Genomic DNA, 288,358 nt, shown 5'->3' with positions numbered 1-288,358 from the left:
ATAAATGTGAGCAGTTTGAGTATGGAAATTTCTATAAAGCTGGCTTTTGACCTGCCAAATCTAGTAAAATTCATTGTTACCTGTTAGGTTTAAAGAAAACTCCAGTTCTGAAAAGCCCGATAGGCTGTCCAGATATACAAAATTGTTCATAGTGGGCTATTGGAGGATTTATGGAAGTTAGCGAAAACCAGCCTTTGTCAGAAAATTATAATGCTGCTTTTTCTCTACCAAAAATGGGCCTGCAGAGACTGATGCACCAACCAAGGACAATTCACGAAGAAGAGCTAGATCCCATGCTTAGATGTAGCCCATAGGCAGCTCAGTCTCCATGTGGGAATCCTAGTAAGGGGAGCAGGGGCTGCCTCTGACATGGACTTGGTTGCCTGCTCTTTGGTCACTTCCCCATTGTGGGGCGACTTTGCAAGCCCACAAAGGAAGATGATGCAGGCAATCCTGATGAGACTTGATAGGCTGGGGTCATATGGTAGGGGAGAAGGACCCCCCTTTCAGTTGACTAGGGGAAGAAAAGGGAATGTGGAACCAGGAGTAGATGATGGAGGGAGTTACAATCAGGATACAAAGTGAATAAATTATAAATAATTTAAAAAATTAAAAAAAGAAAGGGTGAGGAACATAGAGCTATAAGGAGAAAAAGAGAGAATGAGCAAGGGAGAGTGTATGTAAGAGAATAAAAATAGTAGGGTTATCAGTAGAATGAGTAGCTGGGGGGAAGGGGACCAATGAGTTGGAGGGAATTAAAGGTAGGGAGAGAAGGTGAGAATGTCTAAGACACTAGCATGGACTTAGAAATGTATAACAGGTACTGGTGACACTGAAGGAACCTGGAGTCCAGCATGAGCTTTGGTATGCTTACAGGCACCCCACATAGCCATTTGTCCTTCATGCTGTTTATAAGAGAAAATTACTCCTTTTAGTATATTGTATTTTTAAAGTACAAAATCTTATACTTTGCAATCTCCCAATTCTCTTGCTATAGTCTAGTTTTGCAACAAAGATAAAGATTTGGCACATAACCACTCCCAGCCAGAGCACATACAGACTTTCATAATTCACTCAGATATACCAGTCTAACCCTCAATATGTGATAAAAATTGATTATCCATTTAAAGTTGTTTCATGGTCCATGCATGTGTTTCCACTGGTGTTTTAAGTGGCTTTACGCAGAGTGAAATAGCATTACTTAAACAGTAAAGTATAAACATAATATGGCTCGTTTATTAAGGTCCCAATGCTGCAGCTGGAAAGCATTTCAAGCAGTCTGGATACATAGACAACGCCAACGTCCTTGATTTGATAGCAGCTGAGACAATGGAATACTTTCATGTGGACAATGAACCTTCTCTCCTTCCTCTTTACTAGTAGAGGAGAGTCTCTGCTTTTTCCCTTCCCCATCTAGTTCAAGATACTTTGAACCAGTTACATATTGTTGTCATGAATCATTTGACAATATATTTTGCCAAAATTGAATAATGGATAGAAGTCCACTTCAGTGTAGAAGACTGGAGTTGCCTTCCTCGTGGATGGTTGTTGTCCAAAGAAGTAGTGTGATTACTGAAATCACAAGGAAAAAAGTAAAACGATTGGGATGTTTGCAAAAAATAAATAAATAAAATAAATAAAATAAAATAAAATAAATCCTTGTTAGAACAGCCAAATCTGGTGTACTTTGAGCCTTGGCTGTATAAAAAATAATAGAGATATTGTTTTAGAAGATGCTGTTTTGCCCCACCTATATAACCTGCCAGCTAATCAGTTAACCTTCAGTTAAGCACACATGCAGTATCTGTGAAAGTCTTTGGACTTTCTATGGTTCAGCTGTACCTCATTTTGTGAATAATGCCAAAGCCTCAGTGGTGTAAATTGTTGGATATCTTAGTATACTTGTGAAATGTACAGTATTTTCAAAATATATTCTTCCCTGTTTCCAATAGTTCCCAGTGCGATTAAGAGGATTTCTCACAGTATCAGCTTGCTTCATGCCACACACAACAGTGGCTATCCTTTCCTTCTTTATCAGTCTTCTTGGCATTACTTCTCCAGTACTCCTTACCCTAGCATTCTTGTCTCTCACTGTGCTTCTGGGATAAATCAAGTGTGTATGTTTTAAAAATACGTACTTTGGTCTAACCTCAGGTTGAGTAAATGAGGCCGTTCCAGAAAAATGAATATCTTTAATGAATTCAATTTTCTGCGAGCACATATCAGGGACAAAGCAACTTTTCAGCACATTTCCTATTTTCCAGCAGGTCTCAGTACTGAGTGATTTTCAGAACAAGGCACTATCAGTGAAGCAGTGTGGATGGGTGACTTTCAGCACTCTAGGAGATTATGAAGGTTGGATGAGAGCAACTTGTCCTTACATTTTTAGCCTTTCATGAAGTCCTTGTGTTTGTTAGTTTCCCATCCAGATACCATGGATTAAGCCAGTTGTTCTCAACCTTCCTAACGCTGCCACCCTTTACAGTTCCCCATTAACCATAAAAGTATTTTTTGTTACTACATAATTGTTATTTTGCTACTCTTATGAATGGTAATGTGACTATCTGATATGCAGAGTATCTGATATGTGAACCCCAAAGTGGTTGCTACCCACAGGTAGAGAACCACTGGGTTAAGCAGAGGATTCTGAGTTGGCTAAAGACCTAAATCATAGGAATGTGCTTAAAAACTGAACTGTATATGAAAATGTGTTCTGGATGATCCTAAAGGGGAAAAGTTAGCCTTCCATTATGCTTTTCAAGATAGAATACTTCATAGCACAAAAACTAAGAGGAGCAGAAACAGAAGCAGAAGTAAGAACTTCATTATGAAATGGGTGGGATACACAGAGATTCTATCTCAAAATAAAAACAAGAAAAAATTCACTATACCTACTAAAATCTCAGTATCTGAAAGGAAAAAAAAAAATCCAAGGTGAACCTCAAACCTGTGCCAAACCAGGAACAGTAAAGCACTGATGGTTTAGGATGCATGCTGGTCATGCTGGAATCCATAACTAATGTGTAAGAATAATTTTGAGATGTCAGAAGAAAATCACCTTGAAGCCTAAATAGTGAAAATACATTTTCTGAGAAAGAGCAAACAGAACAAACTTCTTTTATGTAATTAAGAAGATACTACTAATGGAGGATCTGGACAAATTGTTATATGACCAGGTCATAAAGAACAGAGTTTATTGTAAGTATATATTTTATTCATTCATTCATTCATTCATTCATCTGCTTCAACTCCTGCTTTTGAGTTCTCAGTATGAGAAAAATACTGTGCTGGGCACTGGGGTTACAAAGGTGAATGGAGTGCCATCCTGTCTTTTAATAAACTTTCTGATGGACAAAATGAGCATCTAGTAGTTTGGAATATGAAGTGATAAAGTATTAAATTTCTGTAACAAAGACAGCGAGTGGGTGATTAACATAACATACGTAAGGAAAAAATGTTTCTATTCCTTTAAGCTTAAAAGCAGCACATAAAAGTAATTTTTAAAAAGGAACATATTGTCAATGGGTAGGGAGAGGTGAGGAAAATGGACAAAGAAGATTATGGAGAAAGAGTGACATTTTATGCAAGTCTTGAAAACTACTAGAAGGCTTCATTCCAGCCAGGGAAGCAGATGGGCAAGGTAGGGAAGCAGGCAGATCTTCACATATCCCTATATTCCTCCAAATTCAATTCCCCAGTCTCATTGCCAACTCTGCAGTAGACTCCCTGCTGCAAACTCCCCAACCTTCTCCTCAACTTTCCTCCCCACTCATCACTACTCATCCTGTTTTCCCAGCAGGCTTTCTCAGAGATCTTGCTGGCAAAACCTGAAAGAGAAGCAAGTATGCCAGCAAAGCAGGCAAGCAAGCTTCAGATATTCATTCTCACTCCTTTCCTCCATAACCAATCTGCAAGTCTCATCCCTGCTTAAAACCAGACTACCAGTTGGATCCTCTCCTCACCCTCGGAGCTTATTCCCAGAGGACTAATCAGTTTCTGATGGAACAATCTGCTTTTCTCCCTCCTGTGGAACCCCTCAGCATTCCTCCTAGCCCATCCCTTTCCTAAGTGTCAAGCTACCAATAACTAGGAACACATTTTACCCAGAAACCTTAGTGGCCACACTTCTCAGGATCACAGAAGTAGTCCCTACCAGGCAAGACACAGTCCCCACTCTATTCTAAGAACTTGAGGACAAGAAAGTCACTTTGTGAGATATCAGAGGCCATTCTGTTGAAGGAACTCTCGTTAGGCAGGTAGGCTTTCTTAAAGGGGATCTGGTATTTTTCAAGGTCTGTACTATGATACACCCCAGATTTGCTTCCAGTTTCTGACACTCATTCTTTGTGCACTGCTGCATCTCTCTATAATCTGGTCTGATGTGAATTGTCACTTTCTGGGTATTTATACACTCTGATTGAACAAACTTCCCATGGGATCTTATTGAAGGTGTACTGCTGTTCAGATGAATTAATTCCTGATTATGGAATTTCTTTCTTGATTCAAACAATATTAAAAAGTTAAATTGTTTTAGAACTTCTGAAACACCTTTAGAAAGTTTATGGCTGCAATAAATACCTTTGTAGACCTCCTTATGCCTCACTAGGAGATATGCTTGAGATACAATTGTGTCTTCAAGATAAGCCTTTGTTATGAATCCTGGTATACACCATAAATATACACAAATTGGTTTAAACTTCCCATGAACCCAAATTATAAAGTGACTACCAAGCAATGTCTAATTAATTACAAACCTTCATGTCATTGTATACAAACTGTTCTTTTGTAATTCCTTATACCTTGTCGCCTTATGGGATTATATACCGTCATTTTAAATTTACTTTGTTTCTTGGAATGAAAGACAGCTAAGATTATCACCTCAAAGATAGCTGAAAAATGTGAACCAAGTCAGTCTTAATTGAAAAGACATACTCTTGTAACTTTTAGACCCTGTTAACCTTCAGATCTTGTCAACTTTTGTCACTATGAACTCACTATGAAGTTATGTAATGGATACATAAATTTAAAAAAAATGCTTAGTTTTAAAACATGTAACCTGTTGTATTTTAGGATTCAGATGTTTTGTGATTTATTGCCTTCTTTGACTATGAGGTAATTCCTTTTCTGAGTATAAATACTGTAACCAAACAATAAAGGAGGTTGAAGTTAAATTTCTTAGCTTCATCAACTTTTTCCCTTGAGCATGTGTTCATGAATGGTCTTTGCTTACATTTTTCCCTTTTTCTGTTTCTCACCAATTTACAAGCAAGTCAACAGGGATTCAGGATCTAACTATCATCCTAGGACAAGCAGGAAAAAATTTACTTTAGCCTCTGGAGGCCTCCTCAGTGGCCTACCCCTGCACAGGAGCTAATCTCAGATCGAAGAGCCCCCTTTTACAACCCTTTGCAGTTTTGGCTAGAAGCCATTTTGCAGTCCTAGCTGTAGCAAAAATTTTGACCAGTCAAAGTTTTTCTCCTTAGTAGCAGTGTAGCAAGTACCTATACCTAGAGAAGCAATTCTGGGCTCCATTCCCTATTTCTTTCAATCATCTTTCGTGATCCGTTGCTGATTGGTTGTCTAAGCCATCAGCTCTTCGAACCAAGAGATAAAGTGAACAGGAGAACTCCGCATCCCAACCCAGATTATACCCTGGAACATGAAACCTTGCCAAAGCAGGGAGAGACTGGCCATCAGACCTTAGAAAACCTTAACAGTGAGAGAGGAAAAGTAGAACCAGAAACCAAAGAACAACTCACCCAAGAAAAACAGGAACAGATAGCAGCACCTAGAATTATAATTAACCTAGATACCTACATGGCAATGTAAAACAAACAAACACAATAACAGCCAGGACAAAATGTCTCCACGAAAGCCCAGCAACCCTACCAAAGTAGGTCCTGTATATTGAAGCACAAAAAAAACCCTAAAATGGCTTTTTTAGACATGATAGAGGTCTTTATAAAGGAAGTGAATAAATCCATTAAAGAAATAAATTTATGAAAACACAAACAATGGAAGGAAATGAATAAAACAGTTCAGAGACCTTAAAGAGGAATAGACTCAATAAAGAAAACCCAAACTGGGGCTGGAGAGATGGCTCAGAGTTTAAGAGCATTGGCTGTTCTACCAAAGTTCCTGAGTTCAATTCCCAGCAACCACATGGTGGCTTACAACCATCTATAATGAGATCTGGTGCCCTCTTCTGACCTGCAGGCACACATGCAGGCAGAACACTGTATGAATAATTAATAAATAAATAAATCTTAAAAAAAAAACAACAACAACAACAAAAAGATAACCCAAACTGAAGGAAATTTGGAAATTAAAAACTTAGACACTTGAACAGGAACCTCAGAGGTAAGCCTCACCAACAGAATACGAGAGATAGAAGAGAGAATCTTAGGTATTAAAGACACAATTGAAGAAACAGATATTTCAATAAAAAAAAAAACTGTTAAATCCTAAAAAACCCAAGCAAAAACAAAAACAAGAAAACCTGGCATAAAACATCCAGGAAAATTTGGTACAATAAGAAAAGACCAAATCTAAGAATAATAGGAATGGAGAAAGGAGAAGAAACTCAGGTCAAAAATAGAACATATTTTCAACAAAAGCATCCAAGAAAAATTTCCTAACTTAAAGAAAGCGATGTCTCTACAAAGGCACAAGAAACACACAAAAAACTAAATAGACAGAAGTAGTTTAAAAAAAAGTCTCTGTGGCCCATAATAATCAAAACACCAAACATACAAAACAAAAAAAGAATATTAAAAGCTACAAGGGAAAAAGACCAAGTAACATATAAAGACAGATTTAACAGAATCACACCTGACTTCTCAATGGAGACTCTAGATGTTCTACAGACTCTAAGAGACCACAGATGCCAGCCTAGAATATCATACCTAAAAACTTTCAATCACAATAGATGGAGAAAATGACATTCCATGTAAAAGCCAAATTTAAGGAATATGTATCTACAACTCTTGCCTCACAGAAGGCACTAGAAGGAAAACTCTTACCTAACAATGTAAACCACACAACCAGGAAATCATAAGGAATAAATAATCCCAGACCATCAAATCACAAGAGGGGAAGCAGACATAACAACAAACAAACAAAAAACAAACAAACTAAAAGGAATAAACAATGACTGCTCTTTGATATCTCTCAGCATCAATGGTCACAATTCCCCAATAAAGAGCCACTAACAGAATGGATGCTAAAACTGGATCCATCGTTTTTTAGCCAATAAATATACCTTAACATCAAGGATAGACATTATCTTCAGGACCCAACAAAGAAAGAAAATTATAGATCAATTTCCTTTATAAAAATTGATGCAAAAATTCTCAATAAATTTCTTGCAAACCAAATCCAAGAACATACCAAATAGATCATCCACCACAGTCAAGTAGGCTTCATGCCAGAGATGCAGGGATGGATGGGTCAACACATGTAAATCGATAAATGTAATCCACCGCATAAAAAACCCAAAATACAAAACTCACATGATCATCTCATTAAATGCAGAAAAGACCTCTAACAAAATCCAACACCCCTTCATGAAAAAAGCCCAGGAGAAATTAGGGAAACAAGGGGACATACATAATATGTCCCTAAACATAATAAAGGCAGTTTACAGTAAACCAAGAGCCAACATCATCTAAAATGGAAAGAAGCCCAAAGCAATTCCACTAAAATCAAGAACAAGTCAAGCTTGTCCTCTCCTTCCATACCTATTCAATATAATCCTTGAATTCTTGACTAGAGCAATAAAACAACTGAAGGAGATCAAGTAGCTAAGAATTGGAAAGAAGAAGTCAAAGTAGGCATTTGCAGATGATAGGATAATATACATAAGTGGCCCTAAATATTCCACCAGGAAACTCCTACAGCCTATAAAATACTTTCAGCAATTAACTCACAAAAATCAGTAGCCCCTCTATGTACAAATGATAAAAAGACTGAACAAGAAATCAGGGAAACAGCCTTGTACAATAGCCTCAAATAATTAAATTATCTTGAGTTAAGTCTAAACAAGCAAGTGATATGTATGATAAAAAATGTCAGACTTCTGGCTATTACAAATAAAGCTGCTACAAACATGGTTGAGCAAATGTCCTTTTTGTGTACTTGAGCCTCGTTTGGATATATGCCTAGGAGTGGAATGGCTGGATCTTGAGGAAGCGCTATTCCTAGCTGTCTGAGAAAGCACCAGATTGATTTCCAGAGTGGTTGTACAAGTTTACATTCCCACCAGCAATGGAGGAGGGTTCCCTTTTCTCCACAACCTCTCCAGCATGTGTTGTCACTTGAGTTTTTCATCTTGGCCATTCTGATGGGTGTAAGGTGAAATCTCAGGGTGGTTTTGATTTGAATTTCCCTAATGGCTAATGAGGTTGAACATTTCTTTAAGTGTTTCTCTGCCATTCGATGTTCCTCTACAGAGAGTTATCTATTTAGCTCTGTTCCCCATTTTTTAATTGGATTACTTGGTTTGCTGCTTTTAAGCTTCTTTAGTGCTTTATATGTACTGGATATTAGCCCTCTGTCAGAGAAAGGGTTGGTGAAGATTCTTTCCCAATCTGTAGGCAGTCGTTTTGCCCTTCAACTGAAGAATGGATGCAGAAATTGTGGTACATCTACACAATGGAGTATTACTCTGCAATGAAAAACATGGAAATAATGAAATTTGCAGGTAAATGGTGGGACCTGGAAAGGATCATCCTGAGTGAGCTGTCCCAGAAGCAGAAAGACACACACTGTATATACTCACTCATATAGACATAGAACATAGGATAAACTTACTAAAATCTGTACATCTAAAGAAACTAATCAAGAGAGAGGACCCTGACCAAAACGCTCAATTCCCATCCTGAAAGGCAAAGAGGATGGATGTCAGAAGAAGAACAAAACAGGAAACAACCTAGGAACCTGCAACAGAGGGCCTCTGAAAGGCTCTTCCCTGCAGACTATCAAAGCAGATGCTGAGACTTATGGCCAACTGTTGGGCAGAGTGCATGGAATCTTATGTAAGAAGTGGGAAATAGTAAGATCTGGAGAGGACAGGAACCCCACAAGGAGAGCAACAGAACCAGAAAATTTGAACACAGGGGTCTTCCCAGAGACTCATACTCCAACCAAGTACCATGCATGGAGATAACCTAGATCCCCTGCACAGATGTAGCCCATGGCAATTTAGTGTCCAAGTGGGTTACATAGTAATGGGAAGAGGGACTGCCTCTGACATAATCTGATTGGCTTGCTCTTTGATCACCTCCCCTTGAGTGGGGATCAGCCTTACCAGGCCACAGAAGATGACAATGCAGCCACTCCTGATGTGATCTGATAGACTAAGACCAGAAGGAAGGAGAGGAAGACCTCCCCTATCAGTGGACTTGGGGAGGGCGTGAGTGAACAAAGGGCAAGGAGGGTGGGACCGGGAGGGGTGGAGGGAGGGACTTATGGGGGGATACAAAGTGAATAAAGTGTAATTAATAAAATAAAATTAAATTAAAAAAACTGTCAGACATTGAATAAAGAAACTGAAGATCAGAAGATAAAAAGATCTCTTTTCTCACTTATTTATTTTATTCACTTTACATCCTTGTAGCTCATTCCCTCCATCCCTCCCAGTCCCATCCTCTCTCAGTCCCCACTCTCCTTTTCTTTAGTGTTACCTTTCCCATCCACCCCAGTTCATCCAGTTGCATCAGAACTAAATTCATCCTCTTCACCTGTGGTCTGTCAAGGCAGTCCCTCCAAGGGGAAGTGATCTAAAAGCTAGCAAGTTGGTTCCTGTCCAATGCAGTCCCCACTTCCCTTACTAAAAGACCCATTTGAAGCCTAAGGTGCCCATCTGCTACATATTAATAGGGGGCATAAGTCCAGTTCATGCATGGTCCTTGGTTGATGCTTCAGTCTCAGCAAACCACTTTGGTGCCTGGTTAGTTGGCTCTGTTGCTTTTCTTGTGGAGCTCCTGTCACTTCAGGGTCCTTTTCTTTTTCCTCCCACTATTCCCCAAGGCTTCCTAAGCATTTCCCAATGTTTGGCTATGAGTCTCAGCATCTGTTTTGAAGCACTGTTTGGTAGTCCCTCTCAGAGGACAACTCTGACAGGCTCCTGTCTGCAAGCTTAGTAGAGTATCAATCATAGTGTCAAGGGTTGGCACTCTCCCATAGGGTGGGTCTTTGGTTGGTCCTGGCATCCTTTGGGCATTACTTCAATCTCTGCTCTATCTGGTCTATTTTTATCTGTGCATATCTCTAAGGTGGTTAAATTTTGGGTGGAAGTTTTTGTTGGTGGATTGGTATTCCCTGCCCTTTACTAGAAGACTAGTCTAGTTAGAGGATGTTCTCTTCTGTCTCTATGGTCTCTGTCACTAGGAGTCTTTGCTTGAATCCCTCTCATTTTCCCTCAGGAGCCTACTCTGAATTAAGTCACCAGCTTGTCACAAAGATGTCCCTACCCTCAGGTTTTTTGTTTGTTTGCTTTCGTTTTTGTTTTTTCTGTACAGGCCTTTTGTTCTTCTACCCTTGCTCTCCTCTGGTCTGATCTCCACCCTCTTAACTCTCTGTGCCCCCTCTCCTACCTTATTCCCTCTCTTTAGCCATTACCCCTGTCTATTCTATCTCTTCTTCTGAGTGAGATTTATGCATCCTCACTTGGGTCCTCCTTATTACTTATTTTCTTTGGGTCTGTGCCTCAGAGTATGTTCATCTTATACTAAATTGCTAAAATCCATTTATTTTGGTGAGTATATACCATGTTTCTCTTTCCAGATCTGGGTTACCTCAATCAGAATGATTTCTAGTTCTATCCATTTGCCTACAAATTTCATGATTTCTTTGTTTTTAGTAATTGAGTAGTATTCCAGTGTGTAAATGTGCCACAGTTTCTTTATCCATTCTTCAGTTGAGGGACATACAGGTTGTTTCCAGATTCTAGGTATTATGAATAAAGCTGCTATGAACATAGCTGAGCAAGTGTCCTTGTTATGTGGCAGAGTGTCTTTTGGGTATGTACCCAGGAGAGGCATAGCTGGGTCTTCAGATAAAGTTATTCTCAATTTTATAAGAAAGCACCAGATTGATTACCACAGTGGTTGTACAAGTTTACACAATCACCAGCAATGGAGGAGTGTTCTCCTTTCTATACTCTCGCCAGCCTGTGCTATCGCTTGAGATTTTGATCTTAGCCATGCTGACAGGAGTGAAGTAGAATCTCAGCGTCATTTTGATTTGCATTTTCCTGATGACTAAGTAAGTTGAGAATTTCTTTCTGTGCTTCTTGGCCATTTGAGATTCTTCTGTTGAGAAGTCTCCCTTTAGTTCCGAGTCCCATTTTTAATTGGGTTATTTTGTTTATTGATTTTTTGAGTTCATTATATATTTTGGACATCAGTCCATTTTCAGATGTAGGATTGGTGAAGATCTTTTCCCAATTTGTAAATTGTCTTTTAGTTCTATTGACAGTGTCCTTTGTCTTACAGCAGCTTTTCAGTTTCAAGAAGTACCAATTATTAATTGTTTATCTTAGAGCCTGAGCTGTTGTTTTGTTTAGGAAGTTGTTTGTTGTGCCAATGAGTTTGAGGCTCTTCTCCACTTTCTCTTCTAATAGATTTAGTATATCTGGTGTTATATTGGGTCTTGGATTCACTTGAATTTGAGTTTTGTGCAGGAAGATGAATATGGATCTATTTGCATTTTTCTACATGTAGACATCCATTTAGACCAGCACCGTTTGTTGAAAATGCTGTCTTTTTTCCATTGTACGGTTTTGGATTCTCTGTCAAAGATCAAGTGATGATAGGTATGTGGGTTTATTTCTGGGTCTTTGATTCGATTCCATTGATCAACCAGTCTATTTCTATACCAGTACCATGCAATTTTTATTATTATTGCTCTGTAATATAGCTTGAAGTCAGAGATGGAGATGCCTTTAGAAGTTCTTTTACGGACCTTGGAAAGATCTCTTATGCTCATGAATCAGTACAATTAATATAGTAAAAATAACCATCCTACAAAAAGTACTCTAGATTCAATGCAAATTTCATCAATATTTCAACACATATTTTACAGATCTTGAAAGGACAGTTTTTAGGTTCATATAACAACAAACAAAATAAACAAACAAAAATCCTAGCTAAAACAGTCCTGAATTTAAAAACCTAAAAACAAAATAAAACAAAATGCTGGAGATATCACCATCTCCAATTTCAGTGTTTACTGTGGAGGTATAGTATTAAAAATAGCATGGTATAGGCACAAAAACAGATAACATTGATCAACAGAATCTAATTGAAGACTCTGACATAAATCTCTAGTGAGAATATTGGAATTTGTTTCTTTAAAAAAACAAAAAATATTATAACAATAAGTTTTCCTTTTAATCCCAGGTGTGAGGATATGGGGCTGCTTTGGAGTACCCACATCAAAATAAATATAATTTGCCTCATTGGTTACCAGAGGCATGATTTTGTCAGCTACAGATAGTTTCTTCAACTCTGTGACGTTTGGAATTCTGGGGAATTTTCAGAGGGTATATAAATTCTAGGGCTCTGAGAAGCATGGTTGGTTGTTGGTTATTTGTTGGTTGCTGTTGGTCACAGTTTGTTAAGTAATCCTGCTCAAAGAAAAAACAGAGAGAAGAAATTAGATATCCTGACTGCAAAGATCAAACTTGCTCCAAGTAGCTCAAAGCCCCTAATTAGCAGGAAGTAGTCCTAACACTATCAATACTCTCTTTCTAACCCATGACTTTATTCAGGAATCTCTTTCCTCTCCTCTCTATTCTTTTTCTCTCTCATAACTAGTGTTAGAGTGTTAAGAGGGAACAGGAAAAAGAGTGGAAGAATGAAGAATCCATAAAGTAGCAAACACCAGCTATATAAATCTACATACCCATGGAAAACTAATTTTTGATAAAGAAGCCAGAGATAGACATTGGAGAAAAGTCAACATCTTCAACAAATGGTGCTAGTCAAACTGGATGGATGCATGTAGAAGAATTCAAATAGAGTCGTAGTTATCACCCTGCACAAAACCAAAGTCCAAATGGATAAAAAACCCCAGCATAAAACCAGAGACCCTGAGCCTGAGAGAGGAGCAATTGGGGAATAACCTGGAACTCATTGCCACTGGAAAAGACTTCCTGAACAGAACAGGCACTAAGATCAACAATTAGTTTAAGGATCTGATGAAACTGAAAATCCTCTGAAAGGCAAAGGACATCATCATTGCAGACGAAGCTGCATTCTAAAGAATAGGAGAAAATTTTTACCATCTACACATTGAATACAGAACCAGTATCCAAAATACATAAAGAATTTTAATAAACTAGATTTCATGAAAACAATAATCCAATTAAAATGGGGTACAGCTCTAAAGAGAGAATTCTAAAACTCAAAAGGCTGACAAACATTTAAAAAAATATTCAACACCCTTAGTTATCAAGGAAATGCAAAACAAATTACTTTGAGATGACATCTTAAACCTGCCAGAAAGGCTAAGATCAATAACAAAAGTGACAACACATACTGGAGAGGTTGTGGAGCAAGGGGAACACTCATCCATTGCTGGTGGGAATGTAAACTTGCACAGCCAATGTGGAAATCAGTGTACCATTTCCTCAGGAAGATGAGAATTGAGCTACATCAAGATCCACCTAGACTACTTTTCTACAAACACCTATAGATCACTTCATCCCACCACAGAGACTCTTGCTTAACCATGCTCATTGCTGCTCTATTTATAATAGCCAGAAACTGGAAACAACCTAGATGACCCTCAATGGATGAATGGATAAAGAAATTGTGGTACATTTATATGGGAGAATATTGCCCAGCTGTTAAAATTAACAAAATCATGAAATTTACATGGAAATGGATAGAAGTAGAAAAAAAAAAAAACAACATCCCAAGTGAGGTAACCTAGACTCAGAAAGACAATTATAGTATGTGTTCACTTATATATGGAAATATAATAATATATATTATTATGTTAGGTCAATAATAACCAAGCTACAATCTGGAGAACCACAGAGGTTAGGTGTAGAACAAAGGACTGGAGCATAGGGGCAGATAAATCTCCCCAGGAAAGGGAAATAAAATAGACAGTTATGGATTGGTGTGGTTGGGTGCAGACTGGAACAGGAGGGGCAAGTGGAGAGGCAGTAGAAAGAGGGGGTTGAGGGAAGGAATATGGGGATGAACAGTTAAAATATAGGGCAATTTGAGGGTAGTATAGAAACCTAATACAGTAGAAGAGGCTTCTATATATGTAATACATTATCTAAATACATGCATGTCTGTGTGTATGATATAAGTGAAACTGACAAATAATCTGAGGGATAGATCCTAAACTAGCCATCTTTTATCATTAATTAAAGCTTCCAGTACTGGGCAAAAGGGTATTGTTGGCAAAAGGGTAACCCCCAAACAAGCCAGGCTGTTGCCAAGACTATAGGTTTCACTCCACAAACTGATGGCAAGGCCACATTGCTGAAGACAATGCCCACACAACTCAGTTGAACATGAAGAAGGCAGGCTGATGCCTACATAGAGCCTTCAGTCTTGAGTGCTAGTATCTTTGACTACATACCAAAAGGTACTACTACAGAGGAAAGGTAAATAGCAACCCAGTCACAATCCCTTTCATCTACAATGTTTTCCTGTTTGTATGATATGCTAATGCAATGGTGACACAATGTGAGAGTAACCAACCAATGTCTGATTTGACTTAAGTTCCACTCCACCAGATGGAACCCACACCAGACACTGCATGAGTGACCAAGAACCTGAGACTAGATAGCCCAGAGACCTAAGGTAAAACCAAAGAATATTGATTTTTTTTAAAAAAAAGTAGTGATAAAATGGCTCCTAATGATATTCTGTTATACTCATAGACAGTTGTCTTATTCAGCCATCATCAGAGAGGGTTCTTCCTGAAGGAAATGGGAACAAATACAGAAACCCATAGCTAGGCATCACACCCACACATATAGACCTTGGAACACCCTGCCCTAAATGGGATATTTCCATCAAATGTCTCCCCTCAGAGCTCAGGAAACCTGTAGAAGAGGAGATAGAAAGAGCCAGAGGAGATGGAGGACACCAAGAAAACAAGGCACTCTAAATTAGCATGAGCAAAGATCATATGGACTCACTGAGATTGAGAAAGCTTGCACAGGGTCTGCATGGGTCTGTACTAGATGGAGCCCTAAAGCTGAAAGGAGAAGTTCACACACATTCTCCCATCTGTAACGCAGAAGCTATCTCCAATTGATAACCACTTGCAAGTGTAAATTAAGTTTTCTCCAAGGAAGTCTCACTGGAAACAAACTCAAGGGTAGGCTTCATGCCCAGCAGTAGATGGCCAACAGAAATCAAACTTGGAAATTCCTTGTCTCATAATGTTGTGTCAGAGTTTGTCCCCACCCCCTTTAAATTTTATCTTATTTTAATTTTATTTATAGATGCTTTTTCTTGTGTCATTTTACTCTACAGGTACTTCTTGTATAGATTATGATTTCTTTTTTTAGTATTTTATGGGATTCCAAATGAGTGAGTCTCTGTTTCTTGAGCCTTCTCTTGGCCTCTTTCTGTTTGTTTTGTCCCAATCCCTATGTGCTAGTTTTTGTTTTATTTTATTTTATTATTATCCCATAGAAGTCTGTTTTTTTCTAATGAAAGACAGAAAGATGTTGGTCCAGATGGGAGAGGAGGTATAAAGGAGTTAGGAGTAGCAGAGATATATTATGTGGGAAACTATTTTCAATAAAAAGAAAAGAAAACTAGAAGGCTTTCAACAGGTGAGGAAGGGATCCAAAACAGTCCCTGCAATGAAGCCAGCAGTGCAGAGCAAGGAAGCTTGTGTTGACTAGTCATCCACACATTTTTTTTTCTAAATATTCCCTAGTCTCCCCAAAGCCACACAATTCTTCCTCCCTTTATTTATTATTTTATTTTATTTTGTTTTATTTTATTTTAATGTGTACCAATGTCTTGCCTGCCAATATGTTTATGTGCCAAGTCCATGCCTGGTGCCTATGGAAGTCAGAAGAGGGCTTTGGATTCCCTGGAACTGGATTAATGAATGGTTCTGAGGTACCAATGGGTACTTGGAATTGAATCCTGGTCCTCTGCAACTGCATCTCATGCTCTTAATCCATGAGCCATCTATCTCTCCCATTTGCCTTTCTTTATTACCACTTATAGCCATGTGTAGTTAGTTGCTGACTTTTCTATACCTCAGCTTCGACTGCTTGGTTTCTTTTTCCACCTTCTGACTTCAGTGCTGGCATGCTCAGGGAGCACAAATACAGCACACCTACTGACACTTGTGTGCCAAATACTCGCCTCATGGAGAAGCCCTTTCTTCTGCATCCATCATCTTATTTATTCTCTATGACTCTTGGGCACTTCCCAGACTCCTCCTTGCTATCTTCAGTCTTCCTACACTGTTACAATTTCCTTCTGTTTCTTAACTTGCATATTCACATTTCCACTACAAGTAATAAAGACAAGTAATAATGCTGTCCTCTTCACTGTGTTTCTCTGAAATGGTGCTAGCCATTCTTTTTTCCACCTTCCCCGCGTTTCCAGAAAGCTAAATGTATACTCGCTCCAACCTGAATCCATTCTGCTAATTTCTTGTAATCCAATTCAACTTCCTCATAGTCAATCTTTTTTCTCAAAATGCCAGGCTGGCTGTATGTGCTTTAGGGGTTTACCAGGGACCATCTATGGGTTTGCTGTTCCTCTACCAACTGGCTGTACAAATGCTCATACTCTTTTCTGATCTGTTTTTCTCCCACAGCATAAGGGGCTGAATTCACTTAATCCACTAACCATCTATTGCTACCCTCTCTTTGCTAGTTGTCCATGCTATGAAAATACAAATAATGTTCATTTCTCTCTTTAAAGCGTTTATCCATCAGCACCAGTGTATATGTCAGTGTGTTAATGTCAGAATAAAACATGTGCCAAGGACTCCTGGGAAGATGACTAGGAAGTGAGTAATTCAATGTGGGGGTTGATGGGTCTTTAGTGATGACCCTGTTTTTATTTTGTGTGAAATGGTTGCCAGACATTCAATGAGTCCATTAAGGTAGCCTAATAAAAGAAGAAGGTGAATGAGATGACCAGCCCAAGAGGCCATAGATAAAACAAAACAAAACAAAAAATTAGAACTAGATATAAAAGTAGAAGAGAAGCTATCCCCGAAGGAAGGCAATTTTGTTTTCTTCTACCTCCTTCTCTACACCATCACAAGAAGGATGGCTTTGAAGCAAAGGTCTCTCCTGGTCATTTTGCTGTTTAGAAACCCTGAGTTGCTCTAAGATTGCCTGAAGGATAAAGAGAAAAAGCAATCTCCTGAGTATGAGGCACTGCCAGGCCCAACCCTTTCCACCACCTTCTTCATCAACTCTACCAGGCAGGCAGTATACTCTAAGCCACTTGCTCTTGACCTTGAGCTTGGGAAATACATGGGGAGCTTTCTAACAGAGAGATGGCAGGGCCCCAGCCTAGAAGGTTTGTCTGAGGATGCTAATGATAGATACTAGGTCCACCATCAATGAAAGTATGATTGCTTCTTAAATTGGAAGTCAAGACCCTACATGGGAGTTATGTAACTGAATATGGGAATCATGAAAAAAATACCAATATTAAAAGGATTTCGAACATATAATCACCAAAAATTAATTCAAAGTCAAATGTATAATAACTGTGGGGTATTTCTGGCAGTGCTGTCCTTGTTGGATCATGCACTTTTACTGCAGCCTTGGTTCTAAACACACCACAAGTGTACTTTGCATCGTGCATGCCTTCATGTCAGGCAATGCCAATGAAAGCTGTCAGAAACACCTCGGCTCAGATTTAAGACTATTATGTTATGAATTGCAATGTTTGTGCTGTATACACAAAATTCCTTCTTTTATAGAAACCTAATGGTTTAATTATAGAAAACAGATTTTTAATATTTTCCTATTGTAATTCCTCTACATGTAAGTACCAAATGAGTATACCTTTAAATTGCATTCTGTTAGACTGTTTGAATCTAAAAATTGCTATTTGAGTGGATGAGTTAAGTTTCATAAAAGATTGCTTGATGAATTCTGGCATGTGATTAGGACAGAATTTCCAACAGTTTCTAAAATGGCCTCAAACAAAGTTGGGTCTGTTCTGTGTACTTATGTGAAGTGTAGTACTTCGTATTGATAATTATAAAATCAAAATATTGGTCAACTCTTACAGATCTATGTCCTGTGAATTCAAAATTCAAAGATTTAATTATTTATGTAAAGCAAACATTTATCTCATTAGTATAAAAATTTGCTTTCACCTTTAATAAATGGTTAAACTATGTTGATGCTAAGGAATTATTTTTAAAACAGAAATTCTTTATGATTTATTAGTAGTAAATGCTTGACTGGTGTGCCTATAGTAAAGACCATACCCTAAATATTATCTCCCCCCAACTCTGCCTCTACGTGTAATATGACATCTTGTCATTATTGTCTGGGGGAAAGTTTTATAAAACTTTTAGACCAATTATTCTCAGTGGCTACACACCCTGATTCCAGTCTCTCTCCTAGCAGTTGTTGGGCACCTCTGATAAAGGAAGCACTAGACTAAATTTGATTTGACAAGACAATCCAGAGAGCAGTAAAAAGTCGGTGTTGAACCCTGAACAAGTTGAGACCTGTATTCACATGCTGATATGCTGTCTGCTCTGGTGAGGACCCTGGGTGGTCTAAAGGCTCGCACAGAGGAAAATCTAAGGAGCAGGGAATCTGCAGCTCTAATCACAAGTCTGAAGAGAAAGAATGATTCAGGGACTGGTGGTTGACAGTATTGATACATTGGTCTTCCCTCCGCCTCTACCATACATTTCTTAAATGGCACAGTAGAACTCTTTCTCTCTTTTTTAAAATTTTTAATTCTGGGCTGCCTTCAACAAATAATAGACATTTGTTTCTGAATGAATGAAATGAACACCAGGGTGTCCAGTTTGTTTTTTGTTCCCAAGTTTATTTAAGCAGAAAAGGCCATGGCAGATAACATCTGTGCCATATACATTTTTAACATTTATTTCACATTTCTGTTAACATGCAGCTTTTGGAAGTACATCTCATAGTTCTCCATTATATTCTGTTGTCTTCCCATTTTTATCTGATCAATTATGAGGTAGATTTTTACTAGCCAGCCATAGGCAGGGAGCCTTGTATTTACCTACTTGACAGAGCCTGAACCTGAGCATCTCTAAACAATGATTTTAGAAACTAAGATATTAACTTTACATGGAAATAAATTTTCCTAAATAAACTTTAAAATTAAAAAGAAAAATGAAAGCATAAAACTAGAATAGTGGATAGAGGCTTTTTTTTTTTTAAACTTATGCTTGTCTTTTTTTTTTTTTTCCAGCTTACATCACAGCAGCATAGCGCCACTTTGCCATCTAGTGTTGTGAGTCAGTATTACCTGTGGCAGAAGCAATGAGCACTTTTCTCATCTGGCTCCTTAAGAGTTTATTGGAGCTCACAAAGCACAGAGCTTAACTGTACTTTGAATACCGCAGATGCTATTTGGAAAACAAAACAAAACAAAACAAAAAAACCAGTTTTCCTACCCATTCTTCTCCTATCAATGTCTAATAAACAGCCAAGTCCTCTTGAATTTATATTACTTCACAGTTGGCATCCTTAGAACAGAAGCCTGCCATATGTTATTAAAGTGGTGTGTGCTTATGAATTCTAGCACTCAAGAGACTGAAGGATGACAAGCTCAAGGCTAGCCTGAACTACATATATAGTGAGACATTGCCACAAAACAAAACAACATAAAGACAAGGGCCTCTTCTTGGAAGGAGTTCCATGGTACACCTCTTGTGTAGAATGTGCAAGGACCTGGGTTCCAGAGTGAACACACACACACACATACACACACACACACACACACACACACACAGAGAGAGAGAGAGAGAGAGAGAGAGAGAGAGAAGGAGAAAGGAGGTCCTTGCCTTCACTCCCATTCTCCAAGATGGAAGAGACTGTGGAAGAGCTGACAGAGCAACTACAAATGATCTTTGATCTTTCTCAGCTACAACTGACATAAGACTAAGCATGGCCCCTAAAGCAGACTGCAGTTAATGAAGAAAGCCTACACATAGTTTGCACACTTAGTGAGTGGAGAAATACCATCAGGGTTCAAGTCATTCTTCTGCCCTCTGCTAGCTGTGGGAGCTTAAGCAAGTCACTTGGCCTTTCTGCACTTTAATTTCCTTGTTTATATAGCTGGGATGATAATACTAACTTATATTGCCTATGTTGGCTTCAAATTTCTGCTCTTAAGTGAGCCTCTTAAATAGCTGGGCTTACAGTCATTTACCACTGTGCCAATCCAGATCATTGCTTGAGTCTTTCACTAACAGCTTAATATTTGCAAGATTTTAAAGCACATTTCTTTAACCCCTTTTAGCCTCGCTTTCTTATTTCAATTTAACGTTATTTACAAATATTTATTACAGTTTATTCATTTTGTATCCCTGCTGCAGCCCCCTCCCTCCTCTCCTCCCAGTCTCACCCACCCACTCTTTTCTCCCCCTATGCCCCTTCCCTAGTCCCCTGATAGGGGAGGACCTTCATCCCTTCTATCTGACCCTAGCCTATCAGGTCTCATCAAGGCTGGCTGCATCATCTTCCTCTGTGGCCTGGCAAGACTGCACTCTCCCCCCCCCCAGGGAGAAGTGATCAGAGAGCCTGCCACTAAGTTCATGTCAGAGACAGCCCCTGCCCCCATTACTAGGGAACCCACTTGGAAACTGAGCAGCCAATGGGCTTCCTTTGAACAAGGGGTCTAGGTCCTCTCTGTGCATGGTCCTTAGTTGGAATATTGGTTTCTGCAGGGCCCTTATTCAGAAAGGCAAACAGAATAGAGATCGGAAGTAGGAGAAGACAAAGAACAGGACAAGAGCCTTCCACAGAGGATCTCTGTAATACTCAACCCATCAGGGTATAGAAGGAGATACTGAGACTCAGCCAAACTTTGCGCTGAGTGCCAGAATTCTTATGGAAGAAGAGGGAGATAGAAAGACCTGGAGGGGACAGGAATTGCACAAAGAGAACAACAGAGCCAAAGTAGCCCCACTTCCAATATTGCTTTGCTTATAAAGTGTTTATACCTAGCCTATTGGACATTCAGAGATCATTTTAGCACATTCTCCTGCTATATAACAAAATCCAGTAATAATCATGAAATGAAACTGATAACTGTAATGATCGCAAAGGAACACAGATCATGAAAATGTTTTGTTTTAATGAACACTTATGTCAGTAAGAAGAAAATAAAATAAAAGCAAATATTAGTATGAAAAGGAAAAATAGATTTATATTTTATTTATATGAGTGTATTTTTAAAGAGAAATATCCTACAAAAATTCAAATTATCCCACAAAGTGAACAGTACAGATTGCAGTGTTGATTTGCATATAGAATAACAGATCTGAGCATCTCAAGTTCTGTTTCTTCCTTCTACAGTCACTGTATTCTTGTTCTTTCAGATGTACTGTACAAATGCAGCAGCATACAGAACGACATATATAAGAGAAGCAAATTGCGTAAGAAGTGAGCTGAAATTATTCCAAACCAGCTCAAACTTATTCGAGAATTGAATGTTCCTGGCATGAGTCAGTGAACCCAGTGGAGTCCCTTGTGTTGTTTTCCATATAGAAAAGTCTAGTTATTAGAGGGTAAGTGATGCAAATGTGCCACATTGAAGTAAATATAAAATGTATATATGTATATACATGTGTGTGTGTGTATGTGTGTGTGGGTAATAATCATCATGAACTCCTGTAGCTGTAGAACTTATCAAGGTAACCAAGAGGTAAAGAGAAGAAAATTACGGACATTGTTTAAAATAGTGAGGGCATCTGGAAAAACAAAAGATCAATTTGTAGTTGATTTAACATTCTTTTTAATTTCTCCACAAGTAATAGATTTTCTTATTGCTTGTACCTGGGACAGAATGACTACTCCCAGTGTCCTGTCCTTGGTACCCATTGTTTCTGAGAGTTCTATGAGAAAAGCTGCCAGGATAGTACATATTCAGTTCTATCCCATAGGTTATCTCCTTCTCTGCCCCTCTTCTGTCCACCCTGAACCTGCTTTCCATCTTCTAATAAATGAGTATTTATAAATGAATATATGATTTTGAAGCTTTAATGAATGAACAGCAGCTGACAATTATAATGTCTTACATTATTTTAAGACAAATAACAAACAACTTGGGCCTTCATTCAGAAACATGGCTGTTCCCTAGAATTCCTTCCAAAATGTCTTTCTGTATCAAATGGAAGGGTTGTTCTGAGTTGTGTGGGCACATGGCCATGGGGTTGCCACCCTAGGAGTTGGTTGAAAAAACAGTCACTTGTTTCTTGGTTCTCAGATCTGTTCCCTGTCCTTATTATCCTCTAATATGTGTCACAAAACACCCCATTTACTTGGCTTCTGGCAGGTTGGGCCAATACAGGGCAAACTAAAAGAGTGGAAGGAAGGAAAATGGAGGGAAGAAGCCTGGCTACCTCTCTACCTCTCCCTGCCTCAGGCAGATATTCCACAGAGACAAATTTCCTGAAAAGTTAATGAAGCTGAGGCTCTAGGGCCTCCCACTTGCACAGGCCTCTTCCAATGCCCTGCGTGTATACTTTTGAACAGCTTTATTGAAATATAATTTATGTGCCATAAAATTCACCCATTGTGAGTACATGGTTCAATGGTTTTTACTAAATTTATCGAGTTGTACAACCATCACCACAATCCAGTTTTAGAATACTTCTGTCACTCCCCCACACATACCGAATTCCCCTGTGTCTGTTTTCAGTCAATCTTGGTTCCCAACCCCAGGCTCTAGTAACCACTAATTTGCTTTCTGTCTCAATGGATTTGCTTATCCCAAACATTTCACATCAATGGCATCTTAGTATGTGGTCTTTTGTAACTGGTTTCCTTCACTGTGCCAAGTATTTTTGAGGTTCATCGTGTAGGAGCAAACATCAGTACCTTATTCTTTTTTTTGCCAAATACTGTTTCATTGGCTGGATATTTTTTATTTTAGTAATATATTCACCAGTTGAAAGATATATGTCTGACTTTGCATTTGTAAGTTTACATCCTTTCTAAAGAGCATTTCCTAGATTCTGTATCAGGTCTCGAAAGCCTGGAGCTTACTCCACCTGTGGCAGGTAAGCTCAAAAAGAGGCTCTGGTGACTCCTGCTCCTAGGTATCAGTCTACTCTCTCGTGGCTCAATATTTGGAATATCATTTCCAAAAGTGTTAAAAAAAAAAGTATTATGCCTTCTATTTTGCTTTCTGGGTTTTTTGTTTTTGTTTTGTCACATGCCTTTTCTCTTAGAGCAAAAACCTGATGCTTTCCTCCAGTAGCCACCGAAGGGAGTCCTGCCCTGTCCATGTGAGTGAGGTTGGAAGCAAGCTGTCTCCTAGTTGAATATAAAGATAACTTACAGCCCTAAGAGATGCCTTCATAGGAATCCTTGAGCCAGAAACACCAGCTAAATAAACAACTCAGATTACTGACCTGCAAGCACTTTAAGGTCCTGTGTTTTTAGCAACTGAGGTTTGGTATCGTTTGTTAAGAACGGGTGACAAATACAATCTTGTCCCAAAGCTAGTGAAAGTTCCCACAGTGGTCAGTCACTGTGTTGACCTGCAGGTTTTCTTGCTGGTCCCTCCTTCTCCATGGCCCTAAACTAGACTTCTTTGTTATTAGTCCCCTCTGTTTGAAACACTTAGGGCAGTGTCTGCTTCTGACATTGGGGGAGGGTCACGTTCTGTGACACATAGCCTTCCTGAGCCTTCACAAGTCTGTTTAGAGAAAGCAAAAAATCAGTGTGGGAATGAGAGCCCTGGAGGACCAGACAGAAAGCCACCCAGAGAGCTTGAAGACAGCAGAGCGACACTTCTGAGAGACGATGACAGAATGACTGAGCAGCCTTCTCCCCAGCCTTCTCTACCATGAGCATTAGTGGAGCAGGGTTATGAGCAACAATGTGTACTCTCCAATGACAGCAGCCATCCTTGGAATTCCTCTTTGATGTACTCAAAACAGGCAATGTTGGAGGCTGCACAGAGGAAGACATGGTTGGGATCATATGAGACAATACCTCACTCCTTTGGGGCTCAATTAGCTTTGGCCTCCATGCTACTCATACTCTGGCTTGCTTGCTGTGTGGATGGATTTAAGCCCCTATCAGGATGCACCACCAGTTTGCACAGACTGCTGTAAGGCAGTAGAGGTAGACTGGTGCACAAGGAAGTCCAGTGCATTCTTGCCCTTCTGGTTAATAAAGAACCTGCTCTTCTCTAGACAAGTCTAGGAAAGCAGGAAAGAAGCCCTTGGCATTGGCTGCTCATCCTTCCATCCCTGTGTTGATGGGGAGGAGGGGCTATTGCCTACGGGAATTCTTTTTGTTGGAAACTGTTTTGCTTCCAGCCCCCAGCACTATTATTGCTTCTGCTAGGTGGAGGCCCAAGAGTAAACAGACCATCTAGAAAGCCCCATAGCATCACTTGGTACATTTTGGGGCTGAGTGGTCCATGCCAGTAGCAATCTTTCTTTGCTTACACACTGTGGTCCATTGCTTCTGGCAGCTTCTCCCTTTCTCCGGTGTGATTTCATGGTCCAGCACCTTCAGTCCCATTCCCCAGCTCTGACAGAGGCATTGGCAGCTTCCTCTGACACAACTGGGCTCAGAAGCTCTCCCTAAGTTACAGAGGTGATGAATTGCCTTGGAGTTATTGTGCCATTCTCATCACTGCAGACGCCCAGCTGACAGAGGGACAGACAGAATGTTGGCAATAGGTGAGTCTGATGTCAGAAACCCTGTATGCAGTATGTTTCTGAGAGCATAGTCTGAACAGTGAAAAAGGGCATACAAAGAAGGAAATTAGGAATCAAATGGGTAGGAGGATTGCAAGATTGATTTCACTCTTGCTGTAACTGTCAGCTGCTTGGGGAATGTGAGCCCAGGCCTCAGCTAGAGCTGGGAGAAGTTTAAAGACAATGGCTAATAAGAAAAATGCTTTACCCTGCCTTCTAAGGAACGCTGCAGTTTTCTCTTGCTGGAATAGATTTCACTAAGCAACTCAGTAGTGAGTCTCATCATTTACATCTTCATTAAATATTAATCGGCTCTCCTGTAATTGTTCATTGCTTTTAAATCTGCTCTGGATTGTGTGTGGAGCTGTGCTGAGTGTTCAGCTCTGCTTTGGGCCCCTGATCTCATTGGGATGCTACCAACAAAGTCAGTCCAATGCAGGGAACAGCACAAAAGCACAGGAGTCACTCAGTGCCCAACAGTGTTTCTAATGGTTATTACTGGTATGACGACAGAATAGTATGCAGCCTATTAAGGGCTCTGCCAGTGAGTTACCTATCACTTAGTCCTTTACTGTGTTAGCATGCCCATCAATTACAATACAGCAAAGCTCATATGGAAAAATTAATTTAAGAATTTTTTTCTAGTGTCCTGGAGAGAAGGCTCAACAGTTAAGAGCACTTTTTTCTTGCAGAAAACCCCTCAGTTCCCAGCACCCATGTGGTGACTTAGAACAGTCTGCAACTCCATTTATAGAGAATCCAATGCTTTCTTCTGACATCGTCAGGGCTTCTACACGTATATAGCGTACATATATTCATTTGGGCACACACAAAATATAAATAAATAAATAGATAGATAGATAAATAAATAAGCAAATACTAAAACTATTCTCTGGTGTCTTTAATTTGGGGATCACAGATCAGTTAGGTTTCCACTCATCATAAACACTTAATGAGCTGAAAAACCAGAAGCCACTCCCATTTTATGGATATGGAAGAAGATATGAGGACAAGCAGTGTTAATGTAGAGATTGACTTGGAACTTGGCAAGGAACCACTTTCCCAAATGACAGCTTCTTATCACGCATCTTGTGGGGTATAGTAAGAGTAAATTGAGTTTTGGTTGTACTAAAATATTTAAAAATGAGAGTACTCACTTGCTGTACTAAGTACTTTTTCTCCGCATGTAGCTAAACTTCTAACTACAATAGCTTCAACATTAAGGAGATGTCTGACTTATACAGCAAGAATTTTGAGATCAGTGGTTTTGGAATTGCTTCAGTGGCCTTCACAGCAGCACAAGGGAATCAAGCTCTCACCATCCTTATCTTTGCCCTTTTTAGAGTGTTCACTAGGAAACTGAGGTTGTCCCAACATGGTTGCAAAATGGCTCTCAGTGTTCCAGAAACACGTTTGTTTCTGGACTTCTCCATCCAGGAAAACATTTGTTTTTACAAAACTTTCTCGGCTCGCAGAGACTGAACCACTGACAAAAGAACATGCATGGACTAGACCTAGATGCCCTACACATGTATAGCACATGTGCAGCTTGGCCATCATATTGGTCCCCTAGCAATGGGACTGTCTCTGACTCTGTTGCCTGCCTCTATCCATTTCCTCTAGCTGGGCTACCTTGTCTGGCCTCAATGGGAGAGTATGTACATAGTCCTGGTGTGACTTGATGTTCCAGGGTGAGTTGGTACCCCTTGGAATCTCCCCTTCTCAGAGGATAAGAGGTAGGGAGAATTGAGAGAAGGGACACGGACACGAGGGTGGGACTGGGAAGAGAGGAGGGAGGGGCAGATATAAGGCTATAAAGTGATTAAAAATAATTTAGTGGAAAAAAAGAAACTTTTTAAAAAAATCCTCATTCTTCAGATCATATTATCCAGGATTGAGTCAACTGTCCATGCTTTGATTGTACAAGGGGCTGGAAGCTGATATTTCAGTTATCTAGGATTATTCTTTCCCATCTACCACGGAGGAGGAAATAGCCTTTGTCCTTTTTATTTTTTAAAAACTTTTTATTTATTATAATTTATTCACTTTGTATCCCACTTAGAGATTGAGCTGCCAGGGGCTCCATCTGTGCAGGGGTTCTAGATTATCTCCATGAATGGCTCTTGGTTGGAATATCAGTCTCAGAAAAGACCCCTGGGTCTTTTTTGGTTCTGTTACTTCCTTGTGGAGGTCCTGTATCATCCAGGTCTTTCTATTTTCCCCTTCTTTCCTATGATTCCCTGCACTCTGCTCAAAGTTTGGCAAGAGTCTTAGCATCTGCTTTAATACCCTGATGGGTAGAGTCTTTCAGAGGCCTTCTGTAGTAGGCTCCTGTCCTGTTCCCTGTTTTCTTCATCTTCTGAAGTCTATACTTTTGCCGTTCTGAATGATGATTGAGCATCTTACCCAGGGTCCTCCTTCTTGCTTAGTTTATTGAGGTGAACAGATTTTAGTATGATTATCCTATATTATATGCCTAATTTCCACTTATGAGTATATACCATATGTGTCTTTCTGCTTCTGGGATACCTCACTCAAGATGCTCTTTTCTAGTTCTCACTGTTTGCCTGAAAATTTCCTGGTTTCCTTGTTTGTTTGTTTTTGTATTTATTTATTTATTTCAGATTATTCAGTTTATATCCCCACTGTAGCCCCCTCCTCCATCAGCTCCCAATCACACCCTACCTCCCTCATCTCTTCCCATGCTCCTCCCCAAGTCCAGTGATTGAGGGGGGGGGGTCTCCTTCCCTTCTATCTGACCCTAGCCTACCAGGTCTCATCAGGACTGGCTGCATTGTCTTCCTCTGTGGCTTGGTAAGGCTGCTCCCCCATTAGGGGGAAGTGAACAAAGTGCCAGCCACTGAGTTCATGTTAGAGACAGTCCCTGTTCCCAATACTAGGGAACCCACCTGTAGACTGAGCTACCAACAGGCAGGGAAGGGGACAGATTTCCTTGTTTTTAATTACTGAGTAGTATTTCATTGTGTAAATGTTCTACAATTTCTGTATCCATTCTTCAATTGAGGGACATGTGGGTTGTTTCCAGATTCTGGCTATTACAAATAAAGCTGCTGTGAACAGGGTTGAGCAAATGTCCTTGCTGTATACTTGAGCATATTTTGTATATGTGTATAGGAGTTTTACAGCTGGATCTTGAGGTAGCACTATTCTTAATTTTCCAAGAGAGCACCAGATTGATTTACAAACCTGTTACACAAGGTTACATTCCCTCCAGCAATGGAGGAGGGTTCCCTTTTCTCCATATCCTCTATAGCATGTGTTGTCACTTGAGTTTTTGATCTTAGACATTCTGATGGGAGTAAGGTGAAATCTCAGGATTGTTTTGATTTGCATTTCCCTGATGACTAAGGATGTTGAGCATTTTTTTTAAGTGTTTCTCTGCAAGAGCCTTGAACTTATTGGCACAGGAGATAACTTCCTGACCAGAACTCTAACAGCACAGGCTCTAAGATCAATAATCAATAAATGGGACATCATGAAACTGAAAAGATTCTGTAAGGCAAAGGACACTGTCATAAGAACCAAACGACAGGCTACAGACCTGGAAAGGATCTTCACCAACCCTATATCTGACAGAGGCCCGATATCCAGAATATAGAAAGAACTCAAGAAGTTAAACAGCAACAAATCAAGTAATCCAATTTAAAAATGGGGTACAGAGCTAAACAGAGGATTCTCAATAAAGGAATATCCAATGCCTTTGTACTTCTAACTATATTTACCACACTTAGATTTAACTTTTATAATGAAGGCCTAATCCTGTGTCAAGAACCTTCACATGAAATTGCATGAATTAAACTGTAATAAATTTGAACGACCAACAAATTCATAGAAGCTACTTGTTCATTCATTTATCTTCATAACACCAGAAATGTTTCTTTTGGAAAATAAGAATACTATCTACTAAATCTCCCCTATCCATAAGAGTTGTATTTTCAATCCCCATGGATGTCTGAAACTGTTAATTGTATCAATTACATATACTTTGAATTATTTCTATACATACAGATCTATGACAAAAATTTATTTTACAATTTGGCTCAGTGAAAGATTAACAGTAATAATTAGTAATAAAATAGAATTACAACATATCATATATAAAGAATAGCAAAATAGAGTATTCTAAGGCTTGGTAATAAAATAAGTATCTATCCTCTCTCTCTACATGTAATTTTCCACTTAATGCCTTTTGGATCATGGTAATCAAAACCACAAAAATAAAAACTATGGGTACAGGGAGTCACTGTAACACTAATAACCGTGTGAACTGGATCTCAACATTAAAAGAAGAGTGAAAGCTGCTATTAACATGGGCTCAAGTAGTCTGGATTATTAGCATCCATTTTGTTGCTGTTGCTAAGCACAACCCTGAATGGACCATACTTAATATGCAGAAGAAAATCCACGAACAAGAAGATCTTTCTTCTTGTATTTTAACGTTGTGAGATGCAAAATTGGTTACAGATACAGGCTCCACATAAGGAAAATTCCAAAAAATGAAAACCCAATACTGTTTTGCACTTACATATTAGCATAGGTTGACCCCATTGGCTGTGCTTATTCATTTGAGCCCAGCGAGAATAAATTATCATTCACCTATGTTTTGCATTGGAGTTTCTGTCAACAACTAATCAAGTCTCTCCAGATGTTTCATTTACTATAACAAAGCCACTGTCACGAACAATAATGCACAGATGTTCCCTTTGAAAAACAGATTAAAAATGTTTTTGTTAATGTTTTCAAATTATCAAATGAATTGGGAAGAACATGGGTACAAAATTGGTTTCAGGACTATCTATTTGAAACTCAATTTAAAAAAATTAATTAACTGTAACCTCTTTGGATAAGATTAATCAAACTTCAACAAATAAAAGCAGAGAAATAAACGGCGTGGGTTTTGTTGTCAAGTGAGATTCTGAAACTTGCTTTTTTACAGAAGTACTTTCTTTCTGTCTGCTTCATTTTATTCCTGCACCCTTTATTTTCTTCACCATGCTTTGTCACGGGCATCCGTTTGCTATTGTGTTGGAGTCTTTGTTCCTGGAACTTCCCCCCTTTAATTTTCTAATTCTTTTCTAAGTTCTGAAAGCCTCATTCACATTCCCTTGTTAGCTATAGCACTTCAGAACTCTGCCATTACTGGTTTAAGGTACTCTTTATAAATGTATGGTTTTCTTATTTTCTTTTAAACCTCGTTTTGTATTGTTTCATAATAGATTTCATTTGTCTTATTTTTTTTTCTACAGTGCCTTTGTTATCAATTGACATGCTGTTTGATTCATTTCCTTTCCCCAGATATTTCTGTAAGGTCTTGGATCATGAACATTTTATTGTTCCCATTTTAAAAAAGATGTATCTTCTACTTTTTAGGATAAGAGTTTTGAATAGGGAGCAAGCAAGTGAGAGGTGCTCTTACAGACAGAATGCTTGTGACCTGCCCTCCCTACGCTTATGTCTTTAAATTCTCAATCTACTGTTATGGTGTTAGAAGGCTGGGCCTTTAGGAGGTGATTAACTCATTAAGCTGAATCCACCATGAACCATGAACGCGATTGGTGTCTTTGTACAGGAAAACCACAGATGCAATACTTTGTACCATGTAAGAGTAGGACAGAAGGAGTTGGTGGTCGGCAACCCAGAAGGGGTTTCTCCTTAGAACCCAACCGCGCTAGTGCCTTGACCTCAGACTTCTTGGCCTTTAGAATTTTGAGTTATAAGTGCCCCTGGTTTTATAGGCTTCCTAGACTACAGTACATTAATATGTGGTACATAGTACACAGTGCCTAGCACTTAATGCTTAGTACATAATAGAGAACATATAGCCCACGTACATGTAATTCAGTCCAAAGAGAGTCACACAGCTGTTCCTCTGCTTTGCTGTTTGAAGGTTCCTGTTTGCCCTGACTAGGAAGTGGGGTTGGCCTCATGGGCATATGGCTTTGTGTAATCACACGGGGTCCTCCCTGTTTTGCATTTCATGCTCTGTTGATGCAGTCATGAAAATTTATTAGAGTTTTGAACAAAGAGCTCTGGATCTCTGGATTCTCATTTTGTACTGCACTCTGTAAATTATGTAACTAGTCCCACTAACGAGTATTTAAAACCCTGGCCTTTTGCGGGGTGGAGGAACTAATACTGTTGCTTAGCTGAATCGATACTGTGTCAACCTGCTTTCTAAATATGTGTGCTTACACCATGGACAAAGCCCACTCTATCTTCGAGAGAAGCCTCTTCTTCAAGAGAATGAAGGCGAATGCAGAGACCCGTAGATGCACAAGATACTAAAAATTAAGGATGGCTGAAGGCTCAGCACTAAGTAGACATTTATACCAACCACTGAAGGCTCAGAGGACATTGCGGGAGAGTGGGGGGAGGGGAGATTTGAAAGATGTATGAGTTGGAAGATATGGAGAAGGGTTCTGAAATGCCATCCTTTAAGAATGACATGGACATGGTAATCATTAAGTTTCAGGATGGGGTGAAGATTCTGGTGACCAGGTACCTTGGGGAGGGGTACTAGACTCCCCCAAAAGGGACATAGCCTGGCTGAGGCCAGGAGACCTTTTAACCTGCAGGATGTAAACTAGAAAATGTGTAATCAGTGTCTCCTGCCCTTCCACAATCTCAGCTCTCAAGAATGCCAGATCCTGTTCAGGAATCCCAAAGGAATTTCAAATTCACTATGCTCAGGGTTATAACTGTGGAACCAAAATTTGGCAGGGACAAGTAGGTGAATTCTACAAAATAACAGGAAAGGAATTTTACAAAAATAAAATTCCATGAAGTGAACATATATGCATGCATTCACACACAGGCTTGAGCAAGTGCACAGGCACACACATAGTTAACATTCACTGTGGAAAGTTCCCATTTCTTTCCGGAAGGTTTAATCTTGCAAGCTCTAACAAGCAGACAAGCACAGTCCTATCTAATGAAGAGGGAAGCCTATTCTTCAGAGAGAGCAGTAGCTGACCTGTTTTTGCCCACATTTGAAAAGGCACAGGGGTTAGGGCTGTGCCTTTTCCCCACACTACTGGTGTCTCTTCAACAGCTGTCCATGGGCATTAAGATCACAAAACCTGTTAAGCAGATCCTGGCCAAGGTGTGTACTAAAGAGACATATTTCACACATGTGCTGAGCCTTCAGGCTCTTTTACTGGAACATAACTGCCCCTATCCTTTTACACATGAGTGTTGCTAATAGCAACTTTAATCACATTTAATATATACCACCTAATGCCTTTCAAATTCTGTCCAATTACCGTGCTATTTCTACATATCATCCACAGACTCTTTCTTTATCAAGAATCATTTTTTTCTCATATTTATAATTTATGTTAGTGAGAATCTCTTTAAGCAGCTTTTTCATTCTTCGTGTTACAGTTATCTTTTGATTAAAATGAACTTACCCTAAGTGTAGTGCTTTAGAATCATTATTTTTATATTGGTTATGGTGTTGTGGGCCATAAAGTAAGGAAATACTTGAGTAGGTACAACTTGACTGGGTTCCTTCATGCTGTTGTAGTCATTATGTCAGTCGATCCTGTAGCACTCCAATTGTGTTACTAGGTTAGATTGTCAAGTTGGTTCACTCAATGGGATGGCACTTACTCACCTGATACTGTAGGTGGGAGCATGTCCACATGGCCTCTCTGATATGGCATGGTCAGAATGGTGACATTTCTTTACCTGTATGATTATGGTTTCTACCTGTGTATTTTGGCAAATAGGGTGGCATGTTCAAGATCTTGTAAAAACCTAACCTTAGAAACCATGTGGCATCACTACTGCTGTGCTCTGCTCTGATTTCAGTAGAGCATCAGTGCTCCATTCTGTGGAATATCAGGAATTTGGACCAGTATTTTCCAAACTAGAGTTGTGATATCCCATGTATCCTGGTGTACAGAAAGATCTCTACATGGTGTCTCTCCCCACCACTTTCTTCCTCTCTATACTCTTTCCTGTCTCTCTCTCCCTCCCTCCGTCCTCCTCTCCCAGGTAGCTCAGAGGTTTCATTGGTTTGAAAACATCTGACACACACACACACACACACACACACACACACACACACACTTCATACTCCATATCCACCTGTAGCACAAACCTAGGAACTTGACATTCTTACGGAGAGAAAACTTGAAAAAACTGATGCAGGGAGATGAGAGATAGTTCAGCAGTTAGAAGCACTTACTGTTCTTCCAGAGTCCCGAAGTTGTGTTCTCAGCATTTCATATTGGGCAGTCCATGATTTCCAGTAACTCCAGTTCCAGCTATAGGTGATCTAGTACTCTCTTCTAGCTTCCAACAAGTACCAGCGTGAATGTTTGCAGATGCAGCACCCACGCCCACACTGTCCCCCCTCCCCATCACACTAATAAAATATTTTTAAAAAGGTATCTAGGGTTGTGGGCAAAGAAAATGTCACTTTAGTTACTTAGATCAATGAGTTGACATTTTCTAGTCAACTTTTGCTCAGGGACTTGAGCCTTTGGAGTCTTGGGTTCTAGTAACATATTAATAAATTCAAACTCAGTGCTTTTATGGACTCTAGGCCATATTTTCTGCCATAATCTGGGCATTAAAGCCTAAACTTGATCACAAAAACTTACATGTAAGTGTGCTGCTCAAGCCTATCCTTTGTTTAGGGGACTTGATTTTGATTCCTTCCTTATTTTCATTTGTAGGAACAGTTTGTTTTTGAACTGCACTGTATATTTAAATGTAATTATCAGGGCTGAGGATGTAGCTCGGTGGCAGAACATTTACCTATCACACACAAGGCTATGGGTTCTATCCCCAGCGCTATACAAAGAAAGGATTGTTAATACATGACATCCAATATCCCATGTGTTTGTAGCAAGGAAATCATTGGTAACACAGTCTACTATAGTCCTGGATTGAGTTCTCAAGCAAATTGTGAGTCTAAAAGAAATACTTAGTGAATAAAAGTTCTATTTAAAGCCATAATTACTGAGAGAGAATGACCGTGTTCCCTCTTTTGGCATGTGGTTCTATAAGGGCATCTCCTTCATATGTTCTGCTCTAGATTAGTAAACAGATGACATTTCAGCCACCCCTAAATGGTGGCTGAAGCATGTGAAGTCATTGTCTTTTTGCCATCCAGCACAGATACTGTTCTTGTTGTAGATTTGGCAGGCTAATCAATCGGACCCAAATGGCAATCCATTTCACGTGATTACACTTTATATGCCATTGATTTCAATGCTGATGCTGGGGCTGAATAATGAGAAAAATCTGATGCCAATCATTGGCTGTGAATGCCATGGCAACTCCTTCTAGGTGGCTGCATAACATGAGGGAGGGGCAGTCATGATGCCGAGGATGGGGAAAACATGTTAATTGGGTTGTATAGGAAAGCTTGAATTATGACATGCCTACAATCCAAAAGGTCCCAGAAAAAAACTCAGGTTGATACACTGTAGACTAAAATAGCCTCTGGGCCACACAGCTGAACAAGACTACAAGATAAGCTTTCCTAACAATTATATTTAATAACCTAATCTTAATGAGGAAATCTTGGCTGTGAGCCCCCAGTAGGAACTGATAGGTCTAGTCACTGGTCATCAAATGCCACTGTCTTGAAGCCAATAATCACATTTTCGTTACTTACAAAACACTCAAACATTTTTCTACATATAGATATTCAATGCGTAATTGATGAAAATATATGTTGACCCTATTATCTAACTGTTTTTGTTTTTCGAATTTGTGGCTCTAAGACAGGAATGTTTGAACTCTCCAGACTTTTCCTATTAACACTGACATAGTTCTTTGACATATGGCAGAGCTGTCATAGGAAGCAAAGGTTCACAGAAATTCTTAATAAGGAGGTATAATTCCCAATACACACTTAGATTTTTTAAAAAGCTTTGCTTCATCAGTGTACGTACCTTTGATAACAGTTTCAATAAGTATGTATTATAAATTCTTATATCTTTAGCAAAAGGCATATATTCACAACTGTGAAAAGTTAAAGTGATAAGGATAGACTATTAAGGTGTATCTCCATACATTCCTCCCCCTTCCTTCCCTTTTTAAACTAAAAACAAAACAAAAACAAAAAACAAAAACAATAATTTACTGTGTTTCAGTGTTTTCCTGAGGAAATGCAAGCATATATAAGTAATTACTCATAAGTATTTCATTTTCCACACCAAACAAATTATACACTATATGGTGATGTAGTTTTCTTCATGTAATATATCATACAGGGGGTTCTCATTCTAATTGGAATTACAACAGAGCATCTTCATGCTATTTTAGCACTGTACATTCTTCCATTGCATGGACATGGCAGAGTTTATGAAAACTGTTTCCTATTAAAGAACAATCAGGCTCTGTCCAGTCTTTCTTTTCAAAAATATTTATTTTTGTATTATGTGCATATGTGTGTGGGTATACACATGTGCATTCAGATGCCAGCAGAGTCCAGGGGAAAGTCATAGATCTTCTGGGTCTGGAGTTGCATGTAGTTGTGAGCCAACATGCTATAGGTGTTGGGGACCAAACTCCAGTCCTCTATAAGAGCAATTATGTGCTCTTAACCACAGCCATTTCTCTACTATGTCTCCTGTTTGGTTTTTTTTGGTATTTCAGATAGTGCTACAGAAAATAATCATGAATGTGTGTCACACCTTGCAGAAGCAGGTACACCTATAAAATTATTTCAAAAGGCAAATTTACATTTTCAATTCTGAGAATGTCTATTTGCACTCAATATAAGTTATGACATTTGTAATTATACCTATAATATGACACTAGCTGCTGCCCCAAACCTTACCAGTAGAACATGTTTATGACGGTTTGAATGAAAATGGCCCCCACAGGCTTATAGGGAGTTTGGCACTATTAGGAGGCATGGCCTTGTTGGATTATGTGTAGCCTTGTTGGAGAATATCTATGGTGGTGGGATTTGAGGTTTAAGAAGCTCACACCTAGCCCATTGTCTCAGTTGCTCTTCCTGCTGCCCTTGGATCCAGATGTAGATCTCTCAGCTACTACTCCAGCATCATGTCTGCCTGCATGCTGCCATGTTCCCTGCAATAATGACAATGGACTAAATCTCTGACATGTAAGACAGACCCAATTAAATGTTTTCATTCATAAGAGTTGCATGGCCATAGTGTCTCATCACAAAAATAAAACTTAAAAACAGAAGTTGCTACCAGGATCTGGAGTATTGCTTTGAGAAGCCTGACCATGCTTTTGTTTGGAGGATTGTAGACATTGAGACTTTGGATTAGGAAAACTGTTGAATGCTTTCAGCAGGGCTTAATGGGCCATATTGGTAGGAGTACAGAAGACAGCGGTGCTGAGTGTGATTTTAAAGGTGGTGGCCTAGATCAAGAGGTTTCTGGAGAGAAGAATATTAATATGTGGCCTAGAGACTCTTCTTGTGATATTTTGATGAATAATGTGTCTGATTTTTGCCCTTGTTTTATTTTTTTTCCTGAGGCTAAATTGAAGTTATGGATTGATAGTTTTGGCAAAGGAGAATTCCAGACAGCCTAGTATTGACTGTGTTAATTTGTTATTAGTGGCACACTCATGCAGGTCTATAATGAAAAGGAGCAAGTTGAGCAAGGAAAACGACAGTTTGAGGAGAAAAAGAGTACCAGAAAAGTGTAAAGAAAAGGTCAATAGAATAAAGAGAGTGGTAGTGACTTCAGGGCAAGAACCAACTAAGCTTTCAAATTGTGAAAAGGAATTAAAGAAAAGCTTAGGTATAGGAATGGTGGTGCAAGTGTTTAATTGCAGCACCTGGAAAACAGAGGTAGACAGAGCTCTGATTTCAAGGCCAGCTGGTTTACAGAGCAAGTTCCAGGAGGGGCAAGCACAGGCAGTGAAGGAAACCATCAAAAACAAAAAGTTGGTGAAGATGTATTTGAATGAAGGGGCTAAGTTCCAGCCCCAGCAAGAAGCAGACTTGGCAACTTTAGCCATTTGATTCTGGCTTTAGAGTCAAAGATTACAAGAAAGGGATTATTGAATCTCCATCTGCAACTAAGGAAAGCTTTCCTTAGTGTGTAGTAGGGGTGTCTGTGCCCCTGCGTGGAGGTTTAAAGGGGCCATAGTGTGAAACCAAAAAGTTGAAGCCTGGATTGCCTTGGATACTTGTCACTGAGAGCTGCTAACAGGGAGTAGAACAAGACCAAGAAAGAGAAGTGCATTTCAGTCAACAAAGCTGAAAGGAGTTGGAGATCTGAAGAGTTCTTTTACATCAGACAGGGAGATGCAGAGTTTAGACTTTGCCCTGCTGATTTGGAGACTTGCTTTGGTCCAGTATTTCCTCATTACGTTCCCTTCCCTACATTTCGGAATGGTAATACATATCTTTTGCCATTGTATGTTGGAAGTATCTGATCTGCTTTTATTGATTTTGATTTTATAGGGTTTACAGTTAAGAGAGTGCCATGAGTCTCAGAAGAGACTTTGAATTTTGAACTTTTAAACAGTGTAGAGACTGTGATAGATTAAGGATGGGGACATTTGAAGTTGTATTAAATGCATTTCTGCATTATGATATATCTACAAGCCTCTGGGAGCCAGGGTGTGGTGATTTGAATGAAAATGGCCCCCATAGGCTCATAGGGAGTGGCAGGTATTGCCTTGTTGGAGGAAGTATATCACTAAGGGAGAAAGGGCTAGAGAGCTGAGGAGGCCATGAGAGATTGCTGATGATAGGAGGGTACTCACAAACTAGATATTAAATGTTGAGAAGAAGTCTTGATAGATGAATTTAGAAAGATAATTGCAGAGAGAGGAAACAACCCAAAAGCACAGAGGTTCAGTGGTGCATAGTACATTATAGGAACTCCAAGTACGTTGTTAGAGTGTATGATGGATAGTTGTATGTCAACTTGACACAAGGTAGAATAATCTGAAAGGAAAGAACCCAAGTTGAGAAAATACCTTCCTAGTATCTAACTGGAAGGCATGTTTTTAATTAGTGATTGATGTGGGAAGGTCTAGTCCATTGTGAGTGGTGCTACCCCCAAGTTCTATAATAAAACAGGCTGAGCAGGCCATGGGGAGAAAGCCAGCAAGCAGCACCCATCCATGGCCTCTGCATTAGCTCTGGCCTCCAGGTTCCTGCCCTTCTTGAGTTTCTGTGCTAATTTCCTCCAGTGATGGACTATGATCTGTAAGTGTAAGCCTAATAAACCCTTTCCTTCAAATCGTACTTTTTGGTCATGGTGTTTCATCACAGCAATCAAACCAAACTAAGACAAGGTGTAATTAGGCCCAGCAGGATAAAGGGATCCTGCAGTGTGCCACACACCAGCACAGAATCATATTTTATCAGATTCAGAGTCAGGAACCTTATCAACTGAGCTATCCAAGCCTTCTCAGAATCATATTTTCTAATTCCTTTCTCTAGACTTTACAAAATCACGAGGCCACTGAAGAATTTTTTTATTTATTTTGTTTGCTTTGCATCATTTAAGCTATTTATTATTTGTATGTATATGTATGTGAGTGTTCCTATGTGAGTTTATGTGTATTACATGCATGCAGGTGCCTGGAGAGGCAAGAGCATATTGGGTCCCTTTGAGCTGGAGCTACAGGCAGTTGTGAATCACTGGATGTGGGTGCTGAGAACTGCTCTGGAAGAGCAGCAAGTGCTCTTAACCACTGAGCCATGTCTCCAGCCCCTTGTTTTGTGACATTAAAACCTAATCTTGCTTCTACATAGCGAAATGTTAATTAACATCCATTTCTTTCCCCCTGATTCCCTCTCCCCCAAAAGATACTGTTACAGCTTCTTGTGTGCCTTTTTCAGAATTCTCTCCCCCCAAACATGTCTTCACTATGGGTACATGTCCTTTGAAAAAGGAGATTTTGCTATGTTGCAATGTAACTTGCCATATTTGTTTTCTAGTTAATTCCTAATCCTTGATATAGCGGTTTCTGGAAGGTCCTTCCATTTTGGGGAAGGACTCCTCTCAACGATTGGTTATGATGGCCTTTTCTCTGCAAAATACGCTAAGCACACATTGACACTGAGCTTTCAGAGCAAGATGTATATGCTAATTTACTCAAATAATGATGTCTATTCAGATGTTAGGATGCAGAACTAATTTGAGACGTGCACTAAGTCTGGATGAAAGCAGTCATTTTACTTTTTGTATGCAGTCCAAGCAAGAGCCAAGGAATGCCAGTATAACATCTATACCTGCATAACATGCTTTCTTTCCATGTGATCAAGGCCACCCATGTTGAGTTTTTACTTTTCCCCCACAATGTTCTTCCTATGCTAAACATTTATTATTTTTAAGTATCGTTTCAGGGCAAGATAGGCAAAAAGCCATATGAAGGTGGAGAAATGCACTAAACCTCTGCTCCTTGGGGCAACAACAATGAGATTTATTTGGTACACACTTGCAAATTGATTTTTATTACTTACACAAACTTGCTTTCACAGTTCAATTGATTTATTATTCTTTTTGCAAAACATTTTGGGGTACCTGGGGTTGGGTTACAGTGCAATACAATATTCTCCTGTTAAATTAATTTACTCAGGTTTTCATGAAACAGCTTTTCACATAGTGGGAAGATTTCCAGAGAGAAGCCCCATGTCTCTAAGGGAAGGTGTAGAGGACTCTTTAAGGTTGTGCATCTTAGACAAGACCACGCCAGCACACTGCCATTTACACTATCCTGCTCCTAACTTTGCAGTGTTCAGTGTATGTAGTATGTAGCAGCCACAATGACTCTAACAACTCACCTCTAAGCCCAGGGAGCAAATTTTGTTTTCCAATGGCGGGGGTGGCAATGGAAACTATAGTACCAAATATCCTCATACACACATGATAAAACTCTGTGCGAACATATCTGTAGGAGAAATTTCTGAAAGTAGAATGGCTAGGTCAAAGAATGCAGGCATTTACAACGTGAAAGGCAATGTTGAATTGTCCTTCCCAGAGGACACACCAATAGACATTCCCATTAATATCAGGTAAGAATCCCTATGCCTATACCAACAGTGGATGATCACAAACATTTTCAGGCAGGAAAAGCAGCAATTCATCGGCTTTATATGTATTTCCTTAAATGTTAGTGAGACATAAGAATGGAGGACAGCATTTTTCATGTGCTCATACCCATATGCATTTCTTTCTGTAAGGAATGCCTCTTTGTGCCCTCTGCCCATTTTTCCATTAACTTGCTAGCCCTTCTTTTATTGAATTGTAAGACTGAAGGATTTTAAATAAGGGAGGAATTCAATTGCATGTTCTTCTGCTTTATCGCCTCACATTGATATTACAGTTTATCATTCACTTGGCTAATGTGCTCATATTTCTGAAGTCTGGACGTAGGTTTCCCAAAGCCCCAGTGAATGAGAAAAGCTACTATAAAATATCAAGTTTATAGATTCTCATAGGCCAGGCCTCACTTAAGGTAGTGTTTTATTCTTTGAAGTTTGAAGGTTAGGCTGAAAATAACAGTGTCTTGGAGATTTGGCAACAAAAAGATCAGAAAACTTGTACTTCCTGAAAATGAAATAAAAATTTAATAATGAAAACTATTTCAAAAGGAGAAAATAATAGGAGGGAATAATAGGAGAGAATAATTGTCTTAATTTCTCTGAAACAACGCTCTGATTTCTCTTTGAAAGTGAGAGACGTTCGTTTTTCCTCAGTCCTTTTTGAAAAAAAAAAAACAAAAAACACTCATCTCTTCTTGATGAAGACAAATCTTTTTCCACACTGAACTTTCCATTTCCCTTCATACAGGATCCAAACTCAGGAGATGAGCATCACTGCTTTGAGCCACATTCTGAGGAGCTCTGTCTATTTTCTAATGTGAAGTGACTGTCCCATTTGCAGTAGATGTTGCTATGATGTCTACCTCTCAGCTTGTGTGTCTTGCCCCACCCCTGTTTAGTGAATCTTATACCTTTGGATCATTTGGCTCTAAAGGTCAGATGAATTCTCTTCTTGAAATCTTGGTTCTCTTAGTTCACACAGAATCCAGAAGACCTCATCAGCCCTCACAATTTGGCTTATCCTTAGGACTTTAATTAACTTCTTTGAGGAGTGTGCATTGTCTCCACAATGTGTTATATGGCTCCTGAGTTCAAGAATCTTGTGCTAGATATATTGGGGTCTCTTATCCAGGCAAGGGAAGTCTCACAGTGCTATTTACTCAAATATCTACTCCAGTGTGACATGAGTAGGACCTCTAAATGTTCTTGTTTTGTTTGTTTGTTTTCTCGAGACAGGGTTTCTCTGTGAAGCTTTCGCTGTCCTGGACTCACTTTGTAGACTAGGGTGGCCTTGAACTCACAGAGATCTGCCTGTCTCTGCCTCCCCAAGTGCTGGGATTACAGGCATGTGCTCCTATGTCTGACTTCTAAATGCTCTTAAGTGGCAATCTGAGATCCTTTTCAAACCTTTCTACAAGAATTCTTGCCCTTTTGTGTCCTACCCATTTTCTACATTATTTCCCTCATATTTTTTTCTATGATAGACCCAAGAGCATAGACTAAACCTGTCTGGAGCCATTCTTAGTTTTATGTGGCTGAAATAACCAAGGATGGTAGACAGTTTCTCACTGATATTGCTGAGAAAACGCAACCAGCCAATACATTCAAAACTGGATTTATTACTATATCCTAGCCTTGCCCCTGCCTTTGTATTCTCCATGTTCATTGAGCCCACATAATCTTTCCAGCCATCTAAGACAGAGTTATAAGTCTAATTTTTGCATATTCCTTTACTCCTGGTCCATGCATATATTCCGTTAACAAGGCCTGCTAATTTGAACCCCTAAATCTCACCCTTTCCCACCCAAACTTTCAGTGACCTAGGCTTGTAGAATTTCTGGATAGCATAACCTCTTTCTCCGTAGTATTTCTGAGTTTAATCCCACTCCCCTCAAAACCTTTCAAAATATCTCCTTGGCTGCTTAAAGGTGGAAATCTCCAATTGTAAGTCTAGCATACAAAGTCCACAGGGTCCTGTTCTTGCTTTCTCCTCTTGTTCTGTCCTAATATCTAGCCCCAACTGAGCAATACAGAGCTTCTGTGATGCCTGCCAAACTGCCCCACATCACATGGATACTTTTCTTGCCTTGCCTCTTTCTGCAAATGTCTGTTCTTTGCTCTAATGCTCTGGCACAGCTTCTTAGCCAGGTCATCTCTGTTGTTCTTTGATAATGGATTCAGGATCCCCATTCCTAAGAAGGAAACCACTTTCTAATCATCACCTAGGTGGCAAATCTCTGGGCATGTTTGTGGAAGAATCTAGGTTTGGATGATTAAGGTGGGAAAAGGCACCATTCCATGGGCTGAGATCCCAGAATGAATGAAAAGGAAAAACCAAGCCAAGCAAAAGTGTCATCACTCTCTGCATCCTGATTGTGGACATCATGTGATCAGGTGCTTCACTCTCACTCTCTTATCACCATGACCTCCTCCCATGATGTAATGAACCCTTCAGCTATAGGCCAAAATAATCCATTTGCCTTCGTATGCTGTTTTTGTCAGATACTTTGCCACAGCTATGAGAGAAATAATAATACATTTATGATATTTCTCCATTTCTGACTATGACTTGCCGCTGTTTGAGAACTTTATGAGAATGGGACACACATATTTTTAAATATATAGTAAGTATTTAGTTTGCTGAGTGAAAAACCATTAATTTTGTTCCTTAGAACACATGTGCATGTACATGAGTGCAAAAACACACACAAACATGCACACAATAATGATATGGAAGAGATGAAATATTTCATAACATTGCTTCTGTTCGTAATACCTTATAAAACACATTTGTTGTAGATTTACTTAGAATAAAATTTTCAGAAATTGGCATGAATGCCATCATTTTATGTCTTGTGTTTGTCACTGAGTCTGATATTTTACATTTTAATAAATTTTTCATCATTTGAAAACTTTGTACATGTATATAGTATATTTCGATCGTGTCTACCACATTTCTTCCCCTAAAATTTCTCCCTTATTCTCCCGACCCCTTTTCCCTTCCAACTTCATGTGCTTTTCTAAATCTTCACTGAGTCCCCTTAGTGTTGCTTCTATGTAATGAGAGCAGGACCTCCTACTGGAGCCATTGGTAGCTTTCCAGGAGCTCCATTCCTATAAAAAACTGATTCTTTTTTCCCTCAGCAGTCATCAATTGCCAATAGCACCTCAACTACCTAGGAGTGGAATTTTGTGAGCACTTTCCCATCCAGGTTGGGATTTTTGGCTGGCCTCATCTGTTCTAAGTCTTGTGCATGCAGTCACTGCTACTATGAGTTCACCTGTGAAATGGCTCTGTCATGTCCAGTAAACACTGTTTCACTGAAGATGTCCACTACCTTTGGCTCTTATACTCTTTCTGCCCCGCCTTCTACATGATGAGCTTTGGGGAAAGAGGATATAATATTGATATCCCATCTGCAACTGGGTATACCATGAGTTCTTATTCTTTGCACCTTGGCCAGTTGTGGGTCACTTCATTAATCATCATGTACTACGAAAAGATGCTTCTCTGTTGGGGAGGGGAGGTGAGAGATTCATTAATATATAGGTGTAAACATAAGAACTTATGGGACAATTTATTACTATATCCGTTTAGCAGAATAATAGTAGTAAGTTCTTCTCTAGGGCCTATGGTCCAGCTGGCCACAGGGTTTGGCCATACCAGACAGGAGTTCCATCTTATGGAACAGACCTCAAATCCAATCAGAAAGTGCTTCAATACTTTCATAACATTTGTCCATCTATTACACCATCTACCCCCGCCTCCACTCTGCCCTCCTATCCTCCAACACATTAAACCCTTTCTGGTTTATTATTTTTCTTTCTCTTCTGATACTACCTGTGTTCCATCCTTCTTCTATTTAAATCCCCACCCTACCCCCTTACTAGTTTCCTAACTCCTGTGGGTACTTCTATTTAAACACATATATCTAAAGATTCAAATCTAGCATCCACATATGGAAGAGAATGTTAAACGTATGTCTTTCTGGGCCTGGGCTACCTCACTCAGTATCATATTTCCTAGTTTCATTTGTTTACTTGTGAATTTCATGATTTCATTTATCTTTACAGCTGAATAATACTCTCCTGTGTCCATGTATTGTCTTCTCATTATTTATTCATCAGCTGACAGATACCCAGGCTACTTGTATTTCCTAACAATAGCGAATGGAACTGCCGTATGAGCAGATATCTCCGTGGTAGTATATGAAAATCCTTTGAGAATTCATCCAGAAGTAGTATAGAATATGTGATAGAACTATTTCTATTTTTTCTTGCAACACTTTCACACTGATTTCCATAGTGGCTGGATCAATTTGCCTTTTCCCCAACAGTGTTTCTCTTTCTCAGTATCCACACCAGCATTTGTTGTCATAAAAAATGTACAATTCTTAGAGGGCTAAGATGAGGGATTCAGGGGCTTGATTGTTTGTAACCTTTCCTGGCTGGATATTAGCATGTCACAGAGTGGGAGAAGGGAACTCTGCACTTGTTAGGCAATGACCATGATATAAGTTAAATGAGGCAATGGCTGCCTTACAAAGTAAGGTTCACTTGCATTTTATTTCTGCAATCAGACCCAAAGTGGTACAGGGAGCTACAAGAGTAAACCAACAATGACAGGCTCTTTAAAAGATGGTAATATTACAATCAGGATAAAGAAGAATATAAAACTGGAGGTGGAGAGAAATAGGTAAGCCAGGATTGTCTGTGCCTTCACCTTGCAACTGCTGAGGCTCTTGGTCCAATATGCTCTGCCAATGCTTACTTAAGCATCCTATCATGCACTAGAAATCTTGACTCCTGGTCTTAATTTTCCTGTGTGTGTGTGTGTGTGTGTGTGTGTGCATATGTATGTGACTTGTGTAAGTCTATGATATGTGCGTGTGCATGTTTGTTCATATGTATGAGTGTAGGTATATATATATATATCAGAGTGCATGTGTGGTCACAGGATTAAGTCCAGTGTTGTTCCTCACCTTCCATCTTATTTGAGACAGGGTCTCTTGTTTGCTGCTACATACATCAGAGTAGTTGGTCTGCAAACTTCTGGGGAATCTCTTGCCTTTGCCTTGTATCTCACTGAAGTAGTACTAGAATTATAGATGGGTTCTTTCATGTCCAGATTTACATGGGTCATGGGGATTTGAACTTGTACTTGCACACTAAGAATTTTACTCATTAACCCCATTCCCTCATCCCCCCCCCCCCAAAAAAAAAAAAACAACCTTGGATCCCGGTTTTCTTCTTTCTTTTTTTTTTTTCAGAGAAATAAAATGCAAAGTCTATTTAAATTCTGTGGGGACAATTGCAACAGTCAAGTCACCGGTTATGAATGGATTCTCCAAGTAGCCTGGTAGCTGGCTTGTTTGCTTCTGACCCCTAGTCAGAATCATTTGGAGTGGTTGCCATGTAAGTTGAGCTGCTTTGAATGCTTTCTTGCCTTTTGTTCAGAAAGTGAAGATAATTTCCCTAGAAATGAAGAAAAGGATGTCTTTGTGTCCAGGTTTTTCTTTGTTTTTTTCATTTTAAAACAGGAATTTATTGAGTATATTTCATTTATTTTTGTCACTACTCCATATAGACTTACTCTTAAAAGCTTAGCTTAACCTGTAAAGAACTACACACAAGCCTGGCCATGGTTTCAAAACATATTATGGTTTCTTGATTCTGATGAAATGATTGACACATTGATTTCATTACCTTCACTCTGTCTAAAATTATTAATGGTGTTATGGTTATTCTGCTTTATCTTCTCTTTCTGTTAATCTTGGTAAGATTTGTGATTTGTAATCGTTATGTAAGCAGCATTTTCAAATGATGTACTTTTCATTTTACATTAATCTAAAATGGAATGTTATCGGGCAAAATACCCCTTAGGGGTATAATGAAAGAGTCCCATTAATTTTCAGAGCAAGAGGGCTAATTACTCCCTCCCCCTTAAATCTGTACTAATTGCTAATAACTTTTTATAGAATTGAATACATGAAGCTAATTTTGATTTCTTCTTTCCAATGTACAATATATCTGAAATGCTTGTCCAGGATAAAAAAAAAAAAGATATTTTGAAAGTTGAATGTTTAATAAACATGCTTTATGGTATTGCAGTTTGTAAATGAGTCCAAATTGAGTGGAATTTGAGGCTTAAAGAGGAAATACTTATGTTTTTAATTAAAGGGAACTGTAATGGGGTAATCTGAACATTTATGAGTACATGCATGAGCAATGCTTCATAGGAGATCCTTTTAAGAAAATAAAGATGAGGCAATAGGGCATGCTAGGTAAGAGACCATTGCTATTTCTATTGATTCAGTGGTACCAGCTCCACTGTGCAACCTTACGGGAAGTGGCCTCTTTCTTGGTTTATTAATCTGTAAAATGGGAAGAAAAACTCCCTCTAATTCATATCCTTGTTGTGAAGATTAAATATCTATAGCCTCCCTGAAATACTTATAAACACTACGTACAACAAAATTTGCCCTTATTTTCAGTAGAAGACACTCTTATATTCATTGCAGCATTATTCATAATAGCCAAGAGGTAGAATGTCCACAGATAAACAAAATGTAAGCTAAGCTCTCCAAATGACAAACAACCACTGACTTCACCTATTGGAGCTCTAACATTTACATACCCCCTGAAAAGTTCTCAGAATTCCAAAGGTCACACAATCACAGTAACTATCCACAGCTTGCAAAACCCATGGCTCTGCAGGAAGCAAATCCTAGTCAGGTGCTGAGGACAGGCAAAAGCAGCCCCATATCCATACAACAGGGATTAAAATGAAAACATATTCTTATAATATGTCTGTGTTTTATAGGGAAACCAAAATTACAGAATTGTCATAACAGTATCTACAGGCATACCAGATGGAATCTTGGGTATGGCAATCAACATTTCTATGATAAATCATTTTAATTTTGACCACTGTCACAAAAATGAATAAAGTAATTATGATTTACAGAGTTAACTATAGGGTATTAATTTATACAATTATGCTTTCCACTTTTGGGAGTTATGGGAAGATCCAAGATGGTGGCACTGAGAGAAAATTGTGTCTGATGAGCAGGACAGCAGTGACTGCACAGCAACCAACAGACCGAATTGTGGGCCCTAAAACACCAGCAGGTGAGAGGAAACCCCACAGTGTGGTAAGCAATTGGGTCCATTCTCAGGTCATGCAGCTAAACCTCTGAAGAGCACCTGGGTTCTGGCAGGTGCTCAGGTGCCAGCCCAGAACCACATACCTGTGTGCTCTGATCATCAGCCCAGACTGAACTGTGCGCCTCACAACACCAAAGACTGGGTTTTCGAGTCAAGAGAAAACCCCACAGTGAAGGAAGCAATCAGGACCAACCAACAATCCCTGGAAAAGGTCCCAGTCTCCAACAGGCACTCAACCACCTGTCCAGAGATCCGGCTGAGTGCCAGATACTCTTCAAACTATTCCACAAAATAGAAACAGAAGGAACATTACCAAACTCATTCTATGAAGCCACAGCCACCTTGATACCTAAACCTCACAAAGACCTAACAAAGAAAGAGAATATCAGGCCAATCTCCCTTATGAATATTGATGCAAAAATTACTCAACAAAATACCATGAGAATATATGGAAATCCATAAATGTAATCAACCATATAAATAAACTGAAAGAAAAAAAAACACATGATCATCTCTTTAGATGCTGAAAAAGCATTTGATAAAATCCAACACTCGTTCATGTTTAAAGTCCTGGAGAGATCAGGGATACAAAGCACTTACCTAAACATAGTAAAGGCAATATACAGCAAGCCTATAGCCAACATCAAACTAAACACAAAGAAACTTAAACCAGTTCCACTGAAATCAGGGTTAAAGCAAGGCTGCTCACTCTCCCCATATCCCTTCAACATAGTTTTGAAGTCCTCGCTAAAGCAAGAAAACAGTTAAAGGAAATCAAGGGGATTCAAATCGGCAAGGAAAAAGTCAAAGTTTCACTATTTGAAGATTATATAATAGTAAACATGAATGATCACAAAAAATTTTACCAGGGAACTACTACAGCTGAGAAACACCTTCCACAAAAGTGGCTTGATACAAAATTAACTCAAAAAAAAAAAAAAAGGAGCCCCACCTATATACAAAAGACAAATGGGCTTAGAAAGAAATTAGGGAAAAATCACCCTTCACAATAGCCACAAAAAAACATAATGTATCTTGGTGTAACTCTAACCAAGCAAGTCAAAGACCTGTATGAAAAAAACTTCAAATCTCTTAAGAAAGAAATAGAAGATAACAGAAGATGGAAATATTTCATGCTCATGGCTCAGCAGGATTAACAGAGTAAAAATGGCCATTTTATCAAAAGCAATCTACAGATTCAATGCAATTCCCATGAAATTACGAACACAATTCTTTACTCACCTTGAAAGAAATAATCTCAACTTCACATAGAATAACAAGAAACCTAGAAACAATCCTCTACAATAAAAGATCTTCTGGAGGTATCTCCATCCCTGATCTCAAGCTGTACTATATAGCAATATTAATAAAAATTGCAAAGTGCTGGCATAGAAACAGACTGGTGGATCAGTGGAATCGAATAGAAGACCCAGAAATACACCCCCACACCTATGGACATGTGGTTTTTGAGAAAGATGCCAAAGCCATACAATGGAAAAAGATAGCATCTTTAACAAATCGTGCCAGTCTAACTGAAAGTCCACATGTAGAAAAATGCAAATAGACTCATATGTATCACCCTGTACAAAATTAAAGTCCAAGTGGATCAAAATCTCAACTTAAAACCAGACACACTAAATCTATTGGAAGAAAAAGTGGGGAAAAGCCTTAAACTCATTGGCACAGGAGACAATTTCCTAAGCAGAACAAAAACAGCTCAGCCTCTAATATTTACAATCAATAAATGGGACCTCATGAAACTGAAAACCTTCTGTAAAGCAGAGGATACTGTCAGCAGAACAAAACGACAACCTACAGTCTGGGAAAAGATCTTCACCCACCGTACATCCAACAGAGGGCTAATATACAGAATATGTAAATGACTCAAGAAATTAGACACCACAAACCAAATAATAGCATTAAAAATGGGGTACAGAACTAGAAGAAGAACGGAGTATTCTCAACAGAGAAACATCGAATGGCAGAGAAACACTTAAAGAAATGCTCAACATCTTTATTCATCTGGGAAATGAAAATCAAAACAATTGTGAGATTCCATCTTACACCTATCAGAAAGGCTAAGATCAAAAACTCAAGTGACAACACATGCTGGAGAGGATATGGAGAAAGGGGAACCATCCTCCATTTCTGGTGGGAGTGCAAACTTATACAACCACTTTGGAAATCAACCTGGTGCTTTCCCAGAAAATTGGAACTAGTACTACCTCAAGATCCAGCTGTACCACTCCTGTGCATATACCCAAAAGATGCCCTACCATGCAATAAGGACATTTGCTCAGCTATGTTTATAGCAGCTTTATTCATTATAGCCACAATCTACAAACAAGCTAGATATCCCTCAATGGAAGAATGGATACAGAGAGTGTGGTACATCTACTCAATGGACTACTACTCAGCTACTAAAAACAATGAAATCATGAATTTTTCAGGCAACTAGAAGAGTGGACAACCCAGAAACAGAAAGACACACATGGTATATACTCATACTATAAGTTAGCCATACTAAAATCTACAGAACTAAAGAAGCTACACACTAAGGAGGACCCTACGGAGGATGCTTAAATCTCATTCAGAATGGCAAATAAGATAGGCACCAGAAGCAGTGGAAGAGAGGAAACCAGATGGGAGCCTACTATAGAGGGTCCTGTGAAATAATTCACCAAACAGGGGATCAAAGCAGATGCTGAGATTCAGTGCCTATCTTTGGACAGAGCATAGAGAGTCTTATGGGGGAAGAAAGGGGTGGGAAAAAAAGGACATAGAGGGTACAGGAGCCACACAAAGGACCAACAAACCTAAAAGATCTGAGCCCAGGGAGTCCTGCAGAGACACATGCAGCAATGGAGGACCATGCATGGAGAGTACCTAGACCCCCTGCTCAGATGTGGTCAATTGACAGCTCAGTTTCCATGTGGATCTCTGAGTTAGGGAAGCAGGGGCTGCCTCTGTCATGAACTAAGTTGGCTTCTCTTTGATTACTGGCTCCTGATGATACAACCTTGCCAGGCCACCAAGGAAGAGGATCCATGCAGTCTTGATGAGATTTAACAAGCTATGAGCAGATGGCAATAGTGGAGAACTCCCCCTTCAGTGGAATAGGAGAAGGGAATGGGGGGAAGAGGGAGGGAGGATGGGACTGGGGTTTGTTGTGGGAAGGGGCTTCAATTGGGATATATAATGAACAAATTGTGAAGAAAAAAATTAAAATTTAAATTAAAAAAATTCACTTGCCTAATGAACAGTGTTATCAAACATAGTTGTATGTACTTATTTAGCAACTGTGAATCTTCTTTAGAGAAATATGTGTTCAACTAGTTTCCCCATGTTAGTTGGTTTGATTTCTCATTTGGTTTTATGATCTTTTAAAATGTATTCACGACACAAATAATTTTTTCAGATACATTGTTTTCAAAAATTTTCTTCCACTATGTAGCTTATCTTTTCCTTATTGGTGTCTTACCTAAGAAATACTTATGTAACATATAGTCCTATATTTTTCTAGAATTTTGCCATTTCCAGCATGGGTTGGCCCTGGAAATTTGACTAGGAAGATGAAGCAATGAAGAAAGGACCAACACACATACAGAACGGATTAGGTGGGTTGTGCTCACTCTGATGGATCAGCACCAACTATGCAACAACCCAGAATTTCAGGGTATTTATCATATATAGCATGTGGAGAAGGGACTAGCCTTGTAGGAGATTTCTGTAGGAAAGCAGTCTTAAGTGTAATCATCCAGGAGGAGAAAGTTTCGGCTTTTTACACACTACTCAGTCATTTGTAAATACCTGCATTTGAGCTAAAGGAAGGCTTTGCTATACTTCTGAGCTTCATGACAAGTTTTTCCAATTCCCATAGACCTGAGGTATATTGGTCCTTGTCAATAATACACATTCACTCAGGATTTCATCTTCTCTTTACACATTACCTAAAGGCTTCCTCGGCTCCCCATAGATCTATTATCATTTTAGATTTTACATTACATTGTAATTAAATTTTTTATGAAAGTGTGATTACAAGTTCTTTGTGTATGCAGTCCTTCAAACCTTCCCACACTGTTTGATGAAAAGGCTGTTATTTGTCTCTTTGCTTTTGAACCTTTGTGAAAACTCAGCCATCTGACAACTGTGTTGCTGTATTATTTAGACTTCCAAATCTCTTCAATTTTGTTAGAATTATTTTGGCTATTGTGACTCTATCATATTTCCATATGAGTTTTAATATGACACATACATTTTTTTTTTTACAAAACATAATAAGCCTTCCAGAGCTTGTATTGGGACTGTATTGAAATTGTCAATTTATAGGAACTGACATCTCACCACTTTTGAACATTCTAAACAGTTAACACTGTATGTATGTATACATATTCTGATTTTCTATAATTTGTCAACAATATTTTAGTTTTCACCTTATAGGTTTTGCAATATTTTGTCAATTTCATCATTAAGAATTTAATTGTAAGTGGCATTTTAAAATTTTATTTTCAGATTACTCATTGGTGATTCATTTATTTGCTTTTGTTTTTGGGATTTCATATAGAGAAAATGCCTGTGGTTGTTGCTTTGTGGAGATTTGGGGATAGACATGATAGATGTTGACCGTGATGGCTTTCAGGTGTGTATATACATATCATTGTTTATCAATTTATACATACATGTAAATCAGGTTTTATATATTTGCATATATACTAATACTCAGGTTTTAATATATTAGATACTGAGGCATCTAATCAGGTGTCTACTCCGGCATTTAGATGCCATAGGTCAGACAAAGGTTTCTTAGATAATCACTGGTTAGGAGATGCAAAGACTAGCTACTGTGTCTGGAAAATTCTAGCTACTTTGGTCTCCTTGAATCCTCAGCCCTCTGTTCAACTCAGGAGCTTGACCTCAGAAAGTTGCTTCCTTCTATATGATGGCTCTCAACATTTTATTCACTCATTTCCATTTTATATGTTGTTAGTTCTTTTTCTTATCTAACTGTCCTTACTAGAATTTTTAGTACAAGCCAGGAGTTCTGATTCCTGGAATCAGTGCCCCTGTTAGAATCATAACTTTTGCCTTGTACTAGAAATTTTAATAAGGACAGTTAGATAAAAATACTATGGTTGAGAGCATTTCGTTGCCATCATGTAGGAAGAAGGAGATTTGTGAGGTCAAGCCCTCATTTTACTACAAGTGTTACATTGGCCATATCTGTGCTTTATTCTCTTTTCACTTTCGTTATCGACAGATTGAATATTTCACAATCTAATCAAGCCCACTTATTGAGTGATGAATTATAATTTTTAATTTTTGTTGGCTAGTTTAGGATTTAGAGTATTCATCTATAACTAATTGCAGGATTGTTGCCCTTCTTTCAGTACAATAAAAATATTCCACACTCCCTAAATAACAATTTTCCTCCTTAAAGAGAAGTTTATTGCTGTTCTTATCCATTTCTGTTACCTAATGTCTTTGTTCTCTAGTGGCTTTTACATTTCTCTGTCTCAGTTTTCAGTAAGTTCTTTTTTCCCCTCATTTATTAATTTATAATATTCACTTTACATCCCTACCACAGCCCTCCTCCCAGTCCCTCCTTTCCACCTCTTCCTTACTCCTCAGAAAAGGGGAGCTTCCCCATACCAAACCACCCCAGCATATCAGGTTGCATCAGGACTAAGTGCATCATCTTCTACTGAGTCCAGACAAGGCAGCGCAGCTAAGAGAGTGATCCAAAAATAGGCAACAGAGTCCATGTCAGAGACAGTCCCCACTCCACTTGCTAGGGGGCACACATGAAGACCAAGCTGCCCATTAGCTCCATATGTCTAGGGGAACTAGGTCCAGTCCATGCATGCTCCTTGGTTGGTGGTTCACTCTCTGTGAGCCCCTACGTGCCTAGGTTAGTTGACTCTGTTGATCTTCTTGTGGAGTTCTTGTCCCCTCTGGATTCCTCTCTCCTTCCCCCAACTCTTCCACAAGATTCTTACAGCTCTGCCTAAAGTTTGGCCGTGTGTCTCAGCATCTGTTCCAAAATGACTCTGAGATTCCATCTTACATCTGTCAGAATGGCTAAAACTCAAGTGACAGCACATGCTGGCAAAGATATGGAGAAAGGTGAACACTTCTCTATTGCTGCTGGGGGTGCAAACTTGGACAACCACTTTAGAAATCAATCTGGTACTTTCTCAGAAAATTGGGAACAGTTCTACCTCAATACCCAGCTATAGCACTCCTGGGTACCATATAAGAAACATATTTGCTTAAAACAGCAGCTTTATTCATAATAGCCAAAATCTAGAAACAACCTAGCTGTCCCTCAATTGAAGAACGGATATAGAAATTGTGGCACATTTATATAATGGAATATTACTCAGCTATTAAAAACAAAGAATTCATGCAAATGTGCAGGCAAATGGTTGGGAAAAGATCATCTTGAGTGAGGTAACTCAGGCCCAAAAAGACATGCATGGTATGTGCTCACTTTTTAAGTGGATATTAGCCATATTGTGCAGGAAAACCATGCTACAATCCATAGACCCAAAGAAGCTAAGTAACAAGGAGGACCCTTGGGAGGATGATTGAATCTCACTCAGAATGGGAAATAAAATAGATGTTGGAAGTGGATATAGAGGAAACTGGGTGGGAAAGAGTATGGGCAGGAGAACTTGGGAGGGGATCAGGTGTGGGGAGAACTGGGGTGGAAGATGAGAGGGCTGGAAGAGAGAGGGGAAACCAATGGAGAGGAATCTCTGGAACAAACTGGAGACCCGCAAAGGTATAGGTTCCTGGGAGGAAATGGGGGTGACTCTAGCTGAGACTCCTAGAAGTGGGAGACATGGAGATGGAAGTGGCCACCTTTTATAGCCAGTTAGGACTTCCAGTGGGGGAATGAGGTCACCAACCCACCACAAAACCTTTGACCTAAAATTTACCCTGCCTACAAAATGGGAAGTGATAAAGATGGAGCAGAGATTGAGGGAAAGGTCAACCAATGACTAGCTCAGCCTGAAACCCACCTCATTGGAGAGAGCCAACCCTTGACACCATTAACAATACTCTGCTGTGCTTGCAAACAGTAGCCTAACATAACTGTCCTCTAAGAGGCTCCACCCAGAAGCATATCAAAACAGTAAATTCTTTAAGATAATAGTTTAGTTTTCTTCTGTCTTGTGATTCTGATTTTTTTTCTTTCAATTTACTCCGCGTTTATAAGTTTCATCAAATCTGGACAAAGAAAATTACAGTTGTTTCATTATCATTGTATGCTAAGTCAAACATCTGTTTTAACTTCTGGGAAAATTTCAAATGATTGCTTTTTCTTTTCACTATGGGGTTATTTTAACAAGTCTTTGCATACTTGATAATCTTTTTATTAGGTGTTAGCCATTTTAAATTTTATTTTTTTAAAACTAAAGAAAATGTACTAGACATTTTTGTTTTCCTATAGATACCCTTGAGATTTGTTCTGAAGTGCATTTTAACTGCTTCAAAACAATCTCATACCCTCAAGCCTTTTTTTAAAAAGATCTTTTGAGGTGACCACAGTTATGATCATCCTAGAATTAATTATTCAATACCAGTGAGGAGAGACTCCTGGATACTGCACTCACCTGGCTAATGGAAACACAGATCATTTCTGTACCTAACCCCAAGTAATATTTTTGTTTGTCCATTTGTGTAGTTCTTTCCATAACCTCTGATATTTTCCCATATAGGTAAAATGATCTCTGCTTTATAGATGATTCAAGTTTCTCTGTATTCCTCTGTATCCATCTAAAGTTCTCTCTGTGTGTAGCTCTCTATAACACAGTACTCTGTCTTGAAAACTCTAGTTACTTTGGTCTCCTGGAATCAACTGTCTGTTCAATTCAGGGACTTGACCTCAGAGAGTTCTTTCTTTCTACATGATAGCAATGAAATTCTTTCAAGGAAGTAAGCTGAGGAAATTACAGGATCGATCTCCTGTGATTCCTGCCTCTGGAATATATGTTCCTTTTTTTTAAAAAAAAATGGCTTACACATGCTCTCTGGTTGGCGGTTCAGTCTCTGTAAGCCTTGTGGCCCCAGATTAATTGATTATGTAGGTTTTCTTATGCTGTTCTTGACCCCTATGGTTCCTACAATCCTTTCTCTCCACTTTAACAGGATTCCCCAAGCTCTGTCTAATGTTTTGCTGTTGAGTCTCTGCATCTGTTTCCATCAGTTGCTGGGTGCAGCCTCTCAGATGACAGTTATGCTAGGCACCTGTCTTCAAGTACAGCAAAATATCATTAATTGTGTCAGGGGTGGGCTCTCTCTTTCTCATGGCATGAGTCTCAAGCTGGGGCAGTCATTGGTTGACCCTTACCTTGGTCTCTCCTCCATCTTTATTCCTGCACATCTTGTAGGCAAGACAAATTGTGACCCGAAGGTTTTGTGGCTGGGTTGGTGTCCCAGTCCCTCCACTGGAAGTCTTCTCTGGTTACAGGAGATGGCCAGCTCAGGCTCCATATCCCCTATTGTTAGGAGTCTTAGCTATTTATGGTCACCCTCAGAGATTCCTGGGAGTTTCCATTGCCCTAGGTTTCTTCCTCACCCCAGAGATGCCATCCCCGCTGATTCCAGTTTTCTCTCCTAGTACTGTCTCTCTCCATCTTCCCCCCAGTTGATTCCTCCTGTTTCTGTCCCCACCAGCTTCCAGTTCCCTTCGCGCATCCACCCACAATGGATATTCTATTTCCTCTTCTCAGTGAGATTTAAGCATCTTCCCTTGGGTCCTCCTTGTTACTTACCTTCTTTAGGTCTTTGGATCGCAGCATGGTTATCCTTTATTTTTCAGCTAATATCAACATATAAGTGAGTACATACCATGGTTTTCTTTCTGGGTCTGGGTTACCTCACTCTGGAAGATCTTTTCTAGCTCCTTTGCCTCAGTAGGAAAAGATACATGTAGTCTTACTTCAACTTTTTATGTTAGGGCTGGTTGATATCCATGGGAGAATCCCCAAATAACTTGAGCAGTCATTAGTTCAGGGTTTAGAAACATTTATTTCCACTTTTATTTTGTAGATGAAGAAATTGAAGTGTAAAATACTTAAAAGGTCATGAAAGACTCTTGGAAAATTCTTAGACCTAAGCTTAGACTTGGGTCTCTCTCAGCTCATTTTCTGGTCATTCTGGTTACATACACCACAGCTCTCCTCACCAAACATGAATATGTTAGCATGGTAGTAATGACTGTACTCAGGGTATTCCTGAGACGTTGCTACTTGCTGACTGAGATTTAATTCAAACTTCCTTCTGGTGTTTTGTACTTCTTGCTTGTGAATTGGATCTGGCATAGGTATGTTTTTACCTAAGAGCAGAAGGAAGAAGTATTTCCTGATACTGAAGTAGAGTGGCCTAATAAAACAAAACAAAACTAGACATTAATTGATCTAGGGACATTTCCAGAGAGCTAATTTGGAAAATAGATGTTCTCAAGATAGGATTTTTAATATCCTTCTTCTCCATCTCTCACTTGATGTATAATTATCAATAAAATTCATATATTTGAGATGTACACTATGCTATATTATATATGCATATTTTATGAAATGATTACTCAATCAAGCTAATTATCATATCCATACCCTCAGCTCCTCTTGTGTATGTAAAGATGAAGATATATTCTCTTAGCATGTATACATTATCAATTAGAGTCACTATGTTGTACAGTCAACCTAAAATTTACTGAAACTAAGTTTTTTCTTTTAACCCCAAAATCCCTAACCTGTGCCTCCTACTCCTCTGCTCTATTTCCACTGTGTTTGCTTTCTTTAAAATGTAGCTGCAATGTGAAATCATGCAGTCAGGATCTTTCATGTGGTGTCTGGCTTATTTCACTTGGCATGCCTTCCAGGTTCATCTATGTTATCATAAATGCCAGCATTTCCTTCTTTGCAAAGACTTAATATTCCAAACACACATTTTCTTATCCATCCATCTGCTGATGGACACATATGTGGTTTCCATATCTTGGTTTTATGGATAGTGCTGCAAGGAGCATTAAACTATAGATGTCTGTCTAAGATACATATTTCATTTCCTCTGGATATACACCCAGAAACTATATTACTGGATCATATGGTAGTTCTAATTTCTTTTTCTGGCTCTTTGAAACCACTCTGTGACTTCTGAGTATTGCTTAATTTTATCTACTCTTGAGTTTCATATTAATAGACTAATATCCTCTTTTGTATATTCTTTTACTTTATATTTTGCCTAAGATATTCATCCATATCATTGTGTGAAGGTTTGTATTCTTTTAATATTGTGTAGAATTTGATTCATATAGCATAGTTTTGTTATTGATTCTTCTATTAATAGACACTTGAGTTGATTCTGGTGTTAATCTATTACAAATAAAGCTTCTGTGAATATTCACGCTGCCAAACTTTAGTGAAAACACACGTTGAATATTTTACAACCTCCAAGAGCACATTGGGGCCTATGTAGAGTTCCCCCACAACTACCCTAATTCCTTATGATCCCAAAACAGCTTTGATAGTTTTAAAATTAATCCCTGGGTATTTTTTTCTCACAGGAATGGGAAAGACAACAACAGGTGATCTTTAAAATATGCTAGCGAAAAAAGAAAAAAAACACTGATTTTTTGTGGGGGAAAGACAACGCTTGATTTTCTTCAGCTGAACCATACATGGACAAACAGCAAAGTGGACCAAATGCAAATAGTCATGTACATGATTATCTCTTCCCTGTAGGGAGATCACCTTGTCACAGTAAGTCGTGGAACCTCAGGAGCTCTGGCCTCCTTATTATGATGGTTATCCTCCTTGAAGATAGAAAACACTCGGGGCTGGATCTCCAGCCGCCGATTCAACTTCAGACCCTGTCCTACATTTATTCATCAAGGACCGGTCGGAAGACAGCACTGCATTCTGATCAGCATTCTGTTGCAGTCAGAATGCTCATATGTTTGCCATTTAGGGCCTTTTCCTGCTTATTTGGATTAACACGAAGAAGTAATTTTGAACTTTACATTGAAGCCATTACACTACTAGTAACCAAAAAAAATACGTTTCTGTGTTGCCACCCCTTCTCTTTTCCCCACTGTATTTTTTTTGGCTACTAGTAGTGTAATGGCTTCAATGTAAAAGGTGGGTTGTGAATGTGCTCAGGACAATGGGCTTTGAGGACACATGTGGGCTTTCCTGGTGAAAGAAGACATTTCCTTAGGACTTTGGTAGAATGGATGGTTGAAGGAAAACAACTTGCTACTGCTTGGGCCGACAGCTCAGACTTCACTTTATTTCAGCTGTAGGCTAGAAATCAGGGTGTGGTAGATTATTGGCTCAGAGAAACATCCGGGCACCTGGGATAGTCTACAAAATGGATCACTTGCACAATTACATTCTCAAGGTTGCTAGTAAGACTTTAATTCACCTAAGGCCCCTGAGAAAATGGTAACAGTGACATGGAACATGGTACATAATATGCTATGTGATGGGAAATTTTCAAACTCCTAGTTTCTCACTGATTGCTATGGTTACAAAAATACCTGATTCTATTTCTGGTGGCTGTTCTATTGGTAACTTTGGCAACATGCTGACTTTGGCTTCATTCTTTCTACTCCTATTGACCGCAACCTAGCCTAAAACATATGGTACATTAAGCATTCAAACATGTGTAGCAATTTGTTTTTAATGTTAAAATATGAACAAGGCTACAAACAACCTAACTTTGCTATCTACCTACCTCAGTGGTCAGATCCCCTACCCCGATGCATCTTTCTTCACTCCTACTTACCAACCAAATCTTCCTCATTCTTTCCCTTTTCTGCATGCTTGTGTGTGTATATGTGTTCACAAGAGTGTGGGTGCACATTTGTGTGGATACACATGCATGTGAAAGTGAAGGCCAGAGATTGACATCAGGTATTGTCCTCTATCACTTTTTACCGGGACAGGCTCTGTTGATGAGCCCAAAAGTCACTGATTTGGTTAGTCTATCTAGCCAGCTTGCCCCAGAATTTCTGCCTCCTCCTCCGGAGCACCGCAATTACAGACAGGCCTCTATGCCCACCCACCTTTTCAAATGTGTGCTGGGGATATAAACTGGTCCTCACGCTTACATGGAAAGTGCTTTATACAACAGAGCCATTTCTCCTTTGCTTCTTCTTCCCAATCCTTTCATTCAATACCATGAAGGGAATATGTGAAAAAACAATAGTAAATGCTTATAGAAATTTTTATAATTAACATGTATACTTTTGTTTTCAGAGATACAAAAGCAATGGTGTTACCATCTCTCTTTTGCCACACCATCATCTTTGACCCTTTAGAAGCATATATTTCTTGCAACAATATAAAGGCACTAGAATCAGAAAAACAAAAAGTGGGAAATATTCCATATTTCATAGAGGAATTATATATATATATATATATATATATATATATATATATATATATATACTCTGAAAGGATTAAATAAAATAAAGGTTACTGGGGAAAGTGAAATTATTTTCTTATAAATTCTTGTTTCATTTTACATTATTTTAATTGTGGTGTGTGTCTGCACGTGCACGTGTGTGTGTGTGTGTGTGTGTGTGTGTGTGTTCATCCATGGAAGACTAGGGAAATAGAAATTGGGAATTGGATCTCCTGGAGCTGAAGTTACAGATTTTTGTGAACCACTTTCACTCTGGTTCTGGGAACCAAATTTGGGTCCTATGAAAAAACATTACACATTTTTAACCACTGAGCCATCTCTCCAGCCCAATTAAAAAAAAGATCTTAATTGAAAACATTCTCATAGAATACGTGCTACTTTCGAAATAAGAGTCAGGTTTAGACTTTCAGTCTTTTGCATATGAAAAGTCCCAACACTTACCTTTAAACAAAGAGCCACAGGCTTTGTGAGAACAAAATGCTAAGACTGTGGAGAAAATGAGTGGGGATAAAATGACTCATAATAATCTATTTCCAGTGGATCTACTATGCTACATTTCTTCAAGAACCCCATGTGAAGTGGTGGACTTGCAGTGGCTATTTTCATGGTAAACTTGCATACAGTGGAACACATATCTGAATTACCAGTTGGGGATGCACATTTGGGCCTTTTCAGCGACCTTGGACATTCAGTTTGGAACACCACAGCATTCAGAGGTTAGTACTATCATATATGTAACATAAAGAACATTTACTCTCAGAATACCATTCGTTATTACAAGTATGTATGCTTGAATCATAAGGAGAACCTCACTGCAGCCTGCTTTCTGAGAGTCAAGATAAAAATTTCGCATATGCCTCCCTCTAACAATGTCTCAGTTAATGCAGCTTTAGGACCATGGGGAAATTAATATATTAGAATTCTTAAAGTAGTGTATAGCTTGTGTGTTTCCATGATTTCATGTTCATTTAGAAACCTGAAAGTACTCATATAGATTTAATTGTTCAAATCACACTTCTGGGAGACAGCGATGGAAGAAGGGTGCTCAGACCCAAAGATATCCTTTTATGAATGTTCAGTAACTACTTTCCCTTGTCCAACAATCCTCTGCTGTTTGCTTTATGACCTAATGAATGCATAAGACCTTTCTATTTACTGTCTTCAGCAGCTTGAGCCATCCATGTGGCTTCTTTCCCTAGAGGAATTTCACAGATAAATTATTGCATACAATTACATAAAATACATTTAAGCTGTAAAGGGTGAATAGCAGGCAGGCTAGTTTTTCTGAGTGTTTCTGTAGAGTTAATCCCTAGTGAAGAGGGGAAAAAAATCACTGCATATAAATGAGATATCGCTGCTGTCTAATCCAGCTGATAAATGATTCCATCTGCTGGAAAGGAATTCTCAATGCCCTTGACACTTGTCCCATCCAGTAACCAGAATAGCCATTCTCCATTACTTACCAGCTTTCGTGTGAAAGGATGAGGTTGGGCGAGAAGCTGTTATTTTCCTTCATTGGTAGAGGGTTGTAGCTGATAGACTTACATAATAAATATGGTTCTTTGGGTAGCCACAAGGCCCACATTTTTTAGACCCCAATCACATAGGCTTCAGTCTGTGGTCTAAATAAATGTCATTAAACTTGGCTGCACATCAGAATTCTATGAAGAGCATAAAAAAGTGCTTAGCCTATTCCTCAACTCTCAAGCCATTCTGAAGTACAGCTAAGTTTGGAAAACAGGGGCCTAAATCCCAAATAAGTACTTCTCAATTTTGTGTGAATATGAATACTCTAAAGGCTTTCCAAAAAAACAATGTAGATGCTGATTCTAAGTGTGGTTTGAGAGACTGCTGGTCTAACCAGGCTCTCAGGTGACGCACACACTGCAGATCAAAGCTCATATTTATGTAGCTCTGAATCCTCTCATTAGCATCGTAATCTAGCCCAATGATTTGAAAACAACAACTGTTTTATAAGCCTATTGGCATCCTCTCTTTCAATCCTCCCTTACATCAAAGCCTTGTGTGTACAAAGAACATTTCTAGGATTGTTCCAAGGGTGAAGGGCCAGGGCTAGTTTACAAAGCTATTCAAGTAGGATCACAGCATGTACCTCCTTTGATAATATTCTCACATCAACACTCATTTTTGTGTGTGTGTGTGTGTGTCTGAAGTCAATGCTTCTGTGTAACAGGATACCTAATCCTTGATTTACTGTCTTTCTGGAAGCCTAGTCAGGAGAAAGTTGTTAGCCCTGTTTATATTATTGTAAAGAGCTATCTTTAAGAATCATATTCTCTGGTAGCCAAAGTGTCTCAGGCACATACCATCTGATTCCTGCCCAGTTTTCAATGAATTCAGAGAAGATAACAGAGCTTGCTTGTACAGGTTTATGAATGAAAGTTCAGTTGCTAATATAGGGTCACTGATCACCACTCACTTAGATTTCCTTTTAGCGCCTATCACTAGCCTTATTGAGGCACAAATTATTGGCCATTTTCTGAAAAAAAAAATACTTAATTTTTTTTAAAAATTTTATGTGCATTGTAGTTTTGTCTACATGTATGTCTCTGTAAGGGTACTGGATTTCCTGCAACCCGAATCACAGACATTTGTGTGTAATGGAAGTTTTGTTTCTTTAAAAACTCAATTATGTTATGTAAATATGTTTTTGTTTTAATTCCAAGTGTGGGAATTTAGTTTTGGCTTTAGTTTGTCCACCGCTGATAACTGTCTCATGTGGGGCATGATCTTTGCTAGCTGGTAACAACCTGCCTCATGGCACATGGAGAGGGGTGTGTTCTAGGACTGTGAGGGCTATAAGTAGGAGAGTCTGGAGAGAGAAAATGTGGTGTGTGGTCAGTGGCAGTTTGGAGAGACCAGAGATGGATGCTGTGGTGGCTTGGAGACAGACAGAGAGAAACATTTCAATGCAGTGACTTGGAGGAGACTGCTTGTTGTATTTGCTTTTCACAGATCATTGGTAGAGCCCTCAAAGAACCCATCAACCATATCTTATAGGTCTATATAAGTGAGTATATCCCGTGTTTGTCTTTCTCCTTCTGGGATATTTCACTCAGAATGATCTTTGCTAGATCCCACCATTTGCCTGCAAATTTCATGATTTCCTCCTTTTTGATTGCTGAGTAGTATTCCATTGTGTAAAAATACCACAATTTCTGTACCCATTCCTCCGTTGATGGACATCTGGGTTGTTTCCAGATTCTGGCTATTACAAATAAAGCTGCTATAAACATGGTTGAGCAAGTATCCCTTTTGTGTACTTGAATGAACTTTGGGTATATACCTAGCAGTGGTATAGCTGGGTCTTGAGGAAGCACTATTCCTAATTGTCTTAGAAAGCACCAGATAGCTTTCCAGAGTGGTTGTACCAGTTTACATTCCCACCAGCAGTGGAGGAGGGTTCCCCTTTCTCCACAACCTCTCCAGCATGTGTTATCGCTTGAGTTTTTCATCTTGGCCATTCTGATGGGTGTAAGGTGATATCTCAGGGTCGTTTTGATTTGCATTTCCCTGATGGCTAATGAGGATGAGCATTTCTTTAAGTGTTTTTCTGCCATTCGATATTCCATAAGATATGATAAACATAATGAAATCTATACACCTAAAAAAGATAATCAATTGAGCGGACATGGGGTAAGATGATCAATCCTCGTTTAGAAAGACAGATGGGATGTGCATTGAACGTATGACAGGAGTCTACTGAGCGCATCTGAAAGACTCTAACTAGCAGTGTTTTCAAAGCAAAGACTCATGACCAAACCTTTAGCAGAGTACAGGGAATCATAAGAAAGAAGGGGAGTTAGTCTGTTGGGGAAAGGATAGGAGCTCCACAAGGACCAAATATATCTGGGCATAGGGTCTTTTCTGAGACTGACATTCAACCAAGGACCATGTATGGATATAACCTAGAACCTCCACTCAGATGTAGCCTGTGGTAGCTCAGTAACCAATTGGTTTCTCAAAGTGAGGGGAACAAGGACTATTTCTAACAGGAACTCAATGACTGGCTCTTTGGTCTCCCCACCCCCGAAGGGAGGAGCAGTCCTGTTAGGCCACAGAGGAGGGCTTTGCAGCCAGTCCTGAAGATACCTGATAAAACAGGATCAGATGAATGGGGAGGAGGTCCCCCCTATCAGTGGACTTGGAAAGGGGCACGGTGGAGATGAGGGAGGGAGGGAGGGCCTGGGAGGGAATGAGGGATCGGGACACGGCTGGGATTCAGAGTTAATAAAATGTAACTGATAAAAAAAAAATTAAAAAAAAAAGAACCCATTAACCTTAAACAGACAAGAGAAGTAAAGGGGTCTGTGCCCCCTTTCCCCACTAACCTCTCCAGGGTTGGGGGGTTGGAAAGTAAAGGCTTTAAGGAACCTCCAATAAAGTAGAGTTTAAAAAAGAGCACACCAGTTGTGAGCTGCCATGTGGGTACTGGGAATTGATCCCTGGGGTTTCCTGGAAGAGCAGCCAGCACTCTTAACTGCTGAGCCATCTCTCCAGCACCTTGCCATCTTCTCTTAAAACATAAATGCCATATAGATAATGACCTTAGTACCACTGTAGTCCCACATTGAAAGTGGTGTTTAGCATATAGTATTTGTCTGTAGAATTATTAATAAAGGAAATCTACCTAAATTTTCATTTCTTTTAGTTCAAATGACACTGATCTGGACCTCTCCTGGATTAGAAGCTGTTAGTCTCATCAGTAGCAACACTCTGGATTTCTAGGCTCTTTTCTGAGTTGTGGATTTTGGCAGCTAAATTCTACACATCTGTAGATCCCAGGAAGAGTGTGAGTTAGATAGCCAAAAATGAAATATACTTCCATCTATGTGGTTAACAACCCAGATGGGTAAACTTGCCCAGGAGGAGAGGACTGAGAGGATGATCAAGGTTTGATCCATCGTGAACCCAGTGTTGAAAGAATAAAATTATTTTCTTCCTTTTTTATTGATTTATTATTTATTACAATTTATTCACTTTGTAGCCTGGTTGTAGGCCCCTCCCTTATCTCTTCCCTGTCCCATCCTCCCTCCCTCCCTCTTCTCTTCATATGGCCCTACTTAGTCCATTGATAGGGGTGATCCTCTTCCCCTACTATCTGACCCTAGCCTATAAGGTCTCATCAGGACTGGCTGCATCCTCTTTCTCTGTGGCCCAGCAAGGTTGCAACCCCCCCCCCCAGGGGGGAAGGTAATGAAAGAGCTGGTCACTGAGTCCATGTCAGAGACAGCTCCAGCTCCCCTTACTAGGCAACTCACATGGAGACTGCCTATGGTCTGACTCTGAGCAAGGTGTCTAGGTCTTCTCCATGCATGATCCTTGGTTGGTGCATTTGGTCACTGCAGGACCCCTTAGGCCCAGAGTTTTTTGCTCTGCTGGTCTCCTTGTGGAGCTCCTGTCTCCTCCATGTCTTTCTGTCTCCCCTTTTCCTATAATTTCCCCTGTACTCTGGCCAAAGTTTGACTATGAGTCTCAGAATCTGTTTCAATACCCTACTGGGTAGAGTCTTTCAGAGGCCCTCTGTGGTAGGCTTCTGTCTTGTTCCTTCTATTCCACTCCTTCTGATGTCTATATTCTTTGACCTTCTGAATGATGATTAAGCATCTTTCCTAGGGTCCTCCTTGTTGTTTAGCTTCTTTAGGACTACATATTTTAGTATGTTGATCCTATATTATATAGGATAATAATAATAATATATAAGCCACTCATATAAGTGGCTAATGTCCACTTACGAGTGAGTATATACCCTGTGTGTCTTTCTGCTTCTGGGTTACCTCACTCAGGATGATCTTTTCTAGTTCCCATCATTTGCCTGCAAATTTCATGATTTCCTTTAATTGCTGAGTAGTATCCATTGTGTAAATGTACCACAGTTTCTGAATCTATTCCTCCAATGATTTTCTTCCTTAATGTCCCACATATACACACACATGTACAATAAGACTGTCAGAAATTACTTCCAGTCAAAGATGACCCTTATGATTCTGGAGAGTATTTATGACATCATTTGTCAGCTTGTCAATGGCCTCTTTCCACAAACACATGACAGATAAAAAGACTCCAACATGTATTTGAATGTATCATCCATCATGTAAAAGCACTAGTCCTAATGAAATAAAATTCATAGAGGAAAGGGTAAAATCAAATACCAAGAAACTGACTTTCAATGATTTCTTTTGGGGGCTTTTTTTAACATGACATATATGGGAGTATGTAATTAAGATCATTATTAGTTTTTTTTAAAGAAAGCATAGATATCTAGAAATTTGAAAATATTCCAAGATAATAAAAACACTATTGATATTTTTGGAAACTTGTACTATTTGAATTGTTTACGAGGACCTATAATTTCTGAAGAGACTAATTTTTGAGACTATTTGAGGTGATTAAAAAAAAAAAGCATTGGCCTAGAGGGGACAGGAGCGCCACAAGGAGAGAAAAAATATCTGGGCACAGGGATTTTTCTGAGATGATACTTCAACCAAGGACCATGCATGGAAATAACCTAGAACCCTTGCACAGATGTAGCTCACGGCAGGTCAGTCTTCAAGTGGGATTCCCTAGTAATGGGAACAGGGACTGTCTCTGACATGAACTCAGTGGCTAGCTCTTTGATCACCCCTCCCCCCAATGGGGGAGCAGCCTTACCAGGCCACAGAGGAGGACAATGCAGCTAGTCCTGATGAGACCTGATAGGCTAGGGTCAGATGGAAGGGGAGGAGGACCTCACCTATCAGTGGACTAGGGGAGGGGCATATGTGGAGGAGAGGGAGGGAGGGTAGGATTGGGTGGGGGTGAGGGAGGGGCTACAGCTGGATACAAAGTGAATAAACTGTAATATAAAAAATAAAAAAAAATTAAAAAGTTTTAAAAAAGCATTGGCTTATTATAAAGAAATAGAAAACAGTAAGATTCATGAAATGGAGTATAAAGTTAGTGCAAAACATGCTTCTTGCTTAGTTTAGCTGCCATTACCTAGAAGGTATTTGAGTTTCTAGCAGGTCCCAAAGGGAAGCAAAACCAAGTACAATTGTAGTAGGTTGGCTCTCAGGATGTGGCCCTGTGACCTCTTAATAATTGCAGCTGTGAATCAACCTCTTCCTTTTTTAACTGATTTAATGCCTTTATTTCTTTTATTATTATTATTATTTCACTTTGTACCCAGCTGTAGGCCCCTCTCCCACCCCCTCCCAATCCCACTCTCCCTCCTTCTTCTTCTCCTTTGCCCCTTCCCGAGTCCAGTGATAGGGTAGGTCCTCCTCCCCTTCCATCTGACCCTAGTCTATCAGGTCTACATGTTACATTTATTCAAAGACTTCTATCAAATGGGTATTACAGAAGTGATGCTAGGATAGAAAACTGTGGCTTCTGTCTCCAGTATTCTTGAATTTATTGTTCATCCTGGGACAAAGTTAAGTGTTTAGTCAAAAGGTCACCCTGTGCAGAATTCACACATGGCAAGGGACCAGGGTCTGTCAACAAGTGACTGAACTTAGAATCTGAAGTGCCCATCTCAAGTTGAGCTTTCACAGTAGGTTAGCTTCACTATTACCTCATCAAAGAACTCTAGCTAAGCTCTACTGGGATGGTGACTCCCCGAAACCTATAATAATAAGTAGTTGCTGATAAGTACTGGGATGTTCTGTTATAAAGTAATAGATAACTAATACAGTTTTACTCATACATGATATTGTATTAGATTTCAAGTCAACTGTACAGTTCTGAATTATTCTACCAGAAAGCCTACTAGCTGTCATAAGCTACACAATATAAATACAGCAATTAACATTGCTTGAAGGTGCATGCATTATTTTTTTTACATGTCTTACAGTCTAAATTCAGGATGTTTTCAGACAATCATTTTTAAATCAGATTGGTATGACTCCTTGGAAACTCTACAGACTAAAATTTCTGTACATGTTATCTAGTACTAGTTCTCTGCAGAAAGCCAAAAGCACTAGGAGTTCATTTGTCAATTCTTTTATCCTTTTCTTTTTGTCCATTAGCCACATCAAGTTCTGTTAGAGGGCAAAACCTACCATATTTCTCCACTCAAAACACAAAATGTAAAAAGCAAAACCTAGGGATGTACTTTAAATCTCCATAGCAGTCCAGATTAGATCATACCATTATTCTCAAGACATGTACCTCTTTATTGTGAAGGCAATGTGAAAAACTATGACATACTCATGAGACTGAAACTATGGTTCATTAACTATTAAAGAGAATATGACAGAAAGTTGAATACTACAGAATTCAGAAATCCAGAGTAAAAGCCACAAATAAGACACAAAGAAGAAATTTAAAAAAAATATGTATCCATGCAAGATAACTTAAGCTTCTGGCACACAGCTAAAGCTTTAGAGTACATTATTTCACTAGTCATAAAGGAATCTGAAAACCCCAAATGTGTTCAATTCAGTGTGTTAATGTAGGGACATAAAGGCACTGTTGGACTGTCTTTGTCCTCAAGAACACTATTAAAAGATGTCAGTGAAATTACACGAGGAACAATTAGAGAAACCAGAAAGCAGACTGTGGTACATTGAAAATAATTTAAGTAGGTCCTGGTAACAAGACAATGTGAATACTGATAAAACTGCCTATACAGGCAGAACTTTACAAGCTGGATTTAAAAATATATTGAATTACTCAGTGTGCACTGATAAATGAAACCTAAAGCAGGCCATTGCTTTGGACTCAGCCCTTCTTTGTTCTAGGTATCAAAAGGTGAAACCAAAACAGAATGGGGTCACTCATATTAAAGTATAATTTCAAATATGGACAATTTTAGAATTATGTGAGGTGTGTGTGTGTGTGTGTGTGTGTGTGTGTGTGTTTGTATACTTATAGAGAAAAATAGAGAGCTCTAAATCTCCCAGAGCTGGAGTTATTGGTGGTTGTAAGCTGATTGACGAGGGTCCTAGTAATCAAACTCTGGTCCTCTTTAAGAGCAGTATGTGCACTTAACCACTAAGACAATGCTTCAGCCCTTCATTTAAAATTTTTACTTATTTGTTTAATTATTTTGTTTTTTATTTAGTGTGTGTACAGTGCCTGCAGAGGCCTGGAAATGGCACTGGATCCCCTGGAACAGGAACTAAAGTTGTTTGTTAGCTGCCTGACTTGGTTGCTGGGAACCAACTCCAGTCCTCTGCAGGAGTACCACGCACTCTTAAAGTAATTTATTACACACACACACACACACACACACACACACACACACACCTGAGCTCCAAAGAACTGACAGACAAGAAGCAATAAGGAAGAAGAGATTGATGCTCATTTAGGGAAAATGAAACTATAAAGCCATTGATAGGATTAAATTTGGGCGATTGTAGAAATAAGATGTCAGGCAACAAATCATGTCTGTGACAGGTGTTTGGAATCAAAACCCTCCATAGTCTTGGTGTCCTTTGGAGGAAGATGGGGATTTTGATTAACTTGAAATTTCAAATATGCATGTTAAGAAATTAATCTTAATCACTAAAGTGTAAACAAATTTATACCATAAATATATATTGCATGTTTTTCAAAAAGGGAACAGGACAACACCACAATTCAAGAGAAGACAAAGAAAAAAAAGGTAAACAATGTTAGAAAAAAAGTAACATGGCAAAAGTAAAGTCAAATGTGTCAGTAATGATAACATGTAACTAGACTCAGCTGTCAATTAAGGCTGCCTCAGACTGCTGTAAAGATGTAGTCACATGAGAAGTACATCTGAACTACTCAGAAAAAAAAAAACTAAAAATACAGGGATAAGGAACAATTCTTTGGTAAATACTAGCCCAAAGAAAGTGATTAAGACAACTGTAATTTCAAATAAAGTAAACATTAGAGGGAAACTATTATCAGTGGTAAAAGGAAGCAATTTCACCCAGGAGATTCTAAACTTGCACATCCCTAACAGTATAGTTTAAAAATAAAACAAAATGTGACAAAATCCACAATCTTAGTGGGAAGTTTTAATATATATTTACAGAAACATATTAAAAAGATCAACCCTTCATAAGAATATGGACTATTTTAAGATTTATACAATTTACTATTTAAATGTAGTTGCAGGCTTGCACCCAACAGTCAGTATGTATATGTACTGTTAGGCACATGCAAAACAAACATTGGACCCGTTAGGGTACACAGCAGACATCAACAAACAGGAATTATTTCTTCCTGCCAGATCCAAATCTTTATGTTTCAAGGGAAAAATCTAATTTCATCAGAATAAGCACACAACAAATAAAAGGCAACGTTTCATGTAAAATCAATCAGCATTGTGACTGAGAACAACATCAATGCATAAAAATAACGAAACAGACAAACTGTACCAAATTCATGGACCAGACATGTATATGGCAATGAGGATGAGAGAACAGACACAATACAGTCCACATATACAATTCTATTTGTATGAAGTTTAAGAATAGATAAAACCAACTTTTGGTAATAGTACAGAGCAGTAGCTGCTCCTAGGTGAGGCTGTGGGGATGTAGTTGCTAACAGAGAAGAGGAAACAACAGGAGTCCTGAGAACATTTTGTATACTGGCTTCCAGTCTGTAGAAGTTTGAGTCGTACCTTTAACAGCTTGTGCACTGTTTTATTTCTAAAGATTTAAGGAAGGGATTTAAATCTGTGTCTTCTACGTTTTACTGAAAGGAGGAATGTCCATTGTATACAAGCTATTCAGAGTTGAAATGGGAATACTTTAAAGTTTTGAAGTAAAATCAATCTCAGTCCAAATGTTTCATATTAAAAGTATGTAGTGCAGTTGTAAAAATAAACTTAAACTTAAAAATAAAATATTAGAAAAGTTTTGAGTGGCATATGTTTCCAAAAATGACTCTTTGTGCTTTTCCAAGACACCGGTCTTCTGGAGACGAAACATCTGAATTCTTGTTAATGTCCTTTGTACATCTTATAGAGTTTACTGTGTATAGAGTTCAGATTCATAAATGCACGTGCATGGAAAGTCTAATTCCTGGCTGTTCTACAAAGACTAGTGAGCTTTTTCAGTTCACTACTTTGGTAAGTAATCAATTTTTGCTTTTACTGGTATTTTTCTTTTTAACAACTTATCAAAAAACAATGATTGGCAATGAACACATATAATGTATCATATTGTACCTACGGTTAAAATGTCATTTAAAACAAACGTTAGCAACTCATACTGTAATACAGACTATGACACTGAGACATTGAATTGTTCTTTAGATTGTGTATGCTCAATCTAATGCAGACAAAAAAGGAAAGAGGGAAGAGTATGTGTTCATAGAAATAACAAAAGATATAACAGATACTCACTTCATTTTAAGATGAAATCAAGAGTTAAAAACTGTGTAAGTCTTTGTATTTCTTTAATATGGATTTCAGAGGCATGAAGTACTATGAAGACTCCAACTCTGAAGCCAACAGTCTATCTTGTTTATGATGAGCTATTCAAGTTTCGGAAATATTTATTATAAAAACCCGATAGTCTAATATTTTGGTCATGTGGGAATAAAGTAGACAGCTGTACTGTATAAGGTGGGACTTTTCCCCAACCCTTGAGGACCAAGATAGAATCAATACATGTGTTCAAAGATTGTCATCACAATCAAAGAAGGGAACCACAACACAGCCTTTTGTAATTGCTCTATTTATTAATACATATATCACAAATGATCACAATATCAATGCATTCTTGTTGGCATGCTAGACAGAGGCATTATTTTTAATATCTTTTAAAAATATTTTGACTTTCATTTCCCTTCCCACACTCACTTTCAAATTGATCTGATGAGGTCCTCAAAGTCTATAACGTCAATGCAAAGAAAATAATATAGAAATAAAAAGTAAAATAAAAGTAATTAGTTGGAGCAAATCAAAAGGAGTATCTTTGCCTTCAAGGGGAGTAACAATGCAGCCTTATAACAGGATTATGCAGGTTTCATCTGAGAAGAAATCCTACACCAAGCTGTCTTTCCACACCCATGTATAGAGAAATGAGCAAGGAGGCCAGCTAATGCTTAGTAACACTTTCCACCATGCATGCCACATGCTGTTTCCTCCTTATGAATGACTCCCTCTGTGTCTCTTCACATGCCTAAAGAAGGTAGGAAATAATCGCAGTAAAGGGGAAACCAAACCAAATCAGATTAAGCCAAAATAAAAGATAACTACCATCTGCTTATCTAAGGAAAGGTGTGTGGCAATCATGGACCACAGTGAGGGGCTGATTGAAGCCTCCCCTACTACATGCAGGGCCACAAGCGGCCAGTGATGATGTGATAACCAGTCACCTACAGTTGGACCAAATACATGTGAGAGAGCTGGCACTCACACTTAGGATGGGGTTTACTATGACTAGCTGCAGGGGCCTGACTATACTGTGTGGCACAACAGGGCTTCACAAGATGGACACTACACATGACGTGGGCTGAAAGGTAGAGCATAGACTGGGTAGGAGTGTCAGTTGCACACAGGGGTTGGGGTTGTGGGGAGTGGGTGGTGGGAGCAGGGCAGGGAGATTATGTACTGTGCTCTAACATTCTTTGGAAGTCTTTCAGAGATTGCGGCAGTTCCTTTTAAAAAACAGGCCTCTTATTCCATAGTCCTTGAAAGACTGAGAGAGAAAGAAAGAGAAAACATGTGAGTGATTTGCCATTGCTAACAGCCTGCATAAAAGGTGCAAGGTAAAGAGCAAGTGTTATCATGTTTTCACAGTGGCATCCACTCTACCTACTCCCCAGCAAATGGATATGATGTTTCTAAACACAGAAAACACCACGTAGTTTAGTGGCTGGGCACTCTTCCTGCCCACTCCAAGGGTTATATGTGCATCAAAGGGAAAAATCCCTAGACCCAATACTACCCACTGCCACTTACCTTCTCTTTACACCATCTCATACTGATTGGCAGTGATGAACCGGGACAGACAGCAAGCCAGCAGCATGCCAATCAACTGTTCAAGGAGAGTAAGTGAAAAGGGAGAATCTCATGTCACAAAGCTATACTCTTCTTTTGACTCTAGATGTATTTTAAATTAAGTTTTAATACATAATAACTGCACCTATCTATCTGTCTGTCTATCAATACAAAGAGTTGTCATGATACATGTATATTTTATATACCTAGATAATGACTTTTAGTAAGCAGAGGTTTACGTAAGTGGAAAAGGGCACAAGTCAGGAGCAAAGAACAAATCAGAATTGAATTATAGGATCAAAGCTTGAGGTAGTTCAAGTACTGGTGTGGGGCCAGTGGGAAGTTCTGAAACTGGCCATACCATCCAGAAGTAGCTCACTCTGGCCACTTTGGAACAACTTTGGATACCAACTCCAAAATAGGATTGTGCTGTGAGATTAATGCAAAAAACAATTAAGTGACAGGGGATTGGCATTAACTGAAAGGATATATTTTTAATTCAAAGCCATAATCTTTGAATTATTTGGAAGGCTAAATATATTTGGCAGATTTCTCAACACAGTATGATACTCTGGTTATACTTGGCTGACAGAATAGTGGTTCTTTCCTTGAGACAAGAATAGAGATATCATTCTTGACTATGTCCATTGCTAGTGGCCTAAACAGGCCCACATACATTCATGATCCACTTCCTAGTTTTTTAGGAGCCACACAAAAATCATTCAGAGAGGCCTCATCTCTTCTAGAGAGCACTGTGGTTAATACTTTTCTTTGTGCCTTGGATTAGCCTATGGCACAGGTGAATCTGACAAGAAATGATTCTGGTGGTAAAAGACACCCTTAGTCACGTTTTTCTTTGCTCACTAGTAACTAGAGGATCAGCATTCTTTGGAGAAGTGCTCAATGGTAAACTTGAGCCCAGAGGCCATATTCCTTTGGCTAATAATGCCTTCACTTTAAGAAACTGGCTATGTTTTGTCATTTCATAGGTAACATGGACCTTTAAAGATAGTCTGGTGCAGGACAACAGTACCAGCATCACCTGTGATATAAAAATATCAGAAATGCATGGTTTCAGGTCCTACCACCCATCTGTGAGCCAGACACACTGAGGTACAATTCAGCAAATGGTATTTCCATAAGCTACCCAGAGGGAAGAATGACCTTTCCAGTCCATTTCATCCACCTTATGTGACAGATGAAATACTTGTGGCCATTCCTGTGTGCTCTGTTGCTCAGTAACTCATGAGCTTTATTCACCTGGCTCTTAACACACCTTGCAGGTACCAGTTCCCCGTTCTTATCTTTTTAGAAATGTAAACTATCCCATGAAATATGCAAATAATAACCCCTGTCAGGTATAGAGCACTCGTTACCATCTCAGAATCCATTAAAGTTGTGGCCTACATCATCCCATGCCACCAAATACATAGTATCATGCACTTACTGTGGAGTGTCCAAAGGTATCATGGCTGTAACTTTCAGATTATGTTGCCAAATTAGAACCTAAATTCCTCCAGAACTGCAAGAACTTGGAAACTTACAGTATGTCCCTTTCTAAAAGACTGATATTTTTCAAGATCAGCAAATCTTAGAATATATTTCACACTGTAAAAAATTATATTCCAGTCAAAAAATAAATAAATAACCAATGTAAAAAACAAATTTGGACATACTAAAATATTGATTTTTTTTTTTACTAAAACTCTTTGTAATATTTTAATTTCAACTTTCCAGATGAGAAAATGGGTTTGAAAGGTTCAGCTGTCTTCCCCAAACTATACAGGTAATATTCACAAAGATTTGTGTTGCACCCAACTTCAAATCTGATTACAGCCCTAACTTTTTCTGCCCCATATACAGAAAAGAGAAACAGGCCCCTTTAAGGCTCTACTAAAAAATTACTGGCACAGAATAAATTATCCCATCAGATTATGGGCCCTAAGGAAAGATGTAAGAGGTCGGGAGTGAAAATGGTAGGAATGGGTTCAGTATTTTTTGGTAAATATCTTTTGCCTTTGAATTAAGAGACTTAATCTCTTTCCTAATAAAAAAAAGAGGGATAGGGAGAGAGGGAGGAGAGATGGAAAGAGAGAGAAGAATTCACATATAGCTCATTTTCCTTGCTCTTTTCCACCTATTTCCCCACCTTGTCTCCTCTTCTCTTCTGACCCAAGCTCCCTTCTTGAAGATGGTAACTATCAAAATCATAGGAAAAGACAGGTATAGTGGCTCATACATATAACCTCAGCATGACAAAGACCTGGCCATGGTAGGGGGGATGCCTTGGATTGAGTTTAACCTGGGTTATATAGTGAGTTTCAGGAGAGTCTGGGATAAACAATGAGACTCTCTTCCCATCAAAAAGAAAAGAAACATGCCATCCTGTCACACTCAACTTCCTACCTGTAAATTCATAGCGTAGGACAGATATGCTCATCAAGCTCAGCCAAATGTGCTTTTCCTTGAGAGGACAAAGTCAAGAGGACCTCTGGGCAGTGCCAGATCAAACTATGCCATCCAAACAAGAGCTCTAAGCCAAGTTGACTAACAAGGGACATGATGCTTAAAAGTCAATTAAAAAATGGACTTAGCATAGTTTTTCTTGTACCCTTATACCACCTTTACAATCTGACATAATAGGAGTGCATTATGCCAGTTTCTCATAATAGCACGTGGAGAAAAGGCAAAAAGATATTGAGTAAATTAAGAAAAGTAAAAGAAAGAAAGGAACACCAAGAGAGAGGAAAAGAGAGAAAAGTAGGGAGTAAGTACGGATCTTTCCCATATATATTGGCCTCTATTCAGTACATCCTGCTACATAGGAGAGCAAAGACATAACAATTATATTCATATCAACCAGCATTCATGAGGTTTGCCTCTAGAATATCTGAATGAATTTTGTAAAGCTTGGCCTCTGGGATATTGACTAGGCTCCATTGGGGTGACTCTTACTGAGAGGCATCTTGTAAGTGGTTAGCTACTTTTGCCCAGGAAGGCTCTGGAACTACTGGTATCTGGAATGCACCCCTTATCTTTCTGGAATTTGGAGGTTGACAGAGAACACATACATAAATAACTACAGTTCCTAGTACTTTTAGCCAGGAAGACCAGTAATGACCACTCACTCGCCTTCCTGCCACCTGGAAAGAGCCAGCCATGATCATTCCTTCTCCCAGCCAAAAGCTGAGTACTGCATGTGTCAAGTCTTTGTTCTGTTTTGCCATGTGAGTGAATGGTAGGGTGATGCAGAATATTTGATCCCATTGTGAACCCCATTGTGAACTGTAAAAACCTGTTTATTGTTTGCTTTGGTTCAGGCCCAACACAGACCTTTAATCCAAGAGCTTTCTGTACACAGGATTTAATAAAGCTAACCCTAGGTCAAGAGGCAGAGCAAGTAACCAGATGGCAGGGATTAAGTAGAAAGGAGGGGCATTGAGTTGAAGGGTATTTAAGACAGTGTGGAGAAAGAGAAAGAACTCTTTAGCTCTGTGGCTTTTGGATTTTTCATTCTGGACTCTCAGGTGAGCTAGCAGGCCTTTTCCTCCTGGGCTGCAAGCTGAGCAAGCAAGCTTTTGGCCTTGGCTTTCTGGGTTTTGGCTTTGAACTTTCGGCTTTTTCCTTCTGGGACATGAGCTGAGTAGGAAGGTCAACTGGGTGCTTTCTTTTCGTCTTGGAGCTAGCAAGTGTTCACCCTGGAATATTGCTCCCAAATCTTCATTGATAAAATGAAATGGTAGGGATTTTCATTCATTATAACAACAGTAGAGCATGCACAATGCTAGCTGGCTTTGTGGTTTATCTTTTTATCTCACCATCTATATGGCTCTCTTGTAAGACCTAAACTTGTCATAGTGTTTCTCTTTTCCTGTTCCTCTGAGTCAAAGCTTCTCTTTCATTGTTCTAGTGAGCCACAAAGCATTTTCAACCATTCCTAAGCCACAGATTTCTTTAAGATAGTGCAGGCAGAACAATGATCACCAGGCAGGCTAGCTATTTGTCTAAGCATAAATTGCTTTACAGGGATGGTTAAGAGAGGTACGGACAACACTTGATACATCTCACTGATGAAAACAAGATCTTCCTACCCTTTCACATACACATTTACATACATAAGCTTCCTCTACAAGATCTCAAGCTCACTGAGGCATTCTTCTCCTCATGTACTGCATGGGTACTAAGCCACTTTATTTCTTAGGGAAGCCATGAAGGAAGACTTTAGAGGTGTGTGTGTGTGTGTGTGTGTGTGTGTGTGTGTATACATGTGTGCGTACATGCATGCATGCATGCATGCCTGGGTGTGTGTGTACTCAAGTGCTAACCATACTTCTAGATTTCTGTTTTCCACAACCTGTGTTGAGGAAACTATATGCTCAAAGCAGTCAAATGTACATTTCATGAGTCACAAGGTTTGGGATCCTTGAAATCGTCCCTAGGCCATTACAGAGATGTTACTATGTGTTATTACTGAAATGTTACAGCAATTGGGAGAAAGTTCAGGGCTGTAACTGCCTTTAAAATGTCTCCGGAGACTGAGTTAATTGCGCTGTTTGTAAGCCCACTCTAGCTTGTCTGTGTTGGCATGTTGGGGGTCTAATTTACTCTATGAGGGTGAAAACAATAAAGCATGTTTAAGGAGGATTTTGAAATTGCAACACAAATGACATATACAGCGACTGACTTCACATGTTCTTGGGAGATGACATGTCACACAGGTTTTGACAACTACTCAGGAAAAAAAGCATTTCACCTTCTCTAACACTAAGACCTGCTCAGCAGAGATATAAATCAAGATAAGAGTCTATTCCCTGATATAAGCAAGGGCCATGCAAGTGATAACTTATTAAACTATAAAGTTATAATTTAGGTACTTTTCTTTGAAATTCCTATTTCAATAAAAAAAATATCTCAGGAACAAGTTGGAACAGAGCAAAACTGCATTTGCAATGCTAAGCAGAACAAGAGCTGTGGAGGGAAAGTTAGACATTGCAATAGCTTCTATAGAAAATGAACTATGGAGCCATTACTGAGATATCAACTGAGCATTCTATGAAAAATGATCTGTTAGCCTGAAAAAAAAACTGAGTTAAATATAAAATTTTATTAAGCTGCTAAGTACATATGTCAGTCCTTGTACCCATAGAATATTATATCAAGGATATACCATTTGCTCCAAAGATCAATGTGTGAAACAGGACCTTACTAGCTAGAGAAGGGCTCAATTTGAGATATAACTTAAATGTGTTCTATCCTTCAGTATGTTTAGCTTACTGAATTGGCATAATTATATCCTCCAAGGCTTTGTAAAAAAATGGAGATAGATAGTTTAATATACAAAGATTTAAGTTTCCTCTTCATTAAAAGAATAGTCAAATCCAAAGAACTAAATAATCTTCACAAGATGAAGACTGCTAATGTCATGCATAATCCAAAGGAACTAAGAAAGAACAAAAAGGACAGGTCAGCCAGGAAAAGAGCTTTCCTCTAATCTAGACCAACCAGTTGATGTTTGGAGTTGTTTAAGTTCCAATAAAGCCAACACCTTGTTCTTTTACCCTTCATTTGACCTATGAAGAAGCAAGTTGTTTTACTGGAGGTAATCATTAGTTGAACTGTAACCGATATTCCCTTGACAGCAAAACTTCATTTAAGTTGAAAAAGAAAAATCAATAAACAGATGACCTAAGCCCTAATATGCAAGGATCTCTGACCCCAACTAGCAGCCCTCTCCAGAGACAGTCTGAGAATCTGGAGGACAGGGAGGTAAACCAGAGTATGAGGCTGAGAAAAGCTAGACTAGGCATAATTATTTGAGTACCTGGGAGAATGCGATTCCAAATGCCACTCCAGCGATGATCCCCATGTTAGTCTCCATGAAACTGGTCACCAGATCGTAACAGCCCTAAAAAGAGAATATAGTAGTCAAATCCACCAACCAACCAACCAACCAACCAACCAACCAACCAACCAACCAACCATCCATCCATCCAAAGAATTCAAACATACACAGGTATAGAAAATAGTACAATGAACCCACATAGTACATTTCCTCTAATACTATTGTGTGTGTATGTGTGTGTATGTGTTTAATCTTGTTTCACTGATACCTCTCCAACACACATTCCCTGCCAAACTCAAGACATAGATTCACCTACAAATATGCCATTAGTAGGATTAAATTCACCAAATAAATTTAAAAGTTCTATGAAATAAATCCTATAAAAGGACACATACAAAGATCAAAAGGTATTCCAAAACTCTGAACTGAATATTTCATGGACATAGCCATTAGGCTAGTCATTGTGGTACATGCCTATTAATTAATCCCAGCATTTGGGAGGCAGAGGCTGGTGGATTTGGGTGAGGTTGATACCAACTTGGTTGATCTTAGAGCCTGTGCTGTTGGTGTTCTATTCATGAAGTTGTCTCTTGTGCCAATGAGTTCGAGGTTCTTCCCCACTTTTTCGTCTAACAGGTTTAGTGTATCTGGTTTCATGTTCAGTCTTTGATACACTTGGATTTTAGTTTTGTGCAGGGTGATAAATATGGGTCTATTTGCATCTTTCTACATGTAGACATCCAGTTAGACTAGCACCATTTGTTGAAGATGCTGTCTTTTTTCCATTGTATGGTTTTGGCTTTTTTTTTTGTCAAAAATCAAGTATTCGCCTTCCCTGAATTTATTTTCTCTATTTTCTGCCCTAAAGCCTACTTTCCAAATTTCAGCACAGCCCTGCAGATATAAAAATTGCTTTGATACTACAACTATGGGTCATGTTTGCATTTACCTTTAAGTTCTGCACTAAAACACAATCTTGTCTACTCAAAATTATCTTTCTCAATTTCCTAATATGACAGCCTGTTGTAGAGCATGAGCTAAATCTAGAGAGCCCCTAAGTATCTTAGGAAACACTCGGAAACAAGAGTGGTTAATTTTCTCCCCCTCGTAGTGTGTCTAAGTCAACAGTCACCAATGGAAAAGCATGTGCAAGCCTTTACTATTTGGAGGAGAAGGCAAGTTCCAGAAAAGTTCTGGAGGTATCACCATAGCCCCCAAGCATATCTAGTCTTTTCTCCTCCTGTTCTAACAAACTGGCAAGAAATTCCTACAGTAGGGGCTCAGCCAGTGCAATTAGCTAACTGAACCTGCAGGCACTTCATCACCTCGCTAGGAAACAAACAAACAAACAAATAAATATATCCTGTGACCCAAAGCAAACAACCAATACCCTGTGTACCAATTCTCACCTCCTCCTACCTGCTTTCCACTCAGAATCTGTATAATTTAGGTTCCCCAAGTTACCAAATAAAAGTGAAACTTCATCCTTCTGTATTTTCAGAGGGTAGGATTCAAAACACCAAATGACCACATTAATGTTTATGTGTGTGTGCCTGCATGTGAGTATTCGTATGTGTGAATGCCTGTGGAATCCAGAAAAGGATGTCATATTCCCTGGAACTGAAATTATAGGCAGTTATGAACCAGCCCACCTCAGTACTGGAACTGAATTCCTGCCCCATGCCAGAGCAACAAGCTCTCTTAACCTCTGAGCACTCTCTGTAGCCCCAAACTTTCTTTAGATGCTAACAGAAGCATCTATAAGGATCTGCTGCATCATTGCTAGGAAAACTGTGATAAAGTAAAAATAATTTCAACATTTCTGAGGTCATGTCTGTATCACAGTTAATACATATAGTGTCTGCAGTCTGTGCCCAACACTATGCTTTAGACTATTTGTTTCATTCATTCCTCAGAGTAACTCTAAGGAACAAGAACTATTATCTACATTTTACAGATGGGAAAAACAAACCCAAGAACAGTCCTACAACCTTTACCAAGATCCCACAATCAGGAAGTGCCTGATTCAGAATTTAAATGACTCTGGCCTTTTGAATTCTGGGTCCTTAATTTTCACAAAAGAGAAGTTTTACGTAAAAAAAAAAGTTATCAGAATTTAATGGGTGTTGTTTTTAAAAGTCACATGAACCAAAACACTCACTCCCATAGATCACTTCCTGTTATCTTTAAATCAGAGTCTCTCACATGCTGGATATACACACACATTTTATAAAACTGCAGCTAAATGACACAAGTGGCTGGATACTTAGTGGAGATTACCCATACAAATACCAGGTGTAGTCTTATGAGAGACAAAGGAAGCCTTAGAGTTTGAGTTCATAAGAAAATTCCAATAGGAATCAATGTTCTTGAAGCTGAGATAGTACTTAATCTTCCCTAATCCTACTAACAGCAAAGTAAAAATTTCAGAATGACAAAATGAGCTTCCAGGACAACAACAATGCCTTGCAGCATTCCTGTTATAGATCCCAATATAAAGTGGGTAAAATACAGAAATGACCTCATAATATTCCAATCTTGAGAGAATGGCTATCACCTCTCTATGAATTATTCAGTGGGTGGCCCAGAAAACAGAACTGTGAAGATATTAGAAGAATACAATGTTGTCTTGGTAAGAGAAGAAAATCTACCCCATGGCTGAAGAATTATGGAGAAACTCAATAGTAATTCTGCTTCTTTGTTTCTCAAATCATAGTTTACATAGGGTATGTCTTTAAAAGTTTAAGAATGTTGATAGTATCCACACACAGCTATAACTTGTCTTCATTGTATTCTCTGGGAAGTAGAATACAGGACTGACCTCCCTTCTCTCTGACTACCAGAAGTTCATTCTCCTTCTTGCACTATGAATGGATGTCTATATCTTTTTCCACCATCCTTTTTTTTTCTCCGCTTCTTTGAGAATCAGGATGTTGACAGTGAGTTGAATAGGAGTTGTACATTTCTTTTCCTACAACAGTGAACTCCCTAAATTAAGGCCGTCCTCCTAGCAGAAGCAGATGCTGTCTGTCAACTCTACTCGCTTCTTCCTGCCAAAGACTGGCATCCAGCTGTGAATAATTTCATGTTTTGATAGTATATTAAGTAGAAGAAAGGCGCCAAGAAAGAAAAAAAGAAAACACTCTCTGTCTGACACAGGCATCGAGGTTAACAGGAACCATTTGCTAATCCTACATAGCTGTGCCTGTTGGAGGCTTGCTGTGGGAAAGCCATGTGAGACCAATTGGAGGCACAGCTTCCTCTTTGAGAAGCGAGCAGCCTCAAGCCCTTCTACTAGGTGAGCAATCACCACAAAGGAAGAAGCTCAACTCCCTCCGAGACTACCCTTTCTAGCCTATTTGTCTTAATTCCACAAAAGTAATAAAGCCCTCCTGAACTAGTACCACCTGTCTGTTCCATTAGGGCTGGGAGGAAGCAGTACCTTTTGGTTCACTTTGGTGGCAGCCACAGTCAGATTGTGCAGATCCAGGGGGTTACAATCAGTTTCATTCATACAGCAACTGGGGGGGATGCCGTGTTCCACGAAGTAGGGGCTGCTGCTCCAGTTGGTGTAGTTCTGCACACCGCAGCAGCTCAGCTGTGAACAAGAAAAACAAATTCAAGAGACCCTGAGCAAATGCAGCAGCTTTCTCACCCCAGCCCTGAAACTTCCCTAAGAAAAACATCAAGCAGCACTGTGGTGGCACATGCCTGTAATCCCAGCACTCAGAAGGCAGAGGCAGGAGGATCTCTGTGAATTCAAGGACAGCCTGATCTACAGAGCTAGTTTCAGGACAGGCAGAACTACAGAGAGAAACCCTGTCCTCTGAAAAAGAAAAAACAAAACAACAACAACAACAACAAATGAGCAAAACATCAGCCAGGCTCTCAATATAGTATTCGTTAGTGTGGAAAAATGATCTCAAGGACAATCATCCTTGGTGCCCATTTGAACTCAGAGAAAGAAGTTGAGTCCACATCATGCTGTCTTTCTTACTACCTCCACAAGTGGAGTAGTGTGTCTCTGACCTTGCTAAACATCAGAATCATATAAGAGGGCTATCAAACATGCAGATGCATACATTAATTACACCCAGAGTACTGATAGGCAAGTGATGGTTTCTAAAAGGTCTTCACGGCATCTACAATAATAAGTGGATAAACTGCTTAGAGGAAATGTTTTCTGTATATGGGATAGAAAACTGGTGTTGGTAGCCTACTACCTGCCTGTTTTTGTAAAGGTGTTTTAAGAACTGCTCATGTCATTTGCTTACGTTTTGCCCATTGCCTACGGCTCCTTTTGTGCTATGGTGGTACAGATGGTTGTAACACAGAGTATAAGGCCTTTCCCATGGCCTAAAATATTTTGTTTTTCCCATTTATAAAAGGTTTTCTGATATCTCATGTAGAGAATATGAAAGCAAATGACACAAAAATGTTACTAATGGTAAACCTGAGTATATATTTCCTTATACTTTTGACTTTCTAAAAGGCTGATATATCATCAAAATAAAATTGAAAATTTTACTGTTTTAATTTTTTGACGTTTAAATATAATCTCATCATTTTCTTCTTTGCATGCCATACCTGACAGGTCCTCAGTTTCCTTTTGGTTCATTCTCTACACTTACTACCCTGCCCCAAGTAGATACTGCTTGCCTGACTTCTCTGTCTAGCCTGGGGACACCAATTCCAGAGAGTCAGCCTTCAGGAATCAGCTGGAGGCTAGATTGACCCCCACCCACCACCTAGCTCTTTTCCAATGGTTCTCCTTTTAGTAACAAATGGAGTGTCTTTAACATGTTCAGCACTCTTAACAATCCAAGACACATTGGGGAGAATGTATCTTCTTGATGCTAACTTCTTAGAAAACCAAAGCCTGGACAAATGCTTGGAACCAAATTTTGAAAACAGAACTGGACCAAGAGTTTGAGAATGAGAATCAACAATATATGCAACTAGTCTAACCCACCAACCTACCATGCCTAGAGGGCTAAACCCAGAACTGTGTATGCAGGCTCCATTCTCATCTCTTTCCCTGAAACTTACGCTGCGCTGCACATGGTCCACTGCCCGGCTCCTCTCATCATTGCCGTTGTAGTTCTGCATGGCGTCTGTGTATGTCCTCAGGAAGGTGTCCTTGATCTATGGAGGATAAAGGAGAATGCGTTTTCAGTCCACTGTAGCCTAAACTGTCTCCTACCAGTTTCTTCTTCAGCACCATCTCTTCTGAAATTTTCTCAATATATGGTGCCTAGGGAGGTTAAGCCCTGTTTTCAGAGACAACAGAGCTCAGAAAATTCTCTAAAGGTTTAGCTAGCTGAGGAATTTAAAGAAAGAGTTGGTCTCAACCAGAAATTCTGAGAGCACCCGGCTGTGAGATGGCTCATTGAAGTGGCTAGGTAGCTTCTGAAAGGGCTGTAAATGTGACTGGGGCCAAACCTCAGGTGTGAATTTTGTAGTTATCTTTCTTTGAATTGGTTCACGCCAAACTTCCTTCCTATAACCTTCTTTGACTTTATGCAGACAGAATGGTAACAGCCTAGCTACCAGCAGGATGGCAAGATTAAGGTTTTGGCCCCAATCTGAGCTCTAGTCTATCACACAGAAGTGGGACAAAACCCATCTTTCACTGTACTCTAATTGCTGAGGCGAAAATAAAAGAGGCTAAAGGACAAGAGTTTTTCTTGTTAGTAAAAAGTTAATGAAAACCTTTCTCCTTGTCACTGAACACACTTGCCCTTGGGAATCATTTTTAAGTTCTGTCCATTTGAAAATCTGAGGAAAGCAAGGTATTAGGTATACTAGTAGGCCATGTGGCTTATGGTGCCACTAACCCCTGACTGCTGCAATACCTCTGAATTAGGAGAGTAGTGAGTGGCAATATTTATTGGGTGGCAAGCTCAAAGCTAAATATGGTAACTCTCCCAACTAGGCATGTTCCTTACTAAATTCTGGAAGCAATGTTCATGGGATAGTTGTAAAAGATAAAAAGGCGTAAGCTGTGACACATTTATCTACAAGCCAAAGTGGCTACCATACCCAATTCTGTCACCTCATTTCACTCCTGAGTTGTCTCTCAGGGTGGGGAGTTATATACAGAATAGGTCTTGTATCACCTGAGGACGTATGCTCAGCAAACAAGACTGTGTTACCCTATAGGCAATCCAGGCTTTTTTACAATGTCAGTCTAAGTAAATGGTATCAATTTAACATACAGTTACCCTGTGAGTTTCACCATGTAACCAAAGCAGTTAACTTTATTTGCAGTTAGAGCAGAACTGCAATCCCTAAGGACTATGATGAAAAGGAGAAGAGGACTTCTGGTTTTTACACATGCACTCAAGCCATTTATCAGGGCTGTTGAGGCCACAACTTCCTCCCATTTCTCTTCAGCTAATAGTAAGAATGGACAGTCTTACTAGATGCAGCATCCATGGGAAACAGGTTCCAGAATGTAGGTTTGGCATTTGGGATGCTATCTACAGTTCAGGGCAATAGGGAAAGAAACAGAACATAGACATGGCAAGCTCCCACGGACTATAGCTCAGCAGTGTGAAAGTAGAGCCTAGGAAGACATGCTGTCAGACATTCAGGAGCCTCAGCCATACTACTTTTCAGTGTATTCAATATATAGGGTGCTATGTTTTCCACTACCACACACCTATCTATTAGGGCTTTCCTGCTCTGTATGTGGTATAATAGTGCATTTACAAGGCAAGACAATTAGCTCAGCTTGCCTCTAGTGTCAGAAATCTTATGAAGACATGCACGTGCTTTGTAGAAATAGCTAGTTTCAAAGGACTATTTAATCCACATTGAAAGTCAGTGCTTTAAAAAAGAGAGGAAGATCATTTTACGAAAGAGCTACAGAGAAAACTCAAGTGAGGATCAATATGGAGGGGTGTAAAAGTTTGGTGGAAATTCCTGGATAGCCTGTATACACCCTTTACACATTCCTTTCATTTTCAAAATCCTCTTTACAAAGATTCTTTAACTAAATTCACCACCCTGAATATACTCACCTCATGACGAAACACAAATCCAGAAATGCCAGCAACAAGCTCAGCCAGGAACACCAGGGACAGGAACATGGCATACTAAATATGAAATAAACAAGGACAAAGTCACAAGGCAAGATTAAGAAGAGGGATTTGCAGGGCTGAAATGATGGCTCTGCAGTTAAGAGCACGTCCTGCTCTTATAGAGGACCCACGTTCAGTTCATAGCGCCAATGTCAGGCAACTCACAAATGCCTGCTCCAAGGGCATCGAGTGTCTCCTGCCTCTGTGGACACCTGCACTCATGCATATGTATTCACACACAGACATAGACACAAAGAGAGAGAAAGGGAGAGAGTGGGGGAAGACAGACAGACAGACAGCTATAACAGACACGCAGTTGAAATATTTTTTTTAAAGAAGAGCTCCCCTCCCCCCCTTTTTTTTTAAAGAGCGAGCATATTTCTACTACAGGTAATTTGACCAGTCCTTATTACCAGTAGAGAAAGTTCAGAAATGTAAATACCCTTGTGAGAATTTCAGACATGAGTATCAATATAGAAAACAGCCATCTTAATATGCACAAATTATTTGGGTTATGGATGCTGAGGAAACTGCAACTGATACTGTGCCCATCAGCTCAGGCCAATCAGAAAAAACATGAAAGGTCACCTACTTCAAAGGATTGTCTCTTTTCAATATGAAAAGATTTAAGCTAGAAAAAAAAATGCTTCATTTCTTTAATTTTTAAAAATCTTCAAACTTATCTATCTAATCTATCTATCTATCTATCTATCTATCTATCTATCTATCTATCTATCTATCTATCTATCTCAGTTTTGTTACTTTGTATCCTGGCTGTAGCCCCTTACTTCATCTCCTTCCAGTCCCACCCACCCTCCCTTTTATCCCCCTATGCCCTTTCCCTAGTTCCCTGATAGTAGAGGTTCTCCATCCCTTCTATCTGGCCCTAGCCTATCAGGTCACATCAGGGCTGGCTGTATCATCATGCTCTGTGGCCTGGTAAGGCTGCAACCCCCAGGGGGAGGTGATCAAAGAGCCAGCCACTGAATTCATGTCAGAGACAGCCCCTGTTCCCATTACTAGGGAATCCACTTGGAAACTTAACAGCCTATGGGATTCCTTTGAACATGCAGTCTAGGTCCTCTCCATGCATGATCCTTGGTAGGAATATCAGTCTCTATAGGATGCCCCTGGGCTCAGGATTTTTAGCTCTGTTGGTCTCCTTGTGGAGTTCTTATCCCCTCCAGGTTTTTCTATCTCCCTCTTCTTTCATAAGATTCCCGGCACTCTGTCGAAAGTTTGGCTATGAGTCTCAGTATCCCCTTCAATACCCTGATGGGTGGAGTCTTTCAGAGGCTCCCTGTGGTAGGCTCCTGTCCTGTTTCCTGTCTTCTCCTACTTCTCATGTCTATCCTGTTTGTCCTTCTGAGTGAGGTTTCAGCCTCTTCCCTAGGGTCTTCCTTGTTGATTAGCCTCTTTAGGAATATAGATTTTAGTAGGTGTATCCTTTATTATATGTCTAATATCCACTTATAAGTGAGTATATACCATGTGTGTCTTTCTGCTTCTGGGTTACCTTACTCAGGATGATCTTTTCTAGTTCCCACCATTTGCCTGCAAATTTCGTGATTTCCTTGTTTTTAATTGCTTAGTAGTATTCTATTGTGTAAATGTACCATAATTTCTGTATCCATTCTTTAGTTGAGGGTCCTCTCAGTTGTTTCTAGATTCTGGCTATTTTGAATAATGCTGCTAAAATATAGTTGAGCAAATGTCCTTGTATGGTTGAGTGTCTTTCCAATATATGCTCAGGAGTGGTATAGCTGGATCTTGAGGCAGCACTATTCCTAAGTTTCTGAGAAAGTGCCAGATTGATTTCCAAAGTGGTTGTACAAGTTTACATTCCCACCAATAATAGAGGAGGGTTCTCCTTTCTCCATAATCTCTCCAGCATGCGCCATCCCTTGAGTTTTTGCCATTCTGATGCTTGTGATGTGGAATCTCAGGGTCTTTTTGACTTGCATTTCTCTGATGACTAAGGATGCTGAACATTTTTTAAGTGTTTCTCTGCCATTCGATATTTGACTGTTGAGAATTCTGTTTAGCTCTGTACCCTATTTTTAAATTGGGTTATTTGGTTTGCTGGTGTTTAACTTTTTGAGTTCTTTATATATTCTAGATATTAGCCCTCTGTCAGATGTAGAACTGGTGAAGATCTTTTCTCAGTCTGTAGTCTGCTGTTTAGTTCTGTTGCCAGTGTCCTTTGTTTTACAAAAGGTTCTTAGTTTCATGAGGTCCCATTTATTGATAGTAGATCTTAGAGCCTGAGCTGTTGGTGTTCTGGTCAGGAAGTTGTCTCCTGTGCCAATGAGTTCAAGGCTCTTCCCCACGTTTTCTTCTAACCGATTTAGTGTGTCTGGTTTTATGTTGAGGTTTTTGACCCACATGGACTTTAATTTTGTGCAGGGTGATACATATGGGTCTATATGCATTTTTCTACAGGTGGACATCAAGTTACACCAGCACCAATTGTTGATGCTATCTTTTATTTTTTCAATTGTATGGTTTTGGCTTCTTTGTCAAAATGTTCAACATCCTTAGTCATCAGGGAAATGCAAATGAAAACGACACTGAGATTCCATCTTACACTGATCAGAATGGATAAGATCAAAATATCAAGTGACAACACATGCTGGAGAGGATGTGGAGAAAGGGGAACCCTCCTCCATTGCTGGTTGGAGTGCAAACTTATATAACTACTTTGGAAATCAATGTGGTGATTTCTCAGAATAGCAGTACCTCAAGATGCAGCGGTATACCACTCCTGGGCATATACCCGAATGATGCCCCACCATTCAACAAGGATATTTGCTCAACTATGTTTATAAGAGCTTTATCTGTAATAGTGAGAATCTAGAAACAACCTAGATGATCTTCAATGGAGGAATGGATATAGAAATCGTGGTACATTTACACAATGAAATACTACTCAGCTATTAAAAACAAGGAAATCATGAAATTTGCAGGCAAATGGATGGAACTAGAAAAGATAATCTTGAGTGAGGTAACCCAGAAGCAGAAAGACACACATGATATATACTCACTTATAAGTGGACATTAGCTCTATAAACAGAATAAAATCTACAGATCCAAAGAAGCTAAACTACAAGGATATCCCTAGGGAGGATGCTTAAATCTCATTCAGAATGGCAAACAGGATAGATACTAGAAGCGGTAGAAGAGAGGGAACGGGATAGTAGCCTACTACAGAGGGTCCTCTGAAAGGCTCCATCCAATAGGGGATTGAAATACATGCTGCCAAACTTTGGGCAGAGTGCAGGGAGTCTTATGGAAAAAGAGGGGAGGGGGAATAGAAGGCCCCAGAGGGGACAGGAGCTCCACAAAGACAACAGAGCCAATAAATTTGGGCCCAGGCGGGGTAGGGGTGCTAAAGAGACTGATATACCAACCATGCATGAAGAGGACCTAAACCCCCTGCTCTGATGTAGCTGATTAGCAGCTCAGTCTCCAGGTGGATCTCTGAGTGAGGGGAGCAGGAGCTGCCTCTGTCATGAACTCAATCGCCTGCTCTTTGACCACTTGCCCTTGGTGATGTAGCCTTGTCAGGCCACAGAGGAAGAAGATTCAGGAAGTTCTGATGAGTCTTGATAAGCTATGGGCATATGGGAGAGGAGAACGCCCCCTTTCAGTGGACTAGGGGAAAGTGATGGGGGAAAGAGGGAGGAAGGCTGGGACTGGGAGGAGTTGAGGGAAGGGGCTTCAATTGGTACATATAATGAATAAATTGTAAAAAAAAAAAAAAAGAAAGAAAGAAAAAAAGGAAAAATATTGTATAACACACTTTTTTTTTTTTTTAATCTGCTCAAGAGGTCTCACAGGCCATGGTTCTACCCTGGGTCTGGGAGGTGTTTCAATCAACTTCTTAATGGTAAGCTAGCTCCTGCAATCTCAATCTATGCAGATTAGTTTCATTTCTTTTTCACCCTTTGTTTAGTGCTGGGCATGGAACCTAATGCCTTTAGTGCTATACCACTAAGCTGGCACCTTGCCCTGCCTTTTCTATTTTGTAACTGTTCCAATTATTCAAAAGCCTTCTTTGCCAATCGCCACAGGCCCACCTATTTCCAATTTCTACTTGCCAGGACAGGTTCTGCTTTCAGAAAGTATAAGAGCCCAACCACACTTTTATATACATTAGCCCTTTGTATGAGCATGACCAGGATGCAGAGCTGGGCTGCTGCTTTGCATTTGGGCATTCTCCATTTTCTTAGCCACATCTCACAGTAAATGACCACAAACCACTTATTTGGAAGTGCACCCTCTCATATGTTGTCAAAGGCCAGAATGTGTATAGCGGGATATGCCTCTTCACTATGCTGGTTATCTCTGAACATGGTACCTTCAGTAGGTTTCTATGGGGATGTTTGCCTCTGGGCTGGGCACTGAGTAGAATTTATAATGTCTAAAAAAGCAAGTACATGATACTGCCAACAATAAACCCAAGTCTTTTTCATTTGATTGTACCTGTGCTTCTCAATTTGAATCTCAATCTCTCTCTCTCTCTCTCTCTCTCTCTCTCTCTCTCTCTCTCTCTCTCTCTGCATCTCTGTCTTTCTCTGTATGCATATGTGCAAATATCAGAGTTCAAGGGTGTTACACAGCACTTATGAAGGTTTTTGCCATTTTTCTGGCTTTGATAAACAGACAAAAGGAAGATGACTTAATTCCTTACCAACAAGTCAAATATCTTATAACCTGCTTCTTTTCATTGCAAAATGAAATACAGCAGTTATAAATGTTTGCAATGACCCTAAATGATGATATGGATGAAGTACATAATGCCACATAACTTACCTATAATGTGTACATATGACATAAGTATATAAATTTGCATAGAATCATAAATAACTTCTCTTAGTGACATACTAACTCCTCTTAGCTTCCTATCATAAGGAAGCACTGGGCTAAAATAACCATTTTTCTAAATATTAATGAAATTCTGTACACATGCACAACCACTAAAATATTAAGCATGAGGTTATGATACTCAATGTACATAATTTCTCTCTATACTTCATGGAAAATATGATCAGAAGCATGCACTACTCTGTGGAGAGTCTCATACCAAGCCTTCAATCCACCAGAAAGTTCTGTGGGAAAATAACCATCAGAAGGCAAGTGAGGAAAATGACATTTATTTCTGTGGTCAGACATCCTCTTTGGGCCTTCATATAGGATAAATTGTTACTGGCAATGGTTTTTCAGTTATTAAGGCTAAAGCTAAAGGAGGAACATAAGAGTCTAATGATGGTTAAAACCACATTAAGAGCCTTTTGGCAGCCTGCAACCTTTAGGGAGGCATCATTGCTCTGTCTAGTCTACACTATTAGAATACAAGCCTCTGTAGTCATCCTGAAAACCTATTACATGAGCCCTGTGAGCGAGAGGATCTGGCTTAGTTCAAGTCCCACAACACAAGGCCAGAGAGTACGAGTGGAAAGCAAAGAATGCGCACACATCCTTGCATGGCAAGTGGCAAGGCTCAAGGACTGCTCCATAGGGATCTTGGACATGGAAGGCTGCTCATGTTCAGGATGATCCATTGCTCACCAAAGCTGCACATCACACCACACAGGGATTTCTAAGCCAGTTTAAGCCTGGCACAGGGCATCTTGCCAAGAAGACATTAATCGTTCATTGGAATCAATGGCCAATGCTTTGCCAATCTACCTCTGGAAGCTGGGACTATGTTTACTGTGCAAGCTGTGTCTGGGGTGGTTTTTCCCACTGGGAGAATTGAAGGATGGATTAGTTAAGAGTCTCGTGTAAAATTAAAATCAATGAATATTAAAGTCCCTTTTGTGGCTTCAAAAAGGGCTACTTAACCATCACATGAATTTATCGTTTTACAAAAATAATTGTGAAAGCACATTATGCTGATATATACTTACCAGTTTCAGCATCCATGGGCTACCACGGCATGTAGCAAAGCATCCGAAGAGGCCAAAAACAACGATAGTGGTACCAGTTCCAATGAGCACATAGGGAGCATTTGTGGAGTTCTCAGCAATAAGGGAGATATAGGTGCCCAAAGTAAGCTTTCCCCAGACTCCAACAGCCAGCAGGATCACCCCAGTGATCTGCAAAAGGGAGAGAGGAGAGCATAAAACTATTGCTGAAGGACGTGAGAATGGACACTGTCTTGATTACTCCTCTATTGCTGTTAAGAGAGATCATGACCAAGGCAACTTATAGAAGAAAGAGTTTATTAGGGTCTTATAGTTCCAAAGAGAGTACATGACCATCATGGCGGGAAGCATGGAAGTAGGCAGGGAGGCGTGATGCTGTAGCAGTAGCTGAGAGCTTACATCCTTATCCACAAGTACAGGCAAAGAGGGAGAATTAACTGGGAATGGCATGGGATTTTGAAACCTCAAACCCTGCCCCCAATGACACACCTCCTCTAATAAGGTTACACCTCCTAACCCTTCCCAAACAGCTTCACCAACAGAGGAAACACAGATATAGCATTCAAATACATGAGCCTGTTGGGGGGACATTCTCATTCAAACCACCATAGACATAGAACAATGTGGCCATACTTCAAGAATCAAGCTTCCATCAGCAAGGTGTTCTTTCTGAAGTATTTCCTGATTAGCAAGAAATGTCAGAGACCATAAGCAAAAACTGTTAGAGTAAAGGCACTTTGAAGGTATACAATTAGATCTGCTCCTTATATCCTATATATAGTTTTTGTATTAGTTAGAAATCAAGTCAGTAAAGGACATTTTTAAAGCTGCTTAAAGAACACCATAAAACACTTCTGAGAGTGTGTGTCTTTCTGACACTGACCCCTGAAAGAATGTTAGCTCCTTTCTTCAAAGGAATGTGAGGGTAGAGTGGGTTTTATGGCTATCCTATACAACATTTTAAGAACAAGGATATTATTCTTGTGATTATCATCAAAATCTCTATAAAGAGAATATTCTAGATAGTTTTGAATCCCCACTGGTATGTTGTTTCACAATAAATTCTTCATTATTAAGCAATAGAAGAGTCTGAATATCTCTTGGTATTGTTGATAATGCTGTTTGTCAAATATCATCAACCATTCCAATTGAAATCTTTATAAAATGTCTGAAGTCTAGCCCTGTGCATTTATTAAGCCCTTACTTAAGGGAGTAGGCTCAGGGCTCTGTGTTAAGCCTTATATGAAGGTCTCATGCCTCAGAAATTGTGATTGGTGAAGCCATGGGTTGCTTTGTGTCCCCACCATCCCACAGTTACTATATCTTCTTATTCTCTTAGAGCTTGGTGACAATTTCAAAAGTAGCCACTTTTTGAAAACTATGACTTTTGGAACAAAGGTTTAAGGGCACCCCTAGTGTCATCCCACCTCTACGGCTCAATGTTCCACAGTAAAGATCTCATATTTCTGCTCAGTCTACCCAAATGAAGGGGCAAGATGAGACACTAAAGAAAAATAACACCACAGGCATGTACACATATGCACACACACTCACACACACACACACACTAAATTACTTTTTTGAAAGAAGAAAAGGCACAAGCATGAGGTAGTCTTAACACTATATGCTACATAATTAGGCTTTGCTTTTATTTTAGTAAAATGCATGTGAGATTTGTTAAGGTCACTTGCCTGTGTTGCCCCAATAGCTTACTTTGTAGAACTATCACTGTACATACAGAATTAAGTGTGATATGAGAAAAGAGTGAAGATAAGATACATATTTGAAGAGGAAGCATTTGATGCTAATTTTGAGGAGAACAGGGCCCACTTGAGGCTGACCTCCAATGGGAATGGCGTCAGTGAATTAAAACCAATAATGCAGATGTTGTCAAGAGTTTCACATCCTCTGCTGACACCTGGTGGCCACTTTTTAAAAAATGCACCCTCCCTGATCTGTTTCTTTTTTTTTTTTCATTTTTAAAATTTTATTAATAGCACTTTATTTAGTTTGTGTCCCCCCTGTAGCTCCCTCCTCCCTTCCCAATCCCACCCTCCCTTACCCTTCTCCACGCATGCCCCTCCCCCATTCCACTGATAGGGGAGGTCTTCCTTCCTTCTTTCTGATCCTAATCTATCAGGTCTCATCAGGACTGGCTACATTGTCTTCCTCTGTGACCTGGTAAGGCTGTTCCCTCCTCAGGTGGAGGTGATCAAAGAGCAGATCAATCAGTTTATGGCATAGACAGTCCCTGTTCCCATTACTATGGAACCCACTTGGACACTGAACTGCCATGGGCTACATCTGCGCAGGGGTCTTAGGTTATCTCCATGCATAGTCTTTGGTTGGAGTAGCAGTCTCAGGAAAGACCCCTGTACCCAGATCTTTTAGTTCTGTTGCTCTTCCTGTGGAGCTCCTGTCCTCTCCAGGTCTTACTATTTCCCACTTCTTTGATAAGATTCCCACACTCTGCCCAAAGGTTGGCCATAAGTCTCAGCATCAGCATCTGCTTTGATATCCTGTAGGGTAGAGCTTTTCAGAAGCCCTCTGTGGTACGCTCCTGACCTGTTCCCTGTTTTCTCCTTCTTCTGTTGTCCATACTCTTGGCCTTTCTGAATGGGGATTGAGCATTTTAGCCAGAGTCCTCCTTCTTGATTATTTTCTTTAGGTGTACAGATTTTATTAGGTTTATCCTATATTGTATGTCTAATATCCACTTATGAGTGAGTATATACCCTGTGTGTCTTTCATCTAGGGGCAAGCCCTCTGCTCTTCCAAATCCAATCTCTGAGTCTCATCATCCTCAGTTCTGTAGCAGACAACCTGCTACAGTTTCCCCCTCTTGCCCTCACTTCCAGTGGATCACATGGCTCTTTTCCTCAGCATTTCCTTTTCTCCAGCTTATGCTTTACTACAGCCCCCAACTCCAGCAGGCATTCCTTGGAAGCACAGGCCGAGGAAGCAGCAAGGCTAACTGCTAATCTTCACCTCTCCCTCAGCTCCTCCAAACCCTAGTCTTATCCCCAGCTCTGTACCACCTCTGTCCCCATCTCCAGTGGATCACAAAGATCTTCTGCTCTAAACTTCCTTCCTTTTGCTCATTGCTTTATCCTAGCACAGAACTCCAACGGGGACTCCCCGGGAACCCTCAGGCCACTACAGCCAGGGGGACAAGTAGGCTAACTGCAGCTCCTCACCTATCACTCTTCTCCTCTACATCTAGCACTTCAGGGTCATCTCAGCTCTCTATGAGAACACCCTCTCCTTCCTCTCTGTCCCCCATCTCCAATAGGTCATGTAGACCTTCTCCTCCAACTCTTTAAGCTCACACGAACTCACAGAAGCCTTCATGGGTCTGCACCAGTTGGTGTTCTAGAGCTAAAATAAGTGGACACACATCCCACCCCTAACCCAGAAGCTATTTCCAAATGACAACTACTTGCAAATGAAAATTTTTGTTTCTCCAAGGGAGTCTCATTGGGAAACAACTCTTAAGGGTAGGCTACCTACCGAGCACTAGACCAAAAGAAAACAAACTCAATGGCATCTTTTGAGGATCTTTGTCTCATAGTGTCATGTTAGGGCTTTTCTTTCTTGTTTTTAATTTTATCTTATATTATCATATATATGCATAATTCTCTCTTATCTTATAGGTTCTTTGTGTATCTATTATAGCTTCTAATTTAGTGGGGGTTTTTTTGGTTGTTTATTATTATTAGTTACATTTTATTAACTCTGTATCTCAGCTGTATCCCGCTCCCTTATTCCCTCCCAATCCCACCTTCCCTCCCTCAGCTTCTCCCTGACCCCTTCCAAGTCCACGGATTGGGGAGGACCTCCTCCCCTTTCAGCTGACCCTGTTTAATCAGGTATCTTCAGGGCTGGCTGCGAAGTCCTCCTCTGTGGCCTAGCAGAACTGCTCCTCCCTTGGGAGGTGGAGAGTCAAAGAGCCTGCCATTGTAATTTAGTGTTTTTAATGAGATTTCTGAGTGTGTAATAAATGGGTTTCTCTTTCTTGTGCCTTCTCTTGGGCCCTTTTCCTTCTGTTTGTTTGTTTTGTCCTATTCCAATGTGCTAATTCTTGTTTTAATTTATTTTAGTATTATAATCCCATAGAAGTCCCATTGTTTTCTAATGAGAGACAGAAAGAGGGTAGATCTGGACGGGAGGGAATGTGGGGAAGAATTGGGACGATTAAAGGGAAGGGGAACTATAATCAGGATATATTATGTGAGAAAAAAAATCTAATTTTACTAAAAGGAAAAGAAAAAGCCAAGATCAAGCCAACTATTTTTCACGCTGCTAATTGCATTTTCCAAGGACCTGGACTTATCTATCTTTGTATTCAACCTGAAGGAGTGAACTGGAAACACCAGGGAGGAATGCCAAGGGTAGCTCATTATGAGCTTTGTGGCATGACTTTTTTTTTTCATTAATAATCACTGTTGAGTATTTGCCATAGTGGAAAAGAGGTTTTAGGCTTTTCATCTGCACTAATAGAGACTGTATTGCTCTACTTCAACTGTCCAGAAACACTTGAAACTTTGAAATGAGCATATCAGAACATAAGACTATCCAGAACGAGTTCACACCTCTGGCTTCATGATGACCCAGATACGTAAATAGAAATCATACGGGTGAACTAGGATTTGGAGCTAGCAAAGCCACTTATGAGGGGATTTACATACTTAGAAGCCGGGACCAGCTGTGGTAGTTAGAGCAGAAGCTTAATGTTGAGGAAATTCCCTCTATGCTATACCTCCTCCACTAAACTAAGTTGATCACACTTGTTTTTAAGACTGTTGGTTCAGTTTAACTCACAAAGAGGCCACATGAGTGAGAGCAGTACTAAAATGCTTAATGCTATTGGAAGGGAGCCAACCACCATTGAAGGAAGAGTTGTGGGAGAAACCACTTCCCGGGCTTCCGTTCCTCATGGGACTGGCTCTGTGAGACAATGATGGCTCAAATTCCATGCTGGCAAGAAAAAGAGACTTTTAAAAAAGATCACGTCAAATAAGTGCATGACCAAGAGCTACAATGATCTCAATGTGTGTTGAAAATTTTTGTAACTGCATGTTTATCCCATTCTCTATTATTGTGTACACATCAAGGATTTCAGAGTCATGTGAAGGAGAATAACGCCCTTTGCCTCTTTGTAGCACCCAATGTCTTAGCCACTTCCTGTGTCTGATTTTCCAAGACAATAAGTCATTCATTCTGTCCTAATATCCATTCAGCCAAATCACTGCTTCTTTGAATGTGAGTCCAAATTTTCAATTTGAAAATCAGTCACTGTGCCTACAGTACAATGTCCTTTTGGGGCCTATAATGAGTATTCGAAAAAACAGCATGTATCTTAGCAATGCTCTCTCCATGGGCTGCATGCTTAGGAGCTTTCAGATGAGAATAAAAACTGAATAGATTCATCCCAACAATTATTCCATACATAGGAATCTAATCAATAATCAGTGACAGATTAGCATATACATCATAATTATGTCATTAAACACGTTGTTATTCTGAGGTTTAATTATTTCAAAAAAAAAGAGGATGTGTTTTGCCTACTCCTTTGACAAGATTTTCATCTCGAAGTCACAAAAATAAAACTGCATCCAAACATATATAGTATATGTACATATCGAAATAGAAAGAGAAACTCAAACAGTATTATTCATTTCCTATACATTCTGTGACTATATATTGGGAGTGTGATGGGGAGTATATGGTATGGGAACTTCATGTTTTCTTTTAAGTGAAACTAGGGCTGGGGAGGGATGTTTTCAGAAAAAGATCAACTATTAAAAGAGGTTAATACCAGACAAAGGAAATACATGTACAGGATTCCAAGCAAGATTCTGATTAAAAGAACAACGACAAACAAACAAACAAATGAACCAGTGAAACATAGTTTTCCCTTAATTCTCTCTTGAGATAATATAAGGAAGACAATTCCACCTTGATGATTTAATTACGTTTCCCTCACCACCCATATGTCCACATTGCATACACGTGTGATAATGCCACCAAGTAAAATGGATAGTCCTGCACTGGATGACAACATTTCAATAACAAAGAATCACTTATGACATGTGATCCCACAAGATTACACTGCTGTGACATGTGGACTCCCAAAGTTTGTATACATGTACTCTGGTTATCCCACAGTAACTGTCTAGAGACGCATTTCTTAGGCTGTATCCCTGAGTGTTTAAGTGTTGTCTGGATTATACAGGGAAAGTTCAAACAATTAATACTGATAAAGTATATGAAAACAATGGACTTTAAGGTAATGTGCATGCCCCCCCCAAAATACAAAAATACTCAAAACAACAACAAAAAATAAAACAGCAAATAGACTGTTCCAGAAAAAGAAAGTGATAGAGCACACTCCATCTGTACCACTAGTCCCTGGTAGTAGACCCTATCACCCTCTGAGTCTACCCTTGTCCCCATACTCCATTCTCTGCAAAGTGCCAAGGGTGATTCCAATGAACACTATATCTAACAACCCCATTCCTCTGTTCTAGACACTTCCACGGTGTGTCACCTCCTAGAAAATGAGTCAACATTCTGATCTGATTAGAAAAGGCTGCCTAACCTGGAGCCTTCACTGGCTATTCTGTGTGACCTCTTGTGGCTCTCCTGCTTTCCCTGATCTAGCCTCTCACAGACCTAATCTTAGCTGACCTTCAAGCTCCCTGCTTCATTCTCTCCACATTTACTGTTCCTTCTGAAGAACTTTTGAGAACTCCCATTTCTTCATTTTTTCTCCATGAGCTCTTTCCTAACATCCATATTTAAAACCAAAGCCTTCCCTCCAGTGGGGCTCCTGTTTTATGGTTTTGTTCCCACCACTGGACTTATCTGAAACTCTATTGATTTGCTTTTTCTATATCCCAAAATAAATCAAAGTTCTACAAGGGTGGCATTTGATTTTATTTGTTGGTTTATTCCCTTGGCCCAAGATGATGCCTGTTGATAGTAGATGCTTAGAATGCACTTGTTAAGTGCTAGACTACAAGATGACAGGCAGGTTCTGAAGCCATGAGTTCTATTTAAATTAGCACCAAATCGAGGAGGGCCAAACATGAGGCCCAACTCCTATATGAACCAAGTACTTGAATTAACATAAAAACAAAGCAACTAAAATAAATATATATATATATATCAAACCTGTTCATTTGCCTCCAGTCCAGCAGACTGCTTTGTAAATGTCAGCTTTCGACCACAAGGGGGACTAACTAAGGTATCCTGAGAATGATTCTTTCCAACTATGGAAAAGAACTGTGAAGCTCTAATATATTTTACCTACCATAGTAGCTGCAATTAATGGGCAGGAGCCTAGAGAATGGACAGTGCTTTATACTAGTGAGATTTCTCTGTTCTTAAAAATGCAGCACCAGGACCCCATGCCGGGCACTGTGTTAAGGACTTCAGTGTCTTATCTGGTCTAGTCTGCTGAATAAGCCTGAAAAATTTACCCTAGGTTTACAAGTATGTGGGAAAAGAGGAACACAAAACTCTTGACCCTCAATCCTTAATGTATTCTTTAGTCTGTTTCTAAGATTTTCTTTCTCCCCATCCCTCTTCTTAGTTCCAGAAGTAGAACTCACAAGCCAGTGTGATTCAGCTTGACACTGATTTATCCTGAACAACTTTGAGGATGACTGACACCACTAAAAATTAAAATCTATAGACATGGACTCTGACCAATTTATTGTAAAACACTATCCATTACTTTCAGGTACACACATCATCAGAAATAGAAATATATCCCATTCAAGATATGTATAGTTCAATTCTTTAATAGCCAGGAATAGTCAAAGAATAGTATCATCTTGTACATGTGGGGATAAACTAGAGATGCTAAATATTTCAAGGAGCAGGCACAAACCTATGCAATTGTCAATTTGAAGATTCAGACTAGTTTAACATATAAACAAAAATCATAGTGTCATCAGTATTGTTTTTCATCAATCATATTCTGGGAAAAAATTCAGCTAAAGTACTCTGGTTTGAGCCCTAAGAAGCCTAAGAAGAAAAAGAAGGGATCACAGCTGAAATAATGGGGGGGGGGAACCATGAATATACAGAACCACCTGACTTTCAAGAAAACTCCAATCTAAAGAAGTGGGTTGGGTCACATTAAATGTATTCACTCTAAGTCCAAGTGTGGAATCTGATATATTTGCCAAATAACTGTACAAAATCCAGAAGCACAGTTTATAGACTATGTTGTGATAAATGACATTTATTGAGCAAACCGTGTTTCTGTTATGCTTCATCACATGTATTCTCAGGTGCAAACCTGAGGCATCAGGGTCAACAACTTTTTCAGACTCATGGAGATAATAAATGGTACACCCTAGAGCCAAATTCACTCTCTAACTGTAGGCAGTTTTCAAAGCCATTATGATACTCTGCTTGCTGTAGCCGGGTAAGGAAACCCAGGCAGGCCAGAGGGTTCCCCCTTTGTACAGTGTTGCTCAGGTACCCACTTTCCTATAGATAAATAAGAGCCATAAAAGGAAAACCTTTATTTTCATACTATTTTTAGGTCTTCCTGTAAGTGAGTTATGAGGAAGGCAGCACTCTGAATCATTTCCTATACAGAATCTTCTTAAGTATTTTTTAATTTGGGGAGGGGACAGAAGGCAGAATGGGGAGACATCCTCTACAGATCCACTTCAGGAGTACTTACTTACCTGGTCTCACCTCCTTTCCTTGGACACTCTCCCCTATTGGCAATGCCCCAGAGAATGATCAGGGTTGTGGTCCAGAATACTGTTTATTCATTACTCCTTTGGAACTGCAACTGTTTTTTTTTGGGGGGGGGCAGTGTTATATATGATGGTTGTGTTCCTATGATAGCATTGAAAAGTCAATATTTAAGACAGTATTAGGGAAAGCTACAGTGAAACAGATTTTTTGGGGGAGGTTCAATATGAAGTTCTTAAATAATAGACAATGCCCAGAATGGTGTAGGTTGCCTTGATAGGTATTATAATACCTGTAAACAGCTTTCTGGTATCTCCACAGAGCCTACAGAGGCAAGATGTCTAAGCTGGAGTGCTGGATTCTCAGAAGCTCTTGTCATCCTCCCTATCATCCAGGAAGGTTATGATTTCTCCCCAATTATCTCTTTCCCTCTATTTTCATACATGAATGAGCAGGAACTATAGCAATGTAAGAACCACCAAAACCATTTTCTCAGGCCCTGAGCTTCATTGCCTTTGAAATCCCGAAGGAAATGATAGGCCACATAATTCTGTCACAAGAAGAGCAATGGAAATATCTGCTCGGTGTAATGAGGTTGCAACCAAAATGAGCTGTGTTCTGCACTTGAAGGAACATTTGCCCTGTTATCTTAAAACCTCTATTTTCCCTAGGCAAATATACTCTGTCCTATTTCTCAGCTACAGTCAGAAATCATGTGTGACTTTAAGAATCTGCCAAGCTGGTTAAAGGTATGTTTTCAAGAGCTATAGAGGTAATGTGCATAATTTTAACATACATATAAGGATTCTATTTTTTACATCCCAACATATACACTGGAACCAGGCTTCTATGAATAATGGTCTACTTCATTAGAGGTCCATTTCTTTAAAGCAATTATATAAGTTCCATAGATGGCTATGAAGCAAACCCAGCTCTATCTTTTATTGATCAGCAACACAGTCGCCAAGCTTGCTCCTATAGAATGCATGCGGTTCCTACTTTCAAACACAAGTGCTCTGTTCCACCAAGAATCATTTTTCTGACACTCAAAGATAATAACCCCCTCTGAATATGCTTAGGGTTTTCTAGATATCTCTCATACATGATATTTCACCTTGCATTCTGAAACTTTACAAATATATTGTTTGCATTCTCAGTTACCTTCTCAAGTACACTGCAAGTTCTCTGGAACATATTCTTAAATATAAATACCAATATATATCTTGTGACATCCAGTGTCTGGTTTTGATATTGAAGTACCATTGACAAGTGGGCTTTTTTCGCAAGTAGCTTTTACCCAGGCAAATACATTTCCCCTGTGTCTCCTTGGTTGTTAAAGGGACATGGGATGGAATACAAGCGGGTCATACAGCATGAGAAGTAGTGGTGGGGAAGGGGAGTGGGGAACTGTTACAGAGACAAAGTAGTCATGTGTGGCATGAATACTAAAAGCTATTGCTACTAGTTTCATATTTTGATTTAAAAACTACAGTGTCTACTGTGGTCTTAGGCAAATCAGTAGTTCATAGTTCAGAAATATACAACTTAGTGATCAGGTTCCCAACCTAGAGGCCACTGATATAAATAACCTCTCCCCAACAAGACACTATGGGTAACTTATTTCAGAATGATCTGCTTTTAAAAGCAGGACTGTTTGTATTCTGATGGTATTAGCTGAAGAGACTGCCTCACTGACCACTCTGTATAAAGAAATATATAATTTCTTTAAATTACACAATTTAATGGCCAAGGAAGCCACTGGATCTTACCATACTTTCATATTCAAAACCAAGAGCCCTTCAGAGTTTGGGTATACATGGTTACTATGCCACTGCACTAGCTCACTGGTAGTGGGCCAGCATGTCCCCAAGAACAATGGCTGTTATTTTCACTGCACCATTTTCCCAATATAGTTTGTCTTTCACTGTCCATGCATTATGCTATAGGAAATAGAGAAGTCATATACACCACCTGGACCAAAAGGGAGGGATTCCTGGGGCCCACAAGCATCTATCGGGTGGGGAATTAAAAGCAATTGGCAACTTCACAGACAAACCAAAGGAGCCATCTCTTAGTGCAAGGGTCTAGGCTGTGCACATTTCGTTATTTCATTATTTATTTATTTGCTTACGTGTGTGTGTGTGTTTATGTGTAATGTGCATGGATGTATGTCGGAGAACAACTTTGTGGAGTTCTTCTTTTACCTTTATATGAGCTCTGGGGATTTGAACTCAGGCCTTAAGGCCTCCACGTAAGCAACTTTCACAGGCTCCCAGTTTTTATATTTCAGATCTTTCTATATATATAATATATAATCTTTCTATGTACAGCATCAAGAGCTTCTGAATACATCACCTCCCAATCCAACAGAGAGCAATGAGTGTCCTTGGATAGTAAGTTCAAATGTAATGAAAAGAGACTCTGAAGGACATATCTCGAATCAGGTGATGATGGGGGCAGAGCCTTGTCCCAAGACACCATCATATCTGTAGGTGCTAGGCCCAGAAAATGCTGTGATCAAGGCTACTGACACATGCCTGCTACAATGAAATTTTCTTCCTGGAACAGAGGACACGAACTAAGAAGCAGTATTGGTGTTCAGCTTGGCTTGCAACACTCTATGGTCTATGTAGCACCAGAAAATTCCATTGTCAGACTAATTATCTGCAGAAGGCTTTCTCAGAAAAGACTAATGAACAGACCCTATCCCAGTGAGGTAGCTAGGATCAGTCTATCAGAGTGGAAGCCCTGGCATGTTAGCCAAGGTGAGTGAGGGAACATGTAGCAAGGCAACTCCTGAAAGACCAGATCCTTCTTTACTCAGCTCCTTGCAAAGTAGGGCTTAGGCCTTGACTATTTATAGGAGGCTCTATGCTGAATTAATAAATCAAGACACATTAAAATAACTGCTCTGTTGCCAAACTCACCATAGTCTATGTAGCATTAAATGAACTTCTCTCATAAATGATCCAATGACAATGGTGGGATTCTAAGAACACCTTTTAACTCACAGCAACCCTCTCATGTTTGGATAGATTACCCATTTCTGACTTGTAAGTTCAGCTCACAGTTGCTGCTACTACTGGAGCACATGAGAACAAGGGTTTGGCTAATAGGACAGGTGTGAATATTGGATAGGGGCTGGAAAGAAAAGTAAAGAGCACTTGCTACTCTTGCAAAGGAATCAGATTTTGTTCTTAGCACCCATCTCACAACCACCTCTAACTCTAGTTCCAGGGGATCTGATACCCTTTTCTGACACCTCTATTGGCACCAGGCACTCAACATGATTCATAGACCTACATGCCAGCAAAATAACCATACACATATAAACAAACCAACAGATAAATATTTTTGAAAGGACGTAGTATATAGAAAGATGCCACATTATGCACGATTTGCTAGTATCTTCACTTGGGAAGTGAAAGAGCCTAACTTCCATGGGGATACAGTCATTACTTGGGGTACGTGGTTCCAGCAACTTCATCAAAAACAAGTTTCCTATGTTCAAGTTTCTTATACAGAAAGTATGTTTTTCCCTTATAGTCCCTGCACCTTGTTGTGGATACCCTGACAGATTTATAGATTATTTATAATAGTTAATATAAAGCAAATGCTGTGTCAACAGCTGTTATACTGTGATTGCTTGTGAAATAATGATGAAGCAAAATGTCTGCATATATTCAAGTGGGTTTGTGATGAAGGACTTCACTATACAAGCCCCAAAAGTAAGTGCAGAAATGTTAACCCATGGTCACTGACAGAAGGAGGAAGAAAATGGCTCTTGGAGTATGTACAACCATTTAAAATATCTTGTAGCATTAGTAAGGCACTCTGAGATTTATATAGTATTTTCACTCCCAAAATTCCACTTCTCACAACAACCTTCCATGAAGTCCATATAATTTAGCATGCCTGGTTATAAGACAAAGAAACAACCCAGAGAAAATTAAATGTTACCCTAAGTCCCACAGTCTCTAGTGGAGCAAGAATAAAAAGGTAACAATCTTAGGGCATCATGCTAGGAATATTTATAAATTTGTTTTGCTTACTTGCTTTAACTTACTGCATTTTGTGTATGTGATTTCCACTTATCTGTTTCTCTCTAAGTGGTTAGCTCCCTGGAGCAATGAGTTTATTAATATCATCATTACTGAAATATACATGATCAATTCCACAATGTACTGCATTCCATTGGCTCTAACATTTACTACTACTACAGGCTATCTAGTAATCATACTGATAATCAAAGGGTTAAATAAATTCTATGAAATTAGCCTAACTATATCGCTTTGTAGACTGTAGTTTCAAGTTATTACAGCTGCACGATTGTTGATCTGGTCCTCTTAGTAGCGTGTGGTCATTGAGGTTACGGACTGAATCATTTTTATATTTCCAGGAGCACACAGCGTAGTGCTTTCCATATAATGCATATTGAATCAATGCTTTTTTCGTAGTACATATTTGGTATCTTCCACTAAGAATGTCAAGAAGACAGTTCTCTGGCATGAAACTTAATATAAACCCCAGAGAATTTCAGTACAAGTCAGGGCTATGTTATTATGGAGGTTTATATGTTAACTATGTAGGTTCTTCTCCTTTCATCCAAGTAGAAGAATCATTTACAGTGCTTAACTAAAGCAGTACAATTAGCAAAAACAACTTTCAGAGCATATTAGAAAGAAGCATTTTATCAAATAGATACATTTCCTGAATGTCATAACAAGTATTATCTGTAGACAGGGCAGAGTCCTCAACTATGATGTAGGCCTCTTCCTTCACTTTGTTCTCTCTGCCTCAAAGATGGCATTCAGGTTGAGTTCCTTTGAAGAGGCTTATGAGCACCGTTCTTCCTAAGTAGAACACTAGGGAATGTGAGCACTGAGCTTAGCCAGGGACTGGGAGAAAGCTGAGAGAAAACAACCTGCTCTCCTGTGGCTACCAGCATCTGGCAACACAAAGACACAAGGATCTCAAAAGTCAATGGAAAGGCAGTAAAGCGACACCAGCTCTCGCTCTCACTATTAAGAGTGGAGAATTAAACCACACTTCAAGTTCCCATCACCTTAATGTAATTTTTAAAATTCAGAATCAGTTCACCCCATGATAACACATATATTTAGAGCATCTGTATCATACAGCATGCCCTTGAACTAGAAACCAGAGCTTCTAACTTCCAAAAGTCTCCTTTTGGTGACATCATGGATGCAGTCCACCTTGAAGATCATTTAGAACTTTAGAAGCTTTTCCAAGAAATAATATACTTTTCTTAATGATACCCACCTCTCTCCCTTGTGTATTTTGACATCTCTTGTTTCACAGCTATTCACCCCATCCACATATTTCTATTTGATTACACTGATACCCAGGAAAGCACAAAACTGAGCACCATCATTGTAAGACCCCAGAGCTATCCATACTATATATTTGAGCCAAGTTTCTACACAATGTACTAAGCAAAGCCACTGCCACATCCCACCTGCCACACAATTATCCAGCCTTTTCTTCCTTGAGTGAATATATAAGGCAAAAGGTATTACAGCTCTCTGCCATTGCCTCTATATTTATTGGGAGGTGCCTTTCCCCAATGTTACATTGTTTTTAAAGGCTTTTCTAGAAAGCACATCAACTAATGAAAAACAGAGGCGATCCGGGGAATTTAGGGTGGTATGGCCATAGAATCTGAAGTCTGTTTGACCAACAAAAGTCAGGAATTTTCCAGGTCATTAACTCATTACCAGGAATTGGCAAGAAGTATACCAACTTAAATGTAAGTTAGGCTGAAACCAAAACTAACCTAGTAAAACCCCTATTATAATGTTCAAATTTCACATGTGAAAACTAGTTCAACTTTACTATTTCCTATGATACTGAGTGGTTTAGCCATATAGAACTTGCTGCCCAACTCAGCAAGCACCCAGGCTTGCTAAGCAGGAAATTTTAAAAGGAAGCTGTGGCTTTCCTATTTTCATTTTAGTATTATCCTATTGAAATTATCTTAGCATTTCTGAATATTTACACAGCAATCCCTACTACTGAGAATCTGTATTGCCTAAAATTCTTTATTCATTCTTTGCCATTATTCAGTTAGGTGTCTACAGAGTTATTAATCTAGAGGTCTGCTCTAGATCTCAGGAAGATAAACCATCCTGTTTGCAGCTAGAGAATATTGATTTCCCCATTATCTGCATAGCCATTTCTAGCTCATTGTCCCAGAGAAAGCTTGCTACCATTTATTTTTAATCAGTGGTAGTTAGCTGCTCTTAGAAAGGGAACAGGGTTTGTCAGCATCTTCATCTGCAAGCTAACCTTAGGATCAAGTATCTACCTGACGGTGTCTATGAGAGGATTAAGGGAATCAATACACCCCCCAATATTCAAAATAATATTTCACACATAATAAGCTTTTGCCTGATGTCAGTTACCATTTTTGTCAGCATCAACATCAAGTCAAATAATTACAATTTCACATATAAAAGGACTAGGATCCAGAGAAGCAAAGTACTTGCCCAAGACTACACATGAGTTAGAGATGTTGCCAAAACCAGAACCCAAGCCTTTCATGAACCCATATATACTCCATGAAAATGCTGCCTTAAGTTTCTAGGTGCCTTGTATTATAAAGTCTCTGGGTTGCCTGGACGTATTTATCAGGGCTGTGTGCAGTGGTAATATTTTAATATTAGGTAAAAACAATCTGAATTTCAAATTTTATTAAGAAAATGCAGAAGATAGAAGTCAAAAGGGATATATAAAAGGGCTGAAAAACAAACTAGAATATGTTGCTTGAAGATTTATTTTCATAGTAGTATGCCTTCTGCTATTCCCAATCACTATCTGGTGTTCATGTAAGGTTGAGATAAGATGTAAGATTAGAAAATACCATCAGAACAACAGTGCTGGTATTTCTTAAACACAAGGTCAGAATTATCAGTTATTGTCAGCAAAATACCCCTCCAAACAAACAGCTGGAAATAACTGTAGCCTATAGATTACACTATTGAATTAAACCTTGTCTCTGAAGCATAGTGTATAGGAGTCAGCAGTCTGGAAAGTGTGTAGTTTGCAGGGTGGGAGTTGGTTTCTGCGAAATTTTTATACCCATTGGAACCAATCTGCCCCATCCCAAGAGCAACACTTAATCACATCATAGCCAGAGAAGCAAAGGCTCCTATTGACAGGCTACTATGAACCCCAGCACTACCTGTTGATGTTTTACTGCAAAGATAACACCCAGGGTGAGCATGATACTCGGTGTTAGAGCAGTTGCACAACATATACAAGGCACTGTGTTCCATGTCTAGCAACTCTCTCTCTCTCTCTCTCTCTCTCTCTCTCTCTCTCTCTCACACACACAAACACACACACACACACGCACACTATCCTTCTTGTCCTTCATTTCTATCATCTCTCATTCCTTCCCACCATAGGAAAATGGGTATAAATTCCAAATTTGATTTAAATATCTTAACTATGGCCTTTTCTCCTTGTAAATAATGCCCTTTCTCTCATATCTAGCTTCCTGTGCAACAATTTTGCTTTCCTTAGTACAAGAGGGAAACTGTTTTTTGATTATATGCCAAATTTCAATTTCATATTGAAGTATTAAATATTTTTTCTGATTAATAGTAATCAAAGACTGTAAAACAATACCCTTCGTGGAATTTTTTGTTGTACTGATAAACTCTTTTGTAATAATTCAATTATATATTTGCTTATATAGATTCCCTAAACTGAAATAATAATTATTCTCCTAATGCCTTAAAGTCTAACTAGGATCATATTTTCTCTCAGGATTTAAATGCCCTACACTTAAGTCTGATACCACAACAATATCTGAACAGCTGCAGAATCGTCCCGGGCCTGGTCTTTGCCTTTTCTCTTTGCATATGTTGAACAGTGGAAAGTAGAAATAACTTCCTATCAGCCCCCATCACATCACTAGGCACAGTGAGAAACCAATTATTTTATGAATATCCACTAGAAGAAGGGATGATATTTACACTGCCATGATAGCATTGTCTACTTTCCCCTATTTCACAGCTATTTTCTGAGTTTCCCAACTAATCATAGTCACTATGAATGCTAAGCTTAGTTTTAAGATATTCTAGCCATAGCTGTCTTACATAAAGGCACTTGCAAACTCAACACGTGTACACTTGAACCTGGGGAATCACTTCAGGGAGTTACAGATAAATTGCAGATCTGCTCTTGCAACACACATCCACACCCAACAAACCCCATAAACAGAACATGAACAGCATCTAGTATAAAATGGTCTTCTGTTTGTGTATTATGTTTTCTGATTTTGTGTTTTTACAGTGTGTGTGTGTATGTACATGAGGGGGGGGCATGGAATTGAGTGCGTGGGGATTTGTGGAAGTTGGGGACAACTTTGGAAAGGGGTAACAGTGATCAGAATACACGGTGTTTTTTTAATGAAAAAAAAAAAAGGAAAATTTCCTACCTGAAAAAGGTCACTATCTCACAATTTGTAACGGAAACTAAGCAAGCAATGGTAACATGAGGCTGAACAGTGGAGACAGCTCACAATGTGGAGAGGAGATGATGAAAGCTTCCTAGTATACAGGAAGAGGTCACAGAGAACGGCATTTCTTCTTTCTTGGCTGCTATCTACTGTCTCCCTTTTCATCTGACCTTGGCTACTTCCTTGCTGTGATCCTGGCTAATGTTGCTGATTCAGCCCCCAATCTGTAAAATGAAGAGGATACTTTCTCCGAGAGGGACAACATGGGGAGGGTATCCTGAGTTTTACCAAAATTCAAAACTTGCTGTTAATAGGACCTTGAAGATGTCTATAAAAGAAATTTAAAGAAAGGATGATAAGGTGAAGTAGGAGAGAAAAGCAGAATGGTTTCTCCTTTTTCTGGCATTGGAACACATCATGCCCAGAGCCCTGCTTCTATATGGAGCTGTTCAGAAGACAGCTCCTTCTTTGGGGCTGGAGCTTTTGGACTCATTTCATTAGTTAACTATGGTACCATTACTTTGAAGATGAAGATAAGAGAGAATTGGGGTTCAGCAAGTTAGCTAGCAGGGTTACTGGCATTACTCATGTCAGTCTTCTTAGTTCCTCAACTACAAACAAACATCAGAAAGGACAAACTTTCACTTATGGAAGAAAAGATACTTGGGGTCCTGTACTCAGAGCATGAGTTACACTACAAACATATCTGAGGTCTCCCACTGGGAGGTTATGCATTAGTCTCCAAGGTGAACAATTTCCAAACAAGTCCCTCAGAGAAGGACTAAGTACTGAGAGACACAGAGACCATCTCCCATGAATCCTTCACATGTGACCTTAGGCAAAACCTTCCTTGCTTCATATCCCCATTAAAAATAACCTATAACTCATGATTACCTGAATTATGAACTTCCTTATAAAAGCCAGGCATGGGCGTGTACATATATAACCTTAGTGCTTAAGGATACAGACAGGCAGAACCTGTGGGCTCAGTGACCAGACAGTCTTGCCAAAGCTATGATTCGCACATTCAGTGAGAAATCATGGCTCAAAAGAGGGTGGAGGAGGGATTAAGAAAGACATTCCAGGTTATCTCCATGAATGGGTCCTTGGTTGGAGTATCAGTCTCAGAAAAGACCCCTGGGCCCAGATATTTTGGTTCTGTTGCTCTCCTTGTAGAGCTCCAGTCTGCAGCTCAGTGTACAAATGGGATCTCTAGTAATGGGAACAGGGGCTGTTTCTTACATGAATTCAGTGGCTGGTTCTTTGATCCACTACCCTGGAGAGGGGCAGCCTTATGAGGCCACAGAGGAAGGCAATGCAGCCAGTCCTGATAAGACCTGATAGACTAAGGTCAGAGGGAAGAGGAGGAGGACCTCCCCTATCAGTGGACTGCAGGAGGGGCATGGGAGGAGATGAAGGAAGGAGTGTGGGATTGGGAAGGGATGAGGGAAGGGTCTACAGCTGTGATACAAAGTGAATAAATTGTAATAAATAAAAAAAAATTAGTTTGATTAGTAGAAAGAAAGAAACACCAGCCAACTGGCCTCCACATGTACTCACACAGTCAAGTGCACCCTGACACAATTATATACATGCACACAACACACATATGCTCACAGAAAAAAAAAAAAAAGATAGCTAACTACAATAATTCTCTAACCCATGCAATTAGTCCATGGCCAAATTTTTTTTTATAGATAGCTGAAGTTATTTTTCCATTTACCCTTGAGAGCTCTTACCCCCTAAACCATGAAAACAAAAGGCACCAAGCCCCTTTCCAGCAAGGTCCTTGCTTTAAACACTTATATTCTAGAGAGAAGCTAAAAATGACAAATATGCTTATAAGGGGCTCAGCGTTTTCTCAGTAACCATGAATTAATATAAAAACAATTTGTCTTAGCTCAAAAATCCCTTAAGTCAATGTGTATACTCATTCCCTTTTAACATGCAAAGTGGCTATAATTTCATCCATCACTGATGTTTTTGTTTGTTTCTTTGAGATAAGGTTTCACTGTACATCCTTGACTGTTCTGGGACTTGCTCTGGAGACCAGGCTGGCCCTGAACTTATAGAGATCTCCTTCTGCCTTTGATCTCTGAGGGGAAGGCTCAAAGGTCTGCGTCATCACCACCTGGCTAGTCTAGATAGTTAAGGAGGTTTAGACATAATTGACACTGTGCATATCAAGATCTGGACAAACTATAAAACCAAACTGTGCGAAGGAAATAGTTTGAGATGAAGGAAGAAGCCAGGGCCCTCCAAGTCAGGTTTGACAATTAGACTTTTAGCTAGACGTGGTGGTGCATGCCTGTAATCCCAGCACTCAAGGAGGCAGAGGCAGGCGGACCTGTGTGAGTTCGAGGCCAGCCTGGTCTGCAAAGTGAGTCCAGGACAGCCAAGGCTACACAAAAGAACCCTGTCTTGGGGGGAGGGGAAAGCCAACAAGCAAACAAAAAGAAAGAAGGCTCATCTGGGTATGTTGGCATGAGTCTGTGATCCAAGCATTCAGGAGGCTAAGCCAGAAAGATCATTGTGTTTTTGGATCAACCTGGGATACTAGCCAGGGTGGATCCAGGCCACCCTCAGCTAAAGGGTGAGATGTTGTCTTGAAAACTACAACAACAACATCAACAAACAAGAAATAAGTCTTCTACTGAATCCCTTAATATATACTCATGTACTTAATGGTTTCTTAAATCTACACAGCTCCACTATGAACATACACACATCTCCTATTTTATGTATTTCACTTTTTAAAAGGATCACTAAATCAATCTTTGTATCCCACAGTCTGATAAAGCTTCTTATAGTTAACACTTAGGATTGTACCTTAAGGGTCCTACCTGTAATTCCAGATGCAAAGAAGGTAAGACAATGTAAGTTCAATTAAGAGAAACACAAAGAGTCAGGTGTAGTCATATACCTTATGTTGAAGCACTAGAGAGGCTGAAGACAGTACATCCCCCAAATACAAACTACTCAAAGCTATTACATCAGAAGTTAGGCTATCCTGGGCTAATTAAGAAGAAGCTATTTCAAATGAAACAAAACGAAACAAAACAATGGAAGGAAGATTAAATGCCATGACAGTTTCACGAACTGAGCAGCTAGTGAGGAAGAAGAGAGAGTTTAGGGTTGCTTTTTCTTCTTTCCCTTTCACACAGTTGGCCAGGTAATGCCTTCCACAGTAGGAATGGCATATTCTTACCAGCACGATCCAATAACTCTGTCATAGGTACCTCCCCTAGTGGCTCCAACTGTTTCAAGAGCTAGACAACCTTCTTGCAGTTGGGGCAGTTCATTCCCTCTGGAGAAACATACAGCATATTCCACTGATGCATCCTTTGAAGCAGAATAAGCCAATATATCAGTAAGGTGTGAAAACAATTTTTCCTCACTCAAATGTCACACTCATCTGTGGGAACCCCAAGTATATTTTAGGCATTTTACCACACCAAAATGCTCCTATCAATGGGAACCTACTGTGTTGCTGGCCACCTGCGTTGCACAGCACTGCTGTCCAGGGTAAAGAAAATCTTTGCAACTAGGAAAAAAAAAAAACTGTTGGCAGCCACTCATGCTGGCAAACTGCTGTGTGAATATGCACACAGAAAGATTTCCTACCAGCAGTAGCTTTCTGTCCTGTGAGGAGAGGTGGCTGTGTTTCAACAGGCAGAAAGAAAGAAAAACTGCCTTCAGCATCCTCAACAATAGCTAAGTACCACAGGAAGAAAGAGAAGCCCCTTGGAACTGCTCCTCCCCTCCCAGGGAATCTGGTACTGAGTTGTAGCAACAACTAGCAGGGCATTTCTAACTCTTAGATCAAAGAATCAGATTAAACATCACTTAGAAGAGACCAGCCTTAAGCATGTATACCAGACACAAACTCTAGAAGTTGTCTTAAAGGAATCTAACATTGCCAGGGGTCACAAGATTAAAGTGACGGTTGAATAATAATAAGGATACACACATCACATGAAATTGAAACAACACTTTTGGAATTTTACAGGAAGGAGACTGGCCTATTAGAACACCCAGAGGCCAGTGTTCAAGATTTCAAAATGCAGCAGTAAGCTGAAATCCTAGCCAGACACCGGAACTTCCAGTGTGGCAGGGTAAGGAAACACCTTCTAGAAAGTCAGGATGAAACATGTGCCTGGATTATTAAGGTGCTATTTCTTATAGCCACAGGATTTGCAGTATCTTGGTTAGCTGCTCTGTATTTTGTTTTGCAACAGAACTATAGCTTTATTGGAGACACTATGGGAGACAAATCCCTGCCCCACTCACTGACTCTGAGTCTGTGACCCACTTACCTTTCCAGAAAGAAGGGAGAAATAAAGAAGAAAAGAAAGGAAGGAATATCAGTCAGTCCTAATTAATCACCACAAATAAACTCATTGGCACAGCCAAAAGGGAATTTCAAAAGTACTGTCTAGCTATGAATAACTAAATCCTTTGCTAGAAATGAGATAGTTGCAATGAACTTTACAGTGTGGTCTTCACTGAAGAAGCCCTGAATTGTATCTCTGGAGTTCCTACTGCAGAGTCCATGCTGAGCGATAGCCCACCTCAACCAAAGGAACCCACACAGCTGTAACAGTTGTACATTCAGCACTGTAGAACAGTCTCAACCAGTCTCACTCTACAGCTTGCTGTTATGAAAACTAGAGCAAGTAACCTATTCTCTGCCTTAATGTCCTCATCTATTAAATAACGATAGCATTACTGCCATTACTGTGATCTTCACAAAGCTCTACTGACAAACAAGGTTCTCACTCCACGGTAAATGTCCATGTACTTTGAGGCATATAGTAATCATTCAAGAGGCAGTGTAATTACTACTTTAGATTATTACAGAGTGTACTTTATGTTCATCTTTCTGAAAACAAGATATCATTAGTACTCATAATAGAGATAGAAAATAATGTCTATTTCTTAAGAAATGTCATCTAACGTCTACATCACCTTCCTCAGAAAATGAAATTATTATAAAAGATCCCTTTATCACACCACCTGTGTCCCCCAGTGTCGTACTAACACCAAGAGAAAAGACCTTTCATAATACTTTCTTCCTTTGAACGTCCTCTGCCTCTTCTAGAACTCCCTGTTCCCAAGCTAATTTGGAAAACACAAACTTGATCATGGTGTGCATTTTCTTTAGAATGTATTTGACACAATTTCAGAATGGATTGATTGATCCTTCTTGTGTCCAATCTTCAGAATTCCAGTTTGAGGATGTCATCTATTTATCTTAAGGGAGTCATAAGTCACAGAAGTGGCCCCTCCAATACACAGCCATGAAAGGACAAGGTCAGGAAAGGCATTCTGAAGCAGCACCACTCAAGGCCACTGCCTGGAAGTTCAGCATGAATTCGGAACTGGACCTTTGGCCTCTTCCTGGAGTGTCTCATCCTGCTTCCCTTTTGCTTTTGCTCTAGTAAATGCCCTCGCTTTCTGCTTTGCAGAGAGCTCATTTCCTGGTCCCCACTTGACCATTGTTTATCAGTCTCTGCACTCAAGCAGCAGTTTAGGAGTATCAGTTGGCTGAGGTTCAAGTACTAGTTCTTGTACTTCTGAATCTCTGTGCTCACATTCATGAAAGGCTGGGAAAGAAATCTTAAGGGAAACCACTAGATGCTGTAGTGAGCTGTATCAAAGTGAAGTTCCTCACAAGAAGAAAAAGATGGACATGACCAGATCACAAAATATATGTGTATGGGAATGTCACCATGAAATCCATTAATCAGAACAATTAATATACTAATTATAATAAAATTTTCATTAAAGTAATACTATAAGAAAACCAGATTAGCAGATTGGTATATATTGGGGAACAAAGTATAAGTACTCATAGAATATACACTTCTAAAAGAAACTAGAGGTTGGAAGATGACTCAGTTAAAAGTACTTGTTTTTCTTGCAGACAGCCAGGTTCAATTCTCAGCACCTACAATGGATGCTAACAATCCTCTGTACCTCCAGTCCCAGAAGATTCAGGGTCCTCTTCTGGCCTCTTCAGGTACTGCATGCATATGGTGAACAAGCATATATGCAGGAAAAATACCCATATACACATAATAAAAACAAATAAATCTTTAAAAAATTAAAATAATCTACAACTATTAAAACAGTCCCATTATGATCTACTTTCTACAAATTGCGAAAACCTTTAGAAATTTAAAAGGCAAATATAATTTAAGGAACCATAAGTTTCATAACTCAATAAAAATTCTTGTTGATATAAACAAAGTATTAAGAATTTCAATTCTGTAACAATTAAAGGTCAAAGAAAGTGCTGCTTTGTGAATGTCTGCACTGAAGAGAATGTACATGATTTAGTTAGCATGTTAGACTTGCTAGTCAACACTAAATATAATAGTTAACATGATGTTTTGAAGTAGTAAGTACTTTGCTAAGAGAATTATACATGTGTGTGTATATATATATAATATATATATAATCAAAAATTATATATAATATAACCTGTGTAACAGTGTTGTTTTGTGGTCTTTTCTCATTGTCATTTGTGGTTATAGTTGTTATTAGACAAGTATTTTTAAGGCAAAATTCAGGCATTACTTAACTTTCTAAGGCTTTGTCAAAGTTTGGGCACAATAACTACTACCTGGTGGTTGAATAGTAGCACCCTAAAAATGAATGCAAATATTTTCAAAACAAATACTTTAACGTAACTTAGGACCCTGACTAAAATGCTCAATCCCCATCCCGAAAGGCAAAGAGGATAGATATCAGAAGAAGAAGAAAACAGGAAACAACCTAGAAACCTGCCACAAAGAGCCTCTGAAAGGCTCTTCCCTGCAGACTATCAAAGCAGACACTGAGACTTATGGCTAGCTGTTGGGCAGAGTGCATGGAATCTTATGTAAGAAGTGGGAAATAGTAAGATCTGGAGAGGACAGGACCCCACAAGGAGAGCAACAGAACCAGAAAATTTGAACACAGGGGTCTTCCCAGAGACTCATACTCCAACCAAGTACCATGCATGGAGATAACCTAGAACCGCTGCACAGATGCAGCCATGGCAGTTTAGTGTCCAAGTGGGTTACATAGTAATGGGAAGAGGGACTCCCTCTGACATAATCTGATTGGCCTGCTCTTTGATCACCTCCCCCTGAGTGGGGAGCAGCCTTACCAGGCCACAGAAGATGATAATGCAGGAACCCCTGATGTGATCTATTCGACTAAGATCAGAAGGAAGGAGAGAAAGACCTCCCTTATCAGTGGACTTGGGGAGGGGCATGCGTGAAGAAGGGGTGGGAGGGTGGGACCAGGAGGGGAGGAGGGAGGGGCTTATGGGGTGATACAAAGTGAATAAGGTGTAATGAATAAAATAAAATTAAATTAAAAAATAAAACACTCTAAAAGTTTATGCTATGAGTAGACACACTGTGATTTGTTCTTCTATACAAGATAAAGACTGTATAGATTGTTACTTTGAGACATATTTCTGGCTCTTTGATCACCTTCCCCTGGGGGTGTGTAGCTTTGGCAGGCCACAGAGGAAGACAATGCAGAGAGTCCTGATGAGACCTGATAGTTTAGGGTCAGAGGGAAGGGGAGGAGGACGTCTCCTATCAGTGGACTTGGAGAGGTGCATGCGAGGAGATGAGAGAGGGAGAGTGGGACTGGGAAAGAAAGAGAGAGGGGGCTACAGCTGGGATACAAAGTGAATTAATTGTAATAAATAAAAAAATAAATAAAAGGAAAATTTTAATAAAAAAGAAGGAAAAAGGGAGACAAAATAAATCTGGAAATGCAGTTGGCCTGCTCTTTGATCACCTCTCCCTGAAGGGGGAGCAGCCTCACCAGGCCACAGAAGATGACAATGCAGCCACTCCTGATAAGATCTGAGAGACTAAGATCAGAAGGAAGGAGAGGAGGACCTCCCCTATCAGTGGACTTGAGGAAGGGCATTCGTGAAGAAGGGGGAGGGAGGGTGAGACTGAAGGGGAGGAGGAAGGGGTTTATGGGGGGATATAAAGTGAATGAAGTGTAATTAATAAAAGTTAATATAAAAGAAAGAAAGAAAAAAATTCTGGTAAATAAATATTTGACACTCTGCCTCAAGACTGCTCCAGCATCTCTGGAGGCTGGATGCTAGGAAACGGCAAAAGAGACTTCTACAGTTAATGAGAACACAAGGCAGCCTTGGCTATCAATTTATGGCTACATGTTATCATTAATTTTACACTCTTAGAGACAGACCTTCTTCCTTCCTATTTTTCAGTCATTGATCATGGTATTATTCTTGAATACTAGAATAAGATATACAACATCTTATTAATAATAACATACACAAACATGTGTTTTCTCATAGATGAATGCAATGAATATTTAAGCCTTATATGGTCCCCTCCCTGACAACTGCCATTTTGTAGGTCCTCACCTATGTTACACTTAGTAGAGATGTTGTAATCGGAGCAAATGATAGATGGTGGCATCAAATCTTGAACTGAAATGAACTTCTTCAACTTTTCCCCAAATAATTTAAATGTCACAAGACTTGCCTCTTCAAATCCTCCTCTCTGGCTGCCAGAGGCAGGTAAAAGTGAACTCTTTAGTTCTTTAGTTGCGATTAATTCTGTTTAACACAATTCTTGTTAACACAATTTTCTTCCCCCCTGGCTCAAACCTCAGTACAGCCATCACTTGGAAAAAAAATTTAAAGTCAACTAGACATGGATTGTTTGAGCAATTAAATAGAGAAGGTGAATTCTGGGCAAATTGAACAAAAGATGCACCAGCAAAGAATTCTATAGCTCAGTCCAGGGGCATTTTACCAATTACTACCATTATTGCTTCATATACAAAATGCTGCTCAACAACTCTGAACAGTTTTAGCATGCAGTGGTCTTAAAGCTCCATTACCATTAGTACAATTAGAAGGTGAACAGTTTACACCAATTAATGAAATTCTAAATTTAGAACCAATCCCCTAGAGGATGACCTCTATATAATATGTCTTCTTCATACTCTACTATGCAGCCGGGCATAAGAGCTAGTACTACAAAAATAATTACAAATAAACATTCAATTTGTAAAATACCATAAAAAATCTTTGGAAATTTTACACATAGTAAAATGTTTTTTGAGGTTAGTGTCAAATCAAGAAAGCAAAGAGGGTTAGAGAACTATACATGACTTTACATTAACCATACTAGATCAGACAGTCAAAAATAAATTCCTCTTTTTGTCTACCCACATCCCTCAAATTGGAGGAGTTACAGATAACATGTCTTGAAACTATAAAAATTACTTTATTCTAAATCTTAAATTCTGGGGGCAGGGAACAAAAATATAGAGATAAAAGTAAAACTATGCTTATTGAAATAGTTCCTATATAAATAGGAGATAAAGTAAAATTTCCAAAGGAATGCAGCAATTCAAAATCACATCCATACCAATCCCAGCTGTTTTAAGGAGTTCTATAAACTTATTATCCTAACACTTACTGAAAGCATCCCCATTAGGATATCAGAATTAAAATCTGATTCAGAGCCAATGTATAAATATTCAAATAGTTAATACAAAAATAGATTTAAAAAAAAAACAGGTTGTATACACATGAAATTTTCCTCAGCCACAAAGAAAACTGAAGTTGTGTCATTTTGATTTGATAATGATCACCATGTTAAGCCCTATTACTTAGACTCTGAAAGACAAGTATCATTGTTTCTTTCATATGTGTCCTTTAAATTTAAAATTGGTGTGTGTGTGTGTGTGTGTTGAAAGCAAAAGGGGAACTATTTAGGAAGGAGAAGGGCATTGGGGCCAAGAGAAGCTGATGAGTAGGTAGATCTGATCAATGAACACAATACTTTACGTATCATGTATGCTATATTAAAGCTCATTCTTTCTATAGGGAATTTGTGTTAATAAAGAAGATAAAGATAAAAATAGCAATCTAGTTGGCTGACAAGCAAACAAAAGATTCAAGTTGAAAAAAAATAGGTGTTTCACGTTTGATAGAATAAAAAACTTAAAACAAAGCTGCTATGAACATAGTTGAGCAAGCATCCTTGTTGTATGGTGGAACATCTTTTTGACATATATCCAAGAGTGATATAGCTGGGTCTTGAGGTAAAGCTATTTCCAGTTTTCTGAGAAAGCGCCAGATTGATTTCCAAAATGGTTGTATAAGTTTGCACTCCCACCAACAATTTAGGAATGATCCTCTTTCTCCATACCCTCCCCAGCTATCGCTTGAGATGTTGATCTTAGCTGTTCTGACTGGTGTGAGATGGAATCTCAGAGTCAATTTGATTTGCATTTCTCTGATGACTATGGAAGTTGAACATTTCTTTAAGTGCTTTTCAGCCATTCGAGAGCTCTCTGTTGAGAACTCTGTTTAGCTCTGTACCCCATGTTCAATTGGATTATTTTGTTTTTTGGTGTTTGATTTCTTGAGTTCATTATATATTTTGGATATTAGGCCTAACAATTCATTTAAAATTACTTCATATTTTTAAAAATTATTACATTTTTGTTATTGAGAAGTTTTAGATAATTGATCATTTATTATCGAATATTAGAGGAAAAAATGTGTATTCTTTCTCTTTTCCCCAAAGAAGTATGTAAGTGGGCAGCACAAGCAAGACAGCTAGGATTTGTTATCATTCCTGTTGTTGGTACTCTGTTTCTGCTCTCCCAGTGGGCAGAGGTAAACATCAGCTGTATCACTTTTCAGATGGAACATTGCTGTGCATTTTGTTGCTCTGTCACAGGAGTCTTCTCTTGGCATTTCAGATATAAAAGGAGATCAATCTGGAAAGCTCTAGGTGGGGATGGTGGTGCTCAGCTGTAATCCCACTCAACACTAGGGAATTTGAAGATAAGCTAGGCTACATGAGAGACCTACTCTCAGAAAAACAAAATATAAACAAACAACAGAAAGAAATTGCTAAAGGTGGAAGGAAAATAGGAAGAAAATGAAAGAGGGCATGCTAGCTCCCTAAATCACCTAAAGGCATACAGTAAACAAAACATAACACTAACAGATTATACAAAAGTACCTCACTACACATATTTGGTCTCCATTTGTATGTCTGCATTTTTAAAAATAACATTATAGCAAGAATGCTATGACTTCCAAAAGTAGTCACCTATAGACCAAATAAGACAAACATTGAATCTAGATGAGATAAATTTCAGTCATAAGTGGGAGATTTAAATTTAAATTTAAAAATGTAAAGCTCTCAGATTTTTCATTTTTAGGAGAAACCTCTATTATCCCTATATTGTAAGCCTATGGCTTATTGATTTTCAAAAAAAAAAATAGTATTAAGAAAACTACAAAAAGGGGGCATCATCTACTTTCAACAGTTATATATTTGGCAATAAATCAAAACTACAAATCATAAATTTAGTAGTGTATGACAGAACTTTTAGCTTACAGGAAGGATACAATCATTTACTAAAATGATTTGGAATGTTTTGGAATATATCCTAACATAAAAATAAAAATAAACTAAAATAATAAATTCGCATTATCATTATTTGTCCCCTTTCCCCTTAGCAACACTCTAAATACTGAAAATGTCCCTTTTCAAGCATCACCACAAGAGTCCTAAATCTGCCATAGTATAAGATTGCAAGCGAGAAGCCATACATTCTAGTAATAAATATTCAAATGCCCGCCCTAGAGCTGATGCAGAGGAACCAGTGGTGTTGAGGTAAGAAGTAACTTGTTTTCAGGGTTGGCAGGTTTTGAAGGCTACTCTACCATTGGAGAACAGCAAATACTAAAGTGAACAACCCTCCAATCAAGTAAGTCTGGAATAGGACAGATGTCACAAGAAGTCACAAATATCTGGAATCCTATGTTCCTATTTCCATGTGTGGTAGTGACTATCCCTCAGGTTCCTGGAGGGCCTCAAGTCAAAGTGGCATCAAATTGAACAAGCTCTCATGTACTTTGACATTTTGGCTCTCCTATCATCTTCTGTCCTCCTCCTTAAGAGTGACTGATGTCATGAGACTTTAATCATACCTATGCATCTACAGGAGTGCTGTCTCTCATTACAGCTAGCCTTAAATTTTCAGCTGGCTTTTACATCAAGAAACATTCTCAGATCAATATCTTGTATATTTTCTCATGTGGAATTTAGGTTTAAAAAAATGATATGAAAGCAGAAGGAGGATGAAGGGGACCAGCAGGACTACAAAGAAAAAGAGAGGGCAATGGGGGAGTACTAAGAGCAAAGGATAATAAGGCAGATGTAGGACTGTGTTATAATCAAACCCACTACTTTGTACATTAATTTAAAAGAAAACTTTTTAAGGGACATCACTAGTTCTCATTTTTTCTCCATTGATATTCAGAAAGCAATATGGTGAGATACTTGTGGATGTAGTTTAAGTGCTTCAGGTGAACGTTCCCAAATTTAATCAAGATGCTTCTGCTAACAACAACAACAAAAAAAAATGAGAAAACAATACCATAAAATTCCACAAGAACTGTGTTCAAAGGCTCTCCACATTGCATCACAGCATCCCACCCCCTCTAGAATCTCAATCTGTGGTCCAGGCTGGTCTTGAAGCCAAAATCCTTCTGTCCCTGCCTCCTGAGAGATATAAGCCAATGCTCCAACATGCACACCTTCTCAATTTCATAGCATACTACTGGTCAGGACACTACCATTCACTACAGTGGCTACGGAGCATGTCAAATGTGGCTGGTGATGTGCTCTAAGTGTAAAATATACATTGGATTTCAGCAAATGTGAAAAAATTAAGGATACAACACCTAACCCACCTTACCTGTTTTTAATTTTGAATATGGGTACTAGACCATTCAACATATAAGGCATAGATTACATTCCTATTGAATAATACTTCTGCAGAATTTCTTTAAAAAGAGAGCAGGAATATCAGAAGAGATACATCTGAAATCTATATTAATGATTCTTGATTACACATACATCTGCTACTTAACAAAGCTCAAATACCATTTAAGGCCCAAAATGTAAAGCTGCCTGCATGGCACTGTCCTGATGTCAGAGTTTCTCAATTTTTTCCCCCATGAGTAAAGAAAGCACTCTTGGTATCTCTAAGCATAACTCCTCATTATTGCACACACACACACACACACACACACACACACACACACACGAAACTAGATAGGTGGTATAAAACTAAAGGATTGGCAGAAATAGGCTGCATTACATCATTTGTGAAGAGAAAGCCCTGGAGCCAAATCAGGCTACAATAGAGTCATCAATCTTAGCAGAGCTTGATGGCTGAGCAACAGAGGATCCAAGGACTAACTCCTCCCAGAAACTCTTGACCTCCAACCATAAAAGCCATCAACAACACTCCAGTGTCTCAGGAGGGCTGAGACCAATATGCCATCTCTTGGGACACCACAATAACAGTACCCTACCCCCTTCCCTGATTCTTATAAATCCGGTTCTATACCCTAATGCCCAATGACAGATACATTCCCTTAAACATACAAGCAAAAATAGGCTGGTTATGCCTTGATTTTATGAAATTGTTTGCCAAATTTCTATGATATGTTTGTGTTCATGTATATCTGTAAATGGCTTGGCTTGTAGTCAAAATATAAAGCTTCACAGTAGGAATCTATATCATCAACTTGAGGCCAATACTAAGTAGTATAATTATTTCTAAAATAAATGGCAGAAATTTCAGTTTATAGATACAAGTTTTTTATATACACCCACATATCAGTTTTATAAAGCAAATCTAAATACACCCAGCTAGTTTATGGGGTTCCTTTTAAGACGCTATCTATCGTCAAACCTCAGAAAACAAATGTTTAGTAATGATGAGGGAGAATCAAGTCAATAGCTTAATCAATATAAATGTTTAAAGTAATTCAGTTTTCAGTACCCATCAATGAAGCCCAAGCTATCAGAGGCATTAAGAATGATAAGAACAGCTAGCTGCCAGCTGAATATGAAACGGTAGCATTAACATCTGATGACAATACTGGCCTGAGATGACTCAAAAGAATAAAGGCAACAGCACAAGTGCGCATGCACAATATTTACTATGCCAGTTAAGCCAAATGCATGACATTCATTGGCAAGCCCCCACAGGTGGATATCAGGTACCAAGTGGCACAACACATAGGAAACCTTTTTTCCTTGTTGAGCAACAGAGGATAGGAGATAACAATAAACCATCAGAATGGCCATCCTAAGTGTACCAAAGGGGAAAAAAAATCCGTATTTGGCACAATGCTTCATAGTCATAAACTTGTCTTGGTTCGGAGTCACATGAACATCCGAGTCAGTGTCCAGTTACAAATGCAGACCTCATACCCCATGGTGGACAGTCAGATGAGGCACCAGAAGAACACTTACTATTAATGTCAATAGAACCAAAACCCTGTTCCTAGACAATGCTCAGGAAAAGATGATGCATTACGAGCCCTGCCTGGAAAACTGGTCTAGACAGTAAGGAAGTTGTTCTTGAGCCACAGGAGGTTAGAAAGCCACCCTAGCAAAGCATTCTGGGAGCTAGGTATATTTGTTACCCATGTTCAAGCTCAGAGCAGGTTCTCTAAAGAAAACTGTTGTAGAGTCCTAAGGGTCAGCAAAGGCTGTGTAGAGAGCAATGCCCTCTAGAGGAAATATGTGTTACTACAGGTATAGAATCAACCTTCCTCTGTAAAGTCTATGATGCCGATAGAGTTTGAGTGTGTCCCTCAAAAGTTCATGTAATTACAATCCAATGTAATGCTTTATAAAAGGGTCAGATATTTGAGAGATGGTTCCATAAAAGAAGGTGATTAGGTTCTAGGACTATCACTTTCAGAAGGTGTTAATGTAGTCCATACAGGGCCAAAGTTGTCCCATGACAGTGAGTTGTTATGGAAGACTGAACCTGGTCCTTCCCCAAAGTCTTGCTGTTTCTCTCATTATATAAATTCTTCTCCATGTGCCCTACTCTCATCTACACATGCTCTCACTATGGTGCCATTGGCCATGTGTGTCCAAGCCATAAGAGCCTCAACACAGGGCAAGCAGCTCAGGTGTTCCACCCTCCAAAACTATGATCGAGATAAACCTTTATTCTAACCAACAACAAAATCCCTCAGCCACAGGTATTTTCATTACAGCCAAACAGAATAGACCGATACAGAGTCATTAATGTAATCCATCTCAAGGACAAAATCTACTCAGTTTGATGGCCTAAAAATGAGAATTTTTTTTTCAAAAGACTTGTGGCTTGAGTCATTGCAGTATTAGTAGGGGTTTGATACCACCAGAGAGAAATTAGGTAGTAATTTGCCTATACCATTTTTTAAACTGACTCTGCTTATCTTGGATAGATGTATATATCTGGATGTTAGACAATTGTCAGTTGACAATTGGGAAAAGATGGAGGGGTATGTTCTACTACTGACATTAAGTTCATAATTTGCAAAAGTATTACCTTGCTGTAACCTAACAATTTGGGGAAAATGTCAAAATCCCTATTCACTATATAAAAACAAAGAGGGAAAGTAGATCCAATGTTCTGCTAAGAGGGCTCAGGTAATCAGTCCCTATCAATCAAGATGACTATGGAATCTGATGCTTCTGCCAAACAAATAGCATGTCTGCTTTATTTACAAGTTGTTGCTCATCCACAGGTGGGAACGATTCCAGGTATAGCTTTCAATTTCTCTCCTTATCCTCTTTCCCAACATGTGGTAGATGGCAAAAAGGACTCAATTTTCTACTTTTCCTAACATTCCTGCCTTTTGCAATGCAAACATATTTACTCAGGGCTTATATATAATTTTGGACAACAGGAAGCTAGCAAATGTAACCCAAGCTGAGACTTGAAAGGAACTGAGCCGTTGAACTTGTTCTTAACCTTGCCCTCATCTTCACTGTGATAAGGCCATGTCCAGACAAGTCCTCAGGTCCCAGGGGGTGGATAAGATACACATAGAGTACATTCAACTGCCTCCAGCTCAAGCCAGTAGAGACCAGCTGACAGCTGGGTTAACTCCCAGGCATGTGATTAGGCCTAGCAGAAAAAAAAAATCACCACAGCCACTTAAATGACTCCCATTTAACTAAAAAAAAAAAAAATTGACCCAATAAACATACAATAAACACTTACTGTTGAATGCGGTTTTACGGTTTCTTCATATGCAGAATTCATCCAGCAATGACTACTAGTTCACACCGAAACCCCTCTCCAAGGCCATTTCTGCTGTAAATCAGTTCATTTGTTGAGGAATAACTCCCAGCTTCTGAAAGTGCCGCTTGCTTCTTGGCCCTCTATAGAACACAGTTCTCTTCAGCGAGTGCTGAGTCTTCTGTGTCATTTCCCTTACCCTCAGCACACACATCACCATCAGACACAGTTAGCATCTCATCTGTGTACTTCCAGACCACTTTCCTTCCACTTCCTGACAGCCAGCCTTCTCCCCTTCTCTATCACAATCATCTTTTTCTATTAGCTTCAACCACTAATCCCTTTATGACTTTGCAAGTACTGACAGCTGGTTGGTTGTTGTGCTTTCTAATCTATGCCCTATCATCCAGGTAACTTCTTTTGGCACCTCACTCCAAAGTACCCTCAATGGCAATGATCTTTACCTCCACTCCATACCTGGCAGCTATCCCTATATCCATACCATATGATTTGTTAGCACCTGGAAAACATTTCTTCTAGAAGTGAGTCAATTACAAATCATACTTTTTGCCCATTGCCCTCATTTTTTTTCCAGTTCTCATTTCTTCAGAATGACTATATTTATTATTTGGTTATTCTATCATTATTTTTCTTACCACCTACTGGCACCATACAAAGCATTGGAGCAATAGCATCAAGCAAGCACATCTTTGCAGTAACAAATTTCATGTGATTCCCATCTTCAATTAACTAACTAGATCACTGACACTGATCACAATCTCCTTTGTATCTCTTTTTCAGTCCTATACTTATGAGGACACTACTGTAGAGATTCTCTACCATTGGTTCCATATTAGCATCACATTAGGAACTTTAACAATTCTTGTGCCTGAGTAACAACCAAAGAATAAAATCAGACTCTTTACTTGTGAGCCTTAGGTTTCATATTCCTTAAGCCCCTCCAGTGATGTAACAGTGCAGCCAATGCAGATAATGACAATCTTAGAGGAAAGTACACTCATTCTGATATGTTTTTGCTTTTTAATTCAAGTGAGCAACATGCAGAAAAGTCAAATATGGTACTTAGGCCAGACTAGGTTATCCTACCTTGATCATTTGTTTCTTCTTAATCCTTTAGGAAATATTTCTTGGTAATACTTCTGGGCTTAGTAAGTATCAGTAACTGAATCCTATTCTACGTGGCTTATAAGATTAGTAAGCACAAAAAAGACCATACAAAAAGAAGTAAATATTTATTGCCCCCAAAGTAGAGACAACTCTCAAATGTTTTTTTTTAATTTTTTATTTATATTTTTATTAATTACAGTTTATTCACTGTTTCCCACCTGTAGCTCCCTCCCTCTTCCCTTCCCAATCCCACCTTCCCTCCTGCCTCTCCACCCATGCCCTTCCTTAGTCCACTGATAGGGGAGGTCTTCCTCCCCTTCCTTCTGATCCTAGTCTATCAGATCTCATCAGAAGTGGCTGCATTGTCTTCCTCTGTGGCCTGGTAAGTCTGATCCCCCATTAGGGGAAGGTGATCAAAGAGCAGGCCAATGAGTTCATGTCAGAAGCAGTCCCTGTTCCCATTACTATGGAACACTTGGATACTGAACTGCCATGGGCTACACCTGTGCAGGGGTTCTAGGTTCTCCACGAATGATCCTTGGTTGGAGTATCAGTCTCAGAAAAGATCCATGTGCCCAAAATTTTTGGTTCTGTTGCTCTCTTTGTGGAGCTCCTGTCCTCTCCAGGTCTTACCTAAGAATCCCTGTGCTCTGCCCAAAGTTTGGCTATAAGTCTCAGCATCTGCTTTGATAACCTGCAGGGTAGAGTCTTTCAGAGGCCCTTTGTGGAAGGCTCCTGTCCTATTTCCTGTTTTCTCCCTCTTCTGATGTCCATCCTCTTTGCCTTTCTGAATGAGGTTTGAGCTCTCAAATGTTAATAGACTAACTTAATGACCTAAAAGTAAGTATAGTAATTTGCTGTTCCCCAGCACCTTTCCTCATGACTCAAAAACCTCAGAGCCAATCTGGCAGCATTTTTTTCAAGTAGGCTCGTTTGATTAAACTCTATGAGTCAGTGCTTTAACAATAGAATTTTGTGGGCTGGAGGTTATAGCTTATTAGGTAGAAAGAGAAATGCTGAAAAAAATATAGCTATATATCACTGGTTATCTCTCTTGCTTTGAATTAGCCTGGGATATCCCATCTTTATAAAGGATTATCCTGGATGGATCTGGAAACACAAAATCATCCAAATCATCACAGAGTTCTTTTCTGAGACAAGAAGAATCCACATAATTTGGCTGTATGGCCTTGGATATGTTTCATTGTCCTTAAAATCTGAAGAATAAGTAACAATTTGTATTGTGTTTTGGTTCTAATGTTTTTCTTGTCCTTGGCACTGAGGATGATAGTGGGACAAGAAGAATACACAACACAATTTCAGAAAGAAAAAAGTGGGGATAAGGAATGACACAGCTGTAAGTAGAACTGGGTTTGGCTTTGTTTTGAGAGGAAAAGATTGAGTTTGGGAACACAGTGAGATTCAAATATCAAAGAGGAAAAAGTGAGGGCTATAAGCCCTGATGTCAAGAGAGAGTCGGTTTTGAAGACTGAGATGCTATTTAAAATCATAAGACTGGATGAGGTCATCAAGGAGCCGAGGCCTGGGGCCTTGCCCTAATGTGAGAAATGAGGGCAAAGGGGAAGAGCTGGCAAAGGAGGCTGAGAAAAAACAACAAATGATGTAAGAAGAAAAGTAAGTGAGCAGAGTGATCTGGAAGATGAAAGAGAGAAAGCTCCAGAATGCAGGGCACACAATCTTCAGGGATTAAACTGTGTCTTCTTCTGGCTTATTTGGTGGAATGAAACCTTTGATCTTACCATGCTGACATTATTCTCAGCAGCCTGTCTCATTACTGCAATAAAGCCCATTTTCAACACTGAAGGGCCTGTTGCTCATATAACATTGTTATTGCTCATGAATAAGAGTAAATAAAACTGGCAATGCCCACACTTCAGTGTAGACAAAGGGCTGCCTCACCAAGCTTCCCTTGAGTCTCCACAACTTCCCTATGAGGAGACAAAGGTTGGCTTCAACTGTGAAGACAAAAACCCCTTCATCACCTACATCTCAACAGTGTTAAGACCAACCATAGACTGTTGAAAAGATGGAGTAGTATTTGGATCTTCTGACTTTAAACCTTTGACTAGCATTTGGATCTTCTGATTTTAAACCCTTGGTACTGTTCTCCCACACCATATGAGTTGTTACACAAATGATGAAAAAGCAGCTTTTTAGCCTTTATAGGCAAGAAAAATATCAATCACAGAAATAAGCACACAAGTAAAATCTATTGTTCTGTTTTGTCTGAGAGATAGACTTTCAGCATGATACACAGACTGGCCTCAAGCTTATAGTCTTCCTGCCTCAGTCTCTCAGGTGCTGTAATTACAAGTATTTGCCATTATGGTGGGCCAGCCAAAAATAATATTAGTATACTGCCTTTCAGATCATATTGAACATGGCCAATATCACGGAAGGAAAGAAGGAAAACAACTAAGTCTGAAAGGTTAAAAATAAGACCACAAATTATGACAAAATATCCAGTGTAACTACCTAGAAAGTTTTGTATGGAAGTTATTTACTTTATGGATACAATTGTTTTGCCTGCTTATATGTATATCCATATATGTGTATGCCTGGTGCCCACTGAAGTCAGAAGAGGATGCTGGATCCCCTGGAACTGAAGTTGTGGACTGTTTGTGGGTGTTGGGAATTGAATGTGAGTCCTCTAGTAGAGTAACAAGGGCTCTAAACCACTGAGCCATGTCTCCAGCCCCTACATAGGATTTATTAAACTACTGTGTTAATCAAGTGTTTAAAGAAATAACACAAAAAGAACACTGTCCTTAACAGTAAAAAATAAAATTCTGTGTCATGGGCAGGTTTTAAATTGAAAAAATGTGAAGTAGTATCTGTCTCTAGAGTCGGCCTCAAGATATTAATCTATCTGTAAAGGGTAGTGATCCCCTTGCTTCTGCCTCCCTGAGTGCTGGGATTACAGGCATGCTAAGTAAAATAAGGTAGGTAAAGAAAGCCAGATACCTTAAATTTTTACTCAGATGTAGAATCAGAACATCATGTTCATATCAGAGAGAGTAAAACGATTTCTAGAGGCTGAGAATGGACAAGATAAAGAGAGACATTGGGTAATGGGAACAAAGTTCCATTAAATAAAAGGAATGAATTATACTGCCCTATTGTATACCACAGTGACTACTGCTAACAAAATGCATCACACACCTCACAAACAGCAAATACTCCTGGTGACGGCTATGTTAACTGACCTGGTTTGATCATTCCACAATACATACATGAGGCAAAGCATCACACTGTATCTCTCTCTCTCTCTCTCTCTCTCTCTCTCTCTCTCTCTCACTCACACACACACACCTGGAAATTGAAAACAAAACATGAAAATCTCAAAAACAGAAAGAGAGAAAGAGAAAGAGAGAGAAGAGGGAGAGGAAGAGAGAGAGAAAAAGAGTTTTGGTTTAATCCCGCTCAATACAACTCATGGACATAAAATTTAAAATGTCAATGCTATGGAAGTCACAAAGCCATTAAAATTCTCAGTCTAAATTAGGAACTAAGGGTTATGAATAAAAAATGGCAACATGAGTCACTTGAAAATATGTTCTTGTCTTCCATGTAGTGGTAAACCCCCTTACAGGTTTTGTGGCCACAACTCTTAAAACCTGAAGCAAATGATTATTTCAGAAATAAGAATAAGGCCTCTCCTGCAGTGCTCAGTGAGGAACTAAAGGGCAGGCCTGTGCCTTAGCTAAGTTATACTGATGGGCACCCTATGCTGGGGACAGACTTTGGCGTCTAAACAAGATAAAAGCACACTGTCTGTGAGAAAGAATATAGCACACTTGCTGTGCTCTTTTAGGAAACACCAAGTACTCAGAGCAGGCCAAACCCAGCAGGAGGGAAGCATACCAAATCCCAGCAGGCCAGATTCCAGTATCCATTCCTGGTACCTCAGGAGTGTAAGCAGCTACTATGACTGCTGCTTTCTCTGCCTCTCACTAAGCAAGAGGCTTGAGATACGGCAATGGCCAGCAGTGGCTAAGGAATAGCCTTATCCTTTAAGTTCTTGATACTAGCCTCTTGCCTAAGAGCTCAAAATGAATAGTGATATGACATTGCCAGGAAATTTGGCAGGTCCTAAGATCACGTGTCAGGGAAAAGACACAAGTGGGATGCAATCCTTAGCCAGACACAGGGAAAAGTAGCACAATGTGCTCAAGTCAGTTTCTCTTCCAGAAAGAAAAGCCCCCTTGCGAACTCCAACTTCCAGTAAAATTCAACTGCTTTGCCACTCATCTACCTGTCTATCCCACTGCATTTTCACACTAAGCAAATAGGTTTAAATGAAAGTGTGGGTAAGGAGGAGCTTTCTGAATTTCATCTTTTTAGAAATGCACAGACAAATTTGCTGTTTCGTCCAGAGAGGTATAGTATTCAACCTAGCAGAACAGCTGCTTCAATCGAAGATCTGTAAGTGTAGACTGACTTGGCAAGTTTATTAGTTTTTTTCTTCTCTGACATATTTACTGAAGTGTCTGTCTTCTGGACTGTTTAAAATTTCCTACTTGCTCCCAAAGTAGCCTGTTTCTCCCCATTTCCATTCCTTCTCCTTAAAACTGCACCAAGAACTTTCAAGATTCAGTTTCTCTCCAGTGTAAACATATTTTCCTAAGTCCATCTAAAATATTCTTATGTTCAATACAAGTTACATTTTCCATCTCATTGGTCCTCATCTTTAATAGGAGAAAATAGAAAGATAAAAGGATGAGGTGTTCCCAGATAGTCAATCTTTTTCTGTCTCCATTGCCCCCCATAAAGAGAGGAGGAGGAGGAAGAGAAAGAAGAGGAGGAGGAGGAGGAAGAGAAGAAGAATTGTGATACATTATTTGGTCAAATGGAAGGATGAATTGATTTCCCTAGGTCAGAGGAGAGGTTTTCAGGACACAGAGGATGGAGAAGAGCCTATAAGTAAGGGAGATATGCACACTGCTGCTCCAAGTGTGGCATGGAACTGCCCTGCTTCACAAAAGCTTGCTTTCTCAGTGTGTTAAAATTCCAAAAAAAAAGAAAAAAGAAAAGAAAAAGGAAGGAAGGAAGGAGAGAGAGAGAGAGAGAGAGAGAGAGAGAGAAAGAAAGAAAGAAAGAAAGAAAGAAAGAAAGAAAGAAAGAAAGAAAGAAAGAGAAGGAAAAGGAAGAAAGAAAAATGAGTCTTTGGGATTTCTAAACAAGTTTACCTCAAAGAAAAATTAGACACTGTTTACATAGATCACACCCTTCCATGTTTCCAAGTTCTAAGCCCTCCTTTCCTCTGATATATTTTGCATCTTTATAAGTTATAGGTCACTGACAGATATAAAAATTGCCATTTTCCTCCTGCAAGGGGAAAAATTAGTTTTGCCTTCATTTTCTATTCAGTTCTTTTACTCAGTGTAAATTTGTGCATTCTGACCTTTCCCCCTTTGAACTGTTTGCAGCATCAACAAGTTTTTCTCCCATGAATATATTGAAATCTTTAACTCAAGTTCAATTTTATCTGTATGAAAGTAATGACTGTGCTTTTTTGTGAATATTATCATTGAGCAGGGACAAGTCCAGGAAACTATTTTTAAAAGGTGATTCTTCAGCAATACAAAGTGGGGAAGCCAGCATTGTAAGCAGGGTCAGCAAAAGACAGCTCTCGGGTAGATGGCAGCCAGCCAGGCTCTTTGTAAATAAAGTTTTCTTGGCACAAAGCCACAAACACTTTCTGCAGCTATTTTGCAGCTATAGCAGAGTTATGTCAGACCTTATGTCTTTCGAAGCCTAAAAAGGTACTTTCCAGAAGAACTTGGTTAATTCCTGCTCTTAGGAAATAGCCTTCAAAGGTCTCCATCTTGCAAATCTTTCACAGCCACCACAAGATGTTTATGGGCAGGTTGGAATGCTTAGTAGAAATATCATCACAAAGTTTGATACAGCACTCAGAGGTGAGAGAATGTCAGTAGAGGTGTGGGGAAGTTGAACATAGCAGTTCAGGTTTGGGGAACCCAAAGTGGCCTCAGGAATTTATGGAAATGTCTTCACTCTCTTATCTATTATACACTTGTGGATGACCTTTTTGTGGCCTATAGAAGGCACAGAAACAGGACAGGAACACTGTCCTATTGATGAACATCATTGTTAACTACTTTCTGGCTAATAGCAAAGACAGTGATCCTGGAGCCGGACTAGATGAGTGGAAAGACCGGCTCTTCCTCTTACAGGCAATGTAAATTATGCTTTCGGTACTTGAGCTTTCTCCTCTGTAAAGTGGGAATATTAAGACAGTGTCTACCACTACCATAGTGAAATTTTTATATACATATAAAACATTCTTACCACACAGGTTAAAAGGCACAAAATACTGGTGATCGGTGCCATGACTATGGTTAGAGCTCCCAATTACACAAAGTTGTTTGATTATACCCATCAGAGTTGTTTTTTTCTAAACTTCATATTAACCATTCGAACTGCCAGTTGCCCTCATTTTATGATATAGAATAAGCCTAGAGAGTACAAAGAACTTTTCTTAGAATATAAAATGGAGGCAGATTCGAAATATAAGTCTAAATCCAAAGTCCAATGTGTACTCTTTCCTGAGTGATTTGAAGTAATCATATCCTCAAAAATCCCAAGTTTGTAGGCACTGGTCTTAAAGTTCTTTGGAATTTAAAATTGGCTTTTGAGATAGAAAATTTTTCTAGTTTGACGGACATGTTTGTTTGTTTGTTTGTTTGTTCCTTTTGGGTAAGAATGGTAAGAGATGATCCCCATAGTAACAAAATAACAAAAATAGGAAGCCATTGGTCCATAAAATGAATACAGCTATTAATGTGATCTTTAGGGTCTTTGAAGAGTTAGTTACTTGCTATTAGCATTTTGTGCAGACTTTCGTCAAACTAACCAAATTATGTGTCAAAAATATTTCAGCACTGACAAGCTTTAAATAGAGGCTGACATGCAAGGTCAGGCATTAATGAAATACTCAAGACATATGTACTCCATCATTTTCTCCCTAAGGTAAAAGGTCTAGTTAAATAGAGTAAGGCAATTTACCGTGTGTCCTTATAATGTTTTTTGTTAGAACTTGACCCAAATTGTATCTTAGAACAGCTCAAACTAGTCCAGAACTTGTTTAATCCTTTTAACTGAAAAGGGTTCTCTCTATTGGTACTAAAAATAATTTGGCTAAGACATGGTTTTGAAATGGAAGCCCAGCTCATTTCCAGGGATCACAGGCAGCAGCAGGGTGATAGAACTTTATATTTTCAGCTATTTGTAGGTATTTTATATTACATTATTCTATGAAAGGCTATGTATAGATATGGGAAAGAATTCAGACAGACTCAAACTATTTATAACCAACCAGCCTGCATAGAGGTTCACTGCAGCTGAAAAATAAGAATTAAATTCTTGGTACTGAGAAAATGTATGCTCTAACATACAAACTTTCCCACCCCTATTTAAAGCTCATCAGTGCTGAAATATTTTTGATACATAATTTGGCTGATTTGGGGAGGGTCTGCACAAAATACTAACAGCAAGTAAGTAAATCTTCAAAGACTCTAAGATTACATTAATAAACAGCTGTATTCATTTTATGGATCAATGGCTTCCTACTGCTGTGAGAGAAAGCAACTGCCTCAATAGGAAATTGAGATGCTGATGCCCATGACATTGAATGGATAATGGGTTGCCTAGCCTTTTATTCTTATAGGAAATAAGTTCCTTCATGACTTAATAGGACAGACATCCCACTGTGTGGATCAAAACAACATGTGTGTTTTGTTCTCTGCAAAAACATTTACAACAGGGACCATGAGTGACCTTTAGCCACACACAAAGCTAGCAGGGAGAGAGTTCCTGCAGCTGGGGGAATGCAGACACTTCTCGTGCTTTCTGATGACCCTATTTGCTTCCAAAAAGGGGAAGCAAATTTGGTCAACTCAAAACATATTGGAATAGCTTGCTCCTTTTAAGCCTGGTTAACTCATGCTCATGTCCAAAGCCTTCACAGGCTTTTGAAACACATCTTGGATTATATTCATTTTCTTCTTTTTTCCTTTCTTTTTTCTTTTGGCTTTTCAAAGTGAGTTGACAAACTCACTTTGTAGACCAGGCTGGCCTTGAACTCAAGAGATCTGCCTGCTTTTACCTGCTCTCATTCCTGGCTCTTTATTCATTAAAAAAAAAAAAAAAAAAAAAAAAAAAAAAAAAAAAAAAACTTTAATTATTATTTTATTCTATGTGTAAATGTTTTGTCTGCATGCATGCCTGTGCAACAAGTAGGTGCCTGTGGCATGGAGAAGCCAGAATAGGGATTAGATTCCCTGGGACTGAAGAAACAAATGATTGGGACATGCCATGTGGGTGTGGAGAATTGAACCTGGGTCCTCTGTAATAACAGCCAGTACTCCTAAAAGCTAAGCTATCTCCTTCAGCCCATTGTATTACAATTAGATCCACCCTGGGGGCAGCACTTATTCAAAATTCCGTTTTGAATGATTTTGCCTTTTGTAAGGTAAGGATGGTATATTTTTTTTCCCACTAGGCCTTTCTTCACACAAAATAGGCTGAACACTACCTGGCCCAAAGGCATTTATTTCATCAAGGCCTAGGAGCCTTTGACATTGAATCACCAAAGCTGATAGATTCACATAATATAAAAAGTAAAACAAAATCAGCTACCAAGATGGACAGAACACATACTTAGAATTTCATTCCCTTGAAACCACCCCAAGATCACCAACAGGAATTATTTGTCATTTTTTTTTTCTTTAGAAGATAAACTAGGGAGGGGGAAGCAGGCGGTAACAGCAAAAATGCTTTAGAAGCTGCAAGGTAAACAGTCAGGGGCTCAGCAGGCAATGTAGAAAAATAACTTCAACCCAGCAGGGAGGAAAATTGATAATGGGCCTCTGAAACTGCCATGAAGAGGATAGTCAAAGCATATGGACTGGAAAGAAAGGCAAAAATGACACCTACTTCCCCAATTTATTCCACGGAGGGACTCCCCAGCGCCACCAAAAAAAGCATCCAGGCCTGGGAAACAGAGGCAGGCCATGAACATGTTATTAGAACAATGGGCATGAAATGGTCAGATTCATACCAAATTCTGAATGTAGAAGCATTCTCCAAATCCTCTTGTCCCAAGAGGTTCAAGACTAGACATCAGACCTAACTGCCATCAGCTTCTCTAGGGCATGTAAATGACCTAAGGCAAAGGAATGACCTAAAGATACTAACTCTGGAGTTTCCCAGTTAGTGCCCAGATCACATTTTATAAGCTCCCATCTCCTCTTATTTAGAGCTCAGCAGCTATCTGCTTTCCAAGCAACCATGGATTATCAGATAGTTGAGAAAAGCTTCGGCCAAGAAAGACAGATCAAAACAAGTGTACAAAAGAACAACTTCAATAGAATAGAGACTACACAGCTGGAACAAAAACAAACATATAGCAATTGTATTTGGGAATTTTGAATAAGTGCTGCCCCCAGGGTGGATCTAATTGTAATACAATGGGCTGAAGGAGATAGCTTATTTAAAAGAGATAATATACGGTGTCCATGAAATAATTTAGTTTTTTTTTTTAAACAATATCCTTCACAATAGCCACTAATAACATAAAGTACCTTGGGGTGACTAACCAAGCAAGTGAAAGACCTCTTTGAAAAAAACTTCAAGTCTCTGAAGAAAGAAATTGAAGATGGAAAGATATCCCGTGCTCATGGATTGGTAGGATTAACATAGTGAAAATGGCCATCCTGCCAAAAGCAATCTACAGATTCAATGCAATTCCCATCAAAATACCAACACAATTCTTTACAGACCTTGAAAGAAAAAAAATTTCAGCTTCATATGAAAAAACAAAAAACCCAGAATTTCCAAAACGATACTGTACAACAACAGATCATCTGGAGGTATCTCCATCCCTGATCTCAAGCTGTACTACAGGGCAACAGTAATAAAAACTGCATGGTATTGGCATAGAAACAGAAAGGAGGATCAATGGAACCGCATAGAAGACCCAGAAATAAACCCACACACCTATGGATACTTGATTTTTGACAAAGAAGCCAAATCCATTCAATGGAAAAAAGACAGCATCTTAAACAAATGGTGCTGGACCAACTGGATGTCTACATGCAGAAAAATGAAAATAGATCCATATTTATCAACCTGCACAAAACTAAAGTCCAAGTGGATCAAAGACCTCAACATAAAACCAGATACACTAAATTGGTTAGAAGAAATAATTTAAAAAAATTTAAAAACTTAAATATTTTTGGAATTGGAAAAATTATTGAGAAATCAAAAACAACAGAAATACTAACAGCTACCCCAATGAGAATGATAAAGACAAAGATATTTAAAATATGAGAAAAAGCTGAGTGTGGAGGTTCATACTTGTGATCCTAGCACATGGGAAGTAGAACCAGCTTGAATTACATGGGGTACTTGCTATGGAGACCTGAGCTTCTGGATATTAGTTTCAGATTGAAAAGAGAAAAGTGACACTTTGGGCAGAGTGCTGGAATCTTTATCGAAGAAGAGGGAGATAGAAAGACCTGGAGGGGACAGGATCTCCACAAGGAGAACAACAGAGCCAAAATACCTGGGATGGGGGGTGGTGCCTGCAGAGACCAATACTCCAACCAAGGACAATTGATGGAGAGGATCTAGAACCCCTGCACAGATGTAGCCCACAGCAGTTCAGTGTCCAAGTGGGTTTCCCTAGTAATGGGTACAGGGTCTATCTCTGATATGAACTACATGGCTGGCTCTTTGATCACCTGGCCCTGGGGGATGGAGCCTTACCAGGCCACAGAAGCTGATGTAGTCAGTCCTCATGTGATTTGATAGGCTAAGGTCAGATAGAAGGGGCGGAGAACCTCCACTATCAGGGGACCAGGGAAAGGGCATAGAGGGAGAAGGGGGAGGATGGGTGAGACTGGAAAGAGATGAGGGAGGGGGCGGCAGAGGGGATAAAAAGTGAATAAATTGTAATAAATAAATAAATGAAGTTAAATTTGAAAAGAGAAAAGTGGAAAAATAAAATATGTCAAGAAGAACTTTTCCTAATCTTTTAGGAACTGAGGTGTCAAAACAAAAGTGTATACAGTAGATCACAGAAAGCCCCAAAGAACGGATGAAAACAAACCTATGCCATAGCTCTTTAGTGTGACTTCTGAGACCCTTTGTGTCAAAAGACTTCACATGCTTGCAGAAAGAAAAACAAACATGGTGATCAGAAGTCCATCAGGGATTTAACTATCTTTACTAAACTCTCTATAACTAATAATTTTTTTAAAAAAAAAAAGAAGCAAGAAAATAAGTAACACAAGTCAATGTAGGGAATATCTCTGGTGGAAGAGATATCAGCAAGCCTGCTTTAAATAATACCTCTTATTCCATTTCTTAAACTTGCTGCTAGATGCATGGGTATGTGTTTATTCTTTATACTGCATCTTTGTTAACTTCTTTTTCTCTATTTCCAGAACACTTCACAATTTAAAAATAATTTGAGTCATAGATTATGTCACAAAAGGTATCAAAATCTGTGCTATTTGTCTCTGCTCTCCCAACAAACAGCAGTGACAGTATATTTTTATCACCACAAATTCAGAGGCAACAGTCACCAAAATGGAAGTCTAGAAGACACTTTCTGCAGGAACAAACAGAAACAGGGTTCTCTGTAGTTAGCTTTCATGTATAGCTGTACTGAGGAAAACGCCTTCGTGCTCTTTAACCACGAAGATTCCTGCAAACTGACAGGCTTCTTGAAACAACAAACTAGTGTCTATTCAAAAGAGACTGTTCTTACCATTTTCCTCAACCTGATTTAGTCTTGGTTTGAACAAAAGGGCAATTCCAAAATTAATTCCCTGAACAACAAATTCACTTTCCCAGCATGATTCAGACGAAGCAGAGAAAAATAATGTTTTGCATTAACTACTGAACCATGCTTGAATGACCTCTTCAAATGCTGTATATCCTATGCTCGTACATTTCTTCCAAGGCATTTTGCTATTTCATTTTACAAAGTTGCTCTAACAAAGAAAAATTCCTTCCAAAATTTTATGTGCTGAATCTTTGGCCAGTCAAACAAGAGAATGGACAGCTGCTTAGCACTCACAGAGGAAGGAAGATGCCCAAGCCTTGTGTTGTTTATCTATTTGGCTGAAACATGGCCTGCCATTGGTATTCTCTTCATTTCAGATTCATCTCCAAGTTCAGATGTAGAAAATTCAAACCACCTACCTACTGATTTCAATCAGAGCAACATAATTCAGTCAGCAAAATAACAAATGGAAACATCTGGTTAATGTATGTTAACACAAATAAATTACATTGCAACTTTTCTACAATGTTGTCAGAAACAGAATCTTCAGAGGGAATGGTTTTCCCCAACCTTCAAGCATGAGTGGTTGAAGAAGACTGGCCCTTTGTGAATAAACAGGTTCATCTCTAAGCAAACACAGGAAAGTAAATCCAGACGAAGATCCTGTGATATTTTTATCAGCAATTTCTGATGAAGTACAGCCCATCAGAAAAATGTGTCTTTTCTGAGATCAGAGTTTTTAATCTTGAATGCCACTAGCCTCACCAAGGGAACTTTCAGAACTCCTAGCTCTGGATCTCACCTCCTGAGAATTATTTCCCCAGAGAGGAGTCCACCTTAGGTATGTGACGTTTTCAAAGGTAAGCCTGATGCCCAGTCAAGGCTTAAAACAGGAAAGTTTTGGAAGAAGGGTGACCATTTTCCTTTTACCCAAATGTCATTTGCAAGAAAACAGATGCTAGAATTGAAGATCATCCTGTTGAGCAAATTAAGGCAGATGGGGGAAGACAAATATCACATGTTTTCTCTCATGTGGAAGCTAGATAATATGTCATATATAGGACATGGAAGTCTAAAGGGGATTACTTGGAATAGGGAAGAAAACTAGTAGAATCGAGAGGAAGCAGGGTGGGTAATGGGAAGAATATGAGCAAAGCACATGATATATCTGAATGGAAATGCTCTTATGAAACTCAGTACTTTAAACAATAGACATTTTAACAAAATGAATATGCACATATTATTCAAAAAATTATAAATGACTATTTTTTTTAAAACTGTGATAGTTGAAAACTATATAAATGTGAGGCAGCCAGATGATTTGGATTACCAGCTTTGTCATTCATTGGCTGGGTGATTAGGAACAATTTTCCAAGAACCAGGTACCTCTGCTACCTCATCAGTGAAATGGGCTAATATGAGTAGTCATTAACTTTGTTGACACTTATAAAATTCTCAAAAATGACATATATCTACAATATGTCACAGAGAATATTTGTTAAACGAATGACTATTAGTTAGTCATTACTTTCTGCCAAAGAGAAACTATTTAAAAACAAAACAAAACAAAAAACTGTAACCAGGGGTTAGAGATGGTTCAGTAGCTAAGAGAATTTGAGCCTCCTGTAAAGGACGCAGGTTCAATTCCCATAATCTACACTGTGGCTCACAACTATCTGTAACTCTAATTCTAGACATATAATGCCCTCTTCTAGCCTCCATGACTATCAGGTGTGTACATGGTATATACATGCAGGCAGATAATATACTATATATATATATATATATATATATATATATATATATATATATACATCCATACATAAAATGTTTAAATAATCTTTAAAAACTCCAGCAATTAAGTTAACAAGACATAGAATGACTTGTTTTAAAATGTAATTGACATAGAATGTAATTGTCTTGGAGATACTATATGCATACATGGAGAATAAAAATCTCTCAAACTCTTTGAACAACATCTTATGAAAGAGTTTTAAGCTCCAGCAAAGGGGACATTTCTGAGACTGTTTCTGAGATTGAAGATGTGAATTTAACATTGCTTAGAAACATTCTTGCTCTATCCACCCTTCTCTTCCTCATTTCAGGTACCCAAGTCTTTGTTAATAATTTGGTGTGAAATTTGATCATTCCATTTGCAAGTACATAAAGAACATAAGCCTTAGAATTCTGATATTCTGAGCTTTATTTTCTACCAAAGTTCTTTGCACCTGTGTAAAAAAACAGAAGATCCCTGAATTTTCTTACTGTAATTGAAAAAAAAAAAGCCCAGAAATCCATTAATTCTAAATGATAGAAATCAACACTTAAGGCAGTCTTGAGATGCATGCGTGGCTGCATAAGCTTTTCAACCACAGATAAATATAAAATGGTATTTCTGTAAAACTATTTCCATAGACAAAGCTCTAAACACAGAGGAAACCTGATGGTAAACATTTGGTGTCTCTCACACTGTCTTCCACTAAGAATAGAACCTCTTCCTTATCCCAGTAGTGCATACTACAAGGGGGTTGTATGATAGCAGAACGCTCCAATAATATTCCCCAGAAACACTTCAGATACATTCTGCTTCTTAACACTTTCATTTTTTTTTTCAAAAAAGAAAAACCTCAATGTTCTCTACTGCTATGACATCCCTTCTTGAAAACAACAGCAGCTCACTTTATAGCACACAGGCTACTAATCAAACACTGATAAGAATGTATGAGAGGCCCAGCATTTCTACAGGGCAATGAGGCATTGGTCATAAAAAGCAATTTAAAGCATGCCTATCTTTAACCCAAGATTCAGCTTTAAAGGAGCTCCTCCTTGGGAAATAGGGAGACATTCCTGTTATTCCAACATGGCATAATGGCAAAAAAATGAATGGGAGCAAGACTATCATAGAGCACTGATTACCTACAGGACAATGTATTTATGCAACAGTCTCCAGGCATATAAGCATATTAATAGAAATGCAAACACACAATATGATTTTCAGGAAAGAGTAGTTACATGATTCAGGCAGCAGGGCTCCATTTCGTAAGCGCTGAAGAAAATGCACGTTTAGCAAAAATTTAAATAACAAGATTTTAAATTAGTTATAACACATACATGGAATAGTACAGTATGTAACTAAGGGGAGGAAGGGGATCACTCCCTACCCTAACCCTTTCCCCACATTTCTTAAGAATCATCTGCAACAAGCTCAAGCAGCAGTACCTCATAAAGTTACCATTTAAGTACTCATTAACTAAGAAAGAGCCAGAAAACCAAAGCAGCAATGCTGAACACTACAAAACAAACACTGTCTCCTGGAAGGACAGATGACTGCCATGGATTGATTCTGCTGCAGGGTTGGTGGCCAGACACACTATTTAGTACATTAATTTGTCTAGATTCTACCTGAGGTCAAAGCTATCAAGTTCTATTACCTCCCTTTGTTCTTTTAACACAGCACCATCTCCAGAAAGCTACTACACATTCAAACTGTCTAAAGGAAACCCAAGTTTTTAAACATAACCCAGTGTCCTTGATGACAACTCTCAGCCCACCCTGGAACCTTAGCATTTCCTTTATTATGTCCTCATTTCCCTCCAGTTCCTAATGGCTTCAGTACTCCCCTATCAGAGTTCCAGCTAAGTAGCTCAGGGAAGTTTCAGGTGATGATTGCAGGTGATACCTAAAAAAAAAAAAAAAAATGATGAAGCCTTGGAAGATATTTAAAAATCACCTGAGAATCTTAATTCCACTTCAAAACCACCTTCTGCTAGTTCCCACCTCTTTTTTCTCCCTCAAGGCCAAAATTAGACCATTCTGCACATAGTAACCATGGTCATGTATTGGTCTCTTCAGGGTCAGAAATACTATGAATGTTGCAGGATCAGTGCTCACCTCTGATCTTACACATGTGTCTCAGACACTCAAACATGCAATCACCTATTAAAGGAGAGTAGAGCTAAAATAATTATGTTTTGTAGATGAATAGACGGTTTGGCAGCAGCAGAATGAACAGCCACAGCATTGCTTGGGCATTAGTTCAGAATGTGCACTTTCTGGCCTCACCACAGGGCCAAGTGCTGGGTCTATGCATCTGCATGATATTACTATAGGACAAGAAACTGAAGTTGAGTGAGGGTGTAACTTTTTACCTGAACAGTTTTTCCCTAAAAAAGCAGTTATTCTAAATGAGATGGCTAAATAATATTACAATTCTTTTCCTATTCCATAGATTACAAAGCCATGCCCATGTCTCAGAGTCATATTGCATTCCTAGCTGTCTTTTCATTTTGTATTTCACTGTGTTTGGAAAAACTCTGGTGACCTGCACCAGGAAGCCCAATGCAGTCTCTGAAGCATGAAGAAGTGCTTAATTCAAGCTCCTTTTGCAAATCACTGTATTAATGACATTCATCACAGATGGATGTTCTTGGATGTCAGCAGGATGCAAGTCACATCTAACAAGTTACAGTGCACATTAACTCTCAGAATGGAATGGAAACTTGACAATGACTATATTATATTTTCACCTAAATCTAGAGTTCTTTGTCTTATTTTGTAGATTGTATCCTCTGAACACAGGCAGTTTCTAAAGGGCCCAAGCAGCTGTGCTGCCATGACAGGATTCATAAGATACTGTAGACCTGAGTTTCTGTTTCCTGGTAATGTCCCCACAGTTTCTTGGATCCTGTTTCTATTTTTCAGAACACAAAACTATAGTCAATGAAAATGAGATACTATAACTCAATAACCTCCCTGAAAATAAAAAACAATAAACTAGTAACCGCTTTGAAAAGTCTCCAAGAACTTGACCAATCAAATTAAAGGTTAGTTAGAAATGCTTTGTCTAGCTATGCAAAATGATATTGTTACCTGGGCACTTTTTGTTAGCACTCTTTGTAACCTGTGCACACCTTATTACTTGAACACTCCATGAAGTATCCCCTCCATCCCATAGAACAGCACCAACCAATCATGTAACTGAAAGTGCTGTTTCTTGCTCAAACCATAATAAAAATCCAGCTTTGTAGCTACTCAGGGTTCCCTCCCTAATCCACTGAGTTGGATGGTGGGTAGTCTGAGCTTAAGCCAGTAAGAAAGGCTCTTAGTTCTCGCTATGTGGTCAGGTCAGTCTCCTGGTGGGTGGTCTTTGGAGTCTCAATCAGGGCATAACTGTTCCACCTCACCAAAACGATTCTATGTGACACATTTATTTGAAGCCTGGATGCATTCTTCACACCACGTAAGAGATGATCTGAAATGACACTACATCCTCAATAAACTGTCATGCCAATATCATTGAATCAATAAAAACTGTGGTTTATTAGGAAAAGTACTCAAGCTCTAGAGAAGGCAGAGCTAATAGAGGGGGATATGCCAGGTATGGGGTCACATCACTAGCTCTGATTAGACAGAGATGTTGGGGAAGGCACCCTGTTACCTGCCTAGCCTCCAGAATGTAGAACACTAACAGTGTGAACTTAGAATCAAGATCAAGACATCGTAGTCATCCTACCACCTACTAGCCTAGAAACTCTGACCTAATACATTCAAGGAGACTGCTCTGGCTCTGGCTCTGGCTCTGGCTCTGGCTCTGGCTCTGGCTCTGGCTCTGGCTCTGGCTCTGGCTCTGGCTCTGGCTCTGGCTCTGGCTCTGGCTCTGGCTCTGGCTCCTCTACTTTCTAAGGTCCAAATCAACTGCCTTATCTTACAAGTTTTCCAACTCCCTAAGTGGCATCTACACTTAGGCTAGGCTCTGCATGTTGGAATTTTTAATTTTCATCTCTCATTGATTTTTCCTGGAACTAGTCTATTTCTAATCATTTAAATAGTAATTACACAAAGAATACTCATATGATTTTATATATTGCTAAAGAAACTTCATGTTCTTTAGCTGCTGTTCTCCCAAATCTCCATATGCCCTACCCTAAGGCAAATACTTATGACTTAGTGATGGTTCTACAGAGCCTATTCGAAAATTTTATATTAGCAGAGTCATAAACTGCATGAAGTTTCACAACTGGTGTTTTTACTCAGAATGTTTTCATGGTTCATCCATGATATAGCACATGTCAATATTTCATTCTTTTAAACTGTCAAATAACATTTTTCTTTAGATATAGTAGCTATTGTTTATAAACAACTCATGAAGGTTTGGATTGTATCTTAGAGCTTCTATTGCTATTATAAAACACCATGACTAAAAAGAAAATTGGGGAGGAAAGGGTTTATTTGGCCTACAGTTCCACATTGTAGTCCATCAATGGAAGAAGTCGGGACAGGAACTCAAACGGGGTAGGGTGCTGGAGACAGGAGCTAGTATAGGGGTGCTGCTTACTGGCTTACTTCACATGGCTTGGTTGGCGTTATAGAACCCAGGACCACCAGGCCAGGGGTGTCACTACCCACAATAGCCTGGGCCCTCCTACATCAATCACTAATTAAGAAAACACCTTATACCTGGATCTCAGGAAGCCATTTTCACAACTGAGGCTCCTTCCTCTCTGATAACACTAGCTTGGGTCATGTTGATACACCAGCCAGTATAGATTGTTTCCATTCTGGAGCCTTTGTGAATAATGATTCCATGGACATTTCTATACAAGTGATTGTATGAAAGTGTTTAACTAAAAGCTCCTCCCTGCCCCTTCTTCCCTCCAGATCCTTTTCCTTTCTGTCTCTCATTAGAAAAGAAGAGGCTTCTAATGCTACTGCCCTGCCTTCCCTCTATAATGGACTATGATCAGAAGATATAACCCAAATAAACCCTTGCCCCCAATGTTTTTTAAAAGATTTTTATTTATATGTATGTTTGTCTGTGTGTGTGTGTGTGCGCGCCCATGGAGGCTCTAAGAGGGCTTTGGATCCACTAGAGTTATAGGTGGTTGTATAGAGTTATATATGGGTACTAGAAACTGAACTCCAGTCCTCTGGAAGAGCAGCACAGGCCTTAATTAACAAGCTATCTCTCTAGCCCCACAAGAGTGCTTTTAATTCTCCTGGATCTGCAGACTAACTCTCTGTCAGTCATTTAAGGGAATGCCAGGCTGTGTTCCAAAGCGTCTGTACCATTGTAAATTCCCACAAACAATGCATATGGGTTCCAATTTTTTCATAGCCTTGCTAGAAACACTTTGTTTATTATAGACATTCTAGTGAGTGTAAGTAGTATCTTATGGTTTTGATTTTTGTTTAACCGATGACTAATAATATAATAATATTAAATGTTGTTCATATGCACACTGGCTTTTTGCAGACATGTTTCAGTGAATTATCTATTCATAGCACTTGCATTAATATGATATGAACATATCTTGTTCATATCACTGGCATTAATTTTTAAGAATACTGCTCATTTGTCTGCTGTCAATATTTTCTTTTCAGTTTGCGTTTTTCTTGTTTCTTTGTGTCATGGGACTTGTTTTATAACATTTCCTCATTAGTATGTGTGTCTATTTTTAAATTTACTCATTACCTTTGGTGCCTTTCCTTCTAAATGACCAAATGACAGAAATGACCATTTTTATAAAATACCCCTGGTAAACTGTTTTACGATTTCTCTATTGGAAAGTATATCCATCATATTAATAAGAACCTTGGCATTCCCTGGTCCTCAGTGCTCATGCCTTATCCCAGCAACCAGAGTGTGCCCTTCTCTATTGAAATCATTTGACAACCTGATGTTCAACCCTGGGATATGGTCCCATTAACATTCCAATAAGTAACATTTCTTCATAGCCAACCCCTTGCCTAGTCTCCCTTCCTACAATAGTACTGACCTTAAAGATACTTGCTTACTTTGGACAGTAGAACATGGGAAATGTTTTTTTTTTTAAATAGATGCATGAGGAATGCTTTTGGGGGCTGGAGAAAATGCAGTGGTTAAGAGCACTGGCCTCTCTTCCAGAGGACCCAGGTTCAATTCCCAGCACCCACATGGCAGCTCACAGCTATCTGTAACTCCAGTTCCAGGGAATAAAACACCCTCATACAGATATACATATGGAAAAAAACACCAATGTACATAAAATAAAATAAATCATTTAAAAAGAATGTTTGTATATTACTACTGAGAGAACTTCTGCTACGGTGTGGAGAGACATCACAGCTGAAGAAGAACCACAAGAATTAGCCCAGATTGACACTATGTGAAGCAGAAATGGTCTATTCCAACTGAGTTTACCTACTTTATATCATGAACTTCTGAACACCTAAGTCATGGTTAGTTTTGGCTGCTAAATTTGGGAATCAATTTAGACCTAGCAATGACTAATTTTTCTCTTACTGTAGCACACACATAGTGCAATTCAGTAAAGGATTGTACATTATATACAGCCAAGTATACGTTTCAACACACACAAACATCACTCATGATATATATATATATATGCAAATACATGTATATAAATATAAAATATACATCAATACAAAAATGTTATATGCTATCTGTACTAGTTATGTTTCTATTTACTGTCATAAAATACTCCAGTCAAAGCAACTTAAGGAAGAAAGGATTATTCTGGCTTATAGTTCCAGCAGAGCTCCATCATAGTAGATGCAGTGGTAGAAGCAAGACCTTTTTGGTCTCATACTAAATATGCAATGAGAAAGCAGAGTGCAATGAATGCTGATAGTCAGTTTGTTTCCTAAAAATCAAGAACTCAACTCCAGGAAATTATGCTGTCCATATTCAGGGTATGTCTTGCTACTCCAATTAACCTACCTAAGAAATCTCTCATAAGCCTGCCCAAGGGTTAATCCAGAGGCTCATCTTATGGGAAACTATAGATCTTGTCAAGTTGAAAATCAACACTAGCCTGGATGTTCCTGGGGCTGGCAGGCCTCCTCAGGAAGGCAGGCAGAGCTGTGGCCTGGAGGACGGTGCTCAGGGGACAGACCACAGCTCACCAATGAGCTCTACCAGTATATCTTCAGGAATGAATCCTGGTATTTTTATTTAAGCAGGTTGTGATTATTTAAAAAAAGCCCAAAGTGATTTGAGTTTGTTTATATGACATATCCTGTACAGCATATACCTCCAGAAGGAGAAATATCTCTCCTTTACTAATTAACAACTATAGTTTCTTTCAATTTCCAAATGTGCTTTTGAATAGCATATTCTGTGTTCTGTATTCACTATTCCTCACCCTATTCCTAGGGTGTTCATTGGAAATCACCTTCTGCAAAAGAGATGTGGGGAGGGTAAACCAAAAATCCTCTCTGGATACTTCTCCCTGTCCCCAGTGAATGGAAAGTCGCATAGTACAACTTAATGCTGAATCTGTTGATGACACCAAATGAACAAGGTAGCCTATATCAGGAAGATACAGATGACAAAAACACCACTACCAGCATGTTAAAATTATATATACACACACACACTCCCCCACCACACACATAACCAGAAAACAAACAGCAAGTTTACTCAAGTCTTGCATTGGGCTTGTGTTCTAGAGAGCTACTGACATCATGCCCAGTTTCAATTAGGAAGGGCACAAAGAGGCTTTCCTATTTCGAAGAAGAAGAAGAAGAAGAAGAAGAAGAAGAAGAAGAAGAAGAAGAAGAAGAAGAAGAAGAAGAAGAAGAAGAAGAAGAAGAAGAAGAAGAAGAAGAAGAAGAAGAAGAAGAAGAAGAACACTTTTAGTTAGAAACTATTACAAGCTTATAATACTAGCTCTCCAACTAAAGAAGTGGAAAGAAGTTTGGAAAACATAAAAGACAAGTGAAAGTATGCCTTGTTACGACTATTTATAGCTGGTCAAATGGTAAGATTCTCCTCTTAGCTTGGCCAGACGTGACAGAAACCACATAATATTTTTAAAAGTAACAAGCAGCTGGCAGAGCTTATGTCCTTCTTTCACTGATAGAAGAACCAGAACAAAGGAGCAGAGAACTGCAGCCAGTATGCCTAGAGGGCGATGCTTCCAAGTACACTTTCCGATTTTGTGCTTTTCAGAAAAAAAAAAAAAAAAAAAAAAAAAAAAGTCGTAGATTGGGGGGAAACAAGATCAAGGGAAACTTAAGACCCTTAGTATGTTTAGGTTTTCCAGCTAGGTAGACAGCTCCCCCAAATAGCCATCCTCTCCTACTGCTACTAAAAGTACATGGTATAGCTGTTTTAGGAAGAAAATGGCTGCACATCACCAAGGACACAGGAAGAACCCCATGATAGTCTTTTAATGCCGCGGGACTCTGAACAATACCCAGTTCCTCTCTCTGGTTCTCTGGTTCTGTCAAGAGGTTAACCTAAAGTGCTTGACTCATAATGAGAAAGTTCATTGCCAGGCAAAATTTTGTCTCCTCACAGCTGACTCTGGGCTTCAGCAGAGTCTGAAGTGCCTTAAAGCCAGCTCATTGTGAAGGCAGACATTCTGGCACGGCAACTAGTAAAAGATGTCACCAAAAGAATTGCACATTGTCTTCTACCAACTGATACTAAAAAGCAATTTCAAAGATTCCATTCGAAAAGCGAACATATGACTGACAAGAAATTGACAAAAAAAGAACTAGTACTTCTGGAAGAAATTGAAAAGGAGAATAACTTTTCCAATCAAGAGTATTTTTCATCAAGTCAGAAGGTTTCTTTCTGTGACATGAGACATAGAAGAAATAGGATGAACATTCTTCTCACAAGCCCTACACAGTTGCTTTTCTTTGAATAGTGCCCTTTGTTTCCTCCCTGCTGCCAAGAAAATGTAGGGCAAGCTAATACAAGCAGCACAAAATGGGACTCCATTACAGTTGATTGCAATTCATCTCCATACCCTGAGTCCCTGATTGCTTCAAAAGGGCTGCTACTTTGTGAAGTGTCCTCATTATTTTCTTATTTTCATAATGCCCATTGTCTTTGAATTCATCATGAATATTACATTTTATATTTAGTCACTTTTTTCATCCCCACTCCAAACACAAAATGTATAAAATTCTTGTAGATAGGATTAATGCCACAGTAGAGGCTCCCTTACCAATCCCTGAGATGTAGATTTTGAAATGTGCTGTTCTAGTAATGAGAGCTGAATTGATCATATTAACCTAAATTGCTGATGCATATAATCCACCCACAATGACCTTGTTTCCTTGTGTCTGTTATGCTAATATACCGATACACAGAAACCCAGTGTACAACAGAGACTAGAACATCGACTCTACCTCATCTTCCTTTACATAACCCTCTCTATCTCACTACCCTACCTTCATCTTAAGATCACCACTATCAGGAATCATACATGGGTCTTTTATACATTCCCATCATGGGACCCTGGTGTTTTACTTTGGATTCATCTATTGTTTTGCAGGTTGCAGTGGTTTCAGGACAGCCAGAGCTACACAGTGAGAACCTGTCTTGAAACAAACAAACAAACACACAAAAGTGGAATATTACCATATTAAGATTATACCGCATCAGTTTAATTGTTTTGCTTCTTAACAAGTGTTGCACCATACATTGCTAGTTAGAAAAAGACTTACCACTGTTTTCACTGCTAACTGCTTCAACCTCAGCTATTTTCACCCTGCCCAGTAGCAAATGTTTTTATGCTCTATACCATGTAGCAGACTCGAGCTGCTGATATCGGAAGCTTCTTATTACTTAAGTCATATTATCCCCATATTCTGATTTACGAGGCAGCTCCTGCAATGTCATGGTCACAGACTCCTGCACAAGGTAAAGGGTACTAGTGAAACCAAGCTGAGCAAAATCATTATTGTCTGTCCCCTCAAGGCTCTCGCTCACTAATGCCGGACAGAAATAATAAGTCTACTACTGTAGTAGAAGTACAACACTAGGGAATTTGTAATCTTAGCCTGCGAGGCCACCTCCAGACACATGAAAAAGATAGATGTACCAAGCAGAGGTACATATGGTACAAAATCATACAGCTGGGTGATATATTTAGCAGTCAGAGACCTCCAAGCATAGCAGCAAGCCTGAGGTCACATCACCTGGAACTTTATTCCAAGGTAATATTAGCACACAGGCACTCAGATTTCTTATGGAGGAGGGGTACTTTAATATGTACCAGAAAGCAGGTGGCACTGAAGAGGGGGCCACAGTAAGAGATATTGGGGCAGTGATGTGAATCTGAACTAAAGTAGCTATAAGGTATAGGAGCCTATGATATTTATGCACCAAAGCTGACATAGACCCTTCTAAACATAAATCCCCAATTGAAGAAAGGGGGCCTTAACACTGAAACTGGTTGCAATGGCAATATAATTGTCTCGAATACCACGCCCAAAAGAATGTCATTTCCACAGGACAGTAAGACTCTCTGGAATTCTGCTTTGTTACTAGACTACACACAAATCCTGAAATGTGCTTTTTTTAAATTACAAAGTTTATTTGTCATTGTACTTAGAAAACAACCAAAACCTTCAAACAATAGCATTTCAATGTCTAGTACCAAAGACAAAAAAGATTGTTGACTGAAATTCTAGTCCCATTGTTTGTTTTCTATAAAGCTCCTTGTCATTCATTGTTTGCAGCACCTAGCTTTTACAAAGTCTCTTCAGATACTGAAGCATCATGAGTACATTGTTCCTTGGGAATGTTGTATTTGGGCCCCACAAGCCTTTGGTCACCACATTAAGTGATCAATACATGATCTTTCCTGCATGTATCCTCTTGTTTGAACATATTTTATTTAATATATGCTGTTTATATTGTTAGGTCATTGGCATTGCCTCACAGTTATTATCACTTATGCCTGAAGGAAGCTTATGCAACACACATGTTTTCCCTGTAAGGTATATTGCCACTCTTTTAAACTTAGAAATAATAAACATCTTTTTTAATACTATGCTTGGAGGCTACTGTAAACAGCAAAATCCAGACACAAAAACATGGGGATCGTGGTGATACACTGACTGTGACAAGGGTATGTGTTACAAAATGAGAGGTAAAACAATAAAGCAGAGTAGTGCCTAACCCAAATATGTGTTTATTAGGCAGTTCGATTTTTGTTCACCTCTATGCACTGCAATGATTGACTTCGGGATTACAAATACATTTTAGCAAGTATGTAAATTCTCAAATACACTATCTATGAACAATGAGGATTGATTCCATCTCAAGAAATCATGGCCTGCCTTGAGGCATCAAAATGTACTTTAACAGATGTGTAGAGCCAAGTAACTATAATGCCACTTCTTTAGGTATATGCTCTTTTTGGGTAAGCATACAATGGATCTCTAGACCATTGCTTTTTTCTCATGAGTCTGAAAAAAAAATCTAGCTTATATTTGGTATTTCAATTAGAAACATCAAAGACATATAAAATTGTGAAACATGATGTTGTGGTCACAAAGAGAGACAGTGAGAGAGAAAAAGAGAGAGAATATATGAATACGTAGATATCTTGATTCCTAAGCAGGATTTCCATTGTCACTTCTCTTGGGGATGCTAGAACTAGTTCGATTTCTGACTTAGGAGGTTTGAAATAATAACTGAGACACCCTGGCATTTCTACTCGGCTCCTAGAAAATGCTGGTGGTGTACATGCTTGGAGTAATAAGGGTGTACATCACAAGCTCCCTGAAGAAATTTATCAGTGCCAGCACAGAAATATGTGGTTTTAACTGCTGATGATAACTGCTTGTGGGAAACAAAAATTACTTCTTATGGCCACAGAGAACTTACTTTAAATCTATACTTTAAATAAAACAGTGTATAGTAGGATCTCATTGATGCTTTCCAAATCGGCCATCCTATCAAGGTATTTTTTTTCTTCCTTCTTCCAACAGACAATTGCCAGCAACAAGAAATAAAATAAAGAAAAATAAAATAATAAAAAAGAAATAAATAACATGAACTTTGAGATGAAGAAAAAAAGAAAGTCATGGTGCAAACTTCTACAAGGCTCAGAATGCTTAGTTTGCAGGCAGCTGACACTAGCAGGCAAAAATACCCCTTGTATGTTTTAACATGTAGATAAGGGTTGAGGTTATTAGGAAGCTCTTATCTGCCTCCTTGTTCTTAACCTGAGATATAATAAATCAAAGACAGCTTTGTGAAATAAGGGCAGGAAAGTGCAGATCAGGCAAACTGTTGTTTTGCAAGGAAGTCTGGCACCAAAGAGCCTGGGAGAAGGGCAGTTTGAAGCAAACACCCCAGAGGAAATTTGATGTGTAAGATATAATTCAGAAGAACACAAAGATTTGTAAAGCTACACAAAATAAGCACAAAGCAGATGAAAAGAAGAGTGTGTCCATGGGTACTTCAAATGGGTAGACATCTGAGGGAGGCTGAGGTTGAGAAAGGCCTCTGGGGCACTTAATACTCATCCTTTCACATCACTGTTTAATAACTGAAAAACCCAAAGTTCAATTTGAGATCAAACACAGGCTTATCCACAATTTAAGCCAGTTTGATTTTCCACCCTACTAAAGACCTCTCTATAGCTGTCTGTTTTTTTTTCCTTACACCAAGTTTCTTTCTGCACACGTGGTTCCACTTGCAGAAAGAAAGAAAGAAAGAAAGGAAGGAAGGAAGGAAGGAAGGAAGGAAGGAAGGAAGGAAGGAAGGAAGGAAGGAAGGAAGGAAGGGAAGAAAGAAAGGAAAGAAAGAAAAAGCAACACTCTGCATTTGATTGTATCTCAATAATGTAACACTTCTGTTGTTATATTTTGTTTTAATTTGACAAGTTAAACAAAATGTTGATACTAGTAAGTAAATCTCAGCTCATTCTACAACTGAAAACATTCCAGTATGTAAGAGAATAATATGAAAAGTGATGATTAAAAGGAGAGGGAAAGAATTTAAAAATCTAATTCTGAAAGGAAAAAAATGTTGGATATATGGAGTAATACTGCAAAATCCTATTTTTGGTGCCATACAAATCTGGTTGTGCTGTACACAAAATTCTATTTTCTGATACAATAAAAAAATTAAAGGAATATGAGTGACATAAAGAGGTGTTTCTCCCATGATTCTGCTAAGACTTCCCACAATGAGCTGGAGAGAAGGCTCTGTTGTTAAAATCCTGTACTTCCAGAGTACCAGAGTTGGGTTCTCAGCACCCACAGGCTGACTCAGAACAACCTGAAACTTCCGATCCAGGGAATCTGGCCTCTACACAAAACTGAACCACACACAAACACACGCACACACGTGCGCACATGCACGCGTACACACAAATGGAATAAATTGTATTTCAGAAAGTATCTACATTAAGGAAATGACCCCAATTTGAGAACATTGATATACAAGATTATTCACTGAAAAATATTTTGAAATTACAAAATATTGGAAACTACCAAAACTGTCTAAAAATGGAGAACAGTCAATTTAATACAGCCACATAATGGAGAGATAGGCTGGTAAAATATGATGTAGATCTATCTCTAGAAACAAGATGAAATAATTTCCAGGAGAAATTATTAAATGAAAATAGCAAAGTGTGCATTTGAATTGTCCTCACCATACATAAATAAACATGCACAAAATGGTAACAGATGGTGACAGATGTGTTCATTTGGTTGTGGTAATTATTACATAGAAAGGAAGGAAGGAAGGAATTGTTTATTTTAAATACATACAAACTTTGTTTATCAAATGTTTTTAAAAACAAACTATAAAAAGTAATCTATAGCATGTAAGAAGGGGATATAAGAAATATAGTAAGGATAACCCAGAAATTTAAAAAACAAATTGTTTTCTAAGTCAGTAGACATAAAGGGGAAAGAAGGAATGAGAAAATGAACTGGGGCTAGGAGAATGGTGCTTCTCAATATACATATGTTTTTATAGCACTGATTCTGGAAAGCATAGCAGTGAACACGTAAATAAGCAACAAAAATCAATGAGGGTGGTTTTGTTGGAGGGAATATAATGCAATACAAACATGAACAAAAAAACTAATTCCAGCATGAGTAAACAATCTAATCATGTTAGGGGGGATAGAGAAGACGAGAACTAATTTTATTAACTGTATAAACAGGATCTTGACTCTGAATTAAAAATTTAAGAATGTTTGCACAAACCCCTTCCCTTTGGGCTCAGAGATCTATGTGTAAAAGGAAGCAAAAGAGATTGCTGTAATAGCTAAAACTGAAGAAGGAGACTAAGAAAACAGTGCCTTCTAGACACAACAGGACTGAACAGGCTTAAGCCAGATGGGGTTTCAGGGCTAACAGGGAATAGTGGTTAATCTCTCATCTGTAACCAAGAAGCTATCTCCAACTGACATTCTTTCATAATGGAGTCTCATGGGGTATATTAACTACACTTAAGGGTAGGCCCCATGTCCAGGAGTAGATGGCCAACACAAACAAAGTCAATGGTATTTCTGTAGACTTTCTGTCTCATTTTGTAGTTTGTTTTGTTTTCTGTTGTTTTACTTCTATATTTCAGTGTCCATTTTGTGAGAGTTTTTTGGTGTATGTATCTATTTTTATTTGTTTTTTTTAAAGAGAGGGAGCAAAAAGTTTTGAAGTTGGATGGGTGAGGAGTTGGGGAGATCTGAGAGGTGAAGGAGAGACAAAATATGATAAGAAAATATTGTCTGAAAAATTTTTAATAAAAATAAGATTTTGAAAAATGTATACACCATTAAAGATATCTGCAAAAGAATATAGATTAGCAGTTCCGAAGCTAGTTAGTGTAACTAAGACTGAGTAAAGAAATGCTTATATACATGCATACATACATACATACATACGCACACACTCATTACTTATGGAGAGTCAGGTTTCTTATTACTAGAGAAAGAAAGCTGCAATGACTTATATAATATTGGATTAGAATCAAAGATATCACCAGGAGCTCATAGATTTTTATAAATAAATGAAGAGATAGATGGGTGGGTGGGTAGACGGAGGAGGAATGGTAGATTAAAAGACAGCAAGAAAAGGGAGAAAGGAAAAAATCTTATATAGACATGAAATAGATATATTACATATAACTACAAGAATCTTAGACTATAAGTATGATTTCTTTCTTCAGCAGCTCCTGGTTGCTGATTTAGTTCAAGAGGGGGAAAACATAAAGCACAACATTTTCAACTTGTGGGCACATTCCTTTTGCTTTGTTTTTCAGAGTATCATTTCAGTACTGTTGATAGTTGGCCTACAATAAGCTCCCAAATAAAACCAGAAACATTACCATGATTACTGCAAGCCATAGCCAACAGTGTTATCATGTAGTTAAATATCTCTAAGTGTCTTAGTGCTTAGCTATGCACTTCCTTTTTTTGTTTTTGCCATCATATGAGAATTCATGTATTCTCATTATAACACAAATAGAAGAACACAAATCAAGAAAAACTGCCAGGCACTTTCCTTCTAAATTTTCTGTATTTTTTTTCTTCTGTAAATATATTAACCAACTCACTCCAGCAGTGTGAATGCAAACTAGGCAAGGAAACTAGCACTGCACTTGAGTTTCAGACCTGCACACAAAGTCACATGGTTATGTTAGTGTCTCCTAAAATGTTTCTATGCATAGACAGATATAACTAGATACACATGCATGAATGTGTATGCCAAAAAAAATTCATTCACCAAAGTATATGCTTGTGGGCATGTGTATATACATCAAATCTCTAAAACAGAGCTGATTGAGCAATATAATTAAAGTCTCATAGAAAGTGAATATGAACTGATAAATAACTCAGAAAAATATAGAAATAACACCTGGAAATAAACAAAGAAAGAAATTTATGAAAATTGGAGTTTCTCAGTCTTAGCATCAGCATTTCTAATATTTGGAGCTATTTATTTCTTTGCTATGCAACAGTTATGGCTACTGTGTGATGCTATTCATATATTCATAGCATTCCTGGTTTGCACTCACTACATGCTATTCATACTTTCTTCCATCAATTGACAACTAAAACTCTTTCCAGACACTGCCAGATGACTATGGGAGTGGAAATGGAGACATAACTAACACCTCTCCAAAAACCCAGGCATTAGACACCCATTGCAAGGCATATTGTGTAAATTATGCTAAAGACCAAGTTCAAAGGTAACAATTTTAGAGAAAAGGAAATAAACGAAGAGTGATTATGGCTTAACAGTCATTTGGGATACCTTCAAATACAGGTCATTGATGCAGCCAATGCCTCTTCTCTAGCTAATGTGAATAGACAAGTCTGGAGACACCTCAAGCACATTTTCCATGAGCTGTCACAATGCTCATGTGATCAATTTTAATACCATCAATCACTGTCATTGACTATCTCTCCCAAGAAGCTTCATAGATTGGTCATTTGCTCCAGCAGAACACAGAGGAATTCAAGGAATTGATCCTGTTCCCTATACTGACAGGGGAATGATAATGTACATTAGACTTTTCACAGATGACTTTCAAGAAATTGGCTTTTTAAATTTTTAACCTCTAATATCAACATTTAGTCCAACTAAGAAAACTCCATAATACTCTAAAGAATACACTGCACTACAGAACGCCTCCTAAACAAGACCTCTTATGATGTACTCTGTAAAAATAGCTGATCTGATCTTTTTCTTTTTTTTTAAACATGTGCCATACCAGCTCTAAAGAAATAAACTGTTATATAACTTCATATTTGAAAGTGTATTCAAGGAAATAACCATCTCCCAAAATAAGACCAAGAAATATTCAAAGCATTGTTGCTTATCAATTATTCTACAACTTCCAATCCTGCAAACGGATACAAGTCAACAGAATGCTTTGTGATACACAAAATGGTGGCTGAAAATAATCTGAGCAACCCATGTAATCCAAGGATAGGTATCTGTATCACCGAGCAGATCTCAATGTACTAGAAGGCAACACACTTGGAATGGTTAGGACTTTAAAAAGAAATGTACAGGTCAGGTATATGCAGCTCAGCTGCAAGGAAATAAGTAGATCCAGATGATGACCCAATGAAAATTTATATATCCATATAAACACTGTAATTTACACAAACCAGAGTTGCCCTTAAACAGTGTATACAAACACAATTAGAATAATAAAAATCACAGGCCCTTTTGGATTTAGAGGTGTTTTTATTTTTGTTGTTTTGAGAATGTTTTGTGTCTCACTATGGACAGACTGTCCTTTAACTCGGGGTATTTTTGTGCCAGCTGTGTGCTTCCATGCCCAGTTCAAACATTCTTTTTTAAAAAATGTAACTTCTCGTTGAAAAATATTTCAAATCATAATAGTTAGGACAAAATATAATGTCTCTTGGGGGAAAATGAAAGATGGACTCAAAATTATAAGACTAGCTACCACAGATATAATTCTTCATTATGAACCGGGAAGATACGCAACAGAAGCACTACAATACTATCACGCATACACTAGACTGGAAGAATGCTGCGCAGTTTAATAAAGACATGTGAAGAACTACAATTCCCACTGTTAGATCCAGAAATTGGTAAAAGAAGACCTCAGACTCTGGTAGAATACAAAAGCAAGGAGCGTTTACTCTGCAGAAATTGCCAGCATGCTGGGGCCAGAATTCCATAGAATGGTTACCCTGAAGTGAGCACCCAGGCTCAATTTAAAGATAGTTTAGGGGATTGCCCTAGTGTGATTAGGTAGTCTTTTCGTTGATTGATGCTGATCTAGAGGATGGAGGGTACATCATGAGTATCCAGGTAACAAGGTGTGCCCAGTTAACAAAGAGTGCTAACAAAAAAATGCCCAGGTAAGAATATCATTTTTGAATAGCTAGACACAGAGTTTCTAACTGACCCTTAACTTGGTTGGTCAAGGGCTTGGGGACTTTTCAAGGTGGTTACTGTACTATTGCTTCTGATTTTTAGGGAGGTTATTGAGTTATTATATCGTGTTTCCATAAACTATAGTTTCATATTCTGAAGGTAGAAACAGGTTCTAAGCAACTGTGGAAACATTACCAGGAAACAAGAAGCTCAGGCCTACAGTATCTTATGAAGCCTATAGAGCAGCAGCTGCAGCACAGCTGCTTGGGCCCTTCACCACCAGTACATATTACTTTCAAAATTGGGTATTTTGCTTTCTTCTCTTTCCTTTACTTGATCCCTTCTTTGTTCTTCCTTCCTTACTGGTGCATTTTTGACACTATGAAAAGTAGATAGTCTTCCATGCCTTCTGATCACACAGAAGGTATGTGGCCTAACTCCAGAAAAAGTCAAGACGAAAGAAAAATATCTGCATAGAATTTCCTGGGACACTGTTAGAGGAAAGAAAGGCTGTATCACAGGGACTTAGATGGCTTCTGGAAGCGCTAATAATTTAACTACATGACTGTTCTAGTTGATTGAATTGTTGCACTTAGTTGATTTTTTAATTATTTTAAAAGTATGCACAAATATTTTATATTTCTCCTACAAAATGACTTCCTCTCAGACACAAAACAAGACACCCAACCATTTAGCCATGACCAAATCCACATATGAACGGCACTAACTAGGAAAAGCAGAATTCTGTGTGCTCAGGATGATTTTAACTATACTACAAGGAAAGTATGAAAACAAAGACAAGAGAATTGGAAGTGCTTTCCTGTAGGAGTGCTCAAGTTCATAATTTTAGAACAATTTGATTGGTGTAACATAACAGATTAACTCTAGAACTGGCAGTATTAAAGAATCAATATGAGAAAGAGATTCAATTGACAGTGGGTTTAGAATAATTAAAGCCTGAACTGGTACTTAATAGGCAGTTTCAGGTGGCAAACAGGCAAGGAGGATTTGAAAGGCTTAAGATTGTGTACATAAGCCTTCATGTGGGCCAGATCTACAACTGAAAAACATTAGCCATAAACAATCATTGAGTGACAACTCTATTTGATGGCAAAAGATTTTTCTTGTCATTACAAAGCAGGATACCAATTACCCAAAATTCTGTTCATGTGTTCTGTTTTCTTTTTCAGGTTACAAGAATTAATCTTTAAGAGGGCATATCTGGCCCAGCTGTCAACAGCAGTTAAGTAACAGCAATTCAGACCATAAATTAAATTATTTGTAGGTTTTTTAAATTTATTTACGTTTTTATTAATTTATTCTCTTTGTATCGCAGCTGTAGCTTCCTCCCTCATCATCCCCTCCCAATCTCACCTGCCCTCCCTCATCTCCACCCATGCCCCTCCCCAAGTCCACAAATTGACTTCTAAATTGCTTGCTTCAGCTCAGATAACTAGAGTAATGAGCTTAACAATGGATACCAAATACCACAAATCACACTCGATTCTGAAACATCTAAATCTACTTTCTGAATCACCTTATCCCTCTGGTTTCTGCTTAAATGCCACCTCCTTAGAGAATCCTTTTATGATCTCTCTATTACATATGGCCCTACACTGTTGCTTCTTGAAATATTCACTTGGAGCACGTATCACTGCTTGAAATTATCTCATTTATTTTCTTGTTTATTGACAATTTCTTCCCTTCTCAACAGACCATCTTGTTTATTTTGTTCAGCTGAATCCCAGCACTTAGCATGTAACAGGCACTCATTATTCTGAGCATATCTCCTACATAAAAGCAGAGGATGAATGAGGAAGGCTGACAGGTAAGCAAATAAATGATTACTATACAACAAGTGTAACATAATTGCTGGGCAAAGTTCAAAGGCAGAGACTGGTTCCACAGTGGAAGGGAAAGGTTACAAATGACTTTGTAGGGACTGTGGCAGCTGAATGAAATCTGGAAGACTAGTGTAAGATTTAGTAACTAGAGAACTGGGCAGAGTAGCCTGAATAGAAACTAAAAATAAGAGAGGGATAGTGTGTGGGGATCCTAATGTTTTATTAACACAAAAAAATTATTTGAACTTGGTTTTATGGGTAATATAAAAATTATGACTGTGGTTTTTTTATTTTCTTTTTTTCCCCATTTTGGCTCTTTTTTTAAAACCAGACTACTTTGTTTAGAATAAAAATCACAACAGGAGTGAAATTAGGGGGTTGGGGTAGAAAATACAAATTGCTGTAATGGTCCAAGAGCAAGAGAAAAGATGGTGGCACTGACTTTATTGTTTATATAGCGTGTTCTTTGTACAATATAAATAAAAATGAATAATAAAAAATTTAAAGCTAGTGTCAAAGAGATGGGAGAGAAGGGAGAGAACACAAAGATTTTCTGAGATCACTGCCTGATAAAATTATGAAAGCTTTCAGGCCATTTTCATTGGACAGACTTAAAGACTACATAAAGCCATTCCTATTAATTAAATAAAGATCTCTCAAATCTTATCAGCAACAACGACTCAACAAGACTTGGTGATTTGTGCTACATGAATAAGAGGATAGCCAAAAAAAAAAAAGTCTAGGGTTTATGGCAGTGGTTCTCAACGTTCCTAATGTAGTGACCCCAACCACAAAATTATTTTCCATGCTACTTCATAACTGTTGCTACTGTTATGAATCACAATGTAAATATCTTATATGTAACTTCAAAGGAGTTACAAACCAAAGGAGGAAAACCAGTGGTTTAAGGCAACTGGATACCGTCTACAAGAGAGAGATTTGGCAAAGCTAGACATGATGGGAAGAAATAAAGACAAATTCCATTTTTTAATTGCTAGAAATAAGCACAGGGGACTACTTTATGTTAAAAAACAAGTGATACAACTCAACATACTCTGCAGTTCAGGCTGCATCTGCAAATAGTTTTAATACTTTTACAAAAACTTACACTTATTTATTGTATATGGGGCTGAAGACATGCCAAGCATGAGTGAAGTCAAAGGACAACTTGTGAGAGTGAGCTTTCTTTCACCTTCTGAGTTTTGGGAATCAGATCATTTACCAAATAAAAGCCATTCATCTGGCCCTACAAATAAATTTTAAAAAACACAAATATTCCAAAAATCATTATTAATCAAACCTTTATAATTATAGAGACTTGATGTAGAAGGAAGTCAGAGGATCCAAGCATGAAGGAATGTTTAATATATATGTATGTATATATTAATATATTTAATATATATTTCTATAGTTACACAAGAACATTTGACTCATGCCAGGTCTCTTGAAGCTATGCCCAAGCTGACAAGCCCTAAGGTCTGCAGAACTTCTTTTACCATCTATGAAATGGGAACTGGAAAAAGAGGGTGGTATCTCAGTTTTCTGTGATGAAAGAAGTATAACAATTTATATTTTTCTTTAATATTTTAAAGAATAATTCATACTAACAAACTTTGTATTTACAGAGTATGATGATCATTGTTGCTATTGTAGAATTGGTCTTGCAAGCATAAAATGGAAAGGTCTATCTACAAATGTCAGTTTTTTGAAACTGAAATTTAGCAGCCTTGGGAAATGTCCACTTTTGAACTTGACTTTCTCCAGTGTTCTCTTGTGCCTTAAATTCTTCTCATAAGAGATAACACAGCTAATTAGCTTTATAAAGGTTAGAATTCCCATCAGCAGCCACAGAAGTGGCCACAGAATGGCCAGAGTCTTCCCCCTAAAGGCAGATACCGGGAGAGGAAACAAGATCAAATCAACTGACAAAGCCTGACTTGGCTACTTTGCAAATGAGCCTTATCTGTGTGTCCATGTGTGGATTAGCTAACCACTTAGCTAGTGTCAGCTCCAAAGGAAAATTCCTGATGGTTCCCACTGCTTTTAGCCTTCTTCAGAGCAAAGACAGGGGGAAAAGTTGCATCTCTAGCAGTTTTTACTGCTGTGGCTTCCAGCTGTTCAAAGTGGTCTAGGGCTTGTTGCCATAGGAATCAACTTCACATGGGTATTATATTTCACAGCAGCAGGAGAAATAATATTCATGTTCTTTGGGGCAACAAGTTAGAATATTTTAGGCATAAGATAAATTTATCTTAAATGACAGAGTGAGAATATCATCTATCCCCATGGAAATTCTCGGGACTCTTGATGTCTTACCTATCTACATCAGCCATGAACTAAAAAGGTATGTTCAGTATAGAGTCAAACTTTGGAAAGAGAAGTAGTAGTCGTTGCTCAGCTGTAGGAAAGAAGATTGTCCCTGCTATTAGGATCTCCTTCACCCATATCACTGTCTGTAAACCATTACTAGTCTTGCTAGGAAAACTGAAGTTTAGAGTTATAAGGACAGGAAATGACGTAAATATTTCCAAAAATATAAATCAAAATAACTAGAGCCACTAGAACTGTAAACTTGGACTATACAGGAAATCAGAGGAATCTTTCTTGTGTGGGAAGCTTTTGCCAGCTCATAGGAGCCCAGGCTGCAGACAAAGAAATTGATGACTAAGAGTAGCAAAGATTCACAGAGTGGCATCTAACCACGTCCAAAGGCTTACCCTGGAGAAATATGCTCCTGGACACAGGGCACTGGACCCAGCAGGGGTGAAGAGGTCTACACCAAAACCCCATTTCAGACATGACTGTGGGCACACTCTGGACTTCAGGGTGTCTACACTCAAAACAAGGGGCAGTGACTACTATGTCAGAAGGTTAGAATGAGAAGTAAACAAGATAACACATGTGACATGGTCAATCTTATCTTTGACTTTACTAAATGCTCAATAGTCATACAGTGGTAGTATCAGTTCATACCAACAATATCATCTTGATCTAATTCAGTGAACTGCATACAGTAGACATTCCCTTGTTGCTGTCAGCACCAGTCATGATTCTCATGTTTGTTCCATATAAACTCCTTTTTCCCTTCATGTTGTAACAGCCCACTTGCAGACAAAAATAATCTAATCATCAATAAGATAACATTTTCTTCCACACTGCTAAATGAAATACCTACAGGCTAACAGGGCAATGTCGAACTTGAATTTACTATTTCTAACTGTAAAAAAAATAGGATCAGAATGCACAAAAGTTGACAATATGCTGTATTAGAGACCCTCAAACTCACACATTAAGGAGATACACAGTGTGTGGGTATGTATCTAAAATATCACCAAACATGACTTCTTATAAATAAACATAAAAGGCTCAGTGAAGGGAAGAATGAATTAACAATGTCATATCTACACAAAGAATGAACCACGACTTGGAAGACTTTTGTAAAGGAAGTTACAGTAAATATTTTAGGTTTTCCAAGGCACACAGTAAAGGAGTTAAGACCATACCATTCAAAAGATGCTCATTGGTTATATTGATTCTTTCCACTTAGAAACATCTGAAAAACTGTGGCTTCAGAATAAGTGTCTGGCTGCCTTCTTTATACAGGAAACAAACCATAAAGATTCCTTTGGAAAGGGGACGTATTCCCAAAACAGAAAGAGAAATAACTCACAATTACTGCAGACTGGGAATTGATGCCAGAATGGACTCATACAAATAAACTTAGTGAATAACCCTTATATTCCACTAGCTTTACATCTCCTGTATGTCTCCTAATACTATCACTACAATTCACTGCTCCCTGTCTAGATCCCTTTGTCCCATCACTTGTTGACATATTTATTGGTATTTGTTTTTGTTTTGTTTTTTTTTGTTTTTCTTTTCTTTTCAAAAATTTGGTGTTTGTTTTAAAACTCTAAAAGCTTTCTGCTTTGGTCATATCTTCAGATCATTGCTCTCTTATGACAGTACCTACATATATGTAAAGTCAACACAATGTGTATATCTTCTCCTGTTAATCTGTCTTGTGTCAACTTGGCTGAGTTCTTAGTGTGAGCCAAAGATCACATTATTGAAGTGGGATGGGCTAAAGTGTTCTTCAGCCTTCCCTATAAGTCTTCTGTGGTAACTGTTATGGTGTGAATGCATCCATAGACAATATATATCACAATCTTTTTATTTCCAAAAAGAGGTGAGGTGACTGCAGATTTGGTCCACGGGCCATAGTTTCAAAATCCCTAAGGATGACCTTCATGTATTAGTGTGGAAACACATCAGAAAATGTTAAACAAAAATTCCAAGTTTCAAGACAATATGCATAGAATAATTCATTCATATGGAGTTTAAAAGATATAAAATAATATTCTATAATATTATGGGTATATATACATATAACTAAATATGTAAACATTGAGTTAACTGGTGAACTCCATTTAAGACAGAGAGGACAAGACAGGACACCAACTGTAAAATTTTCCTATTTGTTTAAGAACTAATTGCTTAAGACAAAAACAGTATAAGGAGAAGATGTTTTGAAGAGACTTAAGAATAAAGTTAAAGTTGGTTTTGATCTGCATTAATTCAACCCAATCACAAAAATGGACTGAGCTGATAAATTGCTCCATGTTATATAAGTACTCCTTGTTTGAGAAATAAAATCATATACTAAACAAAATGAAGAGTGTTTTTTTTTAAAGCCTTTCTTGCTTTCTTAACTGTAAAAGTGTTCTGTCTTTTCTTCATATCTTCTACATGCAATGAGGATTAAAGCCTTGGCAAACATACCAAAAAGGAACCCATAAAGTATTTCTGCCTCTTAACCAAAACTGCTAACATTTTGTGTGGAGACTTCTTCAGTAATCTCTCCATTCACTCATTTTTTTTTTTAATTTACAAAATTGGCAAACCATACTACATGCTGTTTTCTTAGTCTACTCATTTGAATAGCTTCTTAAACAGGTTATTAATTAATGAACACCTCTTTTTCTATATTTAGCTGAAAGATATGTGAGATGCTCTGTACCCAGAGGTCACATCTCACATGTCACACTTTTGACTTATGTTCCTGACAATGAAAATGTGCATTTCTTCTCCATTGGCCATTTAGACTTTGAGGAGGTCCCCTCTACCACCCACCACCACTCATTTCAAGCAAGCATTGAGGCACCACTCAAAGGCTTACCTGTTTGAAAGCATTTATAAACCTATCAGGGTGGGTAAAATCACTGTATTCTAAACTTTTGTGTTTTGAAAAATACGCCACACAAGGCAGTTACTTGTTTGTTCTTAAAACATCTTTGAAGAATACAAACCCGAAGAGCTACAAAGCTTACTTCCCAAAAAGAGCAGCTACTATTAAGGAGCTTAATAAGTAACTTGCTCAAATAATTTGCTACTACCATGAAGGAGGACCTTTATCCCTTAGACAGGATTTACCGGAAACGCAGGCTCCCTTTAGCACTGGTGGCGCAATGCTTCGCTACACCTATTATCAGCAAGCAACTTAGCATTAACTGTGCTTAGAATTCTGGGCGTACCACGCAGTTGAAAAGGATACCTCTAGTATCTCATGCCTCTTAAATGACCTTATGGGCTTTTCCCAACCTTGTCTGACATCTCCACACTGCTCTTGTAATTCCAGCCTTGTCTTTCTAACCACTTCAAACATCTACCTCATCCATCACCTTTCCAGGTTAGAAAAGAAATTTAAGAGAAGAGGAACTGAGGAGGCTAGCAGTCATTCCTCAGTTGGAGAGGCCTCCCAGAAACCTGAGAAGCCCCTCCCAGGCTGGAAGGGAGATGCTTGAGCTGCTATCTGTCTGTCTGTCCAGGAACCTACATGAGTTACTGACTGGGACTTCTCTGTGTCCATTCCAGGTTTCCAGCACTCATGTATCTGCTGTTACCTTCCCCTGGGTTTCTCTTTCCTGTCCAACGTCAACAATATTTTCTCTATTCTTCTATTGCACATTCAAAGGCATAAAAAAAGAATTGTTCTATTCTGCTTGCCTGATCATACATTTCACTGACCAGGCGAAGCACAGATCTTTCTCTCCAGATCAACCAATTGTGACTATGGAGGGTAGAAGGTAGGTAGTGCCACATAGTACAGAGATGATCAAAACAAAGAACTTCACCACTGTCAGCCAGAAAACTATCAGTCACAGTAAACTTCTGAGACTCAACCTATCTTTCAAAGTTATGCCCTAAACATGCACAAATCATAACAGATCCTATGAATCTCAAACAAGCTCCTTTGGGTCACAATTGCCACAGGGTTATCACATCAGAGGGGTTCTTTAAGCACAGAATACTGTCCTTGCCATATCCATTTTTTAAACATATTTACTTTATTTATTCTTTTACAGTCTATTCAATTTATGCCCTGATTGTAACCCCCTCCCTCAACTACTCCCAATCCCACCCTCCTTCCTCTTTCCCCCTATCCCTTTCCCCTAGTCTACTGAAAGGGTGAGTTCCCCTCCCCTGCCATCTGCCCTTAGCTTATCAAGTCTCATCTGGACTGCCTTGATCCTCTTCCTCCTTGGGCTAGCAAAGCCACATGACCAGGAGCAAGTGTTCAAAGAACAGACAACCTAGTTCATAACAGAGGCAGCCCCTGGTGCCCTTACTTGTACACCCAGATGGACACTGAGCTACCTATGGGCTACATCTAAGCAGGAGGTCTAGGGCCTCTCCATGCATGGTCCTTGGTTGGTGTATCAGTCTGTGCAGGAGCCCCTGGGCTCAGAATTTTTAGTTTTGTTGGTGTCTTTATGGGAATCCTATCCCCCCAGTGTCCTTCTGCTCCCTCCCCACTTCTTCCATAAGACTCCCTGTGCTTTGCCTAAAGTTCGGCTTTGAGTCTCAGCAACCATTTTGGAAATCAATTTGACACTTTCTCAGAAAATTGGAGATAGCACTACCTCAAGATTCAGCTATATCACCTCTCAGTATATACCTAAAATATGCTCCAAGAACATTTGTTCACCTATGTTCATAGCAGCTTTATTTATAATAACCAGAATATGGAAACAACCTAGATGTCCCTCAGTGGAGGAATGGATACAGAAATTGTGGCACATTTACACAATGGAATACTACTCAGCTCTTAAAAAGAAGGAAATAATGAAATTTTCATGCAAATGGATGGAACTAGAAAAGATCATCCGAAGTGAGGTATTTATATAATTAATTAATATAATTAAAATATATTAATTTTATAATTAATCTTGCTAATATGGTTTTCTTAAGCCAACATATATCTAAAACATTACCAATTCAATATGCAATTAATACAAAATGAGATGCTTTGCATTTTATACTACATCTTCAAAATCTGATGTGAATTTTACACTTAGAGCACATTTTACTTTGGAATATTCACATCTGAAGTATTCTACTGGTTACTCTCTTGGGCAGGGAATAAGAAGCCTTTTTCGTGGTAGAAAATGTGAGGCTTGCTTTATTCCCAGTCCCACAGGCCCATAGTCAATTTTACACTATAATTATTGAAGGTAAAGATTAGACCTCCCTTATATTTGCATCCTATAGAGCAAGAGACAATCAATTTCAACCCATGAGTCAAATCTGGCTGGCCATCTGGTTTGGTAAATACAATTTGGTTGGGATAGAGCCTTACTCACTTGTCTACACTGTCATCTACGCTGCACAGGCTTCATTTAACACTGCTGGTGCTAATTAGATGCATGGCCCATGAAACCAAAAATATTTACTATCTGGCCCTGTACACAAGAGCTGTGCCAACTGTTTCCTACAGTAGCAATTCCTCAAATGTTCTTGGTGTTTGTCATAAAACTGTGTCATTGGTCTGTATTAAGAAAAGACTTCCATTAGAAGGTAAATAAGAGAATTTGTATAGATGTCTAAATGAAGAAAACCATGTTAAGAATTGGGACTGTTTTGTTTTGTTTTACCTCACCACAGTTTAGTTGACTTCATTACTTTTGTTCAATACTTTAAAAAGTTGATAACCAAATATATCAATATTTTATTTGCTTTTGAGTGTCTAAATTAATAAGCAGTCTCTCTCACACCTATATAAGACTTTTTGTTTTGTGTTGTTTTTCAAGATAGGCTTTTTCTCTGTAGCCCTGGCTGTCCTGAAAACCAGGCTGGACTTGAACTCACAGAGATCTGCCTGCCTCTGCCTCCTGTGTGCTGGAATTAAAGGTGTATGCCATCAAGGCTGACTACATATTACTTCTATATAAAAATATGTTTTATATTGTATATATAAATGTATTTTTGCTTTAATTTGAGCACTTAAACTAACTGAAAATTTTGGTGATTTAAGCAAAATCTCCAATTACTTTTCCACATCTAGTAGTACAGGCAGCATTTTTTCTATTTTTAAATTTTTTAATTTATTTTTTTATTTATTGCAATTTATTCACTTTGTATCCCAGCTGTAGCCCCCTCTTTCATCCCCTCCCTCTTCCCCTCCCATAGCCTTCCCCCAAGCCACTGATAGGGGAGGTCCTCCTTCTCTTCTATCTGACCCTAGCCTATCAGGTCTCATCTTAACTGGCTACATTGTCTTCCTCTGTGGCCTGGTAAGGCATCTCTCTCCTCAGAGGGATGTGATCAAAGAGCCAGCCAATGAGTTCATGTCAGAGACAGCCCCTGTTCCCCTGATTAGGTCACCCACTTAAAGACTGAGCTGCCATGGGCTACATCTGTGCAGGGGTTCTAGGTTATCTCCATGCATAGTCCTTAGTTGGAGTATCAGTCTCAGAAAATATGTCTGTGCCCAGATTTATTTTTTTGTTTGTTTCTGTTGCTCTCCTTGTGGAGCTCCTGTTACCTCCAGTTCTTTCTATCTCCTCCTTCTCTCATAAGAGTCCCTGCACCCTGTCCAAAGTTTGGCTATGAGTTCAGTATCTGCTTCGATACCCTGCTGGATCGTCTTTCAGAGGCCCTTTGTGGTAGCCTCCTGTCCTGTTCCCTGTTTTCTCCCTCCTCCAATGTCTATCCCATTTGCCTTTCTGAATGAGGAATGAGCATCTTACCCAGGGTCCTCCTTTTTGCTTAACTTCTTTATGTATACAGATTTTAGCATGATTATCCTATATTATATGTTATATATATTATATGTCTAATATCCACTTATAAGTGAGTATATATCATGTGTGTCTTTCTGCTTCTGGGATACCTCACTCAAGATGATCTTTTCTAGTTTCCACCATTTGCCTGCAAATTTCATGATCTCCTTGTTTTTAATTGCTGGGTAGTATTCTATTGTGTAAATGTACCACAATTTCTGTATCCATTCTTCAGTTGAGGGGCATATGGGTTGTTTCCAGATTCTGGCTGTTACAAATAAAACTGCTATGAACATGGTTGAGCAAATATCCTAGGTGTATACTTGAGCAGATTTTGGATATATGCCTAGGAGTGGTATAGCTGGATCTTGATGTAGCACTATTCCTAATTTTCTGAGAAAGCACCACCAGATTGCTTTCCAAAATGGTTGTACAAGTTTACATTCCCACCAGCAATGGAGGACAGTTCCCCTTTCTCCACATCCTCTCCAGTATGTGCTATTACTTGAGTTTTTGATCTTAGCCATTCTGATGGAAAATCTCAGGGTCGTTTTTATTTGCATTTCCTTAATGACTAAGGATGTTGAGCATTTCTTTAAGTGTTTCCTTGGCATTCATTTTCCCTCTACTGAGAATTCTCTGTTTAGCTCTGTACCCCAATTTTTAATTAGATTACTTGGTATGTTACTGTTTAACTTCTTAAGTTCTTTATATATTCTGGATATTATCCCTCTGTCAGATATAGGGTTGGTGAAGATCCTTTCCCAATCTGTAGGCTGTCGTTTTGTTCTGATAACATTGCCCTTTGCTTTTCAGAAGCTTTTTAGTTTCATGAGGTCTCGGAGCCTGTGCTGTTGGTGTTCTGTTCAGAGAGTTGACTCCTGTGCCAATAAGTTCAAGGCTCTTCCCCACCTTTTCTTCTAACAGACTTAGTGGGTCTGGTTTTATGTTGAGGTCTTTAATCCACTTGTACTTTAGTTTTGTGCAGAACGATAAGTATGGATCTATGGCTACTCGGGAGGCTGAGACAGGAGGATCACTTGAGTCCAGGAGTTCTGGGTGTGTACTATCCTGATATGGTGATCTCCTGGGAGCAGGGGACCACCAGGTTGCCTAAGGAGGGATGAACTGGCCCAGGGTGAAAACAAAGCAGGTCAAAACTCCCATGTTGACCAGCAGCATTTAAAACTAGTTTTCTCCCACTAGAAAATAACATCAGGTTATTATTGGTTTCACAAAACTTCCATTAAAAAGGCACATAGGGCTTCCATTTTTCATTGGTGGTCAAGACAGAGAATTACCCACAATTCCTCACTATGTAGCCCTCTTCATAAGGCAGATCTCAACAAGGCAGCTTAAGTTTCCAAAGCCAGAAAGGGACAGAGCCTCTCAGAAAGTAAAATCCTATGTGATGTAATTGTATAGCAATTTAAGCACCTTTCTTGTGTTCTATAAGGAGTGGCACACAGGAATAAATGCCAGGAATTGGAGATTTTATAGGGCTGTCATTGTCTCCCCCAACAGTATATTGTATTAACATATAAGCTACACAGTTCTCAATTTCTTACCAATTTCTCAGTTATACCAAATTCTCCAGGACTCTGTATGAAAATATATAAACTTTTTAAAGAAAACTGGTAATTTTACATTACATCTCCCAACTCAAGAATGCATAGGTTTCTTTTCAACTGTTCAGGCTGTATTTTCATTGCAGTTTCTGTTCCATTCCAGCATAGCAGAGTCATTCTTGCATTTCAAATTAACTTTATTCTGAAATAGTCATGATTTTTGTTGGTGTTGCAAATTAGCTATTTTCCTCTTCTAAGGCTTGCATGATGGACTAAACTAATGAAAGGCAGTTAATATGTTATGATTCCCTTATATGTAGCCAACATGTGAAATACTCTTAGTTTTTTACTAGACTCTCTGGAAGTTTCGGTATATAACAACAACAGCCATAAAAATAATTTTACCTTTTTTCTACCTTAATGTTTTGAAAGATAAATCAAATCATAAATAACAGAGGTAGACAAGCATGGTGACTTGCTTTCCTAATCCCAGAACTTTGAAACACAAATTTAAAGCCAGCCTGGTGAGGTTTCAGGCCAATGAAACCATATCTTCCAAATTTAAAGTAAGTAAATAAATACATGTAATCAAAGATTCTTCTAATTTTTGATTGACTCAAATTATTTTACCTTTGTACTGTTAGTGTATTTGTGTGACTATAAATCATTTCTGTTAAAAACAATAGTTGCTTCTCCTTTCTCAAGATATAGAGCTACAACTTTGGGTTTGAATCATCCCACAAGTACCATTTTATAGTTTATTATTTCCAGTAATTGCACAAAGACTTCATTTGGGTTGAAAGTTAATCCAAAGCTTGTTAAAAATCAGACTGAAGCTTTTCGCCAAGATGGCACTGAAAGTGAAGAAGGAAGCTCCAGCTCCTGTCCAGCCAAAGCCAACAAAGGCTTTGAAAGCTAAGAAGGCAGTGCTGAACGGCATCCACAGCTACAAAAAGAAGATCCTCACATCACCCACCTTCTAGCAGCCTAAGAGCCAAGATCCAAGACCCTGTTGCTCCAGAGGCAGCCCAAATACCCCCGAAAGAGTGCACCCAGGAGAAACAAGCTGGACTACTATGCATCATCAAATTCTTATGACCACTGAGACAGCCATGATGAAAATAGAGACAACACACTTGTGTTCATCTAGGCTAACAAGTACCAGATCAAACAGGCCGTGAAGAAACTCTACGACATTAATGTGGCCAAAGTCAATACCCTGATAAGACCTGATGGAGATAACTTAATCTGTTGGCTCCTGATTATGATGCTTTGGATGTTGGAACAAGACTGGGATCATCTAAACTGAGTCCAGCTGGCAAATTCTAAATATACACTTTTTTCACTACAAATTTTTTTTAAAGATGAGACTGGATGGGAATTCTGTATTTCCCATCTCTGCTTGGGTTCAAGTTCCAGCTCTAATGATGCTTTGAAGTATTTCTCATTCTTGCTAATTTCTCTTTCATAGTCTACTGTATCACTCACTTCTAATTCTTTTGACTATTGATTTGTGTTGAAGGTGATTTTAAATTAGATTTATGTGAAGTCTTGATTTAGACATTAAGTGTATTATGTAATCTCTTTGAGCCACTGCTTTCTCTTCAGAGTTTAGAATATCTGTGCTTACCCACCATAGTCAATTGTTCATGATTATGTGACATTCACGAACTTGTAAATGAAAATATAATATCTAGAACTAGATGTGGTGATGTATGCCTTTAATCCCAGCACTTGAGATACAGAGGCAGGAGGATCTCCTTAAATTTGAGGCCAGCCTGGTCTATATAGTGAGTTCCAGAAGACCCAGACCTGCATAGGGAGACTGCGTGGGCACACGCTCCATGCTCTCTTTCTCTCTCTCTCTCTCTCTCTCTCTCTCTCTCTCTCTCTCACACACACACACACACACACACACACACACACACAAGTAAGCAAGCAAGGAAAGAAATTGTGATATCTATTTCTTTTAGCAACACTATATCTAGGCATACTTAGTGTTACCGAATGTTCTACACATGAAGGTTATATTTCAAAATTCAGAAACAATTTTGGTTTATAATACTAAAAACTGGTACCTTAAGGCAACTGAAAAACCTCTACAGCCTCTACTGAGACAAAGATCGATTATTCAACAGATAGAGTGAGCAGCAGTAAACACCAGACGCAACTTTTAAACCTATTTTGATGAATGACAATTATGACAGCCAATTTGCTTCAGGGAGATCACTCAGAATTATAACAAACAACCTCAGTGTCAACCAATCATCAGCAGACAAACATGCTTGATACAATCAAGAACAGTCTTAGACAGTGACATGACTCAATGGTCAAGGGCCCTTGTCACCCAGTGATGTAAACCTTAGTTACATCCCAATCCCTAGACCCCAGAGCCCACATGAAGGTGGAAGAATACTGATACCATGGGATTTTCTCCTTTGATTTCACATGCCATAGCATGTGCACCTATATAGATACATATCATGTGCACAGAAACACTAACAATAATGGTGATGACGAAGAACAATCTCACAATCTCATCCAAATATTGATTTTTGGAAGGTCAAGGTCAACAACTCATAAACCCGTAACCAAGGATCAGAAAAAACTCCCAATCTCCAATAATTCATCTGTAAGTGTTTACCAAATAACAGTTCTGTGGGTACAAAAACCAAAATTGTATACATTATGTCCACATATGAAAACTTCACAATGAAAATCATTATGTATAATTAATAGCCTCATCCCAAGCAAGCACCAAAACTACTTTGTGAGCTTTTATTTTTAATGTACATACTCAGCCCCCCCCTCCATGTCAATTTTAATACAAATTTTAATTTAGGTTCCAAAATTATGACTGGGAATTTATATTTTAACAAGATATTTGGTGGGCCAGCAAAATGGCACAACAAATAAAGGTACTTTCTGCCAAGCCTAAACAACTGAATTTGATCCCAATAACTTTGATGGTGGAAGAAAAGAAGCTACTTTTCACATACTGTGAGGCACTGCCACCTCCAATGAATAAATAAATGTAAAAAAGATCCTTGATTATTAGGCAAGCATTGTTTTATTTAGCAAAAATAATCTTAGTCCCTTAAGGGTGACAAAGCTAATTTTAGTTTTGGAGGAGGCCCTGTAGATCTTGCCCCAGACAATGAAGAGTCATTCAGTAAGCCAGTAAGGATGCTTCACAGCTACCCCTAAATCCAGGAGACCCAACATGAAATGGCCTGCTGTTAGCTACTACATGTTTTCAGGATCTGGGGTTTATAATCCAATCCTAATTGAACAATTGAATCTGAAATCACTTATTTCAAAGCTACTATGCAGGAACCCCATCCGAATAAACTGAATAATGGTGTCTTATAAGGTAGCTTAGACATTTATTTTAGGGAAACTTAAGGCAATTCTGGTTGACAAAAATGGGTTAACAATCACTGATTTAAGTTGTTCAGTTAGTATTTTTTCCAAACTCAGCCAATCATATTTTAACATGAATACCTACAAATTTCTCCTAAAATAAATTATAGGAAATTCTCACTTTCAAGACAGTACTACAGAACATATTTCATGATAGAGGTATGATCTTTGATTGTATCATTCGTTGTTTAACATGCTTATATATTTGACTGATCAAAAACCAAAATGCAATATAAACAAGTAAACAAGATAAAAACAGAAAAAAACCCTCTTCTATTTCCCCGCCATTTCATCCTTTCTTGAGGATATTAAGAATATCCACAATATAAAAGAACAAAATGTTCTACCATGAATAAAAAGCATTCTGTTACAGAAAGGGGGATAACAGTCAACAAGAGAAATTGATGCATCAATCCAAGGACCTGCTTGTTACCATGCAGTGGTAACTCCTATCAGAAGCTGCTATAATTGGATCAAAGAAGAAAGAAATTAAGAATATAATTTAAAAGTGTGTTTCCAGTTGGTTTGGCAGTATATTAGTCATCAATCTCAGGGCTTTAATGTGTTTAAGCGAAGAAACAGTCATAAATGACTTCCAATTCTCAGCACCTTCTGAACTACTTAAAACAGGATATAATGCTGAAGAGCCAATGAGTCATCATAACGTAGCAAGCAGTAAGGTCAAATCAAGAACTCTTGTTGGATTAAAATGAAGTGAATTTCATCTGATTTTAATAAAAAATTCAGCTAGGTCTAAGCAACTAGTAGGTAGAAATGGCCTAATGTTCACCAAATGGTATAGAAGATAGTATGCATGTCTTAACTTCACATTGTATATAGGAAATAAAGTTGACTGAAAAAGAGAAGATTCCAGATTATCATATGTATGCCCCATAACCGTAATAGTATAAAAATAGTAGTTTAACATCAAGTCTCCTACCAAACACGTATCATAAGCTAAACTCGTATGCAACCACATTAAGTTAGTCCAGTAGAGTCTAAATTGAGGTAGCAAATGCCACATTGTCTTTTCCTAATGGGAAGAAGTTAGAATGGAAGATAAAGCACCAGTAACCTTCGGGACTTCACTCCTATTTCTATGGTTCTTAATAACCAGACGGCCTTTAGTAATCCTATTTTAACATAGAGTATTTTCCTTGTCATCCAAAAGGTTCTAAGATATATATACTAGTAGGACAGAGTTCTTGCCTACCTAAGTTCTGGCATACCTAAAAAGGTCTAACTATGTGTGTATCTGTGTATGTGGATGTATTTATACTAATAATTGTTATGATAGCCCAACTATTATCATTTTAGATTTTCTATCACTCAGAATCAACTGCTTATTTAATTAATAGCTTGCAAAGTAGAAATCTAGATAGAAAGGACTTCCAGTTAAAGATGATGGATTAAACATATCCATTTATCTTGGCTAACTCCCAGAATTCCACTGACATGACACTAAAAGGATCTTTTTTAAAACCCACAATAATAAAGAGAGTGGAAGAGATATCAACCATATTGATATCCTGAGAACTAACACAAAATAGCATAGTAGCTCTGAAAAATCCCAGAATAAAGTATTTCTACCTAAGCACCTCCAGAAGAACCAGAGAGCTGAAGTTAGGGAAGAAAGGAGGTTGAGTAAAATGGAACATTAAAAATACATTTTTAATGTTATATTAGTTTATTTACTTTACATCTGGTGGGTGACCCCTCCCTCCCCTCCTCTTTCCACCTAGAAAAGGGGAGCTCCCCTCTTTCCCCCATATTAACCTTCCCCATCATATCAGAACTGTGCATATCTTCATCCCCTGAGGCTAGGCAAGACAGCCCTGCCAGGAGGAAGTGATCCAAAAGCAGGCAATAGAGTCCATGTTAGACACAGCACCCCCTTCACTTGCCAGGTACCCCATATGAAGACCAAGCCACCCATCATTTACATGTGTGCAGGGGGCCTAGGTCCACAGTAAACCAGAAGCTAGAAACAACCTAGATGTTTCTCAACCGAAGAATAGATACAGAAATTGTGTTACATTTATACAATGCATACTACTCACTTATAAAAAAGAAAGAAAACATGAAATTTACAGGCAAATGAATGAAACTAGAAAAGATCATCCTAAGTGAGGTAACCCAGACCCAGAAAGACACACATGGTATGTACTCACTTATAAGTAGATATAAGTGAGGATAACCATACTACAATCCACAGACCTAAAGAAGCTATTTAAGAGGAAGGGCCCAAGGGAGGGTGCCTGAATGTCACTCAGAAGGGGAAATAGAATAGACAGCAGAGGTGGATGAAGAGAGGGAAGCAGGCAGCAGATGGAATGGGGAGGGAAACAAAGGTGGGGATCAGATGTGGGAAGAATGGGGGTGGGAGGTGGGAGGACTGGGAACAAGAAATAAAATACTTTTTAAAGAGCAATTAGGAAACCTCCAAATCCTGCCTCTGTTTTTCTCTCTCAGTCTACCATACATACAGAGATTTATTCTTTGGAAAGTAAAACAGAAAGTGTCTGAACTAGGAACAGAATCAGAATCACAAAGGACATTTGTATGCTGCATGTGTTGTCTCCCATCTTCTTACTTTCTTGTTCAGAGAGAAATGGAAAGATTCTTCTGTAGATCAACTGATTAGATCAGAAAAAAAAAAAAAAAGCAAAGGCACAGACACATTGGTGTTGGTTCTAAAACTCACCTAGCCCAACCAAGTCACACAACTTACAATTAACAAACATGAGAATATATTCATGCTAATGGCTTCCAATTTCTTTTAGATGATTCCCTCTTAAACGTGTATTAGCAGGAAAAAAAAAACTAGAAATCTGTAATTATAACATGTCCTAAAGCAAAATGGTTTGGAAGAAACAAAGAAAAAAAAAAGTCCTAATATATTCAGAAAGAAATTTCAGAGCATTGTGAATATGCAAAAAAATTAAAAAGCAGGATAGAAGAATACTAATATCTAATTTTCAAAAAGATTTTGGTGGAAAGTAGTAAAATTTTTGAGGGTAAATGTTTTCTAAACAATTATATATTCAGCCAAACTATCAAGCTAAATATAAACATCACATACGAGTTTTGAATTTGTAAAAACTTCAATATATGACTTCCCATGTTCCCTTCCCAGAAAGAAAACTACCTAAAAGTTTTTCTACCAAAATGAAGGGTAAAAAACAAGAGAAAGAGAGAGAGAGAGAGAGAGAGAGAGAGAGAGAGAGAGAGAGAGAGACCATCTAGATAGTAACCTTTAGGATCCAACAAAGCAGAGGCCCAAAGAATATTTGCTCAAGTTGAAAACCAAAATGATCCAAGATAAATGTCTGCAACACTAGGCCACACAAAGTACACATGTAGTGCTTGAATATACTGAGCAAAGATATATAATTATTTTAAAGAATATGGAAATGAATTTTAATAAATACTAGATGCAAAGGAAAAAAGCCAGGTGATTGCTAACTACAGATAAAACAAAAATCTGTGAGAGCATTCATAATATCCATACTACATGGCTCTGTTATGAGAGATTTACTAGTCAGCTCATCATAACCCACTGTTTATACAAAATGAGGTGTGATAAACTGATAAAAGACATCTTAGGAATATGGAAACATGAGCGAAAAGGGACAAATTATCTAAATTTCCATCTTCTACAGTGTAACAATACCTAAAAAACGAACCATTTTGGGCGTGAGTGTATTACTGATAAATGCAAATAAAATACCAAGTGCAGCATTCAATGAACTGATACCATCTTAAAAGAATATTTTCTCTCTGGTAAATGACATTCAATGAATGCTTATTGAACTGAACTGATATGTGAAAAATTTGGCAGGAATATGTGCCCATCTCAAACACTCTGTAAATGTTAGGGCCTTCTCTTTAAGATTTTTCCCTCTTTAGCCAACTCAATCACTTAAAGTTGCTAAATAAAAAGACAGAAAAACAATGTAATTTTAAAATTACTCTCAAATGATTAATGATGTTTTACCAAGGAAAAGAGAATTTGCTGATATTTCATCACGAAAAGATTTAATAATACTATTAGTAAGCTATTTACATTCTTAGACAGTAAAATAATGAAACCCGATATTCACTAGAAAGAAGCAAAGAATATTTCTCTTCACAATAATATTCAGCTGTAGTTTAGTCAATTTAAAACTTACCTTAGAACTCAGATGAGCATTTTAAGTCCATAAAACCTTATAAATAAAAAACATTTTTTTGTAAATAACATATTTAGAAAGTTTTCTCATTCGGTTCTGAATTATATTTCTCATGAAAATAGGAACCTTAGTTTTATATAGGGAAAGATAGATATTTTTATACAAACTTGAGTTAAATTACAATTACCTAAAATATCTAACAAAAGAGATCATGAAGGTATAATGATTTAACAATCTTTATTGTGTAAGCAAGTCATCTACCAATGTCTGACTTGGAAAAACACATTTAACCCAGCATAGAGAGATTGAAAGCTTTGGTAAGCTTCCTCCAGCTGTAATGTATTAAATAACTAAGCCAGGAGTAGTTGATAAATTTCACTTTTTAATTCATTCATTAAGGCTGTAAATATTTCCCAAGTAAAGTACCATGTAATACTGTTTCTAGTCTTTAAAGTACTGCTGTTTTTGTTTCTCCCTCTAACTCCAAACCTGAAAATAAAACACACAAGTCAAGGAAAGTAAGAACATGTTCACTTAGCAATCAGATGATGTCATTGAACTGAAAGGAAAACCATCCTACCCATTAGAATACAATCTGTGAAGAGTCACTTACATTTAACCTTCAAATAAACAATTAAGGCACACCATAGAGAGTGTTTTTCTCCTTACAAATGATTGTGCTGAACATGCTGTGGTATGGTAAATACTGTGAATTTCATATTACTCTCTCCTCTTCATAGAATTTCAGTTCCAATTGAGTAAATATTCGTGGTACTATTAACCTTTTGAGCAAGAAACTGGGCAGGGCTCAACCCCTGCAAGGAATCATCGGGTGGCTGCCTAGCAACACCTGTGGTCTCTACCCACTAAATGCCAGGGGAACCTACCCCAGATGTAACAAAACAATAAATCTTTAGACATGGCCAAATATGGAGGAGAATCAGAGCTTTAGCAAAATATAGAAGCCAGGGAGAGTGATTGTAAACAAAAGAACACAGATGAAAACAATGATCTCTTTTTCATAACGGAAGTCTTCTGATTTGATTTAGGTCAAAATACTTCTTTTTTGTTGTTTTTTTCAAGACAGGGTTTCTCTGTGTAGCCTTGGCTGTCCTGGAACTCACTCTGTAGACCAGGCTGGACTCAAACTCACAGAGATCCACCTGCCTCTGCCTCCCCAAGTGCTGGAATTACAGGCATACACCACCACGTCCGCCTCCAAAATACTTGTTAATGCTACTATGACCATTTTAGGGTGAAACACCTTCTAATCCTAAACTTAAATTAAAATAAAAGAAGTCCAATTAAAACAACTCACAAGGAACACAATGGAAATCATTCTGACTAATCATCACTGCACATTCCCCTTAAAAAGAGTGCAAGGTCATCATTTTTTATATTACATGGGATAATTCCAGAAACATAAAAAAAAAAAAATATGGGTACTTACCATGTGCCAAGCATGTGCTAAGTAGTCAAGAAATAGTCATATATTAATTATATTTACCCAACTGAGAAATAACTGTTACAGTTTTTAATAGGTTATTCTTGTGATCTTTGGCAAAGGATTCTTCCATTTGAAATCAAAAGCATGAATAATCCAATGAACTTTAAAAAGCTAATGCATTTACACTTCATATATATATATATATATACATTATATATATAATGTATAATTTTCATAGTTCAAAAGACAGCTAAGTGGAAGAGAACTCACCAAAAAGAAAAAATGCAAAAATTTCATATTGATGGGAGACTGTACTTGGAATATATAAGTGATTATTAATGTAATGATAAAAAGATAAATAAACCAAATAAAATGGTCAAAGAATACAAGTATGTATCTCTTCAAGAGATGAACAACAACCATTAAGCATCTAAAAATATTCAGTATTTATTAAGAAAATTCAGTTACCAGGCCACAGAGGAAAACATTGCAGCCAGTCTTGATGAGACCTGATAGGCTAGGGTCAGATGGGAGGGGAGGAGGACCTCCCTTATCAGTGGACTTGGGGAGGGGCATGGGAGTAGATGAGGGAGGAAGAGTGGAATTGGGAGGGATGGGAGGGAGATTGGAATTGGGAGGGTTGGGAGGGGGATACAGTGGGGATACAAAGTGAATAAACTGTAATTTATAAAAATATAAATAAATTTTAAAAAGTGAAAAAAAGAAAATTCAGAGCAGAATCAGAAGAAGATATACAATGTGCAGGTATTAGGATAGCTACAATTAAGTGACCAGATAGTAACAAATGCTGGCAAGCATATGGAGAAACTGGAACCCTTACTGTTGAACAGAATATAAAATGGAACACTTGCTCCAAAAGACAGTATGGCCATTTTTCAAACAATTATCCATGGACTTATATGACTTAGTAATTCTATACAAAGCTCCAGGTATTTAGCCAAGGAAAATGAAAATATAGGGACACACACACACAAATGGCACAGAAGTCATTATTACCTCATCATCCATAACAGTTAAGGGGCTCAATCAACCCAAATATCCATCAATGGACAAATGGAGAAATAAAATATAACATATTCACAAAACGGAATTCAATTTGACCATAAAACTGAACGAAGCACTGATACGCACTAACAAGATGGATGAAACCAACCAGTCACAAAAGGACAAATACACGACCTCATGAATGTGAAATTCATATTAATATTAATAAAATCTATAGCAGGATCAGCACCAGGAGAGAAACAAATGGGAGGGAAAATGGGAGCGAAAGGGATAGAACAAGGTTTCTTTTCAGAGATGATGAAATAATTGAAAATAGACTGTAGTAATGGCTGTATCTATGAATATAATAAAATGATAACAAATGCACTAAAATGCAAACTATTTATATGTTAAACATATATTTATATAGCATATTTTAAATGGGTGGCGTACATCATATGGATGACGTGTGAATAAAGCTGCTTTGTTCATAAATAGCCTTCAAGGTACAGTTTAAAAAAACAGCATTTGGACTATGACTCATTGAGAAAAACATCTTTAAAACGTCCTATCATCTGAAGAGATCTCATTCTTTTATTGTAAAGTACGAAATGATCATTAAATCCTATTTAAACTACTGAAAATACTCTGGGTAAATATTTAAGAATATGAAAATCTTTAAAGTACATAAATTAAAATGCCAGCTTAGGAACTTTCAGGTGCATACAACACAGTGATTATTTAAGATGTTTTTGAAGGCAATGAGCCATTGGATTGGTGGAGGGGGTGGTTAATACAAAAAGCTAAATAATCCATATGAAAAGCGGAAGCCTGGAATAACCCCTTCTTTTCCGTCTTCAGAGATGCTCAGAAAACAGCCTTCCTTCCTCCCCATTCACCGTAAACCTTCTTTTTCAGGAGCCTAAGATAATCACTCCAGTAACAATTTACATTTACTCCAGTAACAAATAGGAAGTGTGTAACAAAGGGCAAAACAACAACAACAGAAAAAAACAAAAAACAAACAAACAAAAAAAACAGATTTAAGGGGCTAAGCCAGTTTCCAGCAATGGCTACTTCGAAGATGGATAGTCACCACCAAGCATTACTGCTTTTTCCAGGCAGGAATAAGATAACAAGATCCTTGAATGTATAGTTAGCCCGCATTTCAAACTATTGAGATGATTCAAACTGTGTCATTTCCAGTCCAGAAAAAGCCAGCTTATATATTTGGCTTATGTTATGGGTTGTCTCGATCACGCTACTCTCTCTCCTTACAGAGCCCCTGGTATTCGTTGCCGCCACACTCCATGGTTTTCCAGACCTGAAGAATCACCAATGTCAGTGGCAAGGAAAAGCCTAGAAACATTAGTGATTGTGTAAAAAAAAAAAAAAAAAAAAAAAAAAAAAAAAAAAAAAACATAATAAATCTCGACTCCTGCCTTGGCTATTACAAACAACCCAATTTACCACCAATCCTAATATAGGTACCTGATTAATACTATGCTCCACTTCTGAAGCAAAGACAGGGTTAATATTGGGGTGGGGAGGACAAGAAATAAAACAACCAAAGGCAACAACTGGTTCTTCTTCTTTTTTTTTTCCCCCTTTTCTTTTTTCTTTTTACCAGAGCCTCAGGTTTTCAAAATGACTGCGTTAGAAGCTGGAATGACCCAGATTGTAGTGTTGGAAGGCGGGGGTGGTGGTGGTAGACAGGTATCATTCCTTTGTAGGGTGGCTGTGGCTTGAGGTGGAAAAAGGGAACTGAGGTGGGCACTCATCTATGTGAAGAGAGAAAGAACCTGGAATGGTCTTTAGGCACCACCCACCTCTGCAAATGAATCACTGCAGTGTCAACCCTGCACTGATTCCATGAATTGCCAAACAGGATGAGGTAAGGCAGAAGCCCAGAGCCCCCTCCTCCCCTTTTTTCCCTCCTCCTGCGCACAGAAGGGCACATCCCTCTCGAGGTGCACCAGGCAGCCCTTCGCGGGTCGGGGCTGAAGGGCTGACGTCACCTTTCTGCATTGAGCTCGAGGACTGGTAGCAGTACCAGTTAGGTGGGGAACAGGGGCGCTACTGCAGCCACCAGTGGTGGGGGTCCTCCACTTGGGCACTAAAGATTGGGTTCACGCAGAAAAACACAATGCCCAGATGGAAATAATAAAAGGTGGAAGGGAGCCAGAAAAGGGGTCATAAGACCCTGTCGCTGAGTAAGCTCAAAGATACCCTGGCTTATGTAAGACCCTCTCCGTGCGCCTCCACGCGGTGGCGGCACCTGTACCGCATTAGTGCGCTTGGGAGACTGATCGCCCTTGTCCAGGCAAGCAGCCGGCTCCCAGTGACTCTCCCACAGCCCCGCAGCGTTGGGGCTAAGTCGCAATCTGGGATCAAACCCAGATGTCCTGCGCTCGCTCCCAGCCCGCCACAGGTTAGCTCCAACAGGCACCTAAAATTGGTTGGTAAGGTAGGGAGAGAAGTCCAGAGGAGAAAACAGGCAAATCCGCAACTCAACTTTCCCCAGAGGCTGACCCTATCCCGAGAGCTTAAAAAATTCAATGCATTAAAAAAAAAAAAAAAAAAAATTTTGAGGGAGAGGGAGGGTTGAAAAATCTGCAACCCCCGCCACCATGCAACCCACTACAGCTTTCGTTGGGCAAAATCGAGAGATGGAGCAGCCCAGACCTGCACCCTACCATCCCGCAGCCCCGACCCAGCACCAGCGCCAGCGCCTGTCTCCTTATCCACCGGCTAAAATCGGGTTTGGGATTTCGGTTTTCCTTCCACCTTTCTTTCTAAGAGCATCACAACACGGGCTGATGGACCGTGGCCCGGCCAGCAGCCCGGCGTGGGCACTCACCCAGAAGACGAAGGAGTAGATGATGAGGAGGGTTTTGAGACAGGTTATCACAGGTTTGGTCTCCATTCTCCTCGATGCCATACTACAGAGCTCTGGCGGCTGCAGTGGCGGCGGGCGGCGGGCAGCGGGCGGGCGCGAGGGAGGGGGAGGAGGCGGGGCCTCAGGAGGCGGGGCCGCGGGGGTTTGGGGGGGGCGCGTGCTTCCGGAGCTTCCCGTGCGCGCTCAGGCTGGGCTGCGCGCGTGCATTAGCGCGTGCCCGGCTGAGGCCTGGGCTGAAGAACCAGGCTGGCTAGCGACTGTTTGCATGCTGGGAATGCCGCCCTAGCCTGCAATCCGGTACAGACCCCCGTCTGAGGTAAAGGCTGTAGTGGTAGGTGGTCAGAGGGAACCTGAAAACCTAGAGGTCAGGGCAACTTTCCTCAGACCATCCCAGCATTAAGATTTCGATGGTGGTGTATGAAGCAGGGCCTGCACCTTGGCTACGTAAGGATTGTGTAGCGTGCTTCTGCATTTAGATTACCAGGAATCGGGTCCTTGGCAGTAAGCACACCTTGTCTGTGCTTAGAACAGACTGACATCCAGAGAGACAGCTGGAAGCAGAGTGAAGAACATGGGAGCCAGGAGACCCTCATATCCTTGTTACTTCACAGTTGTTTATAGGCCCCATTTGAAACTAACAGTTTTAGATTTCCTCACATTTGGAAACAACAAAAACTGAATCACAAGTTGCAGCTACATTCTTCCTACATATAAGACGTTCAGATAACAATTACAGCAAAAATCCTCTAAACTACCAGAGAATCATTTGCCTCACCTGGCGAGCACTGACAATTTCACTTCCTTTGTGCAAGGAAGCAAAAAAGAAAACAACTTGGTATTTCCTCCAAAAGGTGAATGTAGACTCACCGATAAGAATTCCACACCTAGATAGCTACCCGAGAGAAATGGAGACACAAGTCCGGGTGAAAACTTGTGCATGTGAATTCTATCACAATGTAAAATCATACACGATCTACCTAGATTTCTCATGGCTAATTCAAAGACAAACACATGGTATGGATTCTACCAGAGATGTAGTCTTACTCCTCAAAGAAAGTACAGCAGAAAGCACCACCACCTCAGGCTAACTCCATGTGGACATTGTTAGATATACGTTCTGTGAAAGAATAAAATAATAGAGTCAATAAAGCTTGAGAAAGCCTTTCAAGATCAGTTGTAGCTGGGATAATTATTACCTGCAACACACTATACATGGTTGCAGGTCAGTAAGGTCATTGCACAAACAAGAAACAAATATGAGAAAGAAGAAGACCTGGTCAAGAAAATGGACAATCATTAACAGTGTAAGGGAAAGAAAGGGCAAGTTTGCAGCAGCTCTCAATAATTGATGCTCGTTTGTACTGCCTACAGGGCTTAAAAGAAATGTGAATGTCTGTGCCCAGTCCTAGCTAGCCTGAATTATTTTGTATGAATTGAAGGCTCAGAGTTTTTAAAGCTCTTCAGGCGATTCTAATGCTACGCAAGAGTGGACAGCCATTGTTCCGACTACTAGAGGTTGCAGACAACTTTCTGGAGGAACAAAGAGAGGCTTCTAAAGACTTCAAGCTTGTAGTGGAAAAATACCTTCGCCATGTATAACTGATTCTGTAAAGTCAAAAATCCTAACATCTCCTCAAGGATAATTAGATGACTTTATATAGACTGAACGATATTTATGGATGAAAGACATCAGCTTAAACTAACTAATCATTTCAGTCTGGAGCTTTATTTTGGAATATCTAATTAAGCCTAATTTCTTGAAAACTTGGATTATTCTACCCCAAATAAACAATTTAAATGTACAGATAAACTTATACATGTCTCAAGTAACGTCAGTAATAAGTAAATTAAAATATTTTGTAACCAGCCTTCTGAACAAAATGTGATCTGTGATTTGGGTTTTTAAAGAAAAACAAATCTGAGGAATTTGCTTGCATCTTCAAGTTGCATTGCTAAATCCAGAAAAGTCTTACCCAAAGGAGGACAAGTTGGTCTTCATGATAGGAACCACTGCTTAAAAAAAAAAAAAAAGGCAAAAGGCAAATAACTTCTGGACCCTTAACTTAACTTGTATTCTTTCCTGCTTTTTTCCTTCTACTTTTTCAACAGCTTTGTTTTGTCACAGGCCAGAAGGCCAGAATGTTTACAGAGTAGAAGCCCCTTAAGACAGCCCTACCAGGGCACAGAGGAAAACATTGCAGCCAGTCCTGATGAGACCTGATAAGCTAGGGTCAGATGGAAGGGGAGGAGGACCACCACTATCAGTGGACTGGGGGAAGGGCATGGGAGGAGAAGAGGAAGGAAAGGTGGGATTAGGAGGGGTTGAGGGAGGAGCTACAGCTGGGATACAAAATGAATAAAATGTAATCAATAAAAAATTAATTAAAACATAGAAAAGACTGAACCAACTTAAAAAGGAGTGTGCTCTGAGCAAAACAAATAAAAAAAAACAAAGATAAAAAGGAATTGTCACTGAAGACAAATCTAACTAAGCCCTCTGGCCTCATTTGTTCCTAGTTGATTTAAATAATACAGATTTCAGAGGTTGAATACATTTTTTAAATACAAAAGCTTCACTGGGGGGCTGGAAAGATGGCTCAGAGGTTGAGAGCACTGACTGCTCTTCCAGAGGTTCTGAATTCAATTCCCAGCAACCACATGGTGGCCCACAACCATCTATAACGTAATCTAATCCCCTCTTCTGGCATGCAGGCATACATGCAGGCAGAACATTGTATACATAATAAATCTTTTTTTAAAAATCATCCACTGTCTTGTTGGAGACAACACAGCTGGCATGTGGATTATAACAGTTGGCTAGGTTAATCCACAAATACTTAAAGACTGCCTTTGCTAAAAATGGATTTCTTAAAAGAGCCTACAGATATCCCATGGGAGTGGGATGATAAGCTTGGCCACTGCATCTTCATATCATTCTGTCATCTTTGCTGCCTCAACCATTGCATCAGACTCTGCTCAGTTCTGCAGAAGCCATCATCAGAGTAATGTAACTTTTAGCCAAAGAGCATTGAGAATCAATGGTCATCTACAGAAGCTATAAGGAGGATGGGAAGGATTCATTGCAGGGTTATCAGCAAAAGCAAGCTCTTCTGACACTTTGATCTCATGGTCCTAGCCTTTGAACCCATGAGAGAAAATATTTCTATTGCTTTAAGGTATCCAGTTTGGAAACTGGAAATATGGCTAAGTGGTTGAGAGTGCCTACTGTTCTGGCAGAGGAAGGGAGTTCAGTTCCCAGTACCCACATTGGGTAGTTCATGACTGCATCTCTAGCTCTATAGTATTCTGGACCCCATGGTCACCTAGACTCACAGTCATATACTCACACACATACACATAATCAAAAATAAAATAATATTTTAAAAAGACATCCAGTTTGCCATGCTTTCTGTTGCCAGCCACAGACAATATGACTCTCCCTTACATATATATAAAAAAAGAGTTGAAAACAGGCATTTAAACACAGTTGCCTATGTATGTTCATGGTAGCACTATTCACAATAGCCCAAGTGTTTCATCAGATCAGGAATGGATAAACAAAATATAGCATATGTGTGCAATGGAATGTTATTCACATAAAGAGGAATAAATAACCTATTATGTTTGACAATGTGGGTAAACCTTGAAAACATTTTTTTATGCTAAAAGAAACCAGTCACAAAGGCCAAAGATTCAATTATTCCATTCATGTAAGCTATCCGAAATTGTACTTTAGAATGGATAATGTGGTAAAGTTTATGTTGTGTTTACATTACCATATACAGAAATAATATAAAACCATAGCAAGTCCAAAGGTCCTGCCACCTGAGGAGAGGGTGTGTTTGAGGAGGTGGAAAACCTACTGGAGGCAAAGAAGAGTGTAGGATGCCAGAAAGGGGTCAGTTTCTCCAGGCCTTCTAAAGTGATAAATAAAAATTCCCTTCATTTAACTAAAAGTAAGGGGAACTTGTACTTTTTGCTATCTCAAAACTGGGCAAGTAGTTTAAGGAGAAGAGCACTACCCAAAGCCTCTCTGCTCCTACAGTCCCTTCAGTCTGTTGACCAAGTACCATTTCATCATAAGCTTCAAACACATTCCTTAGCATGTCACTTTCTTACCTTCTAAAAGCCTCAAAGGGCTTTTTTTTTTTCTATCACTGTCCTTGGAATCAAATTTCAACTCTTTACTTCAGCTTGTAAAGCATACCTGAGCTGGCTCCAACTGTATTTGGTACTGCTCTCTCATTGGCCTGGTACTTCAGTTGCTTTGGCATAAACAAAGTGGTATGGTTTCTCCCCACTAACTGAGCATGCTTGCACACACACACACACACACACACACACACACACTGAATGGTTAGTCACTTCTTGTTATTTAAATCTCAATACAGATTTAACCTCCTCAGGGAGGCAATTTTAAATGAAAATAGCCAGTCATCTAGTCATTGTCTATTCTGTTTCTTGGCATAACAGTTCTCTAACATTTTCTTGTTTACATACTTGATTTTGGTTTTGGCTCTGGATTTTTGTGTGCTTGAACCTTTTCTGTTGTGGGTTTTATCACCCTACTCCACTCACTGAAGTATAAGGTCTAACAGAGGATTGCATTTTTATCTGTTTTGTTCACTGTTGTATCCTCTGCATGTGGCTACAGTAGAAACACCAAGAAAATTGCTGAACAAATGAATGGTACACAGTAGTGACTCAACAGATGATTGGTTTTTTTTTCTCTCTTTTTATTTTTTATTTTTTTTATCAGTTACATTTTATTAACTTTGTATCCCAGCCGTGTCCCGATCCCTCATTCCCTCCCAGTCCCTCCCTCCCTCCCTCATCTCCACCGTGCCCCTTTCCAAGTCCACTGATAGGGGGGACCTCCTTTCCATTCATCTGATCCTGTTTTATCAGGTATCTTCAGGACTGGCTGCAAAGCCCTCCTCTGTGGCCTAACAGGACTGCTCCTCCCTTCGGGAGTGGGGAGACCAAAGAGCCAATCATTGAGTTCCTGTTAGAAATAGTCCTTGTTCCCCTCACTTTGGGAAACCAATTGTCAACAGATGATTGTTAACTGGTTGAATAAGGGTGTGATATTTGAAATGAGCCTTGAAGTATAAATGGGATAATGGTGGTCTTTGAGGTTTGCAAAAGCAGCTCATTACAGGCTAGAAACAGCATGAACGAAGGCAGCTTGAACAAAAGCAAAAAGCTCACTAGGAAAAGTAGCAAGGGTAGTTAAAGGACCCAAGGGAGGCAAAAAAAAAAAAATCAAAAAATTAAAAGTTGGCTTTGCTGTGGTGGCAGTGGACCTGACTTTGGCCTATGTTAGATGCCCCATGTTAGCATCTAGTGCAGGCATTAGAAGCAGTTGAAAGACCCCCGAAGGTTGTCTTCCGTCAGGGAGACCCCGTACCCAAAGATCAACAAGTCCAGTTGTTCGGATGCAACCAGCAAGAGGCTTTATTGAGTACACGGGTACCCGGGGCGACAAAGTCTCTCGGAAGACTTGCGCGCCTCTCGGTTGGGGTGACGGGTTTTTATAGGGCTCGGGAGCAGGAAGCGCAGTTACAGAAGCGAGAAGCATAGTTACAGGGGTCTGATTGGGTGGTTTGAACAAAGCTGTAGTTAAGTCACATACCCAGAACCGGGAAGGCGGGAAGGCAGATTGTGAGCCGAGTCACGTACCCGGAACCGGGAAGGTGGGAAAGAATGCAGCGAGGTAGCTCTCCCCTCAGGGAACTTACTGCTATACCGCGCCTACTCTACATAATATTAACAATCGCTGCTTATCTTTTGGTCTCTCACAGTAGAGCAAACCTCATTAGTGGCATGGTTTAATCCGACATGGTTTGGTGAAGGAATTTAGGAAGCAATATGAAGGTTGAAAAGTTAGCAAAGGAAGACAGCAGAAGCAGGAGAACAGTTATAACAGCCTGACTGAAAAAACAGAGGTCTGGACCCAAGGAAGTAGCAACATTGTTGGGAAGAACAGGTTGAAGCATTTTTCTCAATTCTGCCGCCATTTTAAAAACTCACAAAGATCCTGAAAGCACAAAAAGGGTTGTAACTAATAGAGCCTGCTTAACAACAACAATAAAAATAAAAAGTGGGGACAAAAGGTACTTTCCTCATTTTATCAGAATGACAGTTGAAGGTCAGAAGATGGGGTAGGAATGTAAAAGATTCAGTTTCCTCAAACCCAGACAAACCGAACAGAAGAGGCCAACAGCACTAACAGGACTCTAACCCAGAGACTGATAATGGGAGCTCTTACTGATACCTAGGGAGAGAGGGTTGTAAATAGAAATGCTACCTTCCAAAGACTGGATAAAGAAATTGTGGTACATTTACACAATGGAATACTACTCAGCTGTTTAAAATAAGGATATCAAAAAGTTTGCAGGAAAATAGATGAAACTAGAAGAGATCATCCTGAGTGAGGTAACACAGACCCAGAAAGACACACATATATACTCATACACACACATGCACACACACACACACACACACACACACACACGTATACTCACTTACAAGTTGATTTTAGTCATATAGTACAGGATATGCATAGAACCCAAGAAGATAAGTCTGATGGGCATCTTAGGCTTTATGTCTGCCCACTAGTTAGGGGAGTGGGATATATATCTGACATGGACTATGTTGTCTGCTTTGGGATCACTTTCCCCTGATGAGTCTGTCTTACCAGGCCACAAGGGAAGAAGATGAAGTCAGTTCTCATGTGAATAGATGAGCTGGGGTGTCTGGGTAGGGGCTCCCTATTCTGAAGAACAGGGAAAGGGGATGCAGGAGGGAGTGTGGGACTGGGAGGCGAAGAAGGAAGAGCCTATGACTGAAATGTAAATGAACTAATTAACAAGAAAAAAAATACATTTAATTTTATAATAATAAAATGATTAAATTGCTGGATATTATTTCAAGAAAAAAAAAAGATGAAGAAGAAAGAAAGAAATGCCACCTCCCTACACACCAGGGACTTCCTAAACACTTTGAAAGAAATTTGAGAGAGAAGTTCTTCAGTTTTGTTTTGGATTTTTGTTTTTTTTTTTATCTTTTGGGATTTTTAAATTTTATTTTATGTATATGAGTGTTTTGCCCAAATATATTCATGTCTACCATGTATGTAACTGGTGACCTTGGAGGTGAGATAAGGGGTGCTAGATCCCTTGGAACTGGAGTTACAGATGGTTGTGAGCTACCGTTTATATCCTGGGAATCAAATCTGGGTCCTCTGGAAGAGCAACAAGTGCCTTTAACTGCTCAGCCATCTCTTCAGCCCTTGTTTTTGATTTTTGATCCATCAACTCTTCTATGAGCTGGTGGTACAAAAGTAAACACATGTACAAAATATATTTATAAGAATTCTAAGCCAGATAGTCATGGTGCATGCCTTTAATTCTAGTACTTGGGAGGCAGAAGCAGGTGAATCTCTGTGATTTAAGACCAGTCTGGTCTACAGAGAGAGTTCGAGGACAATCAGAGCTACACATAGAAATCCTGTCTTGAAAAAAAAAAATCCAAAACAAACAAACAAACAAACAAAACTAATTGCAGAATTCATTATTGGAATAATGGAAATGAATCCAACCAATATAGCCAGCCAAGGGTTGTGACGCATGCCTATAACCCCAGTGCTCAGGACACTGAGACAGGGAGATTGTGAGTTTGAATCAAGTAGGGATACATAAGCAGACACAGTCTTAAAACAAATATCCACCAATAATGATTTTAGTTACATTTATTCATTCTACAAAAGTATGTACTATCTGCAATTAACTACTAGGACAGTGGTTCTCAACCTTCCTAATGCTGTGACCCTTAAATACAGTTTTTCATGTTATGGTGACCCCCAACCATAACATTATTTTTGCTGCTACTTCATAACTATAATTTTGCTACTGTGATGAATCCTAATGTAAATATCTGATGTGCGGGATATCTGATATGCAACCTCCATGAAAGTGTCTTTTGACTCTTAAGTGTTCTTTGATCTACAGATTGAGAATAGCTGTACTAGACATTACAGATATGAGCCAAACATACAAGATCCCTATCTTACCCTCTACTTGGGGGGGGGGGGAAGTAGAGTATATTTTATCATATACATACTGTAGAATGTATAATACATGGCCTAATTATTAAATACATTTAACTGTATTAAAGCAAAAGGTCCATTAAGATGAAATATACCATAAATAATCTTTACGTATCAGTCAGAGTGGAAAAATACAAATCATACTTCAGTGATTACAATTATGAACTTTATTAATGTTCATCAGTCACTGTTTTTAGGAGGATATGTCACCTGTGAAAAAAATCATGTTGTACTTCATTTGTAATAAAATTATTTTCCTTCTTGAAAAATTATTATAGGCACCTTCTTTTTATTTTAAGCATGGCTTCTGAGACAAAGGAAGTGAGAATAGAGTTTCCAGGGTAAACTCTGAAAATTTAGAACCCTAAAAGGGTAGAATGCCAGTGTTTTCACCTTGAAGAGGAACACAAATTCTGGTGGAGGGACAGAGTAGATTTTTCCATTACCCATTTCTTGCTAAGCTCAAGGAGGACCTGACTATGTTTAAACTCATTTCTTGGAACTGAGATGTCATTGTTCATTGCATTTGGAAACTCCCTTGATGTGTTTACTGTTTGCATTTATACTGTATTTCTAAAGAAACCATTTAAATATCTAGCAATAGTAGATCAGTTTTAAAAGTGATATTATTCCACAGTCAAATCTCACTTGGGTCTCAGCTATTATTTCTGGTATACTTTTTGGTATTACAGAGATAAAGAAACCTATAAAGTACATTTTTCTGGCTCCCTTCCCAACTGTCTTCCTGTTAGATTTGCCAGTGAGAAGCACTGGTAGACAGACTATAGAATGGGGAAGAAAGAGAAGCCTTTTCTCCCATCTCTGGGGTTTTTCCAGCAGAAGCAACAGCAAGACTACAGGGAAGTCTTTATTCTCAACAGCATCTATGGCAGTTTTAACAACAGCAAAGCCTTTAGATCCCTGGGCTCCCACTCAGTGACAGAAATGCCTCTAAGAGGAGTAGCTACTGCACTCTTTGCAGAACTGTGTTGGATGCAGCCCTCTGAGCCCCAGCACAGGAGTGGTATAGCTTTCTGCTCTCTCACCAATATAGAGTGGGGTCAATTGTTTGCAAAACTAGAAAATTATTTCTCTGTGTGTCATTTTAAAATATTTTTAGGTTGGCACACAAAATAACGGATCTCATTCTTTGCTTTCAAACATATATATCATCTTACTTTTTTTTTTAATTCAATCCCCTGCCTCATTGCACTGCTAAATCCCCTCTTCTCCCTTGTTATGGATTCCCTTCTGCCTCCCAAATTTTAACCCCCACCTGCTTTCATGATGTGTTTTCATGGTGACGAAAAAGGCATTTCCATAAACATGAAATCTATTTTTTTCTCTCTTTGACTCTGGGCTGACTTTGTTCCTTATTTTGAATCATTGAATGCAATGAAAGTGACATTGTGGGAGTGCCAAGCTAAGGCTTTCAGAAAAATTCATGTGTTTCTGTTCACTCTTTTAGAACCCTATGAGAATGAGCACAAAGCACAGAGCAGCTTTATAAAGAATGAGTTAACAGTGTGCAGAGTCTAGCCAGGGTACTTGTCCCAGCTGATGGTTTAGATATGCAAGGGAGCCCAGCCAAGATCAGCAAAACTAATGTATCACCAAGCACAGATGCAAGAGAAAGTTCAAGTGAGACCAGAGAACTGTCCAGAAGATCTCAGCTGACACTGCTGACCACAAAGTTGTCTCTTAGATAAACTTATTGATTCTAAGTAAGTTTGTAACACCTCAGTAAGTTTAGGATGGTTTGTTACAAACTACTAAATATCCCTTCTCTAATTTCTTGAGAGTTTATAACTTTATGATACATTGCTAACATCCTTTGAAGCAGTCCTTGCCTGGATGAAATCCAGAGAATGGTTTCTACTTGCCTGATTAGAAACTCATTCACTCATATTATGTCCACAGAATGGAATTCTACACAGCCATTAAATTTGAGGGCATTAATAGAGTTTTCTAAACAGAAAATCCCCCAAATCATGTTTATAAATGAAAACTGGGATGGCAACAATGTGTATAGTATAATCCCAATGTGTGTGCATGTATTTGGAGATAAAAAGGAATACTAATAATCATGGTTTGGGATTCATACTTTACCACTTTATGATTTGTTTCTTTTATTCTCAATCTTTTTATTTTTGTATATACTAAGTGGTTTTGGGGCAAGTGGTTCTTTTATCATCAAAAAAGACCTGTTTTTAGTGCTTTTAGTGATTATCTTCAGAATATCTGCATTGATATTTGATTTTGGGGAGCCATAAAACCCTCTGTAACTCCCTTTTAAGCATTTCAAAATCATTTTCAAAATCACCATTTCATTTTTAAACAGTAAGTGGCCTGAGAAATTGGCTTTAACATGCTAATGGCATTCCAGGCTAGGTTGCTGCCACTCCTAATACTCTATAGTCCACAGTAGTATAATTCATCTAAAGTGGAACCTCCAACATTTTCCCCATCAGCTCTCCTTCAAGCTCCCTTGTCTTCTTCCTAGATAACTACCACATAAGCACCCTCTGGATGTATATACCTTATAGATATCCAATTCTAACTAATAATTCACTCTGAGGATATTTTATTAAAACCATGCTATGTTTGCACACAGACAACAATATTTATAATAAGTATATATTTCTTTGACATGAAATACAAGCTGATGAAGGCTTGCCTCAGAAAATTTAGCCAAAACAATGACAGTTTCAAGTGTTCAAGTTCCACAGAGATCATGCCATTATTAGTCACAGTTACCATGTTGATTAACACTTAAAAAAAATCAAACATGAACTAATGTAGGCTAACAAAAATGTAACATTTCCTACATAACAATGACAAACCCATTTTAATGAAGTTTGTTTTTACTGTCTTTGATTGTACTGTAACCAGCAAACCAATACATAAAAATAATATATAATGAAATGACTCAGTGGGCTAAGGCACTTGCTGCTAAGCTTGAAGACCTGACTCTCTTTGGCTTTCACACATGTACCCTGACATGTGTGTACCACCCCCAATAATGAAATTAATAAAAAGGGAATTATTGAAATTTCTTCTAGTTAGCTAAAGTAAAATGTAATTTAAATGATAAAATATATGGTTGCTACATAAAATAAGCCAAAGCTCCATATTACTGAAATGTGTGAATTTCACATTTAAGGTGAAGACTGAGCCAGCATGACTGAAGCACAGGGGAACACAGTGATTCTTATCACTGTGTTAAATACTGATTTTAATCAGCAGACCAAAGATTCAAGAATAAGGAATGTTAAAATATAGGGAGATAGTGGTTTTCATATATAAAACGAGTTTCAAAATCTCCTCCACACCTTGACAGAATAAGCCATGAATTTCTGGAAGTAGGCAATGCCCTGAGAAATATGCAGAAATAATATACATTAGATTATGAGTAAACCTTATTAACCAGGGATATTCCATGTAAACAATAAAGAATGGAAATAATAGGCAGGTATTTGGCCCACACTGCTTTAATTGTCTGCATTTAGGAATTCTTTTGATCCCCTTCCTATAGGCTCGTGTTTTTCATTTTCTCCTATTTAGCTGGTGGTAGTTTGGGGGAATATTTTAAGAAACTTTAGGACATGGACCCTTGTTGGAAGAAATGGGTAACTGGGAAAAGACCTTGAGGTTGTATAGCCTGGTCCCACTTCCTCTTTTCTCTCTGCTTTTGCAATATGATCAGCAGCCTTTTAACTCCCGACACCATGCTTTCCCTGTCATGGTGTACAATATTCCTTCAAACTGTAAACCAAAGTAAAAACACCTCTCTTAAATTGCTTCTTGCTGGTATTTTGCCACAGCACTGGGAGAAGCAACTAATACTACTTATAAATATCAAAATGGGCTAACAATTGTGACTCATTGGCTCCTTGAAGGTTGGAGAAAGCAAGTATGTACTTATCAGCTACTTAATGGTATGACTAGAAACAATGGCAGATTGAGCTTCCAGACAAAAGTGTGAAAGGGTTCTAGAATAAAAGGTAAACAAAACTGAATACTAGGACAAGAATACCAACTCCATCCTTCCATCAGCCATTGGGAAAATAAAAATACCTTTGATCCACTGTCCCATAAAGAGGAGGCACACTTAAATTCTAATGCATTCGTTTTTTCACTTAGCTATCAGTAAGGATTGCCATAGCCATGACAGCTTCTTTTTAGCTTTTCCTCTAAAAGTAGCAGAAATCAAGCACCTAAACCCCAGAGGTCTATGAGCACTCTGCAACCAACTTGACACCAACTAAATATCTTCAAAATACCTAAGAATTGAAAAACAATGCCTTTCCTTCACTCTCTGCAAGCATTCCAGTACTTCATTTAGATGTGTGTATTTGTTTTGAATTTACTTTTTTTTTTACCACCATGGAGACACAGCTAGAACCTGAGACAAAGCAAATTTCTTTTTCATGTTCTCTAACACAGTTTTTCTCTTTGCTAGCACAACATGGTCTTGAAAACTCAGATAATAGCCCCACATGTCTTACCTCTTAGGTTGTTGGTTCTTTCATTTAGTGAAACACAGATGTACACTTGTTCTCTCTCTATTCCTTGCCACACCCAGCACAGGCATTCATTTCATAGATGGTCTAGAAATGCTTGCCGAATTGAACCACCTGCTTTATTTCACAGTGATGAAACAAGCCATTTGTCGACAAAATGTTAAAGTGACTCACATTCCAGCTGTAAAATTAAAATCTAGAACTACTACTTTACTTTTGAAATAAGAAACACTTGTCTAAGTGTTTATAATTTTATAAAATGTATTCTTGTGTTTTGATGTCCAATTCTTTAGTGACATTAAAATCAGTGGCAGCCATGCATTAAATGTATGTTTTTCAGGATCTTGTTTAGCTTATTGGATATTGCTTCTTTCTTTTTCCCCATGATTTAAATATGTGGTCAAGATATAATTCCAGACGATTTCTAAAATAAATGCTTAAAGCTTTAGTACTATATTTGTTTTACTTTTATTCATGTGGTATGTGTGCGTGTGCAGTTGCACATGCCTGGGGATGTTCCCAGCTGCTAGAGGAAGGAATTGCATGCTCTGGAGAGAGTTATAAGCTTCCTGCTGTGGGTGCTGGGTTTCAAAGTCTGGTCCTATTGGAGACCAGTAAGCCCTCTTAACTGCACAGTCATATCTCCAGTCCCCAAATTATTAAAACTTATTGGCAAATTGCAACTATCCTTTCAGCTTCAAACTTTCAAAACCGCTCTAGCAATCTACACATTCTTATTTATTCCAATCTGTCTCAAATTTGGTATTTCCCATGAACAAAGCCAATTAATAGTTGGTAATCATGCTACTTATGTTGCAGATAGAGAGAAAGTTTATAGACTAGTAGAATGTGATACCTCATGACTGTAATTCTAGCACTTGGAAGGCTGAGGCAGGAGGATCACTGCAAGGTTGAAGCCAGCTTAAGGTATATAGTGAGTTTCAGGCCATCCTGGGCTATAGAGTCCCCTGGATCAACAAGAAAAGCGAGGGAGAGGAAGAATGAGAGGGAGAGAGAGAGAGAGGGAGACAGAAAGAGAGAAGACGACAGAGGAGTCTTATTGAAGTGATGCCAATTACAAACACAGAGAGCCCTTCTATTTATTTATTTATTTGTTTGTTTGTTTATTTGGTTAGTTAGTTATTACAATTTATTCACTTGGCATCCTGGCTGTAGCCCCCTCTCTCATCTCTTTCCAGTCCTACTCATGTTTGCTCTTCTTCCACTCTGCCCTTTCCCTAGTCGAGGACATCCTCCTTCTATCTGACCCTAGCCTATCAGGTCTCATCATGGCTGGCTGCATCGTCTTCCTTGGCATAGCAAGGCTGCACTCACAGGGGGAGGTGATCAAAGAGCTGCCACTGAGTTCATGTCAGAGATAGCCCCTACCATACTTACTAGGGAACCAACTTGGGAACTGAGCAGCCTATGAAATTCTTCTGAGCAGGGAGTCTAGGTCCTCTCCATGCATGGTCCTTGGTAGGAGTATCGGTCTTTGCAGGCTCCCTGGGCCCAGGTTCTTTGGCTCTCTTGATCTACTATAGGATAAATATACTAAAATCTATAGTCCTAAAGCAGCTAACCAACAAGAAGGGCCCTAGGGAAGAGGCTGAAACCTCACCCAAAAGGGCAAACAAGATATACATCAGAAGTAGGGGAAGACAAGGAACAAGACAGGCGCCTCTGAAAGACTCTACCCATCAGGGTATTGAAGCAGATGCTGAGACTCATAGCCAAACTTTGGGCAGAGTGCAGCGAATCTTATGAAAGAAGGGGGAGATAGAAAGACCTGGGAGATAGGAACTCCACAAGGAGACAAGCCCTTCTTCATCTTGTCTCCCAGTGTCAAATTTATGAGTAAAATAAACATTGTTTTCAGACAATAAAATATTTAAGGTTGATTTCTAAACACTAATCCATAACCCATATAAGAGCCCACACATACAACTAAGTCCAACATGCCAAATTAAAAGTAAAAATTCACTAGTATCACTGCTCAGAGTTACTGTGCAAAACTGCCTAGAGCCTGTGAATGAGATGCCCTCCCCGTAAGAGTCATGGCAATGACAGTAGCTTCCTGGTGATTACTCAGCTGAGTTCCTTCCATGCAGGATATTGGCACTGTGAGCTTCCTGTAGTAATTACTGGAAATAATTCATCAAGTCTGTTTTAAGGAAGGATTCTGAGTTATGTTCTTGGAAGTTTAGTTTTGAGCTTAATTCTCCAGCCCATTGAGTAATCATGAAAACTATCTATGAATTACTTCTCCTCGATGACCAATCTATTAAAGGCATTGGTGGTAGAAATTATTGCAAACAACAGATCCCAAGGAAAAAAAGGGGAGAATCTCATATTAAGTCTTTTAATTAATGTTAATGCCTCTAAAATTCCAAGTGGTACAGAGGTAGTCCAAGACAAGATCAAGTAATGAAACAGCAGTTAAATTATTGATTAAGCTCTATAAAAATGGTGTGTTTGTGTGGAAGCAGGACTCAAAAGGATCTACTGATAACTGTCATAGAATAATATGTGGGTTAGTAGATTTTCATTGGTGTGAACAAACCTTGAGATATAACTTAAAGGAGAAAGGATCCATTTTGGCTCATGTTTTTAGAGGTTATTATCCATGATCAGCTGGATCCATTGATTTCAAGTCTGTATGAAACAGAACACACAGAAGGATTGTGGTGGAACAGATATGTTCACTTCATGGCTGCTGGGAAGAAGGAAGAGTCAGAAAAGAACTTGGAAAAATTTATCCTCCAAGGACATGCTCCAGTGTCCTTCTTCCTCCAAATATTCCCACCTCCAAGAGTATCCACAACTTCCCAGTAATGCCATTAAAGTATTAATACATCACTAGATTAATCCACTGATTCAGTCAGGGCCCTTATGATTCAATTACTTCCCAGTGCTTACTGGCCAACAAGCAAGTCTTTGACATATGAGCTTTTGGGAGAGACACTTTATATCCAAACCATAACACTATGAAACCTTTGAAGAATTGAAAATTTGGAATGTAATTTATTTGCTCTTAGCTGAACTTGCTGTGTTTCATAGTTTTATGTCAAGTTAACACAAGTTAAAAATCATCTGAGAGGAGGACAACTCAATTACGAAAATGCCTTAATAAGACTGGGGCTATAGGCAAGCCTGTAAGGCATTTTATTGATTAGTGATTAGTTGGGTAGGGCTCAGCCCACTGTAGGTGGATCTACCCCTGGGATACAAGTCCTGAGTTCTATAAGCAGACTGAAAAAGCTATTAGGAGTAAGCCAGTAAGCAGCACCCCTCCATGGCCTCTGCAATCAGTTCCTGCCTCCAGGTTCCTACCCTGTTTGAGTTCCTGTCCTGACTTCTTTCAGTGATGAACAGTGATATGGAAGTGTAAGCCCAATAAACCCCTTCCTCCTGAAGTTTCTTTGGTTATGGTGTTTCATCACAGCATTAGTAACCTGGAATAAGACACTTGGACATTCAGATAAAATAAAAGAGAAAAGCAACCTAAAATTCTTAATGTGTTATCCCAAGATAAAAACAAGAAATTTGAATTCTATGCATTTTCCTCAGTCTTATCCCTTGTGATTAGTGAGGTCAGATAGTATTAAGTACAGTCTCAAGATGCATAGGACTGGGGCTAGAGAGAGATGTCTCAGTGATTAAGAATGCTTCTCATTCTTCAACAGGACCTAGGTTTGGTCCCTCTGTACCCGTGTCAAGTGGCTCACAGCTTCAGTGGGTCCAATGACCTGTTCTATCCTCCATAGGCAACCTCTAACCCACATTCAGGTATACACAAGCATATATATTTAAAAAATAAAACAAAATCTTAAAAAGTCATAATATATGAGATAGTGGAAAATTACAAATCAGGTATATGATCCTCATCGAGAGGTAATTCTGCCCAGAAGAGGTATATCTACAGATGTTTTTTGTCATTGCAATTGAGAGGATAACCTGGTACCTGGTGAATAAGGAACACAGATGCTGATATACATGGGCCAGTTCCTCCGTTATCGAAAGTGCCCAGCTAAAGTATCAATAGTCCTGTGGAGAACTCTGGGTTCATAAATTATATGCTGAAAATGAAGGCCTCCATGCCTTGTAATATTACATGTGGAACAAGGTTCAGTGTCTTTAATAATATTTAAATAGTGGTCTAGAGAGATGGCTCAGAGGTTAAGAGCAGTGGCTGCTCTTCCAGAGGTCCTGAGTTCAAATCCTGGCAACCACATGGTGGCCCATAACCGTCTATAATGAAATCTGGTGCCCTCTTCTGGAGTACAGGCATACATGCACGCAGAACACTATATAATAAATCTTTGAAAATAATAATATTTAAATAATTACTGTGCCACACAGAAATATTTTAGGCCTTGTGGGCCATATGATTTCTGCTGCAACCATAAACAATACTAATAAAGAGAATGTATGTGGTCCAATAAAACTTTATTTCTAAAAAACAGTTATAGCCTAGATTTAGCCTGATGGCAGTAGTTTGCCAGCCTCAATGTAGAGAGTAGCTTGAATGCTCTTGCTGATGTCATTTTTGTCACTTATTGTTTATAATATATTTATTTTTCATTAAACCCTTTCAGTTACAACAAGCTAAAAAACTAAATGCATGTTTATTAACAAATTACCCATATTCCATTTCTTAAGAAATTTACATATGAACATGTCATTTGAACTAAAGTTTTGATGAGATTTACCATCTGCCCTGGGAGTCAAACTAATGATATTTACTAGTAATAAAGAAATCCAAGGAAGCAAATGCATGAACATTGCACAAATGCATACTTTGAACTTGGTAGTTAAGAAACCTATACCTGATGGCAACAATTTAACAAATATATGTTTAGAAGTTGTGTTTAGGTCACTCAGTAAAAAAAAAAAAAATAGAAATCTTGTTATTGTTGTTGTTGTTATTGTTGTTGTTTTTAAACAGGGTCTTGTGATGCCTGGGATGGCCTAGAATTTTCTACCCTGGAACTTCAGACTCCCAAACGTTGATATTATAGATGTGTGCTCCAAGTCCAATTTAGAATATAGCTTTTAATTTAGAGAAAATGGTCATTTTCAAAATTGATATAATTCCATTTTAATTACAAAATTTTTATGTGTACACATTTGCTCTATTAGCAGAAGAACATCACAAAACAAATAAAATGGATTTCACATTAGTTGTATTAGATCATTCAAATAAAGGAACCACCTGGTAATCTCAAGGATGACTTAATTTTATTTTCACCCAATTCATAGACTCACCGTGAAGTTATTAAAAGGTCATCTGTCAAAAAACAAACACAATAGTGCCACTAATCCTATAAAAAGTTCAATATTAAGAATACAGTTGTTTTGCAATACAACATGAAAATAACTTTTGTGCAGTATAGTGCCATGACAAAACATCGTCATGACAAAAAATTACTTTTTTTTACTGGATAAAGATGTATATACAGAAGAAGAATATTTGTAACAAGCATACATGATTTAAAAACTGATTTCTATGGAGCTGCATTATCATTTCAATCAAAATAGAAAAGGCAGTAATCAAAATTTACAAAGACTGTGCATAGAAATTAGACAAAATATTTAAAATACATAAAAAGCTTTTGTGGTAACATTGGTATTGAATACAGAAGTTTGTATGTAATTTCAAACTTAAAAAGGCTGCAGATAGGACAGACTGGAAATTTTTAAAAAAATCAACCCGAGGCACATAACAATTTTCACATTTATAGTTGGTCCTCCTTCCCTAGTAGGGTACAGTAGACACTATACAAGTAAATTTTTCTGTGGCAACATGTAAGTAACCAAAATTTGAATAGCTCTATTTTTTAGTGTCCTGATGGCTCCTGCATCTATCTTAAGATGCTAGGTGCATTCCCACGGTTTTTGCAAGAAGCCATCCTCATCTCTTAACTTTCATAACTGAAAGAAAATGGACCATAGAATGATGTCCCTAAATACGTGCACTCAGCTTCTTACTGACTTCCACAGAACATGCCGGGGCTATTAAGAAATACAGCACATGACAGAAGAGGTCACTAATGAGGAAATGAACTGATGCTCCCTCTCAGCTGCTCTGAGATGTTGCTGAGATGAAGTTAATAATAGGATCACTGACAAGGTCACCGAGCTCTAAATACACAGTCACTTCATAACCTAATAAGGAGAAAAGAGCATTTTGTAGCTCTCTTCTACTCTGCCCTGTATTCTCTTTGGTCAATTTTTGCTGTTTTTCAGCTGTCCAGTACCCACAGCCACTTCCCTAGAGTATCCCAAGTTTCCTTGGGAACCACCTCTCCCTCATTAGAGTGGACTCACTAAGATAGTTCTAATTCTAGTTTCCTGCCTGATCCCATGGAAGCCAAAGAAAGCATCTTTTCTTTCCCACTTTGAAAGCCAGATTGGAGGAGTTGGAATATAGAGCAATTGGTACAAAGAGAGAACTTGAGAACAACACACTTAGTAGTTGCTTCCTGCTTTAAATTGGTGGCTATGAAATGTGCACTTTGGGCCTATAGAGTTACTTTGGTTCAACAGAAAGTAGATCTGATGTTCTGGCTACTTTAATGTCAACACAGGATGGAAGAGAGAACCTGAATTGAGAAAATTCCTCCAGAAGACAAAGCTATTATCAGATTAGCCTATAGGGCAGTTCTTAATTAATAATCCAGGTGGGAGGACCCAGCCCATTTTGGTTGGTGCCACCCCTGGGATAGTGGTCCTGGGTTCTACAAGAAAGCAGGCTGAGCAAACCACAGGGAGCACAACTTCTTGTCCTTTGCATCAGCTCCTGCCTCTAGGTTCCTTTCCTTACTTTCTCCAGTGATGGACTGTGATGCGATCTGTAAGCAGAAAAAAGCTTTTTCATCCCATGTTGCTTCTGGACATGCTGTTTTGTCATACAAATAAAAAGTCTAACTAAAACACCTGATTTTCTAAACTATTTTGAGTTAAAATATTTCTTTTTTCCATTTACTCGATAAAAGGGATCCCTATGTGACATGTCCTTCTTTAGCAATGATTTCTGCTATATCCCTCTAAGGTCAATCACCATTCCTGTGCATCTTGCTTATCTTTAAGTCATGTCTTAGAAAATATAAAATGCTCAAAGCTTTTATTTTTCATTTGAATTTTGAGATTATAATTACAACATATCTCTCTTCCCTTTCTTCCCTTCAAACCCTCCCATATACCCCTTTCCACTATTCTTCAAATTCATAGCCTCTTTTTTTCACTATTGTTTTTGCATGTATACACACAGAGAGAGATTCAGTGTGCTACTTTTTCAAGAGCTCTTACATTTGTGAAAGGATCTTTAAGAAAGTCTTAAAGGGGAGATGTCTGGAAATTTTTGTCCCTGTTTAGGGTGAGATGCTAAAATATATTGAATATTTCTATTTGTGCATGTTGCTGTGCTAGTCCAGAATTCTACACACAACCCCCTGGCAATGCTTCAAACATATTATTATAACTATTTATTATTCCTGGGAATACTTTACATCTCCAGATTGGATTAATTGTCAGCTTGACAGAATCCAGAGCCACCTAGGGACAAGCCTCTAGGCACACCAGAAGGTTATCTAGGTTAGCCTCTGGGCATGCCTGTAGGGGATTATCTTGATCAGGTTAAGTGAAGTGAATGACCTGCCACTATGGGTAGAACAATTCCACAGGTTCAGCTCCTAGACAGTATAATAAGGAGAAAGTGAGCTTTGCATATATCCATTGCTCTCTGCTTCTCCACTAGCTGCTTTAAGTGCCTCCTGATTTGACTTCCTTCCCCATCATGATGGTCTGTACCCTTGAACTAAAATAGAGAATAAGCCCTTTCTTCCTTAAGTTGAGTTTGTCATGGTATTTTATCACAACATGAAAAGAACTTAAGACACCAACCCTACCCATAATCTTGGGCTTCCTCTAATGATTCATACAACATCTTATGTATGCGCATATGTATGTATGTATGTATGTATGTATGTATTTATGTATGTATGTATGTATGTATGTATGTATGTATCTATCTATCTATCTATCTATCTATCTATCTATCTATCTATCTAACTGTCTGTCTGTCTATTTATTTTGGTTTTCTGATACAGGGTTTCTCTGTGCAGCCCTGGCTGTCCTGGAACTCACTCTGTAGACCAGGCTGGCCTCAAACTCAAAGATCTACCTGCCTCTGTCTCCTGAGTGCTGGGATAAAAGGCGTGCTCCACCACCTAGCTTCATGACATTCTATAGAAACATTGTAATATATTTAGGACACTAATTAGTGCAAGGTCATCGAGCTAATATCAGAAGGAGATGAAATTTGAATGTATGTTAGTAAAGTAATTTTTCTTGTCTGATATCAGAAAGATTTTCTCTTGGGGCATTGTGTATTCAAGCTTTGTCATTTCTGTGTGTAACTGGCCTAGTATATGTGCCTATGGGCAACACAGAAATGTAGAGGCTGATATTACTTCTTTGAATGAAGCTTGACAAATTGGTTTGACCAGGTCAAAAGAAGCCTTGTCTGGTTTCTGTCTGCCAAAATCTAGATATTTTCTTAGTATATTACTAAGGTCTGATTTACACACATTTTAAAATTTACAAGATCCTATGTTTACAGTATGAAGAACTTTAATAAATATATAATACTACATAACCATTAGTCAGTTGAGAATAAAGAATATTTTCATCCACCAAGACTAAACCTCACTCTCTTTCAGACCAGTTTTCCTACTCTCAAAGTAGGAAGAATTTTTGTTTATTTATTTGTGTATTTATTTACCTCTTCTGTGCTGGGGATTAAACCTGATACTTTGTGCATATAACTCTACGTCTGAGTTACAGTCTCATGCCTTTTTAATATTTTGCAACAGTCTCTAAGTTATTCTGATTGTCAGTGTTTATAAAGACATTATGTCACCACGTTTAACTAGCCATGTAACCACATCCTATGCATGGGTCTGAGGGTATAACTTTGATCTTACTGGAATTCAACACTGATGCACTGATGGAGGAAATAAGTACATGAATTGCCTTGCATTAGTTGTTCCAAGCCAGAGATTTTAAACTTATGGAGGGAGAGCAACTCTGAACTACAATGTGCTCTTTTAAGTTATTAATATAATTGTTAGCATCATAGAAGTGTAGCAATAACTTGTCGAAGTCCAACTTCACAGCTGTTCTTAGAAAAAATGAGAAATCTGCAGCATGGGACCTTTGTTTCCTTTTTCCTTTTTTAGATGAGGGTGATCCGTAGCTGTGATCTACTGCATGTGATTTTTGGTTTAACAAAGCTTCAACCCCTATTTGTTATTGTCTTATTGTCTGTCTGTTTCAAGTACAGTATACACATAACCTCTGTACACACAGCAGGAGGGATTTCTCCTGTCTTCAGAGTAATTTTGGATATCTCTGAGCAACTGCATCATTATTTTCTTAAGACTGTTGTGAATTAGATAACTCAGCACATCTCCCTCTTAACTCTACAAAGGCATAGACAAATTTGCAAGTCAATTGAAAGGGACTTTGTGTATTTTATATTTTTAATCTTATTCTAGATTTAGTCCTCTGCATATTTTTAATTTTTCATGCACTTAAAATATTTGGTAGAAAACACATTTAAGTCTTTTTTTTTTGGGGGGGTGGGTAAAGTAATACATTCTGCTTCTTCATAGATATCAGAAATTCTTTCTAAGAAAAGGAAGCCAGGGCTCAGTGTGTAAGCATGCTTGCTATGCAAGAATGAGGATCTGAGTTTGGTTCCAAAGCGTCTACATAAAAAAAAAAAAAAAAAAAAAAAAATTCCAAAGCGTCTACATAAAAAAAAAAAAAATTCCAAAGCGTCTACATAAAAAAAAAATCTTTTATATTGATTTGAAAAATTGACTATTTTAGTTAATATGCTTTTATAACAAATACCGCATAAATTTGGTGACATCAAGTTATGGAAACATTAATTGTACTTATATTTGTAATTTGGGCAAGACATGGTGAGGTGTTTTATTTCTGTGCTCTCTCCACTTGACATCAGTTGCAGAGGCTGATACTTGAAGACTAGGACAGAAGCTGTTTACAGATTCGTTAGTTTATGTTTCTTGACTGCTGCTAGTGGCTCATAGTAAGACTTTAGCTATCTAGAAATGTCAAATAGACTATACAGACAGGACCCTTACTAGATTGAGTTTCCTCATAATATCAGGACCAATGCAATGGTGAAACTTTCCAGAATGAGAGAGAGAGAGAGCCTAGTGGATATGCATTATCATTATTCTAGCCCAGAGGAATACAGTGTCATTTCTGTCACAGTTACAGTCCTGTGCATATTTCAGGGAAGTGATCATCGGACACATCTCTTGATATAGGAATGCCAACAGTACAGTGTAAGAGAAACATGCTGGAATAACAAAACCATGGCCCTCTTCAGTTCCTTCTAGAATCTCTTTTTGCAGCACCCTGTGCTCTTTTTCACAAACTAGGCAAGGCTTTTAGTCCCACTTGTTAGGATTTAATTTTCATAAAATGTGTTTAAATATCTCTCCTTTCGCTACAATCCACTGATGTTACTGCAACGACTTTGTAATGTATTAACTTGGAGAGTCTGGGTATGTTTTTCAGATACTTCATTCACACACACAGACACACAGACATACACATATGGCTCACCTGACAACAAGAGAGGTTCTTAGATGAGATTTGTAAAATAGGCAAAAGAACAGCAATGATGTGAAAGAGTATGCATACCTTTTTCACCGGTCTGCTAACTTTGTTAGAGTGAGACCCAACTGGACTTGAAGAGCTCCAGTATTCCTGGCTCCTTTTAGGGCTGCTTCTACTCCAAGGTTCAATGTATAGGTTTAGAAGACCCCCCCCCCTGCCGATTCTACCAGACAACTGTACTATTAAAGTTAGACACAGTAAGTACTCATGTGGGGTTCAATCTGTCCTTGGCTACAGCCCATTGTTGCTTTGCCTCATTTTATATTCATATTCTCTCTTCCTATTGCCTTTCCTGAGGTCTTTAAGCATAAACAAAATGAAGACAATAACCTTATAGAGATTGTTTTTACCAGCTTCCACAAATACACATGAAGTCATATACCCTGCGCTGTGCATATGTGTGTGTAAGCATGTGTGCTTTTTGTGTGTGATGCTTTTGTTTTTAGACTGAACTCTGTATAACACAAACAGAATTTGACATCAGAACCCTCTAGCTTATATACTCAGGTTGGAGTAATTAATTTAGACAGATTTATTAATATTTAATTAATATATATGATTAATCTTTTTAGTCATCCAAACATCTGATAAATATTTTGAGTCCATCCTATACCTCTATTTATATAGTCTTTTTAAGTTTTAAAGACTTTAAAAAGCTTTAAAAAGATTGAAAAAGGCTCTTCTTTGAAAATGAGACTGTGATTTAACTTTTTATTTTTAAAAGACTTCTTACAAACACACAAGAAAATACAATTTTGTGACATGCTAAACCTCTTTTTTACATGGGGCAAAAAAATGGATATTGGTACCTGAGGTTTTATGCTAATAATTTTGCTTTATTCAAAGACTCTTAAAGTCTGGATGGAATGTTGGTATTTCCAGCTGTGGGAGAGATGTATTGGTTTGGGTCACAGGAGGGGTGGAACATTTCTGTACATCGTATTTTTTTTAGTTTTCACATATGCTATGTCTCATAAAGCTCCTCCTAGTGAGCTGGAGAGAAGAAAACAGAACAACAGAGCAAAAAAAAATCCTTTTACAACATACATGGACACACATATGCACACACTTCTGCTACTTAGTAATTTGGTATTCCTTACTTCCCTTCTCTGAGAAAGAAGGAATTGTGTTGATTAGATAACTTGTCCAAAATGGTCTCCATCAAACCATCTCATGATAGTCTTCCTGACAAGGGCTACTTAGCTGCGTTTAGACTGCATAAATCACAATTTAAAAACCTATTGAGCAGAGCAAAGCATTACTGTGACTCATTTTTCCTTGAAGACAGATGAGTAGCAGCTCATGCATTTTTAGAGAGCTCACAGATGTTGTGTAGATGCATCTATTTTGCAATTTAAATACTTCCTTGTTATGGCTGATATTAAAAGTCTGCACTTCACTAATGCTGTGGGATGTGTGAGACAGATTTGAGGGTTTACTGTGTATTGTTTTGGAAGTCACTTTTATGATACGTACACTTTGAAAGATCTAAAATATAATTTTCCCAAGAACTCTGAGATTTCTTGCATCAAAGCACACAAATAAAGATAAAGTATACCTGAATTTTATCTAAATTAAACAAAATCACTCTTCAGATACAACTGCTAAATAGCCAGGGCACCATAAGATAAGTGTTACTGATATATGGAAAATTTTCTATATTGGTTGATCAAAAGACATTACTTTGACCTGTGTAAATCCTTCAACAGCAACTGAAGATAGGCCCTCGTCTTAGGATCTCAAAAGCTTCTGCTTGACTCAGAAAATAAATATCATCTATAGTCTACAATGTCAGGCTATCTCCAGGACCTTGTCCCACTACCTGAGTGGGATATTAGCTGGTGCTGTATACATAGCTATGAAATGTTTTGAATATTTGTCTTGTATACAGATGTAGTAAAGAGAGGTCTGTCATGAAATTTAAGATTTTACTATTTATTTATTTAATATCATAATATGTTAGTTACCCCCTCCTTTTACTCCCTTCAAACACTCCTAGCTGGAATTTGGGCTTTTTCCTTGCAATTTCAAGCTTAACCCCTTCTGGGTCTCAATTTGCCCAAGTAATAAAATCAAAGTTTGTACAAGATAACATCTAATGGCCCACTGAGGTCTATTCTGTGTTTCTGGGATTTAGAAACATCTGAAAGATTTCCATATTCAGCTGGAGGTTTTTGTGTCTTACAGAAGGCAAAGAGTGGCTAAGTAGAGTTGGATACCTAGTTCCTAAACTCAGCCACATAGTGGGATTTGTCAAGACCAAAAGCAACAAAAACAAGGCAGACACTGCATAAAAGGCCTGCACAACCATGGTGAGAAAGTCATTTGTAATTCTGATTCTGAAACCTCTCAAAAATTTCATACTGGATCTGGATAATCCCCAGAAGAGAGCAGCTAAGATAACTGGGAATGCAGGCAACCTTCTCTTGGAAGGAACATGAAGAGATTTAAAATTCTGATAAGGATGTGTAGGAGAGAGAGTCATGGTTATATACATTTTTGAAAAGAGTGAGTATATATGGGGGGGCATGAATCCTGAGTCATTCATCAGGCCTTGGTAACCCTATACCTGGAAAAAGCTCTTGAAGATTGAAATGGCCAAATTAAATGCCTTCGAATCTAAATATCCCTAATAGGGGTGAAGAATTGTAGAATTGGGATAGTGAATGGATGAACCATATGTTCCCTGAGAAGTTCTATAAGCTCTTTACACTTACTCAAAGTACAAAGATATTAATTCATGACAGTGAGCCTAGATAATCTATGCATGGACACTAATATTGAGGGTGCATCAAGGAAGGTCAAGCTGACCTCTTCTAAAGCAGCATAGTCCCCATCCAGAAGAGGCATTATGAGAAAATGATAGCAGTTTGCTTTTCCTTTTCCCTCTTTTTGTTTTTATTTTCTTATTATTATCCCAAAGAAGTAATTGTCATTTCCAAAAAGCAAATACAAGCAGCTCAGAAGATTATGAAGTGTGAAATGCATTTTCTCCCCTGCCAACATTCTTCTATTTAGACCAAAAAAGCACTTGTTCATTTCTCATTGTGAAATGGTGCAATCTAGAAAAGATCATGCTGAGTGAGGTATCCCAGAAGCAGAAGATATATATTCACTTATAAGTGGATATGAGACATATAAAAAGGGTAATCATACTAAAATTGGTACACCTAAGGAAGCTAATCAAGAAGGAGGACCCTGGGTAAGATGATCAATCTTCATTCAGAAAAGGTAATGAGATGGACATCAGAACAGGGAGAAAATAGGGAACAAAACAGGAGCCTATCACAGAGGGCCTCTCAAAGACTCTACACAGCAGGATATCAAAACATGCATTGAGATTCATAGCCTAACTTTGGGCACAGTGCAGAGAATCTTGTGAAAGAAGGGAGAGATAGAAAGACCTGGAGGGAACAAGAGCTCTACGAGGAGAGCAACAAAACCAAAAAATCTGGACACAGGGGTCTTTTCAGAGACTGATACTCCAACCAAGGACCATGCATGGAGATAACTTAGAACCCTTGCACAGAAGTAGCGCATGGCAGCTCAGTCTCCAAGAGGGTTCCCCAATAAAAAGAACAGTGACTATCTCTGATATGAATTCACAGGCAGCTGGCTCTTTGATCATCTCCACCTGAGGAGGAAGCAGCCTTCCCAGTCTTCAGGGGAAGACAGAGAAGCCAGTCCTGATGAGATCTGATAGACTAGGGTCAGATGGAAGGGGAGGAGGACCTCCCCTATCATTGGACTTGGGGAGGGGTATAGGAGAAGAAGAGGGAGAGAGGGTGGGATTGGGAGGGGACCCGGGAGGGGGATACAAAGTGAATAAGCTGTAATTAATAAAAATAAAAAAATTAAAAAGGCACATGTACAAATACGCACACATGTATGCCTGTTTGTGTGTTTGTGTGTATCTTGAAGACCTTTATATGATTCGGGCATGTAAAAGTATTTCTTGATAACAGTTATACAATTATTCACTCTCTGACTTGACCATAATTTAATTAGCCTAATAATGAACATTTAAATTGTTTCCAGTATTCTTCACATTTGCAGTGTTGAAATGTGCATTTTTGAATCTTCCTCATATTTGTATTTTGCTTCTCTTGTCTGTCAAATTGCTCCTCAAAATATTTTTTTGGAAAGTAATGCTCTTTTAATTATATTGCATCTTATGATAAAATAGCCAAATGTACTCTCCACGTTTTGGTCTGTTTATAAGTGTTCCCTTTCTGTACTTTGTCATGGTACAGTGATTTTTATGTTTCCGTGTCTTTATACATCTTATCCTAGAACAGAAACATATTTTAAAACTATATTACTAGTCTCCTAAGAGTAAGAGCACAGATGTTGTGAGGATAACAAAGTAGAACTTGGAGAAATGCCATAGAATCATATCTTCACTGACCAAATGGATAAAATCACAAAGTTTTCTGATGGATTCTATTTCCATATTCTCAAATACAGAATTTACTCGATCATAAATTTATTTGATTACATACTTCACAGAATTGAAATAAGTGTAGCATCTTCATGGCAAATTAGGTTAGGTTAAATAATATAATGATAGTTTTCTGTCAACTCAATGATTTTTCATAGATCATGCTGTTTTTCCTTTCTGAACCTTTCTTTGCTAGTACCCTCTCCACCTGTATCCAGGAAAGTAGAAATTATTAGTACAGTTTAGTCATTTTAGTTTGAAACTATTTTGAAGGTGTTAACTACAACAAAGATTGTAGTCTGTTTGAATTCAAAAGCTAAGGAGTTATGGTGTCATATACATCCCAGAATTAATGCATAATATTAGAACCAGGGAGTTACATTCAAAGGATAAATCCCTGCATGAAAATATTTTATCACTGAAAAGCACATGGGAATGTGTTAACAGAATTGCCCTTTAGAGAAACGTTAGTGAGGAGTATGTGTGTGTACATGTGTGTGTGTACATGTGTGTGTTAGTGGTCCATGTGCTGCTGAAATATACCTCTTGTCTCTGGTTATACAACATGGTGAAAGAATGCCAGAGCTTGGCAGCTAACTGATGGGAAAAAAATAGCCTTTCTCTCTCCTCCACCTCAGCTCACAGCATATGCTCCTAGACTATCACAAGCAGAAAGACAACCTAAGCATCCTGTGCTTGAGCAAGACCAATCCTTACCCCTGCCTACCTGCATCCAAATGCACCAGAGAAACAGGTCAAGAGGAAGGTGTTTTTCAAGCAGGATGTGAAAATCTAAACTAGTAATTTCAGTATGCTTATAGACTGGAACACTGGTTAGCTTTTCATTGTCACTATGGCATTTATTACCATGGCTACACTTCCCTGACCCTGTGACCAAGATTATTCTCTGGCTTCGTGATGCTTTTTCATTTGTAAAACATACAAAAAATCCGAAGCCTTGGTATTCAGAGGGATTTGTGTGCAGAACCTAATTCCCACACAAAATAAATAAGAAACACTCCCTCCTTTGCAACACTGCCAACTTATTTATTTCATGGGGCAATTATGCCCTGTCAAAACCACACTGATAAATAGTCTACCTGTATTTGAAATTGAAAATCAGGCCCTGGAGAGGGTTAGGCTAAGAAAGAACCCAGTGAGAGCTTACTTTGCTGGACTCATGCTCAATGTAAAATTTGCATCTTAATAAAGAGAATTTCTTTCTATTTGGGGCTGAAAGAGAGAGACTAATGATGAAATGGGGTAAAGACTTATCTTTCCAATTAAGGAATCTCAGGGGATCAGACTTGCTAATAGAAACCCAATTAAAACACACATTTGAAAGAACTTGTGAATATCCAGATCTGACACTTTATTGTCAGTTTGTGTGTGTGTGTGTATTTTCTTAAGCTTACAATTATATTTTCGTTTCATGTCCTGCATATCATGTCAGTTTAAAAATATATGTCTGGCTAATCAAACCCTTAGAAGCCAGCAACAGCATTTTAAGGCTTGAAATGGCTTCCTAACTCCTTGTAGTTCACAAGTCATGGCCTCTAGTTTCAACAGGGAAGGCTATGATTAATCAGAGAATCTGTGAAGCTTCATTTCTGTCTGAAGATTGGAAGACACTGCACTTAGTAAGTTCACAGTCTCACTGCCAACAGGCAGGAGCCTGCCAGGTTGAGAGGGTTCAACCATCTGGCACAGCAAAGAACAGGGTTAGGAAAGCTTTTTCAATTTGTAGAGAAAGCAATTACTACCGAAAATGAGCGAGATGGGACCCAAAAATGAATGCCCCATCTACCCACCTGCTGTTCTTGATCTTGAAATAATTCAGGCCTTTGGTTATTTGCAGTGAGCTTTGGGAAGGGAACACATTTCATAAATCCCCATGGCTACAGAGATTGCTGCAATGGTTTTTCATCCCACCCGACACCCCTGGATTCCTGTGGACTGTTACATGGCTCAGCTGACTCTGAGTCACCAGCACCTGCTGCTATGAAGAACCTTGTTGTCCTCAGGGCTGATAAGCACAGCATGAGAGACGCACCCAGGAGAATGAAATGGCTACCTTTGGTTCCTTGCAGGTATTAACATTCTCAGTTTACCTCTGATGCAAGTCAGAAGACTGGAATAATCAAAGTTAACCCATTGATCCTTTAACCCATTGCACTATGAATATGAGAATATACTGGAACAAGCCTTTTCTTGAATATATTTCTAGGATTCCAAGACCTTTTCCTGGGGTATTTACAGTTTGCAAAGCCACAAACATTGAACTGAGTGATTAAACAGCTAAACTGAATGTCTTAATTTTGTTTCTCTTGGAAACAGACTTCAGAGCAAGTGCTAGGTCTGTGTTTGGGAAGGATGTGAATCCAGGGAGCACTACTGGGTGAGGTGGGCAATTAGACCAGGAAGAAAAGGAATATTTTCCAGTGAGATAGTACTGTGGCATAGAGAAACCTTGAGAGATAGTGAAGATCGAAGGTTGGCAAACTAAATCCATGGACCAAATCCTGGTTGGGTATAGCTTATTCTATATCACAGTAGTCAGCTAATTACCACTGTAATAAAATATCTGAGATGATGGTAGTCAATTTATAAAGACAAAAGGTTTAATTTTGGTTCAAAAATTTGGACTCTATGATAAAATTAACCCACTGTTCTTGGTCTCTGATAAGGCAGTATATTAAGTTAGGATTACATGGTAGAGGAAACTCCCCTTCTGAGATAGGAACCAAAGAGAAAGGGTTCAGGCTCAGATCCAACAGTTCTCCTTCTAGGCAGAAAGGACCCTTGTTGTTGTACAAACTCTTGCTAAAGTTTGTACAACCTTCCAATGATACTACCATGGGGACAAAGCCTTTAATATGACAACTTTTGAAGAAAACTTTGACATTTACACTAAATCCAGCAGATAAGAATGTTTTTTTATGCTTACAATGGTTTAAAAATTCAAAAAACAGCTACTTTGTAATATATACAAGTAAATGAGATTCAAACATTGGTGTCCACAAATACTTTTGATGGAACCCAGCCATGCTATTTCATTTACATATTGTTTGTTGTTCTCTTCACTCTTAAACACAGAGGTAAATAATTGTAAAAGAGACCAGGTGGCACACACAGCCTACAATATTTAGAACTTAGCAGAAACATTGCTACCCTATGATGTAGAACAGGAACCTCAGAATGGTTTCATCTAGGGAGCATGAAAGTACTTACCCACGAGTTTCTATCACTGCATGAGGAAATTTCATCACTGCTCCTATGTGGCATACATGGAAAATGCTCAAGTATTGTGAACTCCTGTGAAAATTCATTCCTAATCCCTGAAGGCAGAATTTCATATTTCCATAACTAAACAAGAAAACATGCATTTTGTAAATTATTATTATTTTTCTAATTATAGAAAAATAATTTCTAACTAAGAAAACTCAGTTGCACACTGGGCCCAAGAGCGTAGAATAAAATAAATATTTCTGCCTCTTTTTCAAATGTGGTTTGACACAAGTAATATTAACAAGTTACATAAAAGTTCAGAATACAGAGCCTATTAGTACCATGGGTGGGGCAATGAAGCACATTTTCCTAATTAGCATTATCTATAGTAATGAGGAAGCAGATCTGAGGAATGTCTTTTTATTTCACATAACTTTACTCTGATGGCTAATCTTGGTTGTCAGCTTGACATATCTTGGAAGAGACAAACTCAACTGAGTAATTGCCTCTGAAGGGCATTTTCTTAATTGCTAACTGAAGTAGAAGGGCACAGCTTACTGTGGGTGGTGTTATCCCTAAGCATATGGGACTGTGCAGTATAAGAAGGTATCTAATAATCAAGCCAGAGGAAGGAAGCCAGTTAATGGTGTCCCTCCATGGTCTCTGCTTCACTTCCTGCTTTGGCTTCTGCAATGCTTTCCATATAATCTGTAAGCTGAAGCCTTTCCTCCTCAAGTTCTATTGATAGGAGTTTTATCACAGCAACAGAGAGGCAAACTAAGACATTCATAACGCAGATTGTAAGATATTTCAGTTAGAATGTTTTCAAAATTGAAATGAACACAAAATTTCATGATTGCTATATTTAATAGTATGTTGCTTGTAAATAACTGAAATTAATGAAGAATAAAAGGAGGAAACAACATTACAGTCAGTCCTGATGAGACCTGATAAACTAGGGTCAGATAGTAGAGGAGGAGGACCTCCTCTATCAGTGGACTTAGAGAGGGGCAAGGAGGAGATGAGGGAGGGAGTGTGGGATTGGGAAGGAATGAGAGAGGAGGCTACAGCTGGGATACAAAGTAAATAAACTGTAATTAATATAAAATAGTTAAAAAAGAACAAAAAAAGGAGGAAACATTGGCTGAATAACTAAGATAAAATTCCCATTCACCAAAGACAAATTTGTTCTGGTAGCAGATTTTAGACACTATTTATTCTTATATATATTTTTATAGACTTCTGTATATTCTTCTCTATGAGCATTTTAAAAATAAAGACTAATTTGGTTCAACCCAATTTTATATCCAAATCTAGTTAAATGATCAAAAAGTATTCCACTTTCTATAAAAGTAAGAATGGCAGTTCTGCTTAAAACCAAAAATGAGCAATTCATAAAACAATAAAACCCAAATTCCATTTCTCATTCAAAAAGTATTTGACATTCCCTAGTCTCCAACCCAAGCACAGTTGTTTACTCCAATAATATTATCGATTCATGTGTTTTAGATGTAATCTCCCAATCTAACATTATATTGCTGGAAAAGGAAAGTCTGTGTGTCCAAGCCCAGACATACAGTTAGACCAAATTGTGCATTTTAGTGATCTTGCTCATAACTGTATTATTTCATGCTACACACTCTAGAGAATGCTTAGGTTAAGAACAGCCAGATTGCATCATGCCTGCATGAACTCCCCTGCTGATCTGAAGGTTAATCTTCCTGTCCAGGGATTTCCCCCACAGACAGTGCTTTCTATGCAAAGTTCTCCCTGCTTTCCAGTTTTAGGAGGATAGTTGATGATAGAGCAGGAAAATAGTCATCTCTCCTGGCCAGTTCCTGATTTTCTGAATTGTCATGCTGTTCCAAGTCCAACAGGCATTTTTTCTCCAGTTATTTAAGGTAGTCTCATAATTCCTCTCATTCATTCAGTTATTCTCTCATTAGAGAAATCTTTGATTTTTTTTTCAATGCAGTTTATTCAGGAACCTTGAACAATCATCTGACCCTGGGGAAAGTCAGCCCACAGCTTAAATACCCTCTGGGTAGCCAACCCCAGCGTGCCACGTGGGCAATGCAGATAGGTCCACATACATGGAAGCAAGCCAGATCCTCAGCCTTAGCCAAATATGGAGTTGTTTGTCGGGAAGGTGGAAGGTGGAAACCAGCTCCATCTTTAAAGCACGGCATTATACAGCTCTCTACAGTTTCCCCTTTTTGTTTTAGACGCATCAGGCAAGAGTAGAGGTCTGATCTCTGATATTAGAAATAAATTGGACTTTGTACCGATGTTCATTTAGGTGTCATCCACCCAAAGAGCATCAGATCCGTCCGATACCTTTTTCTCAGAGGCGGGACCTGGGGCATCAACCCACATGCAATCAGACATACTCTTCTCTGGGTTGAAAGCGGCTGACCCTGAGTGCAGTGCTTAGCCTCGAGCATCCTGAGCATAACATTTTAGCTCCCATGCTTGGGGAGACTGGTTTGCCTGTGGTGTATATGCAAGATTAGAGTCTCACAACAGCGTAATGCAGCCATGACCATTCAGGCCTTTACAGCCATTGAAATCTTTGAGTTTTAATGTGCTAAGAAGTACCCCATTGTTACCTTCACCTTCCCTCTGACTAATATATTTCTTTTCCCTCCCTCTCTCCCTCCATCCCTCCGTGTCTCCCTCCCTCCCTTCTTCCCTTCCTCTCTCCCTTCCTCAAGCATTGCAGGCAAGGAATGTATACACTATAATAGAGTCTCTCATTACTACAGCCAACAGAAACACATAAGAGCATTCGTTCTACAACTTTAAATGGTAGAGTAAGGAAGAGAACATTGACTCCAGACTTGAAACATTCTGAGTTGAATTCACTGAAAGATTTCAAGTAGATTTTACAAACCAAGACTTACTGGACCTTGAGGGTCATTTAGCAGCTGATTAGGTCTGACTAGTTAAAGAAAGAGAAGCTGCTAAACACAGAAGACTTGAATTACAGGTACGGTATAGATGGAAAATGTAGCTTTGTGATGAACAACATAGTATTTGGAATGCATAATGATTGTAGTTCTACTGTGTGCTGTGAAATTAGTTGCATACTCAATATTAAAAGAATACTGTCTCTGGCCTCTGGTAAGCTAAACAATGTGTTACATGACCTTAATAATGTCTGTTGTGTTTCTACTTTCTCTTACAACAGACCTTATGCTTTCCACTTTAGGCTACCACATTTGCAGAAACTGTTTCTGCAATCTTAGTGTATTTCCTTCTTCTATTGGCTCTTTGTCTTGAATAAATACTAGAATTTATTCTTGCAAAGAGACAATATACCACATTTCATTGATACCGATGAAAGCATACATGCTTCAGAATATCAAAATATAACCTTTTAAAACTGAGGTTAATTACCAGTCTTCCTTGAGTTGCTATGCAGCAGGAGTAGGAAATATCTGGTGAACCTGTTTTAATCTCCCTGCCTAAGCAGGAAAGGAATTACTGATATCTACATACCTCTGTATGCAGATTCAGAATATTTGTCAACATAAAGTTCAGGAAACTTTTAACGATATGAAGCCTAGTGAAGTTTGTTTGACATTCTTGGCATATTAGGACATGAACAACATTCCTAGGGATTAATATTGAGAAAATTATTTTTGAGATAGATTTGATCTAGTTTTAAAATTTGGAAGGAATGAAGACAAAGAAAATTAGAGCAAATAGAGCATTACTCATATAAGAGTTTTTTTTTTTTTTTCTTCCTGAGGAGAACGCTGAGTGGATTTAATTTCTATTCTAGCAGATGGAGTTTAGCATTTAAACACAATCACTTGGGTTTGAAAAGACCTCTCATGGGTAATTTAGCTCATCTCTTAGCAGTAACACAAGGTAGATCTCATTATTTTTCTTAAATTCTGTCTTAAAGATGAATGAGCATCTAATGAGTCTTTAAATGGTGGTTTTACTACCTATTCTGGTAATTTGTTTCATAATTCCTTTATTCTAATAGCTTCATAACTTTCATATACTAATTGCTACTGATTCTCTGATATCTATCTAAAATTTCCCCCACAGCACCAGAAGTCCATTGTTGTATGCTCTCTACTAACCTATTTAACATTTATTCTTCACTGGTTCCTATTTTGAATCTCATCTTTCCTAACATCAAATGTTTAGAGGATGTTGGGTAGTCATGCCTCTGCTCCCTTAGATTTTTAATGTCACTCTGGGTAGATATTGGCATGCCTAGTTGATTATATCTCTAATTTTTTAAATCTAAGGCTGTTTCAGTCAGGAATCACTGTAGTGTTGTACCCTGTGGTTCAACTCTAACATCTAAAGAAGGGAAACTGCAATACAGTCTTACTTGGTTCTTCCCACCCATAGATCAAGTGGGAAATTATCTTTATGGTATGATTTGAGTGAGAAGCTGTCTTAATCAAAACAATCTTCCTATCTCAATAGAAATGCCAAAAATATAACCATTAAAAAGTCTTCCCCCCCCAATAAAAAGTCTTTCCCCTTGGTTAGTTACAAAAATAAGCCAATATTCATCAATGTTAAAAGACCAGAAGTGTTAACCCACTGTCAGACATTCTTTAGTGTACTAGAGTTATATACATTTCCAATAACTTTATTTCCAAATGTGTGAACATGGGCATTATACTGGTATCCCTAGAAGTGATGTCAAAATAAGAGAAAGAACAAAACTGAATGACAAGAAATCATCCAAATGAAGCTTTGCCTACTTCTCCATGTGGTAATAAAATAGATAGTTGAGTAAGATGAAATCAATTCTCATGCACATAAAAGCACAGACTTTCCTATTGTGTTTCTTCAAGGCTGGACTCTAAATCAACATCCTTCCTACTTATTAGGTGTTTTTATTTATTATTCTAATCTCTAGCTGTCTGAGATTTCAAACGTTACATTCGTGCTATGCTATTGCTAGTGAAAAGGGAGGGGTGCTCTTTTCTTCCTTCCTTTTCTATTTCTGACAAATCTCACTTTCCTCTCAAGACCAAGATAATTAAACATCTTTATAAAACCTTAACTGAAACCTCAAGCCTTACCTCCTGTAACTTTAGTGAAAATTACTCGAAGGCATGAGAGTGAAGAAATATGGAGCTATGTTCATTGAATAGGCACTATTATGTGCCAGGAATTGTGGTCTGCACATTTCATAGGGTCTCTCATCTTAATATGTATACTAATCATAGCATGTAGGTATGACTCAAGTCTTAATGGAAGAGGGTTGATAAGATGTTTCAGCAATCAAAAGCACTTGCCATGCAGGCCTGACAATGTGAGTTTATTCCCAGGAAGCCGTGTAATGGTGGAAAAATAACATCACAAAGTTGTCTTCTGAACCTCACTCTCATGCCATAGTGTGTCTGTGTGTGTTTGTGTGTGTATGTGCATGTATGTGCATGAGCATGTGTGTATATACACATACTAATAACATTTTAACTAATTTAATAAAAATATAATAAGCCATTTTGCTATAAGAAACAGATCAGCTAAGAAAACTGCCATACACCTATTAGAGAACATTAAAGAGAGATTATACTTTGTGATCTTAAAGTAAATCATTAGATTAGAGCAGTCTGGAAGATTCTGTTACTAAACATTTGAATATTTCATAAAAATTTCCAGGTAGTGCTAGAGGTAGGATAAGACAAATCTCTCCTGGAGAAAATAATACATGTAGAAGATTAATTAAACAGTTATTAATGACAAATATTTCAAGTGTGATAGCTTACACCTGAAATCACAGCACTTGAGAGGACTTAATTTTATGTATGTGACACTACTCCTGGGGAGACACGAACAAAGATCTGCTCATTCCAGATAGTGTACTAATGGTAAACCAAAGTAAGGATATCACTAAGTCCAATTTGGAGAACCAATGAGTTTATGAGGATTACTTACCTGAATATGGATGAAGGGTTAGTTATAGGAGAAGAAATAACTCAGTGAGAGTTGCATCACCAAAATACCACCCTAGAGGATGAATGACAGTTCATGAAAGCTGGAACCCTGGATCATACTGCATAACCTGCTGGCAGCTTTTCAGGATGAGTCTTTTCCAAGAACCTCGGTTGTTCTGGACCTTTTTCAGGCAGGTTGGCTGGTCTTTAATTCTTCCAGGCAACTTGGCTTGTCTGAATGTCACTCAACTGTCCTAGATTAGTTTCAAGGACTAAGCTATTGAGTTGTTTACTTCCTTAGTTTAAGAAATTGCCTTGCAGGATTGAACGTTTCAAATCTCTTTAGAACATTCTCATGATTTACCTCCCTGTAAACATCCTGTCTTAAAATACATTGTTTTACCAATGCCCTGTTTCCTAACTAACTTCCATCCAAGATGGAAGGTTTTATCTTTGAGCACATTGCACAACATGGAAGAAGAGGATTGCCATGATTTTGAGGAAAACCTAGCCATCAGCCTGGGCTACAAAGTGAGAATTTGTCTGAAAAAAAAAAAAAAAAAAAAAGAATAAAAAAAAAAAAGGAAGAACAAAGAAAAAAGGAAACCTCATCAGAAAACATTACTGGTTTGACTTTCTGTCATCAAATACAAAGAATCATGTTTGTGTGCATGTTTGTGTGCGTGTGTGTGTGTGTGCGTGTGCACGTGCGTGCACGCACATGCAATAATAATTAATTAATAATAAGAGAGGCCACAAATCTGAAAGAGAGTAAAGGGGAGGATGTTGGAGGGTTTGGAGAGACAAAAAAAGAAGTAGAAATGACTTAATTATCTTATAATCTCAAAAAGTAAAAGAATTACTTTTAAGAAACTAATCCAAGTAGAGAGAATATTGTATCTGTCCAGATATCAAATTCTCTTTTATTTCTGATATTTATCTAAAATATCAGAATGTTATTTTCTAGTAACATTTTTCTCAGAAAGTTTCTGTTGACAACAAATTCTCTTTGTTCATCTTCATCTGAGGTTATCTTATTTTTCCCTTAAGGATTTAGGTTGACAGTTCTTTTCCCCAGAAATTCTTTGTGATTTATGTTAATTATAATGAGAAATATTTCATGTATTCAAATTATTATTCTCTTGTAGTCATTATATTGTTTCTCTGATTGTTTAATGATTTTTTTTTTTTGCCTTTAGTTTTTAGCAGTTTGATTATGGTCTATCTGGGAATGGATTTCTTTATGTTAATCATATTTGAAGTTGCTGTTGATTAATCAACGATTTTACCATATTTTTTATAAGAGCCACTTTTTTTTCATTGAGCCCATATTAGGAGTTTAAATGGTTATTTTTCTTTTGTATAAATATCCATTTGATTCCTCTGTGCTTATGCTTTTACTTTACTGACACTGTCTCTTTCCATTTACTTCAAAACTATTTCCTAGTCTCTCTAAGAGACTTTTTACAATTTTTATTACACTTTAATTTATTTTGTGTGGGAGGATATACTATGACCTGCAATTGGAAGTCAGAAGACAAGTTGTGGCATCAGTTCTCTACTCCCACATAGGGATCCTAGGGATTGAACTTGAGTCACTAGACTCCGTAGTAGGAATCCTTATCTGCTGAGCCATCTTGCCAGCTCACTCTTGGAGTATTTAAATAATAGGTGTTTTAAAATCTTTGGTAGCTTCCCATCTGTGTCATTTTCAGCACTAATATTTTCTTTGGTTGTTGCTCCACCACATTGTTAGTTATAATCTCACTTTTGTGAAGTCAGACAAGGAAAAAAATAAGCTTCAAAGAAGAAAAAGAATTGGGAAAGTTTGGGAATTGTAGGAAACACAATTCCTTAAACTTACTCATTAACTCATAGAGAAGATCTGACATTAAACATCAATCCAAAATTGTTAAGACCTAATTATGGCTTAAAAAAACTGCTGAGGTACCAGATAGGCCTTTGGGTAGCACACATATGAGTTAGGTCTAAGGATTAAACTGATGATGCTATGCCATGTCTGGGACCATACACATTAGCATGGCAGAAGAACAAGAAAAATCACTAGTGCAAGATTGGCTAGAACTTAAGAAAACAGAGAAGGGGTGCTATCAAACTAGGGGTATCAGTACTTTCTTTGAGCATCCAGAGATATCTTTTTCATTGAAACTGAAATAAAAGGCCCCAATCAAACTCTTTCCATCTTTACAAAAAAGTAGGTACATTACCTCAGTACCTACTTTGATATCTGGGGCCTCTTCTAGCCTTGGCCAGGAATACTAAAGTGAAAATAAGTTATCAGCATCACTTTTTTAGTACTTCATATTCTGGTCTGTGTTTCCCCCATCTGATTACTGCTGTTTACTTTTCAGAGTCTTCAAAGATCTGCCTTAAGCATTTTGTCCAGTTTTTACATGTTATTGAATAGGAGAAAGAATTGGAGCTATTGCATTTCTCTTAGAAAGAGGAGGTCACATGTACTCCCTAGCTTGTTACAAATATGTTAAAAATTTTTATGGTAAAATTTTTATGGCAGAATTATTAACATTTTTATTTTATTAGTAAGTACAATATTGTGAGTATCTAAACTACTGATAAGTGATTCTGAGACATCTTTCCCTTTAGAAAACAAAATCTTCATATCTCTCCAGTTATTGAATAAACAAAAGTAAATCTTTATGAAACACTCCTCTCCTTAATTCCTCCCTTCCATATTATTCTTTTTATTGAAAATATTTTTATACAACATATTCTTCTCATGGTTTCCCTTCCCCCATCTCCTCCCAAATCCTCCCTATCCATCCATGTTCATCCATCTCTCTGTGTTGAGAAAACAAATAAGCATATTTTTTTTTAAAAAAGTAAGAAAAAGCACAAGAAACACGCACACACATACACACAAACACACTTATAAAAACCCAGGATTAGACCACATCTTTTTTTTTTTGACTTTCAAACTTTGGGAAGGTATGCCATTTTAAAATTATGCTATCATTAATTCTTGATTCTGTTTCTTCTTTTGATTGAAAAATTTTTTTCACATGTAATATATCCTGATTATGGTCCCTTCCATCTGATCTTCCCAATTCTTCCCCACCTCCCTTCCAAAATGGATCCAACTCCTTTCTGTGTCTCATAAAAACAAAACAAAACAACCCCATAATACAAAAACAAGCTTCTGTGAGATAATACAATAAAATGCGGGATAATAAAATAAAATACAAAACAAAAACTGATACACTGGTATAGGACAAGATAAATAAGCAGAAGAAAAAAGAGCCCAAGAACATTCACAAGAAACAAATTAAGACTCAATCAAGGTTTATATTGTATATTCAGGAATTCCATAAAAACCCTAAACTGGAAACCATAATATGTAAATATGTTTCAAAGTACATATGTTACAGTTGTGTAGCTTAGTCTTCTTGTGGGACTTGAAGCAATGGGAACAGGGGCTGTCTCTGACTCTGTTGCCTGCCTTTGGAACCCTTTCTTCCTATTGGGTTGCCTCATCCAGCCTTAAAAAGAGAGGAGGTGCCTAATCTTAATGCAACTTGATATGCCATGGCTTGTTTGATATCCATGGGAGACCTGTCCTTTTCTGAAAATGGGTGTGTCTGGGGGGGGGGAGGCTTTGGGAAGGAGGTGGATGGAAGGGACTGGGAGGAGAGAAGGGAGTGGAAACTGGATTAGGTATAGGGGCATGTGTGCACTTCTTTCAGTTCTACGACCCCACCTGGTGTAGAATTTTGCAGGATCTGTGCCACAGTCTCTGTGAGTTCATTTCAGCCTTGATCCTGTTGATTTAGAGGGCATCGTTTTCTTTATTATTATTATTATTATTAGTTACATTTAATTAACTCTGTATCCCAGCTGTATCCCGCTCCCTTATTCCCTCCCAATCCCACCCTTCCTCCCTCAGCTCCTCCCTGCCCCTTTTCAAGTCCACTGCTTGGGGAGGACCTCCTCCTCTTTTGTCTGGCCCTGTTTTATCAGGTATCTTCAGGACTGGCTTCGAAGTCCTCCTCTGTGGCCTAGCAGGACTGCTTCTCCCTTGGGGGGTGGGGAGGACAAAGAGCCTGCCATTGAGTTCCTGTTAGAAATAGTCCCTGTTCCCCTTACTATGGGAAACCAATTGGTTACTGAGCTACCACAGGCTTCCTCCGAGCAAAGGTTAGGGCATTGTTTTCTTGGTGTCCTCTATCCCCTCTGGATTTTATACTCTTTCCTCCTCCTTTCTGAAGGATTTACTTGAAAGGAAGAATTTGATAGAGACATCCCATTTAGGGCTGAGTGTTCCAAGGTCTCTCATGCTTTGCATATTACATGGCTGTGAGTCTTTGTATTTGTTCTCATCTGCTATCATAGGAAGCTTCTCTGTCGATGGCTGAGCAAGGCACTCGTCTGTGAGTATAGCAGAATGTCCTTAAGAGTTATTTTATTGCTATGATTTTTTCTTTAGACCAGTAGTATTAAGTTTTACTTTAGTTCCCTGAGCTATCTAGTCTCAAGTTCTTGGTCACCCAAGCAGTGATCTATTGATGTTGGGGCAGAGAGGAAGGGGAGGCTAAAGCAGGTAGTCTGCTACAGAGCTGAGGATGAACCTGCGAGATTGAAGGAATGGAGGAGAGCTGAAGATCTGAAATGAGTCTACCTGTTTCCCTCATATGTCTGAATTTATCCCAAATCAATTTTTTTAATTTTTGTAACATTTGCTTAGCAGATGGTTCCTCAACTCTATTGACTTATAATCTATAAAGTATAATGTAAACGTATAAAGTATAATGTAGAAGAAGACAGTTTTTTGAAAAGAGTTATCTGTAAAATGCTTGGATATATACATATATAGAGTGAAATAGTTAACTATAGTTGAGCAGCTTAATATATCAACCATCCCAGTTACCTTTTTGTATGGTAAAAACATCTAAAGTCTACACTTTAACAAATTTATAATGTGTTATATTAACTACAGTTTTATGTTGTACATTTTATGTTTAGATATGCACACCCCATGTAGCAGCAACATGAACATTGAACTACACCTACAATTTCTCCTTTCCCCATTTACCTGGTAACCATTATTCTATTTCTATATCCTTGACATTTTCATCCTTTCAACTTCCCATGCAAGTTAAATCTAAATCATGCACTATTTTCACTTTCAAAGTCTTGCTTATTTTATTTATCATGTCTTCCAAGTTTATTCAGGTTGTTAAAAACAACATCATTTTCTTATTTTTAAGGCTGAATAATATTCCATCATATCTATATTCCTTCAGTTCTTTAACCTCCCCCCCATTCATCCACTGATGAATACTGAGGTTGACTTCATGTCTTGGATGTTATAAATAATGCTATAATGAACATAACTATGCAAATACCTCTGAGGTGTCAGTATTATTCATTGCCTTTGGTATGTATTCATAAGTGGAGTTTCTGGGTCAAGTGATACATAATATTAAAAGCCTCTAGATTTATTTTCAGTTATATTGAATTTGCCTTTTCATAAATAATGGGTGGTTTTTTCCCTTTCCATAACTGGTCAGTACTTCTTATCTTCTTGAGTGTACTGTCAGATACCTAGAAATAGGGGAACAAGGAAAACAGAAAAGGAAATTAAAGAAGTTAGGCAAAGGTATGGCTTTAGCAGAAGTCTAGCTAGCACCACCCTGATCCTGCAAGGATCTCTCTAGAGCAAGGATGCACCACAGACTTTTCTCTCTGTGGCAAAGGGCTTTTGTTTCTACAGGCTAAGATTCCCTGGATACTAGGGATAACTTGTCCAAAATGCTTGGTACAAGAAGCATTGAGATTTCAGAGCTTTGCCGATTTTGACTTATTCACATAGACATTACCTGCTGAACTTTCTTAATTGGAATTAAAAATACCCAAACTTTTTGAGTGGCATGTTAATACTCAAAAGCATCATTTCAGAGCATTTAAGAGTCTCTTGAACATCCATGCTCAATCTATACATAGTAGTCAGTTATTGGTTGTGTCATGGGTTGCATATCCATGCAGGCATGGCTGGGTGAGGTGGCCACCAGCTGAGAGCAATTCTCCACTCAAGAGTACAGCTGGGAACTGTTAGCAGCCACCACTCCAGAGCTGCTAAATATAAAATAAATAGTGCTGGTCCTGGTTCTTGGTAAACTAGAGTAAGCAGCTGGTGATGGGTTGTGCCAGATTTGTAAACAGGGCCTGGGTGGGGCAGCCACACCATCTTTACAATGATTAGTCACACATTTCAGTAGAGATAATCACCGAATGCTGCCATTTCCTTGTAAAGCAGAGAGCTACTAACCAGTTGTGACAGTGCAGGAACCATGCCTACAGTGAAATCATCAACCTCCAGGGCACACATGCAGAGAGCACGAGAATCACTTGAGAAGCTTTTAAAAGCTGTAGATTCCAATGCAGAGATTCTTCTTCTGGAGCTCTGCTGCAGGAGCTACCTTGTAACAAGCACAACGTTCAAATTTCTTATGGAGATTATGGGGGTGGTCATGAAATCTAAGCTATTTCAAAGATGACAAACACTATTCTATTTAAAAATGTGTTCCACAATCGAAGCTAAAACATAGAACTCATGTTAAAATTCAGCAGTTCCTCCTATAATGATGTTCACAATCATAAGAAGCATTTTTATAGGATATTTTAATTATGCCCTATCAATTTCCTGTTTGGGGGATGCAAGCAATTGCTTTATAAGGAGCCTGGAACAAGGTGATTGTAAGCATCTGAGGCATAGAAAGCAATAGCTCACAGCATGAGCAATAGGATTTGCAGAATTCTAAATGGTAGTTGATTCCATCAGCAGTGAATCATAGCTTTTTTAGAATGATCTTCAGATAGTTCAAGGGAATCTGAAGCTTACTTCCACAACAATTTCTTAAGACTGCTTACTAAATACCTGGCACCATGAGTAAATCCGTATGTTATGGATGGGTCTGGCAGAGAAGCATCTGTTCCTGCAGTTGTGATTGTCCATTTAAATTGACATCAGCATAAATTATATGGCCTTCTACTATAAAAGGCAGTATATTTATCAGTATTCATGTGTGCTTCATAATGCCACCTTGTTGTTGCGGATATAGACAAATCCTAAGATCATAAATTAAACAGTATTTCCAAAGGAACAAAATGAAAGAAAAAGAAGCTCGTCTTATGGCATACAGGTATAATTTGGAAGGCAAGATAATCAAGACATTATGACTAGTCTCAGCTTCACAGCAAGCTCCAGTCTGTGCTATGGAGTAAAACCCTATCTGAGAGCTGAGCATGGTGGTTCATATCTGTGATCCCAGAACTCAAGAAGCTGAGGAAGGAGGATGGTTTTAAGAATCTGAGGCCAAATTAGACTACACAGTAAATTTCAAACCAGCCCAGGCTATCAACTGAGACTCTATTTTTACAACTAACTGACTGACTGACTAATAATTAATTACTTAAATGTAAAAACATAGGAGCCTCAACTCACAGCACTTGTGGTTACCTGCACAACTGAACCCATCAATACTTTATCTATGGGGAGGGGTTCATGAAGCCTCACTCCTAGCTGAGGATCTATTATTTATTGGCAGTTAATAGTTGCTAGAGGAAAGGGAATTTTCTTTCTTCAGGAGTGTGCTCCATGCTCTACTAAATATCCTCACAGCCATGCTCATGCAAGCAATTCTAATTAAACTCAGTCAGAAAAAGAAACATGGAAGTAAGAAGGATATTTGTTGGGAACAATAAGGGGTTCAGAGAGAGTAAGAGGAGGATAAGAGAGAGTAATGGAGGTGAATATGCTCAAAATATACTATATGTGTATGAAATTGTCAAAGACTAAGTAAAAATATTAAAAATCAAAATGGTAAGATCTTGCTAAAATATGTAGTAGATAAATAAATAAATACATAAAACAAAACTAATACAACAAATCAATGGTCAATCAAGTACTCTTTTCGTGTGTTGACTCTAAACTGTGAGAACAAAGGATTACTTAGGAAGATCTACTTAATTAGATGAAGTGTCTTCCCACAATTAGTCATAACTAAACAATTAGTTATATACTGCTGCATATGTTTCTATCTTCTGTCACTTTATTACATTAGCAAACAGTACTACACACTTAGATAAAACAGTTATTTTGCTTATTTTAAAACTAATATCTTAATATTATTTTATTTTTAAACGTTGCATTTGTTTTTTTTTTAAGTTAAACAAATTTCTTACAAATAAACAAATATAGTTTACAATTAACGTATTTACCCACACCAGTCTCTTTGTTCTCCACATACCCATTTGTGTGACCTGTTCTTTAAGGCTAAATGGAAACTGAGTTTCATATGGTTCTGTTTCAGGAAAGCTGACACGTAAGGGAGTATGTTATGATTCTATGGGCCATTAAAAACAAACATTTTAATGATTACTGAGATTGAAATAGCATTTGTGTTCAAAGCAAATGTGAGGCCCGGGATTGGTTGTTTCCAAAGGGGATATCATAGAGGCTGACCTCTCAAAGACTTATTTATAAATATATTATACCTTTTCAAAAATGTGGGAAGCACCTGGCTGTTTACACTCGTAGTAATGACCGACTCTTTGTCTGCTTCTGACATACAGTTAAATGAGCTTGTTGTTTGTTGATAAATCCTCAGAGGACTCAGAAGGTCAAAGTAAAGAACCAGTGTTGTGGGGCAACCCATGATCATTTGTCTTACATCCTTGGGGAAAAAGCAGCCTAAGTCAAGGTGATGAGTCAGCCATAGGCAAGAATTGATCCATGGACTTCATTTTTCCAGCTTCTTTTATGTGCTTCTGAAAGCAAGCAGATTAGACAAATTATGACTCTGAGAAGAGGTTCAAAAATAATAATAAGGGATGAGTTGCTGAGGCAGCCAGGAAGCTGTGATCCTGTGAGGCCATTGTGTTGCCTGGACGTAGTATTCTCTCAAGGAACAGAGACCAAGCAATGAGTATGGATGACTTTTGACAGGCATACCTTCCTTACTGGGTGTGTTCTCTGGCAAGCTGATTTTGGGATAAAGTATAGGAGATTGTGTGCTTATTCAGGATTGTACTGTTGGGATTAACACCTGAGAAAAAAAGAAGATAAGGAAGCAGGAGTGGGTAGAAGGAAGCCAACTATGCCAGTTTCTCAATAATGGCCTCAGAGACCCCACAAAGGAACTCTGGATATAGAATGTTGCCTCAGAATTGTCTTCAGGTGGGCCAAGATGGGTGGAAATTTAAATCCCTTCACCTGTCTGTTACCATATATGGTCACCCCAGAAATTCATGAAACTACCTGATGGTTGCAGTTATTGTCGTCAACTGAGACAATCTCTATGGGAACTGTGAACGGAGGGCTATCTACTATCAATTACTCTCACAGCTGGAAGAAGGATCACTATGAGTTCTGGATCAGTCTATGTTGCATAGTGAGACATTATCTCAAAACCCACAAACACAGTCCAATGATATGGCTAAGCAAGTGAGGACACTTGCATGCAGGTCTGAAGACATAAATTCAATTCTCAGAACCCTTGTAAAGGTAGAAAGGAAAAGCTGATGCCACAAATTTGTTCTCTAAAATACCCCCCCATGCACAGTGGCCCATGCATGTACACTCACATTAACAACATAAATACAATTAAAATTAAATACAAGACAGGTGGAAAAGAGCATTTAAAAATCCACACAGCAGCAGGAATACAGGGGAAAGCACAGTACTTAGATAAGCATTATGGAGACTGACCTTGACTAAGTGTCTATACATTTTACATATAGAATCTCATGAAATATTTTTGTAGTTTACCCATGGTAGGCATTAATGTACCCTTTTATGGACAAATAAGCCAGTTCTAAAAGAAACTTACTCAAAATTATACAGCTGCTAAGTGACAGTGATTCTAGAAACAAATTCTAGTTTACTGGATTATAAGACTGAGGCAAACTAATTTCTCTATTCCTCTACTCCTTGGTTTCTTAAGTATTAAGATAGAAATGGCAGTGTCTACTACTTCTAACTGTTATTACTATTATATATATTGTTAGAATCCTCAGAGTTATGTCTGGCAAACCTTATGTGTTATGAAATTGCTTATCAATTGAAATGGTCGGTGCAGTTCCAAAGCCTATTCTAAAGACTGTTATGCTACCCTAGCATACACAGTCTTGGGATGTGCCTTTTCTCAGAGAGGTAGGCAGACTAAATGATAAGACATAGCTATGTTTCCAGGCAACTAATCAGTGACTCATTCACAGATTGTGTGCATCTTTGTATTTGTGCTAGGCAATTTTCTAGGTAATAGAGCCTAAATAAGGAAGAGACCAGCCAAACGTTCAGATATTACAGAAGTTATATTCAGGAGGGGAGACTGACACAAAATAAACATGCAACTGCATGCAAGCTTATATATAAATATATGTATAATGTATATATATGTATATATATGGAGGTATCAGTAAGAAAAATGAACTGAAAGCAGAAACTAGGGTTCAGGGAAGTATGGTAGTGGTACTGGGGGAAGGGATAAATGTGTGCTATTTTAGAAAGAAAGATAGAGAAAATCATGACACTAGAACAAAGGCCTCATTGAAATGAGAAGGGAATCTGCTGGTAATTGAGGAGACAAGATACAATAGGGAACATAATTAAGGGAAATGGGAATGGACCTCCAAAGTTGTCCTGAGCTAGGGATAGAAATTGCTCTTGGAATGATAAGGTCTTGGTTCAAACAGCATTCTTTATCAGAGTAGGTGCCCAGCAGGAAGCTGACAGCTGAAGACCTCCTCCCAGCAGCATCACTGGCATCAAGGGCACTAACTGCTTTATCTTAAAGGGCTATCTGGGTGTCATATCCCCACTTCCAGCCCCTGGTACCTACTTCAGTTGATTATTCCATTATCAATGTAACTTTTGTATAAATCAGTTGTTGCCTCCAAAAATTAATGCAGAGCATTCTAAAATTTCAACAACATTCTTGGGAAAAAGTGCAAAGGTTAAAAATATGACTTTGGATTTAAGTAGCTAGATAGACAATGCAATACTGGACCAGTGATCTCTGGTTCACACAGAGGCAAGAACAAAAGTCTGCATCTGAAAGTTCTTTGGAAGAGAGCATGGAAAATGCGATACCATAAATTCTTGTGCAACTTTATACCACATTAGCACTGCCCACATACTCTAAAAGCCATGTGAGGAAAGAAAGCTGTCATTAAAATAAAAAATTGCTTTGTGATATTGGCAATGTTTTGTTCTGAAGCCAGGTTCACATTTCCTGGTTTCTGAATTCTAACCAATAATTGTTACTTTGTTCAGAAGATGGTGGCTGGAGATTGTGGTAAAAACGAAGTCTCTGCCCTTTAAAGAATCTTAATCATGATTTTGGCAGAATGGAAGCCTTGGACTTAGTAAACTGAGCAGCCATTTCCATAGCAGAGAAAAAAGCTACTGTTTGAACCAAGGAGGGAGTTTTCAGCTGTTGTTTGTTGATGTGAGCTGAGAGAAACAAGATGACAGATTGGACAAGCTACACACCATGCAATTTATGCCCTTCACGGACTGTCAAACATTAATTTAATTTAATTTTAATCATTGCCATCTGGTCCTTATATAGCAAGACAGTTCCAAATAGATGTTTCCTTATCTTGAACAGAGCTGTGTTTTGGACAACAGCCACTTCCATGAACCCCACAGAGAGGGCAGAAACAGCACCAGAGGGGAGATTTGTAGTGTTATCAGGCACGTAGCCATCAGCAGCCCAGGAAGCTGTAAATGGGATCTGTTGTTGGAGTTAGTCCCACTATAAGTCAGTAGACCCTTGTGTAGCCCATCATGGAGGCTTAAGTACCAGGGCATGTACTTGTATTCCTGAATATTAGCAAAGAGCTGGGATGTTTTCTTCGGTGAGCAGAGTCACATGACTGTGGCTTATAAGGCTAGAGAAGCCAAAGTGACTCTTGCATAATGATTAAGCTCTGGTAATTCAGATACAGACTGGAAACAAGTGGCCTTTAAGGTTCCCTCAGCCCTGAGAATTCGTGATTCTTTGTATAGATAATGGCACCAGATCTAGTAAGGAGTAAGAGAAGTATAAAGCCCCACGAGTCAAGTCAGTCCCAGAGGAGATTTTCAATTTTTTCCAGTCTCCATATTGAACCTAGGGTTATTTGTGGGTAGTCAGCAGTAGGATGGTTGTCAATGATCTCGTAAGGATTGGAGAAAGAAGCCCTTCATTTTTCTTAATGCTAACATCTTCATTGCTGAGTAGCTTTTTTTTCACATGCCATAATGACTTTATTTTTTAGTATATTTTTATTTATTACAATTTTTCACTTTGTATCCCAATTGTAGCCCTACCAATCACACCCTCCCTACTTCATCTCCTCTCATGCCCCTTCCCCAGTCCACTGATCGGGGAGGTCCTCCTCCCCTTCCATCTGACCCAGGTCTCATCAGGACTGTCTTTCATAGTCTTCCTCTGTGGCCTGGTAAGGCTTCTTCCCCCTGGGGGGGGCAGTGATCAAAGAGCCAGCCACTGAGTTCATGTCAGAGACAGCCCCTGCTCCCCTTATTAGTGAGGCCATTTGGAGACTGAGCTGCCACAGGCTACCTCTGTGCAGGGGGTCCAGGTTAGCTCCATGAACGGTCCTTGATTGGAGTATCATCTCAGAAAAGACTGCTAGGTTCAGATTTTTTTGTTCTGATATTCTCCTTGTGGAGTTCCAGACCCTTCTAGGTCTTTCGTTCCCCCCCCCCTTCTTTCATAAGATTCCCTGCACTCTGCCCAAAGTTTGGCTGTGAGTCTCAGCATCTGCTTTCATACCCTGCTGGGTAGAATCTTTCAGAGGCCCTCTGTGCTAGGCTCCTGTCTTATTCCTTATTTTCACCTTCTTCAGATGTCTATCCCATTTGCCCTTCTGAATAAGAATTGCTCATCTTACCCAGGGTCCTCCTTCCCTTATCCTTCTTTAGGTGTACAGATTTTAGTATGATTATCCTATATTATGTCTAATATCCACTTATAAGTGAGTATATACCATGTGTGTCTTTCTGCTTCTGGGACATCTCATTCGGGATAATCTTTTCTAGATCTCACCATTTGCCTGCAAATTTCATGATTTCCTTGTTTTTAATTGCTGAGTAGTATTCCATTGTGTAAATGTACCACAATTTCTGTATTCATTCCTCAACTGAGGGACATCAGGGTTGTTTCCAGGTTCTGGCTATTACAAATAAAGCTGAGTAGCTTCTTAAAAGCTGGAGGATGGCATTTAGCAAGCTAGTCCTGACTCCAGGAGTTAAACACTGAAGCTTCTTCTTTTCTTCCTCAGCAAAGAGCATATCATTTTGTGCAGAGAACATTTTTCCCTTTCCTTTGAAAATAGAAGCTGGTCTCTCTCCCCTGATCTTCCTGTAGACATCTGTTGCAGTTCACTCTCCCCTAAGCAACATAGCTGCCATCTCCATGACATCAGCCCAGAGATCATTGTTATGGAGCCTGTGCACTGTAAATAGTCTATCATAGGAGGAGAAAGGGGCAGGGAATCTCATGAAACCCTCTGAAAAGTATCTAGCCATTCCTAGATACATCGTATCATACACATACATAGCCAGGTATGTGTGCAGTTCAGCCCTAATGACATTGTGGTCTCAGGAACTTGGGGTGGCCTACAGTATACATACTGAGGGAGACTAGAGGAAGGGCCTTCATTTACATGGATATGAGAAAGCTGTTATCCATTTTGGGTGGAGACTTTCCAGAGTAGCTGTTTTGGGGTAACTCATACTTCACACAGTAGCTCCTCACACGTTATATAAGTAACCCTGAAATGCTCTTTGGTCCTTCCCACCAGGATGAACTGTAATGGAATCATATTTTGGTGTGTCACTGTGACTCTAAGAGGAGGGGGTAGATAGATATTGTTCCTGTCTTCCCCAAGCAAGAGAAAATGGCAATATAATTTTATATACATGCTTATTGTCAAAAATCCAATAATTGGTATCTCTCTCTCTCTCTCTCTCTACACACACACACACACACACACACACACACACACAAGATCATGTCATGGTTAAAGAAAAGCAAAATCTCTTGTTGAGTGATTTTCTTCTCCAGTCAGATATCAAAATGAGAAGAAATATTCGGAGGCTTCAAGTAGGCAAAAGGAGAATGGTACTATGAAAATTTCCCATTTCAAATTTCAACACTCCGTGTTCTTTCCAACTCCATCTATGTCTCTCCAACTCACGTCTTGGCAACCATCAAGGACAAACCTTCCAGCACGTCTGAAATAAAAGGCCATCTTCTATGGGTGTCTATAGAATGGAGTTCTTCTATTCTTTCTATGAAATTTTTTATTATAAAAGAAGAATAGAAAGTACTTTTCATCATAGAAGGCAAAGGGAAAGCACAGCATGAACAAATGTACAAAAGAGAAACCTAAGAACCATCATAAAACAGAGAGTCATTTTTGTCCCCTTTTCCTAACTTTAATGAGTGCCTTGTACCATGTTTTCAGGAGTGCCTTGCTTGGAGGAAAATCCATTCACAAGCTCTAGAGGTCTGCAGAAACAGACTAGCTAAGGAGCAGTGAAAGGAACCCAGTGTGTGTCAATGAAGAAAGGATGTCTTCGATCAGTGGGAAGGTGGGCTGGACTTATTCTCTATTTTTGTGGAAATTAAAATTAGAGAGGATTAAATGTAGAAAGAGTCACAGAGATGATACCTGCAGTTAGAGAGAATGGGGAAGGAAAGAGAATAAAAGCAGCTAACACTTACAAAAAGGTTTATTTATATTTTACATGTATGAGTGTTTTGCCTGTGTATATGCATGCATGGACACTGGCTTTGTGCTTTCTGCTCAAGGAGGCCAGTAGAGGGAGCCATATCACCTATAACTAGATGTTGTAGGAGCTGGAAATTGCACCTGGGTTCTCTGCAAGATCAGCCAGTGCTCTTACAAGCTGAGCCATCTCTTGAGTTCTCAGGGCAGCAACTCTTTATTGAGTATCTATTTTACATCATAAGTTGTACTACTTTCCTTGTATTACTACATTTATTTACAGCATCTTAAAAGATAACTTGTTAGAGGCACTTTGGTGTAATTCCAGCACTCTAGGAGGCAGAGACAGATAGATCTTTGTGAGTTCCAGGCCAGCTTGATCTACAAAGTGAGTCCAGGATAGCCAATGTTACACAGAAAAACCCTTGTCTCGAAAAAAAAAATAGTGAGTTTGTTATGCAGTTTCTCTCTCCCCTGACTAGTATTAAAATCATTGAAACTAGAGTATTATATTTGTTTAAAAAGCTTTACAGAACTGAGTAGTTATTACTCTATTCTTAATCTTCTAAGCTAATTTGTCTTCCTGCCAGTATATATATCAGAGATACTTGCACTTTGTAGCTTTTTCTGCTCCAGCTCCTCTCTTGAATCCTTCTGGACCTCTGCCTGTGGCTGAATCCCCTACTTCCTTCTCTGACTCCTCCTCCCTGAGAGGGCAGGAAGTCAAGCCCCATTCTTTCCTATACTTATTGACTGGTTGTAAGCTTCTTTATTGGCATATCAGGGGACAATTGGACAGCAGTGCTTATACAACATTGAGATAGGAGATTCTCAGAACAAAAATTTTAACCAGATATGGGGGGTGGGTACAGAAATCAGCATTTGGGAGTCCAAGATGGCGGTGACAAGTGTGTACTGTATCTGAGAGGCACAGGATCTGAAACTTTGAAATTGATGAGCAGAGGAGCAGCTGAAGCCAGAACATAGACATTGAGGCTTCCTGGGTTAGACAGGACAACCTGTGAGCTGGGACAGTTTGGATCAAGGTCACCCATGGCTGTCGCTGGGGACTGAGAGTGGCAAATATTCAACTGCCCTACATTTCCCCTTGCCTCAAACACAGGTCTCCCTGCTCAGTAGAGGCGGCACTGATCGCCTTAAGCAAGAGCCTTTATGTTCAGTGACTAAGACAACAGAAGCGGGGCCAATAAAGGCCTACTGGTTCGGCAATACTGTAGGCTCCTATATGGCTGTACGGGCTTCCCAGGTTGGCTGCTGTGACTAGCCCAAGCAGGATCCTCCTTGCTCTGTGACTGAGACAGGAGAGGCGGTTGTCGGTTGTCCCAGTACCAGTCTCCCTGTCCAGCAGACAAACAGAGGACACCACTGGGCTGATGGATCCCCTATACACTCATTTGCCCCTGCAGGACCATATATGGACCGTAGTGAACAGGCAGATCCCCTGTGCTTTCCAAATAGGCCCACAAGCTAGTGAGTGCACCTTAAAGTGAGTGCGAGCAGAGCCCCAGATCCAGGGTCCCTCTACTCTAGCAGGCAGACATCAGATCCCTCCCATCTACACCCAGACTGTGGGCAACATAGGGTTCCTTAGGACAGAATTCTCAACATTGAAGCTCCTGTTCTGTGGATCTACCAGTGGAATCCAAGAAAACAATTCCTGGAGCCCAGACAGATCTGAATACCAGGAGGACAGTAAGACAGGCCTGAAGGCCACTGAGGTATTCAGAGCAACTGTGCATGTGCATTGCACCTGTGAACAGCTCCAACACCCCCTTACTGTGCTTAAGCCCCACACATCCAAGTATCTACACTCTCTAGTACCCTGCCCCTCAAGGTACACTTCCACACAAACACTGGCGCTTGTGCACATGTGCCCACAACCTTTCTCCCTAGCTACAGCTGAAACACCAAGGTCTACTCTCGAACTTGTGGACCTCTCTCCTCTTCCTGAAGAATACTCCAGACACCAGAGACAAATGGACCCAGTCTGAAGTACAGAATCCAGGAACAAACAGTGAAATTTACTGAAAATCAGGTGGCTAGAGGTTGGTGTAAGAACACATCGAACAAAAATCAGGACACATGGTTTCACCAGCAACCCCCAAAATCAATGTATACACTAATTCAAGGGAAACACAGGAAAGTGATTTTAAAGCCATTATTATCCAATTATTAGAGAAACAAAAAGAGGAAAAGAACAAAACTCTTGAAGAAATATCCACACAAATAGAGGCAAATAAAGAGGAAATGAACAAAATTCTCAAAGAAGTAAAGGCAAATGTAGCCACACAAATACAGGCACATAAAGAGGAAACAAATTAAAAAAATAGAAGGCATCATGGAAAGACAGGAATCCACATTCAAACAGATGAAGGAAATGGTGCAAGACATGAAAACAGAATTAGAATCAATACAGAAAATACAAACAGAGAAAATCCTGGAGCTGGAGAACTTAGAGAAAAGACTAGGAACCACAAAGTTAAGCATCATCAATACAAGAGATGAAAGAGAGAATCTCAAGCATTGAAGATACATAGCATAAATTGATTCATCTCTCAAAGAAAATGTAAAATCAGAAAAGTTCCAAACACAAAACATCCAAGAAATCAAGGATGCCATGAAAAGACAATATCTAAGAATAATAGGAATAGATGAAAAAGAAGATTCCAGGCTCCAAGGTCCAGAAAATATTTTCAAGAAAATCATAGAAGAAAATTGTCCCAACTTAAAAAAAAAGAGATGTCTTGAAACATACAGGAGGATTACAGAACACCAAATTGACTAGACCAGAAAAGAAACTCCTCACATCACAACATAGTCAAAACAATAAATCTATAGGACAAAGAAAAAATATTAAAAGCAGCCAGGGGAAAAACGCCAAATAATGTATAAAGGTAGACCTATCAGAATCACACCAGACTTCTCAACAGAATTTATGAAAACCAGAAAGGCCTGGGAAAATGTAATGCAGACTCTAAGAGACCACAGAACCCAACCCATACTACTATACCCAGCAAAGCTTTCAATCAACATAGATGGAGAAAACAAAATATTCCATGACAAAACTGAACTTAAACAATACCTACAGAGTAACCTAGCCCTACAGAAGATACTAGAAGGAAAACTCCAATGCAACAAAATCAAAGACACCTAAGAAAACACAGGATATAGATAACTTCACAACAGAGCACTGAAAGAAAACAAGCATTGAAACAAAGAAACACCACCAAGTCCGCAATAAAAGGAAGTATCATTCATTGGTCACTATTATCTATCAACAAAGGACACAGACTAACAGAACGGTTGAGGTTGCGGAAACAAGATCCAACATTTGGCTTCATCCAAGAAATACTCCTATGCAACAAAGATAAACACTATATCAGAGTAAAGGGCTGGAAAATTGTTTTTCAAGAAAACAGACCCAGAAAAGAAGCTGGAGTAGCTATCCTAATATCTAATAAAATAGACTCTCAAACAAAATTAATCAAAAAAGATGAGGAGGGGCACTTCATTTTCATTAAAGGAAAACTCCACCATGAGGATATTACAATCCTGAATATCTATGCCCAAATACAAAAGCATCTGTATTGTAAATAAAACATTATTAAAGCTTAAATCACACATCAATCTCAATACCTTAATAGTGGGAGACTTCAACATTCCACTCTCACCAAGGGACAGATCATCCAGCAAAAGCTAAATAGGGAAATAAGGGCACTTACAGAGGTCCTAAATCAAATGGTTCTAATAGATGTCTAAAAAACTTTTCACCCAAACTTAAAACAGTATACCTTCTTTTTAGCACCTCATGAACCTTCTCAAAAATTGACCATATGTTCGGGTACAAAGCAATCCTCAGCAGATACAAGAAGACTGAAATAATGCCTTGTAACCTATCAGACCACTATGGCCTTAAACTAGACCACAAAAAACAACAGAAATAACAAAAATCCTATATACACATGGAAACTAAACAACTTTCTATTTAATGACAGCTTGTTTGGGGAAGAAATGAAAAAAAGAAATTAGAAACGTCTTAAAAATTTCTGGCTTTCCCCAGGGTCAGAAGATTGTTCAAGGTTCCTGAATAAACTGCATTGAGAAGAACAACAACAAAAAAAAAAGATTAGAAAGAAGGAGAGGAGGACCTCCCCTATCAGTGGACTTGGGGAGAGGCATGCATGCAGAGGGACCGGGAAGGGAGGAGGAAAGGACTTATGGGGGGATACAAAAGGAATAAAGTGTAATTAATAAAATAAGTTAAATAAAAAAATTAAAAAAAAATTCAATGAAAATGAAGGTGCAACCTACCTAAACTTATGGGACACAATGAAAGCAGTGCTAAAAGTAAAGTTCATAGCACTAACTGCCTCCAGCAAGAAGCCTGAGACTCTGCCCAAAGATTTGTTTATGAGTATCTGCTTTGATACAATGCTGGGTAGAGTCTTTCAGAGGCCCTCTATCATAGGCTCCTGTCCTGTTTCCTGTTTTCTCCTTTTTCCATTTGCCTTTCCGGGTGAGGATTGATCATCTTAACCAGGGTCCACCTTCTAGCTCAGCTTCTTTAGGTCTACAGAGTTTTGTAGGTTTATCCTATATTATATGTCTAGTATCCACTTATAAGTGAGTATATACCATGTGTGTCTATCTGCTTCTGGGACACCTCACTCAGGATGATATTTATCAGTTCCAACCATTTGACTGAAAATTTCATGATTTCCTTGTTTTTAATTGTTGAGTAGTAGTCCATTGAGTAAATGTACCACAATTTCTGTATCCATTCCTCCATTGCGAGGCATCTGAGTTGTTTCCAGATTCTAGCTATGACAAATAAAGATGTGATGAACATGGTTGAACAAATGTCCTTGTTGTGTCCTGAAGCATATTTTGGATATATGCCTAGGAGTGCCATAGCTGGATCTTGAGGAAGCACTATTTCTAATTGTTTGAGAAAGCACCAGATTGATTCCCAAATTGGTTGTACAAGTTTACAATCACACCAGGAATGAGGGAGCCTTCCCCATTCTCCACATCCTTTCCAGCATGTATTGTCACTTGAGTTTTTGATCTTAGCCATTCTGATGGGTGTAAGGTAAAACTCAGGGTCATTTTGATTTGCCTCTCCCTGATGACTAAGGATGTTGAGCATTTCTTTAAGCGTTTCTCTGCCAGAATACAAGTGGGTTCCCAAGTAAGGGGAAAAGGGACTGTCTCTGATAGGAACTCAGCTAGTTCTTTGACCGTCACCCCCTGATGGGGTTGCAGCCTTTCTAGGCCACAGAGAAAGACAATGCAGCCAGTTCTGATGAGACCTGATAAGCTAGGGTCAGATGGAAAGGGAGGAGGACCTCCCCTATACATGGAGATGAGGGAGGGAGGATGGGATTGTGCGGGGGTGAGGGAGGAGGCTACAGCTGGGATTCAAAGTGAATAAACTGTAATTAATATAAAAATAAAAATTTAATAAAAAAAGAAGTCAGAGACACCTCTTACAAGCAACTTAATAGCATACCTAAAAGCCCTAGGGGGAAAAAAAAAAGCAGACACACCCAAGAGGAGTAGAGGATTGGAAATAATCAACCTCAGAACTGAACTCAATGAATTAGAAATGAAGAAAACAATTCAAAGAATCAATGAGACCAAGAACTGGTTCTTTGAGAAAATCAACAAGATTGACAAACCCTTTGCCAAAATAACTAAAAGGCAGGTAGAAACTATCCAAATCAGCAAAATCAGAAATGAAAAGGGGAACATAATGACAGACAGTGAGGAAATCCAAGCAATCATTAGGTCTTTCTTCAAAAGTCTATATGCCACAAAATTTGAAAATCTAAATGAAATGGACAATTTTCTTGATAGATTCCATCTACCAAAATTAAATCAAGATCAGGTAAGTAGATTAAATAGTCCTATATCCCACAAGGAAATAGAAGCAGTCACCAAAACTTTCCCTTCCAAAAGAAGCCCAGCACCAGATTGTTTCAGCACAGAATTCTACCAGACCTTCAAAAAAGCGCTAACCCCAATGCTCTTCAAACTATTCCAAATAATAGAAACAGAAGGAACATTACCAAACTCATTCTATGAAGCCACAGTCACCTTACTACCTGAACCACACAATAGATCCAACAAAAGACATATCTCTTATGAATTTTCTTGCAAAAATACTTAATAAAATACTTGGAAACCGAACCCAAGAGCACATAAAGATATCACCCACTGTGAACAAGTGGACTTCATCCCAGGCATGCAAGGGTGGTTCTATATATGGAAATCCAGCAATGTATTCCAACATATAAATAAACTGAAGGGGAAAAACCACATGATCCTCTCCTAAGATGCTGAAAAAGCATTTGACTAAATCCAAAACCCATTCATGTTTAAAGTCTTGGATCAGGGATAAAAGGCACATACCTAAACATAGTAAAGACAATATACAGCAAGTCTATAGCCAATGTCAGACTAAATGGAGAGAAACTTAAGTCAATCCCACTGAAATCAGGGACAAGGCAAGGCTTTCCACTCTCCTCATTTCTGTTCAACAGAGTACTTGAAATCCTAGCTAGAGCAATAAGACAACTAAAGGAGATCAAGGAGATACAAATCAGAAAGGAAGAAGTCAAAGTATCACTATTTGCAGATTATATGATGTTATATATGAGTGACTCCAAAATTTCAACTCCTTCAGCTGACAAACACCTTCAGCAAATTGGCTAGATACAAAATTAACTAAAAAACATTGATAGCCTTCCTGTATAGGAAAGACAAAAAAACAATAAAACAAAAAACAAACAAACAAACAAAACCAAACAAACAAAAAACTAAGAAAGCAATTAGGGTAACACCACCATTCACAATAGCCACTAACGTAAAGTACCTTGGTGTGACTCTAACCAAGCAAATGAAAGACCTGTTCAAAAAAAAATGTCTCTGAGGAAGGAAATTGAGGAAGATGGAAAGAACTCTATACTCATGGATTGGTATGATTAACATAGTGAAAATGGTCATCTTACCAATAGCAATCTACAGATTCAATGCAATTCCCATCAAAATAACAACACAATTCTTTACAGACCTTGAAAGAACAATTCTCAAATTCATATGGAAAAACAAAAAACCCGGAATTGCTAAAACATTCCTGTACAGCAACAGATCATCTGGAGGTATCTGCATCCCTGATCTCAAGCTGTACTACAGAGCAATAGTTATAAAAAATGCATGGTACTGAAATAGAAACATAATAGTGGATCAGTGGAATCTAATTGAAGACCCAGAAATAGACCCACACATCTACAGATGCCAAAACCATACAATGGGAAAAAGATAGCATCTTCAGCAAATGGTGCTGGTCTAACTGGATATCTACATGTTGAATAGTGCAAATAGATCCATATTATCACCCTGAACAAACCTAAAGTCCAAGTGGATCAAAGACCTCAACATAAAACCAGACACACTAAATCTGTTAGAAGAAAAAGTGGGGAAGATCCTTGAACTCATTGTCACAGGAGTCAACTTCTTGAACAGAACACCAACAGCATAGGAACCAAGATCAACAATCAATAAATGGGACCTCATGAAACTAAAAAGCTCTGAAAAGCAAAGGGCTCTGCCATCAGAAAAAAAAAAATGACAGCTTACAGATTGGAAAGGATCTTCACCAACCCTATGTCTGACAGAGGGTTAAAATCCAGAATATATAAAGAATTTCAGAAGGTAAACACCAACAAATCAAGTAATCCAATTAAAAATGGAGTACAGAGCTAAACAGAGAATTCTCAATAGAGGAATATCGAAAGGCAGAGAAACACTTAATGACATGCTCAACATCCTTAGTCATCAGGGAAAAGCAAATCAAAATGATCCTGAGATTCCAGCTTATACCCATCAGAATGGCTACAATCAAAAACTCAAGTGGTGACACATGCTGGAGAGGGTATGGAGAATGGGGAAGGCTCCCGCATTCCTGGTGGGATTGTAAACTAGTACAACCAATTTGGGAATCAATCTGGTGCTTTCTCAGAGAACTAGGAATAGCGCTTCCTCAAGATCCAGCTATACCACTCCTAGGTATATATCCAAAATATGTTCAAATATACAAGGTCATATGCTCAACCATGTTCATAGCAGCTTTATTCGGAATAGCTAGGACCTGGAAACAACTCAGATGCCCCTCAATGGAGGAATGAATACAGAAATTGTGGCACATTTACTCAATGGACTACTACTCAACAATTAAAAACAAGGAAATCATGAAATTTGCAGGCAAATGGTGGCAACTAGAAAAGATCATTCCAAGTGAGGTATCCCAGAAGCAGATAGACACACATGGTATATACTCACTTATAAGTGGATACTAGACATATAATATGGATGAACATACTAAAATCTGTTAGACAAATGATATAGGATGAACATAATAAAATCTGTACACGCTAAAGAAGCTAAGCAAGAAGGAGGACCCTGGGTAACATGATCAATCCTCATTCAGAAAGACAAATGGGATGGACATTGGAAAAGGGAGAAAACAGGGAATAGGATAGGAGCCTACCACAGAGGGCCTCTGAAATACTCTACCCAGGAATGTATCAAAGCAGATGCTGAGACTCATAGTCAAACTTTGGGCAGAGTGCAGGGAATCTTATGAAAGAAGGAGGAGATAGAAAGACCTGGGGGGGAGGGGACAGGAGCTCTACAAGGAGAGCAATAGAAACAAAAAATCTGGGCACAACTGGCACAACAACTATGACATCATCAAGTCACCAAGATAGGAGCAAACAAAAGCCTAATGTCTCTGAACATAGGCATTCTATCTGTTTTTAAGTCCAAAGAATGAGAGGGGCCTAACTGCTCAGTGAAATGCATTTCCCTAAATTCAAAAGTAGCATCTCACCCCTGCGTGATACTGGTATGTAGTTTCAGCTCTCCACAGTGTCTCAGCTGTCCTTCTGGTGGCCTCTCTTCTCTACGGTGTATGAATTCTCCAAAGAATCCCTGTTTTGCCGAGACACATAAATGATAATCTCTCATGGTTAGAACAGTGAGATGGTGACGCAGCATGTGTATCAATGGAAACAACAGCTTTCGAGCTCCTAAACAGATGGGGCTTCTTGATTCTGGTGGGTACCAAGGCTGTACTTCTTCAGTGCAGTGCTGTCATCTCCCACCCTGAGACCTGTCAGACTACTTTGGTAGAGTCAACACTGTTGCTATGTAAATAACCATGTGCACTTTTCTCTTCTATATATTCCTTTTGCACCCATTATAAAATTCTTTCTGGACATTAAAAAAAAGGGGGTACTTCCAGGTTTTGTAAAGAGAAAAAAAAAATCTGGGCACAGAGATCTTTTCTTAGACTGATACTCCAACCAAGGACCATACATGGAGATATTCTAGAACCCCTGAACAGATGTAGCCCAAGGCGGCTCAGTCTCCAAATGGGTCCCTTAGTAATGGAAATAGGGACTGTTTCTGACATGAACTCAATGGCTGGCTCTTTGACTGCCTCCCTCTGATGGGGGAGTAGCCTTACCAGGCCACAGATGAAGACAATGCAGCCAGTCCTGATGAGACCTAATAGGCAGGGGTCAGATGGAAGTTGAGGAGGTCCTACCCTATTAATGGATTTGGAGAGGGGCATGGGAGGAGATGAGGGAGGGAGGGTGGGTAGGATTAGGAGGGAATGAGAGGGGGCCATAGTTCCATACAAAATGAATAAATTGTAATTTATAAAAAATAAATTGATTAAAAAAGAAATCAGCATTTGTATTACACAATAACCTTATGCCAACAATAAGTAAAGGGTATTTTTTTTTTGTAGCTAAAAAGAGTAAGAGCTAGAGAAGTTAAGCAACTTTCCCAAAGCTACACACCTCTTGGTAGGTCGACCAGATAGAATCTCAGATCTGTTTGGCTTCTAGTGGCCTGTTCCCTCTGTAACACACTACCTGGAGATGGAATGAGTAGTCTTTATATGCTAATGTGCTTCATGGTACTGGGATAAATTAAAGCAAGCTGAGCTGGTACACATAATTTCTGACAATCCATTCAGATACCTCTTGCAATAAATTTCCTAACTGAAACTCATCACTCCGTCTTCTAGAATGTCTATTGTGTTCACAAGTAGAATGACGTTTTTGGCTCAGCCACCATTCTCAGCAAATGTAACTGAAGATATAGTGCAATGAAAGTTAAAGGATCACATCCACATTCTCTCAAAATTCATCATCTTAACACTGTGTGATCCTTCCATGAGATACTGTGGGATCCTTCAATAAGAATACACAGTTTTTCTATTGTAGGAATTTCATTTGTTTATGGTTTTTTTTTTTTTTTTTACAGAGTAAAGTGAACACGCTACCAAATGAATAGAATATCCAGCTCTCAGCCAGGGATTGAAAATGTATACAAATATTGCCAGATATATCTGGGAACACAAAAAGAGTCCCAATTGAGAACGGTTCCTATAAGGTTGAGGTGTACATAGTAAATGTTTGTGGAGGGGTGTAGAATGTGATGAGGCAGCACTGTTGGGGTGGGCTGTGGGAGAGATTCACAGTTGAGCTGCAGACTTTAGTGGTAGGGACAGCTGGGGTGAAGAGGAGTGTGTGTGTGTGTGTGTGTGTGTGTGTGTGTGTGTGTGTGTTGTACTGAAGGAGAAAAATGATCCAACCTTGTCTCATAACACTGCCTAGTTAGGCAGTCTGTTGTCTAAAATACATTCACAGGTTAGAGCTAAACTCTGAATCCCTCATAGTTCCTTTTACAAAATGAGAAATACACAGAGACAGTTTTGCTGTTTGTGCACCATCAGTTTTTCAGGTAAGTTTAGTTTGGATGACAATTCCTTAAGCAGCCATTTCACAGCTTTTCAGGTTCTGACTTGCTAGGAATACTTTGAAATTTATTTCCTCATATTGGAGCTATTATAAAATCAGGCTGGAGCCAGGCATAGTGGCATATGCCTTTAATACCAGTATTCTGGGAGACAGAGGCAGGTGGATCACTGTGAGTTCAAAGCCAGCCTGGTCTACAAAAGGAGTCCAGCACAGCCAAGAAACCCTGTCTTGAACCTCACCCTCCCCCCTGAAAAAAAAAAAAGAAAAATCAGGCTGGGTGGTGGTGGTGCAAACCTGTAAACCCAGCACTGGGGAGGCCGAGGCAGGTAGATTTCTGAGTTTAAGGCCAACCTGATCTACAGAGCTAGTTCCATTACAACCATGGCTACACAGAGAAACGCTGTCAAAAAAAAGAAAGAAAGAAAGAAAGGAAGGAAGGAAGGAAGGAAGGAAGGAAGAAAGAAAGAAAGAAAGAAAGAAAGAAAGAAAGAAAGAAAGAGAAAAAGAAATCAATATGCTGTCCTAGTATGGAAAATAGTGTCAGTCAGAGGAGAGAGTTAGATAAAAGATGCAAATGCCTTCTTAGCTGAAGTTCTAGGCCAGATTCGCATGGTATGTGGACAATAGAGACCCCTGAGAGCATGACAGATTTTAGAGGATGGTATTGCAGAAAGAGAGGTCTGGTATTTGACGGAAATCTAGCCAGCCAGAGTCTGGCAAGCATGGCTCTGGATGGCCTTGTCCTTGAATCCCATTCCCTCAGCCTTGATAAAAACTGCTAGATTACATTCCTAAAGCTAGCCACCAAGGTCTACTTCCTTATTTGGCTACTTCCTGAGTCTGATTGCCAAGGTCCAACTATCAAAGTTTTGAACTCCAGCAATCAAATGCCCCCTTTGGTTCACCTAATTAACACACCCCAATCAAAATATACCACGGCATCTTAGCCCATTCTAAACAAAGACACTCCACTGTTTTTTTTATTATTATTAAAAGTTAAACCTGAAAAGTCATTTGCTGCTGTTTTTTTCTGCCTGAGTGAAAAGCCAGCCACTTTTACTCCCCATCCCCCACCCACCCCCACTTAATAAAGGATCTCCCTGAGAAAACAGGTGTTTGGGTGTGGTTTGTGCTTAATGTGGGGTCTCCTTCAGTACTGCCTCCTAATCAAAATTCCACCCACACATAAGAGGGATAAATATAGGGTATCAAGCTTGACAACAGCTTTATCCGTTAATTTTCTTGTAAAATGAGGTCCTAGTAGGAGTCTCTCTGTACCATTAAATTCTAATACCTCCCACAGCCAAGAGGTGTAGCAGGTTATACTTTTTCTGCCTAACTACCCTTATATCGTTTCTGCCAGTTTGCTAGGCTCAACACCCAGTGCTAATGTGTACCTTGAATGATGATTAGCACCCATGACCTTTAGTGGCTTGTTCTTGGATTAATGGATTTACTTACCTAGAAAGGAAGGCCCTGGAAGTTTCTATTACCCTGGGGAGGCTCACAACTGGTGGGCTGCATTAGGAAAGCCCTGTCTCCATGCTTCATGCTGAAATCAATTCCAAGGGTAGTTTGTACTCTGGAGCTCTATCTTGAGATTTGGATAAAACAGAGACTTTCTCAAATTGCAGCTTAATATTTTTTTGACTTCTTTTCTTTTTCTGTCCTGTTTCCTCATCACCGTTGTTCTTCCCTTGGAGTAGTTTTCCGATAAATCACCCACATAGGAATCCTCATGTCAGTATTTCAGGAGAGTTTGACACAGAAGCATTCTAGGTCCATTTGAGTTGAAGAGGAGATAAATTCTGTGAATTGTATCACTCAAATGAAAATTTCATAAACTTACCATCACCAACAAGGTAGGTCATTACATGTTTCTTAGATCACAGTCTTGAGTTGGAGAACTGAAAGAACAACAGAGCTCTGCCATTTATGTATCACATCCACAGCCAGCAGGACCCCAAGTGGTATTAGAGAAACCTGTTTGGCCAAGGGTTGGCAGACAAGCCTGCTTGCTAAGGTTTTAAATGACTTGGATCCTGGATACTCAAAACTATGTCTCCGTGTTTTGCTTGAAAGCCACGGGGAACCACGATTCAGCCGAGTGACTCTTTAGTGAAAGGTCTCAGAATTTTTGTTACAAAATGGATTGATGCTATACCCCCATGTATTGAGTTCTACTGGTTTTCTCATTCATTGTGTAATTTGGCTTGATAGCCCATTTTAAAGGCAAGAAAACTGAGGCTAAAAGAGGATATAATACTAACATGATTCTGACAACAAAGCATTGAACCACCCAACACTGACTCTGACTCTGATTCTATTCTCTCTACAGAAGGGACTACCACATATTTTTCATATTTTAACCTGAGCATTGAAAGGAGACTGCAGACTTCGTTTTAAATTTTAAAATGAATGTTTTTAGCAGCAGAGAAGTTAACTTTGAAAGCAGTTGCAAAATAATTGTTTTTTACTTTCATTTACAGTAAGGTTCCAAGTTTGGAGCAGAAGTTTTTTTCTTTTTTTTTTCTTTTTTTCTTCCATGGGGTTCAGAGTTTTACCATATGCCTATTTGACAAAAAGACACATGGAAGTGTTCTAATTGTGAAACAGCTCAAGACAAATGGCACTTAGCAAACAGAATGCTCACTATAAAATCATAAAGCCTAAAAAACCTTATGAGACCATTAAGTTCTGTCTTTACCTTTCAGTGAAGACCAACTAAACGTATACTCTTCTGTATGTTTAATTTCAATAAGATTTATAAATATACGTTATTTAATTTTTATTCTGAAGATAATTTGAATTCTGATTCACGTTACGTTTCACCTAATGGCGGAGCGCCTAGAATCATAGGACTCCAAGACCTAGTGAGACAAATGGCTTTTACAGCATTCCAAAGAACTTTCTAGGCACACGGAGTGCAAGAAGTGAGTACTATCTACTGCAGAGAGAACAATGTGTTCTCTTATAACTTGTAACTTATAACAGAAGTTCTGACTGGAATTATTATGGAAGTGGGAATAAGGTAAATGTGCTGATGTCTGCCTGCAACTGCATCAGCTGGAAAATTCAGGGTCATCCTTCGATAATTAGGGAGTTGGACGCCAGTTTCAACTGCATAAGAGGGTCTCCCAAAACAAAACAAACAGATAAAAAGAAACAAATTATTCCCAAGCTCAATACTTTCTGTGTTACCATTTTCACATTTATCTATAAAGAATGCGGTGATGATAGAATACATATTCCAAACAAGGAGCCGTGGTAAGGTGATAGGGGTGTTATCAACAATTATATCAGAGCAGTAAGACTGTTCTGAGAAAAGGCTACTCACTGAGGCAACGAGTGACTATAAGCAGAGGAAAAGTACTGTATCCAGTTTTAAATTAATAAGCAAGGGAGTTTTAAGTCACAAATGATTAAAAGGTTTTCAGTATGAAAAACTTTGGTGTTCTTACCTCACCATAGAATTATGGTTAAAAAAAACCAAACAAACAAAAACGGGACACAGAACAAATAAAAACTCCATTCTAATAACTACAAGATATAAGAAAATTAAACTCTTATCTGAAAAGGTTGTGAGACTGCGCACCATACAGTCCAACCCACTGCGCTCTTAGAAACTCCCAGGTCCACCCCCTAGGTTTATAACTAACCTTTTTTCCTGCCTCTCTACTCAGAACTTCGGGACGATCTGCAATATCCTCTTTCTGGAAGCAGTTGTCTTCATAAGCTCCATCTTGTTCACCAAACATGAGTGCCCGGAGCCGGAGCCGGAGCCAGAGCCATCGAAATTACCCCACTGAGGTGGGGGCCATTATTGGCCGCCTGATCAGCATGCATCTTCAGGCTTCAGATACCTATCTCTCTCTGGGATTTTTCTTCAAAGGTAACACATCTGTGGAAGGCCTGGTTCACTTCTTCCGAAATCTGTCTGAAGAGAAGCGCCAGGGTGCCTATCTTCTGATGCAAAGTCAGCAGAGCAGCTGTGACCTCTACTTTACTGGGCAGACACTGCCCTCCTATCAGTGTGATGGGAGCCTGGATGCCATGGAAACTTCCTTGGCCTTGGAGAAGAACCTGAATCAAGTCCTTCTGGATCTGCACGCCCTGGGGTTTGCTAACTCAGACCTCCAACTCTGCCACTTCTTGGAGACACACTTCTTAGAGAAGGAGGCGAAGCTCATCGAGAAGATTACCGACAACCTGAGGAACCTCCGCCAGCAGGCGACTGAGGTTGACAGCCTGAGTGAGTATCTCCTCAAAAAGCTCACGTTCAATGGTGACTAGACACTTCCTGGAGTCTATGGCCCATGCCTTTGCAGGGCTGCCTCTGTCTTGCTGATAGCAGCTTCTTGCCCAGCTCAGCATCACCCGCTAAAGCCAAACGCCAAATGGAAACAAAAACGTTTCTTTGTGTAGACAAAAACAGCTATATTGGGGGTGGCATGAAGGACTGATTGTCTGACAGTCTCTAGCAGTGTTAAGTAAACCATTCTTTTCTGAGTCATCTGTATACTAAAGAACCAAACCTGTGTTTTGCCTGACCAAAAAGCCATAAAATTGTATGCAATATTAATGGTGTTGTGATTTGAACCAATTCTGGCTGCTGGACTGCGCTCCAGATATATTCTAAAAATGTGTGATTAATTTTTTGCCTAGCAGCAAAGAGAACTATCTGGACTATATCATATTAAACCTTGCCAAGTTCCCACCAATCACCATATAATCGCTGTTCCTTATGTCCAAGTTGATGTGATGCCATCCGCTTATTCCGGGGAACCCAAGAAGAAGCAGCCCCGTGAAAGCCATCAGGACATTGTCATTCTGTTGTTGCTGAGAACACGACTATCATACCATGTACTGATCTTGCCATGAAGCTTCTCACGGAAACTTTGGAGTGGACATATCACTAATTGCCTGCTGAACTGCTTAAGGCTAACTTTGCAATCCGAATAGAGTAAATAAATAAGACTGTGTAAGCATTACCGTATGTTACATCTTTTACTAATGCGTATGTGTTATGGGTTCTTTTATGATGCCACCTTAGGGTCAATCTTTCTAGACTACAACAGAGAATATATAGGTAAATAAAAATTATCACTAAAGATTAAGTTTCTGTTGTCTATTTTAAAGGAAAGAGGAGAAAACTTAATAGCAGCCCTAAAAGAGCCAAAGTGGTTCAAGTAAGTCAGATAGAATCTGAATTTCAGAAGCCAAAACAAGGAAAACAGGGTGGGGAGGGGAAGAGGGTGTTTTGTTTTTCTAGCCACTTTTTTTTTGCCCTAAATTTATTCCTTTTCACCCTGCAGATAACAGTATCGTACGTGAATGTTGTTTTCCTTGAACCTTGGAAAGCTGAAGTTGTAAATTTTTCTCAAGCCTTGGACTTGGGTGGGAGTTGCAGATGGCCAGCGGGAATTTGAGATAGCTTTGAGGATGGGAGGAAACAGGATGGGAGCCTACCTCTTAAAGGCTCCACCCAACAGAGGATCTAAGCAGATGCTGAGACTCACAGCCAAACTTTGGGCAGAGTACAGGGAGTCTTACGGAAAAACGGGGGATAGAAGGACACTGAGAGGACAGGAGCCCCACAAGGAGACCAACAAAACTAAAAAATCTGAGCCCAAGAGGTTGTGTAAAAGGGATCCAGGCAGCCCTCATGAGACTTGATAAGCTATGGGCAGATGGCAGAGGAGGAGAGCTCCTCCTTTTAGGGGAATGGGGAAGCAGATGGGGAGAAGAGGGAGGGAGGGTTGGAAAGGGAGTAGTTGAGGAGGGGGGCTTCAAATGGGATATATAATGAAAAAATTGTGAAAAAAAATTTAAAAAAAAGTTGAATTGGGGATAGTGTTAGGGTTGCCTGTTGACACACCCCAAGTTAAACTAAACCAGCTAGTACAAAAAGAAAAGCTGGGAGAGAGAGCAGAGATCAGTGTATAATTTTTTGCCTAACGATTTTTTTCATGGCAGGAAGACCAAACACATGCGATCATTTCTTTTAGTTTGGAAGAGTTAGAGGCATAGAAAACATTTTTTTTTCCTTTTTTATTTTAATTTTTATTAATTACACTTTATTCACTTTGTATCCCACCATAAATCCCTCCCTCCTCCCCTCCCAATCCCATCTTCTCCCCCCCTTCTCCACACATGCCCCTCCCCAAGTCCACTGATAGGGGAGGTCTTCTGATCCTAGTCTATCAGATCTCATCAGGAGTGGCTGCATCGTCTTCCTCTGGGGCCTGGTAAGGCTGCTCCCCCCTCAGAGGGAGGTGATCAAAGAGCAGGCAAATCAGTTCAGGTCAGAAGCAGTCCCTCTCCCCATTACTATGGAACCCACTTGGACACTGACTGCCATGGGCTACATCTGTGTAGGGGTTCTAGGTTATCTCCCTGCATGGTACTTGGTTGGAGTATGAGTCTCAGGAAAGACCCCTGTGCTCAGATTTTTTTGGTTCTGTTGCTCTCCTTCTGGAGCTCCTGTCCTCTCCAGATCTTACTATTTCCCACTTCTTTCATAAGATTCCATGCACTCTGCCCAACAGTATATACTCATTCATATAGACATATAATATAGGATAAACCTAAAGAAACTAATAAAGATACTAATCAGGAGGGAGCACTCTGTCTATAATGCTCACTCTCCACCCTGAAAGGCAAAGAGGATGGACATCAGTAGAAAACATTTTACAGAGTTTAGGACAACTGTTTCTGTTCAGAAAAAAAAAAAAAAAAGAACAAAAAAAACCTTGATCTTTATGTCTTTATGTTTTGTTTAAAGTATCTTTGTCGTTGTATTTATTTTTGTTTGATACATAGGAATGTTTGTATGTATGTATGTGTACCAGGTACATTCCTGGTGCCTGCAGAAACTAGGGCAGTGGGTTGGATGCACTTTATCTGGAGTTCCAAATGATTGTGCACTGCTGTATTGGAAACCAAACTGGGGTCCTCTGCAAAAGTAGCAAGTGACCTTAAGTGCTGAGCCATTTCTTCAGTACTCCCACAAAGCTTTTGATGGTAAAAGGACTATAATAAAAACATTATTCTGAGACAAAATAATTTTTTCATTTGCTTGTAGTAAGGAGTAAGAGGTATATGGAAGATGATAACATTTGTCTCAGATTGGATTAAGCACTAAAATCTCTGTACTTGATATATAGGAAGAAAAAATTTCAAATTAGAACTTTTGAGTGCTAATAAAGAAAAAAGTTGTAGTTTCAGTTTATTTCCTGTTAGTAACAATGTTTTTGTGAGGCCATTAAAACTTCCCAGATAGGCCAAAATATTCTATGGTCATCAAAGAATGCTAGAAAAAGTGCAATTTGCTGAGCAAAGAATAAATGATTCAAAGACATGATAAAATGTTACTTTGGCTCTTAAAAGTGGCTAAGGTCCTTTGCAAATTTATCTGTGGAAAATGAGGGTTTGTGACATAACATTTCTAGAGATTAATTTAGAAACAAGTCCCACAGTAATTTTCTCTGTGGGTAAGCACTTTGTGCATGCATTTGTACAGAGACTTATAATAAATGGTTTTTATAGTCTCAGACCAGATTCATTATACCAGTCTTGAGTCTGTCCTTGATATACCATACATAATTAGTTTTTTAAGTCAAGCTCTCTATCATCTTCCTGTCATTGAAATTTGGGACATACCAATTGATAATTATTTTTTTATTTTGCAAAATATTTAAATTTTTTTTATTTTTTTCATAATTTATTTATTCTATGTCCACAATTGAAGCCCTCTCACTCAACTCCTCCCAGTCCCACCCTCCCACCCTCTTCCCCCCATCTGGTCCTCTAGTCCACTGAAAGGGGGAGTTCTCCTTTGTCATCTGCCCATAGCTTGTCAAGTCTCATCAGGCCTGCATGGATCCTCTTCCTCAGTGGCCTTGCAAGGCCCCATTTCTAAGGGCAAGTGATCAAAAAGCAGGCAACAGAGTTCATGACGGAGGCAGCCCCAGCTCCCCTTAGTCAGGAATCCACATGGAGACTGTGCTGCCAATAGGCAACATCTGAGCAAGGGGTCTAGGGTTGGTGCATCAGTCTCTGCATGAGCCCCTGGGCTCAGATATTTTAGCTTTGTTGGCCTCCAAATTCTCAACAGAGGAATATCGAATGGCAGAAAAACACTTAAAGAAATGCTCAACATCCTTAGTCATCAGGGAAATGAAAATCAAAACAACTCTGAGAATCCATCTTACACAGATCAGAAAGGCTAAGATAAAAAAAAAAGAACTCAAGTGACAACACATGCTGGTGGAAGTGTAAACTTGTGCAATCACTTTGGAAATCAATCTGGTGCTTTCTCAGAAAATTGGGAACAGCACTACCTCAAGATCCAGCTATACCACTCCTGGGCATATACCTAAAAGATGCCCCACCATTCAATAAGGACTCAACTATGTTCATAGCAATTTTATTTGTAATAGTCAGAATCTGGAAACAACCTAGATGTCTCCCAATGGAGAAATGGGTACAGGAATTGTGGTACATTTACATAATGGAATACTACTCAGCTATTAAAATGAAGGAAATCATGAAATTTGCAGGCAAATGGATGGAACTAGAAGAGATCATCCTGAGTGAGGTATCCCAAAAACAGAAATACACACATGGTATATAGTCACTAATAAGTGGATATTAGCCATATAATAGAGGATAAACATACTAAAATCAATAGTCCTAAAGAAGCTAAACAACAAGGAGGAACCCTAGGGAGGATGCTTAAATCTCATCCAGAATGGCAAACAAGATAGGCACCAAAAGTGGTGGAAGAGAGGAAATAGGATGAGACCATAGTAGAGGGTACTCTTACAGGCTCTACCCAACAGGGGACTGAAGCAGATGCTGAGACTCACAGCTAAACATTGGGCAGAGTGCAGGGAATCTCATGAAAGAAAAGGAGAGTGGGGATAGAAGGACATGTAGAAGACAGGAGCTCCACAATTGATCATTCTTTTCTTCTCAGTTTTTGATGAGTTAGAATAGATGAGAAACCGGAGGAAAGACAAGATAGCTTTGCTAATGCCAAAGTTGAAATGGGGATTGTGTTGGGGCTTCTGGTTGCCACACCCCCAAGTTAAACTAAACCAGCTAGTACAGAAAGAAAAGTTAAGATAGAGAGCAGAGACCATGCAAGGCTAGACAGAGGCCAATTCAACCTTTTCTGCTAATTTCACTGAGACACAGGAAAATGGTGGTAGAGCAAAAGTGCAGGAAGAGTGTGGTTGACCCAATGCCAATACATTGCAGTTCTCCTGTCTTCTAGCCAATATGCCCCAACATACAGCATACTGTCAATTTATCCATATTCACCTTTCTATCCCTTCCTTAGTGACAAACTGTAAGTATTCTTTCATTTATAGAAATGAAACCTTGGTCTTCTGAAGTGACAGCAGCAATTCTCTGCCCACCATCAAAAATGAATGGATAATAAAAATGTGGTATATATACACAATAAAGTTGTATTCAACCACAAATAACAATGAAATCATGAAATGTACAGAAAAATCAATGTATCCATAATTTATTATATTAAGAGAAATAACCCAGAATAAAAAGACAAATGTTGCATGCTCTCTCTTAGATGTGCATCTAAACTTTTTACATATATATTTACATATATACGTAATATATATATGCGGAGACAAAAAGATGACAGAGGGAGGAGGATCAACAAATACTAAATTGTGTTTAAGATGCAACAATGAAAACTAATATTTTTGTATAATATTTCCAAATAAATAGATTCAATCATTAAAAAAGAAACCCAGCAAATTATTCTTCCCAAAATATAATAGCTTGAATCTCACCACGAGAAAACATCACATAGATCAGTCTTAAGAGGCATTCTACAGAATAACTGGGCAGTAATGGAAGTACTCAGCATCAAAAAGAGATATTGTCTGAAGGCAATGAAAACTATAAAGCAGAGCAATTAAATGGCATGTAGTTATATTAGAACAGGCTGATGTAGAAAATGAATGTGCAGGCCTCAAAGTTGATACTGAAATTGTATCAATGGTCAGTTTACTATTTTGGATAATTGCATAGAGGTTATCTTTCATTTTAGAACATATATACTTAAATATTTAGAACTACTTAGCTTGGTAAAATACCTCCTTCAAATGGTTGAGAAACACTAGTGGGTTGATTTGGATAGGAGTCACTATACTACTAATTCAACGTTTTCTGTAATTTAAAAATTATATCTAAAATTGCCTCTAATCAATTTCAGAAAATTTAATGTTTATAAACATACACATGTACATTCATGTAGGTGTGAGTGTAGGTATAGCTGATTGGACCAGATCCAACTTCTCATGTTTGTTTGCCTCTGGACACTAGAATGTCGCCTATCATTGCTAGCATGTACATTCTGTCAAAGAAGGGAGGGATATTGTTTTGTTTTTAAGTTATTAAGTATATTTCTCCTCTGCTGTGCAGTGAGCGCTTCAGATAAAGACTGATGTCCTCATCTTCACAACTTTGTATCTGACATAAAATGTACAATAATGTATACCAATGCTCTAGAATTTTACTCATGGAGCAAATAACAAAAAATACATTATATCTAGATACATTTTATAGACTATCAGGTTTGCTATCTCACATTTATATACACAAAAATAACAGTTTTTAAAAAGAGAAAATAGCCAGAATGGGAGGCAAAGAAAAGGAAACCATACTATTTTGTTGATACACAAGTGATATTGCTACTGCCTTTTTTGTTGTATGTTTCCAGATCTTATTGGTTATATCTCAGAAGAGGTGATCTATGCTGGTTGCCTTTCTGGTAAGAAAGAAAGAAAGAAAGAAAGAAAGAAAGAAAGAAAGAAAGAAAGAAAGGAAGGAAGGAAGGAAGGAAGGAAGGAAGGAAGGAAGGAAGGAAGGAAGGAAGGAAGGAAAGACAAACTATTCTTTCAGACATTATTATACCATTATGCCTTTGGGACTAGGCAAAGCTTCAAGATTTAAAGTCTTGTCCACCTAAAATATCAGAGAACTGTTTTGATTTGCATTTCCCTGATGACTAAGGATGTTCAGCATTTCTTTAAGTGTTTCTTTGCCATTCCATATTCCTCTGTTGAGAATTCTCTGACTGACTCTGTACCCCCATTTTTCAATTGGATTATTTGGTTTGTTGGTGTCTAATTTCTTGAGTTCTTTATATATTATGGATAATAGCCCTCTATAGGATGTAGGGTTGGTGAAGTTCTTTTCCCAGTCTGTAGGTTGTCATTTTGTTCTGTTGACAGTGTCCTTTGCTTTGCAGAAGCTTTTCAATTTCAAGAGGTCCTAGTTATTAATTGTAAAGCTTAGAGCCTGAGGTGTTGGTGTTCTGTTCAAGAAGTTGTCTCCTGTGCCAGTGAGTTCAAGGCTCTTCCCTACTTTTACTTTCAATGGATTTAGTGTGTCTGGTTTTATGTTGAGGCCTTTGATCCACTTGGACTTTAATTTTGTGTAGGGTAATATATATGGGTCTATTTGAGTTTTTCTACATGGGGGTTTCTAGTTAGACCAGCACCATCTTTTACACTGATCAGAACGGCTAAGATCAAAAACTCAAGTGACAATACTTGCTGGAGAGGATGTGAAGAAAGGGGAAACCTCCTTCATTGCTAGTGGAAAAGTAGACTTGTACAACCACTTCTGAAATCAATCTGGTGCTTTCTCAGAAAACTGTAAATAACACTATCTCAAGATCCAGCTATACCACTCCTGGGCATATACCCAAAAGATGTCCCATCATTTAATAAGGACATTTGCTCAACTATGTTTATTGCAGCTTTATTTGTAATAGCCAGAATCTGGAAACAACCCAGATGTCCCTCAATGGAGGAATGGATACAGAGAGTGTGGTACATCTACTCAATAGAATACTACTCAGCTATTAAAAACAATGAAATCCTTTAAATCTAAAAAAAAAAAAATGAAATCACGAAATTTGCAGACAATTGGGTGGAACTAGAAGAGATCATCCTGAGTGAGGTAACCCAGAAACAGAAGGACAGGCATGGAATACACTCACATATAAGTGGATATTAGCTGTATTATATAGGGTAGCCATCTACAAACCTAAAGAAACTAAACAGTAAGGAGGACCATAGTGAGGATGCTTAAATCTCATTCAGAATGGCAAACAGGATAGACACCAGAAGCAGTGGAAGAGAGGAAACAGGATGGGAGCCTACTCTAGAGGGTTCCTCTGAAAGTTTCCATCCAAAAGGGGGTCAAAGCAGATGCTGAAACTCATGGCCATACTTTGGGCAGAGTGCAGGAAGTCCTATGGAACAAGAGAGGCTTGGGGATAGAGGGGCATGGAGGGGACAGGAGCCCCACAAGAAGATCAACAAAACTAAAGGATCTGAGTCCAGGGGGTCCTGCAGAGACTAATGCACCAGCCGAGGAGCATTCATGGAGAGGACCTAGCCCCCCTGCTCAGATGTGGCTGATTGGCAGCTCAGTCTTCATATGGCTCTCCCAGTGAGAAGTACAGGAGCTGCCTCTATCGTGAACTCAATTGATTACTTGCCCCTGGTGATGCAGCCTTGCCAGATCACGTATGAAGAAGACTCAGGCAATCCTGTTGAGACTTAACAAGCTAAGGGCAGATGGCAATAGTGGAGAACTCCCCCTTTCAGTGGACTAGGGGAATGGGATATGGGAGAATAGAGGGAAGGTGGGACTGGGATGAGGTGAGGGAAGGGGATTCAATTGGTATATATAATGAATAAATCGTGAAATAAAAAATAAAATTAAAATAAAAAAGATCAGAGAGCAGAAAAAGAGGTCCAGTTTGGCTCTGCTTTAATGTCTTCACTCCATCCAGTTCTCATTCCTTAAGTGTGAGAATGACTAGCATAAAAATCACACTTTTCTGAGCCTTTCCTCATCTCAGAAAGTCATTGTCTGATGTGCAGAGCCCATCTGATGTTCACAAAAAAATCCTCTTATTGCAATCTGGCCAAATGCTCACAGACAGGCTATGCTGATCTGTGGGACATAAACTGTTTCACAATACACCAGCTTCAAATAAGTTCTTGTGAGAACACGATACAATGAAACAAAAACAAGCCAGTTTATAACTCTACCTAAGCAGAGACAAAATCAAAGACATATGCTCTTCACAAAGCACCTAATTTTAGGATCACATCCTCTTTCTCATCGCTTCAACTCTAGAGTAATCCTTGCTTCTTTGGCTTCTTTCTCTAAGTCACTACCTGAAACCCCCAAACACTATTACTGTCTCCAAGGTGCACCTACAGAAATACCCTTCAATCTCTGTGATAAGTGTTTGCTCTTATTACATGAGTGAAAATTCAACTTGTGCAGCTGCAGGGATTCCTGTCCATCTCTGGCTGAAGAACATTGGTACTTGATTCTGAGGAATATTTACCACCACCATACATACACTCATGGTACCAATACTTGGGAGACATTTTAAGTATACACACAGTAGACATTCTCAGTTTGTTTTGTTGAATCTAAAAGTATTTGTTACTCACATTCAGTTATATTCCAAAAATGTCACTGAGCATGTACTTTTTGCTAAGCATTGAGCTGTGTGTTACAGATAAAGAGATCCCTGATGCAATTCATTTTCTCAATAAGTTCATACTCTGGAATCCAATACCAGCACACAAAACAAATTTAGTGGCCAGAGCTGCAGCTCAGTGGTGGAATACGTACTTTAGGCAAGCTTCAGGGTCTAGGTCCTTTTCTTGGCACCACAAAACATAAAATTGTATAGCAGAGGAACTAGATAGTGGTTTGAAAATGGACATGAGTATTCCAAGGTGGAACTTGAAACATTTTATGAATGAAGAGTTACTTAGCTGATCCTGTAAGACAGTGGAAGAAAGGATGTTACAGACAGAAAAAGACACAAAGGGAGACACTTGAGGAATGGCTAGAATGTGTGGCATGAGAAAGTAGAAATCAAAGAGCACCCCTCTGCCCCGCATACACATAGAATTCATAGAGGCAGGGCTATCATACAAATAAATACAAGAACTGGTCCATATACAAAGAGTTTTATTACTGTAGATGAGATAATACTCACACATTAAGAAAATGAGAAAACAAAACCAGTATAGAGCTATGACTCTCATATTAATCTATTTCAGAAATTTTCTATAAATTCTTGGCATGAAGGAGCATGCTTGGTCAGCAAGTGAAGCAGGCCCAAAATGTCACATGTTACCTTTCACTCCATCCCTCATAGTTGAGCACAAACCAATAGACAATACAATTTAATGGATAAACATCTCTTTTCTCAAGTGTCAGCAGACAACGTTGAGGCATGTTTTGTATAGTATGTCAGAGAATGCCCAGCAAGATTTATCACCATTGTGCAAAGTGTTAAACCTCCACTTACATGCCATTTCAGAGCTTTCTTTTCTCACACTCCTGATCTGAAAGCCTTTTCTGATCAATTCACTGCTCTCATATCTTTGATCAAAGACTTCTTTTTTTCAGACCCTCAGACTAAAATATTGATGTTATGTTTTGAAATTTAAATGGCCTCTAAAGGCTATGTACTGAAGGCTTGGTTGCCAGCCTGCAGACTGTTTGGGAGGTCATGGAATCTTTAAGAGGTAGGATCTAGTGGATAGAATTTAAGTCACTGGAAACTTGCCTTTGAGTAACATGTTGTATTCCAGATATTTCTTCTCTTCTAACCCCATACCCTGGGTGTGTGGGGGTGGGGAGAGCTTGCCATCTCAGTGTAAGATGACTGTCTCTTTATGGGGTCCAAATGTAGATGTTGTGCTCTTCCTTGATCTGGTGTTTTAGATGAGTTCTTAGGCTTTTTCCCCCTGTATATAGTTTTAATACACATATGTGCTTATATACCCTGAGCTACTGTGATAAGTTTACAGGATGGTACTTTTCTACTTTTAGGAACCACTTTTGACAGGTGGCAGTGCTTATATTCACAATGAGATGTAGAGTAAATCTACCTTCGTGACTGCACTCAAAACAGAACTAAGTGCTGCTCATAAAACAGACTCACCTAAGGCAAGGGCAAGCCACTCTACCAGCTATCGAGTAATATAGAGCTGGGTACAGCCTGATCTCCATGTGGTGGTTCCAATGGGAATTCAAATAAGGAAAATTCTTATGAGAATGTAGATAGTACATGTGTTCATGAAGTTTCAGATAGGGACAAGGAATCTGTTGGAAATTGGACTGGGTGTCATTCATCTTACACTGTGGCAATGGACTTGCCTATATTTCTCCATTGATCCAGTTGTTTCAGGGTTCTTGGCTTCTTTTTAATGCATCTTTTCAGCACCTGAGCCTTTCTTTTTGGGAAATTTAAATGTGTGCTTTTCTGTAGTACTAAGGTAGGCCGAACCAAAAGGTGGTAAACTAATTAGTCAGGGTGAGAAAGGTACAAGCTGCACAACATTTTGAAACTACTATGAATTTTGCTTATCATTGTTTTCTGTCTGTGTTGCTGTTGTTGTTTTGTTTTTTGAGACAGGATTTCTCTTTGTTACAGTCATGGCTGTCCTGGAGCTCACTTTGTAGATCAGACTGGCCTCAAACTCACAGAAATCTGCCCGCCTCTGCCTCCCATGTGCTGGAATTAAAGGTGTGCAGCACCACTCCTAGCCTGTTTTCTGGAATTATAGAGAAAATCACAAGAAATGGAGAAGAGGTGAAAAGCTTTCTGTAGTACTACCAAAAAGTACACATTTAAATTTCCCATCAAGAAAGGCACAGGTGCTGAACAGATGAACAGCATTAAAAAGAAGCCGGGAGCTTTGCCCTGAGACAACTGGATCAGTTTCTTGAACCTGTCTAAGGAATTGTCCGGACCCTAGTCCTGGTGGGCTCAAAAGACTTTACAAATAGAGCTCTGTGGTACTCTGCTTACACAAAGGTGACTAGGGAATTATTTCCTTGGGGTTTGTTTCTCAAACATCGAGTGGCAAGCTCTTCTGGCCACAGCAGCCACAGTTTCAGAGGATCCAGCATGTGCAGCTCATGTCAGTGATAGGTCTTGGCATCATCCACATGAATTTGTATCAGTGTAAAATGCAAGAGCTGCGAGGTTATCTACTCAAATGTCAAAAGAAAACTTGGAGCTGGACACGGTGGTGCATATCTGGAATCCCAGCACTCAAGTGGCAGAGATGGGAAGACTGCTCTAAATTTAAAGGCAGTCTGTTCTTTATAGTAAGTTTCAGGTCAGTCAGGGCTACGTAAGAAAACCCTGTTTTGGAACTCAATGGCTGGCTCTTTGACCTCCCCACCTCCCCCAGGGGATGAGCAGCCCTGCTAGGCCACAGAGGAGGACTTTGCAGCCAGTCCTGAAGATACCTGATAAAACAGGGTCAGATGAAATGGGAGGAGGTTCCCCCCCTATCAGTGGACTTGGAAAGGGGCACGGTGGAGATGAGGGAGGGAATGAGGGAGCGGGATACAGCTGGGATACAGAGTTAATAAAATGTAACTGATAAGAAAAAAAAGAAAACCTTGTTTTAAAAAATCTAGAAAGAAAAGAAGCATGAGAAGCCTGTAAGTATGTGGCAGGGTCGTTCTCTGGACACACAGCCCTTGAGATGGCAAAACGAGCAAGCAAGCATACAAACAAACAAAGAGCAGTAAGAATTAAGCTAAAAATCATAAATGAGAACATTAGGGTACCAAGAACTTGAAATATCTGCTAAGGGAAGGTGCAAGGAATGGATGGTACAATGTCAACAGAACAGCCATCTAGCCCAAAGCTGACAATGCTGTAGACCGGGCTGCCTTTGAAGTGCACATTGCACCAGCATGTGCCCTCAACCTAGACCAGGAACTCCAGAATCTAATGTTTATCTTGTTGACTTTGAGTGTTGCTCTCATCCCCATTCCTCTTTTCTGGACTTTATTTCATACAGCATATGGCAATATTGGGAGGTGGTAGAGACTTTAAAAGTGGAGCCTTGGAGGAAGCGGGAAGCATGTTCTTGAAGGAAGGTTTGGAATCTGGATCCCTTCCTCTCTCTCTGTTTTTTGACTGCCATGATGTGAACAGCTTTGCTCTGCAGTAGTTATCTGTTTTGCCACAACCACAAAATGATAGGGTCAACAACCGTGGATTGAAACTGTTAACTTAAAATATATCTTTCCTCCTAATATGCTGGTTATCTCAGCATATGTTTTATCACAGTATCTTAAGGTCACCTTTTTACAGTCTTTAGCTCTTTATCAGTTCTAACAATTACTGGGATAACCCATTCTTTTCTCCTTATCACTCTGCAATAACACTGTTGTCATTATCCTATCCTTAGGGAAGGAACAGTCTAGCCTTAGAGTCCACATAGTTATAAGAAAGAGTTGAATAGAAAGGACCATATCCCTATGCAACGTTGCTGTTCTTTAGGCTCAGTTAGTTAAGATGTTTGCTTTCCATTTTTTCATATAAAATGGTCATGGTTTGGTGACACTGACTCCATTGCCATTCACTGTAGTTTTATTTTTTTAAATTTTATTTATTTTTTTTATAAATTACAGTTTATTAACTTTGTATCCCAGTTGTAGCACCCTGCCTCAGCCCCTCCCAATCTCACCCTACCTCCTTCATCTTCTCTCATACCCCACCTCCAGTCCACTGATAAGGGCAGTCTTCCTTCCCTTCCCTCTGACCCAAGCCTATCAGGTCTTATCAGGACTGGCTGCATTATCTTCCTCTGTGGCCTGGTAAGGCTGCCCCGCTCAGGTGGAGGTGATAATAAAAGAGCCAGCCACTGAGTTCATGTCAGAGACAGTCCTTGTTCCCCTTACTAGGTAACCGACTTAGAGATTGAGCTGCCATGGACTACATGTCTGCAGAGGTCCTAGCTTATCTCCATGCATGGTCCTTGGTTGGAATATCAGTCTCAGAAAACACCCCTGTGGCTAGATTTTTTTTTTATTCTGGTGCTCTCCCTGTGGAGCTCCTGTCCCCTCCAGGTCTTTCTATCTCCCCATTCTTTTATAAGATTCCCTGCACTCTGCCCAAATTTTGGCTATGAGTCTCAGCATCTGCTGTGATATCTTGCTGGGTATAGTCTTTCAAAGGCCCTGTATGGTATGCTTCTGTCCTGTTTCCTGTTTTCTCTCTCTTCCAATATCTGTCTCATTTGCCTTCCTGAGTGAGGATTGATCATCTCACCCAGGGTCCTCCTTCTTGCTTAGTTTCTTTTTTTAAAATATATATTTTTTTATTTATTACAGTTTATTCACTTTGTATCCCAGCTGTAGCCCCAACTTTGTCCCCTCCCAATCCCTCCATCCCTCCCTCTCTCATTCCTTCCCCTGCCCCTTCCCAAGTCCACTGATAATGGAGGGCCTCCTCCCCTTCCCTCTGACCCTAGCCTATCAGGACCATCTTTCATTGTCTTCCTCTGTGGCCTGGTGAGTCTGCTCCCTCCTTAGGGGGAGGTGATCAAAGAGCCAGCCACTGAGTTCATGTCAGAGACAGCCCCTGTACCCCTTACTAGGAAGCCCATTTGGAGACTGACCTGCCACCATGCTACCTCTGGGAGGGGGTCTAGGTTATTTCCATGCATGGTCCTTGATTGTAATATCAGTCTCAGAAAAGACCCCTGGGTCCAGATTTTTTGGATATGTTGTTCTCCTTGTGGACCTCCTTTCCCCCACAGGTCTTTCTATCTCCCCCCTTCTTTCATAAGATTCCCTGCACTCTGCCCAAAGTTTGGCTATGAGTCTCAGCATCTGCTTCGATACCCTGCTGGGTAGAATATTTCAGAGGCCCTCTGTGGTAGCCTCCTGTCTTGTTCCTTGTTTTCACCTTCTTCCAATGTTTATTCCATTTGTCTTACTGAATGAAAATTGAGCATCTTACCCAGGGTCCTCCTTCTTGTTTACCTTCTTTAGGTGCACAGAGTTTTATAGGTTTATCCTATATTATATGTCTAGTATCCACTTATAAGTGAGTATATACCATGTGTGTCTATCTGCTTCTGGGATACCTCACTCAGGATGATATTTACCAGTTCCAACCATTTTCCTGCAAATTTCATGATTTCTTTGTTTTTAATTGTTGAATAATATTCCATTGTGTAAATGTACCACACTTTCTGTATCCATTCCTCCATTGAGGAACATCTAGTTTGACAAATAAAGCTGCTATGAACATGGTTGAGCAAATGTCCTTGTTGTATATTTGAGTATATTTTGGATATATGTCTAACAGTGCTATAGCTGGGTCTTGTGGAAGCCCAATTCTTAATTGTCTGAGTAAGCTGAGTAAGTGCAAGACTGATTTCCAAAGTGGCTATTGTGAAGAGTGTAGTTTCCCTAATTCCTTTCTCATCCCCTTTATCATTCATATACAGGAAAGCTACTGATTTTTAATTAGTTTTTTATTTTATATTAATTACAGTTTATTCACTTTGTATCCTAGTTGTAGCCCCTCTCTCCTCCCCTCCTAACCCTACACTCCCTCCCTCATCTCCTCCTAAGCCCCTCTGCACTGATTTTTTTTTTTTGAGTTAATTTTGTATACAACCACTTTGCTGAAAATGTTTACCAGCTGAAGGAGTTCTCTGGTTGAATGTTTAGGGTGGCTCACACGTAGCTTTCCAATTATGAATACAACATAGCTTGGTGAAAATATTCATAAAGCCATCGGTCACTTGAGGCTCTCTTCATAATGAGAACCTTAGCGTTGGGTCCCACTACAAGTGTATTCATGTAAGCATCCAGGTCATGGATCTACTGAGATTGGAGAGAAACACTTGAGCTTATTTCTCTGAAGGAAATATTAATGAGCTGGATATCTATTCTTAACTCAGGTCTCATTCTAATTATTAGCTGCTTACATCAGTAAACTTGTATTTAGGGTCACACCTGTTGCAAAGAGGATCATGTTTCTGTGTGCCTGTAATAGCAGTCTGTATCTTTAGGAGCAGCCAGTATTTGACATTGAATCCCTTCTTGTTACAACATTGACTGGAAAAAATAATCTTTTTAGCATGGCATGAGTGAGAAAGTAAAATTTAAAGAAGATTTAAAAATAGAAAGATGAAAGATAAAATGAAAAAAATAGAATGTTTTATATTTTTAATTATTGGATAAATCTAGTAATGATTTTGAGGAATATATTGAAAATAGTTTATGAAATTAAAAGTTTAGAAAAGCAACATGTAAAAATCTACAATGGTAGTAGTGATTAAGTGGACACATTTATATGATTATAAAAGGTATGTGTCAACTTTACACTTTTAATATTGGTTTTTGTAAATTATAGTGTAATGAAGCTAATTAAAGCCAGTAACATTCATATATACAAGTAATAAAATTTTAGAGAATGTAAAAAGTAATTAACCTATTTATAAGACCTCATTATTTGTAAAACAAATAATAAGTTAGAATATATAACAGAAGGAAAGACTCCTTAATTAAACAAACTAAACAAATTAAATAAATTAAACTAAATAAAAGTAATACCCATTTGAAAACTTATTCCAAACATGTCAAAGAGCTATTTGAGAAAAACTAAAACACGGCTAGGTTACACAAATACATATCAACAAATGAAGACATACTATTCTCTGGAATAGTTTAAAGTTCTTAATTAGTTTTCCTTTTTTATTCTAACACCAGGCAATACTTCATCTCATAAAATAGAATATTGGATGGACTGAATGCTGAAGGCTGATTTTATAGAAAAAGGCTATAAAAGGTAGGGGAAAATGTGAACTAGTGATTTCCATTTTATTTCCCTTGTAACGTGGGTTTAGGGATATAGAACAACAGAAGAACATATGATGGATTGACAGCCAATTACCTCAGGTTCCTTTTATTAGGTTTAGAAGATATAAGAGGATATTTAATTTTAGTGTTTTAAGTTGCCCTATTAAAAAGAAAAAAGTGCAATTATTTTAAAAATATCATTATTATCTTCTGTTATTTCCTTTCCAGTGATTAGGCAAAGAAAGCTCCCCAAATATGTATCAGGATGTCCAAAAGCAAAAGTGGAAAGACAATCAGGAGAGGAAGAAAAGAAAGGAAAGGAGGAAGATAGGGAGGGAGGAGAGAAGGTGGGAGAAAGGAAAGAAAATGAAGGAACTGAAGAAAGAGTAAAATACATATGCTTAAGTAAGGTTCAAAAATATTGCAAATATCTACTTACTCTTAGCTTCACAGTGCATATGAGCCAGTGGGTCTTTAATTAATTAAATAACTTTCTGAAATTTGCAAGTAAAGATGCCATATATTTATTATACATGTTTTGAAATATGTATATACTCCAGAATGCCAAAACAAATCGATTAGTGAAAGGACCACCACTTATAGTTACGGAGTGTGTGTGTGTGTGTTTGTGTATGTATGTGTGTGTGTATGTGTTTGTGTGTGTGTGTGTGTGTGCTGTGAAAACAGTATCTGAAGTCTCAGTAATTTTTAAGAACATAATGCATTGTTATTAACAACAGCCTCCATAGGTCACTGGGGACTATAGTTTTCTTGTCTTACTTTAACTTTGCATCATTTGGTCAGTGTCCTCCCAGTGCACTGACCCTAGCTCCTGATAACAATCATCTTGTCTTGTCCTTTTATGGGCTCTACTGTTTTAGATTCTATGTATTAGTGAAATCATGCAGTAGGGAAGGGCAGCTCTGTCCTAGACTGAATAAAAAAGGAGAAAGTGAGCCAAATACATGCCTTGATTGTTCCCTGCTTTCTACCTATGGATACAATATGATTTGGTGTCTATTCTATTTCCCCTTCTGAGTGAGATTTAAGCACCTCCCCTTGGTCCCCCTTTTTACTCAGCCTCTTTGGGACTGTGGATTGTAGTAAGATTATCATGTACTATGGGTCTAATATCCACTTATAAGTGAGTACATACCATGTGTATCTTGTTGGGTCTGTGTTGCCTCACTCAGGATGATCTTTTATTGGTTCTACCCATTTGCCTGCTAATTTCATGATTTCCTTGTTTTTAATTGCTGAGTAGCATTCCATTGTGAAAATGTACCACAATTTTTTTTTTACCCATTTTTTGGGTAAGGGACATGACCTCTTCACCATGACAAACTGCATGTGAGCGCATGGATTGTATATCAAATCCCTGCAAAATTAGTTTTGTATTATTTGGCTTTCTATTTTCTAAGCACATGTGACACACACTAGGATCCTCCCAACTCACTGTTTTATAATAGGCAGAAAATAGTTCCTTGAATGCTGCCTGGGAAGTAGAAATTTAGATTCAGCTACCTCTAAGGAATCTTCCAGCTATGTAGGTTAAAATTGCAAGGCCCTGATCTCTACTACTGAAAATACACTACTGGCTGTGTTCTAGTTTCCTTATCAACTCGACTTGCCTAGATTCATGTGAGAAGGGAGTCTCAGTTAGGAGATTGTCCCCATAAGATTGACCTTGGGGTATGTTTGTGAGGATTGTCCTGATTGTTGATCCATGTAGGAAAGACCAGTTTATGATAGGTGACACCATTCTCTAGGCAGGTAGTCCTGGACTGTATAAGAAACTTACCTAAGCATGAGCCTCAGCAAGCAGCTTTCCTCCCTGGTTTTGGCCTTAAGTTCTTTTTTTTTTTCTTTTTTTTAATTTTTATTTTTTTCTTATTAGTTACATTTTATTAACTCTGTATCCCAGCTGTATCCCGCTCCCTCATTCCCTCCCAATCCCACCCTCCCTCCTTCCTCTCCGCCCTTCCCCTTTCCAAGTCCACTGATGGGAGGGACCTCCTCCCCATTCATCTGACCCTGTTTTATCAGGTCTGCAAAGTCCTCCTCTGTGGCCTAACAGGACTGTTCCTCCCTTGGGGGGTGGGGAGGTCAAAGAGCCAGCCACTCAATCCTCATTTAGAAAGACAGATGGGATGTGCATTGAACGTATGACAGGAGTCTACCGCAGAAGGCATCTGAAAGACTCTAACTAGCAGTGTTTTCAAAGCAGATACAAAGACTCATAACCAAACCCTCGGCAGAGTACAGGGAATCATATGAAAGAAGGGGAGTTAGTATGATGGGGAAAGGATAGGAGCTCCACAAGGACCAAATATATCTGGGCACAGGGTCTTTTCTGAGACTGATATTCAACCAAGGACCATGTATGGATATAACCTAGAACCTCTGCTTGGATGTAGCCGTGGTAGCTCAAGTAAGGGGAACAAGGCCTTAAGTTCTTACTTAACTTTCTGTATTTACTTCCTTCAAAGTTGAACTATAATCTGTAAGATGAAGTAAACCCTTTCTTCCCCTAAATTGCTTTTGGTCAGAGTGACTTTTAATTACAGCAGCAGAAAGGAAGTAGAAGAGAATGAAAATAAGTGATTCCATCAGTTGGTAATGTACTAGCAGATTTAATGCTTTCTTAGGGCAAGTTTTTAATTGCTTTCTGCCTTCCAACCCATATTCCCATTTCTACTTTCCACCTTTCATTTCAATATCCCATGGAAGGAAAAATAGTAAACCTTTTGCAATATCTGCCACTTTTTAGTTGAAGAAATGGAATTTATGCCATTACCTTAAATGATAAATTCTGTCACCAGGATATTTGTAGCTTTCAAGGAGAAACACTTAAAAAAAATAGTTTTTAGTACCACCTACAATTGGAAAGCAAGAGAGCCAAGACATCTGAGAGTTAATTGTTGTTACCAGGATGTCCACCCATTCTGATTTAAACAGGACTGGGCTGTTTTTAGGGACACAGAGCTTTCTGGGCTAAACTGTCCCCATTCATTGCCAAATATTGTTTCACAAGGATGGGGAATATGTATTTTCCCCTGTGGGTCAAATGACATTGTGCATTGGCATTTACTTTCTCTTTGTTTTTTTTTTTTTTTTTTCCTCTACCCTTAGCATCATAGCTATTGACTGTCATTCAGTGTCATCCATCCCTTTGTTTTCTTGCCTACTCAAAGGATTGTTTCAGGCTGCTGAAGGAGGTGGAGGCGTTGCATCCTTTTCAGCTTTGTTTTTAACATCTCTGATTTTTGATCCAACATTCCATGTCAATGAAAAGAATGAAGAATTGGAGAAAGATTTCTTGGGTGGTTTCCATCTGCGTGAACATTGATTGATGTTGGTGAGTATACATGGGGGAGGCATGTACTGGGAAACATGAAATCTACTAGGAGGTGCTGAACATAGCTTTGTTTAAATAAGCCATAAACCAGCTGGTGCCAAATTTACACTGTCCCTTATTGATTGATTAATTGGTTGAAACGAGCACAAAAACAAAAGCTTTATTTTTGAAGGCATTAAAAAATGCCTTTATTCAGTCAGAATTTCTTTGTTGTTTGTTTAGCTCTACAGGCATCAAGTACCAATCATACTGGAAACACAATGCTCTAAAGGGGATTATTGCCACCAGCCTAGCTTAGTATATTAGCCTGGAAAATCAACATAGTTGACAGATTAAGAGTTATAATTCCTGTTAATTATTCCCTGAGCAGCAGCTTTCAAGTATGACACAATATAACAAGACTTTCTTTCTGTTTCTAAGCAGCAAGATTCTTTTTCCTAACCCACGTTTTTATCTTTTGGCTTTAGTGTATCAGAAATACAGACCCAGCTTTATCCAAGTCTTCTGGTTCAAGATCTCTTAAGGGCTGCAGGCAAGAAGCAGACAATAAGTACAACTTTATCTCAGTGTTCTTCCGAAGAATGATTGCTTGCAAGTTCACTCGTCTCAATGTTGACTTGTTCTCCTGATCTGAGAGCCTTGGAGCCTCATAAGGGTCTTTACTAGAAACGACTCAATTTCCCATCACCTGGGTTGCCCCCAAATGGCAGCTTGCTCACTGAAGCCAGTGGGATGATCTGCTACCAAGTTTAACATAACTAACCAAGGACTTGAACTTAGTTTTACAATATTTTATTTGTAAGAAGCAATAAGCTCCAGCTCATATTCATGTAGTGGGGATTATACATTTATATTTCCAGTAGTAGGCACGAACCTCAGGGTCCATATTAAAAGTCTACCTTCTCCAAAACAATGTACCACTGAAAGGATTATAACAACTCAGTTGATAAGCTACCTTTGATGCTCTGTTTGGAGTCTGAGCATTGCTACCTACTCACAATAGACTGCAAGAGTCTTAGTTTTTAAAACTGTAGTTTCCTCTTCTGTTAAATCATAATGCTATTACTTTGCTCTCAGAATGGATTTGAAGGTTAAAATTTAGCATTGTGTCTGGCACTTGTTAGAAACAGTTCTCCAGTAGCTGACACTAAGAGACAAGCAAGTGGGTTAGGGAGTAGAAATGAAACCAAGATAAGCAAGGCTCAGTGAGACCTTGGCAGAAAATCTACACAAAGAAATCACTCCACTATCCAAAGGCTACTTCCACAGAGAGAATTAGGCCAAAAAGATATATCTTCACAAAGGCCACTCACTATCTGTTCTTCCGTATTCCTACACAGTCATCCTGGGAGTAGTGTGGGAGGAGGATGAAAAAGCCCAAATGATTCTTCTGACACTGAGGATAAGGCTGCAGTTTCCCAAGGGCAGCTTTCTCTGGAAGAACTCACCAAAGATACTGGCCTGGCAATTCGAAAAACACTGAAATCTGTAAGGGAAGGTCATAAAAGAGTGAGATTATAAATAATAGCTTAAAATAATATGCATGGAGCAATGGCATGTAGTATAGCCACATGTAGCTTAATAATGATAGATTCTGATAAGTCCTCTGGTAGTTTTATCATGGATGAGCATTTTAATGGGTATTAATTAATACATGCCTATATGACATATGATATATACTCTATAGCTTACCTAGACCATATGGTAAATATAGTAAAAAACTTCATAAAGATGTTTTAGTCAATGCTGAATTACTGTATGACAGCAGTAGTATAAGATTATGATGAAGCTACAAAATTCCTATCACCTTGTAGGTAGGCTCCATGACACTGTAGCACAGAGCTGTGCACTCTGCCAAATGAATTTAACTTTGTTGAAAAAGAAAGGAGAATAAAAAGCACCTGCCTATTACAAAATGCAAGGTGAATGATTATGAGAATTAGAAGTACAGCAGTTGTAAAGATAAGATACAGGGCACATATTCAGCTATTACAAAGGTGGAAAGCTTACAAATTTACAATTTACTAGATATACGGAGAAGCAAAAATGGACTTCGAGCTTTAAGAAATGTGATAATTAATGGAAGGTCATAGTGAAGTCACCACTGAATCTATTGAATTTGAGATGCTGCTGTATTAACTGGTGAATCATATCTATTAGGAAGTTGTACACATATGAACAGAGGTTGAGAAGTTAAGTGACTTAAGAGATGCAGCTTTGGTAGGCAAAAACTATGGACACTGATATGCTTATCAAAATAAGAAAGAAAAGCAAGAGCCAAAGATAAAGTCCTGGCAAAATTTTAGGATCAAGAGGAAGAAGGATATTAAGTTAGGGCTCTGCGAAAGACTATTCAGAATACAGAAAACATTAGTGGTATAAAAGTCAGGGATAGGAGGGTCAAGGATAATATGCAAAGATTTCTGTGAGATAAATAGGAAAAAGGGAAACAATGGGATTTACGATCTGTGGACAATCACAGTGAGCAAGCCATCTGTAATATCAGTGAGTGCCTTCAGTACAGTAACAAGTGTGGTACCTCCATTTCAAAGAGATGAGCAGTAAGAAGGCAATGGGAATTTCTTTCAAAAAGTTTGAGTGCATTTAGTTTTGTGGCTTGTGAGAGGCAGGAGAAAGTTATATTTAAAACAAGGTAGACCCAAAAGCACAAAGGGAATGGCTATCAAACTAGTGGAAATTAAAATTATAAATAGATAAAAGCAAGTTCAAAAATGTCACCAGAATAAAATGACTTCAACATTTGAATTCTGGCTGTCTTTGTAGATTCTACTCAAGCAAGTAAAACCATTTGTGGCAGCTTAGTGTCATTGATGTTATTATCACACCCCCACTCTTCCCTTTCAGCTTCGAAACTGTCAAATCCTGATTTAAATATCATCGCTAGTAAAGTGCCTAATTTCTGATGAAGCTTGCCATTTGAGAAAGTAATATGCAAAAGATGACTAGATCCGGATGCCTGACTAGAGTGAAAGCTCACCAATCCACCCACATACTAATCACTAGGGAAGGGAGCAATCATCTGCAAACAAAATGCCATTTACAGACATAATTTCTGGTTTCTGTAGGAACTAAAATTTGTATCAGCACACAGATAATATAACTAGCAATTGGACGTCATGGTTTCAGTCCCTCTTCAGATATTTAAAGGGAAAGATGAGGGAACAAGTTTGTTAGTCAAAGGTTCCACATAGAACCCTAAATGGATGAATGCTGAAGTTATTACTGGACTATTTTCATCTTCAATGCATTTTTTTTTTGTTTCTGTTGTTTGGATGCTTTTCCCCAGACACTGGGGATTTAGGTTCATTAAAGTAGACCTGGTAATGAAGTGGATAAAGCTAGGTCTGTGACATCCCTTGTTTATCACAGTTTATTGCAACTATAAAACTGAGGCCCTTAGATACAGAAAGTCCTTGCTTTGTGCAGAGCCTCACTAAACTGTTCAGCCATCTTCCTGCTCTGAGATTTATAAATTCCATCCTGAACAAACTTAGAATTTAGTCATATGGTATACACATGGAACACTTTTTTCCCTCACCAATCTGTAATAGACATGAAAAAAAAAAAAAAAAAACAATCTAAGGACCAAACAATGAAACAAGAAACAACCCAAAGACTTTACGGTACAAAATATTGCTGGGATAAATGAGCCTTGAATATGCAGATTGAAGTGACATATCCTGGAAAAAACAGGTATTGAATGAATATGCCAGTGTATAACTAGGTATAGTTTTTTTTTTCCTACCTGTTCTATCTCCCAAATAATGACACAGAGAACAATTACATTTATTAATAATCCTTAAAGCACTAAGCTGGGCAGATATTCATTTATTCTAACCTGTCTACACTGGCCTGATAGTTCCTAGCCACGTGTTCTATGCTTCTTGCCATCTTAGTCTCAACCTGATGGCTCTTGTTCCATCTTTGTCCTCAGGGTGACCTCCTCAATTTGACCTTCTCCTCAAGCTTCTTCTTCTTCTTCTTCTTCTTCTTCTTCTTCTTCTTCTTCTTCTTCTTCTTCTTCTTCTCTCTCTCTCTCTCTCTCTCTCTCTCTCTCTCTCTCTCTCTGTTTTATTTTTGCTACTTCAGTAATAGGAATAACAGAAATATGCCCTCTTCAGAGTTCTGAAGTTTAGTTCAGAACTGAAATGCTGACACAAATCAGGGAGCACCCTTCTTCAGACTCTAATGAGTCCCTCCTGCAACTCTGGAAACTTTGATCATTCCTTCCCTTTGTTTCCTGTCTTAGACCTGGGGGCTGTTTTCTGCAGATAAGATACTGTTTGGGTTGCAGAACCTCTTGGTTCTGTTAATTCTTGGACATTTATTCAAACAATTACCTATTCTCAATATTTTCTTCTCAAATGCAGAGTGTGATATTTCTTTTTTTTTCTTGAAAAAATGGGGTTTACTGATTTTTTAACTGCAAATAGTCTTTATAAAAGTTTTTCTTTTTCTTAAATAAACTCACACAAAGAAAGAGAACTAGAAAGCGATGGTAGTGACAGCAAGAGGATATTTATTTTTACGATGACACATTGACTGACAACATGGTGAGAACCAAAACATGAATTTCCTCAAAATTAATTTTCTTTCTTTCTTTCTTTCTTTCTTTCTTTCTTTCTTTCTTTCTTTCTTTCTTTCTTTCTTTTTCTTTCTCTCTCTCTTTTTCTTTCTCTCTCTCTTTTTCTTCTTGTTGTTCTTCTTCTTTAGTTATTTATTTTTAGTTTTAGTTTTTTAAGACAGAGTTTCTTTATGTAGCTCTGGCTATCCTGGAATTTGCTCTGTAGACCAGGCTGGCCTCAAACTCAGAGATCCACCTGCCCCTGTTCTTCAAGTGCTGGGATTAAAAGTGTGCACTGCCACTGCCTGGCTTTTCCTTTCTTATTTAAAATTTTTATACAATCTATTTTGATCATTTTTCCTCTGCTGAATGATCCCAGATCCTCCCCACCTATTTACCACACAGCTTTATGATCTTTCCTCTTTAAAAAACATAACAAAAAATTTAAAACAAACAAACAAAAAAACAATAAAACAAAAATGATAAAAATTTCAAAGAGGACACTTTAAAATATAAAGTAATCTACAAATATTACAGCAATGCTTATTCACTGTTAAGGGAAAAAGAATCTATGAATGTTATAGCAAGATAAAATATTGTTCAAGTATAAAGCCAATAGCTATTTTTAGGTATGCAAGGGTTCCGAAAATCTTTTTGATGGTACTGAAATAAGTTTTCTCAAACAAGATATTGATGGAGACTATGGTAAACGAACTAGTAATAGGCTTGATGTTAATATATGTCTAATAATAATGCAGATGTCAAAAAAGAAAATTTGAATATTAATGAGATCAATGTGCTTATTTATTTTTACATAAAGAATTAAGTCATGGCTGAGTGATTGATACTACAGGGCACAAAGCATCTTCAGTGTTTTTCAGTTTTCACTCATAAATTAATATATAACTAACACTGCTAAAACACAGATTTGCATAAATATATAGTACAAAATGACAGAAATATGCATTTAGATTTGGAATTTGGTTACTGTATGTTTAGAAACTTTTTGTTGTTGGCAAATAGTTCACAACCCCTCACAGTTTAAGAAACTGGATTCTAGAGAAAGTAAACATATACACATCCAAGAAGGCTTTCTAATATAGTAAACCCACCCCTATAATAGCTAACCTACTTGTAGAGATAGAGGCATTAACCCACCTCATAATTACTTCTTTGGGTCATCTCATCCCCTAACATCCTCATAGTGATAATTAAATATTTTAATATTTTATTCATTTTTATTTTGTGTCTATAAATGTTTTGCCTAAATGTATATATGTTTAACATGGGTGTCTGGTGCCCACAGAGGCCAGAAAAGGGTGTCGTATCTCTTAGAACTGAAGTTACAACTGGTTGTGAGCCACTACATGGGTGTTAGGAATAGTAGCCGATGCTTTTAACTCTTGAGCCATCTCTCTAGCCCCGTGATAATTTTTACACATAATTTTTTTTATCAATTAATTTGTTTATTCACTTTACATCTCGGTCATAGACACCTACTTCTCTTCCCACTCCCACCCTCCCTCCAGCATGCTCCATTCTGAAGAATAGGGAAGCCCCCCCCCATTCCACCCCAGCTTTCATAGTAGAATGAGGACTGAGTTCATCTTTTCCCCCTGTGGCTTGGTAGGGCAGTCCCATCGGGCAGAAGTGATAAGAAAGCAGACAACATAGTCTGTGTCAGAGATATACACCACTCCCTTCACTAGCGGCCCCACATAAAGCCTGAGCTGCCCATCGACTACATATATGTAGAGAACCTAGGTCCATTTCATGCACGATCCTTGGTGCTTCAGACTTCATAGGCCTCTCTGGGCCCTGGTTAGTTGGCTCTGTCGGTCTTCCAGTGGAACTCCTGTCACCTCTAGGCCTCTTTATCCTCTCCCACTCTTTTCCACTAGATTCTCTATGCTTCTCCCGTGTTTGGCTGTGAGTCTCAGTATCTTTTTCAAACCGTTGCTAGGTGGAGCCTCTAAGAGGACGACTCTGGTAGGTTCCTGTCTGCAAGCATAGCAGAGTATCGTTAATAGTGATAGGGGTTGGTTTTTTTCCATGGGATGGATCTTAGGGTTGAGCCGGGCATTGGTTGGACACTCCCTCAATCTCTGCTCTATCTGTTCTATCTTTGTCCCTGCAGGCCTTGTAGGCAGGGTAACTTTTGAACCTAGGCTTTTTTCGGTGGGTTGGTGTTCTCTTCAGTCTTGTCTAGTTAGTGGGAGTCCTTTTTAGTCTTCATGGCCCCTGCTACTAAGAGTCTTAGCTAGAGATCTTCTCATATCCTCCGAGAGACCTATTCTAACTTAGGTCTGCAGCTTGTCACAGAGATGCCCCCAAACTCCATTTCTCTTTTCTTTGAAGGCCTACTGCCCTCCAACTCCTGCTTTCCCCAGGTCTGATCTCTTGAAATACACCCTAAAGATGCTTCACCATACAATAAGGATGTTTGCTCAACTATGTTCATAACAGCTTTATTTGTAATAACCACAATCTGGAAACAACCTAGATATCATCCTGAGGAAGTTAACATAGACCCAGAAAGACACACATGGTATGGACTTACTTATAAGGGAATTCTAGTCATATAGTACAGAATAGGCATACTACAATGCACAGACTCCAAGAAGATAAGCAACAAGGAAGACCCAAGGAAGAACCTGTACATCTCACCCAGAAGGTGAAACAGAATAGACAGAGGTAGTGGTTGAAGAATGGGAATACGATAGAAGAGGTAGCACAGAGAGAAGGAAGGGTAATAAAAATTTAACATGAATTTTGGAGAAGATACTCATTCTCAGCATCAGTAAGTTTTTTTTCAATGTTAACTGATGTGTGTAGTGAGCTACCTGTATTAATTTTCCTTTTATCAAGTCAAGTTTCATTCCTGAAGTCAACTAAGCAATGATTTATTTATTTATTTTAGTCATTCTTTCATTCCTGCTTTTGTTTGGGGTTAAAAAAAACCCACTTGGTTTTGTTTGGCTTTATTTTTCATGGTCATCTTTGTATACAATTCAAGGTTGTTAAAGCAATGTCCAAGGTTCCTTCATATATACTCAGCAATGAAAACAAACCATGATTTTCTATTCTTCTTGTACTATCCTTGATTGATTATTGACTCAAGGTTATGCTAGCCTTATTAAATGAATTGAAGTGTTTTCTTTTTATTTGATTCATGGCTTATACTCGACATCCAAATATAAGTACTGCTTATGTGCACAGAATTGGCCAGATTCCCATTTAAGAAAGGCTCTTCTTACTGTCTATGCCTGGCATGAATGATGGATTGGGAACACAATGTACAAATGTATTGACTGGACAGAACTTACTAATTATCATAATTAAACCTATATTTACTACTTTTTCTGCTTTCCTTAATTCCTGAGGTGAATTTGTTAATGTTTTTCTATAAAAATCATACTTGTTAATTTCTTCTTGTCTTCATATTTATATTCTTAGGTGGCATATACAAATTTCATAAGTTACATATTCTTCTTGATTTAAAATATGTTGAGAAAGAAACATGTTTAACTTCCTTTTGAGCAATACAAATACCCTAAAGATTTCTCTTAAGCTTTCCATACAGACACAGTTGTTCAGTATGCTATTTTTGTGTTGTTTAGATGTCACTATCAGTCTATTCACTTGTTTTAGATACTTAATTTGATTTCACCCATTAGCATTTGTCTTTAGGTCTGAGATTATTTTCTCCTACTCAGACATGAAAGTCTTCTGAACTATAGTGGGTGTGGTGGCTTAAATCAGAACAATCCCTTATAGGTGCCTATATTTGAATGTTTAGTCATCAGGAAGTGGCACTTCTTGAGAAGGATTGGGGGTGTGGCCTTACTGGAGGAAGTGAATCACTGGGTGTGGGATTTTAGGTTTCAAAATGCCCAAGCCAGGTTCCAGTGTCTCTCTTCCTGCTGTCTGCAGATCTGTAGAACTCTCAAGCTGTTTCTCCAGCACTATGTCTGTTGCATGCCACCATGCTTCCTACCATAATGGTAATGGCCTAAACCTCTGAAACTGTAAAGAAGTCTTAATTAAATGCTTTTCTTTATACAAGTTTGTGTGGTCATGGTGTCTTTTCACAGCAGTAGAACACTGACAAAGACAGTGGGAATAGAAGAGCAGCACAGTGTGAGATACCAAAAGTGATCCTTCTTACTGCAAAAGTTTTTTTCTTCAGTAAAGCATCTTCCTTTGGTGGAGCCCTGCCAGACCATCCAAAATTTCAGTACCATATTGAGACTGCTGCAACACCCAGAATTCTGGACCTAGCATGTATCAGATTGTCAGCCTTTCTACTGTGAGGTAGCTACTGCGGTCACTCTTACTCTTACCTGATCACTCTTAGCAGGCACAGAGCCTGGTAGCCTTTACTGCTTCATAATATCCAATTTTTCAATCTCTTTCCAAATCTTATTTCTCTCCTTCAGTAACACAGAAACACCCTCTACAAGTTAGCTTGCTAAGGAGATATCTGATGAAAGAGTGAAATTTAACTTAAAGTGATTTTCTTTAGGCTTCCGTCTTGGCTTTGAAAATGTGAAACACGTTCTCTCCAATCCACTAAGAGAAAGGAAAATGGTAATGGTAAAGAGACAAAACAACATACTTTACTGATACTAAAGCACCAAGGGATGTCCATCTCAATCTTCAGATCTAGTTTCCACATTGTTTTGACTAAAAGAGGTGTGGGATAGACTCTATTTTTGTTGTTAGTTCCTTTCATTTTTAAAGCTTTTATTTCTTTGAGAATGTTTTACCTTGTGTTTAAATCATGTTCACCACTTCTTCAACTCTCCCCAGATCCAGTGTCCTTCCTTACCCACCTGACTCCGTGTCCTTCTTTTATGTTGTCCATTAAATCTAATCTGTGTTGTCCATGTATTCGTGGATGTGTTGTCTTCCATTGGAGTGTGGTTAATTTACCAGAGCCTATACTCTTAGAGAAAACTGATCCCCCATCTCCCAAAAGCTATCAGTTGCCAATTGCTTCTCTGCTAAGGGAGAGAATTTATGTCCACCTCTCTTCTCAATTTTGAGATTTGGTCTGGTTTCAACTTGGTCAAGACTTGTACATGCTGTCACAGTCACTGTGAGTTCATATGTACAGCTACCCTGTTGTGTCCAGTGGACACTCTTTCCTTATATTCACTCACCATCTGTCGCTCCTATACTTTCTGCTTCTTCTATAATGATCCTTGAGCCTTGAGCCGAAATTCCAAAAGGCAGAAGGGACAAATGGCTATCTGTAGTGCCTATTAACATACCAAAACTAGGTAACTCTAGGCTCTCTCAGTATCACAAATACTTGTTACATATTTGAGAGTCTGTGCCAGTGTCCTAGTTCTCACCTCCTCCCCTGCCCTGAACTTCCCCAGCTCAAAGGCTTATCTCTCCCCAGCTATTCATTTTTACTTGTGGTTGCTCTGTCTTATTCACCCTCACTCTCTATGCTCTTCTACATTCTCCTTCTTTCTATGTAGCTCCTCCAGCTCTGCTCCTGCTTCTTTCATGGCCAGGTCAGATCTGCTGGTCATGTTCCATCTACTTATTCTTCTCTTTACTCTGGACTTTTCCAGACCTCTACCTGTTTTCTCACTCTCATATTTATGAAAAACCTTTCCCCTTAACCATACCAAGGAGCAATCAGGCCATCAGTTTATACAGTGTATGTTATGTTTAGGGGTATACATTCTTCAAGTCTCTTGTTCTCTGTACCTTGGGCAGTTGTGGGTCTATTTGTTAATCATTATCTACTAGAAATAGAAGCTTCTCCAATTAGCACTGAGAGATGCATTAGTCTTCACAAAAGAATGGGAAAGCTAGTGTCCACAGCCTGTAAATCTGGGATCTAGCAAGGCACAACAGGTGATTGGAGTAGCTAGCAAGCAGCTGCAGAATGACCAGAATTGGAAAGGGAATCTGTACATGTGATTTTTTTTTAAAAAAAATTCAAATTATTTTCCTTACAGGAGATTGGATTTTTGGACTTAAATTTGGTATGTTAATTCATATTTTGTCATAAACTTTAGGCATTAACTCTAATTTTGGAGAAAGAGGACATTTTCATTCAATATCTGGCTTTGCAGAGAAACGTTATTTCTGAGAGTTACTGAATCATTACTGTCAGTTGAGTCTACAACTCTGCTCTTCAATGTACTATGCTTTACCTTAACTAATTAAATTAAATGCTTAAAAGAATAGTGATTCTTTTTAAAAACTTTATGTGGAGTGTGTGTGTGTTATGTGCACATTTGCCATGTATGATCCTGTGCAAGAGCCTGTAGAGATCACTTTCTCTATTGCTCTCCACCTTAGTTTTTCAGACAGAGTTTCTCACTGACCTTGAAGTTCATCAGCTAGGTGAAGCTGGTTGGCCAATAAGCTCCTAGGATCTACCTATCTCTACCCAACAATGATGGAATTACAGGCACAGTTGGCCATACCTGTTTTCTTCTGTAGGTGCTAAATTTGGATCCTCTTATTTCCACAACCAGAGTCCTTACCCCCTGACCAATCTCCCAGCTATCACTAAATAATCTTGAGATCTTAATTCTTATATAAAAATTTACTTTCCTGCTCCAGACAGGGAAGCAGAAAGGCTAACTGCAGATCTTCAGCCCTCAGTCAGCAACTCCAAATTCACCGGGCCCTGATTTGTTGGCTTTGTTCTCCTTGTGGAGCTCCTGTCCCCTCTGGAGACCCTTGCTCAGATGTGGCCCATAGACATTTCAGTCTCCATGTGGGTTCCCTAGTAAGGAGGGCAGGGGCTGCTTCTGACATGGACTCTGTAGCCTACTCTTTGATTCTTCCCTGTGGTGGGGGACCCTTGCCAGGCCACAGAGGAAGAGGATTCAGGCAGTCCTAATGAGACTTGATAGGTTGGGGTCAGATGGTAAGGGAGGAGGGCTCCCCTTTTTGTGGTCTAGGAGAGGAGATGTTGGAAAAAGAGAGGGAGGGGTGGGACTGGAAGGAGATGAAGGAAGGGTTACAATCAGGATATAAAGTGACTAAATTATAAAAAAAATAAAATAAAAATAAAATCTGAAGAAGAAGAGGAAGAAGAAGAAGAAGAAGAAGAAGAAGAAGAAGAAGAAGAAGAAGAAGAAGCCTATCAAGGTATAAGAAGCATACAGAACACCAAATAGACTAGAACAGAAAAGAAAGTGCCTGTGTCACATAATAATCAAAACACTAAATGTACAAAATGAAGAAAATATGTTAAAAGCTGCAGGGGAAAAAGACCAACTAACATAAAAAAATACCCATTCAAATAACACCTGACTTCTCAATGAAGACAATAAAAGCCAGAGGGGCCTGGATAGTCTACATTCTCTAAGAAACCACTACTACAGCTTCAAGCATATGTTGATCCTCACACACTGATAGTAGGAGACTTCAGTATCCCAGTCTCATCTATATATATATCATCCAATCAAAAACTAAACAGAGAAGTACTGGAGAAAGTTGATGTTATAAACCAAATGGACCTAACAGATATGTACAAAACATTTCACCTAAACAAAAAAGAATATACCTTATTCTCAGCACCTGACAGAACTTTTGCCAAAACTGACTATATGCCCAGACACAGAGCAAGCCTCAACAAACACACACACACACACACACATACACACACACAAATTGAAACAACACTCTGCAACCTATCAGACCACCATAGATTCAAGCTGGATATCAACAACAGAAACAACAAAAAGCTTACAGACTCATAGAAATCAAACAGCTCTCTACTGAATGAAAAAACGGTGTAAGACAGAAATTTAAAAATAAATGAAGCTGGGTCTTAACTATTCCCAGTTTTTTGTTTTTCTTTTTAATTAATTCTATTTACATCTCTGTCATAGGTCCATTTCTTCTCTCCTCCCAGTCCTACCCTCCCTCCGTGCCCTCTCTCCCCTAAATGAGTTTATGCCAGGTGTGAATTTCTGCTTCTTGTTTACCTCACCCAGAATTATCTTTTCTAGTTCCGACCATTCGCCTACAAATTTCATGATTTCCTTGTTTTTAATAGCTGAATAGTATTCCATTGTGAAAATGTATCACAGTTTCTTTATCCAGTCTTCGGTTGAAGGACATCTAACTGGTTTCCAGTTTCTGGCTATTATGAATCAATTTTCTGTAAACATTGTAGAGCAAATGTCCTTGTTCTATGTTGGAACATTTTTCTGGTGTATGCCCAGAAGTGATATAGCTTGTGTTGAAGTATGGGTATTCCCAGTTTTCTGAGAAAGCATCAGATTGATTTTCAAACAAATACATTGATCAATGGAGTTGAATTGAAGAACCATACATAAATCCACACACTTATAGACACTTCATTTTTTAAAAAAAAGAAAGTAGAAATACACACTGGGAAAAAAAAAGACAGTATCTTCAACAAATGGTGATATTCAAACTGTACAGCTGTATGTACAAGAATGCAAATAGATCCATATTTATCACCCTGAACAAAAAACAAGTTAAAATGGATCAAAAACCTCAGTAAAACACCAGATTCAGAAAGTGAGGAAATCGCGTTGAACACACTGTCTTCCTAAGGAGAACACCATTAGCATGGATACTAAGATCAAGAATTACTAAATGGGACCTCATGAAACTGAAATACAAGGCAATGAACTCATTCATTCAGGCGAAGAGGCAGCCTACGTAATGGGAACATATTTTTACCAACTCCATATCTGATAGAGAGCTAATATTCAAAATATATCAAGAACTCAAAAAACTAGATAGTAAGAAACAAACAACTCAATTAAGAAAAGGTATGCCATTATTGCCATCTGTCCATAGCTTGTTAAGTTTCATCAGGACTGCCTGGACCCTCTTCCTCCTTGGCCTGGCAAGGCTGCATCACCAGGGGCAAATGATCAAAGCTCTAGCTCATGATCCAAATATATTACTGGGCATAAATTCAAAGGTCATTTCATCCTACCACAGAGACACTTGCTTACTTATGTTCATCACTGCTCTCTTCATAATAGCCAAAATATCTAAAGAACACACATGTCCCTCAACATAAAAATGGATAAAGAAAATGTGGTTATTTACACAATGGACAAGAGCCTACCATAGATATTCTCTAAAAGACTCCATCCAGCAGGGTGGAGCAGATTCAGGGACTCACAGCCAAACTTTGGGCAGAGCACAGGGAGTCATATGGAGGGGAGGTGGGGAAAGGAGTGGAAGGGGACAGGGAGCTCCACAAGGATTCTAACAAAGCCAACAAATCTGGGCCCAGGGGAACATGCAGAGACTGATGCATCAACCAAGGACCATGGAAGGGCCTAGGAAAAACTAACCCTCCTGCTCAGATGTAGCCCATAGGTGGCTCAGTCGCCATGTGGGCTACCTAGTAAGGGCAACGGGGGCTGCCTCTGATATGAGCTTGATTGACAATTCTTTGATCACTTCCCCCTGGCTGGGTGACCTTGCCAGCCTACAGAAGAAGAGGATCTAGGCAGTCCTGAAGAGTCTTGATAGACTAAGGTCAGATAGTAGGGGAGGGGGATTCCCCCTTTCAGTGGACTAGTGAAGGGAGATGGAGGGCAGGGCAAGGGAGGGTGGGACTGGGAGGAGATAAAGGAGGGGGCTACAATCTGGCATGAAGTGAATAATATAAGTAATAATATAACATTAAATATTAAATATATAAAATATAAATATAAAAAAATAAATAAGTTTTGTTGCTGAAAAAAGTGAAATCATGAAATTGGCAGGTAAACTGATAGAACTAGGAAACGAATCATCTTGACTGAAGTATACTTGACCCATAAAGAGAAATGTGTAATGTAATCACTTATATGTGGATATTAACTGTCAAGTCAATGATAACCAAGCTATAATATGTAGAATTAGAGAGGTTAGATATTGCATAATGGACTAAGGGAGACAGATAAAGGAAGTCAGATATTATTAGAAGATGAAAATAGAATAGATAGTTATAGTTGGGTAAATATGGTGGGCTAGAATGGGAGGATCAAGTAGGGAGTTGGAGAGAAGAAAGGGACAAGATAGGGAATAGGGGAGAGATAGTAAAAAATTAAGGGTCATTTGAGGGGTATTATGGAAACCTAGTATAGTAGAAGCTTCCAAAATATATACATATATGAGGGTAATCTGAACGAAATCACCAAAATAATGGGGAAGACAAAGCCCCAACTGGCCACCTCTTGTTACCAAATGAAGATTCCAGTACCAGGATTGGGTTAAATCTAATTGAGTTGTTAAGCGAAGAGTTGCCATGAGAATCCCCAAATAACCCAGGTTGTTGTTAAGACTGTAGTTTGTTCTCGACATAGTGACAGCAAGTAATACCTAGACAACTCATTAAATATGGAGAAAACAAGCTGGTGCCTATATAAAACCCTAATCCCTACTTTCTAGCATCTTTGGTACCAAAAAAGAAATGTAAACAAAACCACAAATCCTTTGACCAACACTGGTGTCCTGTCTTCAAAATATGGTAGTGCCATGGTGGTACAAAGCTTGTGGGGGTAACCAAACAATACCGTATTTAGCTTAAGATCTGCTCCAGGAGTTGTTACCCATCCCTACATTGTTTGGGTGATTAAGAACTGGGTTCAATTCCCAGCACCCACATGACAGCTCATAACTGTCTCTAGCACCAATTAATTCCAAGGGGTCTGACACTTCCACACTAATGCACATAAAATAAAAATAAATAAATTTAAAAAAGAACCTGAGACTAGTTAGCACAGAGACCTAGGTAAAACCAAATAATGCTGCTCTAAAAATATCTTAGCAATAATAATTGTTAATGACATTCTACTATATTCATAGATCAGTGCCTTATTCAGCCATTATCAGTGAACTTCCTCCTCCAGCAGATGGGAAGAAATACAGAGACCCATGACCAGACATTGTGCAGATAGTGAAAATTCTTGGAATACCCAGTCATAAATGGGATGTCTCCAACAAACCTTCTCAAGATTGGTGAATCCTGCAGAAGAGGAGGCCTAAAGGGGGGGAAGGCCAGAGGAAATGGAGGAAACCAGGTAAACAAAGACCTCTAAGTCAACGTGATCAAAGCTCATATGTACTCAGAGACTAAAGCAGCATGCACAGGGCCAGTACTGGTGGGCATCAGGTCCTTTGCATATATATTACTGCTTTAGTAGTGTTCTTATGGGATTCCTGAGTGTGTGTACAAACAGGTCCCCAAATCTTGTACTTTCTCTTGAGCTCATTTCTTTGTTTGATTTTTTTGTCCAATTCTGATGTTAGTTTCTATTTTATCTTATTGTATCTAGTTTTGTTATTATCTCTTAGAATTCTGTGTGTTTTCTAATGAGAGACAGAAAGGAGTGGATCAGTGGAAGAGGTGGGTTTAGGAAAAACTGGGAGTGGTAAAGGGAATGGAAATCATAATTATTATATATTATGTGAAAAAATTCTAATGTCAATAAAAGGAGGAAATGTAAAAGTAAAACTTACTACTTTACAGGTATTATAGTTTCTACAATTATATCTATTATAGTTTCATACACAATATGCAATATATGCAGACTGCAGAGTTCAATATACTTTATCCCCATCTTGAGTATTCCCCTAAAACAAGAGCAAACAAATAAAAACTTCAACTTCTGGTTAGCTTTCCGAATTAGAATGAGTACACGCACAAGCTATTGATTGTCTGAGATGAGCACACACAGGCATCATCCATTAACAACTCTAATTAGGGGATCCATCAATTAATGCAAAGCAGGCCTTGGGCTGAAAATAGACATGACAGAAAGCAGTCAGGATCTACTAATTAGCTAATCATTAATGGACATTTGGAAGTTGAAGGGCATTATGACTCCCACAAAAACAATGAAATTGTAAAGAAAAATACCACATGCTTATTATAAAAGAAGTTTAAAAGATAAATAAGCACAAACCAAATATAATCCTCTTAGCAAATACCCCACTCCACTCGGTGACACTATTAATATTTTGTGAAATAGTTTTCTAGAAAAAATTGTCATATGTTTCTGTATGTTTTTATGTATATACGTTTAGGATGCATGCCTTGTGTCTGCAGTGGTCAGAAGCTTGTATCAAATTCCCCGAAACTGAAGTTAAAGACAGCTGTGATCCACCATGTTTCTGCTGGGAATCCAACCCACACCTCCTGCAAGAACAAGTCCTCTTAACTGCTGGAATACCCCTCTAAACTAACTCATGCACTTTAAAAAATCCCATTTATCATGGTTCTGAGTACAACATACATTTTAGTTTTCAAATGCTTTTCACAGTAAAATTTTCAATTGTTTCCATTTTATAGGTCACAAAAAAATTAGCCCCTGTCTAGCTGTAGATATTCACCTGAAATGATCATCCTCAAGCACACAATGCAAAGAGGTTTATCGATCCTATTGAAAAGCAGCTAGAAAATTCAGTTAACTATAGTTTTAGGGAAATTCTCCAATATTGATGAGGAAGAGGATATTTAAAGTCACGGTATTAACATGTTTTGTTTTGTTTGCTTTATTGTTCATATGCTGCTATTAAAGCCATGGTAAGCTCATTTTAGTTTTCTTCTGCATGGCTCTTCTTTATTGTTGTCTTTGTAATGTTTCCTTTAATTGCTAAGCAGGACTGCCACCTAGCTTCAGTTGTCTAAGCTTTCAAAATGCCAGAGCTCTCCTCAGATGGTCAAAATGGAGGGCCTGTCAAATGACCTTATTAGCTGCTTTTATCACCGGGCAAAGAATCTCTTCATTTGGAAAATTAGGGTTCAGATTTGGTTATATTATCATTGTAGACAATGAAGTTTTCATTTTTCTCTTTCCTTCAATTTTCAATGAAGAAAAAGTCAGAGCAGTTTCTTCTCGTGTGTTTAGGAGATAACATGAATGAACAGAAACCTTTGTCATGCAGAGGATGAAGCAAAGAGGAATGTGTCATGGTTCTTGGTTAAGGGTAATGAGGGCATCCTTCTTTTACCAGGATATTGATTCTAAGTTGCAAACATCACCCATAATATCAGGTACCTCGTGATAGAAACAGTTGTTTTAATGGCTATCACAATCAATAGTTTTTAACCCTACTTGCACATTAGAATTTTTTGGGAAGCTTTTAAACTGCATCAATTACTAGCTCTCATCTTCAGAGACACTGATTTAATTGTTCCAAGATGCTCTTTAGGCATTGGGTATTTACAAGCATCTCAGTGTTTCTAACAAACACTCATAATTTCAAATCATAGGTAGAAATAAATAGAAAACAGGAGCTTCATTAAAATTTAAATATATAATTTAAAGCATGTAGCATGTCACACTGAACAGATTTTCAAACTCTGAAGAAGGAGAAAGGTGGTGGAGGGAAGACTTATGGAGTGTTGGTCTTCTGTGATATAGTACTGTTGCCTTACAGCTGGCATGATCATATGGTTGATTGTACAGATAAGCACACATTATATAGTGAAATGAAGCTATTAGCATTTATACAGGACAAAAGTTGTTAATTGTAAATTTTCAGCCTACCTAGTGTCACTGTGTTTGGAACTATGTTTGCCTCTCCTCTTGATTTCATTAACTACTCAAAGTTAAACTACGATGCTTTAATATTTCACTGATGTGGAAGACTTTAAGTCACTTTTTGAAGGCATATGCTGCCACCATATCACATTTTGGCAACAATTTTGTAAACTTATTTTTAAGAGTTTAAAAATTCTCTTCCCAACATTTTAAATTGACCTCTTCTTTAGAGAAATGGAACTTACATATGTGGGCATTAAAACAATTTAACCAATATTGGATACTCTCTAGGACCAGAACTTCAGCCAAAGTTTAATGAAAAATAAGTTATAAACTATTTGCTCTAATTAAGTTTTGAGATTCTATGTAAATTTTACACACAAACTGGGTCCTCTTTCCATTAACAAAGATAATTAAATGTTAATGGGACTTAAGACAGTCGTGAATTCATTGTCTTAATTAATTACCTTTATTGATCAGCTTTGTTCTTCTGGCTAAATGAAATGTCAGTGAAGGCGACTCAAAGAAGTAGAAAATTCCTTGTAAATGGAAGTCATTATTATATCACAGTAGTTATAAAGTATTTTAAGTGTGTGTGTGTGTGTGTGCGTGTGTGTAGACAACTTTTGGAGATTTCTTGTCTTCTTTTACCTTGTGGATTCTAGGGATTGAGCTGAGGATGACAGGCTTGGAGACAAACACTTTGATCTGCTGAGCCATCTCACATTTCCTAAATCTGTATTTTAAAACAATCAAACTAAATTAATGCTCAACTAAAAGGAAGCTTGATGGTGTTCAATCAGAGGATTGGCCTCTTGCAGGAGCAAATTGATACCCTATGGCAAATCGCTCAACCTGGCTGTCAATGAAAGTATGCTGGACTTTGTGTCACTAGCATACAACATGAGAATTTTTCCTGCGCTGCAAATCTGTCTAAACAATTGT

At 38.7% G+C, this 288,358-nt stretch overlaps 2 protein-coding genes across 2 annotated transcripts; one reads left to right on the top strand and one right to left on the bottom strand.

Annotated features, from left to right (window-relative positions):
• Window positions 1-71,186: 71,186 nt before the first annotated feature.
• Tspan7 (tetraspanin 7) lies at window positions 71,187-182,794 on the bottom strand. The gene is made up of 8 exons (XM_021661836.2): window positions 182,636-182,794; window positions 91,310-91,498; window positions 85,338-85,412; window positions 83,362-83,457; window positions 81,755-81,910; window positions 78,292-78,375; window positions 72,432-72,507; window positions 71,187-72,168 (listed from the first exon to the last, which is right to left on the bottom strand). The coding sequence occupies exons 1-7, from the start codon at window positions 182,714-182,716 to the stop codon at window positions 72,439-72,441; spliced, it is 750 nt and encodes a 249-aa protein (XP_021517511.1). The 5' UTR covers window positions 182,717-182,794; the 3' UTR covers window positions 71,187-72,168; window positions 72,432-72,438.
• On the top strand, window positions 181,552-250,310 carry LOC132650146 (ferritin light chain-like). Its single transcript, XM_060375708.1, has 2 exons — window positions 181,552-181,669; window positions 248,934-250,310. The coding sequence occupies exon 2, from the start codon at window positions 249,007-249,009 to the stop codon at window positions 249,541-249,543; it is 537 nt and encodes a 178-aa protein (XP_060231691.1). The 5' UTR covers window positions 181,552-181,669; window positions 248,934-249,006; the 3' UTR covers window positions 249,544-250,310.
• Window positions 250,311-288,358: the final 38,048 nt, after the last annotated feature.

The sequence above is a fragment of the Meriones unguiculatus genome, chromosome X (assembly GCF_030254825.1).
Source record: "Meriones unguiculatus strain TT.TT164.6M chromosome X, Bangor_MerUng_6.1, whole genome shotgun sequence".
In the NCBI taxonomy this organism is placed as follows: Eukaryota; Metazoa; Chordata; class Mammalia; order Rodentia; family Muridae; genus Meriones; species Meriones unguiculatus.
The sequence above is the reverse complement of the archived record's forward strand: the minus strand, read 5'-3'. Positions and strand labels throughout refer to the sequence as shown.

Bases quoted from the DNA above. Each gene is read 5' to 3' on its own strand.
- Tspan7 (XM_021661836.2), bottom strand. From the start codon at position 182,716: ATGGCATCGAGGAGAATGGAGACCAAACCTGTGATAACCTGTCTCAAA. The intron at 78,376-81,754 runs GTACTGCTTCCT...TTCTCTTTTTAG, and splicing joins CCACCAAAGTGAACCAAAAG to GGCTGTTACGATCTGGTGAC. The intron at 72,508-78,291 runs GTACTCAAATAA...CTCCTTGAACAG, and splicing joins TTGGAATCGCATTCTCCCAG to TTGATTGGCATGCTGCTGGC.
- LOC132650146 (XM_060375708.1), top strand. From the start codon at position 249,007: ATGAGTGCCCGGAGCCGGAGCCGGAGCCAGAGCCATCGAAATTACCCC.